Source organism: Mustela lutreola, chromosome X, assembly GCF_030435805.1.
Source record: "Mustela lutreola isolate mMusLut2 chromosome X, mMusLut2.pri, whole genome shotgun sequence".
Lineage (NCBI taxonomy): Eukaryota > Metazoa > Chordata > Mammalia > Carnivora > Mustelidae > Mustela > Mustela lutreola.
In genome coordinates, this window is record NC_081308.1 from 72,567,569 (window position 1) to 72,855,926 (window position 288,358).

General features: G+C 36.1%; 2 pseudogenes; both read right to left on the minus strand.

The window, feature by feature from the left end:
• Window positions 1-71,257: 71,257 nt before the first annotated feature.
• LOC131821865 (heterogeneous nuclear ribonucleoprotein D-like) lies at window positions 71,258-72,165 on the minus strand (annotated as a pseudogene).
• Window positions 72,166-208,156: 135,991 nt separating this feature from the next.
• LOC131821200 (RNA transcription, translation and transport factor protein-like) lies at window positions 208,157-209,023 on the minus strand (annotated as a pseudogene).
• Between the last annotated feature and the right edge of the window lie 79,335 nt (window positions 209,024-288,358).

Below are 288,358 nucleotides of genomic sequence, written 5' to 3' on the forward strand. Positions count from 1 at the left end.
CTTAGTATTTGTAACATACTTGGTAAAAACTTAATAAATTTCACTTCAGAAGAATGTCATGTGTCCAGAAAATAAATTTTAAGCATGTTAAAGTTAAATATCTGGGCTTTTTAAAATAAATTAATCTGATTCAATTCAGTGCAGTAGCATATAGAGAAGAGAGACAAATAGAGAGGTAGGGAATAAAGTAAGGAAAGGCAAACATTTTAGTTATGTGATATATAGTGTTATCTACACCAATGAGTTAAAAATGTTAAATTATAGAAAAACTATTTACCAATTCATTTGTTCAATAAACACTTATTAAGCAACTACTGTATGCTAGTGTATAGGAATATAGAATTAATCTTTCATTTAAAACAAAAACACATTAAAACTACAGTTCTATAGATATAGTTACAGTGATTTAGTTTTTAGTCAATGATATTATAGTATTATCTACCATAAAGATAATGGTATTGTTAACATAGTTAGAATATTACCACTTTAATTGTGAAACAGTTTATACTAGAGCAACATCATCACATTATCCATAAGAATAAATTTTATTCATATATAGCAGGATGAAATGCTTTGTTATTTCAGGCTTAAAATGTTTTCATAATGCTTTAAAATCATTTAGCAAAGAACAGATACAGAAGCAAAATCATAATGTTCTTAGCATTAATTATATGATATAATTAAAATGGAATAGTAACAGAATTATGATTGTCCCTTCTTGGCAGTGTTGCTCAGTGAGGTATGGCTCCACTAACAGACATGACATGTTATGAAATAGCAACATCATATGACTGGCCAGCTTTAGCAGACAGAATGCCACAGTGGGCTGCTGATGTGTTTTCACCTTGAAGGTACTACCTAATAATATTATTATGGAATAATTATCATATGTTTCTGTTCATAAGGGGACAGGATTAACTGCAAGTATTAAGTCCAACAATGTAAGCATTCAACAATGACAGAAATGGAATAAAGGGTATTTGTTTCTCCAACTCAGTGTTCTAAACACTCTAGATAGAGACATCTTGGAAAACTGGAGTGTAAGATAAGTTATATACTACTGGAAAAATTGCCACAAGGATTTCTTGTGTGTTTAATTTTTCTTTCTTTTTAAGGATTTTATTTGCCAGAGAGAAAGTGAGAAAGATAGAGAGAGAGCACAAACAGGGGAGGCAGCAGGTGGAGGGAGAAGTAGACTCCGTTCCAAACAAGGAGCCTGATGTGGGACTTGATCCCAGGACCCTGGGATCATGACCTGAGCTGAAGGCAGCTGCTTAACTAAATGAGCTTTCCTGGCATCTCTTGTGTGTTTAATTTTTTAAAAAAATAATAATTCCACTAAACTGTTAGTAATACTGAACTCACACTGCATATGAAGATAAATGAGTGTGAGCACCTATAATTTCAACAACATCATAACTACTCTAAATGATTTATTTAATGTACATGGTGAGCATTTACATAAAAACGAATCAAGTAAAAAATACACATAGTACATTGTAACCAATTTAGAACAAATAAATATTTTAAAATATTTGGACATGCTATGTGCATGATGGTGTCCAGGCAGGTAACATGGGACAATGTGCTGACTCCAAGCTACTGGCTCCAGGACCTGACTGGCCAAGCCGTCCAGAGTATCTTTTGATAATTCTTTGGAAATAGGGCTGAATCCAAGGGTATGTGGAAGTACTTAACCTTAGAAGGGAGGCAAAACTTCACACTTCAATGTTTGCATTACACCATATTTTTCTTTTTTTAATTTTTTTATCATTTATTTATTTATTTATTAAAGATTTATTTATTTATTTATTTGACAGAGAGAGAGATCACAAGTTAGGCAGAGAGGCAGGCAGAGAAAGAGGAGGAAGCAGGCTCCCTGCTGAGCAGAGAGCCCGATTTGGGACTCGATCCCAGGACTCTGAGATCATGACCTGAGCCGAAGGCAGCGGCTCAACCCACTGAGCCACCCAGGCACCCCTATACCATATTTTTCAACCAAAGACCTACATTAGTCTCCATTTTACTAACCAAAAGAAATCTGAAGAACATTTTTGTGTTTATGAAAAAAGGCAAAAAGTAAAAACAATGTTAAGCTTTTCTTTTGCAATGAGCCTTTATAGAGGTAGCATGCACTCTGGCCACAGGAGTGGCCCTGCCAAGCTTATTGCCTGGGAACTGCAATCAGTGTCTCAGCATTCAGCTTCCAGGATCTGAAGTACATCAACTATTGGCAACTCATCTGCAGTGACTCAGAACATTCCATAATTTTCTTGTGGAAAATTAAAGTTCTTTCAGAACTGGAAAAAAAAAAGTTATAAATAAATAAATAAGTGATTTCAAAATGGATAAAAAAAAGTACTTAGACAATACATTCATTTTCTTTTTCTTTTTCAGATTTTTTAAAATAGAAAAGATCAAGACATATGAAGTCACTGATATCCAGGAGATTAACTGATTTTCCCAAAGTTACACCATTATTCTTCAGGGCTAATAAAAGCTAGTTTAGTGTTAAACTCCTACTCCAATGTTATTGTTGTCACTGCATGCTAGCTTGAGTGATTCAAAAAAATAAATCAGAGCAAAACAAAAAACAAAAAAACAACAAAAACACATTATTTTAATATTTTATATTTGTTAGAATTATTTCGCTTGCAATTAAAACACTACCCAACTAGTGGTACCTGGGTTGCTCAGTCAGTTAAGTGTCTGCCTTCAGCTCAGGTCATGATCTCAGGGTCCTGAGATCAAGTCCAACCCTGAGCTCCCTGCTTAGTGGGGAGTCTGCTTCTTCAACTCCTTCCTCCCCTCCACCACCATGCTCTGTCTCTCAAATAAATAAAATCTTAAAAAAAAAAAAAACTACCCAACTAAAAAATTAACAATAGACATACATCGTCTTGCATAACAAGAAATCTTAAAGTAATAGTTCAAGATTGACTCAATCAAGAGATCAAGTTTATCAGATTTTCTGATTAGCGTCACTGTGTTTATCATGACTTTTATCTTGGGCAGAAGATAGTTCTCTTTATCACACAATATTATTTCCTCAAAAGGTAATGTCAAAAGACAGGAAGAGGCACAATCCTGTTTTGTAGTTTCCTTAAAATCAAAGAAACTTTTCCAGAGCAACCCTCACTGATGTTTTTTTATATCTGACATGCCCACACCTAAACCAATCACTGGGATTATTATAAATTGTTTAGACTAATGAAATATATTCCTCATAGAGATCCTCATAAAGCCCAAAGCACCAAGTACCTGAATGAGATTTAGGTTGTTTTAAGAAAAGTAAGAGAAAGGAGGATGGTAAGTAGCTGTTGAATAAGTAACCAAGAGTGACAATACTCATTAACAGATGTAAAGGTAGGCTGCTGTTTACAACTCACTTACTTAAATTTAGGTGTTGGAGTAGTCAGCCTGTAGAGACTTGGTCAAAATTTGGGCTCAGAAAGGTTTTCAATATTATCTAGTTTAAAGAAGGAAGTACTTGGGCGCCTGGGTGGCTCAGTGGGTTAAGACGCTGCCTTCGGCTCAGGCCATGATCTCAGGATTCTGGGATCAAGTCTCGCATTGGGCTCTCTGCTCAGCAGGGATCCTGCTTCCCTTCCTCTCTCTCTACCTGCCTTTCTGCCTACTTGTGATCTCTCTGTCTCTCTGTCAAATAAATAAATAAAATCTTTTTAAAAAATAAATAAATTATAAATTTAAAAAAGAAGGAAGTACTTTTTCAGTTGGACAACTTTGCTACTTCATAATAAATGACTTTTTTTGTACATTTCAAAATAGAAAACTACATGACAAATAGAAAGTGTTTTCTCACTTATTCAATGACTAGAGTAGACACCATAATATTGAACATCAATTTTACATACATGGTAGAAAATAGAAAATAGTAACCAGATGGGCTAATAATACACTGTTTGTAAAAATCCCCTGAAATAAGTGAACAATCTGTTTTGTAACCATCAGACAACACATTGGGAATGGTTCGAGTTGGAATATATAGCCAAATTGGCTAATGGTCAAAGCAATTATTGATGGATTGTACTGATGAATTATATTTATCTGCTGGAACAACATGTTTTATATATTTTACCACCTATGCTTTAACAAGACAAAACAAAATAAAGCAAAGCATGTTAGGGGTGCCTGGGTGATTCAGTCTGTTGATCGGCCAACTCTTGATTTTGGCTCAGGTCATGGTCTCAGAATCACGAGATGGAGCCCTGCTTGGGATTCTCTCTATCCCTTTCCCTTGACCCCTCCCCCTGATTTCTTTCTCTCTCTCTCTCTCTCTCTCTCTCTCTCTCTGTGTGTGTGTGTGTGTGTGATCTATCTACATATCACATATCTATCTCTTTCTCAAGTAAATAAGTAAAATTAAAAAAAAAACACTATTCAATAAAAGAGTTAAAACCTAGATTCTACATCTTTTTTCATGACTTCATCCAGTTTTTTTACAAATCTATTTATCCTTTTTTATCATCTTTATATCCTAGCACCAATCTCTTCATCTAGGTTTAAATTTGACATTTTTGTTACAAAATCACCCCCCCCCCAACACACATACACACTTGGTGTTTCTGTTTATGTTTCTTAATTGCTTTCCTTTAGTGCTTTTCCCACAAGATTGACTAAATAAGCTAAATTGTTTGTTGTAAATTTGGACTTCTACTGCACCTTTGTAATGTCTTTAAATACTCATTCTTTCTATTTTTAATCCCACGCTGCAAACTTAATGACAAAAAATCCAGGTCAAAAAGAAGCAAGAACAACAACAACAAAAAAGCACAACAGTTTTAAAAATTGAATTCTTATTTATGAAGTTCTAGTTAATGTTATTTTGCCAGATACTCCAGATTTTGAGAACATGAAGTAAATTTCATTTTTCAGAGCATTAGAGAATGTTGTGCTATATAAACCCAAATGAAAATAGTATATTATGGATTCTGTTGTAATTTTTCACTTTTCAAAATAAAGAATTCAGTAAACTTCTTAATTACTACAACTTTGACAGTCAATGAATTAATGTTTCCAAATCCATAATTTCTTTTAAAGATAACTGACAGTGTGATCAAAAAAAAATTCAACTTCATAATTAATGTTCTAACATTTTACTCAATATATATGGTGCTATCTGCAAAAATGTATAAAGAATAAACAATTTTAACCAGGGTTTATGCATAATAAAGATTAGACATTGTATTTCTGAAAATATAGTCAAAAGCTGGTTATCTCCTTCATATATAAATATTTTATATTTATATAAAATATTAACTATTAGGGAATTAACTATTGGTTTTTATATTGTGTGGATGCAGTTTCTGAGAATATAAGACGTTACTTCAATGTATTTTAACAACCAAGGGTAATGGAACAAAAATAGATTTTGAGTACTGATATTTATTTGAAATTTTTTAAATTTTTAAATTAATTATTTATATCAACATATAATGTATTATCTGCCCCATGGGTAAAGGTCTGTGAATCATCAGGCTTACACATTTCACAGTACTCACCATAGCACATGTCTTCCCCAATGTCCATAACCCAACCACACTATCCCTATCTCCCACCACCCAGCTACTCTCAGTTTGTTTTGTGAGATTAAGAGTCTCCTATGGTGTGTTTCCATCCTGATTCCATCTTGTTTCATTTTTCCTTCCCTACCCTTGATGACCCCCTGTCCTGCCTCCCAAATTCCTCATATCAGAGAGATCATATCATAATTGTCTTTCTCTGATTCTCTTATTTTGCTCAGCATAATACCCTCTAGTTCCATCCACGTTGTTGCAAATGGCAAGATTTCATTTCTTTTGATGGCTGCATAGTATTCCATTGTGTATATCTATTTATCTATTTATTTATATATAGATAGATATATGGATATATACATACCACATCTTCTTTATCCATTCATCTGTTGATGGACATCTAGGTTATTTCCATAGTTGGGCTATTGTGGAGATTGGTGCTATAAACATTCTGGTGCTTGTGCCCCTTCTGATCACTACGCTTGTATATTCAGGGTAAATACCCAGTAGAGTGATTGCTGGGTCATAGAGTAGCTCTATTTTCAACTTTTTGAGGAACCTTCATTCTGCTTTCCAGAGTGGCTGCACCAGCTTGCATTCCCTCCAACTCCACATCCTCACGAACATCTGTCATTTCCTGACTTGTTAATTTTAGCCATTCTGACTGGTGTGGGGTGGTGTCTCATAGTCATTTTGATTTGAATTTCCCCGATGCTGAGTGATATGGAGCACTTTTTCATCTATTTAGCCATCTGGATGTCTTCTTTGCAGAAATGTCTGTTCTTGTCTTATACCCATTTCTTGATTGAATTATTTGGGTGTTCAGTTTGATGAGTTCTTTATAGATTTGGGGCATTAGCCCTTTATCTGGTAGGTCATTTTTTAAACATATTCTACCATTTTTTCAGTTGTATTTTGGTTTTGTTGACTGTTTCCTTGGCTGTGCAGAATCTTTTGATCTTCATGAAGTCCCAATAATTTGTCCTTGTTTCCTCTGCCTTTGGTGATGTTTCTGGAAGTAGATGCCACAGCTGAGGTCAAAGAGGTTGCTGACTCTGTTCTTCTCAAGGATTTTGATGGATACCTGTCTCACATTGACGTCTTTCATCCATTGTGACTCTATTTTTGTGTGCGGTGTAAGGAAATGCTCCAGTTTCATTCTTCTGCATGTGGCTGTCTAATTTTCCCAATACCATATGTTGAAGAGACTGTCTTTTTTCCATTGGACATTCTTTCCTGCTCTGTCAAATATTAGTTGACCATAGAGTTGAGGGTTAATTTCTGGGCTCTCTAGTCTGTTCCATTGATTTATGTGTTTGTTTTTGTGCCAGTACCATACTGTCTTGATGATTACAGCTTTGTAATAGTGCTTAAAGTCTGAAATTGTGATTCTACCAACTTTAGCTTTTGTTTTCAACATTCCTCTGACTCTTCAGGGTCTTTTCTGGATCCATATATATTTTAGGATTATTTGTCCAATTTCTTTGGAAAAATTGATGGTATTTTGATAGGTATTGCATTAAATGTGTAGATGGCTTTAGTTAGCATAGACCTTTTCACAGTATTTGTTCTTCCAATCTATGAGCATGGATTTTTTTTTTCCATTTCATTGCGTCTTCCTCAATTTCTTTCATGAGTACTTTATAGTTTTCTGTGTACAGATTCTTTACCTCTTGGATTAGGTTTATTCCTAGGTATCTTATGGTTCTTGATGCAATTATAAATAGGATTTTTTAAATTTGTCTTTATTCTGTCTTGCTGTAGGTATATAGAAATGAAACTGATTTCTGTGCATTGATTTTGTACCCTGACAATTTAATGAATTCCTGTATGAGTTCTAGCAGTTTTGCAGTGGAGTCTTTCAGGTTTTCCACATAAAGTATCATATCATCTATAAAGAGTGAGAGTTTGATTTCTTTGCTGATTCAGATGCCTTTTATTTATTTTATTGTCTGATTGCTGAGCCTAAGACTTCTAGTACTCTGTTGAATATCAGTGGTGATAGTGGGCATCCCTGCTGTGTTCTTGACCTTAGGGGAAGAATTCTTAGTTTTTCCCCATTTAGAATGATATTTGCTGTGGGTTTTTCATAGATGGCTTTGATGATATTGAAGTTCTTACCTTCTATCCTACACTTTGAAGAGCTTTGATCAAGAAAGGATGCTATACTTTGTCAAATGCTTTTTCAGCATCTATTGAGAGTATCATATGGTTCTTGTTCTTTTATTAATACATTGTATCACATTGATTGATTTGTGGATGTTGACCCAACCTTGCATCCCAGGAATAAATCTCACTTGGTCGAAGTGAAGAATCCTTTTAATGTACTGTTAGATCCTATTGGATTGTATTTTGGTGAGAATTTTTGAGTAAGTGCTCATCAAGGATATTGGTCTGTAATTCTCCTTTTTGATGGGGTCTTTGTCTGGTTTTGGAATCAAGGTAATGCTGGGGTCATAAAATGAATTTGTAAAGTTTTCCTTCCACTTCTTCTTCTTTTTTTTTAACAGTTTCAGGAGAGTAGTTATTAATTCTTTAAATGTTTAGTAGAAATGCCCTGGGAATCTGGGCTGTTGTTTGGTGGGAGATTTTTGATGACTACTTCAATCTCCTTATTGGTAATGGGTCTGTTCAGGTTTTCTATTTCTTCCTGGTTCAGTTTTGTTAGTTTATATGTCTCTAGGAATGAATTCATTTCCTCCAGATTTTCAAATTTACTGGTGTATTCTTGTTCATAATATGTTCTTATAATTGTTTGTATTTCCTGGATGTTGGTTGTGATCGCTCCTCTTTCATTCATGATTTTATTAATTTGGGTCCTTTCTCTTTTCATTTTGATAAGTCAGGCCAGGGGATTATCAATCTTATTAATTCTTTCAGGGAACCAGTTCCTAGTTTCATTGTTTTCTTCTACTATTCTTTTGGTTTCTATTTCATTAATTTTTTTTCTGATCTTTATTATTTCTCTTCACCTGCTGAGTTTAGGCTTGCTTTACTGTTCTTTCTCCAGCTCCTTTACTGGAACAAAAGGTTGTGTACTTGAGACCTTTCTTGTTTCTTGAGAAAGGCTAGTATTGTTATATACTTGCCTCTCAGGACCAACTTTGCTGTGTCTCAAAGATTTTGAACAGCTGTGCTTTCATTTTCATTTGTTTCCATGAATTTTTTCAGTTATACTTTAAATTTCTACTTGGCCCATTTATTTTTTAGGAGGATGCTCTTTAGACTCCATGTATTTGAGAGTTCTTTCCAACCTTCCTCTTGTGATTGAGTTCTGTCTTCAGAGCATTGTAATCTGAAAATATGCAGGGAATTATCCCAATCTTTTGGTACCAGTTGATACCTGATGTGTGACTGAGGATGTATCTATCTGGAGAATGTTCCATGTGCACTAGAGAAGAATGTGTATTCTGTTGCTCTGGGTTGTAATGTTTGAATATATCTGTGATGTCTATCTATTCCAGTGTGTCATGTAAAGCCTTTATTTCCTTATTCATCTTTTGCCTAGATGATCTGTCCATTTCAGTGAGGAGGGTGTTAAAAGTCTTCTACTACTATTATATTATTGTGGCTGTGTTTCTTTGATTTTGTAATTAATTTATTTATATAATTGGGTGTTCCCATGTTGGGGTCATAGATATATAAAATTATTAGATCTTCTTGTTGGATAGACCCTTTAAGTATGGTATAGTGTCCTTTTTCATCTCTTATAATAGTCCTGACTTAAAATCTAGTTTTTCTGATATAAGGATTGCCACCCCAGATTTCTTTTCATGCCCCAGTAGCATGATAAATGGTTTCCCAACCCCTCACTTTTAATCTCGAGGTGTCCTTGGGTCTAAAATGAGTTTCTTGCAGACAGCATATTGATGGGTCTTTTTTTTTTAAATCCATTATGATACCCTATGTATTTTTTTAAATATTTTATTTATTTATTTGACATACAGAGATCACAAGTAGGCAGAGAGACAGAGAGAGAGGAAGAAGCAGGCTCCCTGCTGAGCAGAGAGCCCAAAGTGGGGCTTGATCCCAGGACCCTGGGATCATTCTGAGCCGAAGGTAGACGCTATAACCCACTGAGCCACCCAGGCACCCCTACCCTATGTCTTTTGAGTGGGGGCATTTATCCCATTTACATTCAAGGTAAGTATTGAAAGATATGAATTTAGTACCATTGTATTGCTTGTAAGGTGACTGTCACTGTACATTGTCTCTGTTCCTTTCTGGTCTGTTACTTTAAGGATCCTCCTTGGCTTAAAGGACCCCTTTCAATATTTCCTGTAGGGCTTGTTTGTTGTTTGCTAATTCTTTTAGTTTCTGTTTGTCCTGGAAGCTTTTTAATCTGTCCTTCTATTTTCAATGACAGCCTAACTGGATATAATATTCCTGGCTGCCTTTTTCTCTCATTCAGTGCTCTAAATACACCATGCCCATCCTTTCTAGCCTGCCAGGTCTCTGTTGGTAGGTCTGCTGCCAATCAATATTTCCACTTTTGTAGTTTACAGTCTTCTTGTCCCAAGCTGCTTTCAGGATGTTCTCTTTGACACTGAGACTTGTAAGTTTTACTCTTTAATGATGGGGTGTTAACCTGTTTTTACTGATTTTGAGGGGGGTTCTCTGTGCCTCTTGGATTTTGATGCTTGTTCCCTTTGCCATATTAGGGAAATTCTCTACTATAATTTGCTCGAATATACCTTCTGCCTCTCTCTCCTTCTTTTTTTCTGAAATCCCAATTATTCTAATATTTTTTCATCTTATGGTATCATTTATCTCTCGAATTCTCAACTTGTGGTCCAGTAGTTGTTTGTCTCTGTTTTGATCAGCTTCTTTATTCTCCATAATTTGTGCTTATTTATCCCTAATTCTCTCTTCTGCCTCATTTATACTACTAGTAAGAGTCTCTATTTTTATTGTGCTTCATTAATATATATATATTTAATTTCAACTTGGTTAGATTTTAGTTCTTTCATTTCTCCAGAAGGGGATTTTATTTCTCCAGAAAGGGATTCTCTAATATCTTCCATGTCTTTTTCGAGCCCAGTTAGCTCCTTGAGAATCATCATTATGAACTCTAGTTCTGACATATGACCAATGTTCATATTGATTAGGTCCCTAGCCATTTGTTCTGCCACTTGTTCTTTTTTCTGTGGTGAGTTTTTCCGCTTTGTTATTTTATCCAGATAAGAATAGATGAATGATAAAACAAAATACTAAAAGGGAGTATAGACCCCAGAATAATATACATGAACCAAATCAGAAGAGACCTAAACTTGAGTAGAAGAAAGGGGGGGGAGGCAAATATATATTTATATATAGATATATATAGCTATATTAGGCTGGTGAATAGAACAGAGCCACCCACTTGAATTTGGGTGTATTCTGGTCTCTTAGAAGAAACTATCTCCCCAAAATTTTAAGGAATGAAACACTTATATATGTATAAAAATAAGGGTAAACACAATGAATGCATGGAATATAACCATAAAGATGGAAATTTAAAAAGATTCTAAAAAAGTAATTGGTAAAATAATTTGGTTGGAAAAGAAAATAAAAAGGAGGGAATGTGATAAGACTGGAGACTAGAACAAATCCATGCACTAGATTTAGGTTATATTTTGATCTATTAGAAAAAATTGTATCCCAAAATTTTAAAGAAAAAAAGACTATATGTATTCAAAAACTAAGGTGAAATACAATGAAGGGATAAAACATGATGAAAATTCAAAAATACTTTTTAAAAATGTATCGATGAGATAAAATAGTTTAAAAACTTTAAAAGAGGAAAGTGGAAAAGTTCAAAAATAGAACAAGAAAAAAAAGTTTTAATTAACTTTTCAAGACTAAAGGGTCATAGGGAAAAAAAAGCCATAAATTCTATGTGTTACTTTCCCCTAGCTCTGGAGTCCCACAGTTCTCATTGATGGGTGAACTTGGTCTTGGCTGGATGTTCTTGCGGATCTTCTGGGGGAGGGGCCTGTTGCAGTGATACTCAACTGTCTTTGCCCAAGGCAGAATTGCACCACCCTTGCCAGAGGCCAGGCTAAGTAATTTACTCAGGTTCACTCTTGGTAGCTTTTTTTCCCTGAATGTTTTCTATAGAGCTTTGGAGGATGGGAATAAAAAGTCAGCCTCCTAATCTTTGTCCCAGAGGAACAAGAGCTTGGGGCCCCACTCCTCAGTACCCCCTTGGAGAAAAACAGTCAATGACTCCCATCTCTCTGGTCTCTGGCCATGCTTCATGCTCACCTGGTCTGTGACCATGCATTTTTATCTCTGGCACACAGCCCCACTCAGAGTCTCCAAACCCAGTAGATTCCTGCCACACACTCCCATGCATTTCCTCATAGAGGAGGAAAGAGGGAATCTCACCAGATCTTCCACTTGTGGGGTCATTGCTCAAAGAGCAGTGACTGAACTGTGCCTCAAAGAATGGAGTAAGGTAACCCCAAACAGAGTGCACTCCTCAGCTCTGTCTCTGTAGCCAGCTTCCCTGCACTGATATCTGGCAGCTGTGCCACACTCAGACACACTTGGTCTTTTTGTGAACCCATGGGTCCTGAGTCCACACTGTCATCATGAGGGCTCCACCCCTGCTTAGCCTCTGAAGTGACATCCCTCAGTGGAGCAGACTTCTAAAAGTTCGGATTTTGTTGCTCCACTGCTTCCCAGGAGTTGACCCCTCCCCGCATGCTTTATCTTCCTGGGGCTTCAGATTTACTTCTCCACACATCCTAGAAAGTTGTTAGGTTTCTGTTCCTACAATTGCTGCTCTTCTTCTCTTTTATCTCCCATTGAGTTTGTACATGATCAGAATGGTTCAGTAACTATGTAGCTGAACTTCTGGGACCTTCCTTTATTTGAATTTATGATCAATGGGGAGATAGAGAGGAGAAGGGAGTTGGGGGAAATTGGAAGGGGAGGTGAACCATGAGAGACTATGGACTCTGAAAAACAATCTGAGGGTTTTGAAGGGGCAGGGGGTGGGTGGTCGGGGTACCAGGTGGTGGGTATTATAGAGGGCACAGATTGCATGGAGCACTGGGTGTGGTGCAAAAATAATGGATACTGTTATGCTGAAAATAAAAAATAAATTAAAAAAATAAGGAGGTGGAAAAAAAACGATTAAGACACAAAACTAAAGTTTCACAAAACAATCGTTACACGTAGTGCATGTTTTATTTTAGAAATTCCTATTTTATTCTATCTTGATATTTTCTATAGTTTCATTTTAAAAAGGTAGTAATTACTCAGTGAATTAATATCATGATCACGCACTGCAATTTGAAAAATGAATAGATTTAAGCTTAAAAAAGTAACAAAATATTGTGCAACTGCTGGAAAACTGTTTTAACTGCATCTTTTCATCAAACGTAATAATAAAAAAAAAAGTTTATCTACATTGTTGTTTTTGTCCAAAACCCAGAAATTTCCATTCTTCTAATTTATATGTCAAACAGATAAGTTTCTGAAATACAATTTTAAACATCTCAAAATCTTCAGGCTATCACAAGAGTTTGTATGGTCCATGTGACAAAGCAATTGCTATAAAAGGGTGTAATCTGGATTCTACACATAATTATATTAAGAGTTGAGTAACACTTAACTATTTGGCCCTATATTTCCTTATCTGTAATGCAAAGATGTCAATGTCTCTTATTAAACTTCCAGAATAGTTGACAGTTTGGATGTATGTATTTTTTAAGCTATAATATATCAGTATGTCACAATATAATAAACTGAACTGTCAAAATAAGCAATACTATTATCTGTGTGAACATGGGCATTTCTTTTTTTTTAATTTATTTTTTAAGATTATTTATTTATTTATTTGTCAGGGATAGAGGAAGAGAGAGAGCGAGCGAGCACAGGCAGAGAGGCCTGGAGAGGCAGAGGGAGAAGCAGGCTCCCTGCCGAGCAAGGAGCCCGATGTGGGACTCGATCCCAGGACGCTGGGATCATGACCTGAGCCGAAGGCAGCCGCTTAACCAACTGAGCCACCCAGGCGTCCCACATGGGCATTTCTCCTCAGTTATTAATTCCTCAACTTACTCTCCTGCATATAATCTCCTCTATATTTTCCACCAGCTTTCCAGCATTATTATATAGTTTTGTGAATTAAATAATGGGATAGGTGTATAAGTATGTTGGAAAGCAGAGATTTTAAAAGAATAGCTGTAGTATTACCATAGTGAGATAGTAAAACGTAAAACAACAGAACTATTTTTTTTTATTGTCCTCAAGAAAAGAGGATTTTCCTTAAGCACACATACTATCATGGACATATAAAGGAATCTGAATAGAGGAGCATAGAGCACATTGGATTTTTTTCCCTCAGCCTATATGCTTAAGGTTAATAATACCTGAATGGATCTGGGAAGATTGTTTCATATCTGAACATAAGTATTCTTATTTGCAAAATGGTACTATAAAAATTGTGCTTTTTCAGCTGTATTGGGTTATAGTGAAAAAAAGAGACAATAAAATAAAGACATACTGTATAAACTACAGATGCCTCTGTATTTTCAAGATTTTATTTATTTATTTGAGAGAGAGATAATGCGAGAGAGAGAATCAGAGGGAAAAGGTCAGAGGGAGATGCAGACTCCCTGCTGAGCAGAGAGCCCAACACAGGACTCAATCCCAGGACTCTGGGATCATGACCCCAGCCAAAGGCAGTCACTTAACCAACTGATCCACTGAGGGAGCCCACAAATGCCTATAATTTTAAGATGAGAGCATATCACATATGCATACATTTATGTGCATGGGTACAGAGGAACTTGTGAAATTACTTTAGCACATTTATCTACACAAAAACGAATTCATCTTATCAAATTATTTTCTTACTGTCAAAGATTCAAAGGGGAAACAACAAAGCATGATACAAACAAACGTCTTATTTCAAATGAGATGAACATTAAATAAAGATGAAATAAATCTTATTTCACATATTAGATAAAGTCTGGGCTTTTGGGAATCAATTAAATCTCTCCTAGTATACAATACACAATTACTTCCAAGTAGCTCCCTTTTTTATACACATCTCAGTGAAATTTGCTTTTTTTCAAATTCATAGTTTTCATTTAAAGACAGTACTGTTTAAAAAACAACAAACAAAGAAAGATGGTACTATTTGTTACATTTACAAATTACTTATTAAACTTGACAGGAATTTTAAAAAAATATATCTAACTATGGGTAGCAACTTTGTCCCAAATTTATTTCTCAGAAGAGTGTAAGAAGGAAAAAGAATGCATAATTCTGAGGAGATATACAGATCCATTTCCTGAGTAACAGGCATTTGGTCCCTACAAAGTTATGATTCAATGCTGACTACATCTGAGGCTTATTACTAGGAAGTAGATTTAACATGTATGGAGGGAAGACTAATGGGATGTTTACTAAATATAGACTATGTGCCAAAACCTTTATAATTGTCCTTGTGAATCTTCAATATCACCCAAGTATTTTAATACCTTACTCAAAATTACTAGAAATAGTCAGAGCAAGGTATTGAACACAACTGCCTGACATTGAAGACTGTAGATTTCACTATTATGAAATCCAAAAGAAGACAAAAAGAAACAGGATTAACATCAAGTATCAGTTCCATCATGTAAAGAGTTTGGAAATTGTCATTCTCATGGTTAAAACAGAAAAAAAATCTGAAAAGCAAATACTTTTCATGAACCAATCGGATAACTGAAGTTGCAGGGCAAGCCACCACTCCAATATATGGATAACATACTGAAAGGAATATAGCAACTGAGACCTCTATGACTGTATTAAAACTATTGGAGCCATAAAGTGGTACAAACACTTTTTTTTAAACAAATTTCTAGATCCTGACTGTTGACTAAAAGGAGAGTGAGAATCACATGGAGAGTCACAGACTTGGGAGGTGACTCACAATTTTGTGGATTTTACGTCTAGAAACTGTACTATATTCTCATAGTACAAATCCTGTAAAGATCCTCTCGGGTTATGTGATGGGGAGAAGAGTAGCCTGGTAAAATATACCTACTATCTCCACCTAAGAACATTTTTGAAACCATATAACAGGTATGGTAAGACAATTCCTTCTCACAGCAACTGCCTCCAGTCTTGCTGCATCATCTAAGAGGTAAAATATAGGGTATAGGTCAGGGCTTCAGAAAAATAGATTAGAAACACTGCAGTCAAGAAAGTGGAGAAAAGGCAATACTACCAGAAAAAAGTTTTTTTGAAGGTCACATCCCTAAGACTAAAGCCTACTAAAAGTTTGTGATTTAATCAAACATGGAACATCTTCTTCCACTTTACTTCCCCTGAATCAACAGGACTCTAGTACCAAAACAGTAGATTATGGGGGACTGCACAAGGAGAATATTTACCCAAAGGCATTGGTTTGGGCAACAAAAGTCTTTTTTTTTTTTTTTCTGATTTCTGGTCCCCAGAAGGGCTTAAATATCAGGTTTGTCCAGCAAAACTTGAGAAGGCAAATGAAAATATTACTTGAGACACCTTATTAGGAGAAATGAGAGGGTCTATGGACCAGAGGCTTTAATGGAAAAAGGCCCCAAGTCAAACTCTATTTCCATTTTTATTATGCATTTTATTATTATATCAAAGAATCACAATTAGAGAAGAATGTAAAGTTTCAATAACTAGGGCAGTGGCATTTATGGGTATTGTATGATTAGAACTATCTGTGATGTGACCAGCAGTCAGGGATAGATGACTATTAAAGATTTAAGTCTAACCTAAATTAAGAATCTGTGCCTAGGGAGATAGTGCTGAGCCACAATTAGGATCTGGCTGTTTTCAGCCCAGAAACCTAAAAGGAGACCCAGTTTTCTGGTCATTTCTTCCTTGCTTTTCAACTAGCCTCTCCCAAGGGGGATTGTGTTTATCATATCTTAGCTATCCAGGCATTGTGAATTCCCACACCTAAAGACTGATGTCTTAAGGTCAATGAACATGGCTGGGATAGAGTCCTAAGAGTGCTAATCTGCTCCTGAAGGGAAGGCAGACAAACAACCTGGGAGCAGAGGGAATGGAATTAAAGAATGCTTGGGAGCTACAGGTGGAAGATTATTCCCTCTTCTTTTTTTTTTTTTTTTTTACTTTTAATTTTTTATTTTTTATAAACATATATTTTGATCCCCAGGGGTACAGGTCTGTGAATCACCAGGTTTACACACTTCACAGCACTCACCAAAGCACATACCCTCCCCAATGTCCATAATCCCACCCCCTTCTCCCAATCCCCCTCCCCCCAGCAACCCTCAGTTTGTTTTGTGAGATTAAGAGTCACTTATGGTTTGTCTCCCTCCCAATCCCTTCTTGTTTCATTTATTCTTCTCATACCCACTTAAGCCCCCATGTTGCATCACCACTTCCTCATATCAGGGAGATCATATGATAGTTGTCTTTCGCTGCTTGACTTATTTTGCTAAGCATGATACGCTCTAGTTCCATCCATGTTGTCGCAAATGGCAAGATTTCATTTCTTTTGATGGCTGCATAGTATTCCATTGTGTATATATACCACATCTTCTTGATCCATTCATCTATTGATGGACATCTAGGTTCTTTCCATAGTTTGGCTATTGTGGACATTGCTGCTATAAACCCTTCTTGAAGTGAGTCCCTGAGAAGCCCTGTTCAAAGAGAGGCTTCCCCAGGGACAAAAGAACATGTCAGCCCAAGTTTCTTTCACCCATCCCTTAGCATAAACACAGAGCCAACTGCAGAAAGTATCTTAACCCCAATACTGGCTGCCCAACTTGCTTACACCAAGTTTCATACCTCTGCCCTCTGATGCAGCTGCCTTTTAGGTCAAGCTTGCCCCAGTCCCAGTGTAGCAGGACCCTCCCCTAGAAGACAAGCACATACCATGTCCCTAAAACCTGGAGTTTTAAGTGTCAGTGAGCTTGGCTTGGATAGAGCCCAGAAGGCACCACACTGCTCCTGGATAGAAGGCAGGAAAACAACCCAGAGGGAGATAATTTGGAAACAGCTATCTTAAAAATGCCTGGGACACACAGAGGGGAGTTTATTCGCACTTCTCAGAGTCTTCCTGAGAGGCGGTGTGCATGAAGTCTATTCTCCAGGGACAAAGGAGTTGTCTGGTGTAATTCCCCTCTTCTTATCCTCAGCATAAACACACAGCCATTTGCAATGAGCAGCACCACATGGACACTGGCTACCTAACCACTTAAACCAAATCCCACACCCTTGTATTCTGGCATTGCTGCTCCTCTCAGTCAAGCTTGTCTCAACCCCAGCCTGGCGTGATATTTCCTCAGGGCACAAACAGAAACACCTGCCCACACCATGTCTCTAAAACAGAGAGTTCTGCCGGACTTCAGTTCAAGGTGTCACTTAACAGCCAGAACAGAGCACACCTCGTTAAAAATCACATTCCAGCCAAGGACAAAACACTGACCACTGCAGGCAAGGAGAGCCTTCAGAGACAACTGGCCTAAAGCATACAACAGCCAAAACACAACAGCACAGTGCATGCAACACACACCAGAAAACAGACCCTGAACAGTATATGACCTCTTCATCATAAGTACAATACTCTTGGAAGAAAGAAACACAAGAGTCTATTCCAAAGAAGAAGAAGAAGGAGAAGGAGGAGAAGGAGAAGATTAAGATGACAGATACACAGGAAAAATACCAAAATGGAAGAATTCATCCCAAATGAAACAAAAGGATAAAGTCACTGCCAAACATCTAAGTGAAAAATATACAAGTAATATGCCTGATGGAGAATTTAAAGGAAGAATCTTAAGAATTATCACTGGATTTGAGAATAGAATGAAAGACTTTAGGGAAGTCCTTACTGCAAAAATAAAAGAATTAAAAAAGAATCAATCAGGAACACAACTCAGGAAATGCCAGATGTTGGCAAGGATGTGGAAAAAGTGAAACACTCTTACACTTTTGGTGGGAATGCAAACTGGTGCAGTCACTCTGGAAAACTATGGGGAAGTTCCTCAAAAAATAAAAAACAAGGCTACCCTATGACCCACCAATTGCACTACTAGGTACTTATCCAAAGGATACAAAAATACAGATTTGGGGGTACCTGGGTGGCTCAGCCATTAAGAGTCTACCTTCAGTTCCTGGGATCGAGCCCCACATCAGGCTCCCTGTTCTGTGGAAAGCCTGCTTCTCCCTCTCCCACTCCCCCTGCTTGTCTTCTCTTTCTCCTTGTCTATTTTTGTCAAATAAATTTTAAAAATCTTTTAAAAAATAAAGATTCAAAGCAGCATATGCATCTCAATGTTTATGACAGCATTTTCAATAATAGCCAAACTATGGAGAGAGCCCAAATGTTCATCGACTGATGAATGGATAAAGAAGAGGTAACATAAAGGAATGTTACTTAACCATCAAACGAAAGATATCTTGCCATTTGCAATGTTGTGAATGGAAGTAGAATTCATTATGCTAAGTGAAATAAGTCAGTCAAAGACAAATACTATATGATTTCACTTATATGTGGAATTTAAGAAATAGAACAGGTGAGTGTGGGGGAAGGGAAAGAAAAATAAAATAAGATGAAAACATAGAGGGAGACAAACCATAAGAGACTCTTTACTACTGGAACCAAACAGAGGGTTGCTGGAGGGGAGCTGGGTGGAGGAATGGGGCAACTTGTTGATGGGCATTAAGAAGGGCACTTGTAGTAATGATCACTGGGTGTTATAAGCAACTGATGAAGCACTAAATTCTACCTATGAAACTAATAATACAGTATATGTTAATGAAGAAGAGTTAGTCAATATAGCATGGTACTGACACAAAAACAGATACATAGATCAATGGGACAGAATAGATAACCCAGAAATGGACCATGAACTCTATGGTCAACTAATCCTTGATAAAGCAGAAAGAATATCCAATGCAAAAACACAGTCTCTTCAATAAATGATGATGGGGAAAGTGGACAACCACATGAAGAAGAATAAAACTGAACCATTTTCTTACACCATATCATGGATAAACTCAAAATGGTTGAAAGACCTCAATGTGAGATAGGAATCCATCAAAATCTTAGAGGAGAACCCAGGCAGTAACCTCTTCAACCTTGGCCACAGCAACTTCTTCCAAATAAGTCTCTAAAGGCAAGGGAAACAAAAGCAAAAATGAATTCTTGTGACCTCATCAAGATAAAAGCTTCTGCACAGCAAAGGAAACAGTCAACAAAACTAAAAGGAAACCTAGGAAATGGGAGAAGACATTTGCAAATGACAACAGATAAAGGGTTGATATCCAAGATCTATAACGAATCTTAAACTCAACAGCTGAACAGATGATACAGTCAAGAAAGGAGCAGAAGATGAACAGACACTTCTTCAAAGAAGACATACAAATGGCTAACAGATGCATGAAAATATGCTCAAAATCACTTGCCATCAGGGAAGTGCAAATCAAAACAACAATGAAACACCACCTTACACTAGTCAGCATGACTGAAGTTAACAAGACAGGGAACCACAAATGTTGGCAAGAATGTGGAGAAATGGGGACCCTTGTACACTGCTGGTAAGGATACAAACTGGTGCAACCACTTTAGGAAATAGTATGAAGGTTCCCTAAGACATTAAAAATAGAGCTACCCTATGGCCCAAATATTTAATTACTGGGTATTTACCCATAGATACAGATGTAGTGAAAAGAAGAAACACATGCTCCCCAATGTTCATAGCAGCAATATCCACAATAGCCAAACTGCACAAGAAGCCAAGATGTCCTTCAACATGAATGGATAAAGAAAATGTGGTTCAGATATGTAATAGGATATTAGTCATTAGAAAGGATAAATATCGAACATTTGCATTGACATGGTTGGAACTGGAGGATATACTGCTAAGTGAAATGAGTCAAGCAGAGAAAGACAATTAAATGGTTTTACTAATATGTGGAATAAAATGAATATGGCAAAGGACCATAGGGGAAGGGAGGGAAACCCTAATGTGAAGAAATCAAAGAAGAAGAAAAACTACGAGAGGCTCTAGACTCTGAGAAACAAATTGAGGGTTGCAGAAGGGAGTGGGAAGAGGGGATGGGATAACTCGGTGAAGGGCATTAAGAAAGGTATGTAATCTACTGAGCACTGGGTGTTATATGCAAGTAATGAATCACTGACCACTATGTCAAAAACTAATAATGTACTATATGTTGGCTAATTGAACTTAATAAAAAATAAAATAAAATAAATAGAATCAATCAATAGCTGAAATATTAGAAGTGGGCTTGATGCAATGAATGCATGGCTAGAAAGAGCAGAGGAACACATAAGTGATATAGAAGAAAAAAATGGAAAATAATGCAACTGAACAAAAGAGATAAAGAAGAATTATGAAACATGAGAATGTTAAGGATATCAGTGACACCATCAAATGTAATAATATCCATATTATAGAAGTCTCAGAAGACTAAGACAGAGAAAACAATGCAGAAAATATATTTCAGGAAATAATAGTTGAAAACTTTAATAATCTGGGTAAGAAAAAGTACATGCAAATCCAAGAGGCTCAAAGAACTCCAAACAAAATTAACAAAAACAAGCCAACACCAAGACATACTATAATTAAATTAGCAAAATATTACAATAAAGAAAAAAATGTAAAAAGGAGAAAAACCAGACTTCCCCCATTTATAATAGATGCCCCCATAAAACTGTCCACAGATTTCTGAACAAAATATGACAAGCCAGAGGGAATGGATTGATAATAGTCAAAGTGATTAATGGGAAAAATATGCAGCCAAAAATACTCTATCCAGCAAGGCTATAATTCAGAAAAGGAAGAGAAATAGGCTTTCCTGGACCAAAACAAACAAACAAAGAAACAAACAAACAAACAAAACACTAAAGTAATTCTTGACTACTTAACTAGCCCTGCACAAAATATGAAAGGGTACTCTTAGAATGGAAAAAAAAGACCAAAAGTGACAAAGAAAACAACTGAGAAAATTTAAAGAAGTATCAAAACATGTAATCAAATGGTACAAAATATGTATCTCTCAATACTTAGTATATAAGTGGACTAAAAGCTCCAATTAAAAGACATAACGTGTCAGAATGTATAAAAACACAAGGTCAATCTATATGCTACCTAGAAGACACTTGTTTTAGACCTGAGACACCTAGAGATTGAAAGAGTGGGGATATAGAAACATTTAACATGCAAATGGACTTCAAAGAAAGACGGAATAACAGTACTTCCATCAAACAAACTAGACTTTAAAACAAAGTCCATAACAAGAGATGAAGAATGGAATTATGTCATAAAGGGGAAAATACAACAAGAAGATCTAACAACTATAAAAATTTATGCACCCAACATTATGCACCCATTAATAAAATAATAGTAGGGGACTTAAATACCCCACTTACATCAAAGGACAGATCACATAAGCAGAAAATCAACAAGGAAACAATGGCTTTGAATGACACAATAGACCAAATGGATTTAACAGATATATCCAGAACATTCTATCCTAAAGCAGAAAAACATATTTTTTTTCAAGTGCAAATGGGACATTTTCCAGAACAGATAGCATATTAGATAACAAATCAGATCATAACTAGTACAAAAAGATTGAGATCATACTATATTGCATAATTCTGACAGCCCTATAAAACTTGAATTCAAACACAAGAAAAAATTTGGAAAGAAGACAAATACATGGACGTTAAACAACATTCTAATAAAGAATGAATGGGTCGGGGCACCTGGCTGGCTCAGTGGGTTAAAGCCTCTGCCTTCAGCTCAGGTCATGATCCCAGGATCCTGGGTTCGAGGCCTGCATCTGGCTCTCTGCTCCACAGGGATCCTCCTTCCTCCTCTTTCTCTCTGCATACCTGTGATCTCTCTCTGTCAGATAAATAAATAAAATCTTAAAAAAAAAAAAAAAAGAAGAAAGAATGGGTCAAGAAGAAATTAAAAGGAAAAAATCATATGGAAACAAATAAAAATGAAAATGCAATGGCCAGAAAGCTTTTGGATGCTACCAAAAGCAATCTTAAGAAGGAAATAAACAGCAATAGAATAATAACCAACAAAGAAGAAAGAAAAATCTGAAATTAATAACATAACATTACACCTAAAGGAACTAGAAAAAGAACAACAAATGAAGCCTAAACCCAGAAGAGGTATGGAAATAAGATAGAGCAGAAATAATTGATATAGAAACAAAACAAAAACAAAACAAAACAAAACAGAACAACAAAATAGACCAGATCAGTGAAACGAGGAGCTGATTCTTTGGAAATTTAATAAAATTGATAAACCCTGGCCATACCTATCAAAACAAAATGAGAAAAAACCTGAATAAACAAAATCAGAACTGAGAGAGGAGAAATAACAGCCAACACCACAGAAATAAAAACAATTATAAAAGAATATTATGGAAACTATATACAACAAGTTGGACAACATGGAAAATAATGGATTAATCTGTAGAAACATATAAACTACCAAAACTGAGACAGAAAGAAATAGAGAACTTGAACAGAATAATAACCAGTAAAGAAATTGAATCAGCAATCATATATCTCCCAACAAACAAAAGTCCAGGACTAAATGGCTTCACAGGGGAATTCTACCAAGCACTTAAGGAGTTAATACCAATATCTCTCAAAGTATTCAAAAATAAATAAATAAATGGAAATAAAATAAATGGAATGAGAACTTCCAAATTCATTCTATAAGCCCAGCATTATGTTAATACCAAAACCAGATAAAGCCTTCAGTATAAAGGAATACTACAGATGGATATCCCTTATAAACTCGGGTGCAAAAGTTCACAAAATAATTTTAGCAAACCAAATGCAAGAGCAGTTTAAAAGAATCACTCCTTACAATCAAGTGGGATTTATTCCCAGACTGCAGCATGGTCCAAAATTTGCATAGCAATCAACATGATACAGAACATTAATAAAAGAAAGGATAAAAACCAAGATGCCCTTCAACGGACTAATGGATAAGGAAGATGTTGTCCGTATATACTATGGAGTATTATGCCTCCATCAGAACGGATGAATACCCAACTTTTGTATCAACATGGACAGGACTGGAAGAGATTATGCTGAGTAAAATAAGTCAAGCAGAGAAAGTCATTTGTCATATGGTTTCGCTTATTTGTGGAGTATAAAAAATCACACAGAGGACATGGGGAGATGGAGAGGTGAAGGGAGTTGGGGGAAATTGGAGTGGAAGATGAACCATGAGAGATTATGGACTCTGAAAAATAATCTGAGGGTTTTGGAGGGGTAGGGGGTGGGAGGTTTGGTGAGCCTGATGGTGGGTATTATGGAGGGCACATATTACATGGAGCACTGTGTATGGTGCTTAAACAATGAATTCTGGAATACTGAAAACAAATTAAATAATAAATAAAATTTTAAAAAATTAAAAAAAGAAAGGATAAGAACCAAATGATTCTTTCCATAATGAAGAATTTCAGAAAGTACAACACCCATTCATGATAAAACAAACAAACAAACAAACCATGAGGTTAGCAAAGTGGAGTTAGAAGGAATAGACCTCAAAATTATAAACACCATATACAAAGCAAACAAAACAAACCATGGCTATTATGTCCTCAATGGGGAAAAACCGTAATCATTACCTCCAAGGACAGGAACAACACAGGGATATATCCACTCTCACCACTATTATCTAACAATAGTGGAAATTCTAGCCTCAGCAATCAGACAATTTCAAATAAATAAATAAAGAAATAAAGAAATAAAAGAAATTCAAATCTGCAAGAAAGAAGCTGAACTTTAACTATTTGCAGATGACATGAGAAGTTATATATAGAAAACCCAAAGACTCCACCAAAAAATTTCTATAACTGGTACATGAATTAAGTAAAATTGTAGGACACAAAATCAACATACAGAAATCTGTGACATTTCTATGCACCAATAATGAAGCAGCAGAAAGATAAATCAAGGAATTGATACCATTTCCAATGGCACCAAAAACTGTAAGATATCTAGGAATAACCTGAACCAAAAAAGTAAAAGATCTGTACTCTGAAACCCATAGAAGACTGATAAAGCACATGGAGGATGACACGAAGAAATGGAAAAACATTTCATGTTCATGGACTGGAAGAAGAAATATTGTTAAAATGTCTATATTGCCCAAAGCAATCGACACATTTAATGTAATGCCTATTAAAACACCACCAACATTTTTCACAGAGCTAGAACAAATTATTTGTATGGAACCACAAAGGACCCTGATTAGTCAAAGCAAACTTGAAAATAAAGATAAAGCTAGAGGCATTACAATTCTTAAATTCAGGTTATATTATAAAGCTGTAGTGATCAAGACAGCATGGAACTGGAAAAATAATAGATACATAGATTAAAAGAACAGAATAGAAAAACAAGAAATTAACCTACAACTATATAGTCAATTAATCTTCAATAAAGCAGTAGAAAATAACCAGTGGAACAAAGACAGTCTCTTCAACAAATGGTGTTGAGAAAAGTGGAGAGCAACATGCAAAAGAGTGAAACTGAACCATTCTCTAACACACACACACACACACACACACACACAAGTAAATTCAAAATGGAGTAAAGAACTAATTGTCAGTTTTCAAAGGAAACCAATGGTTTCAAAGGAAACCATTGAAATCTTAGAGAAGAACACAGGTAGTAACCTCCTTAACATTGACCATAGGAACTTCTTACTACATATATCTCCTGAGGTAAGGGAAAGAAAAGCAAAACTAAGCTGTTGAGACTTTATCAAAATAAAAACTTCTGTGCTTCAAAAGAAACAATAAACAAAACTAAAGGACAACTTAGGAAATGGGGGATGATATTTGCCAATGACCAATCTGATAATGGGTTAGTATCCAAAATATATACCAAAGTTAAAAAATCAACACCCAAAAACAATCTAGTTAAAAAATGTACAGAAGACATGAATCGAGCATTCTCCAGAGAAGATATACAGATGCTAGCAGGCAAATAAAAAGATGATCAATATCACTGATCGTGACAGAAATGCAAATCAAAAATAGAATCTCATATCACTGCACATCAGTCAGCATGGTAAAATCGGCAACACAAGAAACAATAGCTGTTGGTGAAGATATGGACAGATGGGAACTTTTTAGAGGCTGGTGGGAATGCAAACTGGAACTCTGGAACAAAGGGGTTATACAGAATTTTTAAAAATAGAAATACCCTAATATCAAGCAAGTGCACTACTAGGTACTTACCCAAAGGATAGAAAAATACTTATTTGAAGGCACCCTGATGTTTGCAGAGAAGTAATAAAAAACAGCCACATTATGGAAAGAGCCCAGATGTCTATGGACTGACAAATGGATAAAGAATATATGATATGTATCTATAATGGGATATTACCAGCCATAAAAAGGAATGAAACCTTGCCATTTGCAAGGATGTGGGTAAAGCTAGAGAGCATTATGCTAAGCAAAATAAGTTATAAATAAACAAACATCATATGATTCCACTCATATGTCAAATTTACAAAACAAATAAAAGAAACCCAGAGTGGGGAAAAAAAAAAAAAAAGGAGAGAAAAACCGGGAAAACAGACTCTTTAATATAGAGAACAAACTGATGATTGTCAGTGGGGGTAGTGGTTTTAATAGGTAATGAGGTTTAAGGAGGACACTTGTGATGATCACTGGGTGTTGTATGTAAGTATTGAACCACTAAATTGTATACCCGAAACTAATATTAAATTATAAGTTGGGGCGCCTGGGTGGCTCAGTGGGTTAAGCCGCTGCCTTCGGCTCAGGTCATGATCTCAGGGTCCTGGGATCGAGTTCCACATCGGGCTCTCTGCTTGGCGGGGAGCCTGCTTCCCTTCCTCTCTCTCTGCCTGCCTCTCAGTCTACTTGTGATCTATCTCTGTCAAATAAATAAATAAATAAATCTTAAAAAAAATAAAAAAAAAGTTTAAAAAAATTATAAGTTAACTAACTTGAATTTACATAAAATTTTGAAAAATATTCTCTTGGGAGCATACAGATCAGTGTTGTTCTTTTATCCATTCTATCACCCTATGTCTTTTGATTGGAGCATTTATTCTACTTATATTCAAAATAATTATTGATAGATATGTATTTATTGCCATTTTTATTACTTTTTATTTATTTTGTGGTTATTTCTGAAGATTTTCAAAGGTTCTTTCTTTTGTTCTTTGATGTTATGCTTTGCATGTTTATTACTGGTTTTTATATAGGATTACCATTGGGTTTTTGTATAAACTCTTCTACATATAGCAGTCTATATTAAGTTGATGGTTGCTTAAATTTGGAAGTTTTTTTTTATCCTCTTCTCCCATGTTTCAGGTATATAGTATTATATTTCCAATCCTTTTTTTTTTTTAATTCTTCAATTTTCACAGGAATATTCATTTTTACTTCTTTGTGTCTCTTGCCATTATACTGTCACTTTGGGTATGTCCTTTCCACTAAGAGGTCCCCTTTAATAGTTGTTGCTATGGTGGTTTCATGGTCACATGCTCTTTTAGTTTTTGTTTGGGAAATTTTTTTCTAGTGTTTTTTTTTTTTTCAAAATTCCAGTTAGTTAACATATATTATAATATTAGTTTCAGGTATAAAATACAGTATTTCAGCTCTTGCATACAATACTAGGTGCTCAGTACTACAAGTATGCTGCTTAATCACAATCACTTATTTTAACCATCCCCACCCTCCTTCATCCTGGTAACCATCAGATTGTTCTCTATAGTTGAGTCTGTTTTTGGTTTGCCTATCTTCCCTTTCCTCATTTTTTTGTTTCTTAAATACCACATATGATTTAAATCATATGGTACTTTTTTTTAATCTCTGAGTTATTTTACTTAGCATAATACTCTAGCTCCATCAATATCATTGCACATGGCAAGATTTCATTCTTTTTTAAAAATTCCATTATTTTATGGCTGTGTAATATTCCATATTATATATACCTCATCTCTTTTTTATCCATTCATCAGTCCACAGACACTTGGACTGCTTCTATAATTTGGCTACTGTAGATAATGTTGCTATCAACTTGAGCCCCTTCAAATTAGTATTTTTGTATTCTTTGGGTAAATACTTAGTAGTAAACTTGCTATCCTAATGTCTTTAAGCCTTGCTGAATCACACCATTCCTCTTTTTTTGTTTGTTTTATTCACATATATTCATTCATTTATTCATTCAGTTTGACCTCACATATTCTGGAGTTTCTGCCAACCAGTGAAGAAGAAGAAGAAAAGAACATGATCTCTGCCTCAAGAAACATGTGTTCTAGTCAAGAAGGCAGACACACAAGGACAACCACACCAAATATGAGGATGGCTATAGCAGAAGCTTGTAGAGCGAATGGTGCGGATATGGTTGAGAGGGATTAAGACCAAAATGGAGGTCACCTAGAGCTGGGACTCAGAAATGGGATGAGAGAAGTAGGATAACTCCTGGGAAAAAGCAAAAACAAATGCTAGCAGGAGAGAAAAAATGAAGAGTTCAGAATAGGAAATAATTGATATGGCTGTTCATTGAGATTCATTGCATGTGATAGGTGCTCAATAAATAGCTGGTTAGTTGATTAATTAATTAAACTGGAGGAAATAGACTATAAAACTAAATAAAAGTCAGTTCATGAAGGGTCTCAGGCTGACTCAAAGAATTCAATTTTATTTTCTAAACTAGGAGTTGAAGAAACAAATGTCTAAAGGGATTTATAGGAAATGTGAATAAGTAAAGTGGGTCAGGCATTAAAAAAATAGTAATTATGGGGACTATACTTGACTATACTTGAAGTTCTTGCTTTATTCAGGTACAATGTAAGGTACGGTGAGCATATCAATGTCTATATGATCCTGACCTTTATGCTGTGCACATAAATAAGTGTGCTATATAATGTGATGACTGCCTCCATTCACATACCAAATACAAAAGGATCATTGAGGAGGGACTTTCCTTAATTCTATCAAATAGACATTACTGATGAGAATGTATCTGAGACAATTTGAGGAATGAGTAGGAGCTCATCTTTTTGTTTCCAGCTACACACCTTTCAACCCAATGAGGCTAGTCTCCTCAATAAGGAGACAACATCTTACACACTATTATGTCATCTCTCAAGTCTTTGATCATAACTGGTGTGACCTTTATTTATTCAATTCCCACCAACACTTAAAGGCCCCATGTAGGCCTTCTCATGCATAAAATCCAAGAAGACTTCCCAGGTATCAAATGTTACTTGAGAATGTACCAGAGATAAGACTCAGTTGAGAGGCTTAAAGACATTAGGATATAAGAATGTAGAAGTGCTCAGGGCACCCAGGGGGCGCCTGGGCGGCCCAGTCAATTGGTTGGGCAACTGCCTCTGGCTCAGGTCATTATTGCGGAGCCCTGGGATGGAGTCCAACATCAGGATCCCAGCTCCATGGGGAGTCTGTTTCTCCCTGTTCTCCCCCTCTCATGCTCACTCTCACTCTTTCTCTCTCAAATACATAAATAAAATCTTAAAAAAATTAAAAAAAAGAAGTGCTCAGGAAAGGGTGTCTTATTATGTGTGATGAGCAGCTTACTTATTGAGTACTTAAGGATTCAATAGCTTTGTGATTATAGGTAGATCTTTAAGTTTCTGTTTTCCTCAGTAGTCTTAGCTCTAAAATAGACGCTTATCTCCATGATCTCCTTAGTTTCTTTTAGTTCTAAAACTGTAATTAAGGTCTAGTGATTTTGTGAAGGAATTTGATCTCTTTGTTATATTTCCCTCAAGATTTCCACAATGCTTTTGAAATTTTCCTTATGTAATTTGATGAGTGGAATTCATGAATGAATCAATGGTAGGGATACTAAACATTGACTTCTCTGTACCATTACATATGCCATATAATTCCTACCATGGATTTAGGAAATTGCAAAGGTCACAGGTTAATTGCAATAAAGTTGGCTGTCAGTGTTCCCCTGTTACTACTTTGATCACCACCTGTTATTTTAAGAATAGGTCATTTGTGGTTCTTCTCTGGACCCTTTCAATTTCATGGCAGAGAGAAAATAGGAGTAAGTAAATGACAGATCCTGAACATGAAATCACAGAAACACCAGCTATGGAAAACAACATACACAAATTAGGGAAACCATGAAAGTGTACCAAAATAACAACTGAACAGGAGGGTTTTTTTTAAATATTAATTTAGGCTTTATAAATCACTGAAAAGGAATTTTTTGTATTTTATCTGCTTTTAAACTTCATAAACTGAATATGAAGCTTAAAAAACCAGGCCTCCTTCTAACTTGCTGTAGTAGTTATACTTTTGTTTATAAGAAGAACCATCTCTGGCTAGGTTTAAGCAAAAACCAAATGTACTGACAGTATACTAGGATATCTCATGAACTTCAAGTAAAAGTCAAGAATGGGGAATGACCAGATCAACTCCAGTGACCCACTTTTTTGACCCCCTTACCACAAAATTTCCTTTATCTGACTTCACTTTTTTGACCCACTTACCACAAAATTTCCTTTATCTGACTTCACCTCTAGTGACTTCCAGTCTGTATCTTCCTCCCACCTCTTTTAATTCCTAGGAGAGAGCATCTTTTGGATATGATTTAAGTAAAATGTCTTCCTTAAGAACAATTAACTATGACAAAAAACATTTGTTAGCAGACTAATATATTAGGGGCCCAGCTTTATAGAAGGCAGACCAGTTCCAGAGAAGGGGCAAATATGGGACTAGAGGAAGCCACCTCAAGAGATGTCTGCCTATTATACATATTTTCTTCTGCTGGGTTTTTGGCTTTATTTTGTTTTGTTTTGTTTAGCATTTATTTTTATTTCTTTTCAGCATAACAGTATTCATTGTTTTGGCACTACACCCCACAGTGCTCCATGCAATACGTGCCCTCCCTAATACCCACCACCTGGCTCCCACAACATCCCAACCCCTGCCCCTTCAAAACACTCAGGTTGTTTTTCAGAGTCCATAGTCTCTCATGGTTCACCTCCCCTTTCAATTTCCCTCAACTCCCTTCTCCTCTCCATCACCCCATGTCCTCCATGTTATTTCTTATGCTCCACAAATAACTAAAACCATATGATTATTGACTCTCTCTGCTTGACTTATTTCACTTAGCATAGTCTCTTCCAGTCCCATCCATGTTGCTACAAAAGTTGGCTATTCATCCTTTCTGATGGAGGCATAATACTCCATAGTGTATATGGACCACATCTTCCTTGTCCATTTGTACATTGAAGGGCATCTTGGTTCCTACCACAGTTTGGTGACCATGGCCATTGCTGTTATAAACTTTGGGGTGCAAATGGACCTTCTTTTCACTACATCTGTATCTTTGGGGTAAATACCCAGTAGTGCAATGGCAGGGTCATAGAGAACCTCTATTTTTAATTTCTTGAGGAATCTCAACACTGTTTTCCAAAGTGGCTGCACCAACTTGCATTCCCACCAACAGTGTAACAGGGTTCCCCTTTCTCCACATCCTCTCCAACACATGTTGTTTCCTGTCTTGCTAATTTTGGCCATTATAACTGGTGTAAGGTGGTATCTCAATGTGGTTTTCATTTGAATCTCCCTGATGGCTAGTGATGATGAACATTTTTCATGTGTCTGATAGCCATTTGTATGTCTTCTTGGAGAAGTGTCTGTTCATACCTTCTGCCCATTTTTTGATATGATTGTCTGTTTTGTGTGTGTTGAGTTTGAGGAGTTCTTTATAGATCCTGGATATCAACCTTTTGTCTGTACTGTCATTTTCAAATATCTCCTCCCATTCCGTGGGTTGCCTCTTTGTTTTCTTGACTGTTTCCTTTGCTGTGCAGAAGCTTTTGATCTTGATGAAGTCCCAAAAGTTCATCTTCTATTTTGTTTCTTTTGCCTTTGGAGAAATATCTTGAAAGAAGTTGCTGTGGCTGATATCCAAGAGGTTACTGTCTATGTTCTCCTCTAGGATTCTGATGGATTCCTGCTTCACATTGTGGTCTTTTATCCATTTCGAGTTTATCTTTATGTATAAGATAGTGCAAGTATAAGACAGTTTATAAGATATTTGTGTATAAGATAGTGTAAGAAATGGTCGAGTTTCATTCCTCTACATATAGCTGTCCAATTTTCCCAGCACCATTTATTGAAGAGACTTTTTCCACTGTATATTTTTTCCTGTTTTGTCGAAGATTATTTGACCATAGAGTTGAGGGTCCATATCTGGGCTCTCTACTCTGTTCCACTCACCTATGTGTCTGTTTTTATGCCAGTACCATGTGTCTTGGTGATCACAGCTTTGTAGTAAAGCTTGAAATCAGGTAACGTGATGCCCCCAGTTTTATTTTTGTTTTTCAGTATTTCCTTAGCAATCCCGGGTCTCTTCTGATTCCTACAAATTTTAGGATTATTTTCGCCAGCTCTTTGAAAAATACCAGTGGAATTTTGATCAGAATGGCATTAGAATTATAGATTTCTCTAGGCAGTAGGGGCATTTTAACAATGTTTATTCTTCTGATCCAAGAGCATCGAATGGTCTTCCATTATTTTGTGTCTTCTCCAATTTCTTTCACGAGTATTCTTTAGTTTCTCGAGTACAAATCCTTTACCTCTTTGGTTAGTTTTATTCCCAAGTATCTTATGGTTCTTGGTGCTATAGTAAATGGAATCGATTCTCTAATTTCCTTTTCTGTATTTTCATTTTAGTGTATAAGAAAGCCACTGATTTCTGTACATTGACTATCCTGCCACATTACTGAATTGATGTATGAGTTCTAGTAGTTTGGGGGTGGAGGCTTTCGGGTTTTCCATATAAAGAATCATGTCATCTGCAAAGAGAGAGTTTGACTTCTTCATTGCCAATTTGGATACCTTGTATTTCTCTTTGTTCTCTAATTGCTGTTGCTAGGACTTCTAATACTATGTTGAACAAGAGTGGTGAAAGTGGGCATCCTTGTCATGTTCTTGATCTCAATGGCAAGGATGCAAGTTTTTCCCATCGAGGATGATATTTGCTGTGGGCCTTTCATAGATAGATTTTATGAAGTTCAGGAATGTTGCCTCTATTCCTATACTTTGAAGCATTTTAATTAGAAATGGATGCTGGATTTTGTCAAATGCTTTTTCTGCAGCAATTGAGAGAACCATGAGGTTGATCTCTCTTTTATTAATTTGTTCTATCACATTGATTGATTTGTGAATGTTGATCTTGTAACACAGGGATTAATCCCACTTGGTCATGGTAGATAATCGTTTTAATGTGCTGTTGGATCCTGTTTGCTAGGATCTTGTTGAGAATCTTAGCATCCATATTCATCAGTGATACTGGTCTGAAATGCTCCTTTTTGGTAGAGTCTTTGTCTGGTTTGGGGAGCAGGGTAATGCTGGCTTCGTAGAAAGAGTCTGGAAGTTTTCCTTCTGCTTTAATTTTTTTGAAATAGCTTCAGGAGAATTGGTGTTATTTCTTCTTTGAAAGTTTGGTAGAATTCCCCAGGGAATCCTTTCCTGGGCTTGTATTTTCATTTTAGTGTATAAGAGAGCAACTGATTCCTGTACATTGATTTTGTATCCTGCCACATTACTGAATTGCTCTATGAGTTCTAGTAATTTGTGGGTGAAATCCTTTGGGTTTTCCATATAAAAAATCATGTCATCGGTGAAGAGAGAGAGTTTGACTTCTTTGCCAATTTTAATCATTTTCATTTCTTTTTGTTGTGTGATTGCTGTTGCTAGAACTTCTAGTCCTATGTTGCAAGAGTGGCAAGAGTGGACATCCTTGTTGTGTTCCTGATCTAAAAGGGAAAGCTGTCAGCTTTCCTCCATTGAGGATGATATTTGCTGTCGGTTTTTGATACAGGACATATCACATGTGTCGATTGCTTTTGATAGTATAGACATTTTAACAATATCTGTTCTTTCAATCCATGAGCATTTTTTGTGTTATATTCACTTACTTTTAGCGTTTTATAGTTTTTAGTGTTTTATAGTTTTTAGAGTACGTGTCTTTCCATTCCTTTGTTAGATTTATTCCTAGGTATCTTATAATTTTTTTTTTTTTGCAGTTGTAAATGGAATAGATTCCTTGATTTCTCTTTCTGCTGCTTCATTCTTGGTGTGTGGAAATGCAATAGATTCATGTGTGCTTCTTTTTTGTCCTGCAACTTTATTGAATTTATGTATCAGTTCTAGCATTTTGTTGAATATTCTTTCTCATTTTATATAGACAGTATCATGTCATCTGCAAATAGTGAAAATTTTACTTCTTCCTTGTCTATTTGGATGTCTTTTATTTATTTGTGTTGTCCAATTGGTGTGTTTAGGAATTCCAGTACTTCATTGAATAGAAGTGGTGAGAGTGGACATCTTCACCTTATTTCTGACTGAAGAGAAAATGTTCTCTCCATTTTTCTCCATTGAGAATAATGTTAGGTTTTGGTTTTTCATATATAGTCTCTATTATGTTGAATGCATGTTCCCTATAACCCTACTTTGTCGTGGATTTTTATTGTGAAGGGATTTATTTCGTCTACTTTTTTATGCATCTATTGAAATCGTATTATGGCTTTTTGTCTTTTTTGACATTAATGTGATGCATTACTGTGAATGATTTGTAAATATAGAACCATTCTTGCAATCTAGAAATTATTCTATCTGGGAAAATCTTTATCTTCCATCTTATAGTGAATGAAAACTTGCTGTACATATTATCCTTGGCTTGAAATTTTTCCCACTCTACACTTTGAATATGTCTTGCTTGTCTTTTTTTACTTGCCATGTTTCTGTTGAAAAATCTGCCAACCTTATGTATTTTCCTTTGTAAGTTAATGAAATTTTTTTTCTTGCTGCTTTTAAGATTTTTCCTTTATCATTGTATGTTGCAAATAATTACAGTATGTTGATGTTGGCCTTCTTTTGTTGATATTGGTGGAAGTTCTCTGTGCTTCTTGAATCTGGATGTCTGTTTACCTTCCCTAGATTAGAAGTTTTCAATTATTATTTCTTCAAGTTTATTTTCTGCCTCCTTTTCTCTCTTCTTCTTATGGGACTCCTAAAATATGAGTGCTATAATGTTTGATAGAGTCACCAAGCTCCCTACATCTGTTCTCCTGTTGCATAATTCTTTCTCTTTTTTGTTTAGTTTAAATGCTTTCCATTACTTTGTCTTTTCAATCATTAATTTGTTCCTCTACTTCTTCCATTTTGTACTTCATTGTATAATGCATTTTTCTAACCTCATTTTTTCACTTTTCATCTCTGATCAATTCATTTTTCACTATTTTATCTGTGGTAATGATCTCACAGATGTCTTCCATTCTTTTCTCAAGTGTTGTGTGTATCCTTAGGATTATTGCTTTAAGTTTTCCATCAAGCATATTACTTATAGCTGTTTTGCTTAAGTCTCTGGATATGACCTTATCTTCTTACTCCATTTGGATAATTTCATCTGTGTTTTCATTTCGTCTAAGTCTCTGTCTTTCTGTGTTAGAAAAGCCAGTATGTCTCCTATTCCTGAAAGCAATGGCCTTATGAAGAAGAGTTCCTGTAGTGCCCAGAGTCTGTTGCTTAAGGGAGTGTATTCAGTGTTTGTTGTATTCAGTCTCCTGTTGTGTTCTGGGTGCTCAATCCTTTAGGTCAGTCATCTGCAAAGTCTCTCCTTGCCTGCTGTGGGCTGTGTTTGGTCCCTGGCCTGAATGTGGTGAGTTTTAACTTGATGTGCTCTGCTCTGCTTGTAAAATATTACTTGTCACCTCCTCCACCAGAACTGATGTCTTGTAGAACTCTCTGGTTGGGAGACATGGTTTGGAGAGGGATTTATGATGTTCTCTTTGGGAAGGTGCCCACTATGCTAGGACTCAGGCAAGTGTGTTATGAAAGGCAGTTCCACTGGAGAACAGAGGTTTGGGGCTTAGTGTAAGCATGTTATGCAAACAATGTCCCACTGTGCTGCATCTCAGAGGTGGATCTGTGTTTATGGTAGGGGATGGGTGAGAGAAAAGCCACTGGACAATACTTTTGTCCAAGTAGAGGTGTCTCAGTGAATGCTGCTACTCTAGGACAGGCTCTGAGAAGAGAAAATAATCTCCCCACTGTGTGTCCAAGACACTCTTTAGATTGCTGCTTCCAAGCTTTATGGTCCCAGTTGGTTAGCCTGCCTCCTTTCCAGGAGGAGCACAATGACCTTCAGGCTTTATCCAAGCCATGCTCAGTGATGTTTAGAACTTTAGACTTTAATCCAACTGTTTGCAAAAACTCATAAAATTCAACCCCTTTCATTTCTCAGGCCAATAGCTATGGAAAATATTCTTGTCCATTCCCCTTTGTGTTCCTATCTCTCTTGCTCTTCTCTTTGACCATGTATCCTTCTCATTTATGGCAGCCAGTACCCATTTCTCCCCTGGACTACATCTCCTCACTTTCTACCTTCCTTGATGTGGCCTCTTCTCTTCTTTTAGTTGAAGTTTGTTCTGTCAGTCTCCAGGTTGATTTTTTGGGGAATTTAGACAATTCTGACACTTTTGACAGTTATCCAGTTGTATTTGTGGGACCAGGCAAGCCTAGAGTCCTCCGACTCTGTTGCCATCTTCCTCAATGCCTAATCTTGAGTTTTCACTTGTTTTATCATAAGAATTTCAAGTATTATAAAATATGACATTTAATGATCACATGGCATTCTATCTTGATTGTACCATAATTTATTTAAAAAGTTTCCTATCTTGCTATATATGAGGATACCTCATATATTTGTCTTTATATATTTTATAATTATAAATAATGTTGTAATGATTATCATTATATATAAATATTTGTGCACAACTCTTCAAATTTCCTTAGGGTAAGTCCTAAAAATGAAATTTCTAAGTCATTTTAAAAGCCCTCGTTTCATGTTACCAAATGTTGTTTATAAAAGTTGTACCAATTTACATTCCAATAAGTAGCATATGATTTTTTTTATTCCATTATTTTCACACTGGATGCTATGTTTTATTTTTTGTAATGGATGCTATGTTTTAAAAATTAAGTTTGCATTCATTAAGAAAATGTGTGTTAATATTTTTGTAGTAACTTCCTACTGCTTCTATTCAAAGTGGTTTTACTTAAAATGGTGAAAGATTATTAAGTGCTAAAATGACGATTTTGGGGACATTCACAATTTTTCTGTTATTTTGGTCTTTGGAAATCTTAAATATGCAAAATAATGTTAAATATGGTATTTCACAAATGAGGACTCTAACGTTTATATACTTTTCAAAAAGCAGGTGGTTTAATTTATAAACAGTTATAATGTGTCATGTCACGTATTAATTTTAAAGTAAAGCAAAATATAGGTAGTCTGTAAAAAAATTTTGAAAAGAATAACTACTAAATGTATAAACCTTCTATGTAGGACAGTATAAGAAGTATTAGAAAAATTATGAAGAATTTTAAAAATATATTTTCATCCAATATACAATATACATCCAATTAATATTACATGTTAACTAGTTAGTGTTGACATAAGAAACTGAGACAAATTATATTATTTGGTAAACATTTTGATTTGATTATAAGTTCTTGTTCTCTATATTTTGCCTGTCTATGAAACTTGTGGTATGCCTGAAAGGTTATTTTATTTTTCCTTACAACTGAAGATATCATAATAAAAAAAAAAGGGTCCATATTAATTAATTAAACAGCCTCAAATAAAAATAGTTTGAATTAATATATGTAGAAAAAACAAAAAAATCAAAGTAAATCATAGTTTTTTTCATACTTTTGACTAAGTAAAATAAATATATTATCTTAAATTAGTAGCAATATTTTTAGTAAAAATTAAATATAGATAATTGATATTGTAGTATTTTTGAAGTTTGTCACAACTTACCCCAATAACCAAAATCTAAATATCCAATGTTTACAAGTACTGCTATTTGTCAAAAATTACTCTCAAAAGATTGTTTTGAATTTGTAATATGAATATAAGTAATGGTAGTGAATTAGAAGATTAGAAAACAAGAAATTAAAAATTAAATAGATAAAATCTTAATCACCACACATAACTTTTGATGTAGAGTCCCATGAATCATTGTTTACTGTATGGTGACTAACATAACATAATAAAAATAAATAAATAAATATTAAAATCTTATAAAGGGTGAGAGCCCTGAGTGGCTCAGTCACTTAACTGACTGCCTTTGGCTCTGGTCATGATCCCAGGGTCTTATGTTCAAGCCCCATGGTCTCTCTGCTCAGTGAGGAGTCTGCATCTCCCTCTTCCTCTGTGCTCTCTCTTTCTCTCTCTCTCTCTTTCTAAAATAAATAAATAAAATCTTAAGAAAGGGAAATAAGAAAAAAAGGAGCTTATAGATTCACAATTCTTTTACTTTCATTTCTGGTGTAACTAAGAATGACAAATAACAAAATAACTAATGTTTCAATGTGTTTTTATTAGCGAATAAAATGTATGGTATGTGTTACACAATTTCTCTTTGTAATCATGAAAAAGATTTAGTGATCTGCCCATGTTTTACTGATGATGTGTTAGATTTTTCTGGATGCTCCACTTTTCTTGGCTATAAATGTAACTACAACCACCACTTCAATACTCACCATATTCCAGACCTTGTGTCAGGTACTCTAAATGCATTGTTTCATTTATTGTCCATAACACATTGGAGCAAATATTGTTGCCTATATTTTGGAGAATAATAAAGAAACACTTATGGAGGATAAATGGACTCCATGAAGGCATGCATTATTAAATGCTGGATCTTGGTTTTTAGCCCACATTTCTCTGCTGTCAAATCCCATGCTGTTTGCCACCATATTATACAATCCTCTATTCTCAGAATTATATCACTTAACATAATAAAAAATAAATCAATAAATAGAAGAGTCAAACTCAAAAAAAAAAATTACATCACTTTATTTATCTTGACTTCGTACTGGCCTGCCTTGTTCAATTGCAGTACATATTCTAGCATGAAAATATTAAATGGGAATTCAAAAGAAATATTAATTTTGATGAAAATAACACTGAGTGTGGTCATAATTTAAAAATGTACTTAAAAAGAGACCTTGGGCATGTGGGCATGTTACTAAAACCTCCTGAAACTTAGTTTTCTCACTTGTATAATGGAAATGACACCCAAAACCATTTACTCCAGAGTTATGAAAATTACTTGGAATAACGTTCAGTGCCTGGTGTAGTGTTAGGAGTACAGTAAATATCAGTCTCCTTGCTCTCAGTAAGCTCTTAGTCTACAGAATTTTTCCTATATTTGACCATCTTTTCTCTTAACTTTCCTTATTAAAATTGCTCTCATTTCACATCCATTTTTTTATACTTTTACTACTCTTACATTTAAAACATAAAATGGTGTTTGAATCAGTTTTTAAGACCTGATATCTGAGGATAGAATACATGATTTTGTTTCCCAGTTCTTGTCTGCAGATTTTTTCAAGATGGTTAAGTCAGTCCCCTCGCTGGGCTTTATTGTCTCACATAAAATATTCGGATGTCAGACTGGATGACTTTTAAGGGCTCTTCCTGGTCTGAATGCTCTCCTTGTATTTTGGCCTAATAATGTTTAGCAGAATTTGATTAACTTGTTCTAGATTAAATAATAAAGAAACCAGCTGTGATTCAACAGTTGCACTACTAATTATTTACCTAAAGGACACAAAAATACAGATTTGAAAGGGTACATGCACCTCGATGTTTATAGTACCATTATCAACTATAGCAAATTTATGAAGAGAGCCCAAATGTCCATCAACTGATGAATGGCTAAAGGTGTGGTATGTAAGTACAATGGAATATTGCTCAACCATAAAAAAGAATGAAATCTTGCCATTTGCAATGGTATGGATGGAGTTAGAGTTCATTATGCTAAGTGAAATAAGTCACTCAGAGGAAGAGAATTACCATAAGACCTCACTCATATATGGAATTTAAGAAAGAAAACAGCTGAACTTATAGAAAGGGAAAAAGTAAAAAAAGGAGAGAGGTAAGCAAGCCATAAGTGACTTCTTTTTTTTTTTTTTTTTTTTTAAGTGACTCTTAATGACATGGAGCAAACTCAGGGTTGATGAAGGGAGGATGGTGGGGATGAGCTAGATAGGTAGTGGGTATTAAAGGGGGCATTTATGCTAAGCACTGGGTGTTATATTTAAGTGATGCCTCATTGAATTCTACTCCAGAAACCAATATTGCACTGTATGTTAACTAATAATATTTAAATAAAAAAATACACTCCAATTAGTTAACATAGAGTGTAATATTAGTTTAAGGTACAACACACTGATTCAACACTCCCATGTGCTTATCACAAGTACCTTACTTAATCCCCATCACCTATTTAACCCATCCCCCAAACTATCTCCCTTCTGGTAACCATCAGTTCATTCTCTATGGTTGAGTCTATGTTTTGGTTTCTCTCTCTCTCTCTCTCTCTCTTTTGCTCATTTCTATTCCTATTGCTCTATTTCTATTTACATTAAATTCCACATATGAGGGAAATCATATATTTTTCTTTTTAAGATTTTATTTGTTTGTTTGACAGACAGAAATCACAAGTAGGTAGAGAGGCAGGCGGGGGGATGGGGGAAGCAGGCTCCCTGCTTAGCAGAGAGCCCAGTGTGGGGCTTGATCCCAGGACCCTGGGACCATGACCTGAGCTGTAGGCAGAGGCTTAATCCACTGAGCTACCCAGATGCCCTGAAATCATATATTCTTTGTCTTTCTCTGTCTGACCTGATTTGTTTAACATAATATAGTCTAGTTCCATCCTTGTCTTTGCACAAGTGAGATTTCATTCTTTTTTATGTCTGTGTATAGATATATATATCTATATATAATTGAATATTACACAGACATAAAAATGAATGAAATCTCACTTGTGCAAAGATAAGGATGGAACTAGACTATATTATGTTAAACAAATCAAGTCAGTCATATATATAGATATATCTATATATATATATATATTTATTTATTAACCTCTTTATCCATTCATCAGTCCATGGACGCTTGGGCTGCTTCCATTATTTGCTTATACTATAAAAACAGGATGCCTGGAACACTTTGAATTTGTATTTTTGTATTATTTGGGTAAATACCTCATAATGCAACTGCTGGATAATATGGTACTTCTATTTTGACTTTTGGAGGGCCCTCCATACTGTTTTTGAGAGTGGTTGTTCCAGGTTGTATTCACAAAAGTGATTAATTATGATATTGCCTTAATAGCTATCATTTTATAATGATTTTCTATTAATTGCATTTGTTCTTGTTTCATTTTCCTTTTATTCTCTGACTTTCATTGAGAGCTTTACACTATTTCATTTATTTCTTCTCTTCTCTCATTATTCTTTAAAATGGGATTTTTTCTGGAGTTTATACTATGCATATGCAAAATAATTAAAGTACTTCTTCAAATGACACTATACCAATTCACATTTAATACAAGTGCCTTATTACACAGAATTCCCAATTCTTTTCTCCAATTCTTGATGATATCGCTGTCATTCATTGTTTATTCAAATGCCATAATCATTCAACAAATTGTTAGTAGTATTGATTTTAACAAACAGCAATTTTTATTTCAATTAAAAATAAGAAATTTAAGGAGGAGTTAAGGTAGCGATAAATGGGGGGACCTTGGGCTTTCCTTGCCCATCAATCACAGCTGTATAGAGGTCAATTCACTGGGAAAACCCAGGAAATCAACCTGAGGATTGGAAGAAGTATCCACTGTAAGAGGGAGACAGTGTGGCAACTGTAAGGTACTTGGAAGTGAATTATGAGAGAGAAAAGCTACTGAGCCATGGAGAGGAAGGAAACATTTCCAGGTGAAGAGAAAAGGGAGCGGGGAGGGAGTTTGAGAAAGTGCAAAATCTGGTTCCTAGAAGAATCAGACCTCTTGGATCACAGACTAGGGAGCTGGCGGAATTGAAAGGTAAAGTTTTTTTTTTTGTTTGGTTGGTTTTGTTTTGTTTTGTTTTGTTTTTCGGACTGGGAAGAATAATAAATTTATTGCTTTTGTAAAAATAAAACAATTATTACATTGTAGTTTATTTTAAAATGTAATGTTTTATTGAATCATGTTTTCTGTACAATACTTTCTATCATTTTCTTTCTTTTTTTAATGTAAAATTAAATAGTGAATATATAGTACAACTTTAGTTTCATATGTAGCATTGGGTAATTCCTCAGTTGCATGTAACATCCAGTGCTCATCACATCAAGTGTCCTCCGTAATTCCCAACACCAGTTTACACCATCCTGCCATTTTCCTGCCCTCCAACAACCCTCAGTTTGTTTCCCAGAGTTAAGAGTCTCACAGGGTTTGCTACTTTCTCTGATTTCTTCCCATTCAGTATTCCCTCCCTTCCCTTATGACCCTTTGCACAGTATATTATATTCCACATATGAGTGAAACCATATAATTCTCTTTCTCTGACTGACTTATTTCATTAGGCATAATGACTTCCAGTTTCATCCATGTTGATGTAAATGGTGAGTATTCACCCTTTCTGATGGCTGATTTAATATCCCATTGTATATATAGATGGCACAGCTCCTTCCACAGTTTGTCTACTTTGGATAGTGCTTCTATGAACATTGGGTCCATGTGCCCCTTCATTTCAAGAATCTGCATCCTTGCGGTAAATACCTAGTACTTCAGTTGCTGGATCATGGGGTAGCTCTATTTTTAACTTCTTAAGGAAACTCCATGATGCTTTCCAGAGTGGCTGTGCCAGCTTTCATTCCTACCAACAGTATAGGAGGGTTCCCTTATTTCCACATCATCACCAATTTTGGTTGTTTCTCCTCTTACTAATTTTAGCCATTTTTACTGGTGTAAATTGGTATAACTTTGTGGTTTTGATTTATATTTCCCTGATGACAAGTTATATTTAGCCTTTTTTCATGGGTCTGTTGGCCATTTGAATGTCTTCTTTGGAGAAATGTCTATTTATGTTTTCTGCCCATTTCTTGACTGTATTATTTGTTTTGGGGAGTCTTGAAATTGACAAGTTCTTTATGTATCTTGGATACTGGCTCTTAAACTTATATGTCATTTGAAAATAACTTCTCCAATTATGTAGGTTGAATTTTAGTTTTGTTGACTGTTTCCCTTGCTTTGCAGAAACTTTTTATCTTAATGAAGTCCCAAAAGTTCATTTTTTGTTTTTGTTTCCATTACTTTTAGAGATGTGTCTTGCAAGAAGTTACTGCCTGTGTTCTCCTCTAGGATTTTGATGGTTTCCTGTCTCACATTTGTGTCTTTCATCCTCCTTACATTTACTTTTGTGTATGGTTTAAGAAAGTAATCTAGTTTCATCATTTGCATGTTCCTGTTCAGTTTTCCCAGAGCCATTTGTTGAGTAAGTGGTCTTTGTTCCATTGGACACTCTTTCATGTTTTGTTGAAGATTAGCTGACCATATAGTTTTAGGTTCATTTCCGGGTTTTCTATTGTGTTCCATTGATCTATGTCTGTTTTTGTGCCAGTACTGCACTGTGTTGATCACTACATCCTTGTAATATAAATTAAGGTCTGGAACTATGATACCTCCAGAATTATTCTCATTTTCAAGGATGTTTTTGCTATTTAGGGTCTTTTGTTATTCTATACATATTTTAGGATTGTTTGTTTTAGCTCTGTGAAAAATAGTGGTGCTATTTTGATAAGGATGACATTAAATGTGTAGATTGCTTTTGGTAGTGGAAACATTAAGATATATTTGTTCTTTCAATCTTTGAGCATAAAATGTCTTTCCATTTCTTTCTGTCATCTTCAACTATCATCAATGTTTTGTAGTTTACAGAGTACAGATCTTTGAACCCTTGCTGGATTTCTTCTTAGGTATCTTATGGTTTTTGTATGATGGTAAATGGGATTGATTCCTTGCTACACTTTCTGCTGCTTTGTTTTTCACATATAGAAATGCAACCGGTTTTCTGTATGTTTATTTTGTATCCTGAAACTTTACTGAGTTCATGTATCAATTCTAGCAATTTCTTGGTGGAGTATCTCATCTGCATATAGTGAACATTTGATTTGTTCCTTCCCAATTTGGATGACATTCATTTTTTTTGTTTGATTTTTGAGGCTAGGATTACTAATACAGTGTTAAATAACACTGATGAGAGTGGGCATCCATTTCTTATTTCTAACCATGGAGAAAAATCTCTCAGTTTTTCCACAATAAAGATGATATTAGCTGTGGGTTTTTCATATATGGCATTCACTATGTTAAATTATGTTCCATCTTTCTCTACTTTGTTGATGTTTTTATCATGAATGGATGTTGTACTTTGTGAAATGCTTTTTCTGTTGTACTTTGTGAAATGTTTTTTCTGCATATGATCCTCTACTGAGAGTATCATATGGTTGTTATTCCTTCTTTTATTAATGTTGTTTATTGTGTTGATGGATTTGTGAATATTGGAACACAGTTGCTTCCCAAGAATAAATCCCACTTGATTGTGATGAATGATTCTTTTAAAGTACTGTCGGATTTGATTTAATGTATTTTGTTGGGAATTTTTGCATCTATGTTGATCAGAGGTATTGCTCTGTAATTCTCTTTTTTATAAATTCTGTGTCTGGTTTTAGAATCAGGGTAACGCTGGATTCATTAAATGATTTTATTGGTTTTTTTTTTTTAGATTTTATTTATTTATTTGACAGACAGAGATCACAAACAGGCAGAGAGGCAGGCAGAGAGAAAGGAAGGGAAGCAGGCTCACTGCTGAGCAGAGAGCCCAATGTGGGGCTCGATCCTGAGACCCTGAGATCATGACCTGAGCTGAAGGCAGAGGCTTTAAACCACATTAAATGATTTTGGAAGCCTTTCTTCCACTTCTATTTTTTGGAATAGTATGAGAGAATAGGTATTAACTTTTCCTTAAATGTTTGGTAGAATTCTCCTGGGAAGTTATCTGACTTTCTTTGCTGTTATGGGTCTGTTCAAGTTTTCTTTTTCTTCCTATTTCAGTTTTGGTATTTTACATGTTTCTAGGAATTTGTCCCTTCCTTCCAATTTGTCTAATTTGTTGATATAATATTTTCCATAATATTCTCTTATAATTGTATCTCTTTTCTCTTGCTTATCTCTCCCATTGGTAATTTTATTTATTTGGGTCCTTTCTCTTTTCTTTTTGATGTGTCTGAATAGGGGTTTATCAATTTCATTAATTCATTCAAAGACTCATTTCCTGGTTTCATTAATACATTCTACTGTGTTTTTATACTTTATATCATTTATTTCTGCTGTAATCATTATTATGTCCCTCCTTGTGCTGACTTTAGCATTCATCTGTTGTTCTTCTTCTAGCTCCTTTAGATGTAAGTTTCAGTTCCTATTGGAGATTTTTCTTGCTTCTTCAGGTAGACCTGTATTGCCATATACTTCTCTCTCAGGACAACTGTTTCTGTATCCTGAAGGTTTTGGATTATCATGTTTTCATTTTCATTGGTTTCAACATATTTTTAAATGTCTTCTTTAATTTCCTGGTTCACCCACTCATTCTTTTGTATCATACTTTTTAACCTCCATGTATTTGTGGTCTTTCCATTTTTTTTATATGTTTATCTTCAACTTTCATAGCTTTGTAGTCACAAAATATGCATGGTATGATCTCTATCTTTTTGTACTTATGGAGGACTGATTTATAACCCAGTGTGTGATCTTCATTCTTCAGAATGTCCCATGTGCATTTGAATATAATATGCATATTGATATTTTAGGATAAAGTGCTCTAAATATAACTGTGAAGTTTGTCTTGTCCAGTGCTTCATTCGAAGCCATTGTTTCCTTGATTTTCTGCTTAGATGATCTGTTTATTTATGTGAATGAGGTATTAAAATCCTCTACTATTACTGTATTTTGAGTGAGTTCCTATGTTTGTTATTAATTGTTTAATGTATTTGCATGCTTCCAAGTTGGTGGCTAAAATATTTACAGTTTTTAGATCTTCTTGTTGGTTAGACTCCTTGATTTTGGTATAGTGCCTTTCTTCATCTCTTGTTCAGTCTTGTTTTAGAGTCTAGTGTTTATGATATAATAATTATTAAACATGCTTTCTTATGACATCAGTTTGCATTTTAATATTTTTTCATTCCCTCAATGTCAATCTGCATGTGTCTTCAGGTCTAAAATGAGTCTGTTGAAAAAATAAATAAATAAATAAATAAATAAAATGAGTCTGTTGTAGGCAGTGTAAAGATGGGTCTTGTGTTTTTGTTTGTTTGTTTGTTTTTTAATGCATCCTGACACCCCGTCTTTTGATAGTGCTTTACATTCAGAGTAATTATTGATAGATGTGAATTTAGTGCCATCGTATTTCTTCTTTGGTCATTGTTTCTGGAGATTTTCTCCATTCCTCTCTAGTCTTTGTCTCTTTTGGTCTTTCCTTCCCACTCCTTTAATATTTCTTGTAAGGCTGGTTTACAAACTCTTCTAGTCACAGTTTCCTTTAGTTTTTGTTTGTCTGATAAACTCTATCTCTTTGATTCTGATTAATAGCATGGCTGGATAAAGTACTTCTGGATGAAGATTTGTCCCCTTCAGCATGTTGAATATACCACACCACTCTCTTCTGGTCTGCCAAGTTTCTGTGGAAAGATCTACTGCTAATGCTATGGGTCTTCCCTTGTAAATTAGGAACTTTTGTTCTGATTCTTTGAGGATTTTTTTCTTTATCTCTATATATTGAAAATTTAACTGCTATATATTTTGGTGTTGTCTTGTTTCTTTGTGATTTTGATGGGAGATCTCTGTGCCTCTTGGATTTGGATGCCTGTTTCCTTCCCAGATTAGGGAAGTTGTCAGGTATGATTTCCTCAAATAAGCCTTCTACCCCTTTTTATCTCTCTCCTTCTTCTAGGACTCCTATGATATCAATGTTAATTATATTTGATAGACTCAATGTATTCCCTAAATCTACTTTCCTACCCCCACATTTTTATTTATCTCTTTCATTCAGTTTCATAATTTTCCATAATTCTATCTTATATATTATTCTTTTATTCCTGTGCTTCTTTCATTCTTTTGTTCTTTACATCCAGCTGGTTATTGCATTTTTCATTTCAGCGTGGTTAGTTTTAAGCTCTGTTATCACAGCAGCAAATGCACCCTTGATGTTTTCTATAATTTCCTCAACCCCTCCTAGTTTTCTTAACCTCATTGTTTAAATTCTGAATCAGGAATATTACTTATCTCTTGTTTGGTTAGGTAGGTGCCTGACTATTACCTTTTCTAGTTCTTTCTTTTGGGATTATTTTTTCCATCTAGGCATTTTGTCTGTCTCTATATTCTTCTGTGTGTTAGGAAAGCCTGTTATGTTTCCTGCTTCTGAGAGTAATGGATTTATGAACAAGGATTCATAAAATGACCAGGGCCTGGCATTTGAGGAAGCATCCCTTGTGTGTGTTGGATGCACTCTGATGTTGTGTTGTGCCTGCATTATCCCTCATGTCAGTGTTCTGCAGAGGTTTTCCTTGCTTGCAATGAAAAGTATTTGGACTTTGGCCAGAGTGTGGCAAGTTTTTACTAGGTGTGTTCTGGTTTACTTGTTAAAAGAGACCTGATACTATTTCAACTAGAATTTCCACTTGAACTAAAGTTTGCATAATTCTATGGTCAGTAAATGTGGTATATTCAGGTGTTTGTTCTGGTTTTCTGGGGAGGTGCTGGTTGCTCTGGTCTTTATGTACACATGCTTGGGAAAAGCACTCACAGCCAATTGCAGGGTGGTGGCCATGGTGTAAGCAGGTTAAGCAGACAGTGTTGGTGCTGTGGTGTTTACTGAAAAAGGTTTAATCTAGGGATAGGAGAAGGAAATGGCACCAGACAGCTCTGTTGTCCCTAGAGAGGGAATTTCTGCTTGCTGGTTTTAGGGAAGACCTCTCAGAAGAGGGAAAAATTTCACCTCAAACACCCTAGTCATTTTTCAAATTATTGTTCTCACTCTATCTTTCTCTGGCTTGCTTACCTGCTTGATGTGACGCAGTGTACTTTGGCTCCATCTCAGCCAGGCTGGCTGAATTTTAAAATGCCAAACTTGGGAGGGGGGACAACATGGCAGGGGAATAGGAGGAGGCGCCTTTTCAACCTGTACCCTAAAGTGAGCTGATTCCCTACTAAAGAACTCCGATCACCCATGAAATCAGTCTGAGATCAGAATTATCATGTCTGGATCTCTACAGGGGCAGAAGAGGCCAGTGGGCAGGTAAAGTGGAGTGGGAAGGTGGACTGATATCAGAAGATAAAAAAAAGGGGGAGGGAGCCACCAGAGGCGACCAGTTGGAAAGTAATACCCCAATATGAGCGAGAGTGCCCTGCGTCTGTGGACCAGCATTAACTTGGAGACTGGTTGAAAGCACTCCAAAAGAGCAAAGGATCCTGGGGGGAAATTGTGGGAATTGGGGCAGCTAGGGACAGGGGCTTAAGTCCCCCATCCCAGGACAGCCTCACTGGCACTGAGGCAGAGAGAGTGTGGCAGAGAAACCAGGTCTTGGTCCCTAAGCCGCCAGCGTGCCCGAGAATGCGTGGGTTCTAGCTTCTGTGAGGGGATGGGAGCCAAACCAGTTGGCAGAAAGCGCATGCCCAGTTACAAAGCCTGAGATACGCGTGCACGCCCCTCATGCTCCCCTGAGAGAGTCACAAAGGCTGGGCCAGCGCTCTTTGACCCGCGCCATTGTTTCAAAGCCTAAGCTGCACGCCCCAAACTCTCCCTTGACAGAGGTGCGCAAAAGCCCAGCCTGGAGCTCTGGGACCTGCGCCCTGTTCTCAGTGCCTGAGACACGCGCGCAACCCACAGCTGCCCCTGAAAGAGGTGTGTGCAAGCCGGGCACTCTTAGACCCAGCAAGACCAGACACTCCCAGTATGGGCCAGTGGCAAAATCTCAGTGTGCAATTGCTGCTTGGAACTTCTCTGGCAGTCTGGAGCTCCGAGACAGCTGCCATTGCCTTGGCTTTGGGTACAAGCAAAAGATCTTGTGCCCCCAGGGTCTGCAACTTGGAACCTGCTCTGCCAGCAGCCAAGGGGAAACTTATTTAGGCTCTGCACCCATACTGAGGCTTCTCTCTGAGAGGGAGATCAGGGTGTGGTTTGTTTTCCTCTAAAACTACATAAACCATCAAAGGCGGTCAAGGTGAGAGAGAAAAAAAAAAAAAAAAAAAGTGAACAAACATAAAAACCGCCAGAGAACAAAAGTCTGAAAAAAACCAGTTTCCTCAGAGCCCACCCACTTGTGGGGGGTGGGAGGACTTAACTCAGGAAACATCATTGACAACCCACGTGGCAGGCCACTCCCCCAGAAAAAAAAAAAAAAAAACCAAGAAAGAAAAAAAAAAAAAAAAGACAAAACAAGAGAACAAGAGAACAACCACTACTTCATAGGAAAACTTGTATTGTTGACTCGTTCCCACTATTCCAGAATATTTTTTTTTTTACACATAGGTAATTTTTTTAACCTATTTACCATCACAGCGAGCTGTACAGTACATCAAATTCCATAATAGCCTTCGAACCTGAACTTTTTGATACATACACCTATGTTTTTCTTTTGCATTTTTATTTTTTGAATTTCTTTTTTTAAGTTTTAGTTTAGTTTGGTCTAGTTTATTCCTTTTTATTTTTATCCTGTAATATTCATATAGAGTTAAACTTCAAAGTAATCCCCTTTCCCCAATCAATACTACCCCTATAGGTAAACCAATTTTTAATCCCCTTTATCTTAGGAAAGTTGAGTCCTTTAACAAAGATATCAAGATACATCGAGGAAGAATCAAAACAACTTTCCTCGCACACACTGAGAATTTATAAGAACTCTCCCATCTTCTTCTTCCACCAGTGTTTCTGTGTTTTTGTGTTTGTCCTGATAGCATATAAATCTTACAATTGGGGTTCTTTTTGATGAGGTTCTTCCTTTATTTGCATATATATATATATATATTTTTTTTTTCTCATCATATACCTGTATCAGTCTTTTTGTCTCTTTTTGTTGTATACTTCATAAATCTTACCTTGGGGCCCATCTGGGCTGAACCTTCTCTTTCATCTTCCCTTTCTTTCCTATTTTTCGCTCTCTTTTTTTCCCCTTTTCTTTTATTTTCTTTTTCTTTTGTCTCTCATTTGGGTGGGGAATCGTGATTGCTCAGAAGTGTTCCAGGATGCACCTTGACTTCAACACAGTTGATGCATCCAGCTACATCTGTTCAGTCATCTCCCACCAAAATGACTAGGAGGAGGAAAGCCCAACAGAAGAAAAATACAGAGGATGGACCTTCTGCAACAGAGTTAATGGCTATCAACATAGACAATATGTCGAAAAGAGAATTCAGGCTAGCAATTATCTAGGCAATAGCTAGGTTGGAGAAAGCCATGGATGACCAAATGGAATTGATTAGGGCTGAACTGAAAGCGATCAGACAGGATGTTCACAATGTTAGGGCAGAGCTTAAAGCTACCAGGGAGGAGGTTCACAATGCTCTCAATGAGTTCCAATCTAATCTAAACTCTCTCAAAGCTAGGGTAACTGAGACAGAAGATAGAATTAGTGATTTGGAAGACAAACAGATAGAGAGAAAGGATCAGGAGGAAGCCTGGAAAAAACAGCTTAGAAACCACAAAAACAGAATCAGGGAAATAAATGATGCCATGAAGTGTTCCAACGTCAGAATTATTGGAATCCCTGAAGGGGAGGAGAAAGAAAGAAGTCTAGAAGATATAGTGGAACAAGTCCTTCATGAAAATTTTCCCAATCTCGTGAATGGAACCAGCGTTCATATACTAGAGGCTGAACGGTCTCCACCCAAAATTATGCATTCCAAAAAAAATCAAGACACCTGGCAGTCAAATTGAGGAATTATAATTGTAGGTATAATCTCTTGAAAGCAGCCAGGGCAAAGAGGCTCCTTACTTACAGAGGGAAACCCATCAGAAAAATGTCAGACCTGTCCAAAGAGACCTGGCAAGCCAGAAGAGGCTGGCAAGATACATTAAGGACACTAAATGAGAACAACATGGAGCCAAGGATACTTTATCCAGCAAGAATGACATTCAGAATAGATGGAGAGATAAAGAGTTTCCAAGACTGGCGAGGCTTAAAAGACTATGCAACCACCAAGCCGACACTGCAGGAAATATTAAGGGGGGTTCTATAAAAGAGGAAATATCCTAAGAATAGCATTGAACAGAAGTATAGAGACAGTCTACAGAAAGAAAGACTTCAAAGGTAACTGGATGTCAATAAAAATGTATCTATCAATAATCACCCTCAATGTGAATGGCCTAAATGTGCCCATAAAACAGCACAGGGTTGCAGATTGGATAAAACGACAGGACCCATCCATATGTTGTCTACAAGAGACCCATTTTGAACCTAAAGAAACACCCAGACTGAAAGTTAAGAGATGTAGAAGACTCTTTCATGCCAATAGGCCTCAAAAGAAGGCTGGGGTAGTGATTCTCATATCAGATAAATTAGACTTTAAACTAAAGACTGTAGTCAGAGATATAGAAGGACACTACATAATCCTTAAAGGGACTATCCACCAAGATGATCTAACAATTGTACATATCTATGCTCCCAATATGGGAGCAGCCATTTACTTAAGAAAACTGTTAATCAACATAAAGAGTCATATTGATATGAATACACTAATCATTGGAGATCTTAACACGCCTCTCTCAGAAATAGACAGATCATCCAAGCAGAAAATCAATAAAGAAACAAGAGCATTGAATGACACATTGGACCAGATGGACCTCATAGATATATACAGAACATTCCACCCTAAAACAACAGAATACTCATTCTTCTCAAGTGCACATGGAACCTTCTCCAGAATAGACCACATCCTGGGTCACAAATCAGGACTCAACCGATATCAAAAGACTGAGATTATTCCCTGCATGTTCTCAGATCAGAATTTTTTGAAACTGGAGCTCAATCACAAGGAAAAGTTTAGAAGGAACTCAAACACCTGGAAGCTAAAGACCACCTTGCTTAAGAATGCTTGGATCAACCAGGAGATCAAAGAAGAAATGAAATAATTCATGGAAACCAATGAGAATGAAGACACTTCTGTCCAAAACCAATGGGATACAGCAAAGGCAGTCCTAAGGAGGAAATATAATGCCATTCAAGCCACCTTCAAAAAATTGAAAAATCCAGAATACACCAGCTGTCTCTACACCTTAAAGAACTGGAGAATCAACAATAAATCAAACCAACTCCACACATAAGAAGGGAAATCATCAAGATTAGAGCTGAGATCAATGAGGTAGAAACCAGATACAGTAGAACATATCAATGAAACTAGAAGCTGGTTTTTTGAAAGAATCAATAAGATTGATAAACCATTGGCCACACTAATCCAAAAGAAAAGAGAGATAGCCCAAATTCATAAAATTATGAATGAAATGGGAGAGATCACAATTAACACCAAAGAAGTAGACACAATCATCAGAAGTTATTATCAACAGTTATATGCCAATAAACTTAGCAACCTAGATGAAATGGATTCATTCCTGGAAAAATATAAACTACCAAAATTGAACCAGGAAGAAATCGACAACCTTAATAGACCAATATCTAATAATGAGATTGAAGCAGTGATCAAAAACCTCCCAAAGGGGCACCTGGGTGGCTCAGTGGGTTAAGCCGCTGCCTTCGGCTCGGGTCATGATCGCAGGGTCCTGGGATCGAGCCCCACATCGGGCTCTCTGCTCGGCGGGGAGCCTGCTTCCTCCTCTCTCTCTGCCTGCTTCTGATCTCTCTTCTGTCAAATGAATAAATAAAATCTTTAAAAAAAAAAAAAAAAAAAAAAAAAAAAAAAAAAAAAAAAAAACCTCCCAAAAAAACAAGAGCCAAGAACCTGACGGATTCCCTGGGAAATTCTACCAAACTTTCAAAGACGAAATAACACCTATCCTCATGAAACTGTTTCAAAAAATTGAAGCAGAAGGAAAACTTCCAGACTCTTTCTATGAAGCCAGCATTACCCTGATCCCCAAACCAGGCAAAGACCCTACCAAAAAGGAGAATTCCAGGCCAATATCACTGATGAATATGGATGCTAAGATTCTCAACAAGATCCTAGCAAACAGGATCCAACAGCACATTATAAAGTTTACCACCATGATCAGGTGGGATTCATCCCTGGGATACAAAGGATGGTTCAACATTCGCAAGTCAATCAATGTGATACAACAAATTAATATGAGAAGAGAGAAGAACCACATGGTTCTCTCAATTGATGCAGAAAAAGCATTTGACAAAATCTAGCCTCCATTCCTGATTAAAACGTTGCAAAGTATAGGGATAGAAGGAACATTCCTGAACCTTATCAAATCTATCTATGAAAGACCCACAGCAAATATCATCCTCAATGGGAAAAAGCTTGCAGCCTTCCCGTTGAGATCAGGAACAAGACAAGGATGCCCACTCTCACCATTCTTGTTCAACATAATAATAGAAATCCTAGCAAAAGCAATCAGACAACAAAGAGAAATGAAAGGTATCCAAATTGGCAATGAAGAAGTTAAGCTCTCTCTCTTCACAGAAGACATGATTCTCTATATGGAAAACACAAAAGACTCCATCCCAAAACTACTAGAACTCATAGAGCAATTCAGCAACGTGGCAGGATACAAAGTCAATATACAGAAATAAGTGGCTTTCTTATACAGTAACAATGAAAATAAAGAAAAGGAAATTAGAGAATCGATTCCATTTACTATAGCACCAAGAACCATAAGATACCTGGGAATAAACCTAACAAAAGAGCTAAAGGATCTGTACTTGAGGAACTACAGAACACTCATGAAAGAATTTGAAGAAAACACAAAAAGATGGAAGACCATTCCATGCTCTTGGATTGGAAGAATAAACATTGTTAAGATGTCTATACTGCCTAGAGCAATCTATACTTTTAATGCCATTCCAATCAAAATTCCACCGGTACTCTTCAAAGAGCTGGAGCAAATAATCCAAAAATTTGTATGGAATCAGAAGAGACCCCGAATTCCTAAGGAAATGTTGAAAAACAAAAATAAAGCTGGGGGCATCATGTTACCTGATTTCAATCTTTATTACAAAGCTGTAATCATCAAGACAGCATGGTACTTGCATAAAAATAGACACATAGACAGTGGAACAGAGTAGAGAGCCCAGATATGGACCCTCAACTCTATGGTCAATTAATCTTCGACAAACAGGAAAAAATATACAGTGGAAAAAAGACAGTCTCTTCAATAAATGGTGCTAGGAAAACTGGACAGCTATAAGTAGAAGAATGAAACTCGACCATTCTCTTACACCGTACACTCGACCATTCTCTTACATCGTACACAAAGATAAATTCAAAATGGATAAAAGACCTCAACGTGAGACAGGAATCCATCAGAATCCTAGAGGAGAACATAAGCAGTAATCTCTTCGATATCAGCCACAGCAACTTCTTTCAAGATATGTCTCCAAATGCAAAGGAAACAAAAGCCAAAATAAACTTTTGGGACTTCATCAAAATCAAAAGCTTCTGCACAGCAAAGGAAGCAATCAAGAAAACAAAGAGGCAATCCATGGAATGGAGAAGATATTTGCAAATGACAGTACAGACAAAAGGTTGATATCCGGGATCTATAATGAACTCCTCAAACTCAACACACACGAAACAGGCAAGCATATCAAAAAATGGGCAGAAGATATGAACAGACACTTCTCCAATGAAGACATACAAATGCCTATCAGACACATGAAAAAATGTTCATCATTACTAGCCCTCAGGGAGATTCAAATTGAAACCACTTTGAGATATCACCTTACACCAGTTAGAATGGCCAAAATTAACAAAACAGGAAACAAAATGTGTTGGAGAGGATGTGGAGAAAGGGGAACCCTCTTCCACTGTTGGTGGGAATGCAAGTTGGTGCAGCCTCTTTGGAGAACAGTGTGGAGATTCCTCAAGAAATTAAAAATAGAACTTCCCTATGACCCTGCCATTGCACTCCTGGGTATTTATCCCAAAGATACAGATGTTGTGAAAAGAAGGGCCATCTGTACCCCAATGTTTATAGCAGCAATGGCCACAGTCGCCAAACTATGGAAACAATCAAGATGCCCTTTAACGGACGAATGGATAAGGAAGATGTGGTCATTATACACTATAGACTATTATGCCTCCATCAGAAAGGATGAATACCCAACTTTTGTAGCAGCATGGACGGGACTGGAAGAGATTATGCTGAGTGAAATAAGTCAAGCAGGGAGAGTCAATTATCATATGGTCTCACTTATTTGTGGAGCATAACAAATAGCATGGAGGACAGGGGGTGTTAGAGAGGAGAATGAGTTGGGAGAAATTGGAAGGGGAGTTGAACCATGAGACACTATGAACTCCGAAAAACAATCTGAGGTGTTTGAAGTGGCGGGGGAGTGGGAGGTTGGGGTACTGGGTGGTGGGTATTATGGAGGGCATGGATTGCATGGAGCCCTGGGTGTGGTGAATAAATAATGAATACTGTTTTTCTGAAAATAAATAAATTAATTTATTAAAAAAATTAGTAAAACAAAAAATAAAGACAGAGTTACTTCTTTCTTTCCAATCCTGAAAAATAAAATAAAATAATATAAAATGCCAAACTTTAGGGACCTGCACTAGTTTTCTGGGGGTGGCTGTCACCTCACTGGTATTGATGCAGCTTTGACCCACAAGGACAGCTGCATCAGACCTCAGGAGTATGGGATTTGGAGAAAAAAAAAAAAAAAAGCTAAAGAGCCAGTGTCTGAGTTAGTTGCCCTGAGCAGATGTCTCTTCACCTATGTTGAGGGGCAGAGGAGGGAAATGGCAACTGTCAGCTTTTTTGTTGCTAGAGAGGCTATGCCACTTCTTTCTTGTATGCTATAAGAAGAGTGAATAGTGTATCCCACTGGTTCTAAGACAATCATCAGATTTTGTTGTCTCCCCATGGGTTACCTGATGCCTTCTCTACAGAACCACTGTACAGCCCTCAGGCTCTGTAACATGTAGGTAGCAGACCTCTAAAACTCCAGTCTTTGAACTGGGCTGGTTTGCAAAAACCAACAAAAATTGACTCCTTCCATTTTCCCAGGCAATTGCTTTGGAGACGTGTTCTCTCTTTGCAATCCCCTGTGTGCTCATCTCTCTTTCACCTTCTAAGACCAGGGTTTCCTCTGTTTCACAGCACCCATGAACTGTTTCTCACCCAAATAATGCCTCTGCAATTCCTACCTTCCATGATGTGGCCTTTTCTTTCCCTCTAGTTGTGCAGTTTGTTCTGTCAGTCCTCAGATTGATTTCATAGATATTCAGAATTATTTGAAAATTTTTAAAACTTTATTTACTTAATTGAGAGAGATAGAGTGAACATGAGCAAGGGGAGGTGTAGAGCAAGAGGGACAAGCAGACTCCCTACTGAAAGGGGAGCATGACACAGGACTTGATCCCAGGAACTTAAGATCCCGACCTGAACTGAAGTCAGACAATTAACAGACTCAGCCACACAGGAGACCCCAGAATGATTTGACATTTATGTAGCTGTGTTTAAGGGACAAGGCAAGCCAAGGGTCCTACCACTACTCTGCCATCTTACTTCCTCCTATAAACACTTCTATCTGCTCTCTTGCTTTTTTTTTCTTTTTCTTTATTTTATTTTATTTTTTTTTTAATTTTATTTTATTTTCTACATCATTTCTTTCTGCTTTATTTTTTAAATTTCCTTCATTCTGTTGACTTTTGGCTTTATTTGTAGTTCTTTTTCTAGCTCTTTTAGATGGAAGGTTAAGTTTATTATTGGAGATTATTTTTGCTTCTTGAGGTAGGTATGTAATGGTATATACTTCTGCATATGACCGCTTATCCAGAGTCCAAAAGGAGTAATTTATGACCTCAATTAAGTCCAAAAGGAGTAAAATAGACTTTTTGTATGAAACTGAAGATAAGTTACCAGCTTAAAATAGATTATTACCAATATATTTTATGTAAGTCCCATTGTGACCTCATGAAAATCCCTATAGAAGATACACAAGAAAAAGATAAAATAATCAAAGCATGTCATCACAAAAAAAAAATCAAAACACAGAAAAATATAACAAAATGGAAAAAGTAAGACCTTTAAGTAATGACTTCAATATAAATGGATTAAATACAGTATCAAAAGACAGAATGGCTAAATAGATTTAAAAAAAGATCAGATTAATGTTATCTACAAGATACATTTCAGATTTCTTTATTTTTTTAAAAAGATTTTATTTACTTATTTGACAGACAGAGACCACAAGTAGGCAGAGAGGCAGGCAGAAAGAGAGAGGAGGAAGCAGGCTTTCCACTGAGCAGAGAGCCAGATATGGGGCTCGATCCCAGGACCCTGGGTTCATGACCTGAGCCGAAGGCAGAGGCTTAACCCACTGAGCCACCCAGGTGCCCCTACATTTCAGATTTAAAGACAAACATAGGTTGAAAGTGACAAATTAGAAAAAGATATTCGATGTAAATTCTTTAAAAGGAGCAGAGCAGGTCATACTTATGTTAGAGAAAATAGAGCATAAGCAATAAATAATAAATGAATAAATAAATAGATAAATGTAAATAAATAAATTATTTAATTTATATGATTTATTATTTAAATATATAAATATAATTCATATGAATATAAATTATATAAATATAATTTATATATTACATATTATGTAATATATACATAATATGTAATATATAAATTATAATAATATAATAATATAATATAAGATATATAATTATATATAATATATAATAATATATTAAATAAATATATATATATTACCTATAAATATATATAAATGATATATTAAATAAATAAATATATTATATATATTAATATATGTGTGTGTATGTATATATATATATATATATATCCCAATTAATTATGGGCAAAGGGATTGAACGGACATTTATCCAAAGAAGATGTATAAATGGCCATTAGGTACATAAAATAGGTATACAAAAAGGTATATAGGTAAGTAAAAAGGTTAACATCATTAATCATCACGAAAATGCAAATCAGAGCCATCACAATGAGTTCTTTTTACCCATATTAAATAGTCACTATTATAAAGAAGAAAGAAAATAATAAGCATTTGTGACTATGTGGATAAATTGCAACTCTTTTGCTCTATTGTTTATAATGTAAAATGGTGCAGGCACTATGGAAGAAAGAATAGGGATTCCTCAGAATATTAGAAGTAGAATTACTATATGATCCAACTATTTCACTCCTGGTTATTTATCCAAAAGTATTGAAAATAAAATCTTAAATAGATATTTGCATTCTCATGTTCATTGCAGCATTATTTACAATATATGAGAGGTAGAAACAACTTAGTGTTCACCAACAAATTAATGAAAAAAATGTGATACACACATATAATGAAATACTCAGCCAAAAAAAAAAAATTCCACAACATAGATGGAACTTGAGGGCCTTATGCTATTTCACGTAGGCCAGTCACAGAAGGACAAATACTACATGATTCCACACATGTAAAATATTTAAAGTAATAAAACTCAATGAAGCAGAAAGTAAAGCTGTGATTGCCAATGGCTGGGTAAACAGGTAAATATTGAAAAATGTTTTTCAATACATACAGTGTTTCAGTCATGCAAAATGAAAATCTTCTAGCCATCTCCTTTAAAACAATGTGCAAATTGTTAATAATTCTTTACTGTACTTTTAAAAATTTAAGAGGGTAAGTCTCATGTTAAGTCTTTTTTTACTATATCATAATCAAAATTTAAAAATTAATGATAATGATAATAAAAGACTGAGAGAGTAGATGCAGTTAAAGGAGGTAAGATAAATAGGAGTGGAGGTTCTAGTGAGATTCAAGAATAGTGCAGAAGACATAAATGAGGTAAGATAAAACAAGGAAGTTGAATAAAGAATACGTAGGACCAGAATAATGTGTAGTTATATAGAAAGTGAAAGGATAGGTTTTTGAAAGGAGAAAGATGTACAGCTTAGATTCCAGAGTATTGGAATGCTTGTATCCATCTTATAAGGAAGCTCATTTTGGTACTTCAAAAGGGCAGAGATAGAACATGAATAAAGTTAATAGGCGCTCTTGGTACATAGATATTTGAATGTAGGTTATGCCTATAATGTTTGGGAGATGACAGGTAGCATTTCAGCAGTGACTTCAACAGAATTTTAAAGTTGTGTCACAGGGTTCTGTCATCATTTCTGTAGTATTTAACATTCTTCTTAAAGACTTCAAAACAAATAAATCTGAGAGTAACAAGAAGCTAATGGGTCCTAAGTGTTATTCTGAGAGTCATGTCTGTTAATAAACTCAACGTGATTGAATAGATAAATAGATTACATATATATCACTTTTAATTATATTATATGAGTACATCTGAGTATATAATATATTTAAGCTGCTCTTTTGACCAAAAATATGTATATATATATGTGATAAGATGGTCTGATAGGTTTAAAAAAAAAAGTCCATAAAAATGTATATATGTCATGATGGGGTGCATAAAATCCCACTGCCTTCATTGCATAATCTTGGAGAAAGTCCCACACACTAATATTCATTTCTGCACTTTGTATCCACCGTTGCTTCCTTCCCAAAAGGATGTCATGCAACCTTTCCCACTCATTCAGTGGAAACTGCTTCTAGTTTATCCCATTTCTGCTTGCAGACTGATATATGAAAAGAGGTGTGATCTATAATACAAACAGAAAAACTGCTTTTCTGTCTTTGGAAATAATTGTACAAAACATTGGTAGAAAATCTTTTGTAAATACTTTCTATGTTATGGGACTTGATAAAGGAATCTATTTTCTCTTTCAGACTAAACATAGGGAGAGGTGAATAAGTTGTTCCGAGAGCAAAAATAGACAAAATATTTATGAAAAACTGACATGTTATGAACTGTTGCATGAATGTAGGTTAGCCTTGTGTTAAAATTTCACTTGCTTGGGGTGCTTGGGTGGCTCAGTCAGTCAAGCATCTGCTTTTGTCTCAGGTCATGATCTCAGGGTCCTGGAATAAAGCCCTGCATTGGGCTCCCTGCCCAGTAGGAAATCTGCTCCTCCCCTCTTTCTGTTCATGCTCTCTCTGTCTCTTAAGTAAATAAATAAAATCTTGAAAGATTTTTTCATTTCCTTAATCTAAATTGAAGACATTAACCTAAGAATGACAACAAAAACCTAAAAAACACAAAAACCTATACAACAATATGCTAAATCCTAAATCTATCCAATTGAGCGTTTCTTAGCTTTTATTAAGAAGGATTTGTTTTGACAACTGTGCTAAATGCTCCCAGAAAAATCCTGTTCACTTAATACTCCTGATTCAACTATCTGGCAATCTCAGTGATGTGTAGAGAAAATGACTCAAAAAAATTATTAAAATCTGGATTCAACATGACACTTCAATATTTCCATGAAGTTCCTCAATTGTTTTATAAATTTTGTTCATATGTGCATATTCACATTTTTTCCTGGGAAAAGGCCCTGGACTTTATAAGAATATTGAAGAGGTAGATGATATCTTCATCCCCTCTCCCTCATGAAAAGTTCAAAAGAACAGTTGATCTAAACATACCAGATCTTACTAGTTTCTGGTCTATTGATGTTTAGTACTCAAAACTTTCTGACCCCAAACTTCATCATATGGGAGCAAGGGTTGATGATTTAAGAAAATGATAAATTTGATGCACATAATTAGTGTATTCTTAGTATTTTTAAAATTTATTTTTAATTTATTTTCAGCATAACAGTATTCATTATTTTTGCACCACACCCAGTGCTCCATGCAATCCGTGACCTCCATAATACCCACAAAGATACAGATGTAGTGAAAAGAAGGGCCATCTGTACCCCAATGTTTATAGCAGCAATGGCCACGGTCGCCAAACTGTGGAAAGAACCAAGATGCCCTTCAACGGACGAATGGATAAGGAAGGTGTGGTCCATATACACTATGGAGTATTATGCCTCCATCAGAAAGGATGAATATTCTTAGTATTTTTTTTTTTTTTTTTTTTTTTTTTTTTTTTTTTTTTTAAAGCTTTTTTTTTTTTTTTTTTTTTTTTTTTTTTTTTTTTTTTTTTTTTTTTTTTTTAAGATTTATTTATTTGACAGAGAGAAATCACAAGTACACTGAGAGGCAGGCAGAGAGAGAGAGAGAGAGAGAGAAGGAAGCAGGCTCCCTGCTGAGCAGAGAGCCCGATGCGGGACTCGATCCCAGGACCCTGAGATCATGACCTGAGCCGAAGGCAGCGGCTTAACCCACTGAGCCACCCAGGCGCCCCTATTCTTAGTATTTTTTATGAAGGGTTCAGAGTCCATTTTCAAATTATAGATATGCATTTTTATGAAAGGTTTTTGATAATTTGTATCATATTCCTTGTAAGTTTTTATTTCATATTACATGGCATCATTTTGATAAGCAGAAAATACAGTGCTTCTAATAATGGAAAAAAAAAAGTTGCCATGTAGTGCTTTGGGATCCCAGTATGACTTTTTTTTTTAAACTTTAATTCCATTTTTATTTTTATTTTAGAACTCACAAGGGAATTTTTATAATCATTTTTAACATATAATGTATTATTGTTTCAGGGGTACAGGTCTGTGATTCATCAGTCTCATACAATACACAGTGCTTACCACAACACATACCCTCCCCAAATGACCATCACCCAGCCACCCCATCCCTCCCACACCCCTCCCACCCAGTGTGATCTTAAGTTATAAGGATTGAGTTTGAATATTGTTTCCCTTTTCAATGTGCCTTACTTTTTGTCTAAGTGGGCATAATTTTTTCTGTTTTACTTAACTGTTTTGAAACTACTATGGACAGAAATAAAATAATTTTAACTATTGCTATAGGAATAGCAATGGTTCTTACAAATTATTCAGCAGAGTGAGAGGAAAGAGAGGATCCAAAGATCAAAAATGAAGAAGAATGGAGGTCTGGAAAGTATCATACTACATTTCATTTTATAAGGAAGTTATCTAAGTTACCAAGATACATTGCTGCAATCAGGAGAAATGGGACACCTTCCTCAAAAACTACACTCATTCAATAAATCTTGGCAATCAACAGAGAGACAGATACCACTAGATATCATTTATTGTTCTGGATTGAGTATTTGTCACCTCAAAAATTGAAGCCCTAATGTTATGATATATAGGGATGGAACATTGGGAAGTAATTAGGTCATAAGGGTAAAGCCCACATGATGGGTCTCATAAGTCCATAAGAAGAGAGCTAATCTTTTCTCATTCTGCTATTTGAGGACATAAGGATAAGTTAGCCATCCACAAGGCAAGAGGATTCTCACCAAGGGCAGGCAGGTACCATGATTTTGAACTTCCCAGCCTCCAGAACTGTGAGAAGCAAATGTTTGCTGTTTAAAGCACCCAGTCTATGGTAATTTATTTTTTTAAGGTTTTATTTATTTATTTGACAGAGAGAAAGAGAGAGAGGGAGGGAGAGAGAGAGAGAGAAAGCATAAGTAGGAAGATCAACAGGCAGAGGGAGAAGCAGACTCCCCACCAAGCAAGGACCCTGAGGCCTGACTCAATCCCAGGAGCCTAGGATCATGACCTGAGCTGAAGTCAGGTTCTTTTTTTTTTTTTTAAGATTTTATTTATTTATTTGACAGGAGAGAGATCACAAGTAGGCAGAGAGACGGGCAGAGAGAGAGAGAGAGAGGAGGAAGCAGGCTCCCTGCTGAGCAGAGAGCCCGATGCGGGACTCGATCCCAGGACCCTGAGATCATGACCTGAGCCGAAGGCAGCGGCTTAACCCACTGAGCCACCCAGGCGCCCCTCAAGTCAGGTTCTTAAATGAGCCACCCAGATGTCCCCAGTCTCCAGTAATTTAATTTAACAGCTCCAGCAGACTAACACAACCACCTATCTTAGGGGTGACTGGACCTTCTTCCTATACAAAGATGGGTTTTGATCCCAGCTACCTGACTATACTGGATAGTTAATACATCCTAGAAAGAGCATTCCTTGTCTATTCCAACTAAAGACTGCATGTCTGTAAGGCTTGAACTGACCCTATTATTACAGTTTCAAGTTTTATCTCAAATTACTTTCTAATGTCCTGTCTACTTTGTTGGGTGGTTTAGGAAGAAAAACATTGACTAGAATATTATCTTTCTTTTTTAAGTACTTGCACCTTTATGTCTACTGAAGTTACCAAGTGTTTTAGATTGTAACACTTACTGACTCATTTTTCAGACTCGCTCCTCCAAAAGGTAATAATAATCATAGCCATTTCCTCTCACTTGATTTTTAAGTTTAGCACAATTGAGATCACATGAATCTAACATAACCTTTAAATTTGGGTCCCTCTTTAAATGGGTTAATTGAGCAATTTTTAAGAGCTGCATGTTTGTGTCTCTCCCAAACTCTTATGTAGAAACTGTAATCATCCATGTGATAATATTTAGATAGTATTTAGTCCCCTTCAGTGGGATCTTTGGGAGGTCTCTGGGTCAAGAGGGTGGTACAATGGGATTAGTACCCTATTAAGAAGAGATAAAAGATAGCTTCCTCTCTCTCTCTCTCTCTCTCTTTCTCTCTCTCTGGAATGCTTGAGGATACAACAAGAAAGCAGCTGTCTACAAGCCAGGAAAGAAGACCTCAACAAACACCAGATCTGCCAACACCTTGATCTTTGACCTCCCAGCCCCCAGAACTGGGAAAATTAATGTTTATTGCTTAAGCCACTGAATCTGTGGTAAGTTTGTTATAACATCTCTAATATAGCAATAAACAAAACCAAACAGTAGCAAAATATAACATGCAAATTATAGTGATATCTTTTAGAAGGTTTCTGAAGTATAACTTTCACTTGCAAATTAGTCGTGGAAAGTAAAATGTAAATCTGTCCTAAATCTGCCCCTCCACTGCTTTGGCACCCATTCATTACATCTATATGTATTTGTATAACTAAGTATATAATTTCATTGGTTCTTCACAAGTAGCCTGAAAAAAGGAAAAGCAAAGATTATGTTTCCTCAAGGTCAGTTCTTGGCACAGTGACTGGAAGATTTTAAAAAGTACCCAATAAGTGTTTGATAAATTAATAACCAATAAACAGCAATATTGCTACTAGAACTCAATTAAGTCCTTGCACAGGGATATTTTACAAGCTGTCATTTTTTAAAATATTTTATTTATTTATTTGGCAGAGAGAGAGAGTGGTCACAAGTAGGCAGAGAGGCAGGCAGGGAGAGAGGGGAAAGCAGGATCCCAGCTGAGCAGAGAGCTGGATGCAGGGCTTAATCCCAGGACCCCTAGATCATAACCTGAGCCAAAGGCAGAGGCTTAACCCACTGAGACACCCAGGCACCCCACAAGCAATCATTTTCTATTTATTTTTAACTTCTTATGCAAGTTTGTCTCATCTTCTTAACTGGATGGTAAAGTAAATTTCACAAGGTTATACATGACATCTGGCTCTTTTGTACCCTCAGATTCCACTATTATTCCTTGAATAGGGTGAATACTCAATAAATCTTTGTTGATTTCCTTTAAGATAGGCTACGGAGACAAACTACTTTGATGTAATTTTAACTATGAGCAGTTGTAATTTATAAAACTAAAACCAAAAAATCAACAAGTATATTTATGAAGAGGATTATTTGGATTCTAGATTCTAAAGAGTCAAAATTATCTCCTTTCAATAAAAAGTCAATATCCAAAGATTTTACTCTTAAGCTGGCATTGGGGAACACAGGTGTTACAAAATAATGCCAGAGGCAAGGCTTGTTTATGTTGTTATTGCCTATGATTTAATAATACAATTCAGAAATAAACTATTAATTTTAATTTTATCACTCATTTTCTAAGTCAGGGTTTTTCCATATTCAGATACACATTTCACTGAATTTGAATACTGATTTAGGAAAAGTATTTTTTGAACTACCTTCCTGGGTACAATGCTGATATAATAGCACATTTAACTCCAAGAATAGCCTTTAATACAACCCATTACATTCAGACATTGAGACTGTTTACTGTGAATGCATATTAGGTTTCATAGTAGAGTCAAGAGCTGTTTTTCTTGATGTGAACCTTACAATAAATAGGTTGAATACAAAAAAAAATTAGAGAAAATGGTGTTTTCATAACAAGCTGCCTTATTAAGAAATTCATATGTAAAAAAGCAACTGTTGCGGCAAAGAGTATGTTTTATATTTTATCCTCTTCAATCATAAGAAGGAGAAAAAATCCTCATTGTATATAAAACCTTGTGCACTTTGACATAAGTCCTTCCAGCCATGTTCTTTTTGATCGAAGCAAAGTTAAACCATATTCCATTTCACAAAAGCAAAATGTGCTGAACATGTGGTTTTTAAAATAGAATCATGTGCATCAACTATTCTGCATGAAGATCCTTTCTGAGAAACGTCTCTAGGGAAAGTTCATTACCAAAGCCAGGGAGCACAGGAAAACCATGAAACAGACTGAGATCAAGCATTTCTTAAAGTGGATGGCCCAGGCAGAGGCATAAATGACATTTAATATGCACACTCAGGGGCTCCTGTTGAGTGCTCTATTTGGTAACCAGGATAAGGATGCTTGTTTAGTGAATAAAAGTGTAACTTTAGAAACTGACAGGAACTCTTGTGCTCTGGCACCTGTATTCTCAGCTAGAGATGGTGGAAGGGGTATTAAACAAGCACACATTTGAAATTTTATTCTATTTTGCTTTCTTACAACTTTCCGGTTTCAAAAGGGCCATTTATAAACCTGGCAATTTTAGGATGTATTGACAACACTTAGTCACCATTAACTGTATAGTTCAAATTTTATCTTTCTATTGCTAAAATATTTTTTAATCTGTAAATATAAACAGAGGGACAAACTGACATTATCTTTACTATAACAGTTGGTATGAATTAGCATAAGAATAGGTATTTTTGTTTTAGAATTTATCAATAATACTATTTATATCTAAAATAAATACTGTGAACTTTGAAAGCAGTCAGCAGAGTAAATCAACAGTGAGTATTAGCACTTCAAGGGTATCATCCCTACCAGCCTGAAAAAGGAAAAAAAAAAAAAAAAAAAAAGAGGTTGGGCTGTGAATTTTGACCTAAGATAATAATGTTTTCCTAGATCTTATTATGCCTTATGTCCATTTAGGCCATCTGGGGCCCAGAATGATGAAAGAGTGGTGGAAATTTATGCATCCCTGGATCTAGTAATAGCCTCTTGGATGCTGGATTGGATTAGTAGATTTACAGCTAATCCAAACACTGTGAGGCAAATTCTGCTTGACACATCTGCACTGTGAGACTCTGAAAATTGTAGAAAGTCAGACTATTAAAGAGCTGACAGTAGCCTTTATACTCCAGGCATAGGCTACATGTGGTTTGCCATCAAGTGCAGTTATTCATATCTGCATTCCCTTCACATTTGCAGTGGCAGCCCCTGCCACCCACCCCCACTCCATGGTAATGGCCATTGTCAGCCACAAACTTAAATTTGTTTTTTATTCTTTTCTAGACCAAGCAAATTTTGAGTCATTTTTTACCTAAGATATACATGTTTTGAGAAAGAGAGATAGGTATTTAGATAGGTATATAGATATTTATACTCCATTTCAACCAAAGAAGCTGTCTGAAAACAAAGTTTTAATTTATTTTCTGCTAAATCACAGATAAAGCTACAAATTTGTATCCAGGGAGCCATTATATAATTTGGGGATTCTCACTGGAATTTTTAAATGTTTTTCAAATTAGGGAGTCTGTAATATTGAAACACAAGTGGTTGTATTTTCATTTGTGGTATAAGGTACATTTTACCTAATATAATGATGAAGAGACATCCAAGCAGAAATCATATCAGCAAGCATTAGACATAACATATAAAATAACCCATAGTTTATATGTATCATTTAAACCTGGATGATACTAATTCTAGCAAATACAACCTGGCCTACTACTTATCTGAACAAAGGACTCTCATACTAATATTAATAAAACTATCATTTTCTAGCCTCCTACTATGTGCCATGATTTTTACATTCACCAGCATTGATCTTCACAAAACAGAATGAGGTCAATATTCTTCTCTCCATTTTACACATAAAGGAGACTCAGAAAAAAGAAGTGATTTTTCCAGGACCCAAAGTAGAGTCAAAATTTAATAAATTATATCTCCATTTCTAAAATTATCAATTTTTTTAAAGATTTTATTTATTTTTCAGAGACAGAGGGAGAGAGCACGAGTGAGCACAGGCAGACAGAGAGGCAGGCAGAGGCAGAGGGAGAAGCAGGCTCCCTGCCAAGCAAGGAGCCCGATGTGGGACTCGATCCCAGGACGCTGGGATCATGACCTGAGCCGAAGGCAGCTGCTTACCCAACTGAGCCACCCAGGCGTCCCTAAAATTATCAATTTTTGACGATGACACAGTTATGGACTAAATTTTATCTCCTGTAAACCAAAAAATAAAAAAGAAATGCTAAAATCCTAATCCTAATTGGATAGTTTCCATCACTGTACAGAAGCTCTTTTATTTTTATGTAGTCCCAATACTTTATTTTTGCTTTTGTTTCTCTTGCCTCAGGACACATATCTAGTATATTGTTGCTATGGTCAGTGTCAAAGAGGTTACTACCTGTGTTCTCTTCTAGGACATTTTTTTAAATTGTGTTATGTTAGTCACCATACAATACATCATTAGCTTTTGATGCAGTGTTTCAAGTTTCATTGCTTATGAATAACACCCAGTGCTCCATGCAATATGTGCCCTCCTTAATACCCACCACCAGGCTTACCCATCTGCTGACCCATCTTCCCCCCAAAACCCTCAGTTTGTTACTTAGAGTTCATAGTCTCTTGTGGTTTGTCTCCCTCTCTGATTCCCCACCTTCATTTTTCTTTTCCTTCTCTTATGTCCTCCGTGTTATTCCTTATGTTCCACAAGTAAGTGAAACTATATGATAATTGAAATTTTCTGCTTGACTTATTTCACTCAGCATAGTCTCCTCCAGTCTCATCCATGTTGATACAAAATTTCAGTATTCATCTTTTCTGATGCCTGAGTAATATTCCATCGTATATATGGACCACATTTTTTTTTATCCATTTGTCTGTTGAAGGGCATCTCATCTCTTTCCACAGTTTGGTTATTGTGGATATTGCTGCTATGAACATTGAGGTACATATGAGCCTTCTTTTCACTACATCTGTATCTTTGGGGTAAATACCCAGTGGTACAATTGCTGGGTCGTAGGGTAGCTCTATTTTTAACTTTTTGAGAAATCTCCACACTGTTTCACAAAGTGGCTACACCAACTTGCATTCCCAACAACACTGTAAGAGGGTTCCTCTTTCTACACAACCTCTCCAAAATTTGTTGTTTCTTGCCTTGTTAAATTTTGTCATTCTAACTGGTGTAAGGTGATACCTCGTTGTGGTTTTGATTTGAATTTCCCCGATGGCTAATGATGATGAACATTTTTTCATGTGTCTGCAAGCTATTTATATGTCTTCATTGGAGAAGTGTCTGATCATGTCTTCTGCCCATTTTTTTGATGTGATTATCTGTTTTGTGTATGTTTGGTTTGAGGAGTTCTTTACAGATCTTGGATATCAGCCTTTTGTAGTGTCATTTACGAATATCTTCTCCCATTCTGTGGGTTGCCTTTTTGTTTTGTTGACTGTTTCCTTGGCTGTGCAGAAGTTTTTATCTTGATGAAGTCCCGAAAGTTCATTTTCACTTGTTTCTTTTAACTTTGGAGACGTATCTTGAAAGAAGTTGCTGTGGCTGATGTCGAAGAGATTACTGCCTGTTCTCCTCTAGGAGTTTGATGGATTCCTGTCTCTTCTAGGATTTTTATGCTTTCTGGTATAACATTAGGTCTTTAATCTATTTCAAATTTACACTTCTGTATGGTGTATGAAAGTGGTCCAGTTTCATTCTTTTTCATGTGGCTGTCCAGATTTTCAACATCTTTTGTTGAAGAGACTATGTTCCCTGCCCCCCCGCCATTGGATATTCTTTCCTGCTTTGTTGAAGATTAATTGACCGTAGAGTTCTGGGTTCATTTCTGGGATTTCTGTTTTGTTCTCTTGATTTATGTGTCCATTTATGTATCAGTACATACTGTCTTGATCACTACAGCTTTGTAATATAAAGTCTGGAATTGTGATCCCTCCAGGTTTAATTTTCTTTTTCAAGATGGCTTTTGCTATTTAGGGTCTTCTGTGGTTCCAAACAAATGTTAGGTATGTTTGTTCTAGCTGTGTGAAAAATGTTTGTGGTATTTTGATAAGGATGTCATCAAACTTGTAGATCGCTTTGGGTAGTATAGATATGTCAACAATATTTGTTCTTCCAAACCACGAACATGCAATGTCTTTCCATTTCTTTGTGTCATCTTCAGTATCTTTCATCAGTGTCTTACAGTTTTCAGATTATAGGTTTTTCACACCTTTGGTTAGGTTTATTTCTAGGTATCTTACTGTTTTTGATGGAATTATAAAGGGGTTCATTCCTAAATTTCTCTTTCTACTGCTTCATTAGTGATGTGTAGAAATCCAATAAATTTATGTATGTTGATTCTGTATCCTGAAACTTTACTGAATTGGTTTATGACCTCTAGCAGATTTTTTTGGTGAATTTTTTTGGGTTTTCTATATAGAGAATCATGTCATCTGCAAATAATGAAAGTTTGACTTCTTCCTTGCTGATTTAGATGCCTTTTATTTCTTTTTGTTCTCTGACTGTTGTGGCTAGGACTTCCTATACTGTGTGGAATAAAAGTGCTAAAACTAGACATCCTTCTTTTGTCCTTGACCGTAGAGGAGGAGCTCTCAATTTTTCTCCATTGAGGATGATAATACATGTGGGGTTTTCATATATAATGTTGTTATATAATGTTCATACATAATGTTTCATACATAATGTTTCATATATAATGTTTCATTATAATGTTGAGGTATGCTCCCTGTAAACTTTGTTGAAGGTTTTCATCATGAATGAATGTTCTACTGTGTCAAATGCCATTTCTGCATCTATTGAGATGATCATAGGGTTCTTATCCTTCCTTTTAATTTTTTAGTTGTTATTTTAAAATGTTTAAATTTAATCAATGTGATATATCACATTAATTGATTTGTGAGTCTTGAACTGCACTTGCAAAACAGGAATAAATCACACTTGAAGGTGGTGAATGATTTTTTAATGCATTGTTCGATTTGGTTGGCAATTAATTTTTTTATTTTTTTTATTTTTTATTTTTTAAGATTTTATTTATTTACTTGACAGAGAGAAATCACAAGTAGATGGAGAGGCAAGCAGAGAGAGAGAGGGAAACAGGATCCCCGCTGAGCAGAGAGCCCGATGCGGGACTCGATCCCAGGACCCCAAGATCATGACCCGAGCCGAAGGCAGTGGCTTAACCCACTGAGCCACCCAGGCGCCCTGGCAATTATTTTTTTGAGGATTTTTGAATCTGTGTTCATCAGAGATATTGCCTTTTATTGTGTATTTTATTGTGTCTTTTATTGTATAGTTGTCTTTTATTGTGGTGCCTTTATTTGGTTTTGGTATCATGGTAATGCTGGCCTCAAAATGAATATGGACATTTTCCTTCCATTTCTATTTTTTGGAATAGTTTGAGAAGAATAGGTACTAACTCTTCTTTATATGTTTGGCAGAATTCACCTGTGAAGCCATCTGGCCATGGTTTTTGTTTGTTGGGAGTTTTTTGATTACTGAACCTATTTCATTGCTGGTTATCTCTGTGTTAAAATTCTCCATTTCTTGCTTTTAAAATTTTGGCACTTTACTTGTTTATAGCAATTTATCTACTTCTTCTAGGTTTTCTTTATGTTGGTATAAAAATTGTCATAATATTCTATTATAATTGTTTGTATTTCTGTGATGGTGATTGCTATTGCTGATCTCTCATTTGTGATTTTATTTATTTGGGTCTTCATCTTTTCTTTTTGATAAGTCGAATCAGCTCCTGGTTCCTTTGATCAGTTCTATTGTTTTGTTTTGTTTTGTTTTAAGTTTTTACTTAAATTCCAATTAGTTGACATACAGTATAATATTAGTTTCAAGTGCAGAATTTTGTGATTCATCACTTAAATACAACACCCAGAGCTCACCACAAGTGGCCTCCTTAATACCCATCACCCATTTAACTCATCCCTCACCCAACCTTCTCTCCAGCAATATTCAGTTTTTCTCTACAGTTAAGTTTGTTTTATGATACGTGTCTCTCTTTTTCCCACTAAGTTCATCTGTTTTGTTTCTTTTATTCCACATATGAATGAAATCATATGGTATTTGTCTTTCCATGACTGATTTATTTCACACAGCATATTGCACTCTAGCTTCATCTACGTTGTGGCAAACGGCAAAATTTCATATATATATATATATATATATATATATATATATAACCATTTATTTGAAGTTCAGCATGAAATCATACAAATAAAATCTGTATAAACGCATATTCACATTGAGTCATAAAACAACAAATGACAAAGTAAAAACAAAGAAAATTAATTGGCTGCTATATACAGTTGGACAGAGTTTTGTTTTGTACACTAGAAAGTCTTTTACAAAATAATCATCTTTGATCACCAGAAAAGCAATATTTAATGTTGTCCTACAGGATGGATTAACTTTAGCAATCCTCTCCTGTTTTCTCTAACATCCTCCTTTAGTATGGCTGGTGATTGTTTTGGTGATTGCCAACCCCTTGACACGCCTTGTAAGTGCTCTGTTGGCCAGTGTAGTCTGCATACCCTGGTCCATATCCATAGTTTCCATAGTTATGTCTAGTATAATTGTAGCCACCATAGCCACTATAATTTTGATCACCACCATATGCACTACTGTAATTTTCATTTCCTTGATCATAATACTTATGAAGTGTTTAGTTCCAGTTTTGGCAGTGACCTTGTCCACAACCCCTAGTACCATCTCGCCTACCAGCTAAAGTTCCATTTCCTCCTTTTTGTTGTTGCTGTTGATGCCTATATACCTCTTTGGGTTTTGCAACTTTGATTTCATACTTCCCAGAATTAGTCTGATGATACCTGCTTTCTAACAATATCTTTACTGGCTCTTCATCTGTATATGTGATTAAAAATATTTATCTCCTATTTGTTTTTGTATCCATAGGAAGTTCAATATCTCCAATCTCTCCAATGTCTCCAAAATAGTCTCTAATTTGTTCTTCAGAAGTATCTGGGTTCAACCCACTCACAAAACCCTTTTTTGGGGTTCCTTTTAAAGCTTTGGCCCTCTAGGAATCTATCAATTTGCCATCCAGGTTGTGTTCTTTTAGTTCTAAAACTTATCAACACTAGTAGCATCTTTGAAAAGCACAAAGCCAAATTTATTTGATCTTCCATTCACTGGATCTGTTTTAATTGTATAGTCTACAACTTCCCCAAACTGAGACAAATATTCAGTCAGATCTTTCTTGTTTGTATCCCAGCTCAAGCCTCCAATAAACATTTTACCATCATCCTGCTGATTCTTGTTTACATGGATCTTGGATCCCTCTGTGGATTCCTCGATATTGTTATACTCATTTATGTCCTCCATGGTAGCAGAGTTGTCAGCCAGGGTTGCTGGTCCACAGTCCAGGTCATGGCAGCAGTGGCGGTTGTATGTTTATGGTGCTGGATTTAAAGGGCAGCAGAAGAGTTTTAGTCCTTTTTAGAGCTGAGTAATACTCCATTGGGTTGTGCAACTTTGATTTCACACACACACACACACACACACGATATATATATATATATATATATATATATATATATATATATATACCGTATATTCTTTATCCATTCATTAGATGCTAAACATTTAGGCTCTTCCCATAATTTGGCTATTGTTGATAATGCTGCTCTAAACATCAGGGTTTATATATATATATCCCTTTGAGTCAGTATTTTTGTATACTTTGGGTAAATACCTAATAGCATAATTGCTAAATCATAAGGTAGTTCTATTTATAACTTTTTGTGGAACCTCCATACTATTTTCCAGAGTGGCTGCACCAGTTTGCATTCCCATCAACAGAGCAAGAGGGTTCCTGTTTCTCCAAATTTTTGCCAACATTTGTTGTTTCTTGGTTTGTTAATTGTAGCCATTCTGACAGGTTTGAGGTGATAGTTCAGTGTAGTTTTGAATTTTATTTCCCTGATAATCAGTGATGTTGAGCATTTTTTAAGGTATTATTTATTTGTCAGAGATAGAGACAACACAAGCGGGGAAGTGGCAGGCAGAGGGAAAGGGAGAAGCAGACTCCCCACTGAGCTGGGAGCTTGCTGTGGGGTCAGTCCCAGGACCCAGGGTTCATGATATGAGCTGAATGCAGATGCTTAATGGACTGAACCACCCAGATATCCCAAACATCTTTTCATGTCATTTTTCATTTGTATGTCTTCTTTGGAAAAATGTCTATTCCTGTCTTCTGCCCATTTCTTAACTGGATTATTTGTTTTGGGGGTGTTGAGTTTGATATTTTTTTAAAAAGGTTTTTTGGATAGTAATATTTTTTTAGGTATGTCATTCACAAATGTTTTCTCCCATACCATAGGTTGCTTTTTAGTGTTATTTAGTTATTTAGTGTTATTTAGTGTTATCAAAAGATATTATCTTTTGATATGCAAAAGCTTTTTATCTTCATGAAGTCCCAGTAGTTTATTTTTCCTTTAGTTTCCCTTGCCTCAGGAGACATATCTACTAAGAAGTTGCTATGGCCAATGTCAAAGTGCTTACTGCCTGTGATCTCCTCTAGGATTTTGATGGCTTCTAGTCTCACATTTAGGTTTTTCATACATTTTGAATTTATTATTGTATACAGTATAAGAAAGTGTCTAGTTCCATTCTTTTGCATGTTAGTTGCCAAATGTTAATTGACCATAACAACATAGTTTCACTTCTAGATTTTATATTCTATTCCTTTGATCTATATATCTGTTTTTGTGCCAATACCGAACTGTCTCACTACAGCTTTATAATATAAATTGTGGTCTAGAATTGTATTGCCTCCAGCTTTGCTTTTTTTTTTAAATTATGTTCAACTAGCCCATGTATAGTACATCATTAGCTTTGATGTAGTGTTCAATGATTCATTAGTTGCATATAACACCCAGTGCTCATTACAACACATGGCCTTCTTAATACCCACCACACTGTTACCCCATCCCCCACACCCCCTCCTCTGAAACTTTCCCAGGCCATAGTCTCTCATGGTTCACTTCCTTCTCTGATTTTTCTCACTGCAGATTTCCCTCCTTTCACCTATGGTCCTCCATGCTATTGCTTATGTTTCACATATGAGTGACACAATATGATAATTTCCTTTCTTTGCTTGACTTATTTCACTTAGTATAATCCCTTCCAATTGCATTCATGTCAATGCAAATGGTGGGTAGTTATCCTTTCTGATGGCTGAATAATATTCCATCGGGTATATGTACCACATCTTCTTTATCCATTCATCTTTTGAAGAGCATCTCAGCTCTTTCCACATTTTGGCTGTTGTATACATTGCTGCTATGAACATTGGACTGTAGATGCCCTTCTTTTCATTATATCTGTATCTTTGGCATAAATACCCAGTAGTGCAATTGGTGGGTTGTAGGGCAGCTCTAGCTTTAACATCTTGAAGAACACCCATACTGTCAGAGGTGGTACTAAGAAGGAAATACACAGCCTTCCAAGACTCTCAGAAAATTAGAAAAATCCCAAATGCACAAACTAACCTTATACCTAATGGAACTCGAGAAAGAACAGCAAATAAAACCAAAACCAAGTAGGAGAACATAAATAATAAAAATTAGAGCAGAGTTCAATGAAATACAAACCAGAGAAACAGTACAACAGAACAACAAAACTAGAAGCTGGTTCTTTGAAAGAATTAACAAGATCAATAAATCTCTGGCCAGACTTATTCAAAAGAAAAGAGAAAGGGGGATGCCTGGGTGGCTCAGTGGGTTCAGCCTCTGCCTTTGGCTCAGGTCATGATCTCAGGATCCTGAGATCAAGTCCCACACTGGGTTCTCTGCTCAGGAGGGAGCCTGCTATCCACCCTGACCCCCGTCTGCCTCTCTGCCTACTTGTGATTTATCTCTCTGTCAAATAAATAAATAAAATCTTAAAAAAATAAAAGAAAAAGTACCCAAGTTAATAAAATCATGGATGAAAGGGGAGAGATCGTGACCAACACCAAGGAAATAAAAACAATTATTAGAAATTATTAACAGCAACTATATGCCAACAAATTAAGCAACCTGGAAGAAATGGCCACCTTCTTGGAAACTTATAAACTACCAAGACTTAAACATACAGGAAGAAGTAGACAACCTGAATAGACAAACAACCAGTAATGAAATTGAAGTGGTAATAAAAAACCTTCCCCCCACACTCACACAACAACAACAACAACAACAAAAAAAAAAAAAAAAAAAAAAAAAGAAAGAAAGAAAGAAAGTCCAGTGCCAGACGACTTCCCAGGGGAAATTATACCAAACATTTGAATAAGAAATAATACCTATTCTACTGAAAGTGTTATAAAAAATAGAAAATAAGGGAAACTTTGAAACTCTATCTATGAGGCCAGCATTACCCTGATCCCAAAACCTGGCAAAGACCCCATCAAAAAAGAGAATTACTGACCAAAGTCTCTGATGAACATGGATGCCAAAATACTCAACAAGATACTGGACAATAGGATCCAACAGTATATTAAAAGGATTATTCACCACAACAAAGTGGCATTTATTCCTGGGATGCACGAGTGGCTCAGCATTAACAAATCAATCAAGGTGATAGAGCACATTAGTAAAAGAAAAGACAAGAGCCATATGATCCTCTCAATTGATGCAGAATAAACATTTCACAAAATAGAGCATACATTCCTGATTAAAACTCTTCAGAGTATAGGGAGAGAGGGAATTCTTCAATTTCATAAAAATAAAATCTATGAAAAACCCATAGTGAATATCATTATCAATAGGAAAAAGCTGAGAGCTTTACCCTTAAGTTCAGGAACACAACAGGAATGACCACTGTCACCACTATCATTAAGCATAGTGCTAAAGGTCTTAGCACCAGCAATCAGACAACAAAAATAAATAAAAAGCCCTCAATTGACAAAGAAGAAGTCAAACTCTCCCTCTTCATAGATGACATGATACTTTATATGGAAAACTCAAAAGACTCCACCCCCAAATTATTAGAACTCATACAACAATTCAGCAATGTGGCAGGATAAAATATCAACACACAGAAGTCAGTTGTTTTTCTATACACTAACAATGTAACTGTAGAAAGAGAAATTAAGGAATTGATTGCATTTACAATAACAAAAATAAATAAATAAATAAAATACTTAGGGATAAACCTAAAGGATCTGTACTCTGAAAACTATAGAACATTTATGAAAGAAATTAAAGAGGACACAAACACACACATACACAAATATAGAAAACTGTCCATAGTCATTAGAAGAACAAATATTGTTGAAATGTCTATCCTGCCTAGAGCAATCTATACTTTCAATGCCATCTCTATTAAAATACCATTGGCATTTTTCTAGGAACTGGAAAAATAATCATAAAATTTGTATGGAACCAGAAAAGATCAAGAATCGCTAAGAAAATGTTGAAAAACATCATGTTGTGTTGTGTTGCTTTTCTTTTTCAAGATTGTCTTGGCTATTTGGGTTCATTTGTGGCTCCATACAAATTTTAGGATTGTTTGTTCTAGCACTGTGAAAGGTCCTGCTGGTATTTTCATAAGCATGCCATTAAATGTTACATTGCTTTTTCTATTACAGACATTTTAATAATATTTGTTCTTCCAATTTATGAATATGGAAAGTTTTTCTATCTTTGTGTATGTGTGTGTTTGTGTTCTTTTCAACTTTTCATAAATGTTCTATAGTTTCCAGAGTACATATTACCTCTTTGGTTAGGTTTATTCCTAGGTATCCTATGGTTTTTGGTGCAATTGTAAATGGGATCAATTCCTTTCTTTGTCTTTCTTCTGTCTCATCGTTACTGATAGAAATACAACTGACTTCTGTGCATTGATTTTATATCCTGCAACTTTGCTCAATTCCTATATAAGTTCTAGCAATTTCTTGGGTGGAGTCTTTTGGGTTTACAACATAAAGCATCATGTTATCTGTGAAGAGTGAAAGTTTGACTTCTTCTTTGTTAATTTGGATCCATTTTATTACCTTTTTATTTTCCAGTTGTTGTGACTAGTACTTCCAGTACTATGTTCCACAACACTGATGAAAGTGGACATCCCTATCATGCACCTGATCTTAGGGAAAGAACTCTCAGATTTTCTCTATTAAGGATGATATTCACTATGGTTTTTCATATATTGCTTTTATGATATTGAGGAATGTTCCCTTTATCCCTACACTGCAGATAGTATTTATTTATTTATTTATTTATTTATTTATTTATTTGATCAAGAAAGGTTGTTATATTTTGTGAAATGATTTTTCTGCATTTATTGACAGGGTCATATAGTTCTTGTCCTTTCTTTTATATTAATGTGATATATCATGTTGACTGATTTGTGAATATTGAACCAAACTTCCAACCCATGAATAAATCCCAGTGGATCATGGTACATTATTTTTTTAAAGGACTGTTGGAATTGATTTCTTGGGGGTTTTTTTTGGATAATTTTTCATTCATTGTTCATCAGGGATATGGACCTCTTGTTCTCTTCTTTAGTGGAGACTTGTTCTCTTTTTTAGTGGAATCTGTCTATTTTTGGACTCAGCATAATGCTGACCTCCTTGAATGAGATTGGAGTTTTCCTTTCAATTTTAATATTTGGAATAGTTTGAGAAGAATAGGTATTAATGCTTCTTTAAATATTTGGCAGAATGTCTCTGGGAAGACATTTGCCCTAGTCTTTTGTTTGTTGGGAGATTTTTTATTATTTTTTAAATTTGCTTTATAGTTATCATTCTGTTCATGTTTTCCTTCTCTTGCTTTTACAGTTTTGGTAATTTATATGTTCCTAGGAATTTATTAATTTCTTCTAGGTTGTCCAATTTGTTGACATATGATTTTTCATAATATTCTTATTGTTTGTATTTCTGTTATGCTCTTATCTCTCATCCTCCATTTGTGATTTTTATTTATTTGTGTCCTTTATCCTTTCTTTTTGAAAAGTCTGGCAAATACTTGCCATTTTTATTAATGTTTTAAAACAACTAGCTCCTGGTTCCATTGAGAAGTTCTACTTTTTTTTTTTTAAGTTTCTATATCAGTTATTCCTGCCCTAGTCTTTATTATTTCCCCCCTTCTGCTCACTTTAAGCTTCTTTTGTTGTTATCAATCTAGCTTCATTAGGTGTACGTTTAGGTTGTTTATTTATGAGTTTTCTTGCCTCCTGAGGTAGACCTGTATTACTATATAGTTCTCCCTTATGACTACTTTTGCGACATCCTGAACGTTTTGGACCATGGTGTTTTCCCTTTCATTTTTTTCCCACATTTTTTAAATTTTTTCTTTGATTTCTTGTGTGACACATTAGTTCTTTAGTAAGATGTATTTTAACCTCCAAGTGTTTGTGGTCTTTCCTTTGTGTGTGTGTGTGTGTGTGTGTGTGTGTGTGTGTGAATGACTTCACGTTTCATAGCATTGTGGTCAGAAAATATGCATGGTATTGTACTTGTTGTGGTTTGATTTATGACCTAGTATGCAATATATTCTGGAGAATGTTTCATATGCACTTGAAAATAATGGGTATTGTGCTGCTGTGGGATGAAATATTCTGAATATTTCTGTGAAGTCCATCTGCTCCAGTGTGTCACTCAAAGCCATTGTTTCCTGGTTGATTTTCTTCTTAGGTGATCTGCCCATTGATGTGAGTGTGATGTTTATTACTGATTATTATCAATGTGCTCCTTTATGTTTGATATTAATTGTTTTATATTGTTGGGTGCTTCCATGTTAGATGCATAAATATTTACAACTGTTAGATCTTCTTAGTAGATTGTCCCCTTTATTATGATATAGTGCTTTGTCTCATTTATTTATGCATGTAAAATCCCAAGTAGATGGATTCACTGATTTTTCTTAAGTGAGTCTTAATGTCTTGTTCCTTCATTGTATATGGTATGAGTTTTCTGGAACTGTGATAAGATTCCCAGCTATCTTTTGTTTTCAGCAGCTACCAGGCTTCTGAAGTATGCCAAGACCAGTGTTTTGAGTTAGTCAACACAGAAACCTGTCCATTAGTCAGCTCCCTTAAAATGCATAATGTTGGATGCATGTTTCACTCTTTTCTTTCCATTCTGAGGACAGGTCCTAAAGCTGTATTTCCCCTGAATGATATGTCATGTCTTGTAGGCCAGCAGTAAGCCACCTAACTCTATTTTGTCCTACATGTATCCTTGACTTCTAGAGTATACTGAATCCCATTAGCTTTCTGAGATAGGCTAGACAAAAACAATTACCTCAGGCAGTTTCCTGAAGAGCTAGTATGTTAAATGTAGGCTTCAACTCTTTCCCTCCCCAGGGAGAAAAGCAGTAGTGGTTGTGGGATTTCTTCCTCTCAGCTGGAGAAGGAACTACCATGAGTGATCTTGCATTCACCCAAATCATTGCCTTTGTTCTCAATGGCCCCCAATATGACACCTTCTCTTACCAGTACTTAGACCCAAACAAGACAAAAATCTTTCCCTAAAATATCTGGGAATTGGATGTATGTTTAAGTGTTCTCTTTCTATCTCCATGGAGAATTTTGCAGCTTGGAGTTTCCCCTTCATCATGCCATGCTGAACCAGAAGTAGGAATCATAGTATGTGAGTTATTGTCAGGTTTGATGCCCTTGTTTTGTGCTTTATTGAAGTGCAGGAAATTTTAAACTGATTCTACACTTCTTAAAAAGGAAGTTGTTCTGTGTACTGTTGTTGAATCAGTATTTCTGTGGCAGGAAAGAGCTTCTAGGTTTTCAATTCTGCCATCTTGCTGACATCACCTTTCCAAAATATTTCTCTCATTTTTATTGTCACTTTCTTCATTACCTTCATAAGATTCTTGGATCTATCATTAGAACCAAACCTCATAACTTCCTAGAATCTTTCTCCCCCTCTCACAATTGTCTGGCAAAATACAACACTGGTTAAATTTGACTTCCTTACTATATAACCCCTCCTAAGCAACTATGTTGACTAGTCTCACAATTAATTTATGTCAAAAAAACCTGAAGTGAGTTTGTACGATGTTAAGTGATCCTAGTCCAGGAGTTGGCAAACATTTTTCAAGCTCCAAATAGTAAATATAGGGTTTGTGAGCCATGATGACCCACTGAAAATATTCAATTTTGTTATTATAAAGCAATCATAGACAATATGTGAAAATAATGAGCAGCTCTGTGTTCCAGAAAAAAAAAAAATCATAGAGTCCACTGTCAGATTTCGCCCATAGATCATAATTTTCTGACACCTGCCCTAGTCAATTTACTCTCCTTATTGCCAGAGATGACTACTTCACATGTTTTTTCTATTACCAATTCTTCAACTTCTCATTCTCTCTTCCCCACTATAAGATAATTTTTTTAAATTTTTATTTAGATGATAGTAGACATCAGATGAGCCCTTTTCAAGAGAGGAAGGTGAACACCAGAGAAGCAGTACCCTAGGCTCACTTCATCCCACAAATACACCTAGATAACTCTAAAAACTCCTAAATAGTCTAGAAATCAGTCTGAACATGGTCAGAACAAGCTCCACAACTTAAAGGAGAGAAGAGGCCAAATCAAAGAAGGTAGAAAGTATAGAAACATGGTTTAAGGGAGAAAAAGATCTCTAGTGTTGCAGAAGGAAGGGATTCATGGTTGTAGACATGGGCAAGAGAGATAGGAGCACACAGGAAAACACACAAGGGGAATGTTTCCCCAAATTCATTGGCTTGTAAAATGGTAGGTGCTGAATTTCATGAATCTTTGCAGCCAGCAGGGTAAAAACTTAGAGATTTAAGTAAGTTTGGCTGGGATAGACTGTGGAGGGTATTGCGGGTGCTCCTGGAGACAAAGCAGGCAAATAACCCAGGGACATACAGCTTGGAAACAGTGATCTCCACACAGTGGAGAGAATATTTGCCCTTCTCAGAGTGCATCACTGAGAGGAAGAATTCATAGAGACCCCTATCCAGAAAAAATGAAGCTGGCCAGCACCATTTACCTCTGTGAAGCTCAGTTAAACACAGGACCACCTATAGGAAGGAATGTAGCACCATCACGAGCTGCCTAACTTGCTTATACCAAGTCCCACCCTGCTGAGCTCTGATGGGACTGCCCTTCTCAGTCATGCTTGCCTGACTGAGTCCCAGTGCAGTGGGCCCCTTTCCCCAAAGACCAACACAAACAGTTGCCCAGACCATATCTCAGGACAAAAGAGTTCCCAGGATCTCACTTCTGGTGGAGTTGGTGTTCAGATATCATTTCACAAGGTTTCACAAGAAGACTAGATCACACTTAGATGAAACTCACCACATTCAAACCAGGGATGAAATAGTGCACAAGACAGATAAGGATAGCCTCTGCAGATGACTAGCCTGAAGGACAGAGCAACCAAAATACAACCACAGAACACACACAGCACACAGGAGGCAATCCCTGAAGTACCAGGACCTGGAAACATGACCTCTTCTTCAGAAGATCATTATTTTAAGGAGTAGGAAACATAACTTTTTTTTCTTACATACAGAAGAAGGCAGAAAGTTAGACAAAATACCAAGACAGAGAGATTTATTTCAAATGAAAGGACAAGAAAAGGCTATGGTTAGAGATGTAAGTGGAACAGATATAAGTAAAATGTCTGATGGTGAATTTAAAGCAAGCATCACAAGTATACTCAGTAGGATGAAAAAATAATATAAGGGGTGCCTGTGTGGTGCTGTTAAGTGGCTAACTCTGGGTTTTGGCTCAAGTCATGATATTAGGGTCATAAGGTTGAGTCTTGTGTTGGGCTCTGCACTCAGCATGGAATCTGTTTAAGATTCTCCATGTGCTGCCACCTGTCTCTATATTTAAAATAAATTTTTAAAAAATCTTAAAAAAAAAAAGACATAGAATCTTAGCACAGAGATAAAAGGGTTATACCACAGAGATAAAAAGTTAAAAACAAATCAGAGATGAAGAGTGCACTAAATGAGACTAGAAACAGGCTTGATGCAATGAACCCCAGGCTGGAAGAGGCAGATAAATAAATTAATTCATTAATTAGACCTAGAAGAGCAAAATAATGGAAAATAATAAACCTGAATTTAACAGAAAAATAATTATATAATATGAGAAAAGACTTAGGGAACTTATATATACCATCAAACATAATAACATCTATATTACAGGAGGCTCAGAGAAGAAAAAAAAAGAGAAAACAGGGCAGAAAATTTATTTGACAAAATAATAGCTGAAAGGTTCCCTAATCTGGGGAAGGAAACAGACATCCAGATCCAGGAGGCACACAGAACTCCTATGAAAATAATAATTAAAAAAAAAAAAAAAAAAAACAGGGCCAACTGGGTGGCTCCATGGGTTAAAGCCTCTCCCATCAGCTCAGGTCGTGATCCCAGGGTTCTGGGATTGAGTCCCACATGGGCCTCTCTGCTTAGCAGGGAGCCTACTTACCCCCCCCCCCATGCCTGCCTCTCTGCCCACTTGTGATTTCTGTATGTCAAATAAATGAATAAAATCTTTTTTTTAAAGCAGATGCACACAAATACATAACAAAATTAAAATTGCAAAATACAGTGATTAAGAAAAATTCCTAAAAGCAGCAAGACAAAAGAAGTCCTTCACTTACAAGACAAAATCCATAAAGCTAGCTGGAGATTAAGGGGAAAAAAAAGGAAAAGAAAGAAAAGCCAGAAGGGAGTGGCACAAAATATTGAAAGTGCTGAATGGGAAAAGTTTGCAACCAAAAATGCACTCTCCAGCAAGGTTATTGTTAAGAATGTAAGGAGAGATAAAGAGTTTCCCAGAAAAACAAAAACTAAAGTAGATGATGGCCACCAAAAAAGCACTGAAAGGAATATTAAAGGGGACATTTTGAATGCAAAGAGGAGGCCAAAATTGACAAATACAAAAAAAGAACAGAAATTCTCCAGAAACATGACAAAACACGTGATAAAAGGACAATAAATCCATATATATCAATAATTACTTTGAAAGTAAATGGACTAAATGCTCATATCAAAAGACATATGGTGTCACAGTGGATAAAAAACAAGATGCATATCTATATGTTGCCTTCAAAACACTCATGTGATACCTAAGGACACTTGCAGATCAAAAGTGAGAAAATGACTAAATATTTTTCACACAGATGGATGTCAAAAGAAAACCAGAGTCTCAATACACTTAATCAGAAAACTTGACTTCAAAACAAGAAGTGTTTATAAGAGACTCATTTTATTATTTTTTTTGTACTGCAAGTTCTAGTCTTTTTTTTTTTTTTCATTTTTTATTTTCAGCATAACAGTATCATTATTTTTTCACCACACCCAGTGTTCCTCCATGCAATCCGTGCCCTCTATAATATCCACCACCTGGTGCACCGACCTCACACCCCCTTGCCACTTCAAACCGCTCAGATTGATTTTCAGAGTCCATAGTGTCTCATGATTCACTTCCCCTTCCAATTTACCCCAACCCCCTTCTCTTTAACTCCCCATGTCCTCCATGTTTTTGTTATGCTCCACAAATAAGTGAAACCCTATGATAGTTGACTCTCTCTGCTTGACTTATTTCACTCAGCATAATCTCTTCCAGTCCCGTCCATGTTGCTATGAAAGTTGGGTATTCATCCTTTCTGATGGAGGCATAATACTCCATAGTGTATATGGACCACATCGTCCTTATCCATTCATCCGTTGAAGGGCATCTTGGTTCTTTCCACAGTTTGGCAACCGTGGCCATTGTTGTTATAAACATTGGGGTACAGATGGCCCTTCTTTTCAAGACATCTGTATCTTTGGAGTGCAATGGCAGGGTCATAGGGAAGTTCTATTTTAAATTTCTTGAGGAATCTCCACACTGTTCTCCAAAGAGGCTGCACCAACTTGCATCCCCACCAAAAAGAGGGTTCCCCTTTCTCCACATCCTCTCCAACACATGTTGTTTCCTGTCTTGCTAATTTTGGCCATTCTAACTGGTATAAGGTGATATCTCAATGTAGTTTTCATTTGAATCTCCCTGATGGCTAGTGATGATAAACATTTTTTCATGTGTCTGATAGCCATTTGTATGTCTTGTTTGGAGAAGTGTCTGTCCATATCTTCTGCCCAGTTTTTGATATGAGTGTTTTGTGTGTGTTGAGTTTGAGGAGTTCATCATAGATCCTGGATATCAACCTTTTGTCTGTACTGTCATTTGCAAATATATTCTCCCACTCCGTGGGTTGCCTCTTTGTTTTCTTGACTGTTTCCTTTGCTGTGCAGATGCTTTTGATTTTGATGAAGTTCTAAAAGTTCATCTTTGCTTTTGTTTCCTTTGACTTTGGAGACATATCTTGAAAGAAGTTGCTGTGTCTGATATCGAAGAGATTACTGCCTATGTTCTCCTCTAGGATTCTGATGGATTCCTGTCTCACATTGAGGTCTTTTATCCATTTTGAGTCTATCTTTGTGTACGGTGTAAGAGAATGGTCGAGTTTCATTCTTCTACATATAGCTGCCCAGTATTCCCAGCACCATTTATTGAAGAGACTGTCTTTTTTTCCACTGTATATTTTTCCTGTTTTGTCAAAAATTATTTGACCATAGAGTTGACGGTCCATATCTGGGCTTTCTACTCTGTTCCACTGGTCTATGTGTCTGTTTTTATACCAGTACCATGCTGTCTTGGTGATCACGGCTTTGTAATAAACCTTGAAATCAGGTAACGTGATGCCCCAAGCTTTATTTTTGTTTTTCAACATTTCCTTAGGGATTTGGGGTCTCTTCTGATTCCATACAAATTTTAGGATTATTTGCTCCAGCTCCTTGAAGATTACCCGTGGAATTTTGATAGGAATGGCATTAAAAGTATAGATTGCTCTAGGCAGTATAGACATCTTAACAATGTTTATTCTTCCGATCCAAGAGCATGGAATGGTCTTCCATCTTTTTGTGTCTTCTTCAATTTCTTTCATGAGTGTTCTGTAGTTCCTAAAGTACAGATCCTTTAGCTCTTTTGTTAGGTTTATTCCCAGGTATCTTATGGTTCCTGGTGCTATAGTAAATGGAATCGATTCTCTAATTTCCCTTTCTGTATTTTCATTGTTAGTGTATAAGAAAGCCACTGATTTCTGTACATTGACTTTGTATCCTACCACGTTGCTGAATTACTGATGCTCTATGAGTTCTAGTAGTTTGGGGGTGGAGTCTTTTGGGATTTCCATATAAAGAATCATGTCATCTGCGAAGAGAGAGAGTTTGACTTCTTCATTACCAATTTGGATACCTTTTATTTCCCTTTGTTGTCTGATTGCTGTTGCTAGGACTTCTAATACCATGTTGCACAAGAGTGGTGAGAGTGGGCATCCTTGTCGTGTTCCTGATCTCAACGTGAAGGACGCAAGCTTTTTCCCATTGAGGATGATATTTGCTGTGGGTCTTTCATTCATAGATTTGATGAGTTTCTGGAATGTTCCCTCTATCCCTATACTTTGAAGCGTTTTAATCAGGAACAGATGCTGGATTTTGTCAAATGCTTTTTCTGCATCAATTGTGAGGACCATGTGGTTCTTCTCTCTTCTCTTATTAATTTGTTGTATCACATTGATTGATTTGGGAATGTTGAACCATCCTTGTAGCCCAGGGATGAATCCCACCTGGTCATGGTGGATAATCTTTTTAATGTGCTGTTGGATCCTGTTTGCTAGGATCTTGTTGAGAATCTTAGCATCCATATTCATCAGTGATATTCGTCTTAAATTCTCCTTTTTGGTAGGGTCTTTGCCTGCTTTAGGGATCAGGGTAATGCTGGCTTCATAGAAAGAGTCAGGAAGTTTTCCTTCTGCTTCAATTTTTTGAATCAGCTTCAGGAGAATAGGTGTTATTTCTTTTTTGAAAGTTTGGTAGAATTCCCCAAGGAATCCATCAGGTCTTGGGCTCTTGTTTTTTGGGAGGTTTTTGATCACCGCTTCAATCTCGTTACTATATATTGGCCTATTCAGGTTGTCAATTTCTTCCTGATTCAATTTTGGGAGTTTATAGTTTTCCAGGAATGCATCCATTCCATCTAGGTTGCTAAACTTATTGGCATATAACTCTTGATAATAACTTATGATGATTGTTTCTATTTCTTTGGTGTTTGTTGTGATCTCTCCCTTTAAATTCATAATTTTATGTATTTGAGCTTTTTCTCTTTTCTTTTGGATTAGTGTCGCCAATGGTTTATCGATCTTATTGATTCTTTCAAAAAACCAGCTTCTAGTTTCATTGATATATTCTCCTATATCTCTGGTTTCTACCTCATCGATCTCAGCTCTAATCTTGATGATTTCCCTTCTTATGTGTGGAGTTGGTTTGATTTGTTGTTGATTCTCTAGTTCTTTAAGGTATAGAGACAGCTGATGTGTTCTGGATTTTTCAATTTTTTTGAGGGAGGCTTGGATGGCTATGTATTTCCCCCTTAGGACCGCCTTTGCTGTATCCCATAGGTTTTGGATCAAAGTGTCTTCATTGTCATTGGTTTCCATGAATTGTTTCAGTTCTTCCTTGATCTCCTGGTTGATCCAAGCATTCTTAAGCAAGGTCGTCTTTAGCTTCCAGGTATTTGAGTTCCTTTTGAACTTTTCCTTGTGATTGAGCTCCAGTTTCAAAGCATTGTGATCTGAGAATGTGCAGGGAATAATCAGTCTTTTGGTATGAGTTGAGTCCTGATTTGTGACCCAGGATGTGGTCTATTCTGGAGAAGGTTCCATGTGCACTTGAGAAGAATGAGTATTCTGTTATTTTAGGGTGAAATGTTCTGTATATATCTATGAGGTCCATCTGGTCCAATGTGTCATTCAATGCTCTTGTTTCTTTATTGATTTTTTTGCTTCGATGATCTGTCCATTTCTGAGAGAGGTGTGTTAAGATCTCCAATGATTAGTGAATTCATATCAATATGACTATTTATCTTGATTAACAGTATTCTTATGTAATTGGCTGCTTCCATATTGGGGGCATAGTTATTTACAATTGTTAGGTCATCTTGGTGGATAGTCCCTTTAAGAATGATGTAGTGTCCTTCTGGATCTCTGACTACAGTCTTTAGTTTAAAATCTAATATGTCTCATATGAGAATTGCTACCCCAGCCTTTTTTTGAGGCCCATTAGCATGAAAGATGCTTCTCCATCCCTTAACTTTCAGTGTGGGTGTATCTTTACGTTAAAAATGGGTCTCTTGTAGACAACATATGGATGGGTCCTGTCGTTTTATCCAGTCTGCCAACCCGTGCCATTTTATGGGCACATTTAGGCCATTTACATTGAGGTTGATTATTGATAGATACATTTTTATTGACATTGTGTTACCTTTGAAGTATTTATTTCTGTAGATTGTCTCTATATTTCTGTTCAGTGCTATTCTTGGGCTTTTTCCTCCTTTAAAGAAACCCCCTTAATATTTCCTGCAGTATCGTCTTGGTTGTTGCATAGTCTTTTAAGCCTTGCCGGTCCTGGAAACTCTTTATCTCTCCATCCATTTTGACTGTCAGTCTTGCTGTATAAAGTATTCTTGGCTGCATGTTCTCCTCATTCAGTTCCCTGAATATATCTTGCCATACTTTTTTGGCCTGCCAGGTGTCTGTGGACAGGTTGACGTTATTCTGATGGGCTTTCCTCTGTACATAAGGATCTTCTTTGTCCTAGCTACTTTCAAGAGGTTCTGCCTACAATTATAATTCTTCATTCTTACTATTAGGTGTCTCGAGGACTTTCGCGAATCTGTAATATTGGGGGAAACCTTTCGGCCTCTAGTACATGAACGCTGGTTTCATTTGGAAAATTTTCCTGAAGAACTTGTTCCACTATGTCTTCTAGACTTCTTTCTTTCTCTTCTCCTTCAGGGATTCCAATAATTCTGATGTTGGAATGTTTCATGACATCATTTATTTCCATGATTCTGTTTTCGTGGCTTCTAAGCTGTTTGTTCCAGGCTTCCTCCTGATCCTTTCTCTCTATCTGTTTGTCCTCCAGATCACTAATTCTATCTTCTGTCTCAATTACTCTAGCGTTGAGAAAATTTATATTAGTTTGGAACTCATTGAGAGCATTGTGAAGCTCATCCCTGGTAGCTTTCAGCTGTTCCCTAATATTGAAAACATGATCTCTGGTCTTTTTCAGTTCGGCCCTAATCAATTCCGTTTGGTGACCCATGGCTTTCTCCAACCTAGCTATTACTTGGATAATTGTTAGCCTGAATTCTCTTTCCAACATATTGTCTATGCTGATAGTCATTAGCTCTGTTGCAGAAGGTCCATATTCTGTATTTTTCTTCTGTTGGGCATTCCTCCTCCTAGTCATTTTGGTGAGAGATGGATGAACGGTGTAGGTGGGTGTATCAACTGTGGTGCAGTCAAGGTGCACCCTGGAATGCTTCTGAGCAATCAGGATTCCCCACTTAAATGAGGGTAAAAAGAAAAGGAAAAGAAAAAAAAAGAGAGAGGGAGAGAAACAGGAACGAAAGGTGAGATAAAAGAGAAGGTTTAGCCCAAATGGGCCCCAAGGTAAGATTTATGAAGTATACAAACAGACACAGACAAACAAAAAGACTGATAAAGAGATTATGCTGAGTGAATAAGTCAAGCAGAGAGTGTCAATTATCATATGGCTTCACTTATTTGTGGAGCATAACAAATAGCATGGAGGACATGGGGAGTTCGAGAGAAGGGTGTTGGGGTAAATTGGAAGGGGAGGTGAATCATGAGAGACTATGGACTCTGAATAACAATCTGAGTGGTTTGAAGTGGTGGGGGGGTGGGAGGTCGGGGTACCAGGTGGTGGGTATTATAGAGGCCACGGATTGCATGGAGGAGCACTGGGTGTGGTGAAAAAATAATGATACTGTTATGCTAAAAATAAATTTTAAAAAAAATTTTAAAAAGTATATGACAAGATAAAAAATAATATATATATGCATATATATGCATATATATACATGTATATATGCAAATAAAGGAAGAACCTCGTTCAAAAAGAACCCTGAGTGCAAGATTTATATACTATCAGGACAAACACAAAAACACAGAAATACTGGTGGAAGAAAAAGATGGGAGAGTGGTTGTAAATTCTCAGTGTGGGTGAGGAAGGTTGTTTTGATTCTTCCTGGATGTATCTTGATATCTTTGTTAAAGGACTCAACTTTCCTGAGATAATGGGGGATTAGGAATTGGTTTACCTATAGGGGTGGCATTGATTGGGGAAAGGGGATTACCTTGAAGTTTAACTCTATATGAATATTAGAAAATAAAAATTTAAAGAAAGAAATTTAAAAAATAGAAATGCAGGGGCACCTTGGTGGCTCAGTGGGTTAAGGCCCTGCCTTCAGCTCAGGTCATGATCTCAGGGTCCTGGGATCAAGCCCTGCATCGGGCTCTCTGCTCAGCACGGAGCCTGCTTCCTCCTCTCTCTGCCTGCCTCTCTGCCTGCTTGTGATCTCTCTCTGTCAAATAAATAAATAAAATCTTAAAAAAAATAGAAATGCAAAAGGAAAACACAGGTGTATGTATCAAAAAGTTCAGGTTAGAAGAGTATTATGGAATTTGATGTACTGGACATCTCATGGTGACAGTAAATAGGTTAAAAATTATCTATATAATAATAAAAAATTAACTATATAAAAAAAGACCCAGAATAGTGGGATTGAATTAGTAAAAAATTGTCCTATGAAGTAGTGGTGGATGTTCTCTTGTTGTCTTTTTTTTTTTTTTTTCTTTCCAGGTTGGTTTTCTTGGGGAGGGGCCTGCCACATGGGTTTTCAGTCCCTGAAGTTCTCTCAGCTAAGTCCTCCAGCCCCCCTCAAGGGGGTGGGCTCTGAGGAAACTGGTTTTTTTCAGGCTTTTGTTCTCTGGAGGTTTTTATATTTGTTCATTTTTGTTTTTCTCTCTCGCCTTGACAGCTTTTGATGGTTTTTGTAGGTTTAGAGGAAAGCAAACTGCACCCTGACCTCCCTCTCAGAGAGAAGCCTCAGTCTGGCTGCAGAGCCCATATAAATCCCCCCTTGGCTGCTGTCAGAGCAGGTTCCCAGTCGCGGTCCCTGGGGACTCAGGATTTTTTGCTTGTACCCAAAATCACTGCAGCGGAGGCTGTCTGGGCAGCTCCAGACTGCCAGAGAAGTTCCAAGCAGCGATAACACACTGAGATTTTCCCACTGGCCTGGGCTGGGAGTGCCTGGTCTTTCCCGTCCAAGAGCACCCGGCTGGCATTTGTGTGCACCTCTCTCGGGGGAGGGCACGGGGCACAACTTGGACTCTGATGGCACAGCAGGGCACTTGCTTGGGGACTGCAAAAAGGCTGTGCTTCTGTTGGCAGGAGAGGCTCCCAGCCCCTCACGGGAGCTGGGCGCCATGCACTCTCAGGCATGCTGGTGGTTCAGGGACAGAGACCTGGTTTCTCTGCCACACTCTCTCTGGCACTGCACCAGGGCTGGCTGTCCTGGGTCTGGGGACTGAAGCCCAGACCCTAACACCCCGATCGATTCCCGCAATTCCCCCCCCCCCCCAGTGATCCTTTGCTCTTTTGAGTGCTTTCTACCAGACTCCGGAGTTAATGCTGGTCCCCAGGCCCAGGGCACTCTCCTATTGGGGTATTACTTTCCAATGGGTTGCCTTTGGTGGCTCCCTCCCCCTTTTGTTTATCTTCAGATATCAGTCTGACTTTCCCACTCCGCTTTACCTGCCCACTGGCATCTTCTGCTCCAGTAGAGATCCAGACGTGTATAATTCTGATCTCAGGCTGATTTTGTGGGTGATTGGAGATCTTTGGAAGGTAATCAGCTCACTTTAGGGTGCAGGTTGAATGGGCGCCTCCTCCTACTTCCCCGCCATCTTGTCTCCCCCCAAGAGACTCATTTTAGACCCTAAGACACCTCCAGATAGAAAGTGAAGGGGTGTAAAACCATTTATCATGCTAATGTACATCAAAAGAAATCTGGGGTGACAATCCTTATATCAGACAAATTATATTTTAAACCAAAGACTATATTAAGAGATGGGGAAGGGAACTATGTCATAATAACAGGGACAATCCAACAATAATATATAACAATTGTAAATTATCATGCACCTCACATGGGAGCACCCAAATACATAAAACAATCAATGACAAACATAAAGGAATTAATTGCTCATAATACAATAATGGTAGGGGATTTTTACATCCCACTTGCATTAATAAACAAATTATGTAAACAAAATGAAAAAGGAGACAGTGGCTTTGAATGATACCCTGGAACAAATGGACTGAACAGGTATACTCAAAATACTGTGTCCTAAAATATCAGAATATACATTTTTTTCTAGTTCCACATGGACCATTCTCCAGAATAGAGTACATATTAGGTCACATAGCAAGGCTCAACAAATAAAAAAATAAGTCATACCATGCAACATTTCTGACCACAAAAGTATGAAAATAGAAATTGATCACAAGATAAAATCTGGAAAGAGAAAAAAATACATAGAAGTCAAATGATATGCTACTAAACAATGAATGGGTCAACCAGGAAATCAATGAAGAAACTTAACATGTGACAACAAAAGAAAACTAAAACACAACAGTACATGGCATTAAAGAGAGCACATGATATGATGAGTACTGGGTGTTATACCGGACTACTGAATTATTGAACATTGTATCAAAAACTGATGATGTACTAAAATTGTTTTAATTTTATTTTTTCAGCTTTACTGAAATAAAACTCAAATATAACATTAAAAAAAAAAGAAAGAAAGAGAAAACACAACAGTATAAAACCTTTCAAATGCAGCGAAGAGGTACCAAAAGAGAATTATGTAAAAAATATAGGCTTACCTCAAGAAACAAGAAAATCCTCAAATAAACAACCTAATCTTATACCGAAAGGAAACATTAAAAGAATAACAAATGAAGTCAAGAGCTAGCAGAAAAAGAGAGATATCAAAGGTTAGAGGAGAAATAAATGATACAGAAACTAAGAAACAATAGAACAGATCAATGAAATAGGGAGCTGATTCTTTGAAAAAATTAATAAAATTGAAAAATCTATGGCCAGATTCACCAAAAAGAAATGAGAAAATACTCAAATGGATAAAACCACAAATAAGAAAAATACCCATCAACACCACAAAAATACAAATTGAAACAAAATATGAAAATCTATATGCAAGAAATTGGAAAAAGTAGAAGAAATGGATAAATACTTACAAAAAAAAAACTATGAAAACTGAAACAGGAAGATAAAAAAATTGAACAGACCAAACAACAAGCAAACAAATTTAATCAGAAAAACAAAAACAAAACAAAACAGCCAACAAATGAAAATTCATGACCAAAAATCTTCATGGAAAAATTCTACAAAACATTTAAAAAAGAGTGAATGCCTGCTTTTCTGAAACTGTTCCAAAAAATAAAAAAGGGAGGAAAAATTCCAAATCCATTCTATCAGGAGAGCATTACCCTGATACCAAAACCAGATCAAGGCACAACTATAAATGAAACCTACATGCCAGTATCACTAATGAACATACACGCACAAATTCTAAGTAAAATACTAACAAACCAAGTCCAACAATATATTTTTAAAAAGTCATTCAACACAGTAAAGTGGGACTTATGCCAGGTTTGCAAGAGTGGTTCAGTATTCACAAATCAATCAACATGATACATCACATTAATAAAAGAAAGAAGCATGTGGTCATTTCAATAGATGTAGAGGAAATATTTAGGGGGTGCCTGAGTGGATCAGTTTGTTAACCATCTGCCTTCAACTCAGGTCTTAATCTAAGGGTCCTGGGATTAAGTCCTACATTGGGCTCCCTGCTCCACAGGGAGACTGCTCCTCCCTCTCCCTCTCTCTTTCTCCTTCTCTCTCTGTCTCACATGAATAAATAAATAAAATCTAAAAAGAAAAAGGAAAAGAAAAAGGATTTGACACAGTACAACATTCATTCATGATGAAAATCCTGAACAAAGTAGATTTTGGGGAACATACATCAACATAATGAGGTCCATATATGAATAACACAACTAATATCCATTATGGAAACAAAAAACTGACAGTATTTCCTCCATGGTCAGAAACAAGACAAGGATGTCCCCTCTCACCATTTCTATGCAAGACAGTATGGGTGTCCTACCTTCAGCAATCAGTCAAGAAAAAGAAAAGGCAACCAAATTGGCAAAGAAGAGATACTTTTCACTATTTGCATAGAAAACATGGAAGTCTCCATGAAAAAAAAAAAAGGCTATAACTGATAAATGAATTTGGTAACATCATAGGATACAAAATCAAAGAGAAAGAGAAACTAAGGAATCAATCCATTTTATAATTCCACCAAATAGAATAAGATACCTAGTAATAAACATAAACAAAGAGGTGAAAGAATTAAACTCTGAAAACTATAAAACACTCATAAAAGAAACTGAAGATGACACAAAGAAATGGAGAGACATTCCATGCTTATGGATTGGAAGAACAACTATTCTTAAAATGTCTATGTTATCTGGGGCACCTGGGTGGCTCAGTGGGTTAAGCCGCTGCCTTCGGCTCAGGTCGAGATCTCAGGGTCCTGGGATTGAGTCCTGCATCGGGCTCTCTGCTCAGCGGGGAGCCTGCTTCCTCCTCTCTCTCTCTCTGCCTGCCTCTCTGCCTATTTGTGATCTCTCTGTGTCAAATAAATAAATAAAATCTTTTAAAAAAATGTCTATGTTATCCAAAGCAATCTACACATTTAATGCCATCCCTAACAAAATACCAACTGCATTTTTCACAGAGCTACAACAAACCAAATTTTATATGGAACCACAAAAGACCCCAAATAACAAAAGCAACCTTGGAAAAGAAAAGCAAAGCCAAAGCGATCACAATTTCTGATTTCAAAGTATAATAGAAATCTGTAGAAATCAAAACAGTATGCTACTGGCACATAATAGACACATAGAGCAATAGAACAGAATAGAAAACCCAGAAATGAGCCCACAACTGTATGGTCAATAAATGCATGACAAACCAAGAAAGAATATCCAATGAGAAAAATCTGTTTAACAAATGATGTTGGGAAAACTGGACAACAACATGCAAACTGGACCACTTTGTTACATCATACACACACAAAAAAATTTACATTGGACAAAAGACCTAAATGTTAGACATGAAACCATTACAAGCCTAGAAAAGAACAAAGGCAGTAATCTTTTTGACATTGGCCATAGCAACTTCTTTCTAGGTATGTCTCCTGAGGGAACAGAAACAAAAGCAAATATAAACTATTGGGACTTCACTAAAGTTTTTGTACAACAAAAGAAGCAAATGACAAAACTAAAAGGCAACCTACAATGAGGCAAGATGTTTGCAAATGACATATCTAGTAAAGGGTTAGTATCCAAAATATATAAAGAACATATAAAAACCAATACCCAAAAAGCAAATAATCCAACTAAAAAGACAGGTATAAAGTAGGGAAAGTGTTGTGATGAGCACTGGGTGTTATACACAACTAATGAATCATTGAACACTACATCAAAAATGAATAATGTACTATATGTCAGCTAACTGAACATAATAAATACAAATAAATAAAATTAATAAAAGTGAACAGATATAGAGGTTCTCCATCCCCCACCTCTAAACTCCAATCAGGTGCCTAAAATCAGACCCTGTCCAAGAACTCACCTGTCATAAATCTTCTTCCAATGAGTTTCTTAATCAGGAAAATTTGACTGTTAACACCAGAGACAGATATTAGCACCAGGACAAGAGCTCACTTACAAAGACATGGTCACTAATATATTCTATCCCATTTATTTTCCTAAGGACCCATTTATCTTTCATAAAAGTCATTTGTTTTCCCATAAGTGCTCTTTCTCCATTTTCCCCTTCTCTATTAAAATGTTATATAAGCCCCAAATTCTAACTGGCCCTTTCAGTCATATGTTTCTCTGTGATCTTATATATTACATGAATTAAAAATTTGTCTTTTCTCCTGTTAATTTTTTTAATTGGGCAGAGAATATGAATAGACATTTACTTTTCCAGAGAAGAGATACAGATGGCCAACATGAGAAGATATGCAACATTACTTATCATCAGGAAATTCAAATCAAAACTGCAATGAGATATCACTTCACACCTGTCAAAATGGCTAAAATCAACAAGAAAAACAGCAGGTTTTAGCTAGGGAGTTGAGAAAGGGGAACCCTCTTGCTCCGTTGGTGGGAATGCAAACTTGTGAAGCCAATTTGGAAGAGTACTGAAGTTCCTCAAAAGTTTAACATAGAACTATTCTAAAATCCAGAAATTGCACTACTAGATATTTACCCAGAGTATACAAAAGTAGTAATTCATAGGGGTACATGCACCTCGATTTTTTAGCAACATTATCTATAATAGCTACATTATAGAAACAGCCCAAATGTCCACTGACAGATGAATGAATAAAGAAGTGGTGTACATACACACACACACACACACACACACACACAGTGGAATATTACTCAACCATAGAAAATAATGAAATCTTTCCATTTATAATGACATGGGTTGAGCTAGAGAGTGTTATTCCAAGCAAAATAGGTCAGTCATAGAATGACGAATACCACATTATTTCACTCATATGTGAAATTTAAGAAAGAAAAAAAAGGGGAAAGGGGGAAAAGAGAGAGGGAGGCAAACCATGAAACAGACCCTTAACTATAGAGAATAACCTTATGGTTACCAGAGGGAAGATGGGTGGGATGATAGGTTAAAAAGGTGATGGGTATTAAGAAGTTCACTTGCTGGGATGAGCACTTGGTGTTGTATGGAAGTGTCGAATTACTATATTGTACACCTGCAAATAATATTACATATATGCTGAAATTTGAATATAAATTTTAAAAGAGGAAACAAACTGTGGATTGCTGGTGGGGGATGGGGTAACTGGATGATGAGTATTAAGGAAAGCACATTATGTAATGTGCACTGGGTATTACATGCAACTCATGAATCACTAAACTCTACCTCTGAACCTAATAATATATTATATGTTAATTAATTGAATTAAAATAAAATTTTAAAAATAAGAAAGTATAATAGTGAATACTAAGGGGTAGAAGTAAACAAAGTGGGGAGATGTCATTAAGTGATACGAATTTGCAACTAAAAGTATAAATAATTTCTAGAGTTGTAAAGCACAACATAGTGAATGTAGTCAATAATACTGTATTACCTTTTCAAAATTGCTGAGAGACTAGATCTTAAATGTTCTTACCAAAAAAATGAAATGATAGTTATGTCGCACGATAGAAGTATTAGGTAAAGTTATAGTGATAATCATATTGCAATATGTAAATTATCAAATCAACCGCATAGTACCTTAAATTTATACAATGTTATACATAAATTATATCTCAATAAAAATACGTGGTTAAATCCATAAATAATAAAATCATATTAGTTTTACAAAAATAAACATACTGTTTCATGGTGTTCACATATATCTGTGTGTATATATACATATACATATATGTATATATGTGTGTATACATATATATACACACACATACATATAATTAACTTTTTAATAATGTAGCACAACAGATAAAAAGGTAAATGGAATTAAAATTCTATATTGCCTTTTCCACTTTTTAAAAAAATGATGGAGGTACTGATTTCTTTGTTTCAATTCAAGGATGCATGATCTAATGTTTAGAATAATCTCTAATGAGTAATCTAAAGAACATATAACTAGTAATATAATGGAAAAGAAATTGAGGATTATAAGAAATTTAGTTAATCCAAATGAGGACCAAAAAAAGGTGAAAGTAGGGAAAAAAACACAAATAGGACAAACAGTAAACAGTGCATAAAAGGAAAAGCATTCAGACTGCATAAAAATCCACATAAAAACCTCACAATACACGGGTGCCTGGCTGGCTTATTTGAAAGAGCATATAACTTGATCTTGGGTCATGAGTTAGAGCCTCATGTTTGGTATAGAGATTACTAAAAACATGAATAAATAAACTTTAAAAATCCCACAATACATGCTGTTTACTGAAATGCAGTAACAGGATGCAGAAAATTTGAAAATAATGTCTGAAAAAATATATACTATGCAATCACTTGCTAGAAGAAAGCTGGATTCATTATATTCCACAAAGAAAAAAATAAACTTATACTTTAAAAACATTACAAGAGACAAAATTAAATACTTCATAAAGTTAAATGGATCAATCTACTAGGAAGGTAAAATAATTCTGAATTTGAATGACTCAATAGTATGTCTTCAAGATCTCTAAAATAATAGTTGTGAAAATTTAAATAGAATTTATTTATTTTTTTAAGATTACATTTATTTATTTGACAGGCAGAGATCACAAGTAGTCAGAGAGGCAGTCAGAGAGAGAGAATGAGAGAGAGGAAGCAGACTTCCCACTGAGCAGAGAGCCCAACTCGGGGCTCAATCCCAGGACCCTGAGACCATAACCTGAGCCAAAGGCAGAGGCCCAACCTCCCACCCAGGTTCCCCCTAAATAGAGTTTAAAAAGAGAAATATATAAATAGATTTCAATACATTTCTCTCAGAAAATGGCAGGAGGATTCTAAGCTCACTTCATCCCATTTATACAACTAGATAACAATTATATCAATGCAAATAATCCAGAAAATGATGTGAAGACAGGGAGAAAAAGCTCCACAACTAAAGGCAAGGAAGAGCCCATAATGAATGAGTTAGGAAGGGTGAAGACATGGTCCAAGAGTGAAACAAACCATGGCTGTCTGCAGTGGGGAGGGAGCTGGTGACAAGGAGAAGGGTGGAAAATAGATTTTTACACAAGGGATTCCACATAGGAGGAGGAGGAGGAGGACAAATCCCTGTAGTATTTGCCTTTGAAAGGGAGAAGGGCCACATTTCATGAGTTCTTAAATCCAGTGGAACCTAAAGCCTGAAAGTTTAAAAATCAGCAGGCTTGGCTTTTGGAGAGCCCAGATGATATTAGGAAGCAAAGCTCAGATGGCATTAGGAAGCAGAACCCCACCCTTAATGAGACAGCATGACAAACAGCCTGGGCAGATATGCTTAGAACCAGCAGTTTGAAAAACACTGGGTGCAGGGATACCTAGGTTGTTCAGTCATTTAAGCATCTGACTCTTGATCTCAACTCAAAGCTTGATCTCAGGGTAATGTGTGCAAGCCCCACATTGGGCTTCATGATGGGTATAGAGCCTACTTTGGAAAAAAAAAATAGTTGAAAAACATCAGGGACAGATGGGATGCAGAGTTATTTGCTCATCTCAGAGCATGGCCCAGAGAAACAGGGATCACAAGGAGACACCTCCAGGAACAAAGGAGCTGGAAGGCACCATTTCCTCACTCATCCCCCATCATAAACAATGACCACCTCCTAGAACCAGTGCAGGGGCAACTTTCCTTACCTAACTTGCCACATCAAGATCACCCAACAAGCTTCAGCTGATACACCCTTCCCAGTCAAGCTCCATTCCTTGTTGTGAGAGCCCCTCCCCAGAATACTGGCACAAATCTAGTTAAAACCATATCACCCAGACCTCAGTTCCTACAGTGGCAAGGGCAGGTCTCATTTTGGAAGCAGACCATGGCACACCTTGCTGCCCAAAATAGGCAAAAAGAGCCTGACAGACAAATGGACAAATTCAAGGAATTCAAGGAATTTCTCAAAAGAGAAAGGGGCAGAGATTCAAAAGCAAAGTACAGACAACACACATACAAAAAACACCCTGAAGTGCTAGGTCCTGGGTAAAAAGGGACACTGAACTGCAGAGCACTATAGGACTTCATCTTCATAAAGCTATTATTGTTAATAGTGAGAGAAGTATCTGACTTTCCTAACACAGAGAAACAGACACAGTAAGTCTGACAAAATTCAGAGATGTGAAACATCACCCAAATGAAAGTGCCAAACCACAGCAAAGAGACCAAAGTGAATTCGATGTAGTCAATATGCCTGACAGAGAATTCAAATTAGTGATTATAAAGATACATGCTGGACTTAAGAAAATAGTGGAGGACATCATTGAGACTCTTAACACAGATCTAAAAAAGAACCAGTCAAATATCAAGAACACAATAAATGAAACTAAAAATATACTCACTAGAATAAATAACAGATTACATAAAAAAGAGAAATGAATCAATGACATGGCAAGCAAGGTAATGGAAAGTAACCAAGCTTTGGTTACTTAACCAAGGTAATGGAAAGTAACCGAGCAAAGGAGAGGGAAAAAATATACATATTGAGGGTGGTCTTAGGGAACTCTGTGATTTCATAAAGTGTAATAACATTTGCATTACAGGGATCTCAGAAGAAGTAGAATGGAGAAGAGGGGGCAGAAAATGTATTCAAAGAAGTAATAGCTGAGAACTACCTTAATCTGGGTAAGGAAAGAGATATCCAGATACAGGGGACACAATAAGCCCCCAAAAAATTCAATCCAAGGAGGTCCACACCAAGACACATAGTAATTAAAATGGTAAACAGGCATGACTTTTTTAAAAAGCAGCAAGAGAATTTGTTTAAAAATATTTTTTTTAATATTTTATTTTCTTTTTTTAAAAACAACAAGAGAAGAGTTACATACAAGTGGATACACCATTAGGCTAACAGCTAATTATTCAGTAGAAATTTTGAAGGGCAGAATGCAATCGCATGGCATATTCAAAGGGCTGAAAGCAAAATATTTGCAGCCAAGAATACTCTATCCAACAATGATATCATTTAGAATTGAAGGGGAGATAAAGAGTTTCTCAGACAAACAGAAATTCAAAGAGATCAAGACCACTAAATTAGCCTTACAAGGAATATTAAAGGAGATTCCTTGAGTGGAAAGGAAGACTGTGAGAGTATAAAAAGTAAAAAACACAAAAGGAGCAAAAATAAATATTTCTTTAAAATCAGTCAAGGGATTCATAAAATAAAAAGATGCAAAATATGACACTGTATACCTAAAACATTAGTGGGAAAGGAGTAAAGAGTGGGTTTGAAAATAAGTGAGCATGAACTTAACAGAGACTGCCATATACAGAAGATGTTATATACAAACCAAGTGGTAATGACAAATCAAATACCAGCAGTAGCTATGTAAAAAAAAAAAAAAAAAAAAAATAGAGAAAGGAATCTAGGTATGTCACTGCTGGAATGACCAGCAATCCCTGTACCTACAGATGAAATATTACTCAAACTGTTGCTGTGAAAGAGAGAAGGCTAGGGGTTCAAAGCTCAGTTCCTTTGCTCCTGCTTTTATTGGTCCTTTAGATAATTACAAATCCTTGTCACTGTTTCTCAAGCAGGTAATGCGTGACAAGGGGTCTTACTGAAACTAGGAGGATATGTCTTTGATAAATATAAAATATGCTAATCTGCATGTTCTACTAAACATAGCCTAAAGGACAATGCATAGATATCTTAGATCACAGGGTGGCTGTTTGGGCTAAGAAAGCTTCTGGAATGCAACTCCCCATGGCATTCCAACAGCAGAGTGGTCACACAGGTCTTGGAATTCCAAAGGCCTATGCCCTTCTCCAAAATTTTCTTTTGTCTCTAGCAGCTTCCTTGTTACATTTTAGCAAGCCAGGAATTATGTCTGATTTCATGCTCTTCATTAACACCAATATATCACTAAAGAGAGACAAAAAAAAAAAATCATGAGAAAGAGGAAGAGAGGAAAAGATCAGAGAAAATCTCCAGAAACAATCACAAGGAGTGCCTGGATGGCTCAGTTGGTTAAGCATCTGCTTCTGGCTCAGATCATGATCTTGGGATCCTGGGATAGAGCTCCACAGTAAGGAGTTTGCTTCTCCCCCTACCTCCACCTCTCTCCCCTGCCCATTCTCTCTCTCTTTCAAATAAATAAATAAAATATTTTTAAAATCACAAAACAAGTAACAAAATGGCAATAAATACATTCCTATCAATAATAACTTTGAAGGCAAATGGACTAAACACTTCAATGAAAGACATAAAGTGAAAGAGTGGGTACAAACAAACAAACAAAGAAAAATACAAGACATAGACCAAAGACATCTGCAGATTGAAAGTGAGGGGATGGAGAAGTATTTATCATCTAAGTGGTTGCAAAATGAAAACTGGAGAAGACTTACTTGCCATGGCTGGCCTGACAAATCAACCAGGAAACGTGAGGGTAAGAGGATGATGAAAAGAAATTAAGAGACAAAGAGATGGGGGCAGGAGGGACACTGAGGAAGATGTCCAATAGTGCCAATTTTATTCCACATCTTACAAACATTTATAAGGCAGACCACAATAGGAGGAGTATTAATACATCAGTATCTAGTCAGATGACCCAAGTTCCATAACAAGATTACATTAACTACAAGCAAACCTAGTGATGCCAGGTAGCCTCAGCTAATGCCATTAGCAAGACAATCAACCAGGGAGTGTGTTATGGGAAGTACAGGAACAACAAGGACCAACTAAGAATTCATGATCCTGACCACATTGTTCCCTTCTGTAGGGAGAGGGTGGGAAGTCATGTAGGCAAGAGCACAACACATAGCACAGACCCTTTCTCAGTGTTACTCAACTTTCCCATCCTTAACCTTGTCAAGGTGTCTGGACTTTAAAGGAGATGCAATTCAGGGCCTGGTTTGATCCTCGACTCCAACCATGCTATAGCCTCCAACACTTACTTATATCAGACAAAATAGACTTTAAAACAAAGACTGTAACAAGAGACAAAAAGGACACTATATAATAATAAAGGGGACAATAAGATATAGCAATTATAAATATATATGCACCTAACATGGGAACACCCAAATATATCAAAGTTAAGAACAAACTTAAAAGAACAATCAATATTAATACAATAGAAGTAGGGAACTTTAACACCCCACTTACATCTATGGGTAGATCCTCCAAACATAAAATCAACAAAGAAACAGTGGCTTTGAATGACACACTGAAATAGATTTAACTAATATTTTCACATCATTCCATCCTAAAACAGCAGAATACAAATTCTTTCCATGTGCATATGGAACATTCTCCAAAATTGATCATAATCTAGGCCACAAAACAAGTCTTAACATATATTTTAAAAAAGTCATAACGTATCTTTTCTGAACACAATGCTATGAAACTAGAAGTCAACCTTAAGAAAAATATGGATAAGAGCACAAATACATGGATTTTAAATAACATGTTCATAAATAATGAATGGATCAAAGAAGGATTAAGGTAGAAATTAAAAAATGCATAAAAACAAAGGAAAATAAACACAACTATTCATAATCCTTGAGATGCAGCAAAAGTTGTTCTAAGTGGGAATTTTAGAGCAATATAAGCCTACCTCAAGAAGCAAAAAAAAACTCTCAAATAATCTAAACTTGCATCTAAAATAGCTAAAATAAAAGGAGGAACAAGTAAAACCCAAATCGAGCAAAATGAAGGAAATAGTAAAGATTAGAGCAGAAATAAACAGTACAGAAACTAAAAACAAAATAGAAAAGATCAATGAAACCAGGAGCTGCTTCTTTGAAAAGATCAACAAAACTGATAAACCTTTAGCAAAACTCATTAAAAAGAGAGAGAGAGGATGCAAATAAAGTTACTAATAAAAGAGGAGAAATAATGCACAACACCACAGAAATGCAAACAATTGTAATAGAATATTATAAAAACCTATATGCCAATAAATTGGCCAAGTTAGACAAAATGGATAAATTTCTAGAAACATAACCTACCAAAACTAAAGTAGGAAGAAACAGAAATTGAACAGCTATTGAAGTTGAATCAATAATCAACCCCCACAAAAGTTCAAGACCATACTTATTCATATGAAAACTCTACCAAATATTTAAAGAATTAATATCTATTCCCAAATTATTCCAAAAAAATAAAGATGAAAGGAAACCTCTGAACTTATTCTATGAGGTCTGTATCACCTTGATACCAAAATTAGATATAGACACCACAGAAAAAAAAGAGAACTACAGTCCAATATCTCTCATGAATATAGATATAAAAGTCCTCAACAAAATATTAGCAAACTGAATACAACAATATATTAAAAAAATAATTCACCAGGTTCAAGAGTAATTTAATCCTGGATTGTAAGATTTGTTCAATATTTGAAAAACATCAGCATATGTCACATCCATAACAAAGAGGATAAAAACCACATGATCATTTCAATAGATGCAGAAAGAGTGTTTCACAAAGAACAACATGACTTCAAGATAAGAACTCTCTGCAAAGTAGGTCTGGAAGGAACATATTTCATTATCATAAAGTCCTTATATGAAAAACCCACAGGAAACATCATACTCATGATGAAAAACGGAGAGATTGTCTCCTAAGTTCAAGAACAAGAAAAGAATGTCCATTCAGCACTTACTCAACATAGTATTGGAAGTCCTAGCCTCAGCAATTAGAAAATATAAATGAAAGGCATCCAAAACAGCAAGGAAGAAGTAAAACTCTCACTATATGCAGATGGCATGAAACTATATACAGAAAACCCTAAAAACTCTACCAAAAATATTTTGAATTCAGTAAACTCATAAGATACAAAATGATTGTACAGAAGTTTGCTGCATTCATATAAACTAAAAATGAATCAAGAGAAAGTGAAATTAAGAAAATAATCCCAATTACAAATATACCTAAAACAATAAAATATCTAGGAATAAACTTTATCAAATAGATAAAAGACTTGTAATCTGAAAACTATAAAGCACTGATGAAAGAAATTCAAGATGAAACAAAGAAATGGGACGGCATTCTATTTTCATGGGATAGGAGAACAAATATTGCCAAAATGTCTATAGTACCCAAAACAGTTTACACAGTTAATTTAATCCCTAACAAAATACCAACAAAATATTTTTTTTCACAGAAGTAGCAAAAAAGACATTATAAAATTTGTGTGGGACCAAAAAGACCTTGAATAGTCCAAGCAATCTTTAAAAAGAGAAAGAAACTGAAGATATCATAATTCCATATTTTGAATTATATTTCAGAGAAGTGATAAATAGAACAGTGTGTACTGGCTTAAAAATAGACACATGAATCAATGGATTAGGACAGAATATCCAGAAGTAAACCCACAATTATATGGTCAATTGATCTTAAAGAAAGGCGGAATGAATATACAAAAGTAAAAATTTAGTCCTTTCAACAGTTGGTGTTGGAAAAACTGGAAAGTTACATGCAAAAGAATAATGCTAGATCAGTTTCTTAGATCATACATAAAAATAAAATCAAAATATATTAGAGACTTAAATGTGACACACAAAACCATTAAAAAACTCTTGAAGAGAGAACAGGCAGTAATCTCTCTGACTTCAGCCATAAGAACATGTTTCTAGATATGTATCACGAGGGAAGGGAAAGAAACAAAAATAAATTATTGGACTTACTTTAAAATAAAAGTTTCTGCATAGAAAAGGAAACAATCTACAAAAGTGAGGGCAACATACTGAGTGGGAGAAGATATGTGCAAATGACATATCTGACAAAGGGGTAGTATACAAAATATATAAAGAACTGATACAACTCAATTTGCCAAAACAAAACAAAACAAACAAACAAACAAACAAAACCACACATCCAAATAATCCAATTAAAAATAGGACAGAAGGCATGGACATTTCTCTAAAGAAGATACACAAATGGCTAACAGACACATGAAAAATTGCTCAACATCATTTGGTACCAGAAAAATACAAATCAAAACCTCAATGAGATACCAGCTCACATTGGCCAGAATGGCTAAAATTAACAACACAAGAGCAACAGATGTTGGTGAGGATGTGGAGAAAGGTGAACCCTGTTACACTGTTGATGGTAATGTAAACTGCTGCAGCCACTCGAAAACAGTATGGAGGTTCCTCAAAAAGTTAAAAATAGAACTGCCTACAACCCAGCAATTTCACTTCTAGGCATTTATTCAAATAATAAAATAAAATAGTGATTTGAAGGGGCACATGCTCTCCAATATTCATAGCAGCATATCTACAATATCAAAACTATGGAAAGAGCCCAGATGTCCATCAACAGATGAAAGGATAAAGATGTGATTATATATATGGAAGATTATTCAGCCATCAGAAAGGATGGCTACTTACCATTTACACTGACATTGGTGGAATTGGAGGATATTATGCTGAGAAAATAAATCAATCAGAGAAAGACAATTATCATATGGTTTCACTCGTATGTGGAATATAAGAAACAGCACAAAAGATCCTAGAGGAAGAGAGGGAAAACTGAATAGGCAGTCATCAGAGAAGAAGATAAGCCATAAGAGACTTTTAATTATGGGAAACAAACTGAGGGTTGCAGGAGGTGAGTTTGGTGGGGGGATGGGGTAATTGTGTGATGGACGTTAAAAAGGGCACCTGATGTGATAAGCACGGGGTGTTAAATGCAACTGATGAATTATTTAACTCTACATCTGCAACTAGTGATGTGCTATATATCAGCTATTTGAATTTAAATTTAAAAAGGAGAAGAAGAAGAAGAAGAAGAACAAGAATTAGAAAACATACAGATGGCCAACAGGCACATGAAAAGATGCTCCACTTCAGTCATCATCAGGGAAAGTCAAATCAAAAATATGATGAGATATCACTTCACACCTGTCAAGATGGCTAAAAAACAAGTGCTAGCAAGGACGTGGAGAAAAACAAATCATCTTGCACTGTTGTTAAAAATGCAAATTAGTGGGAGCCTGGGTGGCTCAGTGGGTTAAGCTTCTGCCTTCAGCTCAGGTCATGATCTTAGGGTCCTGGGATCAAGCCCCACATGGGGCTTTCTGCTCAGCAGGGAGCCTGATTCCCCATCCCTTTCTGCCTGCTGCTCTGCCTACTTATGATCTCTCTCCATCTGTCAAACAAATAAATAAAATCCTTAAAAAATTGTTTTTAAAAAATGCAAAATAGTGCTTCCACAGTGGAAAACAGTAAGGAGTTTTCTCAAAAAAAAAATTGGATCTAACCTATGAATCATGATTCACACTACTGGGTATTTACTCCAAATACACAAAACATTAATTCAAAGGGATACATACACCTAACACTTATCACAGCACTATTTATAGCAGTGAAACTATAGAAGCAGCCCAAGTGTCCATCATCAGATGATGTATATATATAACTTATTGATCTAATTGACATATTAATAATACAGCATATATTATATGTTGTAATATATATAGTAAATAATACATTTATTTATGTATATAAATAGACATCATTTGTATATCTACATATAAATGTAAGTATGCATTAATATAAAATATATTGTATAAATCAATGCACATAATACGTCATTATATATTACATATAATAAATGTACATTATATTATATATAAATAATATATATTAAATTTACATATTATTTTATTTATATATGAATACATAATATGGCATATATAATTATACATACAATTTTATAATATATTTGACATAATTTTATAAAAATCATATCTTAATAAAATATTTGTTATTTTTACATATTTCTATTTATATATTTATATAAATATTTTGTATATTTATTAAAATTGTATATATGAATATGAATATATGTCAGCCATAAAGGAATGAAATCTTGCAATTTACAAAAACAGGGGTGGAACTAGACAATATAACACTAACTGTAATAAGTCAGTTAGAGAAAGACAAATATAATGATTTCACTCATGTGGCATTTAACAAGCCAAACACATGAGCAAAGAAAATAAAGACAAGAGAGACAAACCAAGAACCAGACTATTAACTGGAGAGACCAAACTGATGGTTACCAGAGAAGGGCAGGAAGAGTAGGGACAATAAGGGATGGGAATTAAAGAGAGGACTTATCATGATGAAAAAAATCAAATGACAAAAATTAAAAACTAAAATAGCTGTTCTTAACTGAATGAAGTTGCACTATGTATAATGTGTCTTTCAAGTAACATCTTCCTTTAGTAAGATGAGTTTCTACACATACATGTAGAAGCATATGGGAAGAGATATATGCTTTACTAATCGAAACCATACCATGTATAAACTGTCTTTAAGTAACATCTTCTTTCATTAATACATATGTGTTGTAAACTATGTGTAGAAGCATGTGGGAAGAGCCCAGTGTTTAACTCATTGAAGCTACACTGTGTAGAATGCATCTTTCAAGTCACTTTTTTTTTTTAAGATGTAGTGTTTTGTAAACGTATATGTGGAAGGATGTGGGAATAACTACTTTTAACTCATTAAAACAACAGGGTATATTAAAAAATAATAAAAATAAATAAAACATTTCTATCTGTGACTGATAAAACAATCAGACCAAAAATCTATAAGTACATAGAAGAATTGAATTATATGGTAAAAAAAAAAAGTAGGTTATATATAATTAATTCTGTACTCATCAACTGCAAAATTTGATCATATTCTAGATATTAAAGAAAATATCCACCAATTTCAATGTACAGAAATCATACAAAATATGTCATCTAACCACAGAATAATAAGCTAGGAATCAATAAGAAAAAAATAGAAAATCCCCCATCACTGTACATGAAGCAATATACTTCTTAATAGTCCATAGGTTGGAGGATAAATAACACTGAAAATTAGAAAATATTTTGAGATGGTAAGAACTGATAATCCCCAAGCAAAACTAATCAAGTAAAATATAAATAAATATAACAACAATAATATAAACAATAGCACATAATATGTTAGTTAATGTCACTTAACACCTTTAGTATATGTCAGGTTCTGTACTAAAATGTTTACATGAATTACCTCAGGGTTTGTCAAAACTGTCTACCCATTAGAATCACATGGAAAGCTTTTATAAAGTGACATTCACACTCCATCTACTCTAAATAAAAATCTCTGCAAATCGGTAGTAGTCATCAACACTTTTGTAAAAGGCACTTTGGAGGCCTTTTTATGCAAACTGGGTAAAGAACAATTGCATTACAATATTTAATAATTACATCAATCCTTTGAGGCATTGCTATTATCAATGCTTCCATTTTCATACAAGAAAACTGACATAAAAAGAGGTTAAATATACTCCTAGTCATAAAGCTAGATAAGACAATTGTTATTACTTCTTCCACAGGTATTGGAAAATACTATGGTTTCTCCATTCTCTGACAGCCATGTTATACTGGAATGGCCGCTATGAGCTGCTCTTCTCAGTCACAAGGGAATTCCCTGAATGCCACCTAAAACTTCTCTGACGTTTAGGACAAAGACCAGAATTTTAATTAAATTAAGTGATACCACACACCATACCATGAAAAAAAATTCTCACAAGTTCAGTGAAATTTTCCTGGCCATGTTCCCTGGTTTAAGTATACACTCCCAGATTTGCTGCCTATACAGCATTAAAATGTTTATGATATGAACTCCTTGAGGGCACAGACTACATGTTACTTGTTTCAGTATCCCCAGGAGTTAACTCAGAGCTTGCCACATAGCAGGTGTTTAGTAATGGTGAATGATTGAATGAATTAATAGCTGGATGAAGAGAGAACTTACACAATTATCAATGGCATCTGTCTGGACACTTCCAATATATTTCCCTCCTTATCCCTGATAAAGGCCAAATAAAGTCAGCGCTATGATTTTTTCTCAAGCTGAGAGTAAGGGAGTATTAAAGGGCAAAGTTGATACAGATCTCAATTTAGGAATGTTCACTAAACTTCTTCAGTTGGCCCCTGGTTTCCCATAATGTATAACATTTATTTAGTACTTACTATGTGCCAGGATACTTTTATCTAACTTCAGCCTCAAAACAACTCCCATAAGGTAAATAGTGTTAATATCATTATTTTATAAATGAGAAAACTGAGTTTATAAGAGGGTAAATTATTTGTCTGATATTACCTAAGGGTGGAGCCAAATTCATTTCCATTGGATCATTATTATAAGATGTTATCATTAGGCTGCATTTCTTCTCAAATAATAATAATAATAGCTAAATTTAACATATCCTGAGCACTCATTTAGCAGATATTCCAAGTGTTTCACACACATAATTTCATTCACTTCTTAAAAAACAATTGTGAGGGGTGCCTGGGTGACTCAGTGGGTTGGGTCTCTGCCTTCAGTTCTGGTCATGGTCCCAGGGTCTTGGGATTGAGCACCGCATCGGGTTCTCTGCTCAACCAGGAGCCTGCTTCCCTCCCCTTCCTTCCTTTTTGCCTACTTGTGACCACTCTCTCTGTCAAGTAAATAAATAAAATGTTTAAAAAATTGTGAGTGGTAAGTACTACAATTATCCCTAGTTTTTACTAATGGAAAAACATGAGTTTTAAAGTGATTAAATAACATATCTGAATTATCCTAGACCATTTCTGCATCCTCCTGTCATTTTACTTCCCCCACTGTTCTTCATTAACTTCAAACTACAGTGGTCTTCTTTTAAGCCCACTGAAAAACCAACTTTTTTCATCTTAAGACTTTACACATGTTTTCCTGTGCCTGAATTCCCTGCCCACACTACTTAAATTACTTCTACTCATTTAAAGTTTCAGCTTAAACATTATTTTCTAAGAGAGGCCTTTTTTAACTCACATTCAGCCCTCATCATTGTTACTTTATTCTCTCATAGATATAAACACCTGCACATTTTCTTTAAAAGATGTAAAACATTTTAAAAGTATTAATTTACATTAACTGGGTGACTCTTTTTTAACTGTTTGGCCCCTCTATTGGAAAGTAATTTCCAAGAACGTAGGTACCCAATATTTTAATTATTGTATTACATATAATACCTAGCTATTCAGGGTCTCTTCTGATTCCATACAAATTTTTGGATTATTTGCTCCAGCTCTTTAAAGAATACCGGTGGAATTTTGATCGGAATGGAATTAAAAGTATAGATTGCTCTAGGCAGTATAGACATCTTAACAATGTTTATTCTTCCGATCCAAGGGTATGGAATGGTCTTCCATCTTTTTGTGTCTTCTTCAATTTCTTGCATAAGTGTTCTGTAGTTCCTCAAGTACAGATCCTTTAGCTCTTTTGTTAGGTTTATTCCCAGGTATCTTATGGTTCTTGGTGCTATAGTAAATGGAATCGATTCTCTAATTTCCCTTTCTGTATTTTCATTGTTAGTGTATAAGAAAGCCACTGATTTCTGCACATTGACTTTGTATCCTGCCACGTTGCTGAATTGTGTACGAGTTCTAGTAGTTTGGGGGTGCAGTCTTTTGGGTTTTCCATATAAAGAATCATGTCATCTGCGAAGAGAGAGAGTTTGACTTCTTCATTGTCAATTTGGATACCTTTCATTTCTCTTTGTTGTCTGATTGCTGTTGCTAGGACTTCTAATACTATGTTGAACAAGAGTGGTGAGAGTGGGCATCCTTGTCTTGTTCCTGATCTCAACGGGAAGGCTGCAAGCTTTTTCCCATTGAAGATGATATTTGCTGTGGGTCTTTCATAGATAGATTTGATGAGGTTCAGGAATGTTCCCTCTATCCCTATACTCTGAAGCGTTTTAATCAGGAACGGATGCTTGATTTTGTCAAATGCTTTTTCTGCATCAATTGAGAGAACCATGTGGTTCTTCTCTCTTCTCATATTAATTTGTTGTATCACATTGATTGATTTGCGAATGTTGAACCATCCTTGTAGCCCAGGGGTGAATCCCACCTGATCATGGTGGATAATCTTTTTAATGTGCTGTTGGATCCTGTTTGCTAGGATCTTGTTGAGAATCTTAGCATCCATATTCATCAGGGATATTGGTCTGAAATTCTCCTTTTTGGTAGGGTCTTTGCCTGGTTTGGGGATCAGGGTAATGCTGGCTTCATAGAAAGAGTCACGAAGTTTTCCTTCTGCTTCAATTTTTTGAAACAGCTTCAGGAGAATAGGTGTTATTTCTTCTTATAATACCTAATACAAAGAAAGCAGCTAAAAAATATATGATGAAGGAATAAATAAAGCCAGACCTTGAACCATTGATTCCTGATTACTGGACATAATTTGTTAACTAAAATTTCCTTGTAAATTATTTTCTCAGCTTATGACTACCTCTAAAGATGATGGGTCTCATAAAATTTATTATATGAGGTAAAATAATATTTATTTTCATTATCCTTAAATGTCCATTTTTCAAATAGTAAGGGAAGCCTTTCATTCCACTTTAGCAGAATTTCGTTTGGGAAATCTGTTTTGTTTTTATTTTTATTTATTTATTTTTTTTTTTCTTCTCTGCCTTTGTGGGTATGCAGATTTTGATTACTTTCCTTATCATCACTTATTCTTCTAGGTTGAAGAATCCCAATCTGTTTAATTTAAGCTCTCTGTTTAAGGTCAGCTCCCCAAATCTTCTGTTTCCATGATCTTTTTATAGCAGTATTTTATATGGCCATAATAAATGACTAAATATTTACATTGATTTTCCAAGAAAGGGTATCAACAGTAGAATCCTTAGACAATAGTGAAGAATAAAAACAAAATTAAACATTATAAAAACACTTTGACCAGAAAATACATATTGATTTGTAGGATATGTATGGTTTTGATTAGAGTACATTTCAGAGTGATGCTATGTGAATTATCAAAACAACTTTAAAAGTTTGCTTTTCACCCAATTGTTAGGTCATAACTCAGAAATCCATCATTTTCTTCATTTGAGTAGTTTGGAATTTATCAACAAACTCTTCGTTGATTCCAGTTTACTTATTTCCCTTTCCAAAATATGTTGGTGCAAATGCAATTTAGTGAAGCCACTTTGGAAAACAGTGTAAAAATTCCTTAAGAAATTAAAAATAGAGCTACCCTATGGCCCTGCAATTGCACTATTGGGTATTTACCTCAAAGATACAGATGTAGTGAAAAGAAGGGCCATCTGTGCCTGATGTTCATAACAGCAATGGCCACAGTTGACAAACCATAGAAAGAGTCAAGATGCCCTTCAGCAGATGAATGGATAAAGAAGATATGGTCCAATGGAATATTATGCCTCCATCAGAAAGGATGAATACCCAACTTCTGTATCAACATGGGTAGGGCTGGAGGAGATTATGCTGAGTGAAATCAGTCAGGGAGAGAAAGTCACTTACTTTTGGACCAAAATGTGTTTAATAAGAATTTATAAAGGGCATATAAACATACTCTATTAAGAACAAGAAGATTCAGGTCATCACATTTTAAAGTAGAAAAGGTCAATTTAGTTGGAATTACTATTTCCTGGTGTTTCAGAAGGATATGTATAAACTAAGATGACATTGACAAATTGCTACTGTTTATTTAAATGGTGTAATACAATCTACCGGTAGTTCTACAATTTGCATTTTTTAAGCAGCTGACATGACCAATAATGCAAGCAAATTAGCCTCCTGGGTGCTAGTTGTATTCTATAGGAAATTAAATACCATAAACTAGCATTATTTGATATATAAATTCTACTATCTAATACATTTTATTGAATTTGAATTGTAAAATTATAATGCTTATAGTTGAGCTCAGTGGTAATTATTTCTTTAAATGACATGCTTAAAATATATTTAAATTTCAAAATATATTTAAATTAAGCAACATAATGACTCCCCTAGAAGTAATCAAAATACTTTTCACTGCTTCAAAAGAGTTTTCTTCTAAGGATCCAATTTGAGTCCTTGGACATCATAGAAGGCATGGTAAACAAAAGCAAAGATGAACTATTGGGACTGGATCAAGATAAAAAGCTTCTGCACAGTAAAGGAAAGAGTCAACAAAACTAAAAGGTAGCTTACAGAATGGAAGAAGATGTCTGCAAACAACTCTCTGAGAAAGAGCCAGTATACAAAATCTATAAAGAACTTTCCAAACTCAACACCCCCAAGAAATAATCCAGTTAAGAAATAGCCAGAAGACATGAATAGACATTTTCCTAAAGAAAACATCCAGATTGCTGACAGACACAAGAAAAGATGCTCCACATCACTCATCATCAGGGCAATACAAATCAAAAACATGATGAGATACCACCTCTCAGTTGTCAGAATGGCCACAATTAACAACACAAGAAACAACAGGTGTTGGCAAGGATGTGGAGAAAGGATATCCCTCTTGCAATGTTGGTAGGAATGCAAACTGGTACAGCCACTTTTGAGAACAGTTTGGAGGTTCCTCAAAAAGTTGAAAATAAAACTTCCCTATGATTCCTACCACCCAGCATTTGTACTACTATGTATTAGCCAAAGGATACAAAAATACAGACTCAAAGGTGGATATACACCCTAATGTTTATAGCCATATTAACAATGGTAACCAAACTAACTACATAGAGATCCCAAATATTCATTGACTGATGAATGGATAAAGAATATGTGACTATGTATAGTCACATATTATACATAGTCACATATTCATATCACATATCATAGTCACATATTCATAGTCACATTCATGTATATTCACCTATACATAGTCGCATATTCTCTCTTTATATATATATATATATAGAGAGAGAGAGAGAGATATGAATATCTCTGTGTATATATATATATACATACACACATGTACACACATTGAAATATTATGCAGCCATCAAAAAGAACAAAATCTTGCCTTTGGAAATCATGTGGGTAGAGCTAGGGTGTATTTTGCTAAGTGAAATAAGTCAGTAAGAGAAACACAAATACCATATAAAATCACCCATATATAGAATTAAAGAAGGTAAACAGATGAACATATGGGAAGGGGAAAAAGAGAGATATTTAAAAAGTCTTAAATACTTTTTTTCAAAATCTTTATTTATTTATTTGAGAGAGAGAGAGAGAGAGTGAGAGAGAGAAAAAACATGAGCAGGGGAAAGAGCAGAGGGAGAAGCCAGGTCTGCTGAGCCGGGAGCACAAAACAGCACTGGATCCCAGGACACTAGGATCATTATGTGAGCCAAAGGCAGGCCCTTAACCAATTAAGCCACCCAGACACCCCAATCATATGTGACTCTTAATGACATAGAACAAACTGAGGGTTGATGGAGGGAGGTGGGTGGGGGACGGGCTAGATGAGAGATGTGTATTAAAGAGGACACATGTTGTGATGAGCACTTGGTGTTGTATGTAAGTGAAGAATCACTGAATTCTACTCCAGAAACCAATATTTCACTGTGTGGTAACTAATAAAATTTAAATTTAAAAAATGAGTCCTTGATCTCATTTTGTTAAGGTGTTTTTTTTTTTAATATTTTATTTATTCACTTGAGAGAGAGAGAGAGAGCACTCCCATGAGCCGGGGGCTGGGAGGCAGGGCAGAGAGAGAGGGAGAAGTAGACTCTGCTGAGCAGGGAGCCCGACATGAGGCTTGATCCCAGGATCCTGAGATTGTGACCTAAGCTGAAGGAAGACATTTAGCCACTGAGTCACCCAGGAGCCACATGATTATACTATTTTTGTTTGTTTTCCTAGTTACTATCTTACAAATTCAGTAAATTTAATTCTAAGAAGCAAATAAGTAAGCTAAAAAGAAGCCAAGAAAGATACCCGTACTTTACTTAAAAAGATTATCTCAAACTGGGACAAAAGTTATTTCTGTAGAGCAAGCTAAAGTAACTAAAATCAATCTATATGTATGTATTTTTCATTCCTAAATGTCAAAAGATCAATTTCCAAGATTATCTTGTGTACTGAAAGGTCAGTTATATTTAGTCATTAGGTTACATAATAATTAGTTATACTGAGCTGATCTGTGATCAACCTCCATGTGACTGACTGAAACAATGATGACAAGGTTAATGATGAAAGCCTGAAAATCAGTTTTACAAAGGCCCAGATTATAAAATAATTTACACAACCGTGACTCATGTTGGAGGCCACGGCATGGTTGGAGTTGAGGACCAAAACAGGCCCTGACTTGTGTCTCCTTCAAAGTCCGGACACCTTGACAAGGTTAAGGATGGGAAAGTTGAGCACACTGAGAAAGGATCTGTGCTATGTGTCATGTGCTTGCCTACGTGACTCCCCACACACTCTCCCTATAGAAGGGAACAATGTGGCCAGGGCCCTGAAGTCTTAGTTAGTCCTTGTTGTTCTGTACCTCCCATAACCCACTCCCTGGTTGATTGTCTTGCTAATGGCATTAGCTGAAACTACCTGGATCACGAGGTTTGTTTGTAGTAAATGTAAACTTGTTATAGAAGCCTGTGGTCATCTGACTATGTACTGATGTATTACTCCTCCTATACTGGTCTGCCTTATAAATGCTTGTAAGATGTGGAATAAAATTGACACTGTTGGACATCATCTTCAGTGTTCCTCCTGCCCCCATCTCTTTGTCTTTTAACTTTTTTCATCATCCTCTTAGCCCTCACGGTTACCCTGGTCAATTCGTCATGCTGGCCGTGACAGACTCATCTATGGAATACATGGATTTTAACAAGGCTGTTAAAGTCTCTAAGAAACAGCTTATTAGGAAAGAAATTTCTTTATGAGAAAAGAAAGTTTTTTTTAATATAAATATAACAATATGAATATACATGCCATTTGAACATATTTTTGTTCTTGAAAGTATCTTTTCTTGTAAAAAATAATGGGATTATTGGTAAATGAAAATATTTTTTCATTTCTTTTAATAGAAATTAAGTGTAGGTAGTTTCTACTACTGAAATTATATGTTATTGTATTTTTCAGTAGGCTTGAATGCTATTGGATTTATTCCTTCTACTCTTCCATAATCATTCAAATTTGTTTTAATCTGTAATTTAATCCAGCAGTTATTATACACATATTATGTGAAAATAATCACATTAGGACTGATATAGGGAAGAAAACGTCCCAATTTCTTTCCAACAAGAATTTATAAACATGTGGGAGGTGGAAATGTGTGTGTACATATTTATGTAAAACTTCAATATATAGCTAGCTATCTTAAATATTAAATGAATAGCCAAAATGTTTTATTATTAATTGCTGATAGTTTACTATGTACCAAAGACATTGCTAAGCCTTTTAGATAAATTTCCTCATTTTGTCCTTATGATTACTTGTAGGTCATATTCTAATTTTAAAAAGAAACTAAGAAAAATTATATCCAAGTTTCAGTTATACTCTGTGATCATAAAAGCAAAGGAGGGATGTGATATCAATCAAGTATGTAAAAATTGTCAGTTTTTAAATGAGCCTCAAATAAACCATTTTATTTCTTTACAGGAGAATATTGTTAGGATGGGCATTCAAAGAAAAGAAAATAGGTTTTTCAAAATTCATAAACCAAATTTATTTACAGTTTGTTTAAAGAATGTTACATGTAAGTAGACTATAGTAACTAAGAGTGTGGGTTCTGGCATAAAATTCTTGGATTCAAAATCCTATTAGCTGTATGACCTTGGGCAAGTTACTTAACTTTTCTGTGTGATAATTTGACTCATCTGTAAATGAAACTTGCTGTTGTACCTTCCATTTACAGTTTTTCTTTTTTATAATTGAAGAAGAGTAGTGACTAACATAACACAATAAAAAAAGAGTTAAATGAGATAATTCATATAAAATGATTAGACTAGGCCTGCCACATAATAAACAATGTATCACTTTATTATTATCAATAGTACTGATTACCCTTAGGGGACTAGTGCAATAATGTAACACAATTACACTAAACATCAGATACATAATTTCTTTTGTACTCCATCTAGTGCCTAGCACAGAGCTGGCAAAGCCCACATTGACCCCTTTTCCTTTGAACCCATATTACTTCAGTTTTCCATATAAGATACCCAATAAATACTTCATTTTTTCCATGGCTACTTTATTTAACAATATCATATCTTCTTTGAACTCCTATTTTAGAAATTAGCTGGACCATTTTTAAGGCTTAACATATTATAGTTACTTTTTTTTTACTTTGTACATAGCTTATTATTTCAAAGAGACTTTAAACTCCTAGAGAGTAGGAAATATGTGTTATGTAACTGTGCATTCCCTCCAGCACCCAATATGTTATATAGTCACACTGAATTCTTTTCAAAGAATGAATTTATTTATCTTACAGAAAGAAACAGCAAGAGAGAGAACACAAACAGGGGGAGTAGGAGAGGGAGAAACAAGCTCCAAGCTGAGCAAGGAGCCTGATGTGGGGCTTGATCCCAAGACCGTGAGATCTTGACCTGAGCCAAAGGCAGATGCTTAACAACTGAGCCACCCAGGCACTCCAGTCACAGTGAATTATTAAGAAAGCTAGTTTCCCATGGGTATACCACATAGTTTTTGAAAATGTGGATTGCAACCTTCTACATACACATAAGGCACTTTTCATATATGAAAAGTTTTCATATATGTTTTTTTCATATATGCTTTTTCATATATCATCAATTTTCACAACAATTCTGCCAACAATTATAAAGATATAGATGAGGGCAATCAATAAGTAAATTGGATTAAACTTAAGAAATGAAAAAGATAATTGTAGTGGAATCAGGAGGATCATCTGAAATAATTCTATGCTCATATATTGAAAGACCAGGAAAGGAAAATTGTAGTTGAGATAGTTTACATTACTGCTTCGTTTAGCAAGTGGATAATCTCACCCAATTATTCTCATTTTGTTCTTTTAAACATCTTAGATAGTGTACTTTATATCACTGTACAGTGTCTAACCTCCTAGAACTTTATGAATCTCCATTAACTAGCCCATATTATTAACCAATTAAAACAATATTAGTGCTTCTTAATATTATATATCCAGCCAAGACTGTCTTTGTCAATGTTGATCTTTTGTGCATTATCTATCTTTGTTCTTCCCAGTTTTTTTTCCCTAACACCAAATAGTATATTTAGTCTTCTCAGAGTTTGATTATTTCTTTTAAGAGTTATTAACTAATCCCACTAATATGTTAGTTCTAGTATTTAGCTAAAATATTTTTATCTTATTTATATAACCCTCTACATGAGCACTTCCATTTTTACTCTAGGGGTCTTTGTATCTTTATAAAGTAACCTGAATGATTTTAAAAGACTTATACAATTGAGTCTCCTAAGTGGTGACAGTGCTGTGTTCTTTGGACATGGTCCTTGTGGGCAGAGGACAAGTATACCATACCTAGGATTCCATAAGCCTCAAATTGTATTGCATAAACAGTCACTTTTCTCTTTTTTTTAAAGATTTTTATTTATTTGAGAAACAGTGAAAAAGAGCATGAGCGAGGAGAATGTGAGAGGGAGAAGCAGACTCCCTGTGGAGCTGGGAGCCCAATGCAGGACTTAATATCGAGACTCCGGGATCATGACCTGAGCTGAAGGCAGTCGCTTAACCAACTGAGCCACCCAGGCACCCAATCAGTCACTTTTCCACTGATTTGTTTCACCTCCCACCTTGTCCAGCATTTCCTTCCTTTTGTAAGGTTTCCATGCTCTTCATTGCTACCCTCCAACACTGTCTAGTTCACTCTTGGACTCCTTCCATATTTGTCCCTCTTTAATTTTTTGTTGACATTACTAATCACTCTTTTTCATCTATTTATCTATCAAATGTTATTTCCTCTTGTGCATTTGTCATGATTAATATAATCTCTCTTATCACCTTATTTTTTTGAACTGCAACCCTTAGATTAGTACCATAGTTTAGCTCTTGGATATTATTTCACTGATGTTCCACATTCTGCATCAAAATTTACCTTTGATGATTACTTCATATACAAGTTCCAATGGTGGTAATATCTTAGTAAATTAGTTAGGTGAGACTTCTTTAATTGCACTGTAAGAAACTGTGATAATCCACTTCATCACTAAAGCAAGGATAACACTGAAAAAAGTCATATTAACTGTTTCATAACTTGGGAAATTAATGAAAAGCTTGAAACAATCCAAAGAGAATTTACTCAAGAAAAACCACCCAGTATCAGGAATAAACACTCTTCAGCTCAGAGAGAGTCTTGAAAACCAGCAGCCTCTCAAACATATTGATGTACTGGCCAAACTAATAACTATTCAATTAGCTATTTAGCAATCATAAAAGTGGGGCAGACCAAAGTTGGAGCTCCTTAAAATGTCTTATCCTCAGAGCTTTGCCACTATTTGGCTTCTCTGGAAGTTCCTTACAAAAACTCCATTTACAGGGTTTGCAATTATTTGAACTGACTTAGAGCCCTCTCAATTAACAAAGCTTTACCCAAGGTATTTATTAAATTGAACCAGTGGTAATTACTTAATTAATTAATTGCAGCTTCCAGAGGCAACAACATAAGTTGAGACAAGTGTCTACCAGGAAACTATGTTAAATGAAGAAATAATATAGTTTTAAGAATCTAGAAGATAACAAACATTCAAAGGGTTATACAAATGCCCAGTAAAGACATGAGAAGGCCCTATTTTCTCACTCCTGGTTGACTTTGAGATCCTGTCCAAGCACTAAGACTAGGATAGGGTTATCTACTCCCTGAGCATTGAAGTCATGCTCAACACACATGAAGTCCTTGGAAAAGAATAGATTCTTTTTTAAATTTCATGTCATTGTAAAGTTATTAGCTGACCACTAAACTAACCATGCACATATTTCCATCACCAAACAAGTCAAAATCAACAATGACACCAACAAAACATCAATTATAACAAATGGGGTGGGGGAAATCTCATTTCCAAAGTTGCTATGTTATGTTATTTTCATTGCCAACTTTTCAAAATAAGTTCCAACACACACACACACAGACACACACACACACAGGGAAAAAGATCAATAAAAACTCACAGAGGAAGACCATATGTTGGAATTATTTGATACAAATTTTATTTTTAAAAGATATACTGATAAACTGATTTGAGAGAGAGAGATAAAGTGGGGGGAGGGCAGAAGAAGAGGAGAGAAAGTATCTTAATCAGACTCCCAAGTAAGCATGAAGTCTGATATGGGGCTCAATATCATGACCCTGAGATCATGACCTGACCTGAAACCAAGATTAGGACACTTAACCAGCTGAGCCACCTAGAATCCCCTCCATCTGATGAAAATTTTATATCAACTATTATAAATATGTAGAGAGAAGAAAACTACAGAAAATTATATCAAAAGGATTAAAGAAAAAAAGGTGTTCAGTGGAGAGTCTGCTTGAGATTCTCTCTCCCTCTTCTCCTCCTCTCAAAAGAAAGAACGAAAGAAAATAAGGAAGAAAGAAAGAAAGAAAGAAAGAAAGAAAGAAAGAAAGAAAGAAAATTTTTAAGAATTAAAGAAAATGTATGAATGGAATACTTCCCCAGATATACAATGCCACTAAAAGTGTAGAAATTATGTTTAAAAAAGAACCAATTATTAATCTCTGGAATTTAAAAGTACAATAACTGAAATTAAAAATTCTCTAGAAAGGATCATCAATAGATTTTTACTATTATGAAGAAAGAATCAGTGAAGTTTTAAATAGATCAATTGAGATAGTCCAGTCTGAAAAAAAAAGAAGTAAATTAATCAGATTATCAATGATCTGTGGGATACCAGCAAACATACTAACACATTTATAATGGGAGTCCCAGGCAGAGAGGAGAGAAAAGAACAGAAAGAATATTTGGAGGGAAAAAAAGGTTGAAAACTTCCAAATTTGATGAAAAATACTAATCCACATATTTAAGACATTCAGTGATCTTGAAGTAGAATAAATTCAAAAGTAATTCACACCTAAACACATAATCAAGCTCTCCAAAGCCAACAATAAAGAATCTTGAAAGCAACAATAGAGAAGTGATTCATCACATATAAGCGGTTCTCAATAAGATTAACTATTGATTTCTCATCAGAAACCATGGAAGCCAGATGTTGGTGGATTGACACCTTTAAAGTTATGAAAGGTAAAAACTATTGACCAGTAGATCTTTCCTTCAAAAATGAGGGAGAATTTAAGACAATACTGTAAACATAAAATCATGCAGCAATGCAGGAATAAAAGGAAAACAACAACAACAAAAAAAATATATAAGACACACAGAAAACAAATAACAAAATGACAGATAATTGCTACTTTATCTATAATTACATTAAATATAATGGATTAAAGCTCCCATTAAAAAGGCAGAGATTAAAAGAATGGATTAAAATATCTAACTCTGCTTTCTACAAGAGGCACTCTAGATTCAAAGACACAAGTAAGTTGAAAGTAAACGAATTAAAAAATTATACAGTGAAAACAGTAACCAAAACAGAGCTTAAGTGGCCATACTAAGATCAGACAAAATAAACTTTAAGATAGAAATGTGTTACTAGAAAAAGGAAGAACTTTTTAAAAAATATTTAATTTATTTATTTGACAGACAGAGACCACAGGTAGGCAAAGGCAGGCAGACAGAGGAAAGGAAGCAGGCTCCCTGCTAAGTTGAGAGCCCAATGTGGGGCTCGATCCCAGGACCCTGAGATCATTACCTGAGCCAAAGGCAGAGGCTTTAACCCACTGAGCCACCCAGGTGACCCAGGAAGAACATTTTATACTAACAAAAGGGTCAGTCCCTCAGGAAGATACTCAATTATAAAGATATATGTGCCAGCATACCTGAAGCATAAAACATGTCAGAATGAAGTGGAAGAATATACAATTTAGTAGGGAAACTTATCTCTTAGAAATCCTGATAAAAGTTCTTGGGTAAACAGGAAAGGAACATAAAGTATCTAGAATATCAGCATAGCTATCAAAAGGAATTAGAAAGTCTGACTCTGAAGGAAGGCACATCTGAACAGCCTGCAGAAGCATCAGGCAAAGATGTTTAACATCAGTAGGCAACACAGCAAGTCCTCCATTGTTGCAGTTCCCAAAGACAGCTACTTAAGAATCTTGATCTCTACTTGACAGAATATTGCTTTCCTTTTAATCTAGTATCCCAGTCTTCATTGTTATGCATGGAAATAAGTTGGTTTTGCATTACAAAAAAAAAAGTAGGATGCCTGCATGGCTCAGTTGGTTAAGCAGCTGCCTTCAGCTCCGGTCATGATCTCAGGGTCCTGGGATTGAGCCTTATGTCAGGTTCCCTGCTCAACAAGGAGTCTGCTTTTTCCTCTGCCTGCTGATTCCTCTGCTTCTGCTCTCTTCTTTTTTTTTTTTTTCTCTTTGACAAATAAAAAATAAAATCTTAAAAAAATAAGACTTCAATACTCAGCTTTCAATAATAGTATGACAAGGTGGAAAATGAACAAGGAAATGTATATGGAACAGCAAATTATCTTAATGTACTACATCCTAGATAGAATTTCAAGTTTGTTAGGATTTAAGTAAAATACATTGACTTTTTATGTGGGTACTTCAGGAAATAGAACAAATACTGTGAGAGATACATCTCCTCTTAATTAGATTTGCCACACGTTAGGCGATTTTTTAGTCTTTTCTTCTACTGTTCCTTTATAATCCTCTATTATAGTCAAACTTGACAACTTTTTTTTAAAGATTTTATTATTTATTTGACAGAGAGATCACAAGTAGGCAGAGAGGCAGGCAGAGAGAGAGAGAGAGGAGGAAGCAGGCTTCCTGCTGAGCAGAGAGCCTGATGCAGGACTTGATCCCAGGACCCTGGGATCATGACCTGAGCCAAAGGCAGCGGCTTAACCCACTGAGCCACCCAGGCACCCCAAACTTGACAACTTTTTATACCTCAAACCAACCCCTACATTTTCTACTACATATCTTGGTTTATACTGAACCCATCGCTTGGTCAACTTTCCATTCCAAGAATTACTGTTGATAGAATAACATGCTTCCAGGAGTAATTCAAAACCTTCTCATACAAATGTCTCCCCATGTATCTCAGTGAGGTAGCTGTGGAATCAAATATTTGTTGTGAAAATTGTAGGTAAAATTTTTCTTTCTTGTTATTAGAAATTTAATTTTTATGCCTTTAAGCCACTTTTAGTTCTTTATATTCTCATCAAGTCTCTACTAGATCATATGTCTCAAAAGTCAAAGATGTACCCTGGACATTTTCATATCCTATACAACATTGAGCATGGTTCCTTGAACTTAAAAGGTACCATACAAAATGTAAAATAAGTAATAATGAGTTAGAAAATGAATAAAGAAGTTAATGTAAACATTATAGATTGGAAAAGCAAGAGATTGTAAGAATAGAGAACAGTGTGGTGGTTATTGAAGTTGGATAATACAATGACACAATATTAAATAGAGTTTTAGATAGTTTATTTGATTATATTCCTTATGTATCTATAAAACTGTATCTTATAATAAAATTCCACATGATATATAAGTTTTTAAAATGATTCTGTATCATCATGATCATCATCTTCCTCATTATCATCATCAATGATCACTCAATACTTAACAACCTATTGTAAAATACATTTGCTATATTAAGTCTTAATGAATCTATATTTCATTGTCAAACAGGGGAGCATAGACTAAAGCAAATTTATTAAGAAGAAAATCTACAATAACTTGAAAGAGAACATTTGAGGGTTTTTAAATGAGCATTTCATTAAAATTTAGCCAAGTGATATTATGTCAATTATTCATTGTTTGCATTAGACCACTTATTGGGCTCAATAAGTACATCAAAGATAGAAATCTGGTTTTCCTGAACTTCACACATGGAAAATCAGGCTGTGTTAAGAAATACAATAGATTAAAACAACAACAACAACACTAAGGAAACTTACAGGAAAGATGGTAAAGTAGAAGGAACCTAGACACACCTCATCCCATGGATGCCTTTAGATAACACACACATTGGTATAAATAACTCAAAAAATGACCCAAGGACTGGCAGTGCAGACTATCAACAGCTAAATGTAGAGAAGAGGTCACATCAAAGAGGTTAGGAAGGGTCGAGATATAAAAGGAGCCAAACTGATCTGCAAGCCCCTCTGCAGGAGGGGAGAAAGAAATCCCCCACAGCATGCATTCCTCGCATAAGAGAACCGCACTGTGAACATGAATCCCCATAACATTTGGCTTTGAAAACCAGAGGGGTCTAACTTATGAGTTCTTATAATTAGTTGACTTAACACCTAGCATGTTAAAAATCAGAAGGCAGGGCTCTCATATCAAAGAGATCATATAATAACTGTCTTTCTCTGACTTATTTCACTCAGAATTATACTCTCTAGTTCCATCCATACTGTTGCAAAAAGGACTGGGGATTCTGGGGGGTAGGGAAGAAAAAAAAAATGAAACAAGATGAGATCAGGAGGGAGACAAACCATAAGAGATTGTAATGTCATGAAACAAACCGAGGGTTGCTGAGGGTAGGAATGGGTGGCTGGGTTATGGAAATTGGGGAGTGTATGTGCTATGGTGAGTGCTGTGAAATTTGTAAGCCTGATGATTCACAGATCTGTACCCCTGGGGCAAATGATACATTACGTGTCAATAAAAAAAAAAAATCAAAAAGAGAAGAAAAGAAAAAGAAGACAGGGATCTGAGAAGGCCAGAGGGCAATAAAGAACTGAGTTAAAGACAGCAGAACAAATAGCCTCATTGAGATAAAGCATAGTAGCAGCAGTTCAAAAAACACCCAGGCTATATGAGAGATTCGTTTACTGATCTCAGACGGTGTGCTTGAGGGTCAGGGATCTTTGGTAGACTTCTACAAGAACAAAATAGCAGGCAGGCACCATTTCCCTAGATATATGGACATCTGCAGGAACCAGACCAGCACTAACATTCTTCACCTAGCTTGTTAAAGCACCTTGCCTTGAGCTCTTCTGTAGGCCCACACCCTTTGGAAAGACTTGGGCAGCATTTTCTATGATATCTGCAAGTCTACTGCCCTCAGGGAACTATCATTACCTTGTTAAAACAATTCTCACCTTCATGTTTACCTATAGACCCATCCTCTCCAACATGTCCTCAGCAGGGGCCCCTCCAAAGCAGTGCCACAAGCTTGGCAGTGTGCACATAGCCACCACAGGCTTCAGCACTACCCCCAAAGTGACTCCTGTCTCAAAGAGAGGGAAAGAAACCCATACACACCAGTTTGACTGTGGCCCCAGCAGTGGAAAAAGGTAGACAGCTGGTCTGACTGCAGGCCCAACTGACCAACAAAAGTTTCTCAGGGGAATACACAGGGAGAACTCCCTACACTTCCATGTTATTGCTGCTATAACAAAAGCCTGATCTGACACAACTCAAGCCCAAGGTGGGCCAGGCTGTCCATCTAACAACAGAGGAAACAAACTCTGCCCAAAACTGACAAAAAGAATGATTGCAGACCACTGGACTGAAGGAAAATGTGGCTCAGCCACAATAGTAGGGTACACACAACACACATAACAGATACCCATGAAGTACCAGCTTCTGGTGAACATTGACCTGGAGGGCACTACAGGATCTCTTCTTCATAAGGCCACTATCATAAGGGCAAAACACTTCATAAAATACTTAGCTGAACTTCCTAAAATAGAAAAATAAAATAAAATAAAAAACAAAAAATAGGGGGCACCTGGGTGGCTTAGTCAGTTAAGTATCTACCTTCAGCTCAGAACATGATCCTAGAGTCCTGGGATCAAGCCCCATATCAGGTTCCCAGTTCAATGGGGAGTCTGTTTCTCCCTCTGCCTACATTTCCCTCTGCCACGCCCACCGCTTGTGCTCTCTCTCTGTAAAATAAATAAATAAAACCTTAAAAAGATACAGAGAGAGATAGAAAAAAAAAAATAAGAGATAGAGAAATATGTCCCAAATGAAAGAACAGGACAAAACCACAGCAAGAGAATTATATTAAATGGACCTGAGTAATAGGTCTGATACAGATTTTAAAGTAATGGTTATAAAGATACTCATTGGACATGAGTCCAATGGGGGAAAATGGAGAAATTCAGTGAGACTCTCAAAAAAGAGACAGAAAATATAATAATAAAACCACCCATAGATGAATAACTCAATAACAGAATTTAAAAATACACTTCAGAGAATAGTAGACTAAAGGAAGCAGAAGAACAGATCAGTATTTTGGAGGAAATAGTAATAGAAAACAATCAAGCAGAATTGGAGAAAGAAAAAAATAATAATAATTGAAAACAGAGGAACCTGGGTGGCCCAGTCAGTTAAGCATCTGACTCTTGGTTTTGGCTCAGGTCATGATCTCATGGGTCCTGAGATCAAACTTTGCACAGGGCTCTGTGCTCAGTGGGGAGTTTGCTTGAAGATTCTCTCCCTCTGTCACTCCCTTATTCATTCATGCTCTGTCTCTCTCTCTCTCACTCTCAAATAAATAAATCTTTAAAAAAATGGATTAAGAGAACTTAACAACACCATCAAATGCAATAATATTCACATTATAGAGATCCCAGAAGGAGACATAAGACACATGAGGGCATGGTCCAATTTCATTTTTCTGCATGTGGCTGTCCAATTTTCCCAGCACGATTTATTGAAAAGGCTGTCTTTTTTCCACTGGACATTCTTTCCTGCTTTGTCGAAGATTAGTTGACCATAGATTTGAGGGTCTATTTCTGGGCTCTCTATTCTGTTCCATTGATCTATGTGTCTGTTTTTGTGCCAGTACCATGCTGTCTTGATGATGACAGCTTTGTAATAGAGCCTGAAGTCCGGAATTGTGATGCCACCAACGTTGGCTTTCTTTTTCAATATCCCTTTGGCTATTCGAGGTCTTTTCTGGTTCCATATAAATTTTAGCATTATTTGTTCCATTTCTTTGAAAAAGATGGATGGTACTTTGATAGGAATTGCATTAAATGTGTAGATTGCTTTAGGTAGCATAGACATTTTCACAATATTTATTCTTCCAATCCAGGAGCATGGAACATTTTTCCATTTCTTTGTGTCTTCCTCAATTTCTTTCATGAGTACTTTATAGTTTTCTGAGTATAGATTCTGTGTCTCTTTGGTTAGGTTTATTCCTAGGTATCTTATGGTTTTGGATGCAATTGTAAATGGGATTGACTCCTTAATATCTCTTTCTTCTGTCTTGCTGTTGGTGTAGAGAAATGCAACTGATTTCTGTGCATTGATTTTATATCCTGACACTTTACTGAATTCCTGTATAAGTTCTAGCAGTTTTGGAGTGGAGTCTTTTGGGTTTTCCACATATAGTATCATATCATCTGCGAAGAGTGATAATTTGACTTCTTCTTTGCCGATTTGGATGCCTTTAATTTCCTTTTGTTGTCTGATTGCTGAGGCTAGGACCTCTAGTACGATGTTGAATAGCAGTGGTGATAATGGACATCCCTGCCGTGTTCCTGACCTTAGCGGAAAAGCTTTCAGTTTTTCTCCATTGAGAATGATATTTGCGGTGGGTTTTTCATAGATGGCTTTGATGATATTGAGGTATGTGCCCTCTATCCCTACACTTTGAAGAGTTTTGATCAGGAAGGGATGCTGTACTTTGTCAAATGCTTTTTCAGCATCTATTGAGAGTATCATATGGTTCTTGTTCTTTCTTTTATTGATGTGTTGTATCACATTGATTTGCAGATGTTGAACCAACCTTGCAGCCCTGGAATAAATCCCACTTGGTCGTGGTGAATAATCCTTTTAATGTACTGTTGAATCCTATTGGCTAGTATTTTGTTGAGTATTTTCGCATCTGTGTTCATCAAGGATATCGGTCTATAGCTCTCTTTTTTGGTGGGATCCTTGTCTGGTTTTGGGATCAAGGTGATGCTGGCCTCATAAAATGAGTTTGGAAGTTTTCCTTCCATTTCTATTTTTTGGAACAGTTTCAGGAGAATAGGAATTAGTTCTTCTTTAAATGTTTGGTAGAATTCCCCCAGGAAGCCGTCTGGCCCTGGGCTTTTGTTTGTTTGGAGATTTTTAATGACTGTTTTAATCTCCTTACTGGTTATGGGTCTGTTCAGGCTTTCTATTTCTTCCTGGCTCAGTTGTGGTAGTTTATATGTTTCTAAGAATGCATCCATTTCTGCCAGATTGTCAAATTTATTGCCGTAGAGTTGCTCATAGTATGTTCTTATAACACCACACACAAAAATAGACTCAAAATGGATGAAGGACCTCAATGTACGAAAGGAATCCATCAAAATCCTTGAGGAGAACACAGGCAGCAACCTCTTCGACCTCTGCCGCAGCAACATCTTCCTAGGAACAATGCAAAAGGCAAGGGAAGCAAGGGAAAAAATGAACTACTGGGATTTCATCAAGATCAAAAGCTTTTGCACAGCAAAGGAAACAGTTAACAAAATCAAAAGACAACTGACAGAATGGGAGAAGATATTTGCAAATGACATATCAGATAAAGGACTAGTGTCCAGAATCTATAAAGAACTTAGCAAACTCAACACCCAAAGAACAAATAATCCAATCAAGAAATGGGCAGAGGACATGAACAGACATTTCTGCAAAGAAGACATCCAGATGGCCAACAGACACATGAAAAAGTGCTCCATATCACTCGGCATCAGGGAAATACAAATCAAAACCACAATGAGATATCACCTCACACCAGTCAGAATGGCTAAAATCAACAAGTCAGGAAATGACAGATGCTGGCGAGGATGCGGAGAAAGGGGAACCCTCCTACACTGTTGGTGGGAATGCAAGCTGGTGCAGCCACTCTGGAAAACAGCATGGAGGTTCCTCAAAATGTTGAAAATAGAACTGCCCTATAACCCAGCAATTGCACTATTGGGTATTTACCCTAAAGATACAAATGTAGTGATCCAAAGGGGCACATGCACCCGAATGTTTATAGCAGCAATGTCCACAATAGCCAAACTATGGAAAGAACCTAGATGTCCATCAACAGATGAATGGATCAAGAAGATGTGGTATATATACACAATGGAATACTATGCAGCCATCAAAAGAAATGAAATCTTGCCATTTGCAACAACATGGATGGAACTAGAGCGTATCATGCTTAGCGAAATAAGTCAAGCAGAGAAAGACAACTATCATATGATCTCCCTGATATGAGGAAGTGGTGATGCAACATGGGGGCTTAAGTGGGTAGAAGAAGAATAAATGAAACAAGATGGGATTGGGAGGGAGACAAACCCTAAGTGACTCTTAATCTCACAAAACAAACTGAGGGTTGCCGGGTGGAGGGGGTTTGGGAGAAGGGGGTGGGATTATGGACATTGGGGAGGGTATGTGATTTGGTGAGTGCTGTGAAGTGTGTAAACCTGGTGATTCACAGACCTGTACCCCTGGGGATAAAAATATATGTTTATAAAAAATAAAAAATTAAAAAAAAAAAAAGACACATGAGGGCATAACATTGTTTCAAGAAAGATATCCAAAAAGTTTCCAAATCTGGGATAGGAAACAAAAATCCAGATCCAAAAGGCACAGAAAGTCCTCAACAAAATCAAATCAAAGAGTTCCACACCATGAGACATCGTAATTTAAATGGCAAAAAGTAGTAATAAAGTGTGTGTGTGTGTGTGTGTGTGTGTGTGTGTGTGTGTGTGTTTTAAAGCAGCAAGAGAAAACAGTTGCATACAAGGGAAACTCACAAGGTTATCATCTTGTGACTTTTCAGCAGAAACTTTTTAAGCCAGAAGAAAATGGCATGATATATTCAAAGAGCTGACAAAAAAGAAACAAAAACCCTCAACCCTCAAAATACTCAATCCAAAAAGGGTGTCATTTGGAATAGGAGAGATAGTTCCCCATACAAACAAAAATTAAAGGATTCATGACCACTAAACCAGATTAACAAAAAATGTTAAAGTGGACTTTTTGAGTGGAAAGAAGAAACTATAAGTAGGAATCAAAAAAGTAGGAAGCACAAAAGAAGTAAAATCACATATGTCTACAAAGATTAGTTAAGGGATTCACAAAAGGATGTAAATTATGACACCATATACCTAAAATGTGGGGGGGGGGGATAAAAATTTAATGCTTTTAGAATGGGTTCAAAGTGAAGCAACCATCAACTTAACATAGACTACTATATGTATAACATGTTATATACAAACCTAATGGTAACAACAAATCAAAAACCAGTAATAGGTATGCAAAAAAAAAAAAAAATAGAAAGAGAGAAAGGAATCCAAGTACATCACTAAAAAAAATGACAGCAAACCATGAGAGAAGAGAGCAAGAGAAGAAATGAACAAAGAATTACAAAACCAACCATAAAATAAGTAACAAAATAACAATAATTACATGTCTACCAATGATTATTTTGAATATAAATGGCTTAAATACATCAATAAAACGACATAGGGTGAAGGGATAGATGAAAAACGAAAACCCAACTACATGCTGCCTACAAGAGACTCACTTAAGATATAAGGACACATGCAGATTGAAAGTAAAAGTATCAAAAATAATTTATCATGCATATGGAAGTGAAAAGAAAACCAAGGTAGCAATATATATCAAACAAAACAGACCTTAAAACAAACATAGTAATGAAAGACAAAGGGCACTACATAATCATAAAGGGAACAATCCAATAAGAAGATATAACAATTATAAATATTTATGCATCCAGTATGGGAACAAACAAATACATCAAGTGGCTAATAACAAACATTAAAGAAGTAACCAATAGTAATACCACAATAGGAGTGAACTTTAACACTCCACTTACATCAATGGATAGGTCATAGAAATAGGAAAATACAGAAGGAAACAGTGGCTTTGAATGACACATTAGGCCAAATGGATCTAACAGATATATTCATAATATTCCATCCTAAAACAGTGGAACACACATTCTTTACAGTGCACCTGAAATATTCTCCAGAATGAGTTAAATGCTAGGCCAAAAAAACAAGTCCCAACAAATTCAAAAATATTTAAGTCGTACCATGCATATTTTCCGACCACAATACTATGAAAGCTAGAAATCAATCTCAAGAAAAATCTGGAAAGAACACAAATGCACATGGATTAAGTGATATGCTACTAAATAATGGATGAGTCAACCAAGAAATCAACCAAGAAATCTAAAAGGAAATCAGAAAATACATGGAGACAAATGAAAACACAATGGTCCAAAATCTTTGGGATGCAGCAAAAGTAGTTCTAAAGAGGAAGTTTATAGAAATACAGGCACACCTCATGAATTAATAAAAGTTGCAAGTTAAAAAAAACAAAGCAAACAAACAAACAAACAAAACCTAAACTTACACCTAGAGGAGGTAGAAAAAGAACCACAAACAAAACCCAAAACCAACAGAAGGAAGAATATAATAATTACAGCAAAAGTAAATGATATAGAAACAAAAACAAAACAAAGCAAACAAGAAAACCAACAATAGAACATATCAGCTAGACTAGGAATTGGTTCTTTAAAAGAGCAACAAAACTGATAAACCTCTAGGCAGATTCACCAAAAAAGAGAGGGAGTGGGAAAAAGTGAGAGAAAGGGAGAGAGAGAGAGAGAACTCAAATAAACAAAATCACAAATTAAAGAAGAGAAATAATAGACACAACAGAAATATAAACAATTATAAGAAAATATTATGAAATATTATATGACTGCAAATTGAAATTCTCAAAACAATTGAATACATTCCTAGAACCATATAATCTCCTATAACTAAATAAGGAAGGAATAGAAAATTTGAACAGACTGATTAACTGCAATGAAATTGAATCAATAATTAATAAACTCTCCCCCAAAAAACAGAAGTCCAGGAACAGACAGCTTCACAGGTGAATTATACCAAACATTGAAAGAAGAGTTAATTCCTATTCTTCTCAATTTATTCCAAAAAATAGAAGAGGATGGAAATCTTTCAAATTTATTCTATGAGGTCATCATTACCTTGATACCAAAAGTGGAAAAGGATACTACCAAAGGCAAAGAGAGAGAGAGAGAGAGAGAGAAAGAGAGAGAGAGAATGACAGGTCAATATTTTTGACAAACACAGGTGGAAAAACCCTCAACAAAATATTAGCAAACCAAATCCAACAATACATTAATTTTTCTCTTCACAAAGGTCATGTGGAATTTATTCCTGTGATGCAAGTTTGGTTCAATATTTACAAATAAACTTGACACATGACATCAGGAAGAGAAAAAATAAAAACCATATGATCATTTCAATAGATGAAGAAAATGGATTTGACAAAGTACAATATCCATTCATGATTTAAAAAAAACTCTCAACAAAGTAGGTTTAGACAAACTACACCTCAACATAATAAAGGCCACATATGAACACCAAAATAAAAAGCATCTTCAGAGAAAAGGTAACAACAAATAAAAGTAAAAGACAACCTACTCAATGGGAAAAGATATTTGCAAATGACACATCTGAGAAAGAGTTAGTATACAAAATATAGAGAATGTATGTAATTCAACAATATACCAAGATTGATGTTAAAGATATTTTCTCCTATGCTTTCTTCCAGGGATTTTATAGCTTCAGATCTTTCTTTTAACTCTTTAATTCATTTTGAATCCATTTTTTTGAGTGGCATAAGATATATTTAATTTCATTGTTTTCTAAACAACTTGTGTTAAACAGACTATCCATTCCCCCGTTAAATATATCTTGTCAAAGATCAGTTGATTCTGTGTGTGTGTATAAAATAAATATAAATGTATTTTTTATGGGCTTGTGATTTTATTCCACTAGTCTATTTGTCTGTTTTTATGCCAGCACCATGCTATTTTGATCATTATAAATTTGTATTACACTTTGAAATCAGAAAGTGTGATGCCTCCAATTTGTTCTTCTTTCTCAACATTGATTTGGGTATTGGCGTAAAATTTATAACAAATTTTAAGATTGCCTTTTGTATTTCTGTGAAAAAATTTGTTTGGATTTTGATAGGGCTTGCGTTGAATCTATAGATAGCTTTGGACATTATGAACATTTTAACAATATTGATTCTTCATTAATCTATAAACTTGGGATATCTTTTCCTTTAATTTTGTCTTCAAACCATCTTTTATCATTGTTTCAGGTTTTTTTAGTGCACTATATCCTTAGTTAAATTTATTCCTAAACATTTTACTGTTTTTCATGCTATTATAAGTAGAATTCTTCATTTCTTTTTCAGATAGTTTATTATTAGGGTATAGAAATATAACTTGATTTATTGGTTCTAAGTGTGTGTGTGTGTGTGTGTGTGTGTGTGTTTGTGCATGTGTGTGTGCATGTGAAGTCTTTAGGATTTTCTATAGGAAATCTACAAATAGAGACGATTTTGCTTCTTTCTTTCCCATTTACATGGTATTTTTATCTAGCTTCATTGCTTTAGCTAGGACTTCCACTACCATGTTCTTGTTCGTAATTTTAGAAAAAATCTTTGTGTTTTGTTTTTGTTTTGTTTGTTTGTTTTGTGTTTAAATATGATATTGGTTCTGTGAAATAGTTAGAGTATCATATCTATATTATTTTCAAGCAGTCCAGAAAACATTAAACTATGTATATATATTTTACTTTAAAATCATAAACAAGACAACAGTGCCAATTCTTACCATTTTTATTTAATATGTCATTGTATACATATGCACACATATATGTATACACAGACACATGTTCATAGAACATACAGAGAGAAGGAGAAATCAAATAGTACAATATTAATAGCATTTGGGAACTCAAGAGGAGAGGTATATGGATGTCTTTGCATTATTTTGCAGCATTATTCTAATTTTGAAATTATTTTAAGTGAAAAATTAAAAAAATTATGGAATAATGAAAAACTATTGTTAATATATATATTTTAAATTGTATAACCGCTCTTTACAAGGAACACACATTTACTAAAGAATGTAGTAAACAAACTTTATTATCTATCAGCATATGGTAAAATAATAAAAGTTTTAGTAGTCAGGAGGCACCTGGGTGGCTCAGTCGGTTAAGTGTCTGCCTTCAGGTCAGGTCATGATCCTGACATCCTGGGATCGAGCCCCATGTCAGGCAACCCACTCAATGGAGAGTATGCCTCTCCCTCTCTGCACTCTCCCTCAAATAAATAAATTCTTTGAAAAAAAGTGGTAGTAGTCATTATAACTTTATTTTTTTTTTTTGGTCTTCCTATTTATTTATTTATTTATTTATTTTAGAAAGAGAGTGTGTGTGAGAGAGTGGGGGAAGGGGAAGGGGCAAAGGGACAGAGAGAATCTCAAGCATGCTCCATGCCAGTATGGAGCCTGACAGTAGGCTTTTATCTTATGACCCTGAGATCCTGACCTGAGCTGATATCAAGAACAAAGCCTTAGCAGACTGACCCACCCAGGTGCCCCGGTCTTCCTTTTTATTTTTTAAGTCTGCATTTATTTATTTGATAGAAACAGACAGAACAAGTGAGCACACAGAGTGAGAAGGAGCGGACTCCTGCTGAGCAGAGAGCCTGACATGGGGCTCAGTTCCAAGACCCTGAGATCATGATCTGAGCAGAAAGCAGACACTTAACCAACTGAGCCACCCAGGGGCCCCATTCTTCCTTTGTAAATGTTAATTCAGTATATTAAAACTTTCCTCAAATTGCTGCATAGTGATTATAAATAAACAGCAGATAATGATTTTTAAGTATATAATAGGGAAGATTTTTGCCTTTTTTTCTCACTCTTTGTATTACTTTCTTTCATTTACCCTCCTCCTTCCATTTTTTCCCATCCTTCATTTTTGATTCTTTCTTGTTCTTAGTGAATGTTTGTTAAGTACCTATGAAATACTCACCGATGTGCTAGATGTAAGGTAAGGATAAGATACATGGTAGGCACGAAAGTAATAGAGGGAGACAAATGGAAATCTCCAAAGTACAGGATATTAAAAACTATCTGAGGAAAGCAAATATTCTTTGAATTGACAACTCTCTCATCATTTTGTACATTAGAAAATCAGAACCTCAGGTTACCATTATAAGAAACATCCAAAAATCTAGGAAGTAATTTATAAACCTACTTTGGATACAATAAGGATGATGGACTTAGCGTACTACTTTGTAAAGGGCATGTATTGTACAGAGCCCTGGGTGTTGAGCATAAACAATGAATCTTGGAATACTGAACAAATGAAATAAAATTTTAAAAAATTGATTATGTATTTACCTTTCTGTAAGACACTTCACCTACTAAGTACTGACTACAGGGAAGAGAACTCTTTGGGCAATTTAGCAGACTGAACACACAGAAGCAGTTTTCTGAAGTATCTCTATATCAATTATCTATAGGTTTTGATAACTTCCCCCAGGTACAAGGCAGACATCTCACCTTATTGCATTCCAGGCATATTCATCTCAAACGGGCTTACCAAGTTTTATTCATAGATGGGGAAGAGCAATTAATGCATTTAAATATAATTAAGCTATAGCTATAAAAGCATTTACAAAGGAAAGTACAAAAAGTTCTGTAGCTCAAGGTAGCAATAGGTTAAACACTACCATTTACATGCATTTTTATGAAACTATTTATTCTTTCAACTTTTTTACTCATTAAAAACAAAAGCACATAGTATAAAAGCTGTCATCATTTCCTTGGCCTAAAACATAGATTAACTCAGATCCTTTTAAAAATACACACTCAAAGGGAGACAAGATGGCAGGGAAGTAGGAGAAGGCGCCATTTCAACCTGTACCTTAAAGTGAGCTGATTACCTACCAAAGAACTCTGATCACCCATGAAATCAGCCTGAGATTAGAATTATACATTTCTGGATCTCTACAGGGGCAGAAGATGCCAGTGGGCAGGTAAAGCGGAGTGGGAACATCGGACTGATATCAGAAGATAAACAAAAGGGAGAGGGAGCCACCAGAAGCATCCCATTGGAAAGTAATACCCTAATATGAGAGTGCCCTGCAATTGGGGACCAGCATTAACTTGGAGTCTGGTTAAAAGGATCATGGGCTGGGGGCGGGGGGAGTTGTGGGAATCTGGTGGTTAGGGACAGGGGCTTAAGTCCCCGGACCCAGAACAGCCACTCCTGGTGCTGAGCCAGATAGAGTGTGGCGAAGAAGCCAGGTCTTGGTCCCTGAGCCACCAGTGCCCCTGAGAGCATCTGGGTGGCAGCTCCCCTGAGGGGCAGGGAGCCTCGCCAGCAACAGCCTTTTGCACTCTCCATGCACTGCGCAGCCAGAGTCTAGGTGACACCCCACACCCTCCCCAGAGAGAGGAGCATGCCAGAACCAGCCAGTGCTCTCTCAACCTCAGAGTCTGAGGCACTCCCAGCATGGACCAGTGTGAAAATCTAACTGCACTATCGCTGCTTTGGACCTCTCTCATGGTCTGGAGCTGTCCAGGCAGCCACAGCTATCGTGGTTTTGCATAAAAGAGGGAGTTCCTGTGAACCCAGAGACTGTGACTGGGAACTTGCTCTGCCATTGGCCAAGGGGGAATTTCTGTGCTCTGGAGCACCCAGAGGGGAACAGACTGAGGCTTCTCTCTAAAAGGGAGCTCTGGGTTCAGTTTGCTTTCTTCTAAACCTCTAAAAACCATCAAAAGCCACCAAGGGGAAAGAAAGCAAATGAATAAACAAACAAAAAACCCTCCAGAGAACAAAAGCCTGAAAAACTGGCTTCTTCAGAGCCCATTCCCTTGATGGGGCAGAGGACTTAACTCCAGCAAGACTCCCCGAAACCCATGGGGCAGGCCCCTCCCCCAGAAAGACAACCAAAATAAATAAATAAATAAATAAATAAAAATAAAAACAAGAGGACAACCACCACTACTTCATAGATATAAATTTTATTTTTAATTCACTCCCACTCTTCTGTTTTTTTATATTTTTTATATAAACAACTTTTTATCCTATTTACTATCACAATGAGATGTCCAGTACATCAAATTTCATAATAACCTTTTCTTTTAATTTTTTAAAATTTATTTTCAGCATAACAATATTCATTGCTTTTGCAACACACCCAGTGCTCCATGCAATCCGTGCCCTCTCCAATACCCACCACCTGGTTCCCTCAACCTCCCACCCTCCACCTTTTCAAAACCGTCAGATTGTTTTTCAGAAACCAAAGTCTCTCATGGTTCACCTCCCCTTCCAATTTCCCTCAACTCCCTTCTCCTCTCTATCTCCACATGTCCTCCACGCTATTTGTTATGCTCCACAAATAAGTGAAACTGTATAATAATTGACTCTCTCTGCTTGATTTATTTCACTCAGCATAATCTCTTCCAGTTCCGTCCATGTCCATGTTGCTACAAAAGTTGGGTATTCGCCCTTTCTGATGGAGACATAATACTCCATAGTGTATATGCACCACATCTTCCTTATACATTCGTCCGTTGAAGGGCATCTTGGTTCTTTCCACAGTTTGGCGACCGTAGCCATTGCTGCTAGAAACATTGGGGTACAGATGGCCCTTCTTTTCACTGCATCTGTATCTTTGGGGTAAATACCCAGTAGTGCAATGGCAGGGTCATAGAGAAGTTCTATTTTTAATTTCTTGAGGAATCTCCACACTGTTCTCCAAAAGGCAGCACCAACTTGCATTCCCACCAACAGTGAAAGAGGGTTCCCCTTTCTCCACATCCCCTCCAACACATGTTGTTTCCTGTCTTGCAAACTTTGGCCATTCTAACTGGTGTAAGGTGGTATCTCAATGTGGTTTTCATTTGAAACTCCCTGATGGCTAGTGATGATGAACATTTCTTCATGTGCCTGATAGCCATTTGTATGTCTTCATTGGAGAAGTGTCTGTTCATATCTTCTGCCCATTTTTTGATATGATTGTCTGTTTTGTGTGTGTTGAGTTTGAGGAGTTCTTTATAGATCCCAGATATCAACCTTTTGTCTGTACTGTCATTTGCAAATATCTTCTCCCATTCTGTGGGTCACCTCTTTGTTTTTTCTGACCATTTCCTTTGCTGTGCAGAAGCTTTTGATCTTGATGAAGTCCCCAAAGTTTATTTTTGCTTTTGTTGCCTTTGCCTTTGGAGACATATCTTGAAAGAAGTTGCTGTGGCTGATATCGAAGAGGTTACTGCCTATATTCTGCTCTAGGATTCTGACGGATTCCTGTGTCAAATTGAGGTCTTTTATCCATTTTGAGTTTATTTTTGTGTACGGTGTAAGAGAATGATCGAGTTTCATTCTTCTACATAGAACTGTCCAGTTTTCCCAGCACCATTTATTGAAGAGATTGTCTTTTATCCACTGGATATTTTTTCCTGTTTTGTTGAAGATTAATTGACCATAGAGTTGAGAGTCCACATCTGGGCTCTCTACTCTGTTCCACTGCTCTGTGTTTATTTTTATGCCAATATCATGCTGTCTTGGTGGTCACAGCTTTGTAGTAAAACTTGAAATCAGGTAATGTGATGCCACCAGTTTTATTTTTGTTTTTCAAAATTTTTTTAGTGATTCAGGGTCTCTTCTGATTCCATACAAATTTTTGGATTATTTGCTCCACCTCTTTGAAAAATACTGGTAGAATTTTGATCGGAATGGCATTAAAAGTATAGATTACTCTAGGCAATATAGACATCTTAACAATGTTTATTCTTCGGATCCAAGAGCATGTGCTGGTCTTCCATCTTTTTGTGTCTTCTTCAATTTCTTTCATGAGTGTTCTGTAGTTCCACGAGTACAGTTCCTTTACCTCTTTGGTTTGGTTTATTCCCAGGTATCTTATGGTTCTTGGTGCTATAGTAAATGAAATAGATTCTCTAATTTCCCTTTTTTTTTTTTAAGATTTATTTATTTATTTGACAGAGAGAGATTACAAGTAGGCAGAGAGGCAGGCAGAGAGAGAGAGGAGGAAGCAGGCTCCCTGCTGAGCAGAGAGCCCGACGCGGGACTCGATCCCAGGACCCTGAGATCACGACCTGAGCTGAAGGCAGTGGCTTAACCCACTGAGCCACCCAGGTGCCCCTCTAATTTCCCTTTCTGTATTTTCATTGTTAGTGTATAAGAAAGCCACTTATTTCTGTACATTGACTTTGTATCCTGCCATGTTGCTGAATTGCTGTTGCTGTATGAGTTCTAGTAGTTTGGGGGTGGAGTCTTTTGGGTTTTCCATATAAAGAATCATGTCATCTGCAAAGAGAGAGAGTTTGACTTCTTCATTGCCAATTTGGACACTTTTATTTCTCTTTGTTGTCTGATTGCTGTTGCTAGGACTTCTAATACTATGTTCAACAAGAGTGGTGAGTGTGGGCATCCTTGTCGTGTTCCTGATCTCAATGGGAAGGCTGCAAGCTTTTCCCCATTGTGGATGATATTTGCTGTGGGTCTTTCATACATAGATTTGGTGAAGTTCAAGAATGTTCCCTCTATCCCTATCTTTTGAAGCATTTTAATCAGGAACAGATGCTGGATTTTGTCAAATGCCTTTTCTGCATCAATTGAGAGGACCATGTGTTTCTTCTCTCTTGTCTTCTTAATTTGTTCTATCACATTGATTGATTAGTGAATGTTGAACCATCCTTGTAGCCCAAGGATGAATCCAACCTGGTCATGGTGCATAATCTTTTTAATGTGCTGTTGGATCCTGTTGGCTATGATCTTGTTGAGAATCTTAGCATCCATATTCATCAGTGATATTGGTCTGAAATTCTCCTATTTATTAAGGTCTTTGCCTGGTTTTGGGATCAGGGTAATGCTGGCTTCATAGAAAGAGTCTGAAAATTATCCTTCTGCTTCAATTTTTGGAAAGAGATTCAGGAGAATAGGTGTTATTTCTTCTTTGAAAGTTTGGTAGAATTCACCAAGGAATCCGTTAGGTCTTGGGTTCTTGTTTTTTGGGAGGCTTTTGAGCACTGCATCAATCTCGTTACTATATATTGGCCTATTCAGGTTGTCAATTTCTTCCTGGTTCAATTTTGGGAGTTTATAGTTTTCAAGGAATGCATCCATTTCATCTAGGTTGCTAAGCTTATTGGCATATAACTGTTGATAATAACTTCTGGTGATTGTTTCTACTTCCTTGGTGTTCGTTGTGATCTCTCCCTTTCCATTCATAATTTTATGAATTTGGGCTTTCTCTTTTTTCTTTTGGCTTACTGTGGCCAATGGTTTATCGATCTTATTGATTCTTTCAAAAAACCAGCTTCTAGTTTCATTGATATGTTCTACTGTATCTTTGGTTTCTACCTCATTGATCTCAGCTCTAATCTTGATGATTTCCCTTCTTATGTGTGGAGTTGTTTTGATTTGTTGTTGATTCTCCAGTTATTTAAGGTGTAGAGACAGCATCTGTGTTCTGGATTTTTCAATTTTTTTGAGGGAGGCTTGGATGGCTATGTATTTCCCCCTTAGGACTGCCCTTGCTGTATCCCACAGGTTTTGGATCGAAGTGTCTTCATTGTCATTGGTTTCCATGAATTGTTTCATTTCTTCTTTGATCTCCTGGTTGATCCAAGCATTCTTAAGCAAGATGGCCTTTAGCTTCCAGGTATTTGAGTTCCTTCTGAACTCTTCCTTGTGATTAAGCTCCAGTTTCAATGCATTGTGATCTGAGAATATGCAGGGAATAATCTCAGTGTTTTGGTATTGGTTGAGTCCTGATTTGTGACCCAGTATGCGGTCTATTCTGGAGAAGGTTCTGTGTGCACTTGAGAAGCATGAGTATTCTGTTGTTTTAAGGTGGAATGTTCTGTATATATCTATGAGGTCCATCTGATCCAGTGTGTCATTCAGTGCTCTTGTTTCTTTATTGATTTTCTGCTTCGATGATCTGTCTATTTCTGAGAGAGGCATGTTAAGATCTCCTACTATTACTGTATTCATATCAATATGTCTCTTTATCTTGATTAACAGTTTTCTTATGTAATTGGCTGCTCCCATATTGGGGGCACAGATATTTACCATTGTTAGATCTTCTTGGTGGATAGTCCCTTTAAGAATGATGTAGTGTCCTTCTTTATCCCTGACTACAGTCTTTAGTTTAAAATCTAATTTATCTGATATAAAAATCAATATCCCAGCCTTCTTTTGAGGCCCATTGACATGAAAGTGTCTTCTCCATCCCTTCACTTTCAGTGTGGGTGTATGTTTAGGTTCAAAATGGGTCTCTTGTAGACAAAATATGGATGGGTCCTGTAGTTTTATCCAATCTGCAACCCTGTGACATTTTATGGGCACATTTAGGATATTTACATTGAGGGTGATTATTGAGAGATACGTTTTTATTGACATTGTGTTACCTTTGAAGTCTTTCTTTCTGTAGATTGTCTCTATATTTCTTTTCAATGCTATTCTTAGGTTTTTTCCTCTTTTATAGAACCCCCCCCCCTTAATATTTCCTGCAGTGTCGGCTTGGTGGTTGCATAATGTTTTAAGCCTTGCCAGTCCTGGAAACTCTTTATCTCTCCATCGATTTTGAATGTCAGTCTTGCTGGATAAAGTGTTCTTGGCTGCATGTTCTTCTCATTTAATGCCCTGAATACATCTTGCCAGGCCTTTCTCCCTTGCCATGTCTCTGCGGACGGTTATAACGTTATTCTGATGGGCTTTCCTCTGTAAGTAAGGAGCCTCTTTGTCCTAGAGGCTTTCAAGAGATTATATCTACAATTATGATTCCTCAATTTGAATATCAGGTGCCTTGATGTTTTTCTGGAATCTATTATATTGGGTGGTGAACTTTCAGCCTCTAGTACACGAATGCTGGTTCCATTCACGAAATTGGGAACATTTTCATGGAGAACTTGTTCCACTATATCTTCTAGAATTCTTTCTTTCTCCTCCCCTTCAGGGATTCCAATAATTCTGACGTTGGAATGTTTCATGGCATCATCTATTTCCCTGATACTGTTTTCGTGGCTTCTAAGGTGTTTGTTCCATGCTTCCTCCTGATCCTTTCTCTCTATCTGTTTGTCCTCCAGATCACTAATTCTATCTTCTGTCTCAGTTACCCTAGCTTTGAGAGAATTTAGATTAGATTGGAACTCATTGAGAGCATTGTGAACCTCAGCCCTGGTAGCTTTCAGCTCTGCCCTATCATTGTGAACATCATCTCTGGTCGCTTTCAGTTCTGCCCTAATCTATTCCATTTGGTCATCCATGGCTTTTTCCAACCTAGCTGTTGCCTGGATAATATTTAGCCTGAATTCTCTTTCCAACATATTGTCTATGTTGATATCCATTAGCTCTGTTTCAGCTCTGTTTCTTCTGTTGGGCATTCCTCCTCCTAGTCATTTTGGTGAGAGATGACTGAACGGATGTAGCTGGATGTATCGACTGTGGTGCAGTTAAGGTGCACCCTGGAATTCTTCTGAGAAATCAGGATTCCCCACCCAAATGAGAGAAACAGGAAAAGAAAAAGAAAAAGAGAGAGAGATAGAGAGGAAAGAAAGGGACGATAAAAGAGAAGTTTCAGCCCAAATGGGCCCCAAGGTAAGATTTATGAAGTATACAAACAGAAATAGACAAACAAAAAGACTGATAAAAGTATATGACAAGAGAAAAAAATATGTATATATGCAAATAAAGGAAGAACTTCATCAAAAAAAAATCCCAAGTATAAGATTTATATACTATCAGGACAAACACAAAAGCACAGAAACACTGGTGGAAGAAAAAGATGGGAGAGTGGTAATAAATCTCAGTGTGGGCGAGGAGGGTTGTTTTGATTCTTCCTGGATGCATCTTGATATCTTTGCTAATGGACTCAAGTTTCCTAAGATAAAGGGGGATTAAGAAGTGTTTTACCTATAGGGGTATCATTGATTGGGGAAAGGGGATTACCTTGAAATTTAACTCTATATGAATATTAGAGAATAAAAATTTAAAAAGGAATAAACTAGACCAAACTAAACTGAAATTTAAAAAATAAAAATGCAAAAGAAAAACACAAGTGTATGTATCAAAAAGTTCAGGTTAGAAGGTTATTATGGAATTTGATGTACTGGACATCTCACTGTGATGGTAAATAGGTTAAAAAATTATCTATATTTAAAAAAATGAGCCAAACTTGTGGCAACGAATTAAAAATAAAAGTTGTCCTATGAAGTAGTGGTTGTTGTTCTCTTGTCGTCTTTTTTATTTTTTTTCTTTCCTGGTTGGTTTTATGGGGGAGGGGCCTGCCACGTGGGTTTTAAGTCAATGGTGTTCTCTGAGTTAAGTCCTGCTGCCCCCCTCAAGGGGGTGGGCACTGAGGAAACTGTTTTTTTCAGGCTTTTGTTCTCTGGAGGTTTTTATATTTGTTCACTTTTTTTTTTTTTTTTTATTCTGTCTCACCTTGACCGCTTTTGATGGTTTTTGTAGGTTTAGAGGAAAGCAAACTGCACCCTGACCTCCCTCTCAGAGAGAAGCCTCAGTCTGGCTGAAGGGCCTAAATAAATTCCCCCTTGGCTGAAGGCAGCGCAGGTTACAAGTCGCAGTCCCTGGGGATGTAGGATTTTTTGCTTGTACCCCAAACCACAGCAGTGTTGGCTGTCTGGGCAGCTCCAGACTGTCAGAGAGGTTCCAAGCAGAGATCACACACTGAGATATTCACCCTGGCCCAGGCTGGAGGCCTGGTCTTTCTGGTCCAAGAGCACTGGGCTGACGCCTATGCACACCTCTCTCAGGGGAGGGCATGGAGCGCGACTAGGACTCTGATAGCAAGGCAGGACACTCACGTGGGAACTGCAGAAAGGCTGTGCTTCTGTTGGCTGAAGAGGATCCCAGCCCCTCACCGGAGCCGGACCCCACACGTTCTCAGGCATGCTAGTGGCTCAGGGAGGAAGACCTGGTTTCTCTGCCACACTCTCTCTGGCTCTGAACAGGCATGCTGTTCTGGTCTGGGGACTTAAGCCCCTGTCCCTATCCACCCTGATTCCCACAATTCCCCCCTCCATGATCATTTGCTCCTTTTGAGTGCTTTCTACCAGACTCCAAGTTAATGCTGGTCCCCAGATGCAGGGCACTCTCATATTGGGATATTACTTCCCAATGGGTTGCCTCTGGTGGCTCCCTCCCCCTTTTGTTTATCTTCTGATATCAGTCCAACATTCCCACTCCACTTTACCTGCTCACTGGCCTCTTCTGCTTCTGTAGAGATCCTAACGTGTATAATTCTGATCTCAGGCTGATTTCGTGGGTGATCAGAGTTCTTTGGAAGGTAATCAGTTCACTTTAGGGTAGAGGTTGAAAGGGTACCTCCTCCTACTTCCCCGCCATCTTGTCTCCCCAACCTCATAATAACCTTTTAACCTGAACTCTTTGATATATATATATATATCTGTGTTTTTCTTTTGTTTTTCTGTTTTTAAGTTTTTTATTTCAAATTTACTTTGTTTTAGTTTATTCTTTTTTTTTTTGTATTCATATAAAGATAAGCTTCAAGGTAATCCCCTTTCCCCAATCAATGCTACCCCTATAGGTAAACCAGTTTTTAATCCCCTTTTATCTCAGGAAAGTTGACTCCTATAACAAAGATATAAAGATATATCCAGGAAGAATCAAAATAATTTTCCTTGCCCCAGTGAGAATTTATAACAGCTCTCCCATCTTTTTCTTCTGCCAGTATTTCTCTGTATTTGCTTTTGTTCTGGTAGTATATAAATCTTATACTTGAAGTTCTTTTTGACGTGGTTCCTTTTTTTGTTTTTATTAATTTATTTTTTTCTCTTGTCATCTACTTTTGTTGGTCTTTTTGTTTGTCTGTCTTTGTTTGTGTACTTCATAAATCATATCATGGGGCCCATTTGGGAGAGACCTTCTCTTAAATTTTATCTTTTTTTTCCTGTATATCTCTCTCTTTCTTTTATTTTTTCTTTCTTTTGGGTGGGGAATCTTGATTGCTCAGAATCATTCCAGGTACACCTTGCCTGTACCAGGGTCGATACATTCAGCTATACATCCATTCAGCCATCTCTCACCAAAATGACTAGTAAGAGGAATGCCCAACAGAAGAAAAATTCAGAGACTTGGCTTTCTGCATCAAAGCTATTGTATATGGACATAGTATGCCAGAAAGGGAATTCAGGCTAACAATTATGCAGGCAATACCTAGGTTGGAAAAAGTCATGGATGACAAAAAGGAATTGATTAGGGCAGAAGTGAAAGCACCAGGGATGATGCTCACAATGTTCTTAATGAGTTCCAATCTAATCTAAATTCTCTCAAAGCTAGGGTAACTGAGACAGAAGATAGAATTAGTGATCTGGAGGACAAACAGATAGAGAAAAGAGATCGGAAGGAAGCCTGGAACAAACCGCTTAGAAGCCATGAAAACAGTATTAGGGAAATAAATGACGCCATGAAACGTTCAAACATCAGAATAATTGGAATCCCTGAAGGGGAGGACAAAGAAAGAAGGCGAGAAGATATAGATGAACAAATTCTTCATGAAAATTTTCCCAATCTGGGGAATGGAACCAGCATTCATGTATGAGAGAGAGAATGGTCTCCCCCCAAGATTATTGAATCTAGAAAGACCTCAAGACTCCTGATAGTGAAAATGATGAATCATAATTGTAGACGGGAGCTCTTGAAAGCAGCTAGGGGAAAGAAATTCCTTACCTATAGAGGAAAGCTCATCAGAATAATGTCAGACCTGTCCTCAGAGACCTGGCAAGCCAGAAAGGGCTGGCAAGATGTATTCAGAGCACTAAATGAGAAGAACATGCAGCCAAGAATACTTTATCCAGCAGAACTGACATTCCAAATGGATGGAGAGATAAAGAGCTTCCAAGACTGGGAAGGTTTAAAAGAGTATGCAACCACCAAGCCAGCACTGCAGGAAATATAAAGGGGGTTCTATAAAAGAGGAAAAAGTCTAAGAATATCATTCAACAGAAATATATGGAGACCATCCATAGAAACAAAGACTTCACAGGTAACACGATGTAAATAAAAACGTATCTCTCAAAAATCACTCTCAATATGAATGGCCTAAATGTGGCCATAAAAAGACACAGGGTAGCAGATTGGATAAAATAACAGACCCATCCATTTGTTGTCTAGATGAGACTATTTTGAAACTAAGGATACACCCAGTCTGAAAGTGAACGGATAGAGAAACATCTTTCATGCCAATGGGCCTCAAAAGAAGACTGGGGTAGTGATTCTTATATGATAAATTAGATTTTAAACTAAAGACGGTGGTCAGAAATACAGAAGGACACTACATCATTCTTAAAGGGACTATCCACCAAGAAGATCTAACAATTGTAAATATCTATGCCCCCAATATGGGAGCAGCCAATTACATAAGAAAACTGTTAATCAAGATAAAGAGTCATATTGATATGAATACATTAATAGTAGCAGATCTTAACACACCACTCTCAGTAATAGACAGATCATCTAAGCAGAAAATCAATAAAGAAAGAAGAGCACTGGATGACACATTGGACCAGATGGACCTCATAGATATATACAGAACATTCCTCCTTAAAACAACAGAATAATCATTCTTCTCAAGTTCACATGAAACCTTCTGCAGAATAGACCACATACTGGGTCACAAATTACGACTCAACTGATACCAAAAGATTGAGATTATTCCCTGCATATTCTCAGATCTCAATGCTTTGAAACTGGAGCTCAACCACAAGGAAAAGTTTGGAAAGAACACAAACACCTGGAAGCTAAAGACCACCTTGCTTAAGAATGCTTGGATCAGGGGCGCCTGGATGGCTCAGTGGTTTAAGCCTCTGTCTTCGGCTTACGTCATGATCTCAGGGTCTGGAGATTGAGCTCCACATTGGGCTCTCTGTTCAATGGAAGCCTGCTTCCCCCTTTCCTTCCACCTGCCTCTCTGCCTACTTCTGATTTCTCTCTGTCAAATAAATAAATAAAGTCTTTTAAAAAATACTTAAAAAAAAAAAGAAAAAAAGAATTCTTGGATCAACCAGGAGATCAAAGAAGAAATGAAACAATTCATGGAAACCAATTAAAATGAAGACACTTCAGTTCAAGACCAATGGGATACAGCAAAGGCACACCTTAGGGGGAAATACATAGTCATCCAAGCCTCCCTCAAAAAAATTGAAAAATCCAGAATACACCAGCTGTCTCTACCCCTTAAAGAACTGGATAATCAACAACAAATTAAGCCAACCCCACACACAAGAAGGGAAAAAATCAAGATTAGAGCAGAGATCAATGAGATAGAAACTAGAGATACGTTAGAATGCATCAATGAAACTAGAAGCTGGTTTTTAGAAAGACTCAATTAATATCAATGAACCAGTGGCCAAACTAGTCCAAAAGAAAAGAAAGAAGGCCCAAGTTACTAAAATTATGAATGAAAAGGGAGTGATCACAACTAACACCAAGGAAGTAAATACAATCATTAGAAATTATTAACAACAGAAATTATTATCAATGTTATGATCTTCATAAAACCTATCTATGAAAAATCCACAGTAAATATTATTCTTAATGGGAAAAAGCCTCAGCCTTCCCATTGATATCAGGAACACGACAAGGATGTCCACTCTCACCACTCCTGTTCAACATTGTATTAGAATTCCTAGCAATAGCCATCAGAAAACTAAGAGAAATAAAAGGTATCCAAATTGGCACTAAATGAGTCAAACTCCCTCTCTTCACAGATGATATGACACTTTATATGGAAAACCCAAAAGACTCCACCCCCAAACTACTAGAACTCATACAACAATTCAGCAATGTGGCAGGATACAAAGTCAATGTACAGAAATCAGTGGCTTTCTTACACACTAACAATAGAAACACAGAAAGGAAAATTAGACAATAGATTCCATTTACTATAGCACCAAGACCCATAAGATACCTGAGAATAAATCTAACCAAAGAGGTAAAGTAACTATACTCGAGGAACTATAGAACATTCATGAAAGAAATCAAAGAAGACACAAAAGGATGGAAGACCATTCCATGCTCTTGGATCGGAAGAACAAACATTCTTACATGTCTGTACTTCCTAGAGCAATCTATACTTTCAATGCCATTCTGATAAAAATTCCGCTGGTATTTTTCAAAGAGCTGGAGCAAATAATCCTAAAATTTGTATATTATAAGAAGAGACCCCGAATTGCTAAGGAAATGTTGAAAAAGAAAAACAAAATCGGTGGCATCACGTTACCTGATTTCAAGTTTAATACAAAGCTGTGATCACCAAGATAGCATAGTACTAGCATAAAAACAGACACAAAGACCAGAGGAACAAAGTAGAGAGCCCAGATATGGACCCTCCACCCTATGGTCAAATAATCTTCGACAAAGCAGGAAAAAATATACAATGGGAAAAAGGCAGTCTCCTCAATAAATGGTGCTGGGAAAATTGGACAGTTATGTGTAGAAGAATGAAACTCGACCATTCTGTTACACCATACAGAAATATGAACTTGAGATGAGTTAAAGACCTCAAAGTGAGACAGGAATTCATCAGAGTCCTAGAGGAGAACATAGGCAGTAACCTCTTTGATATTAGCCACAGCAACTTCTTTCAAGATATGTCTTTAATGACAAAGGAAACAAAAGCAAAAAGTGAATTTTTTGGACTTCATCAAGATCAAACACATCTGCAAAGCAAAGGAAACAGTCAACAAAACAAAGAGGCAATGAATGGAATGGGAAGAAGATATTTGCAAATGACAGTACAGATTCTCCAGGATCTATAAAGAACTTCTCAAACTCAACACACATGAAACAGATAATCATGTCAAAAAATGGGCAGAAGACATGAAAAGACACTTCTCCAATGAAGACATACAAATGGATATCAGACGCATGAAAAAAAGTTCATCATCACTAGCCATCTGGGAGATTCAAATTAAAACCACATTGAGATACCACCTTACACCAGTTAGAATGACCAAAGTTCGCAAGACAGGAAACAACATGTGTTGGAGGGATGTGGAGAAAGGGGAACCCTCTTACACTGCTGGTGGGAATGCAAGTTGGTGCAGCCACTTTGGAGAACTGTGTGGAGATTCCTCAAGAAATTAAAAATAGAGCTTCCCTATGACCCTGCCATTGCACTCCTGGGTATTTACCCCAAAGATACAGATGTCGTGCAAAGAAGGGCCATCTGGACCATAATGTTCATAGCCACAATGGCCACAGTCGCCAAACTGTGGAAAGAATCGAGATGCCCTTCAGTGGACGAATGGATAAGGAAGATGTGGTCCATATACACCATGGAGTATTAGGCCTCCATCAGAAAGGATGAATACCCAACTTTTGTAGCAACATGGACAGGACTGGAAGAGATTATGCTGAGTGAAATAAGTCAAGCAGAGAGAGTCAATTATCATATGGTTTCCCTTATTTGTGGAGCATAACAAATAACACGGAGGATATGGGAAGATGGAGAGGAGAAGAGATTTGAGGGAAATTGGAGGGGGAGATTATGGACTCTGAAAAACAATCTGAAGGTTTTGAAGGGGCAGGAGGTAAGAAGTTGAAACAGCCTGGCGGTGAGTATTGTGGAGGGTGCATATTGCATGGAGCACTGGGTGTCATGCATAAACAATGAATTCTAGTATACTGAAAAGTAATAATAAATAAACAAATAAATAAATAAATAAAATAAGTAAAAATACACTCGAGCACCATGTGAATTACTTCCTTTTTAAAATTTTAAGGCCCTTGTATTACAGATCCCAATAAATATCTGTATTCCACTGTAAAGACAGATTTAAAATTTATGCATATATTCCTCATCAATTATTTTAAGAGTACCTGAGAATGGAGGTGGGGGACCTCCAGATAATGTTAAGTGACATACGAAAATTATACCTGAATATAGAGAATAATCTAGGCAAGATGAAGCAGAGTGTAAATCTTGTCGTCTTGATCCTCCCCCTTATTTTATTTTTTATTTTATTTTTATTTTTTAAATTTTATTTTATTCAGTGTTCTAAGATTCTTGGATTTTTTTTTACTCTTTTCTCCCATCCATCTGTTATTACAACTGTTCCTAAACATAAAGTTCTTTTAGTGTCTTCTCTCTGTGTCTAAGTTAATTCATTTACGTTTTTATTTAACTCTGATGCATGAAGTATCATGTTATCCTCTAAGGTTATTGGTGTTTTAATATTTAATGTTGCAAAAATAATGCTGGGGTGTATCTGAGTTGTGTTCTATCTTTGCCACTAAATTGATTTGCAGATTTGGGTAAGGCTCCAACTCATGTGTAAATTAAGCCAGATTGGTTGTTGTCACATCTCAATGAGGGGGGAAGTATATAACAATGTGAGGGATGGTAGTTTGTAAAAATCATACCGGTAATCTGAATAAACCCCAGCCGTGGGAATTGTGTCTCATTGCCCACACACTTCTACTTAAGAATCACTAGTCTTGAAGATCTTTTAGGTGTACTTTTGTCACCAAATTCATAGCAGATAATGTATTGGAGCACTCATATATTTGTGTGTCACTCAAATGCTAATTTGTGACTCAGAAAAAATGTACAAATACAAGTAAGAGTGATATTTCTATAAGGAAAGCTTTGCTTCTGCTATAATGCATAAAAAGAAGTTATTTTATTGTATGTTAACTCTTCATTCAATTTATTAGCAATAACAATGAATGTTTATTATCAGTAATAAAAGGCATGTCACATTTCTCACTATTCAGTGGGATAAAAGAGTGAATACTAAAACAAACAACAAAACTGTACTTCCCTAACTTATATGGTCCTAAAGTTCTTTTAATCTCTAGTGGCCAGAGTTTCAAGTTTCAGAACAGATCAATAAGGGAAATATTTGGTAATAGAGAGCTCTGGTGGTATATTCTAAAGCCCTCTACACTGACACCTCCTTATTTGATATTTATATAAAAATTTCTATGGCTGTCTTTGTATAAAGGAAGAAAATTATGCATTTTATTAGGCACATCTGATGACCTTTTTTCTTGGGTTTGAATCACAAATCTCTCATTTATTAGTTTTGTGACCGGGCAAGTCTCTATACCTTTCTTAATCCCAGTTTATTCATGGAAATAATATAAAGATAATGATGCCCATCTCATACAGATATGTGAAGATTAAATTGGCTATTGTATTGGAATTTGCTTCATAGACCCTAAATCTGAGGAGTTACATGGAAGAAAATGTGAGAGTTTATGAAATAGAAAGTGGACTTTGGTTTTTTTTTTTTTGTTTGTTTGTTTGTTTTGTTTTGTTTTTAAGATTTTAAAGTGATGGAGAGCACAAGCAGGGAGAACAGCAGACAGAGGGAGAAACAGGCTCCCTGCTGAACAAGGATACCAATGCCAGACTTGAACCCAGGACCCTGGGATCATGACCTGAGCTGAAGGTAGATTCTTAACCAACTGAGCCATCAGGGCAGCCTGGAAATTTAGATGTCTATTCCAGGGAGGTAAGCACTTAGTATATCTGAGTAAGAGAAGAACTTGTTATAACTCTATGTCTGGCCAATTTTGGCATAAAAACTGATAGAAAACAACACAAGATCTCAATATAATTGATAGTTAAATGAACTAGTTCTAAGTCCATTGGGCTTTCCAGTAGTTTTCAGTTCTAGTTGAATATTCAAAACACTTAGGGTGTTTTTAAAAAGTATATTCTGGGCCCAATCTGGGCCCAATCCAGTCTAATTAAATCAGAATCTTTAGGAAGTGGTGTCTAAGCACTAATATTTTATTTTAGTTTCCTTGGGTAAATTTTATATGCAACCATGATTGAGAGACACTGCATCTAAGTAATTATGCAAAGTTGTCAAATTTGACTTTTCGCCTAGGTTCCAAATATTCTTCTCCAGGTCCTTTGTGTCACCTGGTAAACAATCAACACAAATACTTCAGAGTGAAGTGGCCTAGGAATGAATCTTAGCAAAAGGTATTTCACTGCCTTCTTGTCCATGTATATCTTTTAGGCTGTAAGAAAAAGAAGTGTTATGTACCAGTACGCTTCCCTGATGGAAAGAAGGTGATCTTGTTGTTTCCTGTCTTGCTAATTTTGGCCATTCTAACTGGTGTAAGGTGGTATCTCAATGTTGTTTTAATTTGAATCTCCCTGATGGCTAGTGATGATGAACATTTTCTCATGTGTCTGATAGCCATTTGTATGTCTTCATTGGAGAAGTGCCTGTTCATATCTTCTGCCCATTTTTTGATATGATTGTCTGTTTTGTGAGTGTTGAGTTTGAAGAGTTCTTTATAGATCCCATATATCAACCTTTTGTCTGTACTGTCATTTGCAAATATCTTCTCCCATTCCGTGGGTTGCCTCTTTGTTTTTTGTTTTTTTTTAATTTGTTTGTTTGTTGTTTTTTGTTTTTGGGTTTTTTTTTTTGTTTGTTTGTTTTGGTTTGTTTGTTTGTTTGTTTTACCTTTTCCTTTGCTGTGCAGAAGCTTTTGATTTTGATGAAGTCCCGAAAGTTCATTTTTGCTTTTGCTGCCTTTGTCTTTGGAGACATATCTTGAAAGAAGTTGCTGTAGCTGATATCAAAGTGGTTACTGCCTATATTCTCCTGTAGGATTCTGATGGATTCCTGTCTCACTTTGAGGTCTTTTATCCATTTTGAGGTTTTTTTTGTGTGTACAGTGTAAGAGAATGGTCGAGTTTCATTCTTCTACATATAGCTGTCTAGTTTTCCTAGCATCATTTATTGAAGAGATTGTCATTTTTCCACTGGATATTTTTTTCCTGTTTTGTTGAAGATTATTTGACCATAGAGTTGAGGGTCCGTATCTGGGCTCTCTACTCTGTTCCACTGGTCTGTGTCTATTTTTATGCCAGTACCATGTTGTCTTGGTGATCACAGCTTTGTAGTAAAGCTTGAAATCAGGTAATGTGATGCCACTAGTTTTATTTTTGTTTTTCAATATTTCCTTAGCGATCTGGGGTCTCTTCTGATTCCATACAAACTTATTGATTTCTTTCATGAGTGTTCTGTAGTTCCTTGAGTACAGTTCCTTTACCTCTTTGGTTAGGTTTATTCCCTATCTTATGGTTCTTGGTGTTATAGTAAATGGAATTGATTCTCTAATTTCCCTTTCTGTATTTTCATTGTTAGTGTATAAGAAATCCACTGATTTCTGTACATTGACTTTGTATCCTGCCACGTTGCTGAATTGTTGTATGAGTTCTAGTAGTTTGGGGGTGGAGTCCTTTGGGTTTTCCATATAAAGAATCATGTCATCTGCAAAGAGAGAGAGTTTGACTTCTTCATTGCCAATTTGGATACCTTTTATTTCTCTTTGTGGTCTGATTGCTGTTGCTAGGACTTCTAATACTATGTTGAACAAGAGTGGTGAGAGTGGACATCCTTGTCGTGTTCCTGATCTCAATGGGAAGGCTGGAAGCTTTTTCCATTGAGGATAATATTTGCTGTGGGTCTTTCATCAATAGATTTGATGAAGTTCAGGAATGTTCCCTCTATCCCTATACTTTGAAGCATTTTAATCAGGAACGGATGCTGGATTTTGTCAAATGCTTTTTCTGCATCAAATGAGAAGAACCATGTGGTTCTTCTCTATTCTCCTATTGATTTGTTCTATCACAGTGATTGATTAGCAAATGTTGAACCATCCTTGTAGCTCAGGGATGAATCCACCTGGTCATGGTGGATAATCTTTTTAATGTGCTAATGGATCCTGTTTGCTAGGATCTTGTTCAGAATCGTAGCATCCATATTCATCAATGATATTGGTCTGAAATTCTCCTTTTTGGTAGGGTATTTGCCTGGTTTGGCGATCAAGCTAATGCTGAATTTTTTATTATATTGGAGGATTTGGTTTGCTAGTTTTTCGTTGACAATTTTTCATCTATATTCATCAGAAATATTGGTTTTTTGTTCTATCTATCTATCTATATATCTCACCTTTTGTGTGTGTGGTGTCTTTTTTTTTTTAATTGTGTTAGGCACCATACAGTACATTATTAGTTTTTGATGTAGTGTTCCATGATTCATTGTTTGCGTATAACACCTAGTCCTCCATGGAAATTGTTCCCTCCTTGATACTCATCACCAGGCTCACACATCCCCCCACCACCTTCCCTTCTGAAACCCTCCTTTGTTTCCCAGACTCCATAGTCTCTCATGGTTTGTCTCCCACTCTGATTTCTACCCCTTCATATTTCCGTTCTCCTACTGCCCACCATGTTATTCCTTATGTTCCACAAATAAGTGAAACCATATGATAACTGACGTTCTCTGACTTATTTCACTCAGCATAATCTCCTTCAGCCCCATCCATGTTGATGCTAAACTTGGCTATTCATCTTTTCTGATGTGTGAGTAATATTCCATTATGTATATGGGCCAAATCTTCTTAATCCATTTGTCTGTTGAAGGGCATCTTGGTTCTTTCCCTATTTTGGCTCTCATTGACATTGGTGCTATGAACATTGGGGTGTATATGACCCTACTTTTCACTACATCTGAATCTTTGTGGTATCTTTTTAAAAGATTTTATTTATTTATTTGACAGAGAGCACAGGAAGGGAGAGAGAGGCAGAGGGACAGAGAAAATCAGACTCCCCACTGAGCAGGGAGCCTGATGCAGGACTCAATCCCAGTGCTCTGAGATTGTGAGTCGAGCAGAAGGCAGACACTTAACCAACTGAGTCACCCAGGAACCCCTTTTGTCATGCCTTTATCTAGCCTCCATGTCAGGGTAATGACTGGAAATTTTTCTTCCTTTTGCATCTTTTGGAATAGTTTAAGAATAGGTATTAACTCGGGGTGCCTGGATGGCTCAGTGGGTTAAGCCGCTGCCGTCAGCTCAGGTCATGATCTCAGGGTTCTGGGATCGAGCCTCGCATCGGGCTCTCTGCTCAGCGGGGAGCCTGCTTCCTTCTCTTTCTCTGCCTGCCTCTCTGCCTGCTTGTGATTTCTCTCTGTCAAATAAATAAATAAAATATTAAAAAAAAAAAAAGAATAGGTATTAACTCTTCCTTAACTATGTGGTAGAATTCATCTGTGAAGCCATCTGGTCCTCAACTTTTGTTTCTTGGGAGGTTTTTGATGACTAATTTAATTTATTTGCTGTTAATTAGTCTATTAAAATAATATATGTCTTCCTGTTAAGTTTTGGTAGGTAATATCTTTCTAGGAATTCTTCCATTTCTTCTAGGTTGTCCAGTTTTTTAGTGTATAATTATCCATAATATTCTCTCAGAATTCTTTATATTTCTGTGAGTTTTGCTGTTGTTGTGTTTCTCCTCTCGTATTTGTGGTTTTACTTATTTGGGACATTTCTCTTTTTTCTGTATAAAGCTGGCTGGCATTTTATCATTTATCATTTTTTCAAAGAACCAGCTCCTGGGCTCATTGATGTCCTATTATCTTTTTTGTTTCTATATCACTTATTTCTGCTCTAATCTTTATTGTTTTATTCCTTTTGCTGTTTGGGGGTTTTGTTCATTGTTTTGTTATTGTTCCCTTATTCCAGCTCCTTTACATGTAAGGTTAGATTGTTTGAGGGTTTTTTTTTTTTTTTTTTTTTTGCTTCTTTAGGTAGGCCTGCATTGCTATAAATTTTCCTCTTATAGGAGTGCTTTTGCTGCATTCAAAAGTTTTCAACCATTATGGTTTCATTTTCAATTGTTCCATGTACATTTTAATTTCTTCTTTGATTTTCTGGTCATTCATTCATTATTTGGTAGCATGTTATTTAACCTTCATGCACTTTTGGCCTTTCCAGATTTTTTTATGTTTGCCCTCGAGCTTCATTGCTTTGTGCTTAGAAAAGTTGCATGATATGACTTTGATACTTTTGACATTGTTGATATTTTGTGATTTAATATGTGACCTATTCTGGAGATGTTCCTTGTAGACTTTAAAAGAATGTGTATTCTGCTCTTTTAGTGTGGAATGATCTGATTACATTGGTGAAATCCCTCTGGCCCAGTGTATCTTTCAAAGTCACTCTTTCCTATTGATTTTCTGTTTAGATGATCTTTTTGTAAGTGAAGTGTTACAGTCCCCTACTATTATTGTATTATTATTAATTAGTTTTCTCTTATTTTCTATTAACTGATGTATTTGGGTGCTCTTATGCTAGATGTGTAAACATTTATAATTGTTATGTCTTATTTATTTCTTTTTTTTAGATTTTTATTTATTTATTTGACAGACCACAAGTAGGCAGAGAGGCAGGCAGAGAGAGAGAGAGGAGGAAGCAGGCTCCCCGCTGAGCAGAGAGCCCAATGCGGGGGCCGATCCCAGGACCCTGGGATCATGACCCAAGCCAAAGACAGAGGCTTTAACCCACTGAGCCACCCAGGCACCCTGTCTTATTTATTTCTTATAGTGGCCTTCTTTGACGGTTATTACAGTCTTGGTTTATAAGTCTATTTTGTCTGATATAATTATTGCTATTTCAGCTTTCTTTTGACACTCTTTTGTGTGGTAGATATTTCACCATTCCCTCACTTTCAATTACAGGTATCTTTAGATTGAAAAATGAGTCTCTTTTAGACAGCATGTAGATGCATCTTCTTTTTTATTCATTCAGTCAGCCTATGTCTTTTATTGGAGTAATTATTCTATTTATATTCAAAGTAATTGTCAATAGATATGTGTTTATTGCCATTTTGTTACTTGTTTTGTGGTTGCTTTTGAAGACTTTCTCTGATCCTTTCTTGTCTCTCATTTTCATGGTTTGCTAGTTTTATTTAATGGTATATTCTCTTTATTCTCTTTATTCTTTGCATATTTATTAGTGGTTTTTGATTTGTGGTTAGCATTAAATGTGTATATACCTTCTTGTACATATAGTAGTCTATATTAAGCTAATGGTTATTTAAGTTTACATCCATTATTTATTCCTCTCCTCCCCACCTTTTATGTATATGGTGTCATATTTTATACTTTTATTTTGTGAGTTCCTTTACTGATTTTGACAGAAATAATGTTTTGACTGCTTTTGTGTTTCATATCTTCATAATTCCTTCATAATTTCATGTTTGGTTCTTCCTTTCCACTCAAAGTGTCCTCTTTAATATTTCTTACAGGCTGGTTTAGTGCTCATTAACTCATTTAATTTTTGTTTGTTTTGAAAACTCTACATCTCCCTCCATTCTGAATGATGACCTTCCTGGATAGAGTTTTCTTGCCTGCAGGTGTTTCCCATTCAGCATTTTGGGTATATCATGCCACTATTTTCTCACTTGGGAAGTTTTTGCTGAAAGAGCTAGTGATAATCTTATGGGTTTTCCATTGTATGTAACTGTCTTTGTTTGTTGTTTTTCACATTTTTAAAAAATTCATCACTCTATTTTACCATTTTAATTATACTATATCTTGGTGTGGATCTGTTTTGTTGACTTTGTTGGAAGTTCTTTTTTGTTACTGGATCTGTATATTTATTTCCTTCCCCAGATTAGGGGAGTTTTCAACTATTATTTCTTCAATAAAATTCTCTGCCCCTTTTCTCTTCTTCTTCTGAGACTCCTATAATGTGATTGTTAATTAAATTTGACGGAGTCACTGAGTTCCTAAGCTTATTGTCATTTTGCACAATTACCTTTTCTCTTTTTTTGTCCTAATTACTCCATTACTCTGTCTTCTAAGTCATTCATTTTTTTCTTCTGTTCCTTCCAGCCAGGTGTTTATTACATTATGCATAATTATCATTTAATTTATTGAGCTCTTTATCTCTGCTATATTTTTCCTTATCTCTGTGTTAATGGTCTCACTGATATCCTCCTCTCTTTTCCTAAGTCCAATGAATATTCTTTTGATCATTGGTTTAAATTCACCATCAGGCGTTTTTGGTTATATCAGTTTCACTTATATCTCAAGCTATGGTCTTGTCCTGTTCTTTTTTCTGGGATAAACTCTTTTGTCTTCTCATTTTATTTAATTCTCTGTGCATGGTTATGTATATTAAGAATGTAATCTCAGTCTCCTTTTCTTAAGGGTAATGGCTTTATGAAGAACAGTTTCTGTAGTTCTTTGCAGTGTAGTATCTCCTATTCCCCAGGGCCTGGAACTTCTGTGAGTGTCTCCAGTGCATAGTGTGTATGCTCTGCTGTTGTATCCTGGCTGATTGATCTTTTGGGCCTGCCATCTGCAGAGGATCTTCTTTCCTGTTGTGGACTATAATTGGTCCCTTCTCTGAATGTGGTAAGTTTTAACTTGGTGTGCTCTGGTTGGCTTGTGAAGTGAAACCTGTCCCTGAAGCCACTGGAGCTGTGGCTGTGCAAAGCTCCTGGTTTGGGAGATCTTGTGTTCGCAGAGCCTTGGGTGGACTTTTGGTTCAGGGGGTTCATTGTGCTGGAACTGAGGCAAACATGACAGAGAAGGGCAGTTCTTCCAGAGAACAAGGAGTGGGGGACAGGACATTTTGTAAGCAAGTTAGGTAGCCAGTGTGTGTGCTATGCTTATGCTCACAGGTGTTTCTGTGCTTATGCTGAGGGGCAGGAGAGGAAAATGGTCTCTGCCTATTTTCCTTTTTTTAATTTTTTCTTGGAGGGGTCTATCCATTAATGCTGCCTATCTGAGACATGCTCCAAGTTGAGCAGCTATCCTCCCCACTGTGTGCTCAAGGTTCTATTTAGATTGCTATTTCTATACCATATGTCTGAGGGCTGTTTGCTCTGCCTTTTCTCTAAGGACAGCCTCAATGTCCTCTGAGCTCTCCCAGAGCCTAGCATGCTGACCTTTAAAACTCCAGGCTTTAAGCCCCACTGGCTGAAAAACCTCACAAAATCAGCCCTTCTCACATTCCAAGCCAATTGCTATGGGGAATAATTTTCCCCTTGCTCACAATTCTGTGCTAGTTTGTATTTCACTATTCTCCACAACAAAATCTCCATTTCTACCACAAAGCCATGATATATTTTTCTCCCAAGCCACATCTCAGAGCTTTTTACCTTCTTCGGTATGGCCTCTTCTCTACCTTTAGCTGTGGAGCTTGTTCTGCTAGTCTTCAGATTGATTTCTAGGGCATTTAGGATGATTTGATGTTTATCGAGTTGTATTCATGTGTCAAGGTAAGCTTAATGTCCTTTTTTTTCTTTTTTTAAATTTATTTTTTAAAAATCTTTATAAATATATAATGTATTTTTAGCCCCAGGGGTACAGGTCTGTGAATCGCCAGGTTTACACCCTTCACAGCACTCACCATAGTACAAGCCCTTCCCAATGGCCATAACCCCACCACCTTCTCCCTCCCCCCACCCCTGGCCCCCCAGCAGTTTGTTTTGTGACATTAAGAGTCTCTTATGGTTTGTCTCCCTCCTGATCCCATATTGTTTCATTTATTCTTTTCCTACCCCCCATACTCCTCATGTTGCATCTCCACTTCCTCTTATCGTGGAGATCATATGATAGTTGTCTTTCTCCGATTGACTTATTTTGCTAAGCATAATGCCCTCTAGTTCCATCCACGTTGTCATAAATGGCAATATTTCATTTCTTTTGATGGCTACATAGTATTTCACTGTATAAATATACCACATCTTCTTTATACATTCATCTGTTGATGGACATCTAGGTTCTTTCCATAGTTTGGCTATTGTGGACATTGCCGTTATAAATATCTGGGTGCACGTGCCCCTTTGAATCACTATGTTTGTATCTTTATGGTAAATACCCAGTAGTGCAATTGCTGGGTCATAGGGAAGCTCTATTTTCAACTTTTTGAGGAACCTCTGTGCTGTTTTCCAGAGTGGTTGCACCAGCTTGCATTCCCACTAACAGTGTAGGAGGGTTCCCCTTTCTCCACATCCTCACCAGTATCTGTCATTTCCTGACTTGTTAATTTTAGCCATTCTGACTTGTGTGAGGTGGTATCTCATTGTGGTTTTGATTTGTATTTCCCTGATGCTGAGTGACGTGGAGCATTTTTTCATGTGTCTATTGGCCATCGGGATGTGTTCTTTGCAAAAATGTCTGTACATGTCCTCTGCCCATTTCTTGATTGGATTATTTGTTCTTTGGGTGTGGAATGTGCTATACTCCTTATAGATTTTGGATACTAGCCCTTTATCTGATATGTCATTTGCAAATATCTTCTCCCATTCTGTCAGTGATCTTTTGGTTTTGTTAACTGTTTCCTTTGCTGTGTAAAACTTTTGATCTTGGTGAAATCCCAATAGTTCATTTGCCCTGGCTTCCCTTGCCTTAGGAAGAGGTTGCTGCAGCTGAGGTTAAAGAGGTTGCTGCTTGTGTTCTCCTCAAGGATTTTGCTGGGTTCCTTTAACACACTGAGGTCCTTCATCCATTTTGACTTTATTTTTTATGTGTGGTGTAAGGAAATGGTCCAATTTCATTTTTCTGCATGTGGCTGTCCAATTTTCCCAACACCATTTGTTGAAGAGGCTGTCTTTTTTCCATTGGACATTCTTTCCTGTTTTGTTAAAGATTAGTTGACCATATAGTTGAGGGTCTATTTCTGGGCTCTCTATCCTGTTCCATTGATCTATGTGTCTGTTTTTCTGCCAGTACCATACTGTCTTGATGATGACAGCTTTATAATAGAGCTTGAAGTCAGGACTTCTGATGCCACCAACTTTGGCTTTCTTTTTCAATATTCCTTTAGCTATTTGAGGTCTTTTCTGATTTCCGTACAAATTTTAGGATTATCTGTTCCATTTCTTTGAAAAAAAAAAAGGATGGGATTTTGATAGGGATTGCATTAAATATGTAGATTGCTTTATGTAGCATAGACATTTTCACAATATTTGTTCTTCCAATCCAGGAACATGGAACATTTTCCATTTCTTTGTGTCTTCCTCAATTTCTTTCATGAGTATTTTGTAGTTTTGTGAGTATATATTCATTGCCTCTTTGGTTAGTTTTATTCCTAGGTATCTTATGGTTTTGAGTGCAATTGTAATTGGGATTAACTGTAATTTCTCTTTCTTCTGTCTTGTTGCTGGTATAAAGAAATACAACTGATTTCTATGCATCGATTTTATATCCTGACACTATACTGAATTCCTATACAAGTTCTACCAGTTTTGGAGTGGAGTCTTTTGGGTTTTCCACATATAGTATCATATCATCTGCAAAGAATGATAGTTTGACTTCTTCTTTGCCAATTTGGATGCCTTTCTTTTTGTTGTTTGATTGCTGCGCTAGGCCTTCTAGTACTATGTTGAATAGCAGTGGTTATAATGAACATCCCTGCTGTGTTCCTGACCTTAGTGGAAAAGCTTTCAGTATTTCTCCATTGAGAATGATATTTGTGGTGGGTTTTTCATAGATGGCTTTGATAATATTGAGGTATGTGCTCTCTATCCCTACACTTTGAAGAGTTTTGATCAGGAAGGAATGCTGTAATTTGTCAATTTTTTTTTTCAGCATCTATGGAGAGTATCATATGGTTCTTGTTCTTTCTTTATTAATGTATTGTATCACATTGATTGATTTGTGGATGTTTAACCAACCTTGCAGCCCCAGAATAAATCCCACTTGGTTGTGGTACATAATCCTTTTAATGTACTGTTGGATCCTATTGGCTAGTATTTGGGTAAGAATTTTCACATCTGTGTTCATCAAGGATGTTGGTCTATAATTCTCTTTTTTGATAGGATCCTTGTCTGGTTTTGGGATAAAGGTGATGCTGGCCTCATAAAATGAGCTTGGAAGTTTTCCTTCCATTTCTGTTTTTTGGAACAGTTTCAGGAGAATAGGAATTAATTATTCTTTCAATGTTTGGTAAAATTCCCCTGGGAAGCCATCTGGCCTTGGGCTTTTGTTTGTTTGGAGATTTTTGATGACTGTTTCAATCTCCTTACTGGTTATGGGTCTGTTCAGGTTTTCTATTTCTTCCTGGTCCAGTTGTGGTAGTTTAGTTGTCTCTAGGAATGCATCCATTTCTTTGAGATTGTCAAATTTGCTGGCGAATTATTGCTCATAGTATGTTCTTATAATTGTTTGTATTTCTTTGGTGTAGGTTGTGATTTTTCCTCTTTCATTCATAATTTTATTTATTTGGGTCCTTTCTCTTTTCTTTTTGATAAGTCCGCCCAAAGGTTTATCAATCTTATTAATTCTTTCAAAGAACCAGCTACTAGTTTTGGTGATTTGTTCTATTTTTTAAATTTATATTTCATTGATATCTGCTCTGATCTTTGTGATTTCTCTTCTCCCACTGGATTTAGGCTTTCTTATTTGTTCTTTCTCCAGTTCTGTTAGTTGTAGGGTTAGGTTTTTATTTGAGACCTTTCTTGTTTCTTGAGAAAGGCTTGTATTGTTATATATTTTCCTCTCAAGATTGACTTTGCTGTGTCCCACGGATTTTGAACCATTGTGTTTTCATTATCATTTGTTTCCATGATTTTTTTCAACTCTTCTTTAATTTCCTGGTTGTCCCATTCATTCTTTAGAAGGATGCTGTTTAGTCTCCATGTATTTGGGTTCTTTCCAAATTTCCTCTAGTGATTGAATTCTAGCTTTAGAGCATTGTGGTTTGAAAATATGAAGGGAATGATCCCAATCTTTTGACACCGGTTGAGACCTGATTTAAGACCCAGGATGTGATCTATTCTGGAGAATGTTCCATGTGCATTAGAGAAGAATGTGTATTCTCTTGCTTTGGAATGGAATGTTCTGAATATATCTGTGATGTCCATTTGGTCCAGTGTATACTTTATGGCCTTTATTTCCTTGTTGATCTTTTGCTTGGATGATCTGTCCATTACAGTGAGGGGAGTGTTAAATTCCCCAACTATTATTGTATTATTGTTGATGTGTTTCTTAGATTTTGTTGTTAATTGGTTTGTATAGTTGGCTGCTCCCACGTTAGGGGCATAGATATTTAAAATTGTTAGATCTTCTTGTTGGACAGATCCTTTGAGTATGATATAGTGTCCTTTCTCATCTCTTATTATAGTCTTTGGCTTAAAATCTAATTGATCTGATATAAGGATTGCCACTCTTGCCACACTTTAAATCTGGAGGTGTCTTTGGGTTTAAAATTAGTTTCTTGTAGGCAGCATATAGATGGGTTTTGTTTTTTTTATCCATTCTGATACCCTGTGTCTTTTGACAGTGGCATTTAGCCCATTAACATTCAGGGTAACTATTGAGAGATATGAATTTAGTGCCATTGTATTGCGTGTAAGGTGACTGTTACTGTATATTGTCTCTGTTCCTTTCTGATCTACTACTTTTAGGGTCTCTCTTTGCTTAGAGGACCACTTTCAATATTTCCTGTAGAGCTGGTTTGGTGTTTGCAAATTCTTTCAGTTTCTGTTTGCCCTGGAAGCTTTTTATCTCTCCTTCTATTTTCAATGATAGCTTAGCTGGATATAGTATTCTTGGCTGCATGTTTTTCTTGTTTAGTGCTCTGAATACATCATGCCAGTTCTTTCTGGCCTGGCAGGTCTCTGTGGATATGTCTGCTGCCAATCTAATGTTTTTACCATTGTATGTTATAGACTTCTTGTCCTGGGCTGCTTTCAGGATTTTCTCTTTGTCTTTAAGACTTGTAAATTTTACTATTAGGTTATGGGATATGGACCTATTCTTATTGATTTTGAGGGGTGTTCTCTGCACCTCCTGGATTTTGATGCTTGTTCCCTTTGCCATATTAGAGAAATTCTCTACAATAATTCTCTCCAGTATACCTTCTTCTCCCCCTCTCTTTCTTCTTCTGGAATCCCAATTATTCTAATGTTGTTTCATCTTATGGTATCACTTATCTCTCACATTTTCCCCTCGTGGTCCAGTATTTGTCTCTCTTTTGGTCAGCTTCTTTATTCTCCATCATTTGTGCTTCTTTATTACTAATTTTCTCTTCTGCCTCATTTATCCTAATAGTAAGAGCCTCCATTTTTTATTGTATCTCATTATTTTTTTTTTAATTTCAACTTGGTTAGATTTTAGTATTTTTTATTTCTCAAGAAAGGGCTTATATATCTCCCAAGACGGTTTCTCTAATACCTTCCATGCCTTCTTTGAGCCTGTCTAGAATCTTGGGAATCATCATTCTAAACTCTAGATCTGACTCATTACCAATGTCCATATTGTTTAGGTCCCTAGCCTTCAATACTGCCCCTTGTTATTTCTTTCTTTTGTGTGTGTGTGTGTGTGTGTGTGTTTACCTTGTCATTTTGTCCAGATAAGAATATAGGAAGGAGTAAATAAAATACTAAAAGAGTGGCAAAGGCCCCAGGAAAGTGTGCTTTAACCAAATCAGAAGAGATCCCAAATCATGGGAGGGAGAAAGGGGATAAAAAGAAGTTCAGAAAAAAAAATAAAAAAGGAAAACAAATAAAGAAATAATATGAAAATGGAAAAAATATATATAAGACTGGTGACTAGAACAGGGTCACCCACTTAATTTGGGGAGTATTTTGGTCTCCTAGAAGAAACTACTTCCCAAAATTTTAAAGGAAGAGAAACATATATAAGTGTAAACACAATGAAGAGATGGAATATGCCTATAAAGATGAAAAAAAATTTTTTTCTTAAATTTCTGAAAAAGGATTTGATAAAGTAAGTTGGTTAGGAGGATAATGAAAAAGAAAGTGGAGAGAATTTGCTCGGGCTGTAGACTAGAACAAACCTGGAGCTAGATTTAGGGTGTATTTTGATCTATTAGAAGAAGTTATACCCCAAATTTTTTAGACAAAATAAGCCTATGTGTATACAAGAAATAAAGTTAGATACAATGGGAGAAAATGTGACTATAATAATGAAGGTTCAAAAAAGATTATTATTATTTTTTATTAAAGGTATTGTTAAGGTAAACTAGTTAAAAAACATTAAAAGAGGAAAGGGTAAAAGTTAAAAAAAATAGCAGAAGGGAAAAAAAATAAATAATTAACTGCAAGACTAAAGAATCATGAGGAGAAAGCCATGAATCCCATGCTTTGCTTTCTCCTCCTGTGGAATTCTGCTGTTGTCCTTGGTAAGTGAACATGGTCTTGGCTGGATTTCTTGTTGATATTCTGGGGGAGGGGACTGTTGTAGTGATTCTCAAGTGTCTTTGCCCAAGGTGGAATTGCATCGCCCTTACCAGAGGCCAGGCTAACTAATGCCCTTGGGTTCACTTTCGGGAGCTTTTGTTCCCTGAACGCTTTCTGTGGAGTTTTGGAGGACAGTAATGTAAATGGCGGCTTCCCAATCTCTGGCCTGGAGGAGCTGAGAGGTGGGAGCCCCACTCCTCAGTGTGCCCTCAGAGAAAAGCGCTCAATCGCTCCCATCTCCCTGGCCTTTGGCCATGCTCTTAGCTCACTCAGCCTGCGATGGGTTAAAGGTAACCCCTAGTTGAGAGCTCAGTCCTTGGCTCTGTCTCTGTAGCCAGCTTCCCTGCTCTAATACCTGCGTGATCTGAGACATTCAGACACCCCTGATCTTTCTGTGACACTGGGAGACCTGAGACCACACTGACCCTGCATGGGGCCTCATGCTGGTTTAGCCTCTGGAGTGATGTCCCTCAGTGGAGCAAACTTTTAAAAAGTCCTGATTTTGTGTTCTGTTGTTCTGCCACTTGCCAGGAGCCAGCCCCTCCCCCACACAGTCTATCTTCCCGTCACTTTGGATTCCCTTCTCCACAGGTCCTACCTTTCAGAATGTAGTCAATTTTCTGTTTCTAGAATTGTTCCTTTTCTCTTTGATCTCCTGTTGGATTTGTAGGTGTTCACAATGGTTTGATAAGCTATCTAGTTGATCTCCTTCCACCTGATGTCATCTCAGCCTGCTATTTCTCTGCCATCTTGACTCCTCCCCCAGCTTAATGTCCTCTTAATCCACTGTCATCTTGAAAATCCATGGGAATCTCTTTAGTCTCAACAGAAGTCAGTTTACTTTGTTCATTGATTGTGAGACAAGGATCACAGAGATCGTTAGTCTATGTTTATTTGGGTTACACAGAAGTCTAGTGCTAATTTTGGTAATAATGATTACTCATATCTCCACAATTTAGATCACCTGAGAAGTGTACATAAATAGAAAAGTCACCTATACCTCTTTCTTAGATTATATGAACAGTATACTGACACTGGGTTTTTGTTTGTTTTTTGTTTTCTTGCTTGTTTTTTAACAAGAGACTAGAAGGATTACAACTAGATTCCTGGCCTCCACTCACCTTTCATTCTCCATTAGGAAAAATTATATAGAAAAATGTGTCCAGTGGAAATAAGCCTTTGTCAAGACATGTTGTATTTCCCTCTTTTTTTTTTTTCATCTCACATCAAGTATTGTCTCTGTCTGTGGATACCACCTCTTACTCCTACCACATTTCCACTTTATCTTACCTTCAACATTCGTAGTGATTCCTAAAAAGGGGTTAAATAGACACAGACTTCCAATTTAATAACATATATTAGGTGGCTTTGGTGAGGCTTAACTCCTCAGGACTGGTGATAATGGGCCTATGAGACATGAAGTTACCTAAGAGAGTTTCTTCAGGGGCCAAAGAGGTATCTAATTGCATGAAGATGCTCAAGTGTGAGACAGGAGGAGAATGGATATATCACTAATTAGAGTCCAATTTATTTGTTTAAAAATGCTGGTCTGCCCAAGTAAAATACAGTTAAAGTCTATATTCTACTTGCTTGGCCTTGACTTGTGGTCCCACAAAGCCCCAAAAAAGGGTTTCTTGAATAGAGCAATCCTAGAGCTTGTAGCAAGTAGGGTTAGCATAACTTGGAACTGAAAAACCAGTCATAATCCCTTCAATGTTTCTTCAAAACTGTAGCAATATCCCTAGAAATCATATTCCAGCTGTTGTCTTGGAGATCATCCCAGTTAGATAATGCCTAAATATACTTTCCTAAGGGACTTCCTAAAGACCCTCCTTTCCTTCCTACCTCTAAGTTTATTGCCCATTTTTCCCACTGCCTATAGGAAATAAATTATATTTATTCATCTGGATTGCAGAACTGTAATGGTGATACTCTTCAGGGAGGTGCTTATGTCATCTGTGCTTCCAGTGGTTCTGTTCCAAACCACTCCATCTGGGGCTCTAATTAGGATGAACTGTCAGAGACTTGTTTTTCACTTATGCTTAGATGTGCTACTCCTTTGACTCTCTAAACTCAAATTAGCCTTGCTGCATGATGTGTAGGAGTAGACAGAAGATTAATGATAAAATATCTAATTTAATCTTGCTTTTGGTAAGACAGAAGTCATAGCTATTTTCCTTTATCATGTGGAAAGGCACACTTCCGATACTTCTTGGGTTTTTAAAAACAAGGCCAAGAATAGTAGAGCAATTAAAATTCAAGAGAAATCATAAATTTTATTGGGATTTAGTACACTATTTAATTCTTCTAACAGGGGCTGAATCCAAGGGTTGATAGAAAAGCCTGGATGTTTGTTGCCAGCCCAGAGACATGGCTAATTACGAATTAGAATTTTGTCTGACTTGGGGTCAGAGAACTCTAAACTGATTTTTCATGGCTTTGCTCCATCCTACTGAGCCGAATCTCTCAGTAAGCAAACTTCACTGCATTCTTATTGCATACTTTGTCCTGAATTTAGTGATGGAGAGAACTCAAAAAGAGAAGATTGAGTTGTGGCTTTTGTGAAGGTCACATCTAGGGAGCTCCTGTAGGAGTGATGCAAATGGAATGACAATTCTCACTTCTATTTCCATGGAGTTCTACATTTGACAATGCTTCTCCTTATGTATAGTTACATTAAATTTTACAGAGATCCTAGAGTGAAAGCATGTACTAATTTAGTGAAGCAGGTCATGAATTGGAAGAATCTAGCAGATTAGTGTTTCCTGATATCTCCAAATAATTTTCTCTATTATAAAGCTGGAAGAAAGCTAGTGTGACAAAATCAATGACAGAAATGCCTGAGGTAAAATCCAGTCATTTTTGTGCTTTCCTACCAGGCCTGAGTACAGCTAGCTTCTTTAGCAATCCATAGGTAAAGGGATGGTCTTAGGATTATCTGTATGATAACTGCATCCCCACCTTACCCACTACTCTTATTCCAAAAGATGTCAATGAGTTACTCGTATTTTTAGTTTTAGAGCTTTATTTTCTCCTGTATAAGTGCTGGCTAAAATAAAATTATAAAAAAATAGTGAAGGTTCATATATTTCAGAAGGAAGTCTAATTTTGCCTTATAAATTTAGAAGGGTCAATTTATTCTTAATAAGGTTCAATTTTGCACATAATTTCATTTGATGGTTACCTATCTTACCTGATTGCATGTAGAACAGGAAAACACTCTTTATCCCTAAATTCTTGAACTTTTATCCCCAGCAAATCTTTCCTCTCTATTCTTTTCTTAATATTGTAGCTTTCCTGTGTTTAAGCTTTCCCCATCACTAAACTTGGGAGAGAATATGTCAGGGAAATGCAGTGAATCCAAGTTGTTTGATTGAAGTAGATTAGTGGAATACAAGCAAGAAAGTTACAACTCAGTTTAGAAAGGTCTGTGCCTCAAGTCAGACAAAATGCCAATTGGTAACTAGCTATGTTTCTGGGCTGATGATGAACATCAAGACTCTTTCTATCATTACTGGGATTCAGTCCCAGTTAGAGGCATTAAGTTACACACAAACATAAATTTAGCTGTGGTTCCTGTCTTTAAAGATTTCACAGGCTGATAGAAGAGAAAATGATTGTACTAAAAAATTACAGGATTAATCAACTAACAGTTTTATCAAAAGTCATAAACAATTCTCCTCAGGGGCCAGGAAAGTAGTATAAGCTAACTATTGATAAAATAATGAGTTATGGAGAATGACAATTTATAAGTGAACACATCCTAACTAAAGACTTCAAATTTAAAATTATTTTTTAAGGTTTTATTTATTTATCAGACAGAGATCACAAGTAGGCAGAGAAGCAGGCAGAGAGAGAGAGAGAGAGAGAGAGAGAGAGGAGGAAGCAGGCTCCCCGCTGAGCAGAGACCCTGATGCAGGGCTCGATCCTAGGATGCTGGAATCGTGACCTGAGCTGAAGACAGAGGCTTTAACCCACTGAGCCACCCAGCACCCTTAAAATTATTTTAGTGGTCTACCTAACAATATATTTTTGTTACCTGGCTAGGGTATCAGGAGACTTTACCTCCATGGAAGAAAAGACTAATATTAAGTACAAGGGACAGAGATGCATGAGTAGAAAAGTACAATTATGTTGATAGTTGCACTAGACTCAATTAAACAGTGTTTTTAATAAATATATGTATTTCAAATAGATTGTGGACTGTCCAATTGTGGAAATAGAATGTAGCTGTTAAAAATTGTCTTGAAAGAATATTTAATGCTGTTTGGGAAATTCTCACAAGATGAAGATTGAAAAGGTCCTAATGAAATTCTATTATCTATCTGTGTATCAATCTATCATCTATCTCTATCTATCTATCTATCTAATCTATCATCACAATCCTCCTACATGTATACATTGATGGAAAATAACAGACTAAGGAAATATACCAAAATATTTGCATTATTTATTCAGGTGATGGGTTAGCTACACTTTTTGTATTTTTCTTTCTGTTCTTTCACAGTTCTGTAACAAACTATATGCTGTTGTCATCAGGAAAAATTATATCTTAATGGACAAGCTAAACCTAAAGAATAAATAAAAGGATTTGAATACAAGTAGGGCAAAAGAACATATGGTAGATAAAGGGCCATCCTACCACCTCCAAATTCATTATCATCTAGGCAATTGCATAGACACAAGGCTATTTCTAGTTTAATTCTGAGCCTGTTCTAGGTAGCTTATGCAAAACTGTATGGCAACTAGCGAAACCTAAATCCAGTTTTATTTTCAAAGGCTGTAAACAGTTGTGTGTGTGTGTGTGTTTAGATTTGTCAAAGCTCTCCCTTCTCTGTGTACTTGCAAACCTTCCTTCAACTAATAAGTGCATTCTTTTTTTAAAAAAAATTTCATTTATTTATTTGATAGAGAGAGCATAGAGGGAGAAGCAGACTCCCCCTCTACAGAGACTCCAATGCATGACCTGAGCTGAAGACAGATGCTTAACCAACTGAGCTACCCAGGTGACCCAATAAATGTATTCTTGTAAACATATGTGTGCTTGTGTGTGTGTGCATGTGTGCATTGTACATTGGCTTGTAGGAATATAACTTTCTTTACTTAAGTACCTACTATGTTTCATATACTGTGATAGTTGTTTTCCAAATAGTTTCACTCATCCATACCTGTTAGAAAATTAGGTACCATGTTCCATATTTTATAGGTGAGAAAACTGAGATTCAATGTAGTTATATTACTTGCTCAGGGAAACTGACATGGTTCAAGAGGGGCAGAGCTGAATCTAGAATTCACCATATTTTGGTCACAGTCTGTGTTTCTTCCATCATATGCATTTGGTCTAAGGTTTGTTACCCAACCTCTGAATCTTGGTTTCTTTATCTTTAGTAGGAAAAGATGACAAGGTAACAATGCAGGACTTTTTCAGTTCTGACATTTATGAGTCTTTAATTGCAATCAAACTCATAGAATTGTTATGAAGATTCTGTGCAATTGTCTTTAAAAAGGGGATAATGTATGATACAAAGTCAAGGTGTTATTTTGTTAAATAAAATACCATTGTTCCATACACTCACATTACAATTTCAGACCTGCTTCATCATTCCAGTTGACAACTCTTCAACAGGAAGTTGTGCCTAAAGTTTTCTCTCTAGTTTCTTAGGCTCCAAGTTTCTATGCAAATAAGCACATGCATGCACAAATGATTGGTGTGCATGGATATGTGTGTATTGAGATTCAGATAATTTTTTTTTATTTTTTTAAAAATTGAGATTTCTTTTTGTATTTTATTTTATTTATTTATTTTTAAATTTTATTTATTTGGCAGAGAGAGATCACAAGTAGGCAGAGAGGCAGGCAGAGAGAGAGAGGAGGAAGCAGGCTCCCTGCTGAGCAGAGAGCCCGACGCGGGACTTGATCCCAGGACCCCGAGATCACGACCTGAGCCGAAGGCAGAGGCTTAACCCACTGAGCCACCCAGGCGCCCCTCTTTTTGTATTTTAAATGTCAGCATCTAACTGAATTTTTATATAAATTTATATAATACTTGTTTTTGTAGGTTTTGTTTTATTTCTAAATAGGGCCTGATTGAAGGAGCATGGAATACAAATGGAGAAATCAGCCTGAAGTAAATGAAATGTTACCTCACTCTATGAAGATTCTTCAAGATGTTTTCAAAGTATTATCACTAGCTTAGTACTATGAAAAATCTACATTTACTTTGTGCTTCTGTATGGAATTTATAATGGATTTTCATTGAGTTAATTAAAAAGGAATATCCCTTTCATAGCTATTTACTACCCTTCCCCAAATTTAGCCTTCCACAATGCAAACCAAATTATAGAACACCAAAAGTCTTTCACTACTGAATTTCATGTGCTAATTGGGCACAGGATACTTTCTTGCCTGTGTAAAGGGCTTACATATGTGACCTCCAATTCATCAGGTTTAAATTAAAAAAAAAAACACAAAAATTATAAGGAAAAGACATTCTGCATTGTGGACTACATTTTTTATTCTTAAAGAAATTATATATTTAAATATTACACAATTTACACATATTTATTTATCTAAGATGTATTATGTACATATAGTATTACATATATGGATATATGTAGATATATATTTTATGCATTTGGTGTAAAAATATTTGACATGTTTTTGGAAGAAGGGGATATTTTTAAGGAAATTGTAGGAAAGCAATCACTTTGATATGTTCATTATCAAAATTATGTAACAATATTTATTGTAACAGATTTTTCAAAAAAACAAAGAAAAATCTTGACAAAAAGTTTCAATATAGGCAGTTGGAAGTAGGTAATCTCTGAAATAAATACTAGGTCAAAGATAGGATGGTTGTAGCACATGTTTTATGTTAAGTTGATACAGACTTAATTAGTGATATTCCAGGCATGTTTAAATAATGTTAAATAATGTATTGTGATGATGTTGCATTCTGTTTCTCTTTTAAATCATTAACATTACAATTTTACACAAGAAAATATTTTTATTTTACTTCATTAGTCTGTTATTAGAAGCAACAACAATAGTTTAGAAGAAATAAATTCAGAAGTAAATAATTATATTCCTAGAAATAAATACAGTTGATTGAAACATTTTGAAGATTTAGAATAACATTTTTAACTTATTGATTCATACTGATCATATTTGTAAGAAAAATAAAGATCTGCCCTCTTAAATGTCTCTGTTACTCCTACATGGATTGTTCTCTGTGCTACCATCTGAAACTTTGCTACTTTCAAATAAAGAATGGTGAACTTTAGTAATATTTGACTTGAAGACCAAATATTGGAGTCCCTTCTCTTTTGGCCCTCTTATAAACTATTTGACATTATTTTAATTTACAAAATTCAAGTATTGTTGAGTGAGATAACTTTGTGCAAGTCCACATTAAAAGCATGCAGACCTGTTTAAAATCATGGAGGCTATAGTCAGTAATACCCACTGAAGGTTAACATGGCCAACCTGAGTTCTTTAAGAAACGAGTTAGAGGGGAGTTATTTGAATATTGGCCTGGTATTATTGCTAGCTTCATAAACAACCCAGAGGGAATTGCATGGCTATATTCCATATTAAGTCAATAATATCTGCCAAAACAATAAATAAATAAATAAAAATAAAAATATTTAACATACCTGGAGAAGAAGAGTTATTTAATTTTGTTTGATTTTGCCTTAGTTGTATTCAAAATCCTTTGATCTGATGAATTGGGAGAAAAACACTATAAAAAGTAAAAGTTGTGTTTGCATTATTCAGCTCATTTTGGATTAAGTGCATTGTAGTTATTCATTTTTTAGTTCATCTAACAGCTATACAGTTTGGCTGTGCTTTGCGAATGAATACAGTGCATTTCAGAAGTCCAAAAATCACAGTTAAATGTTTCCCTAGCCACTTTGTGTTAATCATAATACCATAAGTCTGTTAGTGTCAGATTCTTTTACTGTAGCCCTTGTATTACAAAATGTATTATAAATAAAAAAGTAAATAAATAGGATCTACTAAACAACAACAAAAAACTTTATTGTTTTTATTTTTTAACACAATAAATTAAAAAAATAATTTAAAAGAGGAAGCTTGACCATCCTAGTTGGAATATAAAATATATCCCAACCACTACTTTAGAAGATAAAGTACAGATGTTCTATAATAAACGGAACTGGGAATTCACCTGGGTAATCAACTTTGTGACCTCAAAGCTGCTTCATTGTTTACAGATATAGTCATTTATGTGAGACCTGCACCAGGTAGTAATGATGAAAATATGCTGGAATGTTTAAGATTCCATCATTCTGACATTCTCAGTAGCAAATATACAAACATGTCATTGGATTGAGGATAAAAGAATTGCTACAGTTGAGTTCCAGGTGTGAAAGAGATTTATGAAATTCTATTGATTATGATTTTCTTTAAGGCCTAGGATTCTTGCAGTAATTCATCTGGAAAACCTAGCAGTACTGCAATGGTTTGCAAAAACACCTGGCATATAAGAATGCTTTGTTTCTAAGGGCATTAACTATACAGATAATTACACTTATTAACTCATGTGTACTGTTTGTGCTTGAGGATAAGGTTAAATGGTTGTTTCTCTACTGCATGTTCTTTGATACTTCCTACTTCTGAAATTATTTCCATAATTGTTAGAAATAAAAGAAAGTGAGCCTTTTTTTTCCTATTCATTTGCTATGTTGCTCTTTTTCTTAAGCTTAATATATGTGTCATACACACAAGTATGTATACTAATAGCCCACTAGACCATGCTTTTCACAATGTACAATTATCCTGTATCTGTGTGAATTCTGACTTGGTGGTGAAAATTATCTATTTACAGACAAATGTAAGTCCGATTTTTAAAAAAAAATATAATATGTCTTATACAAAACACCCAGTGAAAACTTTTCTAACCCCAACACTATGCTATTTTTATTACACCACCCAACCTCTTAAATAAACACAACAGTGTATTCAGTCAATGGTTATGATAATCTGCTCTAAAGGAATCACCAATTTTAAGAGATAATACAAAATTCTAAAAATGTTATGATCATAACTAATATTTTAACAACTCAGCCTTCCTCACTTTGCTCATGCAACCCCATCAATTTAGAACCTCCTCTTTCCTTCTCCATGCAAATTATACCCATCAATCAGGATACTACCAGATTCCATTTATCCTTTCCATAGTTTTTGATCTTCTTGATTTATTTTTTTTTTAAGATTTTATTTATTTATTTGTAAGAGAGAGAGAGAGAGTGAGAGCAAGCACAGGCAGATAGAGTGGAAGGCAGAGTCAGAGGGAGAAGCAGGCTCCCTGCGGAGCAAGGAGCCCGATGTGGGACTCGATCCCAGGACGCTGGGATCATGACCTGAGCCGAAGGCAGCTGCTTAACCAACTGAGCCACCCAGGCGTCCCCTGATCTTCTTGATTTAAAATGCATTCCTTTTAGAGAGAAAAAAGAATGATGGATCACATGATTAGACTTAAGGAACTCAGTGACTCCATTAAATGTAATAATATTCATATCATAGAAGTCCCAGATGAAGAAGAGAGAAAAGAGGGAAGAAGGTTTATTTTGAGAAATAATAGCTTAAAACTTCTCTAATCTGGGGAAAGAAAAATACATCCAAATCCAGAAGTGACAGAGAACTCCCATCAAAATCAACAAAAGCAGGCCAGCACAAACATACTGTAGTTAAATTTCCAAACTTTAGAGATAAAGAAAAAATCTTAAAATGAGCAAGATAAAAGAAGTGCTTAACTTACAAGGGAAGACCCATAAGGTTAGCTGCAGATCTATCCACAGAAACTTACCAAGTGAGAACAAAGTGGCATAATATATTCAACGTGCCAAAGAGGGAAAATCTGCAGCCAAGAATAATCTATGCAGCAAGGCTATTATTCAGAATTGAAGGAGAGGTAAGAAGTTTCTCAGACAAACAAAACTAAAAGCATTTGAGACTGCTAAAACCAGCTCTGCATGAAACATTAAAGAGGAATCTGAGTGGAAATGAAAGACCAAAAGTGACAAAGACTAGAAAGGAACAGAGAACCCCCAGAATCAATGACAAAACAAGTAATAAAGTGGTACTAAGTACATATCCACCAGAAATTATTCTGGTTGTAAATGTAAAAAGAAATCTCCAGTCAAAAGGTATATGGTGTCAAAAAGAATGCAAAAACAAGATCCATCTATATGCTGCCTACAAATGATTCATTTTAAACCTAAGACACATGCATATTGAAAGTGAGGTGATAGAGGAATATTTATCATCCAAATGGGTTTCAAAATAAAGCTAGAGTACTTGTATGAGATAAACTAGACTTTAAACCAAAAACAATAACAAAAGATAAAGAAGGGTACTATATCAAAATAAAGGTGACTCTCCAAAAAGAAGATCTAACAATTATAAATGTTTATGCCCCCAAATGGGGAGCACCCAAATATGTAAGACAATTAATAACAAATATAAATTAACTCATTGATAATAATCCAATAATAGTATGGTACTTTAACACACCACTTAATGGTTGGGTCACCTAAGAAGAAAATCAATGGAAACAATGGTTTTCTATGGACCGAATGGACATAAGAGATACATTTACAACATTTCATTCCAAAACAGCAGAATACACATTCTTTTAGAGTGCACATTAGACAGTCTCCAGAATAGATCACACATTAGGTTAAAAATCAGACTTCAACAAGTACAAAAAGACTGAAATCAAAAACAAGACAAGTACACTGGCTTATTATCTGACCACAACACTATGAAACTTGAAACCAACCACAAGGAAAAATTAGAAAAGACAGAGATACATTGAGGTTCAACACCATGCTACTAAAGAATGAATGGGTCAATTTAATGAAATTAAAGAAGAAACTAAAAAAATAAATGGCAACAAATGAAAAGGAAAACATGAAGGTCCAAAACATTTGGGATGCATCAAAAGTGGTCCTAAGAGGGAAGAATGTCTCAATGTACCAATACAGGCCTACATCAAGAAGTAAGAAGAATTTCAAATAAATAACTTAACCTTACATTTAAAAGGACTAGAAAAAGAACAACAAATGAACCTTAAAGCCAGCAGAAGATGGGAAATAATAAGGATTAGACTAGAAATAAATGACATAGAAACTAGAAAAACAATAGAAGAGATCAGTGATACCAGGAGCTGGTTCACTGAAAAAAGTAATAAAAATGATAAATCTCTCACTAGTTTTATAAAAAAGAAAATAGAAAAGACACAAAAATGTAAATCATAAATGAGAGAGGAAACATAACAACCAACAACACATAAATTAAAAAATTACAAGAGAATATTATGAAAATTTATACATCAAAAATCAATCTTGAAGAAATAGATAAGATCTTAAAAACATATAAATTACCAAAACTGAATAAGGAAAAAAGAGAAAACTTGAACTAATTACCTGCGAAGAAATTGAATCAGTCATCAAAATATCCCAAGAAACTAAAGTCCAGGGCTAGATGGCTTCATGGGGGTAATCTACTAAATATTTAAAGGAGGGTTAACACCTACTCTTCTCAAACTATTCCAAAACATAGAAGTGGAAGGAAAACGTTCAAATTCATTCTATGAATCCAGCATTTCTCTGACTTCAAAACCAGACAGACTCCTCTAAAAAAGAAAATTATAAGCCAGTATCCCTGAGGAACATGGATCCAAAATTATTGACCAAATATTGGTAAATTCTATCCAACAGCACATTAAAAGAATTATTCACCATAATCAGTTGGGAATAATTTGTGGGTTTCAGGGTGGTTTAATACTCACAAATCAATCAACATGATATACCACACCAATAAAAGAAGGATAAGAACCATGTGATCCTCTCAATAGATGCAGAAAAATCATTTCATGAAGCACAACATCCATTCATGATAAAAATCCCCCACAAAGTAGGGATACAGAGAACATACCTCAACATCATAAAGGCCATGTAGGAATAACCCACAGCTAATATATTTAATGAGGAAAAATTGCAAGCTTTTCCCCTATAATCAGGAAAAAAAAAAAAGGATGTCTACTCTCAACATTGTTATTTAACATAGTACTGGAATTTGTAGCCTCAGCAATCAGCCATCAAAAAGAAATAAAAGGTATCCAATCAGCAAGGATGAAGTCAAACTTTCCCTTTTTGTGGATGACATGATAATCTATGAGAAAAACCTAAAAGACTCCATCAAAAAGTTTTTTTTAAGATTTTATTTATTTCTTTAACAGACAGAGATCACAAGTAGCCAGAGAGTCAGGCAGAGAGAGAGGAGGAAGCAGACTTTCCACTGAGCAGAGAGCCCAATGTGGGGATCCATTCCAGGACCCTGGGATCACAGCCTGAGCTGAAGGCAGAAATTTAACTGACTGAGCCATCCAAGAGCCCCAACCACGAAAAAGTTTCTTGACCTCATACATGAATTCAGTTAAGTGGCGGGATACAATATCAATATACAGAATTCTGTTGTATTTCTATACACCCATAAGGAAGCAGTGGAAAAAGAAATGAAGGAACTGGTCTCATTTATGATTTCCACCAAAACCATAAGATACACAGGGGTAAACCTAACCAAAGAGGTAAAAGATCTGTATTACGAAAAGCATAAAACACTGATGAAAGAAATTGAAGATAACACAAAGAACCAGAAAAACATTCCATGCTCATGGATTGGAAGACCAGATATTGTCAAAATGTCTATATTGGCAAAAGAAATCTACATTTAATGCCATCCCTATCAAAATAGCACCAGCATTTTTCACATAGCTAGAACAAACAATCCTAAATTTTTATGGAATCACAAAATAACCTGAATAGCAAAAGAAATCTTGGAAAAGAACAGCAAACCTGGAGGCATCATAGTTTTGGACTTCAAGTCATATTACAAAGCTGTAGTGATCATTGCAGTATGGTACTAGCACAAAAACAGGCCATAGAAAACCCAGAAATGAACTCACAGCTATATGGTCAACTAATCTTCAACAAAGAAGAAAAGAATATCTCATGGAAAAAAGACAGTCTCTTCAACAGATGGCTTTTATAAAACTAGACAGCAATGTGCAGAAGAATGAAACTGGACCATTTTCTTACACCACACACAAAAATAAACTCAAAATAACTGCAAGTCCTATTGTGAGACAGGAAAACATCAAAATCCTAGAGGAGAACACAGACAATAACCTCTTTGACATGGGCCTTAGCACTTCTTACTAGATATGTCTGCTGAGGTAAGGAAAACAAAAGAAAAAATAAACTATTGGTATGTCATAGAGACAAAAAAGTTTTTGTACAGTGAAAGAAACAATCAACAAAACCAAAAGGCGACCTTCAGAATGGGAGAAGATTGTTGCAAATGACGTATCTGATAAAGGGTTTGTATCCAAAATATATAAATTTATGAAACAAAAAACCTAAAAAACAAATAATCCAGGTAAGAAATGGGCAGAAGACATGTATAGACATTTTTCCAAAGAAGAAATATAAATAGCTAACAGACACATGAAAAGATGCTCAACATCACTCATCATCAGCGAGATACAATTCAAAACTACAATGAGATATCACCTCACACCTGTCAGAATGTCTAAATTAACAAACAGGAAACAACCTGTGTTATGAGGATGAGGAGAAAGAGTAACTCTCTTACACTACTGGTGGGAATGCCAATTAGTGCAGCCACTTTGGAAAACAGTATGGGCATTCCTCCAAAAGTTAAAAATAGAATACGATACATTCTAGCAGTTGTACTACTTAGTATTCACCCAAAGTATACAAAAATACTCATTCAAAATTATGAATCATCCTGATGTTTATAGTAGCATATCAACAGTAGCCAAATTATAGAAAGAGCCCAAATTTTTATTGACTGATAAGTGGATATAAACATATATGGAATATATATATAAGGGAATATACAATATATGAGATATATATATATAATGGAGTGTTACTCAAATATGAAAAATAATGAAAATTTGCCATCTGCGAAGACATGAATTGAGCTAGAAAGTATTATGCTATGTGAAATAAGTCCATCAGAAAAAGATAAATTATCGCCGTCCAGCAGCGATAATAACGACCCTCTGTCCGGTTGGGTTTCAAAAGAGCCCTTTATTTCATATGGCCATCTATGGCCATCACTTATATAGGGGCGCTAAGCCAATCAGCATAGACAGTGATATGCATCCACCAATCTTAAGCTTGTTACCAAGTACCTACAGCATAGCAATAGTTCAACAGCCAATAGGTAGTACTTCCTGTTTACGATCAGTCACTCTAGACACACCTTCTGGCAAATCGCCAGGCTCCATTTTGCAAAGCTCTGTGGTTGATGGATCTCCGGGTCCCTGGAGCATCCACCCTTGACAGTTCCCCCTTTTTGTTTTATGGTAGAAGGAAAGACTCAGCAGGGGTCGTGCCTGTCTTAGGTTGTCACAAGGCCAAGAATATCCTTACCCATCATTGGATCATGATGCTTATAGGATCATGTCCTGTCTTAGGTTGGTATATTCCACCTACGATCTTACCCATCTTTGACTACCGATCCAGCATACTGAGCCATACCTGGGGCGACTGTCCGGACTTGATGGATAACAGAGCTTGTTTGATGGCAATGGTGTCTCTTTTACGAATCCTCATCATGGGGCAAATGCACCATAAGCAACACACCACAGCGAATATCAGCAATCCACCCATGGATATGAACCCAAACCATTGCTTTCCCCATCCTACAACATTTTTCATAAAGGCAACAAATTGAGATACTGAAGCTACTTCTACCTTACTGGCATTAACGTTAACAATATTAGCACAAAGCTGTATTGTCAGATTCTCGAATCTGGCACTCCAGTTGCCTGTAAGCATCTTGTATAGTTCCCTGGAATAATTAGCTGCTCGAGTGAGGTTATCATATGCAACTGGAGTAATGCAGAGTCCAGTATCTGAGCGAAGGCATCCTACAGTCAGTAGTTGTATTACAATGTCCATTTGTTCTTGTAGCAAGTCAATCCGCTGATTAGCAAAAAGAATTCCCGCAGCGAGATGATCATTAATTTCACTCTGGGTTTGTAGAGCTTCTGCGGTATTCGTAGACAGTTGATTAATCTCCTTGGCTGTAGGAATAGCAACGACAAGTGCAGTGGCAGCGGCAGCGGCGGCAGCAGCGGAGGCGGCAACAGCTGTCACCATGGCAGCGGTGATACCAAAGTCTCTTTTATGTCTCAGCAAAACTGGAAGGTCTCCCTCTGGGGCAGAGACAGGCATAGGCAAAAACACTGGAATATGCATTATCATAGCAAATGAAAAGCCTGTAGCATTCCAACATTGTGTAAGGAAGCAAGTGTTCAACGTACAGTTCAACTTATTAGAAATGGTTGTACTGTTACTGACAAGAAACATAAAAGGGGGGCGAATACAAACAGGAGTAGGCAAAAACATGATATTTTTAAAACAAGTTTGTACTTCAACACTCATTTCAAATGTTTGGGAAAAGTTGTGCTTTTAAGAGGAGTTACATAATAAATTAGTAGTAAAGAGTGTGGGGTAAGTAGCAGAGGAAGACGTTAACGGGAGTGGATAGGGCCAGGCTTTAACAATGGCCCAAAAGGTCTGTCCTGATGTCATGGTCAGGAGTGCATAGATCATCATCATCCAGATTATCGTCACCATGGCTGTCGTCCTTTTGGGCTTCTGCCTCTTTTGGTGCCAAGTGTAAGACTGGCTTGACTAGCCTTTCAGGGACCCAAATAGAGAATGGAGCATTCTCTGGAAAGACACAAACAGAGCCTCGGCTCCAGATTATCACTTAGTCTGGGCCCTTCCACTGACCCGACAGAAGGTCCCTCCAAAGAACCTTAGGTTGAGAATTGCCTAGTGTGCACCAATGTTTTTCGGCGGCAGTACGCTGGTTTTTATCCACATTCAAGAAATTTAAAATGTAGAGGATAGTGGATAGTTTGTCTCTTGGGGATCGGAATGTATCTCCTATTCCCCCTTTTTGTTTAAATAAGGTATTTTTAATAGTTAGGGGGGCATGTTCCACTATGCTTTGACCCTGGGGATTGTAGGTGATACCAGTGACATGAGTGATTCCAAATGTAGCACAAAATTGTTTAAATGTAGTAGAGGTATATCCAGGGCCATTGTCTGTTTTTAATTGTTTTGGTATCCCTAGAACAGAGAACAAATGCAAACAATGTGTGATAACATCTTTAGTTTTTTCTCCAGAATGCAAGGAGGCCGTAATAAATCCAGAGAAAGTGTCAATGGAAACATGAACGTATTTTAAGAGTCCGAATTCGGGCATATGTGTTACGTCCATTTGCCAAATGTGATTAGGGAGTAACCCCTTTGGATTGACTCCCAAAGAAGGTTGAGGGAGTAAGGAGACACAGTGTTCACAGGATTTAACTATATCGCGAGCTACAGCTTTAGTAAGTTTGAATTTTAATTTTAAGATAGAAGCATTCACATGGAATTTCTCATGAAAGGTTTTTGCTGCTTCTATAGAGTTAAATATATGTGGATCTTTAGTAGCAGAATCGACCAGGGCATTTCCCAACGAGAGGGGCCCAGGTAAGTTAGAATGTGCTCTTAAATGCCCTATAAAAAAAGGTTGCTTTCTGTTCCAAATAAGAACTTGTAATGCTCTTAAGTAGGTATGTACAGAAGAGCTAGTAGATATAGTTCCTGCTGTTTCTAACAGAGATGGTGCATATACTACATATTTACTATCAGAAAATAAACTGAAGGGGAAAAAGGAGAATGCCTTGAAGACCTCAGTTACTGCTAATAATTCCACATGTTGAGCAGAGGTAGTGGGAAACAAAAATGTATTAATTTTCCCATCTGCCATAAAGGCGCCAGTTCCATTATTGGAACCATCAGAAAACACCACAGGGGCATTATCAATAGGTTTTTGGCTGGTTATCCTTGGGAAAATTATGGGATGTTCTTTCCAGAATTGTAATAAAGGGTGGGAGGGATAATGATTGTCAAATTTAGCAGTAGTACTAGTCATGATAATGGCCCAATTAGAGGAGGAGTTACCCAAGAATTGAAGTTGGGCAGGGGTGTAGGGTGTGATGATCAACGCGGGTGACGTCCCAAAGGAAATGGTGGCTATTTTGATGGCTTTCAGAATTAGTTCATCTATGGCCTCTGGGTAGCTACTCAAAACCTTAGCTGGGCAGTGAGCACAATGGACCCATAGCAATGGTCCTTCTTGCCAGATGACCCCAGTGGGGGAGTTATGGTCCACTAGAACAATAAAGCTCAAAGGTTTGTCAAGGTGTAATCGATTGAGTTGAGCAGCCTCCATAGCTTTTTCAATGATTCCGATGGCTTGTCTAGCAGCAGGAGTTAAGGTTCTAGGTGAATCTGGATGAGGATCTCCCTTTAGGATATCAAATAAGGGTGATAATTGAGAAGTGGGGATCCTGAGAAAACTCCTGATCCAATTTAGGTCCCCTAATAATTTCTGAAAGTCATTCAAGGTTTGGAGATGATCTAGTCTCAAGGTAATTTTTAATGGTTGGATAATTGTGGGTGTCAATTTTGAACCCAGAAATTCTTGTGTAGTACCTAATTGAACCTTTTCCATGGCGATATGTAACCCTCTATATTCCCAGAGAATAGTTAATTCCTCATAAAGAGCCTTGAATCAATCGCCATCAGGATGGGCAAGTAAAACATCATCCATATAATGATATATTATTAGATCGGAGTTTTGTTCCTGAAGAGGTTTGATGGTCATCCATACAAAGATTTGGCATATAGTAGGACTGTTGGTCATGCCCTGTGATAACACAGTCCATTCATATCTTTGATCTGGGTGGGCATGATTGATAGATGGGACTGTGAAGGCAAATCTAAAGGTATCTTCAGGATGTAGGGGAATAGAGAAGAAGCAGTCCTTTATGTCTATAATGATGGTTGGCCAATTTTTTGGTAGGGTGGTCAGTAATGGTAAGCCTAACTGTATAGGTCCCATGGGTTGTATGGTAGCATTTATCGCTCTAAGATCATGTAGTAGTCTCCATTTTCCAGATTTCTTTTTTTTTTTAAAGATTTTATTTATTTATTTGACAGACAGAGATCACAAGTAGGCAGAGAGGCAGAGAGAGAGAGAGGAAGGGAAGCAGGCTCCCTGCCGTGCAGAGAGCCCGACGCGGGACTCGATCCCAGGATCCCGGGATCATGACCTGAGCTGAAGGCAGAGGCTTTAACCCACTGAGCCACCCAGGCGCCCCGAAGTTGATACTTTTAATTACATGATTATTACACCCAGGCACCCTCCAGATTTCTTTTTGATGATAAATATGGGTGTATTAAAAGGAGACGTGGATGGTCTTATATGTCCTGCAGCTAATTGTTCCAAGACTAGTTGCTGGGCCACTTGTAATTTTTCTCGAGAGACCCCCATTGAGGGACCCAGACAGGTTTATTGGATATTCAAGTTAATTTGATATAGTCAGTGGCCCCTAATGAAAACCAAGACCCATCCGGTTCTCCTTTTTCTGGGGTTCAATCGGGTTGGTGATTCCTTGTTGATTATTCCCTAAACCTTTTCCCCAGATGTGTCCCTGAGCAAGCATAATTGTATTAGCTTGTGGGCTGCTAAATGGTATGTCCGATGTTAATTTTAGATCCATGCCTTCCATGACATCTCTACCCCATAAGTTTACAGGCAAGTGATCTAATATATATAGTTGAACTAAACCTTGGTGTCCTTCATCATCTCTCCAATTTAGTAAAGTAACACTCCTATCAGGATTAGAGGCAATACCTAAGCCACGCAAAGCTTGGTCAGCCTTTTGTATTGGCCATGCTTTTGGCCAATCTTCCCTTTTGATGATACTCTTATCTGCACCTGTGTCTAAGAGCCCTGTGAATGCTTTACCATTAATATGTAAAGCGGTCATTGGTCTTTCTCTTAGATTTAGCGTAAGGAAGGCACATGGAGTCCCAGTAGATCCTAGGCCTTGATTACCTCTCTCTTTATTGCTGGCCGGGAAATGTGAATGATGGCTGGGCAGAATTAGCAATTGCGCTATGTGGTCTCCAGGGGAAATAGAAACAATACCCCATGGGGATGAGGCAAGAATTTTAATCTCACCTGTAAAGTCAGGATCAATGACTCCGGGTGTAATTTGTAATCCTTTCAGTGCGCTAGAACTTCTACCCAGTAGTAATCCTACAGTTCCCTTGGGTAGTGGTCCACAGACAGTAGTAGGGATTGGCTGAACTCCCATATCAGGAGTTAATATTGCTCTCGCAGAGGCACAGAGATCCAGTCCTGCACTTCCTTTTGTTGCTCTACGGAGCTGGAAAGGGGATAGTAGCTCTGAGGGATTGTCTGTATGGCCCCGTATATTTGTGGGCCCTGGGACTGTGGGCCCTGTTTTCCGTTTTTTGGCAGGGGATTCCCTTGGATATCTTGGGTGGATCTACAGTCGCTAGCCCAGTGATTTCCCTTTGTGCATCGAGGACATAGGCCAGGTTTTTTATTGACCTGAGGACAGTCCCATTTTTTATGACCTGGTTTATTATATTGGAAGTCCCATTTTTTATGACCTGGTTTATTATATTGGAAGTCCCATTTTTTATGACCTGGTTTATTATATTGGAAGCAGAGACCAGGGGATTTGGTAACCTTTGTACCAGTAAAATTAGCGTAAGCCTCAGGCATGACATTAGCTTGGATAACTGATTCGTTTATGTCTCTACAGGCCTTTAAATAGGAGGCTAAGTCTTTGGTTTTCCAGGGTTGTATTGCTTCTTTGCACCATTTATTGGCTTGCTCATAGGCTAATTGCTTGACCAGAGGCATAGCCTGATCAACATCCCCCAAAATTCTAGATGCCGTTTGGATAAATCTATCTATAAATCTGCATATGGTTCATTATTTCCCTGGATAACTTTTGACAATTGACCCTGTAAATCACCTGTGCCTTGTATGGTTTTCCACGCCCTAACGGCAGCAGTAGCAATTTGCAAATACACTGCAGGTGGAAAATTGATCTGATTTTGATTTCCCGAAAACTGTCCTGTACCAGTCAGCATTTCTAAATTCCAAGCTCCATTCCCAGCTCCTGCATTACGGCAAGCAGTTTCCGTACAGTTATCCTGATTTGCTATTTTCCACATAAAATATTGCCCTCCAGACAAGCAAGCTCGCGCTAGATTACTCCAGTCTAAAGGTGTTAGGTTTTGTTCTGCGAGAGTCTCGAGTAAGGTAATAGTATAAGCAGCCTGAGGGCCATAAGACATGACTGCCTCTTTTAGCTGTTTTACTTGTTTAATATCTAAAGGCTGATGCATGCGATTCCCTTGCTGATCTTGAAAGACTGGTAGGGCTAAGCCTAACTGTTGTCCTATTGAATTCCAATCAGTGACGTCATGTCTATCATGTGAGCAGGCTCCTGGGCAGCTACAATTTATTTCAGGATTATAAGGTGGGGGAGCTGAAGGCTGCAATGGCTCACAAGATAAGTTGCTTAACTTTTTTGCTAATTCATCCCAAAGCTCTTCTTCCTTTTCTGAAGAGGCCCCTATAGTTGAGGCCTTCGATCGTTCCTCTTTTACTTCCTCCAAGACCTGTTCCCCTGCTTGTAGACTTTCTTTTATAATCTCAGGAGGTTTGGGGCTAAGCAAACAGGATCGTATGAGAGCCCATATAGCGAGTGTGCCAGATGGAAGGGGTTTCTCTTTACCAACCTTCCTAAGATCCTCCCCTAAATGTTCCCATTGTGGAATGTTTAATAATCCTTCATCTAGGAACCAAGGGCTGACTCCTTCTACGGTGAGCAAGAACACCCGATCAGTTTTCATTTTCAAAGGAGTTCCATTTGCTTTTAGCAACTCCCGCAGAGGCCCTTCCATACGTATTCTTGAGACCTCTGAACCCATAGTATATCACAAATAAATAGTCAAGAAGCAAAGAAAAGACTAGTCTGTTATCGTCACTAAAACAGTGAGCTTTCTCAAGATCGTCACTAACACCAGTGAGCTTATGTTGCAATCGTCACTATAATCAGTGAACTTTCCTAAAACTTCTCTGGCCAGAATTTTCTTCTAAATAAATTCGTCGTTTACCTCAGTGCACTGTTAGAAACGGAGAAAGGGGGCTCCCCGTTCGGGCCACCATTTATCGCTGTCCAGCAGCGATAATAACGACTCTCTGTCTGGTTGGGTTTCAAAAAAGCCCTTTATTTCATATGGCCATCACTTATATAGGGGCGCTAAGCCAATCAGCATAGACAGCGATATGCATCTACCAATCTTAAGCTTGTTACCAAGTACCCACAGCATAGCAATAGTTTAACAGCCAATAGGTAGTACTTCCTGTTTATGATCAGTCACTCTAGACACACCTTCTGGCAAATCGCCAGGCGCCATTTTGCAAAGCTCTCTGGTTGACGGATCTCTGGGCCCCTGGAGCATCCGCCCTCGACAATAAATACCATATAATTTCATTAATACGTGTGATTTTAAAAAGAAAACAGGGGTGTGCCTGGGTAGCTCAGTGGGTTAAAGCCCCTGCCTTCTGTTCAGGTCATGATCCCAGTGTCTTGGGATCAAACCCCACATCGGGCTCTCTGCTCAGCCAGGAGCCTGCTTCCCTTCCTCTCTCTCTGCCAGCCTCTCTGCCTACTTTTGATCTCTACCTGTCAAATAAATAAATAAAAATCTTAAAAAAAAAAGAAAAGAAAAAAGAACAGATGAACATGGAGTGGAGTAAAAAATTTGAAACCAGGAACTAGACTCTTAACTATACAGAACAAACTGAGGGTTACTGGATGGTGAGTTGTCGGGGGGAATATTTAAATATGTGATGGGTATTAAGGGGAGCACTTGAGATGAGCATTGGGTGTTGTACCTAAGTGATGAATCACAAAATTCTGCACTGAAACTAATATTACGCTGTATGTTAACTAACTGGAATTTAATAAAAACTTGAAATGAAATAAAATAATTTCTCATTTAAAGAATTGTCTACATAATGAACTATGTATTACCTTATCATAACTGCATTGTTAATCAGAGCTATTGATCTAAATCCTGTTTTTAAAAAGTGTTTTACTTTTTTGTCTTTTTCTCCCTTTAGAGTATAAACTCCTTTTTTAAGAAGAGGCTATTACTTACTTATGAAATTTGGTACTGAGATTTTAACATTTAGGTAACGTTTACCATGTCCCAGGCACTATGCTCAGGGTTTTCCAAGCATTAGCTCATCTTCATAGTAAAATGCTTAGTCTAGTAAATAAACCTCATAAACTTACTGTATCATAGAGTTATTAGGTACCTGTGTCATTATAGAGTAATTTTTAAGAATCGGCATTTAAAGACAGACATTCCTAAAATAAAATGCTGCCTCTGCTTCTTACCTGATCAGATAATTTACACTTAACTTATAGGTGTATTAAACTGCATAATGCATATAAAGATTGGCAGTTGACCAAAAATATCTATGGGCTTAATAAGTAGTGGATGACAAAAATAACTATTTTTGAGCCAATGAATAAACTTAAGGCCATCACTCTGACCATCAGTTCTCACTTTAAAGGATCATGGGTTTTTTAGATTGAGATAAAGTTCTCAACTTTATAACACATAGTTTAGTAGCTACTTGGTAAGGGTAAGAAAACATAAAGCTTGCATATCAACTTTACGTACTTTTTTGTCTCTTTCTCATTTAATTGCATATTTGAATGTGAAAAACAAAAGCAAAAACACAAAAAACTGGTGCTCCCTCAAGTAGGACATTATTGTTATCAGGAATGGTTTTTGAACTGTAATTTAAAAATGTATGTCAGATTTACAAGTACTTCTGCAGTATTATTTCAAAATACCACACTACCCCTATGTAATCAAGCACAGTGAACTAAACAAGGAAAGTGAAAGTTTTTGAAAGTAACGTATGGATATCTTGATTACTTAACAAAAATAATAAAAATAATCAGCAGGTTGTTAGACTTTCAGGTTCTGACAATTTTTAGTTTAACTCCTAATCTCTCCCCTCATTTTTTTTTCACCACAAGGCATGTGGTCTACAAGACTAGTGCACATTTCAGATGTGTGTGTGTGTGTGTGTGTGTGTGTGTGTGTGTGTGTGTGTGTCAGAGAGAGACAGAGAGAGAAAGAAACAGAGAGAAGACACTTTCCTGTAGTTAACTTTATGTAATGACTTGGCTTTCACCTAAAGGGACAAATGACACTTAAGTATTTCTGGTCACTTGACAGATCAAAGAGGAGACAAACAACACAGGGACTGAAATGTCAGATGGCTGCTTTTTCTCTTCACATGTGTATTTCAAAACAAAAACTGGAAAAAAAGGGCTTTCAAAGTAGGGGACTATGGTAAGTTTCATGTGTGCTGCAGCTACCCTGGTGTAGGCTTGTATTTAGATTGGATCCAAATGCCTCACTGACAGACATAGTACAAATCCAAATAGTTGCTTCTGGATAAAGTTATTTACACTGGTGTTTGACCCACAAGGGCAACAGAGCTGTTAAATACCCTGGGTAATACTGACAGACAGTTTGCTCCAGATCATTCAAATTAAACAAACAAACAAAACCTTTCTGATAACTTCAAAGCTTCTTTCCCCCAGCCGGCATCCTAGTTTCCATGAAAATAGGAATTTGAAACTTATACCCTTTATATAAAAATGTCAAGAAACAAGACCTTAGCATTTGGTCTGTTTTAAAGACCTTCAACAAAATTGGCCCATACCATTTTTTATTATGGTTATTGGCCAACAAGGTCACATAATGTAAAGGAAGCAGAATCATTATTACATTGTAAGGTTGGTTTTGAAAAGAATTTTGGACTCAGACTGCAGGAAAGAAGGATTTAATTTGGGCCACCATATGTGATTCATCAAGTATGAATATGCTTATGTAACATGCATTATACTGTATGTGTTCATTCCCAATCCCTTACACACTTGTGGCCCACGGAGTGTCCAAATTGTGAGAATATTTTCTCAGTTCTTGGTTTGATTTAAGTACAAATCTTGAGTTAAATGTATGTTTAAATTTGTAACGTTTTACTATAAGTTTCAGGAAGGGGCTGTAATTGAGCAGAGATAAATTTGTTTTTTGTTTTTGTTTTTTAAAGATTTTATTTATTTACTTATTTGTCAGAGAGAGAGAGGAGCGAGAGTGAGCACAGGCAGACAGAGTGGCAGGCAGAGGCAGAGGGAGAAACAGGCTCCCCGCCAAGCAAGGAGCCCGATGCGGGACTCGATCCCAGGACGCTGGGATCATGACCTGAGCTGAAGGCAGCTGCTCAACCAACTGGCCACCCAGGCATCCCAATAAATTTGTTTTGTAATTGTTGATATAATGCAAGCTTTTAGGGGAAGGCTTCACTGAGCATGGGACATTTATAATAAATATTGTTACAGCCAATATCTCAATACAAGATATCATCCAAGCCTCATGCCATTTTAAGAGAAATATTTTTTTAAGATTTTATTTATTTATTTGACAGACAGAGATCACAAGTAGGCAGAGAGGCAGGCAGAGAGAAGAGGAAGCAGGCTCCATGCTGAGCAGAGAGCCCAATGTGGGGCTCTATCCCAGGATCCTGGGATCATGACCTGAGCCGAAGGCAGAGGCTTTAACCCTCTGAGCCACCCAGGCGCCCCAAGAGAAATATTTCTTTAAAATAATATTCTCTACAACAATTTCCTTGTGCATGAAAATAATTAGCCTCTTGTAGTTGAACTGTAACACAGAACCTTTATTTGCATTCATCTCTTGTGTCCTTTTACAGTAATATTAGTTTTCTTATTATTCAAGTAGAAAAAAGACAGCCTTGAAATCTGAAGGACAGATTTCCCCAATACACACACTGTTTGCAAATGAACCTTTATACCATAGCATTGAATAAATGTTTTGCTTTTATGTCATACACGTGAATCAAATTCTTTGACAAAAATAAGTGTATTTTAACAGTTGTCAATAACCATAATGAGTACTTCCTCACTGAAGACAAACCTGTAATTTGGTAGTAGGAGATATGCTAATATTGTAAATCATGGTGCTATTTTTATTTACCTGTGGCAGTGATAACCTTTGATTTACAGCTGTGCCATTTATCTGGATTGCTGCTCATTTTACCTCAAAAATTATTATTTATAGGCTCAAAGGAACTAAATACTAATGTGAAGTTCAATCTGAAACAAATAAGGGGATGTTTATTCAGTGCGGTAAATTGATGCTAACTTTTTTATTGGGGTTCAGAATGTGAAGAAAGTTTATCATGTATCCAAAACAGTAGGAAAGAAGGAATTTCTTTAAATAGCCAGTGGCAGAGGAACAACTTAATTTCAAGCCCAGGGCCCTTTCTCTCCTATATTGCAGTTGTCTGAGAAGTATGCCAGAATAGTGACTGAAGGGGGAAAACATTTCTTCTTGCTTGGGAAAATAAAACATTACACTAATTTCTTACTTGAGGAGAGGAAGTCAAGAAAGTTGCTCAACTCACGGAGTACTAAAGACACATTTGCAACAATAAGTTCTGCTTTTACTTCAGCATGAATTTCCAGTTTGTACCCACCCAGAAAATTTAACTTCCTTTCAAAACAAACAAACAAACAAAAACAAAAGAAAATAACAGATAATAAAAATGCTACTGTGCATTTGAAACATCCCTGAAAAAACTGGCAAAGTTAATCTTTATATAAAATTTGAGATTATCTTTCCCTTCCCTGCCAGGGTGTTGGGGAAAGATTTCATATTGAAATATTTTTGGAAAGCCAGAAGTAAAAAAGGGAAACATTTTTCATTTTTCTCCTCCGAATATCTAATTTAAATGACTTAAAAACAAGTAGTCAGGTTTGTGGTAATAGTTTATGAATGTATTCATTTTATTTCTAGTAAACTCAGAAATCTTTCATTCTACTGAAAATCATAACCAAATAACAAATCCATAGAGAGAGACACTTTATCTCATTTAGAATAAAAGATTTCTGAGTTTTTTCCTCTCAAAATTACTGCTTGGTAGAAAAAGAAAACAAGGATTAGAAGGTTAGACACCAAAATGTTAACATTGAGTACTTTAATGTACTTCTTTGTACTTGGTACTTATCTGAATTTCCTGTGTTTTCTAAACATATTAGTAGATGAGTAAAAATTATTTTTTTAATTGTTGGTCTGGTATTATCATATATTCATTTTCTTTCCTTATATATGTACCATTTGAACCTTTTAAAAGTTACCATTCTGATTCAAAATTGTGAGAATAGTGAGGTAAATAGATAGTAAGTGGAAGTGAAAGGTTTATTCTTCCCTATATTCATACTAAAATGTTTCTTATACATCTCCAATGTATGCTATGCTAAGTGTTCTGTGAAATGTGGAGTTGAAGACAGTATAATCCCTGATCTTGAGGAAACAGAAACGCTAGAAACTTTTACATTTACTTATAATAGTCATTTATGTTGAGAAGTTGTAGTGCAAGCTCAGTGTTTTAAGAGTAAGCTATGAATACCGGAGGAAAATTTTGATTTCATCTTGTAAGCAAAGAGGAGATTTAAAGGTTTTAAATGAAGGATATGATCAAAATTATGACATAGAAAGATAAATTTCCTGGCCATGTTTGTAGTGGTGCATTAGAATAGGTGAGAGTCTAGAGTAAAGAGGCCACTTAGGAGGCTATTGCAAAGTGAGACACCAGAATCACAACAATACTGTCAGTATGCAAACACAGAAAGAAAAATCAACTAGTTTCAGTATTTAGTATTGCTGTGGGGTGAGACTGGAGCAAGGAAGGTGGGGAATGTGGCTACTGACACAGAGAATTGAAACTCTCTCTGAAGTTGTTAACTTTGAAAAACTACGAAAATATTGTCACTTGATAAATAAAATTCAGTGCTTCCAGATGCATAGGGCTGATGATAAGTTTCAGTTTTAGCAGGGAAGTTTACAACTGAAGAAAAGGAGAACAAATTCTAGGAATTCTGTCCCTTGGCAATGTAGTTTAACAAAAAGACCCAGTCTAAGGCATTAGGAGTCTAAAGTCATATTCTTAGTCCTATCACTAGCCACTTTTCTATGCCTCCCTTTCTCTGTCCCTGGACAGAGTGTAACCATACTTCTCTCACAGGGATATTCACTGAAAGTTGGGGCAACTGATTAGGCTTCCTCAGAAGGAAGTAGACATAGAAATCCTAGCTTCATTATGTTCTGCGCAATAATAAACTACTCAAAGCGTAACAACGGCAATGGTTGAAATATTTGAGAAGTAGTGCCCAGAGGAAACAGAACAAGACTCTTTTGTGAGTGAAAAAACGAAACAAAACAAAACAAACAAACAAAAAAAACGAAGCAGGCCTTTTGAAGAGGAAAGAGAGAAGAGTAAAATCAAAAGAACTCCTTAGTGCCTTATTGGTGGTCTCAAGTTTTAAAACAGTTTTAATTCATGTCTCTAAGCACCTTTTTTTTTTTTTTCATTCCCTAACCTAGTTAGACACATAAAATACTATAAATGTGATATTCACATTCAGGAGTACCTGGAGCAGGGTGTGTAAATAAAAGAGGGAAAATCTAATTGCATGATCCTTGGGAAAGGACTTTTGTAAAACCTGTTTGAAGGTTTTTCCTTAATATAGTTGTGCCTACCTTGTTCTCTATTGATAATTCCATTTTATGTTTTAATTGGTACAAAGAAAAGATTAATATTTCATTTTGTAGACTATTATTTAAAACTTTCATTAAATTTCAATAAACAAAATTGTGTGAGAAATAATCTTTTTGTTTGTACAAAGATCAAAATGAGGCACTAGGATTAGAAATTATTTAACACTTCCTTATCATAAATTTACATTCAGTTGTTGACTTTTATAAAGCAAAATCAGGCTGATAAAATTATATACCAAATCAAGAGTATAATTGTGCTCACAGATTTGATCCAAAAAATACCATTTTAAGAGAAGTGTTTGTATTTAAAAGAGATCCCTGATTATACTCACATTCTGCCTTAATTATCAAATTGCTCAGCATTGGTACAGTTTACTAAAATACAGATAAATCCTCCAGGAAAATGTGATTTCCTAATAAGAACAGTTAAATCAAAGTGATTTAATTACACGATACAGTCTCATCTGCTTACTTCTCATGATGCAGAGGGGAAAATGGAGGATGGCAACTTAAATTTTCATGACGCATTTATCAGATCACAACCCAATTTAAGACTCAAAAATAATTCCACAACATAAATTGGGGAAAAGTAAAGCTTATTCACTTTAATAATCATAGGGATTGAGTGTAATATATTAAAACTGAAATGGGAAACCACCTGAAGAGTCATGATAAGAAATTAAATCAGAAAATTTTCAGTTTAAAGCATTAAAATTAGTGTTAAGGAATATAATTTGCACAAAGGATTAAAAAGAGGAAACTACGCTAATTGAAAGTGTTAATGCATATAAAAATGGAGATACAAATCATGCAACAACAGTAAAAAGCTGTCTGAGTGTATCAGGGGTTTCTTTGTTTTTTTTTTTTTGTTGTTGTTGTTGTTACCATTTTTTTTTTCTTAGAAATAAGCAAATTCATAGTCTTCCTTAAGTAATACATATAATAAATGCAACACTGCTAGGAAAAATATGAAGATCAAAAGAAGCTTTAGGGGAACATTTAACTTTGGCCCTTTGAACTGAATTTTAGAAAGGAAAAGTCACTCAGACCACTGGTTCCATTGTTGAGGCTTATTTCATAACCAAAACAGAAACATCTCCATATATGTATGTGTATATGAAGGAAAAAGTCAATCATAATATCTCTGATAAGGGTGATTGTGACCAAATACTAAAAATATGTGATTCTATTTTCCTGAGAAAATCGTACACATGCATTTCAAAATAAAAATTGTTGTTGTTGTCGTTGTTTTCATAGGGAACTGGTCACAATGAGCTCGGGTTGCAGAGCTGCTTGTTTGGACAACCAGAAAAGCAGTCATAGGGACTCAGGAAGTTAGGCTCACTTCTTTTATTGACACTGCATCTTCCACATCTCAAAAAACTCCCAAGGTTCTAGCTCTTCCAATTAGCAATATTTCTAAATTATTTTCTTTTCTCTGTCCTCTCACTTAGCAAACCTGCAAAATACTGAACCAGAAATCTTCTGTTATTTTAGAAGTCTTTTAAATGGAAAGGATTTTTTTTAAAGATTTTTATTTATTTATTTGACAGACAGAGATCACAAGTAGGCAGAGAGTCAGGCAGAGAGAGAGGAGGAAGCAGGCTCCCTGCTGAGCAGAGAGCCTGATGCGGGACTGGGATCATGACCTGAGCCGAAGGCAGAGGCTTTAACCCACTGAGCCACCCAGGCTTCCCAAATGGAAAATATTTTTTAAGTACTGGTGGTAACTAGTGAAATCTAATGCTGAAGAGTATGCTTAATTTTAACTAGTGGTTCAGTTCCTATGTCTGGAAAGTGGTAGATCCACATTCCTATACCCCTAAGTAGTGGGCAGAGTGGATTTGTTTTAGGGGCACTTTACTTAGGCCAACAGAATGTGGTCCTATTCCTCCCAGATAATTTCCCAGGACACAATGGCATTAAACAAATCCTGAGCATAAACAGCAAAGCTTTGACAGCTGTTGTGGTTGGGATGTGTGTGTGCATGTGTGTGTTTGTGTATTCACATGCACACGGGCATGAAGTATGGTGTGTTCAGAAAAATAGACCAGTTTCAGCTGGGAGCCAGGCATTCCTTAGGCAATAGCAAGAATCAAGGACAAAACAAGGGACACTCACTTCTTTATGCAGGCCAGGAGACTGCTGATTTATTAACAGTATTCCAGCCAAGGGGCAAACTCAGAAGGAGAGCTACCCTCTCTAGGACCTTATTTCTCTGAGTTCCGCAAGGAATAGGAGGTACAGGAAAGAAATACAGTGCTGCCTTAGAGAAGTGCTGGATAATAAAGTAAAAACTGTTTTTTTTTTTTTTTTGAGGCTCCTAGCCTCCCATTTATTATTTCTTTTACAGCTTCCTTTCCTTTTCTAACCCCTTTTTTATTTCTAGCTGCTTGTCAGTTAATTCCCATTAAAGGACTATGTGATGATGAGTATTTGTTAATAGGTAGGATCCTTTCTGAAGGAAATGGGAAAGCAGAGGCAATTAAGGCCTAAAATGTGTAGTTATTTGAGGACCCCCAAAAATCACACCTCATAGACAGAGATGGCTACTGAATAATCCCTATGCAAGGTCCTACCTAAAATAATCTCTTTGAACCACGGCAGAATGCTACAGTTTGTGGACAGAAAAGGAGCTTGATAAATTCTTTCTGGCTTGAAGTAATTTGGCCACAGTCCTTAAAAAAAAAAATAGTATAAGAGCCTCCTTGGCTTACTCATAGTTTACAAAGTATTACGCATATGTCCAAGGAGTTTTAGGGATGAACCTAGGGACAGTGTTTTCAAAGAAAGACATAATACAAATTACACAAATTAATTTATGTAACTATCCTAGTGGTCAGGGGCTCCAGCTTTCTGTTTGATATGTTTTTGACATAGTACCCAAGCAGTTCACCCAATCACTAGCTTTGCATTCATATCTTCTGAGCAATAGCTCCACAAAAAAAAAAAAAATGTTTTATTGGTTCTTATTCTCTGGTATTTTGGTTTTCTCTAGAATTATTGGTTAGAATTTTTCTAATTTCTCCTGTTTTTGCTAGGTAAGTAGTTGGATGGCAAAAGCAGGAATGCGTAAAAGGATACAGTAGTTGTGAACATATTTTTCTCCGGTATGCTCAGAACCACCAATACAAATGTTTTCCAGAAATTTTCAGAGATCTGAGGAAATAAAAGTTGAGAACAAGTTATTTGGATTGTGCTTTATATGTATTTATATCTGGCTATTATTTAACATTTATTTCCATCATATAGCTGTCCTAGAGATTTTTTAAAAGAAAAGCATTGAAGCCATTTTGTGTGATCTCTTTAAAGCCAGTGAAATAAGTTAGCTCTGGGCTTTAAAAAGAGAAGAATCAGGTCACATATGACCATATTAGAAAGTGCCTGATTAGGTCATTTTTTGCTTTCATTATAACTTACTTTTCAAATATCCAGCAGTGGAAATAAAAAACAAGAAGACATTAGCTGAAGGCTCAAAAGCTCAGAAAATTCATATACATATGAGAATCTTCTTTGATATAAACTCATTTCTCATATCGAACCACAGTAAAATATCAGTGTGTAGACTGGGAGGAAATGCTAAAGGAATGAAGACAACAATGACAAATGAGACTAAACCCAATAAATAAATGATTTAACTGTCATCAAAATGGATTATGTGCTTAGAGAATATTATTTCATCCAAATAGAGGAGGCTTGGCTTGCATTTCCTCTGTTTGTATTTAGTCATTCTCTCCTTGGTTACACAAGGAGCAGTCAATCCAAATTATCCATCCTATAGGGCTCTCTCTCTGTCTCCTGCTTTTTGTCTGCCTATTCATTCCTTGGACAAAGCCCAGCCTATAGAAGGAGTGGCTTGGGGGCCCCAGAGGCATCTCACAACAATGGCTTTGAGTCCTCAGTTTAACTCTTCAACTGATTAATATTCTATGTAGCCAGAAGCCAGGCTAACTTAGGGCATTGGCTTAAAGAGCAGATGGATTATGGCCACTGCTCCTCAATTGATTCATTATTTAGGCCATTAATTTTCTTCTCACCAAAAACATCTGGCATCTGATGCTTGGGGATAAATTGATATTAGCTTCAAGCTAGTTTAATAACAGGTTCATCATCTATGATTTCAGGTTAAAACCACACACAAGAGTTTAGAAAGTATGCAATATTTCAAAAGAAAAGATGTTGAATAAGCTGCTTGATCTAGAAATATTTCAGACAAATTATTAATTTTGTTTTGCATCTTTCAATAAAATTCCACTCACTTTTTATTTTTTACATTACTAATAATGTTAAATAAGAGAATAAATATTAAAGAAATTTGAAAACTATAAAGTGTGACACAAATGTAAGGCTGATTTATAATTGTTATTCTTGCCTTCAATTCTTTTTAGAACAGGTGATAAGAAGGTAAATAAATGACAATATTATTTTAGAATATAGGATTTCTAATAATGTACTGAATATATCTTATTTTTATATCCCATGATAATTCATGTTTATTGACCAGATCCTCTATCCTCCAGATACTACTAAATCACATTTTGATCATTATTCTGTCTTTCTCCAAAATAGCTAAAGGGTCCTGCTATGATTCTATTACTACTTTCTGAACTTTCTTCCTTCCTTTGAAATGAAAATATTTCTCCCAGTTTAGTGTCTCAGAATCTTTTGCCTATCAAAAAACAATACTGGTGAAGAGTCTACTGTTAGTCATTCACCTCAGTATAAACATGTTATCTCTCCTATAAAGGATTTGTAGTTAAAGACTAAAATGAAAATGTAAAATGAAAGGACTCTGGCAAAGGAACTTAAAATAATAGTAAAGGTATAAAAATATAAGTGCATACATGTGTGTGTATATTTTTCTGTTATTGGATACTTCTTGCTATACCAGAACACACACTTGCATAGATGACTGGCAATTCTGCCTATGTGCCTAGCTGCCCATATTGGCTGCAGGTAGGTGTTTGGCACCAATCTGCAAGAAGTTAAATGCCCAGATTTGTTGCCAAAAATAAACAGTTGTGTGGGTGGGCCTAGCTAGATATTCACAACAGACATCTGGCTTGGACCATCCCTGAGGACTATAGCTTCAACATGTTTCCTCACAGCACTCCTCCGTCTCATGCAATTCCTGCTGGAAAGCTGCTCAACTGTTAATATTTTAAGAGAGGTGAGTGAGCTTGAAGTGAACAGCCTCATATTTATAAACAAGCACACTATCGAACTCCTAGTTCAGTAGAAACTGTGAATCAACAACTAGGCTAGTAAATTCCCCAACCAGATGACTGGTTATATTTAAGGTTCTGAATCCCAAGCACACACAAAAAAGATATTTCAATTTAGTCAAAGGCAACTGGACTTTTTTCTCAATTCTCCTTGAACAGAGAAAAGGGGGATCCCTGCCTTCCCCATCTTCCCACAGCTCTTTTCCTTCACTCTTTGCCCTAAGTTTTGATATATTTATTCTTTTCAAGGAAAAAGTGTCCCAGTGTGTACAAGCTTTTAGAATGTATGATGGAGCGTAGGAATGAGAACTGCACCTGTCTTTTAGGGCTAAAGTCCAAAGACACACTTTAGGGGCATTTTCAAGATTGGAGCAGCCAAAGTCATTTCTGAGATACAAGTTCATTAATTGTTCATTTTGACAGTTTAATTTCTTCCTAACAGGCCCTTCAGCTTTACTGCCTACCACTCAGCACCCCATTTCCACCCCATGACCACTTATGGAATTGCCAGAGCTAATTCATTGCTTTAAAGGTGTGGAGAAGAGTAATTCCTAGATTTAGAGTTTTCACAAACTAGTTCAACTCCAAGAAAAGATTATTTGATCAACACAAGGTTGAAAAGCTTCTAACTTTTCATTCTTCCAAATAACATATTTAATGTTGTCTACCTACACTATAACTCCATAAGAAATGTTATTTTAACAGCAAACAAAATGTAAGATTGACAAAATCTCAGTTAAACAAAAAAACTACTTAATGTTATATTATTCACTTCATTGTTCTTTTGCATATATATATATATATATATATATATAGTTTTTTTTCATTTCATTGTCAGGTCTTTTGGTGTCTAGATGAGGACTGGCATTTGGGGAAAACTAGTGTAGACATTATCTGGATTCTCAGTGGGCAGATGAACATAGGTCATGGAATCTATGTCCATGATATTTATATTCACTGTTTGTTTAAAGATGCTATACTGGCTGCTGAATTCAAAAGGACTTAACACATGAAATTGTGATGAACAGATATGGCCTTGCTCATGGATCTTTATTAACTTGTATATTTTATAATTAGAGTAGTACCATGAAAATGCCCTCTCCCTGATTACAGTATGTCCTTATTTAAATTTTTCCATTGGGTGCCTGGGTGGCTCAGTGGGTTAAGACCTCTGCCTTCAGCTCAAGTCATGATCCCAGAGTCTTGGGATCGAGCCCCACATCAGGATCTCTGCTCAGCAGGGATCCTGCTTCCTACCCCCTCTCTCTGCCTGCTTCTCTGCCTACTTGTGATCTCCGTCTGTCAAATAAATAAATAAAATCTTTAAAAAATTTTTCCATTAAGAATTCACTACTTGGTGCTAAAAGCAAATATTCTCTAAAAATTCAAATATTTTTGGAAAGATAATTTTATACTATAAAGTATTATAAGTTGCTTGTACTTTTATGTAAAAATCTTTCCTCCTAATAATTAGCCCTGCTAAAGACTATGAAAGAAGAAAATTTTTTAAGTTCTAAGGACAAAGTTGAAGAACTAAAGGATAATTTTGAAACACGAAGGAGAAGGGTAGAGTTCTGACCTGAATATCTTTAAAGTCTAAGTATTCGAGGAACCTAGAAGGCACAACATAGAAGATAGCAGAAATGGGAAAACTGTAATCTAACTTGTAATTTTGCCAAAGGTGTTGATACTCAAGATAAAATTGCAAATTCCCCATTTTTAGAGTACTCCACTCATTTTATTCATTCTGTCCTCTGTTACTCTTACCACAAATATTTACTGAATATGTGAGGATAATGAGTAGTACTCTTTATAGTAAAATAATAATAATAATAATAGTTTTCGACCTATAATATGAGTATATACACAGCTAATTTTAAGCCTTCTTAATGAACCTTTCTGGGGACCAGCCTGCTATTGGGTATGACAGCTCTCCAAAGTCACTAAGTACTTCTGCATCCCATGCCAGTTCTCCTTTTTACAGATACTTGCACCAAGGACTTTATAACCCTGGGAGGAGGGATCTTGCTCTCAATGAATTTAACCTTCTTTATCTGGTAGACCCTCCAGTGGGAGCACATATATCTCTAGCAAAGTTCAGTGAAGCCAATCTGTCTTGTATTTTGCTTTAGTTTCTTGATATTTGGTCACATATACTACTCTGAAAAAGAACTGTTCACTAACATGAGGAACTAACTCCTAGGACTCCCAAAATTCGCTTTTTCCTCCTTCCCAGAAGTTTGAGAACCAGGGGCTTGCCCTGACCCCTGGTTCCTTTAAGATGGTTAAGTATATTAAATTATACTATGACACTTGGCCATATTCATTAAGTCCTAGTGAACCCTTGATTTTTCTTAATATCTTATTGATTCTAATTAGTACCTAGTATATTGACATTCAGTATATGCCTGGTACATATGATGAAAATGAAGTTTACATTCATAATGATTTGTTGTAATTCCTTAGGTATTTGAGATGAAAGAAAACATAATCAACCAACTACTATGTAATACAGTGGCCACATTCACAAAGTACAAAATGAAATATTTATCATATGATTCCTTTATACTCTCTAGATTTTACTGAGCAGTCTGGGGGAAAAAGAAAAGAAGGCTAGTGCCTCTTCTGGCTGAAGTTGACTCTCCTGAGAATGTAGAAAATCAGAAGGATGGAGCAAACTTTAAACAATTGTCTATTTTCCAACTACTCATCAGTCCTTCACTGTCCAAAAAGGATTATAAATGAGAGGTTAATTCCAACTTCCCAAACTCAACTATGATCTGGTTTTCAAAAAGCCCTTTATTTTGGGACCAAATAAAACATATTTTAACATTAAACTTATTAGTCAAGTTAGGGTTGTCAGATAAAACATAGGACATTCTATATTTTTATTTGCTAAATCTGGCAACCATAGAAAGGGAAAATGTGTGGCAGTATAGCATAGTGCTTAAGAAAACAGGCTTCAGTGTCTGACAGACTCTGGTTCAATCCATGACTCTGACATAGAGTAATTAAAAATATCACTTAACTTGCCTAAGCTTCAGTGTCTTCAACTGTAAATGGAGATGATAATAATATTTAGTTCATTATATTTTCTTAGAATACATTAGATCATCCATACAAATTGACTAGCCTAAAGCTCAGTAACTATTGTTTTTGTTTCCTTTTCATTGAGTGTGCCTACCTCATAACAACTGGAGCCTATAACCCTGAAGTAAACAGGTAACAAAAAAATATGAACTTTTAAGAAAGAATTTGATGAATGCCACTCTCTGGCAGACTCTGGTAACCGTCTTTCTGAGAACAACGTCAGGAAAGCAGTGTTTGTTCAATACTGAGAGTGGTTACCGTCAAGCGTTTGAATTCACCAAGTAATTGAATATTACTGAAATAATTTACAATTACTCTGGTAGCAGTGTCCATGTCTATGTGAGCTTTATTTATTTATTTATTTTTCTAAACGGCAATGCAACTTTCCAGGAAATGTTAATTTACCCCTGTGTTTCTCAACCCTTTTTTTGATGCACTCATACATACCTGATAACTACATGTATTCATATATAACTGGTAGCTGCAATGTCACTGTATTAGTTTTCTAGAGTTCCCATAACAAAATATCACAGACCAGAGGGCTTAAAAAAACATAAATATATTTTCTCACATTTCTGAAGACTAGAAGTCCAAAATCAAGGTGTCCCCAGGTTTGATTTCTTCTGAGGCCTCTCTCTTTGTGTTTAAGTGGCCACCTTATCCCTGTGCCTTTTCCTCTGTGTGTGCATTTCCTTCCCTATTGTCTCCCCTTGAGTCCAACTTTCCCCTGCTTATAAGGATAGTACTTATATTGGATTAGAAATCTCCTTAAATGTCCTATCTGAAAATACAATCACATTCTAAGGTTTTGGGGGTTAGGGTTTCAATATATGAAATTTGAGGTATGGGGACACAGTTGAACCCATAGCAACCAAAGTCATTGACTTACACTTACCACTGCTTGTACATTGTTCAGAAGACAAAACCATAGTTTAGATGAAGGAGGCTTTTAGCTACTTGAAAAAGAAATGTATGCTATCTTTTCTAAGCACAGTGGTGATTATCACTGCATGGAAATAGACATTGGACTGGAAAATTAGTGTTGAATAGCCCATGTTTAATTTGTCCTAGAATGCCATTGACCATATCATATTCTTTTTTTAAAAATCACTTTCTTGTTCTATTTTATTTTAAATACACTTTTTTTAGAGCAAGTTTAGTTTCATAGCAAAATTGAGTGGAAAGTAGGTTCTATATAGCCCTCTTTATTCCCACAAACAAAAGCTTCTCCACTATTAACATCCTTCATGAGGATGGCCTATTTGTTATCATTGATCAGCTTGCAAGGACATAGCATTATCACCCAAAATTTAGTTTCTATTAGGGTTCACACTTGATGTTTTACATTCCATAGATCTTACCAAATGCATAATGTCATATATTCCCCATTATAGTATTATGCAGAACAGTTCCACTGTCCAAAGAGCCACTGTGTTCCTCCTCTTGATCCCTCTCTTTGCTTAACCACTGACAAACACTGATCTTTTTGGTGTCTCCATAATTGTGCCTTTTCTAGAATGTTATATGGTTGAAATCATACAGTGCGGATCCTTATTAGATTGGCTTCTTTCACTTAGTAATATGCAGTTAAGTTTCCTCCATGTCTTTTCATGGCTCAATAGCTCATTCTTTTTAGCACTGAATAATATTCCATTATCAGTTTATTTACCCATTCACTTACTAAATGACATCTTGTTTGTTTTCAAGTTTTAACAGTCATAGATAAAGCTGCTATAAACATCTGTGTCTACGGTTTTGTGTGTGCATAAACTTTCAATTTAGTGGGGTGAAAATGAAGGAACAGAATTGCTAGATTGTATGGTAAGATTTTTGTAAGAAAATGCCAAACAATCGTATTATTTATAGTTTATTTTATTTTGTAAGAAAACACTGGAGTATAAAGACAGCATATGAAATCACAAACACTATACAGAGAATGCATCCATAATATATAGATAGATCTGGAATCTAAAATCATTGTCTAAAATTTGGACAGAGCAATAATTTATAGCTGAGCATAAATAACCACAGATGGCTTTGTTAAAAAAGAACTATAATAATTTAAGTATGATGAGTCAATACAATTATATGTGTTAAAATACTTTTAAAGATTAACTTAAAATTTTACTGAAGTAATTTTGCCAATTTAAATTACTCATGGGGGCACTTGGGTGGCTCAGTGGGTTAAGCCTCTGCCTTCGGCTCAGAGCACGATCCCAGGGTCCTGAGAGCAAGCCCTGCATCAGGCTCTCTGCTCAGCAAGGAGCCTGCTTCCATCTCTCCATCTCTCTGCCTGCCTCTCTATCAAATAAATAAATAAAATCTTAAAAAAAAATAAATTACTCATGAACACATCTTTTTTTAAAGATTTTTAAAATGTGGGGCACCTGAGTGGCTCAGTGGGTTCAGCCTCTGCATTCAGCTCAGGTCATGATCTCAGGGCCCTGGGATCGAGCCCCACATTGGGATCTTTGCTCAGCGGGGAACCTGCTTCCCTTCCTCTCTCTCTGCCTGCCTCCCTGCCTGCTTATGATCTCTTTCTGTCAAATAAATAAATAAATTCTTTTAAAAAAATTTAAAAAATTATTTATTTGACAGAGAGAGAGAGAGAACACAAACAGGAGTGGGGGAGAAGAAGAAGCAGGCTCCTTGCTGAGCAAAGAGCCTGATGCATGGCTTGATCCCAGAACCCCTGGATCCTCACCTGACCCAAAGGCAGAGGCTTAACCCATGGAGCCACCCAGACACCCTTCATGAATACATCTTTATTCATGTTAGCTTTAAAATCTTTGATTCTTTCCTTTTGGTTCTCACATTTTTTGATAGCTAAAGAAATGCATAGAGAAGTTAAGTCATTTCTTCTTTCATCAAAAGGCCTATTTTGAGAACAAACCAGGGCTAGAATCCAGGTTCCTTGACAAGTTAGCTCTGTCTTATTTCAATGTTTACTGATAATTTCACTAGTATGAGAAAACTTGACTCATAAGAACTTAAACTCTTAGCAGATGTTCTCTTTATGGGTGCATTCAACATAAGAACAGGGAGGTATATGATTTTTTCCATGGAGACATAGCACCTGAAATAACTCAAATGCATTTCTGAAGTTTGTCTTTCTTCTGGAGGAAAGATTAATTATTTTACTTAAAATACAAAGAATCAATGATATTTTATTTGATGTGAGATCTTAATTCACTAATTTGCTTCTTTTCCATATCAAAAACATAGAAACTTTTGGTATATAATTGATGTGCTATGAAAAACAGCTTTTAAATTCAGTAAATGAAAGGTTTGTAGTACCAGTATTATGTGGGTTGGTGCATTTCTTTAAAACTTCAGGCCCTTCATTAGAAATACTTATTAGAGTCACCAATAGGCAGAATGATTTCCTCAGAAGAAAATATCTAAAACAAATTGGAATTAGACCTCAATGAGGAAAACGATGACCGTCCTACCATTTTCACTGTGTCAGTAAAACTGTCCACAGTACTAGCCTAATCAGATGATAAAACAGTTATCATTAGTAAACTATTGCCTATGTGAATAATATGCTGTTCAGTGTTTATAATTAATTAGAAATGAAATGGATAAACGCCTTCTTTTAATGCATGTAAGAAAAGGCCATAAATATTGCTATTATCCTCAATGTGTTATTTTTTACTTCTTTTTTTTTAAAGATTTTATTTATTTATTTGACAGAGAGAGATCACAGTAGACAGAGAGGCAGGCAGAGAGACAGAGAGAGGGAAGCAGGCTCCCTGCTGAGCAGAGAGCCCAATGCGGGACTCGATCCCAGGACCTGAGATCATGACCTGAGCTGAAGGCAGCGGCTTAACCCACTGAGCCAGCCAGGTGCCCCTATTTTTTACTTCTTGATTTTGAGTGTGCCTTCATGCAAATGAGCACACAGTCACACACACACACACACACACACACACACACACACACACACACATGCTGTCACTAAGATATAGCCTTTAATCAACCAGTACATCCACACACCTAGAATGCAATAGATAGAGTGACAATATTTGGTACTCTGTTGTTCATGCCTTTTGAAAACTTGAGTATGAAAACAAGTAGATAAGTGAAATTTCCTGTTAGAAATTATAAATGAGAGAATATTTTTCAGTGAGTAGGGTTTTTTGTCGAACTCCTTTTAATGTTAGGATTCACTAGAGTAATAAAAGATATCTATCATTATGGATGGCATAGATATATATTTCTTGGCTGAAACTTGCTGAAATATCTCAATATGTTCTTAGAGAACAGCTTCAGAAATACAACTTTTCTCTTTCTCTCAAAGTGACTAAATTTGTATCAGTTACAGAAGACATAGGGCGGAAGGTACAATCCATTTTTTCTTAAGTTAAGTAATAGGATTAGAAATGTTTTGTAGAGGTAATGATTGTATACTTTTTGTTGTTGTTTTAACTTGAGCCTGAACTTCAGTTTAGGTAGTATTCTATGTTCTATGAGGCCAGTCTAAGCCAGAATGATTTAGAAGAAACTAGAGTAGAAAGCAGTTGTGAGTTTTCACCCCACCTCTGAGATTTACATAACAAGTGATCTTTGGCAAGTCATTTTGATACTGAGTTTCCTCTCATTTATACATTGGTGATCATTTCTACACCATAGGGTTATTGTGAGGATATGAAGTGAAATGCAAAGCCTTAAGTGTATAGACATGAAAGATCTCAATTTTTATAACTATCAGTCCAGTTAAAAAATTGTAAATTAAGTGAAACAATATTTTGATTATTCTGGCTAAATAATTAAGTTAGTTTACATACTACAGAGTTTCTGAGTCTCTCTGAAGTTATTTCTCAATTAGATAAGGATTTTACTGGAACAATTTATTTCAGACTTGTAGGTTTACAGAGAGTGTGTCTTGCTCTCCATATTGTCTTGTGGATCTAGTGGATCTCTTAGCCATCATTACCTTCTTTCTCTTTTAGTAAGCTTTTAGAATATAAATATTTAAAAGCTCCTAGAGAAAAACATGCATCAGTGGAAAATGAATTAGAAAACAAAAAGCAAAATGCATGAAATTTCTTTTTTCTAACTACCTGCTTATTTATATTGGACTCAATATTCAATAAAGAGGAGAAAGATGAGTCTAGATCTCATCAAACCTACTACCTGAGATCCTGGCCAATCCAAAGGAAAAGTACTTTTCTTAATCCACATAAATTTATAATCTTGCAAATAATTTAATGGTTTGTATGTACAGGACACACACACATCTCTCTCTCTCTCTCCCTTTTTTTTGGTTTTAATTTCAAATTCTAAATGCAGTTTAAGAGATTTAGATTAAGTTAAGAAATTATAAGGAACATTCAAGTGAGTTAAAGGAAAAGTTGAAATTGAGCATCACTCATTAAAAAATGAGCAGATTCCTCTTTTTTTCAGCTGTGGGCAAGCTCACATTAGATGAAGTGGGGTATCTAAACTTTAGAATGAGAAGCCAGCTTTTTCTCTAGTAGGCTACTGAAAATCCTTCTAAAGACCAAAGATCAAATTTTAAGTTGTCTTTTCATTAAGGGCAACTTGTACTGTTTGATTTTTTTGCTTTAATAATAACTAGTCCTGATATATTGACTATGAAGGACTCTAAAAAATAGGAGGCTTTAACAAAGTTTCTATTAAATGAAAGAGCAATAAAGAAACAAAACCAAATGACAATAAAGCCATGAAATAGGTCTTATTTTTCACACTTTTCTCTTGTGTGCCTGTTCTACAAGTGCAGTACTAAGATACAAAACAACTTATCATCAAGGAGCTATTACCTTAATTATAAAGTGAAACAACTTTGCTAATGTAGTCTGAAATCCTTGTTAGTTCACACTCCAGCCATGTAGTTCTGAATGGGCTCCAAATTCAAATACATAGAAAGCCGCTACCATCTGATTGTGATGTGGAGGATTGAAACAGCTTTCAACTACACCCTACTGATTTGAGTCATCTGGTTTTATTCCTGTGTTTTATTTATTTATTTGGAACTGCAGCCTTTGCCCTTAGGGTAGAGATAAAATGTTAACACTCCTTTGGTCCCAAGCAGCATGCACTTTTGAATAGTTCATTCATGAAGAACCATTTGTTTGAGAAAGTTTTTGTCTGATTATTGGCCTGGCCTTTAGGGCTTAGGCAGAGATGTGATGAGCCTTGCAGGAAAAATTAAAGAAGATGTAAACAGTAAATGCAGACATTTTGCAACATAGCTAAAAATAAATTGCACTACAGACAATTATGCAAGTTTTACTGGATACATTAAAAAAACATTAAATGCACAGCTGTTTTAAGTGTCTTAAGCTGATAAATTAACTGTCTAATAAATTGTAAGATTTGTCAGCTAATAATGCCATTTTATCTGCTTTAACATATGCCTTCCTAGTTCATAAAGCATTATTGTAAGTGCCAAAAGGAGATAATGTGCATTTTACAGTGTTATGTCTTAAGTGGAATGGATCATTGGCTATGAAGAAGTGTGTTAATAAATCTCCTAGGCTTTGTTAATTGCACTCAATGAAGTGTCACTGTTAAAACACAAAAGATGTGATAGAGAAAGCTGAACATAATGTCTTTCAGTTTTACAATTAACAGTTCACTAGGCAAATCGACCAAAAAGACCATAATTTGTTGAAGCCTTATTAACTTACATTTTTCTAGTCAAGGTCATAATTGTGGATGGTTTAAAGCTATCTTTTAATGCTTATCACAAAAAGTAACCTTGCTAGAAAGAAGAAACATTTTCCTCCAAGTGGCATGAGATGCCTACCAGGTTCCAGAAAAATAAAGCAGCACTGAATCACACAATATTCTTTTAGAATCATTCACCGTCAAGCACATTTGTTTGTCCTTGACCTGAGAAACATACTATTTTATATTGCTTGTCCAAGATAGTAAGTGAAAGACAGTAGTGCACAAACTATGAAATTAAAAGATACTACTTCGGAGACCCTTAAGTATAAGCCCTTAGCCTTTAAAAAGAAAAGTAATAAAATGTAAAACTTTAATTTATGTGAAATTGATTTATTCTTTCATTTTAAATTCAGATGACACCAGCATATTCAATTTGAAAACTCTGTATGAAAATCTCTTTCTTATGAGTTTGGGAAACTTACAATGAGAATCATGTTGTTTATATATGTTGCTTTAACATATAATGAGAAGTATTTTTCTTTTGTTACTGTTGTGAATTTACTTTTGATTAATTTTTATTACCCTGCCAGTTTTCAATTCTGTCCCCACAAAATCAGGAGTTGCATCTTTAGTAATACTATGGCTTCAACAATAATTTTCACAAAACGTGTAGATAAAGCAAATGGGAAACAATGAAACTGCAAACTACCTTTAAAGACAGATGGAACATCATCTTTTGGGCCAAGTATAAAATATTTCATATGTTTGTTTTAGTATAAGATTCTCCAAAATAATTAACAACCCAAAAGCAAATTTAAGTCAATTCCAGAAATCCTGCATCAATTTCTATTCAATTCCTGACTAGTTGAGTGATCCACTAAATCCTCATTTATTTATCTATAAACTACAATAAAAATATCTACCTTATAAGATCATTGACAAGATCAAGATAGAAAATTTATGTGAAATACTCTGAAAAGCCAAATTAGTATTATTTATCCTTAATTGTGTGTTAGAATATCAATTATATAATTCTTAATATTCAAAAAACTTTCATATCTAGTATCTCAGTTAATTCTTACAATAATCTTCTGAGGAAAGCAGGACAAGTACTTCTAAAACACAAAATATTTTCTTTTTTTTCTTTTTTTTTTCCACTTTCCTGAACTTTATTAAAGAAAAAGCAATGATGGTAAATCTCGAGAACATAGTCAAATTTCTAGGATTCTTCCCCTGAAAATGTGACATTTGATTTACAAACACATTCCCAATTGTACTAAGTAGATGAGAAGCTGAAATCCTAAAACGTACATCTTCCAACTTTCCCCAGTCTGTGGTCTGTCTTTGGATCAGCAATAATTGCCTGAAGAGCTACTATGGCTTCATTAATTTTTGTCTGTAGCTCTCTGAGCTCTTCTATATGCAGCAATCGCAGAATTTGAGCAGCTTCATTAAGAACTGCATCTCCTGTGTCAAAACCAAGAATATGTTTGTCTAAAGCAACAGGCAAGCCCTCTTTCGTTTGATTTGCTTTAGCAACTGCATCCTATGTCAGGCGCTCCTGGACCAAAATGCGAATTGCCTTAAGCATTACCAGTTAATCATCATGATGCTGAATCTGAAGAAGGTTAGCCAAAGCCATTACATCAGCCTTAAAATCAGGATTATTTACATCCAAATTGATCAATGGCTCTGCATTTTTAGCTGCATTGTCAGCATTTTTTGTATTATCAGGTACCAAGTCCTTGTATTTTTCAGCATTATCTCCATATTCAAATCTAACAGCTAAACCAAGAAGCCAGTCAATTGCTTCTTGTCGATCTTGAATCTTGAAAGGACAGTTAACATCTTTGAGATACTTTTCAAAGAACTTGGGCCAGTCACTGCTGTGGATGTTTCTTAAATTACCTCTGTCTTCAATCTTGTAGTGTCTGATTTTCTGGTCTTCAAGCCAAACAATAAAGTTTCTAAATTCTGTTTCATCTTTGCAGTTGAAACCAGCCGGGTTGTGGTAGTCAAGGGCCGTCAGCTTGCGTCGGAACATGGTCCCCGCGTCTCGCTCTGGTCTCCCGGGGTTCGGCCGGGAGAAGACAGGCGAGGAGGAGCGGGTGGCGCAAACACCGGCGACGCGGCGAAAGGGCCCACAAAATATTTTCTAATGGCTTATTAAGTATAAGGTGTTATGCTAGAGGTTGTAATTCTATAACCAAGTATGATACTGACTTCATCTCTCTTAAAGCTCATCATCTGGTTGAGTAATCTTGGTGGTATTATGACAGAGGCAATTAAAACTCAAAGAAGGGGAGTTACCTTCTTTAGGCTACACAGTAAGACTAGAGGGAAAAAAATACTTTAAGCCTTCAGACATAGTTCGGTTTTAAAAACACCCTGAAGAAGTGAAGTGAAGTCTCCTAAATGTCAGTCCAATTCTCTTTAAGTTGCTCACACTGTTTTGCTTAGACCACACAGAAAATGAAAGTGGGATAGATTAAATGTTAGAAACTATTGTGGGCATTCTAAATTCTTTGATGATATTTGAACTAGATGGGATGGAAGGAATAGAGTGAAAGAACTTTAAATCTTTTGTGCTATATTCAGTAAACTATTTGAGTAGAGCTGCCTCAGATAGCTTCATTTCTGGCCAGACCATCCCAAGGGAGTGGAAGTCCTAATTATCTTCACTACCGATCCTCTTTTTGATTGAGTATGAATGGGAAGATTTGATCTTAAGTGGAGATTATGCACTATGCTATGTCAGCCAGTTTTCAAATAAGCTTAAAAGAAGCTTCTTAAAGAATATACATCATCATCATTAAGAACAGTAGATTGGCAGTGTTTCTTTTCTTAAACTCAAAAACTGTTTCAGTCACTTTTGTTTTTGAATTGCTCCTCTACTTGTGGTTAGAAACTGCAAGGAAAGAAATACTATCAGCTTGTTTATTAGTGTCTTTAGTATATGTGTAGAAAAAATAAAAAAGTTATTCAATCTTCATGGAATTTCTTGGCTAATGATAGGTGTACAGAGGATTGAGAAAGTTAGAAGTATCAGAACTTCCAAAGATAGTCAAGTTAAAAAATGTATGTACCATATTCTCAAGATAAGAATTGTGTATTTTGGGCTGTCTGAGTGGCTCAGTTGGTTAAGCGACTGCCTTTGGCTCAAGTCATAATCCTAGAACCCTAGGATCAAATCCCACAACCAAGCTCCCTGCTCAGCAGGATGTCTGCTTCTCCCTCTGACCTCCCCTCACTCTCATGCCCTCTTTCTCTCACTCATTCTCTCTCTCTCTCAATAAATAAATAAAATCTTAAAAAAAAAGAATTGCATATTTTAAACAAAATGAATTAGAAAGAAATAATCAAGACATTTAAAAAGATAGAAGGATTGATAATAGTAAAAATAAGGATGGAGAGGGACAAAAAATGAAAGAATGGAAGGAAAAAAGGAAGGAAAAGAAGGAAGGAAAGAGGGGGGAGGGAGTGAAAGTGGGAGGAAGGGAGGAAGGAAGGAAGGAAGAAGGAAAGTAAGGAGGGAGGGAGGGAGGAAAAGAAAGAAGAAAGGGAGGGAGGAAGGAAGGAAAGACAGGAAAGAAAGAAAGAAAGAAAGAAAGAAAGAAAGAAAGAAAGAAAGAAAGAAAGAAAAGAAGAAGGAAGGAAGAAAGGAAGAGGGAGAAGGGAAGAGGGAGGAGGGGAAGAAAGAAAGAGAAAGAAAGAAAAGAAAGGAAGAAAGAGAAAGAGGAAGGAAGGGAGAAAGGAAGAAAGAAAAAGATAGAAAAGAAAAGAAAGGACAAAAGGAAGGAAGAAAAAGGAAGGAAGGATGAGTGGAAGAAAGATGAGCATACTATATTAAAAGATGAGCAGTGTGCATATTTGGAATGTGCTATATATTATTCTAAGCACTTTGCTTATTTTAGCTCTTTTAATCTTGGCAATAACCTCATGAGACTGGTTATATAAGTATCTTCCATTTCACAAATGAAAATTAAAGGTACAGAGGGAAGTTAAATAACTTGATCTGGATCACACAGCTAGCAACTTTTAGAGACAAGGTGTCTGATTCCAGAGCTTAAGATCTTAGCCACTACAGCATATTCACTAAATAGTATACTCTTTCCATGATCTTCCAGGAAGAGAATAAAATAGCCTACCTTCTCAAGTGTTCTTACAGCTGGTTCTATTTCTTGTTGCAAGAAAAGGTGAGCTAAGATCTGGGGGAGATATCAGGGCTATATTGAGTTTGTATTATATTATTATAATATAATAATAAATTATATTTATATTAAATATAAATATTATATTATAAATATAAATATTATTTATACTTAAATATTTATATTTAAATAAATATATTTATATTATCTCAGTGTTGAGAGTTTGATCCCTGAGTTGAACTCCACACTGGGCATGGAGCCTGCTTAAGATTCTCTCCCTCTGCCCCTCCCTCTCTCTTTCCCCCATGTCTAAAAATATTTATAAAAATAATCGAAAGGCCCATAATCCACATCCAGCCAAACATAATCTATCATCTATCATCTATCTATGTTTACACACACACATGTGCACACATGTGCCCACAAAATCAACCATCTTCACAAAAGATGTGAAACATAACTTAGTGGCCATACAACTAAAAAAAAAAAAAAAAAAACATGGTATTTATCAATAGTAAGCACAATGTGAGAAAACAAAATTGTATGCTTTAACTCCCAAGATGCTAAATTGATCTTTAATAGAAGGAAAAGTTCCAGAAGCAAGAAGCCAAGAGGTCTGCTCTAGTTTATATTGTTCCCACTACACCTGAAAAATTATGTTTAGTTATGGACACCACGTAGGATATTAACAAACAAGTGTCCATTCACAAGAAAATGTCTGGGATAGGGACAGCTGATTGGCTCAGTTGGTTAAACTTCTGCCTTCAGCTTGGGTCATGATCCCGGTGCCCTGTGATTGAGTCCCACATTAGGCTCCCTGCTCGGTGGGGAGCCTGCTTCTCCCTCTGCTGCTCCCTCTGTTTGTGGTTGTACTTTCTCTATATATCTCTGTCAAATAAATAAATAAAATCTTGTAAAAAAAAAAAAGAAAATATCTGGGATTGTATAGGGATATAAAGTCATGTCAGAGTAGGAAGAATTGATAGAGCATAGAAGTTAGAATACTGAGAAGTCCAAGTACCTTCAATTTCTGTCTTCAGATAGCTGAAGAACTGTTACATGAAATAGCAATAAAACCTGTATTACCACACAACTCAAATTAGGAGAAAATTTTCCAATGTTTTTGAGGAGAACAAAGGTGGAATTAATTGCTTGGGAAATTATTGAGTTATTTGTCAGTGAAGGTGATCAAAGATAATGCACATTCACTTGTTTAAAATGTTTCAGAAGGGATTCAAGCTTTCGAGGAAAGCATTGAAGAGTCTTGCCTTTGTTCAATTTGGGTTGTTATAACAAAAACACCATAGGCTGTGTGTTTAAACAATAAAAATTTATTTCTCACAATAGTGGGACTATAAATCTAAGATTAAGTATCCAGCATATTCAGTATCTAGTGGAGGCCCACTCTTCAATTCACAGATGGCACCTACTCACTTTATCCTCACATGGTGAAAAAAACAAGGAGGATTTCTGGGTCTCTTTTATAAAGACACTAACCCCATTCATGAGGGCTGTACCCTCATGACCTAAACACTTCCCAAAGGACCCACCTCCAAACACCATCACATTGGAGATTAGGTTTCAACATAGGAAGTTTTGGGGGAAACATAAACCCATTCTATAACAGGTCTCAAAAGTCCTCCTCTACCTTTGAGTCTATATATATAAGTCCTGAGCCTAAGGCATTCAAAGACTTTAAAACTTGAGTGTGATCTTGGGTAAACTTGTGAAGGTAATCCATCTTAGTTTTCAGTACTACTTTCTGTTGTTGGGATCTTTCACTGTTACCTTTGTGCAATAAACCTCACTTTCACCTCCTCAGGAAGTAGAAGCTCAGGTGCCTACTGGCAGGTCTCAGGCCTGGTTTCCCCACCTGCCCCAGACTTCCCCAGCCCCACACAGTCTTCCATTCTCTTAGGTGCTAGCAATTCAGACAGTAATGCAAGCAAAGAGGGTTATAATGGGTTAATAGTTTTATCCAAACAGATACAATATTTGTATTCCATTGTGACATCCTCCATGCAAAGAATCAAAATATGTAAGGCAGCAATGGCCACGGTCACCAAACTATGGAAAGAACCAAGATGCCCTTCAACGGATGAATGGATAAGGAAGATGTGGTCCATATACACTATGGAGTATTATGCCTCCATCAGAAAGGATGAATACCCAACTTATGTAGCAACATGGATGGGACTGGAAGAGATTATGCTGAGTGAAATAAGTCAAGCAGAGAGAGTCAATTATTATATGGTTTCACTTATTTGTGGAGCATAACAAATATCATGGAGGACAAGGGGTGTTAGAGAGGAGAAGGGAGTTGGGGTAAATTGGAAGAGAAGGTGAATCACGAGAGACTATGGACTCTAAAAAACAATCTGAGGGGTTTGAAGTGGCGGGGGGTGGGAGGTTGGGGTACCAGGTGGTGGGTATTATAGAGGGCATGGATTGCATGGAGCACTGGGTGTGGTGAAAAAAATAATGAATACTGTTTTTCTGAAAATAAATAAATTGAAAAAAGTAAAAGCACACACACACACAAAAAGATGTAAGGCAGTTCAGAATGAAGTCAAACACCTACAGTGATTTTAGGTCCTGAAAAGAGGAATGAGGAATGAGGAATGCAGGTAACTTTCACAGGATGAAGGCTATTGTGAGAACTTTTTAAAATGTATTTTCTCTAATATACTCTGTCTACCAGTGAATCATAAGCACAGTGGAAATCCAGAGATAGCATCAATATATCTAGGGGATGTTTGTGGACTCTTCATCATCAGAGATCTATAAAAAGAGCATAAATTAACCTTTCTGGGATGACAATAATACCTCTAGGTCTTAAACTACTCAATACCCTTCCATACACATAATCTCATATCAGTCTTTTAAAACTGCGAAGCAGGTGAGGTGGGAATAATTATCTTAATTTTACAAATGAGAAACCTACAGTTCAGAGTATTTAAATAAGTGGCTTACATTACTTATGCTTAATTAGGGATAGAACCAAGATCCCATATCCTGAAGTCATTGTTCAGTGATATTTTCCATGATGATAATTTTTAACATTACAAGTTAACATTTATTGAGTGCTTAGTATACAGTTAGCCCTCAATTAAGCAATTCACTTATATTATATCACTGGATCCTTTGGAAAACTCTGTGATGTAGATACTATCATTCCAGTGTTACAGACATAAAAACTGAGGTCATAGAGATTAGTGACTTGTCTCAGACTGTGTAATTAGTAAATAGTATATTAAAAAAAAGTAAATGGTATATATAGCATTTTAAGCCAGATTTGTTTGACTATTAAGTCCATACCATTTTTTCTTTAAAGCCACTATCTTTACATTTTACTGGTCCTAGACTGAGTTGTTTACTTTTAAGGTGTGATTTCCAATTTGACCTTTTTAATCATTTGTTAAACTCACATATGATATTCACTTTTTAGTTTTGAAACTCAGATATTAGGCACCAAAGATAGACAGCTTTAGTTTTTCAAACAGAAAATACATATGCAAAATGTAAAATTGAATATATTATTTAACATATAATTCATATAACAAAAGTCAAAGAATACAGAAGAGAATAGAATGAAAAGCACATTTCTTTTTCATCAGTGAATCACCATTCCTGAGTTCCCCAATAACCCCATCCCTCATTCTTTTTAATGTAAACTGTTTTTTAAAAAGATTTTTATTTATTTATTTGACACAGAGAGAGAGATCACAAGTAGACAAAGAAGAAGGCAGATAGAGAGAAGGAAACAGGCTCCCTGCTGAGCAGAGAACCCAATGTGGGGCTTGATCCCAGGACCCTGAGATCATGAGCTGAGTTGAAGGCAGAGGCATAACCCACTGAGCCACCCAGGCACCCCAACCCCTCATCTTTACTGCTCTCCTTCGAAAAGCAATCACTCTTATCAGTTTCTGGTTTATCTGTCCAAAGATATTTTATTGTTTTAGTCATATAACTTTATGTATATATTTATGAATATGTATATGTGTATAAATATAAATATGCAACGGTACATGATATATGTGAATATGAACATCTCTATGACAAAAGGTAAAATTCTTAGAGGTGGAATTGCTGGAGCTCATGGTATGTAAATTTTGTTACTTTGATAGATATTGCTAAATTCTCCTCTGAAAAAGTTGTGTAAGTTTAAGTACTACCAACAATCAGATGCCTGATTTCCCACAGCCTTTATGACACAGTATATAATCAAATGCTTTAATGTTGTCAAAACTATAGGCAAAACCTAGCATCTCATAATTTTAACTTATATATATTTTCTTATTATTGATATGATTCATTTCATATGTTTAAAGGTCATTTGCATTTTTCTGAGTTGTCTAGAAACAGCTCTGCTTATTTTTCTATAGGGTTGTTGGCTTTATCTCATTGATTTTTATTTATTTATTTATTTTTGGTAATGGAATAAAATTTATTTATTTATTTATTTATTTATTTATTAAATTCTTATTGTGTTGTGTTAGTCACCATACATATACTAGTCATCATTAGTTTTTGATGCAGTGTTCCAAGATTCATTGTTTATGTACAACACCCAGAGCTCCATGCAATAAAAGTCCTCCTTAATACCCACTACCAGGCTCACCCATTCCCCGACCCTCTCCCCTCTAAATGCTCAGTTTGTTTCTTGGAGTCCACAGTCTCTTATGGTTCATCTCCCACTTTCTTATCGATTTTTAGAATTTAAGGTATAGTAAAGAAATAGGAGGGGAACCTGGGTGGCTCAGTGGGTTAAGCCGCTGCCTTTGGCTCAGGTCATGATCTCGGGGTCCTGGGATCGAGTCCGACATAGGGCTCTCTGCTCAGCAGGGAGCCTGCTTCCCTCTTTTTATCTCTGCCTGCCTCTCCATCTACTTGTGATTTCTCTGTCAAATAAATAAATAAAATCTTAAAAAAAAAAGAAAGAAATGGGGCTTCGTCAGAGGTGTATCTTATCTTATCTTTTATTTCATCTTGTCATGTGCATTTTTGTCTTTATTTATGGTATACGTTTCAATGCATACAAATTTTTAAAAGATTTTATCTATTTGACAGAGAAAGACACAGCCAGAGAGGGAACACAAGCAGAAGGCATGGGAGATGTAGAAGCAGACTTCCTGTGGAGCAGGGAGCCTAAGCAGGGCTTGATCCCAGGATCCTGGGATCCTGACCTGAGCTGAAGGGAGACACTTAATAACTTAGCCACCCAGGGGTTCCTCAACGCATACAATTTAAAATGTTAAAAGGTCATATTTATTTAATTTTAATGGTTTTTAGGTTTTCTGTATTGCTTAAGAAGGTCTAATTTGTCTAGGATTATTTAAATACATTCCCTATGTCTTCTAGATCTTTTATAACTGCTTCTAAAAAGCCTCACTTGTGAATTAACTGTGAACAAAACAATCTGATTTCAGAGATATATTATCTGAGTGATTTCAAATTTTTAGCAAATGTTTAAGAAAAATAACTATAGGCACGGGAGTCAAGATGGCGAAGAAGTAGCAGGCTGAGACTACTTCAGCTAGCAGGAGATCAGCTAGATAGCTTATCTAAAGATTGCAAACACCTGAAAATCCATCGGCAGAACGAAGAGAAGAAGAACAGAAATTCTGGAAACAGAAAAACAACCACTTTCTGAAAGGTAGGACCAGCGGAGAAGTGAATCCAAAGAGACGGGAAGATAGACCCCGGGGGGAGGGGCCGGCTCCTGGCAAGTGGCGGAGCACAAAATCAGGACTTTGGAAAGTCTGTTCCGCTGAGGGACATTGCTCCAGAGGCTAAACCGGGGCGAAGCCCACGCAGGGTCACAGGTCCCGCAGGGTCACAGAAGGATCGGGGGTGTCTGAGTGTCGCAGAGTTTGCGGGTATTGGAACGGGAAAGCCAGCTACAGAGACAGAGCCAACAGTAAGCTCACGGCTCGGTGTTACCTTGAACCAGTCGCAGGCTCGATGAGCTCAGAGCGCGGCCGGAGGTCAGGCAGACGGGAGTAACTGGGCTGTTCTCTGAGGGCGCACTGAGGAGTGGGGCCCTGGGCTCTCGGCTCCTCCGGGCCGGAGACCAGGAGGCCACCATTTGTATTCCCGTCCTCCGGAACTCTACGGAAAACGCTCAAGGAACAAAAGCTCCTGAAAGCAAACCCTAGCGGATTACTAACCCCGGCCCCTGGTAAGGGCGGTGCAATTCCGCCTGGGGCAAAGACACTTGAGAATCACAACACCAGGCCCCTCCCCCAGAAGATCAACAAGAAATCCAGCCGAGACCAAGTTCACCTACCAAGGAGTGCGGTTTCAATACCAAGGAGAGCAGCAGAATTCCAGAGGAGGAGAAAGAAAAGCACGGAACTCATGGATTTTTCCCTGTGATTATTTTTAGTCTTGCAGTTAATTTAATTTTTTCCTTTTTCATTTTTTTGTTTTTTTTCTCGCCTTCTGGTAAAATATTTTTTTTAACTTTTACATTTTTCTTTTTTAACGTTTTTTACCTAGTTTATCTAATATATATATTTTTTCTTTTTATACTTTTCTTTATTTGTTTTCTTTTTTAAAATTCCTTTCTTTTCTTTTTTTTTCTTTCTTCCTTTTTGAACCCCTTTTTATTCCCTTTCTCCCCCCTCACGATTTGGGATCTCTTCTAATTTGGTTAAAGCATATTTTCCTGGCATTGTTGCCACCCTTTTAGTATTTTACTTGCTCCTTCATATACTCTTATCTGGACAAAATGACAAGACGGAAAAATTCAACAAACACAAAAAAAGAACAAGAGGCAGCACCGAAGGCTAGGGACCTAATCAATACAGACATTGGTAATATGTCAGATCTAGAGTTCAGAATGACAATTCTTAAGGTTCTAGTCGGGCTCGAAAAAGGCATGGAAGATATTAGAGAAACCCTCTCGAGAGATATAAAAGCCCTTTCTGGAGAAATAAAAGAACTAAAATCTAACCAAGTTGAAATCAAAAAAGCTATTAATGAGGTGCAATAAAAAATGGAGGTTCTCACTGCTAGGATAAATGAGGCAGAAGAGTTAGTGATATAGAAGATCAAATTACAGAGAATAAAGAAGCTGAGCAAAAGAGGGACAGACAGCTACTGGACCACGAGGGGAGAATTCGAGAGATAAGTGACACCATAAGACGAAACAACATTAGAATAATTGGGATTCCAGAAGAAGAAGAAAGAGAGAGGGGAGTAGAAGGTATACTGGAGAGAATTATTGGGGAGAATTTCCCCAATATGGCAAAGGGAACGAGCATCAAAATTCAGGAGGTTCAGAGAACACCCCTCAAAATCAATAAGAATAGGCCCACACCCTGTCACCTAATAGTAAAATTTACAAGTCTCAGTGACAAAGAGAAAATCCTGAAAGCAGCCTGGGAAAAGAAGTCTGTAACATACAATTGTAAAAATATTAGATTGGCAGCTGACTTATCCACAGAGACCTGGCAGGCCAGAAAGAGCTGGCATGATATTTTCAGAGTACTAAACGAGAAAAACATGCAGCCAAGAATACTATATCCAGCTAGGCTATCATTGAAAATAGAAGGAGAGATTAAAAGCTTCCAGGACAAACAAAAACTGAAAGAATTTGCAAACACCAAACCAGCTACAGGAAATATTGAAAGGGGTCCTCTAAGCAAAGAGAGAGCCTACTAGTGGTAGATCAGAAAGGAACAGAGACCATATACAGTAACAGTCACCTTACAGGCAATACAATGGCACTAAATTCATATCTCTCAATAGTTACCCTGAATGTTAATGGGCTAAATGTCCCTGTCAAAAGACACAGGGTATCATAATGGATAAAAAAACAAAACCCATCTATATGGTGCCTCCAAGAAACTCATTTTAAGCCCGAAGACACCTCTAGATTTAAAGTGAGGGGGTGGAAAAGAATTTACTATGCTAATGGACATCAGAAGAAAGCAGGAGTGGCAATCCTTATATCAGATTAATTAGATTTTAAGCCAAAGACTATAATAAGAGATGAGGAAGGACACTATATCATACTCAAAGGGTCTGTCCAACAAGAAGATTTAACAATTTTAAATGTCTATGCCCCCAACGTGGGAGCAGCCAACTATATAAACCAATTAATAACAAAATCAAAGAAATACATAAACAATAATACAATAATAATAGGGGACTTTAACACTCCCCTCACTGAAATGGACAGATCATCCAAGCAAAAGATCAGCAAGGAAATAAAGGCCTTAAACGACACACTGGACCAGATGGACATCACAGATATATTCAGAACATTTCATCCCAAAGCAACAGAATACACATTCTTCTCTAGTGCACATGGAACATTCTCCAGAATAGATCACATCCTCGGTCCTAAATCAGGACTCAACCGGTATCAAAAGATTGGGATCATTCCCTGCATATTTTCAGACCACAATGCTCTAAAGGTAGAACTCAACCACAAAAGGAAGTTTGAAAAGAACCCAGATACTTGGAGACTAAACAGCATCCTTCTACAGAATGAATGGGTCAACCGGGAAATTAAAGAAGAATTGAAAAAAATCATGGAAACAAATGATAATGAAAATACAACGGTTCAAAATCTGTGGGACACAACAAAGGCAGTCCTGAGAGGAAAATATATAGCGGTACAAGCCTTTCTCAAGAAACAAGAAAGGTCTCAGTTACACAACCTAACCCTACACCTAATGGAGCTGGAGAAAGAACAAGAAAGAAACCCTAAGCCCAGCAGGAGATGAGAAATCATAAAGATCAGAGCAGAAATCAATGAAATAGAAACCAAAAGGACAATAGAGGAAATCAACGAAACTAGGAGCTGGTTCTTTGAAAGAATTAATAAAATTGATAAACCCCTTGCCATACTTATCAAAAAGAAAAGAGAAAGGACCCCAATAAATAAAATCATGAATGAAAGAGGAGAGATCACAACTAACACCAAAGAAATACAAACTATTATAAGAACATACTATGAGCAACTCTATGCCAATAAATTTGACAATCTGGAAGAAACGGATGCATTCCTAGAAACATATAAACTACCACAACAGAACCAGGAAGAAATAGAAAGCCTGAACAGACCCATAACCAGTAAGGAGATTGAAACAGTCATTAAAAATCTCCAAACAAACAAAAGCCCATGGCCAGACGGCTTCCCGGGGGAATTCTACCAAACATTTAAAGAAGAACTAATTCCTATTCTCCTGAAACTGTTCCAAAAAATAGAAATGGAAGGAAAACTTCTAAACTCATGTTATGAGGCCAGCATTACCTTGATCCCAAAACCAGACAAGGATCCCATCAAAAAAGAGAGCTATAGAGCAATATCCTTGATGAACACAGATGCGAAAATACTCAACAAAATACTAGCCAATAGGATTCAACAGTACATTAAAAGGATTGTTCACCATGACCAAGTGGGATTTATTCCAGGGCTGCAAGGTTGGGTCAACATCTGCAAATCAGTCAATGTGATACAACACATCAATAAAAGAAAGAACAAGAACCATAGGATACTCTCAATAGATGCTGAAAAAGCATTTGACAAAGTACAGCATCCCTTCCTGATCAAAACTCTTCAAAGTGTAGGGATAGAGGGCACATACCTCAATATCATCAAAGCCATCTATAAAAAACCCACCACAAATATCATTCTCAATGGAGAAAAACTGAAACTTTTCCGCTAAGGTCAGGAACATGGCAGGGATGACCATTATCACCACTGCTATTCAACATAGTACTAGAAGTACTAGCCTCAGCAATCAGACAACAAAAGGAAATTAAAGGCATCCAAATCGGCAAGGAAGAAGTCAAATTATCACTCTTCGCAGATGATATGATACTATATGTGGAAAACCAAAAGACTCCATTCCAAAACTGCTAGAACTTGTACAGGATTTCAGTACAGTGTCAGGATATAAAATCAATGCACAGAAATCAGTTGCATTTCTCTACACCAACAGCAAGACAGAAGAAAGAGAAATTAAGGATTCAATCCCATTTACAATTGCACCCCAAACCATAAGATAACTAGGAATAAACCTAACCAAAGAGGCACAGAATCTATACTCAGAAAACTATAAAGTACTCATGAAAGAAATTGAGGAAGACACAAAGAAATGGAAAAATGTTCCATGCTCCTGGATTGGAAGAATAAATATTGTGAAAATGTCTATGCTACCTAAAGCAATCTACACATTTAATACAATACCTATCAAAGTACCATCCATCTTCTTCAAAGAAATGAAACAAATAATTCTAAAATTTATATGGAACCAGAAAAGACCTCGAATAGCCAAAGGGATATTGAAAAAGAAAGCCAACGTTGGTAGCATCAGAATTCCGGACTTCAAGCTCTATTACAAAGCTGTGATCATCAAGACAGCATGGTACTGGCACAAAAACAGACACATAGATCAATGGAACAGAATAGAGAGCCCAGAAATAGACCCTCAACTCTATGGTTAACTAATCTTCAACAAAGTAGGAAAGAATGTCCAATGGAAAAAGACAGCCTCTTCAATAAATGGTGCTGGGAAAACTGGACAGCCACATGCAGAAAAATGAAATTGGACCATTTCCTTACACCACACACAATAGTAGACTCAAAATGGATGAGGGACCTCAATGTGCGAAAGGAATCCATCAAAATCCTTGAGGAGAACACAGGCAGCAACCTCTTCGACCTCAGCCGCAGCAACATCTTCCTAGGAACAACGCCAAAGGCAAGGGAAGCAAGGGCAAAAATGAACTATTGGGATTTCATCAAGATCAAAAGTTTTACACAGCAAAGGAAACAGTTAACAAAATCAAAAGACAACTGACAGAATGGGAGAAGATATTTGCAAACGACATATCAGATAAAGGACTAGTGTCCACAATCTATAAAGAACTTAGCAAACTCAACACCCAAAGAACAAATAATCCAATCAAGAAATGGACAGAGGACATGAACAGACATTTCTGCAAAGAAGACATCCAGATGGCCAACAGACACATGAAAAAGTGCTCCATATCACTCGGCATCAGGGAAATACAAATCAAAACCACAATGAGATATCACCTCACACCAGTCAGAATGGCTAAAATCAACAAGTCATGAAATGACAGATGCTGGCGAGGATGTGGAGAAAGGGGAACCCTCCTACACTGTTGGTGGGAATGCAAGCTGGTGCAGCCACTCTGGAAAACAGCATGGAGGTTCCTCAAAATGTTGAAAATAGAACTGCCCTATGACCCAGCAATTGCACTACTGGGTATTTACCCTAAAGATACAAACGTAGTGATCCAAAGGGGCACGTGCACCTGAATGTTTATAGCAGTAATGTCCACAATAGCCAAACTATGGAAAGAACCTAGATGTCCATCAACAGATGAATGGATCAAGAAGATGTGGTATATATACACAATGGAATACTATGCAGCCATCAAAAGAAATGAAATCTTGCCATTTGCGACAACATGGATGGAACTAGAGGGTATCATGCTTAGCGAAATAAGTCAAGCAGAGAAAGACAACTATCATATGATCTCCCTGATATGAGGAAGTGGTGATGCAACATGGGGGCTTAAGTGGGTAGGAGAAGAATAAATGAAACAAGATGGGAATGGGAGGGAGACAAATCATAAGTGACTCTTAATCTCACAAAACAAACTGAGGGTTGCTGCAGGGAGAGGTTTGGGAGAAGGGGGTGGGATTATGGACATTTGGGTGGGTATGTGCTTTGGTGAGTGCTGTGAAGTGTGTAAACCTGGTGATTCACAGACCTGTACCCCTGGGGACTAAAAATATATATTTATAAAAAATAAAAAATTAAAAAAAATCACTTAGCAAGTTCCACAAAAATAAAAGAAAGAGAAATAACTATAGAAATATATGCATGAAGGATTAATTTTAATTAAGTCACTTATTACTATAGACTTAGCCAAAATTTGTGTAACATAGAACCACACGGTAGACAAAGCAAACTTCGGTCAGAATCATGAATGTTGAAAGATGTGGAAACAAAGAAAATACTCCTTACACCAGATAGAGAGAAAAATTGCATATCCAGCTAATGGTAAATAGATGGTCAGAAATACTGTTGAAAGATGTTCAGTATTTCTCTTTTGTGATGAAGTGTGTTGCATTAAGATTGGGAGAGACAATAAGCATAGAATAGTGGGATTTCTGCTATGCTCCAAATTTTCTTCTACATAGAGAAGTTCATCCTGCTGATAGAACTGTTTTCCAGAGATAAAAGATGGGGACTCTCACATTAGATTAAGTGTACATGAAGCATACATGTATTTCTCTCTGTTAAACTCTGAAGGATTTGCCTGTTGGCAGAAGTGACCCATTATAACTTAAACAGATATCCATCTGCAATACATTAAATAAATGAGAGGCTGAGATTACTTAACCCATGCTCAATATATTTGCCAAAACAATAGGATTTGAGAAAAGTGGATGCAGCTCTATTTCCCTAGGAAATTTCAATAATCCACTCATTAGATGAATACAAAACCAATTTTAACATAATGTAACTGTTAGACAAGAAACTCAGTCTCAGGAATGTGAAGAATGCTGCTTTATTTTCACATGCTCAGTAGTCTCTCTAAAATACTTCTTTCTAAAGGTGTTTAATTATATATATTTTTCTTTAGTCTTTAAATCCATGGTAGCAGTAAGTTGAAAAACTGAAATTTACCTTTATAATTTTGTCTTATCATTTCCAATAAAGATGAAGACCAGAAAATAGGAAGAATGAACTTAGCTCCATGAATGGCTAAAGTGTGCTAAAACTGAAAAAATAGTTTATGAATCTGCAATCCCCTTCTCATTTTTAATAGCCTAATTCCAAACAAGATGTAAGAAAGTGGTCAGATCACATATGATCAGCAAGGAATGGGAACATCAGTGAAGAATATATGCCACAAGGAGTCTTGTTTTGTTGGGGATTGGCAAATTTTTATTTGCCAAAGTTTTATTCAGCAGGTAAGGTGTTTCTTTGCTGTCAGCCTCAGCCTCTTTCATGCTGTCACTTGGACTTTCCTGTGTCATCATGGTACAAATTTCTGTTACTGTTGCTAAATTTAAAGTGTTAGTAGCAATGAACCCAACTTCTACTAGGACAAAAGCTGCTGAATTAACACCATCTTTAATCATCACATTGTACATATATAAAAACTCAGAGCAAAAGCAGCAATGCTGATTCATAGCCCCAGTTAAGGAATAAGGCCAGGAGATTTAAAATAAAACACAGTACCTACAACTTCTTATCTTTGTGACTTCAGAGAAACATCTAAATCTTTTTGATGCTCCTTATCCTCATTTGTTGATTAGGGATACATAACTCATAAGAATATCCAAATAAATAAATTACAAGATATATAAAAATTGCCTAAATTGCTTAGTGTATAATATATATTCAACAAATATTATTATTTGATTATCTTTCCTTCAATGTTGTGATGTGTACATGTCTAACCCAGTGCCTATCACACAGTGGGTACACAATAAATATTAGTCAAATCTGAAAGACATGAGGTTACCTGTTTTATACTAAATTATTAATGACATAGCAGTTTAATTTATTTGTTTTGGATGAAACAGATTTTTTAAATTCATATTAAGGAGGAATTCTTCTTTTTTTAGGACAAATTCCATTGGATAGTATACCTTAACTCAAATTCATGAGTCACTACCAGTGCATATTCTAGAAATGTAGCTGGGAATAGATATTACTTAAGACCAAGAGTGCTAAAAAAAAAATAAAAAAAAATAAAAAAAAAAAGACCAAGAGTGCTTTCAAGATCAAGAGTGCTTTCCTTCAACTATCAGATCCCAATGGGAGCCTAAGATCAGAAGATAGAATCACTGTGACTAGGAATGTAGCCTTTGGATTCAGACTGATTTGGACTCAAGTCCTGGCTCTATCAACTTCTAGCTATGTGACCTTTAGTAAGGCACTTAATATTTCTGAGCTTCTGTTCAAACTCAATACATGTTATTTTTATTACTGTTATTAGTTGAGATACAATATTGTCTTTAACATTACCATTAAATAGAAGAGACAGAAATTAGCAGTATAAGCAACCACCCAAAAATAGATCGAAATGAAAGGACTCTCCAGAATCTTGATAAACTAAATAGAGTACATCTCAATTAAAGCACAGATATCAAGCATTATATATCTGCATTTCTGTGTACATATAGACAGAAATCATGGCAAATCCATTTCTTGATAATAACTATAGGTAGAATTTGATCTAGAAATGTGAGGGCATTCTTTTTGTTGTTGTTGTTTTGTTTTGTTTTGGTGGTGGGTTTAGGCAGAGGGAGAGGGAAATAGAAAATATTAAACAGGTTCCACACCCAGCGTGGAGCCTGATGCAGGGTTCTATGTCTCAACCCTGAGATCAGGACCTGAGCTAAAATCAAGAGTCTGATGTTTAACTGAGCCACCCAGGTGCAAGGTGAGGACATTCATAAAAGCGACAACTCCTTTTGGACATTTCTAGTAAACCGAGATTCTTGTACAAATGTAGCAGGACATAATATCCAAAAAAACCACATACCAAAAGAACTCCATAATTCTGCTCTTGCAGCCTTGGCAGGATCAGAAGCTAACCATATTTTAAAACACAAATATTTCTAATTAAGTGGTCTGAAAGCCAAAGGCATTTTAGAAAGACCTTATTTTGTAACACTATACAATAAGTCTTAATGCTCTAGAATATAGTACCTATCTGTGCTTTACAAGAAACACTTTTTGAATTTCCTTCTCATTAAACTCTGTATTCTGCCTACTTTTGTGTGAATGTTTTCTTCTGAAAGACACCAAAATCAAAGGGTTTTTCAAAACTAAGCCTTTGGTGTTGATAGTCACAAGATGTGTCAAAACTGGAAAGTATCCTCTCTTTCCTTAGCAAATAAAATGTGAATGAATAGTGAGCTTGAGGGGTAAAATAATAAATAATCTACATTCAGATATTATCACCTTATGAACTTAACCAAAGACAGGTTATCAACTATCATATTTTTCCATTGATCCTATAGAATATTTTAGATCATATTCTTCATTTTGTCTCCAAATACTACTGAATGAATTTTTATCTGTATGTCTAGATGAGCACAGCATAGTGATTCAATACAGTTTGTTCTGGATAGGTCTGTGAGATAATAGAAGTAACTCTGCCACTCAATCAGCTCTTTAATTTCTGCAAATTAAGTACAAACTATAAGTTATCTTCATTTTACATATTAACCTACATAAAAGTCTTCTCTCTACCAGAGCACCTCTCCTGTAGTAATCCCTGAGTATGGAGACACAGAGATAAATAAAAATATTACCCTGCCCTAGTGGTTTTCAGAGACTGGTGAAGGAGACAGATTTGTAAACATTTGTAAATATGTAGTAGCAATATGGAAAGTTTAAAATGGGAATAAGTCTCAAGTACTATGGAACCCCAGAATTGGCTTCTTAATCCAATTCTTAATTGGATGAAAATTCTTAAAAGATATAAAGAAAGGTACATTACAGCAAAAAAGGACAGGATATGCAAATATAGATAAGTGAGAAACAAATGGGATGCTCAGGGAACAATAAACTATTCAGGAAGTGGCTGAACTCAGGGCCAGTTTCATGGGTATGTGACTTAAGTAGTTGCATATGGTCTTCCACTCAGAAGGGTCTCATACTTGATTTAATAACCTGTCGTCACCGTTTTGAAATTGTTAATCATTTTTTAAAAGAATTTTGCACTGGTCCCACAAATTACAGAGCTTGACCTGGTTGCAGTGAAGGGTAAGTATGGGGATAGTGTTGAAAAAAAAAGCTGGAAATATGGTAGGCAAGGGCCCATTCAAAAAGGTTACTGTATGCTCTGCCAAAGAGTTTTGACTTTTTACTACAGACTGATAAAGAATCACTAAAGAGTTTTTGGCAAGGAAATGACATAAGATTTTAATATTTTCCGAAGAATCTTCTGAGGACAGCATATTTAGAGAGAATCAGAGGATGGCTGAGGGTGGAGTTTGTTATAAGAATATTAGAATATTGAAATCAAGAGATAATTGAAAGCTTCATGTAAAACAATAACAATGGAGATGGACAAATGATTAGTTCCTAAAATTCACGGAGTTTGGGACAAAATACCAAAACTGACTGAATTTAATTATTATTATGCAGGTCTGAGTATTCTTTTTTTTTTTTTTTTAATTTTTTATTTTTTATAAACATATATTTTTATCCCCAGGGGTACAGGTCTGTGAATCACCAGGTTTACACACTTCACAGCACTCACTAAATCACATACCCTCCCCAATGTCCATAATCCCACCCCCTTCTCCCAAACCCCCTCCCCCCGGCAACCCTCAGTTTGTTTTGTGAGATTAAGAGTCACTTATGGTTTGTCTCCCTCCCAATCCCATCTTGTTTCATTTATTCTTCTTCTACCCACTTAAGCCTCCATGTTGCATCACCACTTCCTCATATCAGGGAGATCATATGATAGTTGTCTTTCTCTGCTTGACTTATTTCGCTAAGCATGATACGCTCTAGTTCCATCCATGTTGTTGCAAATGGCAAGATTTCATTTCTTTTGATGGCTGCATAGTACTCCATTGTGTATATATACCACATCTTCTTGATCCATTCATCTGTTGATGGACATCTAGGTTCTTTCCATAGTTTGGCTATTGTGGACATTGCTGCTATAAACATTCGGGTGCATGTGCCCCTTTGGATCACTACATTTGTATCTTTAGGGTAAATACCCAATAGTGCAATTGCTGGGTCATAGGGCAGTTCTATTTTCAACATTTTGAGGAACCTCCATGCTGTTTTCCAGAGTGGCTGCACCAGCTTGCATTCCCACCAACAGTGTAGGAGGGTTCCCCTTTCTCCGCATCCTCGCCAGCATCTGTCATTTCCTGACTTGTTGATTTTAGCCATTCTGACTGGTGTGAGGTGATATCTCATTGTGGTTTTGATTTGTATTTCCCTGATGCCGAGTGATATGGAGCACTTTTTCATGTGTCTGTTCGCCATCTGGATGTCTTCTTTGCAGAAATGTCTGTTCATGTCTTCTGCCCATTTCTTGATTGGATTATTTGTTCTTTGGGTGTTGAGTTTGCTAAGTTCTTTATAGATTCTGGACACTAGTCCTTTATCTGATATGTCGTTTGCAAATATCTTCTCCCATTCTGTCAGTTGTCTTTTGATTTTGTTAACTGTTTCCTTTGCTGTGCAAAAGCTTTTGATCTTGATGAAATCCCAGTAGTTCATTTTTTCCCTTGCTTCCCTTGCCTTTTGCGTTGTTCCTAGGAAGATGTTGCTGCGGCGGGGAGGAGTCAAGATGGCGGAGAAGTAGCAAGCTGAGACTGCTTCAGCTAGCCGGAGATCAGCTAGATAGCTTATCTAAAGATTGCAAACACCTGAAAATCCATCGGCAGATCGAAGAGAAGAAGAACAGCAATTCTGGAAACAGAAAAACAACCACTTTCTGAAAGGTAGGACCGGCGGAGAAGTGAATCCAAAGCGACGGGAAGATAGACCCCGGGGGGAGGGGCCGGCTCCCGGCAAGCGGCGGAGCAACCGCGCACAAAATCAGGACTTTTAAAAGTCTGTTCCGCTGAGGGACATCGCTCCAGAGGCTAAACCGGGGCGAAGCCCACGCGGGGTCAGCGTGGCCTCAGGTCCCGCAGGGTCACAAAAGGATCGGGGGTGTCTGAGTGTCGCAGAGCTTGCGGGTATTGGAACGGGAAAGCCGGCTGCAGAGACAGAGCTGACAGTAAGCTCGCAGCTCCGTGTTACCTTGAACCGGTCGCAGGCTCGGTGAGCTCGGAGCGCGGCCGGAGGTCAGGCAGACGGGAGTAACTGGGCGCGGTTCTCTGAGGGCGCACTGAGGAGTGGGGCCCTGGGCTCTCGGCTCCTCCGGGCCGGAGACCAGGAGGCCACCATTTGTATTCCCGTCCTCCGGAACTCTACGGAAAACGCTCAAGGAACAAAAGCTCCTGAAAGCAAACCCTAGCGGATTACTAACCCCGGCCCCTGGTAAGGGCAGTGCAATTCCGCCTGGGGCAAAGACACTTGAGAATCACTACAACAGGCCCCTCCCCCAGAAGATCAACAAGAAATCCAGCCGAGACCAAGTTCACCTACCAAGGAGTGCGGTTTCAATACCAAGGAGAGCAGCAGAATTCCAGAGGAGGAGAAAGCCAAGCACGGAACTCATGGCTTTTTTCCTGTGATTTTTTTTAGTCTTGCAGTTAATTTAATTTTTTCTTTTTCATTTTTTTTTTTTCTCGCCTTCGGGTAAAATTTTTTTTTTTAACTGTTACCTTTTTCTTTTTTAACGACTTTTTACTAGTTTATCTAATATATATATATATTTTTTTACATTTTTCTTAGGTGTTTTCTTTTTTTAAAAATTCTTTTCTTTTCTTTTCTTTTTTTTTTCTTTTTCTTTTCTTTTTGTTTTTTTTTTCTTTCTTCCTTTTTGAACCTCTTTTTATCCCCTTTCTCCCCACTCACGATTTTGGATCTCTTCTAATTTGGTTAAAGCATATTTTCCTGGGGTTGTTGCCACCCTTTTAGTATTTTACTTGCCCCTTCATTTACTCTTATCTGGACAAAATGACAAGACGTAAAAATTCAACACAAAAAAAAGAACAAGAGGCAGTACCGAAGGCTAGGGACCTAATCAATACAGACATCGGTAATATGTCAGATCTAGAGTTCAGAATGACAATTCTCAAGGTTCTAGCCGGGCTCGAAAAAGGCATGGAAGATATTAGAGAAACCCTCTCGAGAGATATAAAAGCCCTTTCTGGAGAAATAAAAGAACTAAAATCTAACCAAGGTGAAATCAAAAAAGCTATTAATGAGGTGCAATCAAAAATGGAGGCTCTAACTGCTAGGATAAATGAGGCAGAAGAAAGAATTAGTGATATAGAAGACCAAATGACAGAGAATCAAGAAGCTGAGCAAAAGAGGGACAAACAGCTACTGGACCAGGTCTGAGTATTCTGTTGATGAGTTACCAATGGTTTTATGAGTAATGAAATAAATACATAAATAACAATTTATTACATATTAATTACATAAAATATATTTTGGCCTTTATTTGACAAAATCATCATGTTTTTATAATCATAAGTACATATTGGTTGTGTTCTATTGACAGCAATATTAAATAAGACAAGGTGTCTTGAGTCATAGTAACTTTTAGCTAGCTTTTCATTAATTTCAATTTAGAGAAACTTCCCTCAGCTGAGAGTAGTAGTTATTCGAATTATCAGTACAATTCTTAACATTCTTAAGTAATACTTAGATTAAAATATGAACCATTACCTCAGCCTTTCTTGTATAATAAAATTTAGTGATTTAGGACAATAAACATTTACTATCTCAAGATTTTGTAGTTGAGCAATTTAGGTTAGACCTAATGCATGATAAAATGGAACTACAAAATATAGTACCCAGTTTGTTCAATCAACCACAATCACATACTTCACATATCTTGCACAAACACTGTAATGTTACAATGATAAGGCATTGTGAATACATATTACAATTTTTTTTAAGATTTTATTTTTAAGTAATCTCTTACACACAACCTGGAGCTTGAACTAACAACCTCCAAGATCAAGAAACACATATTCTACTAAGCTAGCCAAGTACTTCCATATTAGAAGATATTTTACCTTCACTACATAAATCTCCATGACTTATAATGTGATTTTTACTATTTTCAATGCAATATTTAAATCTGTAGAATATTATATAATTTCTGCTTTCAAAATCTCCAATGCTCACAAATTATAATTTAACTTTATGGCAGTATATTTATCCAGGTTGTTCAAATGTCTTTCAGCAAAATAATATCTCAACCTGAAATGGAGAATAAGACACTCTGTAGAGGAGTCTTTGTAGAAATTGGCTTGGGCAGTATTTATGTGTGAATATTTTTTCGTACAGTTCTGCAAACATTTTTCTTTTTTTAATGTGATTGTTTTTTGGAATGTCACTTTTATTGCATATTTCTATGCAGTTCCTTCAATATAGAGTTACCGCTTTCCTTATTTAACATGTTTAATCCTGTTAAATATGAAATAGTCAAACCTATCTGTTTTCTTAAAGCTCCTGTTCATATTATTAGTAACAAGCAACATTATCAGACCAAATAACAGTGAATAGAGTAAATTCAAAATTCATTTCATTTTCCACTAAAGACCACGAGTTGTTCTTCATTTAAAGATCTTTTGTTATTTCACATAATTCTTCTAGCGCATTTTGTATTTGGCCTAAATTAAATGTAATTATTTTAATAGCATTTATTTGACATATCATCATGTGTCTAAGGTTGGTTGTAAGGTCAACATTAATATATATTATCTTAAATTAAGATGATCTCTCTTTGGGCAGACCCAGAAATTATCATATATAATCTCAATTGTCAAAAAACACCTCTCATTATTATCAGCACAGTTGAGGCCATGTCTCCCCGTAACAATTATAATATATTCAAAATGTATTCTGTACATAGCACGATAAAGCTTCTGTATTTTGAGCCCGAATTTTGTCTTGTATGCTTTTTTTAACCAAACTTATCAGCATCATTAATATAGGGTCACCTTCAAGAATGATTTAAATCCTAGTTTAAAATTGAAAATGGTTTACTTTCCACTCTCTTACAAAATCAAAACCTGTAATTTTATATTAAATGTTATTTATTCAACATAAATTTCCCTCCTATAATCTAGTTGTGCTCAATAAAATTCACTTTTAAAATTTTACATATGGTTTATTTTTGTTCACTTTTTAATCTATTAAATTAAAAATACCATTTTCAATTTTTCATCCTAGATGGTGACCATTCATTTTATTCATTTGTATCCATTTTATAGGTTTAGACAAAAGATTTCAAAATAATATCTAATAAACCTAAATTTCTGTGTTTTTCTATAGTGTGCACAGTTATGCTTTCTTAATTTGGGGCACATATTATTTTAAGAACATCATGACTGCATTCTATATTTGCCTTTACTTGTCTTTATTGAACTATAATTATTGCTGGTTTTTTTTTTTTTTTCATTTTTCCTCTGATCCAGAAGTTGCATGTATGCAAATTACATTTTGTTTCCATTTGACTGCAAATCTGTTTCTTTATTAATCCAAGCTGATCTTACAGGTTGGTTGTAAAATGAGCAGTGACAGTGATAAAGTGCATAGTTTTTGAATGTAGAATACAAAATCCATTTTCCAGTTATTTTTCCACTTGAAAGAACTTCAGTGCAAAATGAATTATTAACGTCTGCTATGCTAATCCAATTGGTAAAAAATATAGCATTAATTAAAATTTGATTATGCCTTGCTAGAAATATTCTCACGCTGTCATTAGGATATAACAGTCGTTTTTTATGACCATAATTCAGTAAACATAGTAAAGATTCAGAGGTTTCATATTTCAATTTTCTGTATTTCATAAATGCAACTTTTTTCATATTTTAATGGGCTGGACACAGTTGCATTTATTGCTTTTGGGTTGTGAATTTGAAATGAATAATTTTATTTTTCTGTTCCATTGTTTTGGTCAGAAATTAAATTTCCATATAAAAAATCAGGGATTTCATCTGACCTGTTAAAATTGTGAACTTGATGTGAATAGTATCCTGGCTCAAATTCCTTGTTTTGATGAGGAATTAACTTTACAGTAAATAAAAATATAATGTCCTGCCCTGTTGATGAATTTTGTGGGGCTTATGCTCAAGAGAAGTCTGCTCACTTTCATTATTTCTATTTAAAAAATTAGACACACAATTTCTTTCTTTTTATATTATTTGTTTTTTAATGTTCCAGTTTTATATTACCTGTTTTTATTATCTGAATATTTCCTTATCTTAAGGATAAAAGGATTAAAAATATAGTTGTATTCATGGGGTGCCTGGGTGGCTCAGTGGGTTAAGCCGCTGCCTTCGGCTCAGGTCATGATCTCAGGGTCCTGGGATCGAGTCCCACATCAGGCTCTCTGCTCAGTGGGGAGCCTGCTTCCCTCTCTCACTCTCTCTCTGCCTGCCTCTCTGCCTACTTGTGATCTCTGTCTGTCAAATAAATAAATAAAATCTTTAAAAATATATATATAGTTGTATTCAAAAGGTACAAAATTTGAATGTATTTTCAGCAAAAATGCAAATTTAACTAAATATAAAAATTAAAAATTATTTTGCTTTTACTTGCTTCTAGAATATTCAAAATAATTCATTGAATTTGAAAGATTATGAATTATAATTAATGAATATCAAAGTTAATAGCTTAGTTATTTAAATAAGTCTGGTATTCTTTTATTTAACTTCTTAAAACTCTAAATCTTATTAAATGATAAGCTGTTTGTATTTCTAATATTCATTTGGTGGTTAAAATAAAGAATTGGTATTGTGCTTGATTCACATATATATATATATATATATATATATATATATATATATATATATGAATAATGTGAATTATTCAACAGTACAAAATATTCCTAAGCTGACATATGTGCATACTGTGGGGATCATGAGTACCTCTACAATAATGGATTGGAACATGAAGGGAAACAAGAAAAATGCATGTTTAGCACCACTAAGAAATGATTCTTTGTTGTACAAGAATCTATGCCATTGATAATATTTGAGAGAAAGGATGTGACAAGTTAATTTACCATTTCACTTATGTTTGTACTTTTGCTGCCTAAATTCTCCACACACTCCAAAGTGGTGTCCATCTCCAACACTAGTATAATCCATAAACCTTTACGTTATTTGAATACAGTCATCATTTGGTTCAAGGATATAGTGTATGGGATGTGAAGGAGAATTTCCCTGGGGTCTCAATAATGCTAGCTCTAAGAGTAGATTTTTGGTTATTAGTTACTTTATGCCAGAGCTGAGCACTGGATCTTGAGTGCTAGAAATATTCATGTATTCTTTAATAGATTTATTTTCGTGTTTTGAATATGTATGAGGCTCTGTAGCATAGATCCCAATGTCTAAGTATAGTACAAATGTGCCAAAGTGAAAAAAAGGTATTTACAGGATAAAAATGCCAAAATCTTATGACTCAGACATTAGGAGTGAAAAGCACATTGGAAATGATTTCCAGATACTTGGTTTAAGTTCCTGGATGAATTATGTTCTCATTAATCAAGATACAGAAGATAGAGCAAGTTTTGGGTAAAGAAAGTGATGTTTTTATTGAACATTTTGAAGAAGAGATGACTCTGATATCAGGGTAGAAATAACCAATTTGCTGTTAGAAGTACAGTATAATGTTCATAAAATTTAGACTTTGATCAAATAAATATCTTAGCTAGTCAGAGCTGGAAATGACAATAGAGACAATACTGGCTGACAAATTTGGGTGGTATTTTCTCCATACATTATTACTTAAATATTAAATTAGAAGAATAACAGGAGCCATGCACTTAACAATATATGAATGTGACAGTATAACATAGGAATCTGTGTGTCACAGTTCATATAGTAGAAAATATATTTATCCAAATTTATATGGTAATCTATGCTTTCCCAATTTTACTTCTACACATCAGGCAAATCAACTAGCTTCTGTGAACCTGATTCTTCATCTAAAACAATAAAGTTAATAAGTACCTTCGAGTTTAGACTATTTTTGCTTGAGAATAATAGAGAACACTGGCTCTAATAGCTTGTTGATAGTATGATATATATTATAGGACATAACAGAAAATCCAGAGATAGGCTGGTTCTAGGATTAGTTCATTCAATGGCTTGGTGACTCCATGAAATACCAAGGTTCTTGCTAAAGTTTTACTCTGCCATTTTAAGCATTTAAGTTTAGGTCTCCTTATGAGAGCAAGAGAGTTGTAGCACTTCAGGAATCTGGTACTGACATGGAAATATCCATAAGAACAAGAATACAATCCCATTTCTTGCATTTGTCTGTTTTCTTTTTATTTGATTGCCAAGGAATGTTTTCCAGAATGCTCCCAAATGGACTGTCTCAGCTGTTACTGATCAGAAGTTCATCATATGCCTGTAACTAGACTAATTATGGACCAGAACAATTACATCACTAATCTTGCCTAGACATTGTCCTCCATCCCCTGGATTAAGAAAAACACTGACTTCCTTTAAATATAAAAGCTCAAAAATAAATAAATAAATATAAAAGCTCAATGAGAAAAAAGACACCTAAACAAAAATTAGGGTTCTGTTAGAGAGATGGAAGGGGAAGCCTGGATTTTTGTTGGATATGTAGTCATAAATGTCTACTATAATGTTTTGGAACATTTTTAGAGTATTAAATGAGGCAAAAATTATTAACATATTTGACATATAATGACAACCAAATTACTTTAAGATTGTGAAAACAGAATTAATGTTTATGAGAAAAATAGCTGAAGATTTCTCTAGCATCATCTTCCAAAATGATTATGGGGGGCACCTGGGTGGCTCAGTCAGTTGAGTGTTGAACTCTTTTTATTTTTTTTAATAAATTTTATTTTATTTTTTTCAGTGTTCCAAAATTTATTGTTTATGCACCACACCCAGTGTTCCTTGATCTCAACTCAGGTCTTGATCTCAAGGTTGTGATTTCAAGTCCTGCATTGGTTCCGTGCTGGGTATGGAGCCTACTTAAAAAAAAAAAAAAAAGGATTATGGGAGTAGCATCATACCAGGTACAAAGAGGGTTTCTGTAATGTGGAGTATACACTGCAATTAATCTGACTAAGCTTCACTCTTGCTTTTAGATATTTCCAGTCTCTGGATGCTATGATGGAAAACATCATTCAATAAGCCAAATACAAAATCAGCTGTTCCTGAGACAAATTTATTGCATCTGACTATGTGTCTTAAGGAAGTCAGTGTTCATAGGCTACTGACATGTATATGTGTGCATTATGACCATTTTATCATTGATTCATCCATATTTTCCCATCATTCGCTTGTTTAAAAAAAAACAACATAAAATCAATGTATATACTGCTCAAAAATTGTTTCATGCAAAGGAACAAGAAAGTCACTGAGTTTCAGTGATGTTCAGGTCATATAAGTGCGTTGTAGTAGTTCAGAAAAGTAATATTAAGCAAAACTTTCCTCCCATAGCTGAGGCTGGTAAAAATTCTCACAAGCTCTATCTTGGATACATAATTCATTGTATATTTTAATTCTTTACATTAGACAAGCACCAGAGAAGTAAAGAAAAAGGAGGAAAACCCATAGATTTTCTGAATTTTCTGTGTTGACTGATTTGAATAAGAACACAAATACAAAAGGAAGAATTTTACAACTTCAACCTAAAACTTACACCATTCAGTTTCTGCATTAATGAAATTAAATTCAGATAACTGCTTACATGACACTTGCAGAGGACTAGGGGTTTGGATTAGAATGTAAGTGCATATATGTAAATATATAAATAAATATATGTATATTACATTAATAATAACTTTATATAATATGTTACACTATTAAAGTATCATTTATATGATTAACTTCTATACTCAGAGAATACAATCTCTCTTCTGTGGTAGTCAAAAAGTTCTGATCTGAGTCTAGAAACAAAAGATGCCAAAACATCTCCTCAGATTTAAGTTGCAAATGGGATTCAATGTTCTTTATACTTGAGAGTGATTTATTTTTTTAAATTATTTTTAACCCCTCTTTATAGAGTTTCTCATTCTCTCTCTCTCTATTCCTCTCTCTCTCTCTCTGTCTCTTTTCTTAATTTATTTTTTATTTTCAGCATAACAGTATTCATTATTTTTGCAGCACACCCTGTGCTCCATGAAATCCATGCCCTCCGTAACACCCACCACCTGGTACCCTGACCTCCCAACGCCCCCCGCCCCTTTAAAAACTTCAGATTGTTTTTCAGAGTCCATAGACTCTCACGGTTCACCTCCCCTTCCAATTTCCCCCAACTCCCTTCATCTCTCTAACTCCCCATGTCCTCCATGCTATTTGTTATGCTCCACAAATAAGTGAAACTATATGATAATTGACTCTCTCTGTTTGACCTTTATCACTCAGCATAATCTCTTCCAGTCCCATCCATGTTGCTACAAAAGTTGGGTATTCATCCTTTCTGATGGATGCATAATACTCCATAGTGTATATGGACCACATCTTCCTTATCCATTCATCCTTTGAAGGGCATCTTGGTTCTTTCCACAGTTTGACGACCATGGCCATTGCTGCTATAAACATTGGGGTACAGATGGCCCTTCTTTTCACTACATCTGTATCTTTGGGGTAAATACCCAGGAGTGCAATGGCAGGGTCATAGGGGAGTTCTATTTTTAATTTCTTGTGGAATCTCCACACTGTTCTCCAAAGAGGCTGCACCAACTTGCATTCCCACCAAAAATGTAATAGGGTTCTCCTTTATCCACATCCTCTCCAACACATGTTGTTTCCTGTCTTGCTAATTTTGGCCATTCTATGGTGTAAGGTGATATCTCAATGTAGTTTTAATTTGAATCTCCCTGATGGCTAGTGATGATTAACATTTTTTCATGTGTCTGATAGGCATTTGTATGTCTTTATTGGAGAAGTGTTTGTCCATATCTTCTGCCCATTTTTTGATATGATTGTCTGTTTTGTGTGTGTTGAGTTTGAGGAGTGAGAGTGTTTTATAACAACAAAAAGCTTTAACATCACTGTTGGTAAATACACACACACATACATACATACATAGATACATACTTTTCTTAATACCCTATCCATAAACCTGATCTGAAACAATGGTCATCTCTAAATCATGTAGGCTAACAATGATGACATCACCAGTGTATCCTGGGAAAATTCCAATAAAGTTTAGTTTTCTGGAAAACAGCTCACTTTTGCATTTTCTGAAATTCTGGAAAAGTGAAAAAAAGTAGTGTTTCTGGGTGAGTCCATTTTGTAAAAATAGATAATAGTTTTCATAATGTGCTAGCATAATTAAATTTAATTGGTTATTTATTGGTGTTCTGTGGTTAAATGCTAATAAAAACCAGAAATGAACCCCATGGAAGTCTTAAGGATTCGGTGAGATAATATAAGTTAAACTATCTAGAATAAATCTAGTATAGAGTAAATGGTCAATACATTTTTTCTCCCTTTCAAGGTCACTTAAATTAAGAAGGGTTTATTTTACTCTATTATTAATGATTATTTAACCACTGTGATGGAACAAAAATTTAGAAGGTTATGATCTAAAATTTAAAGAGTTACAAAACAAAAGCCAAGGCAATTTTTGGAAGACCAAAAAGCATGTTTTTTTTTTTTTTTTCTCCACATGTTTCCTATTCACTTTCCAGCAACAGTAAAGGTTTTTTTTTTTTTTTTTTTTGCGTGAACAACCCTCTTGCACCGTTGACTCTGGCTTATCTTCCTTAGGAGGCAAACTCCTTCCTTTTTGCTAGCCTGGGATATGTCAGGGGCATTCCAAACCAGCTGGCATTAAAACTAAATCTGTTGGGCTGGCAGGAAGGGCTACTAAAGATGGCGAAAGTTCTCGCCACAAGATCTGAGATCAGACAGGAGAACAAAGGCCCAAGCAGGAACCTGAGACCCCCGCCCCAGGCTCCTGTGGACCAATGGGATCCCAACGAGAGGCGGGATATTCGAATAAGGGAAACTTGCCAAAAGACCCCTGAGCTTTCCCCAAGACCCCTTAAAAGCCCCCTCCTCCCTGCCTTGGGCGCGACTTCCCCCACTCTGCTTTCCAGAGTTGCGGAACCTCACCCAAGGGTGCCCACCTCCTCCCGGTGCATCTTTCTCGACTCCCCTTCACCTGGGCCCTGAAACTTTACTGGAGAGAACCTTTAATAAACCTTGCCTTACACCCACTTTGCCTGGTGTTGTGTTTATTTCGTCAGAAAAACTACAAAATCCACCTGGGAAAAATCAGAAACTCTACCTTTCTCTGCTAGAGGGGAAGCTAGGCAGTGAGCACAGAGCAAGAATATCTAACTAACCTGTTTTCCCAATCTTGGGAAATGAGGATTTGAAGCATTTCTTCTTTCCTCCATTTAATGTTTATTATAAACTCCAAGAGACAAAAAGTTACCCTCAGATCAATTATTTGAGCTTTCAAGACTTTTGGAAATATAAGCCCCTTCCACTCCATAATATCAGAGAAGAAACTTCATCCCTGACCTTGAAAGCAGTACAAAATTGACCTCACCAACCACCCATAAACCAGGCAGGCATACTTTGAATCCACAAAGGTGACAAATAACTTCCAATATATCAAATTAGTTCATTGGCTTGCCTGTAAATTTCTTTTCATATTCTTGTAGAGAAAATGCCACATTTAAAATTAATATTTTTGAACAGCTTGCATCATTCACACAGATGCCTTGGTAAGAATAATTAAATATATTCTCAGTGGGTGGATTTCTTTCTCTTTCCCTTCTCCTTCTGTGAAACATCTGTGGGTAATACTTCTAAATAAATAGGGCTAGCTAGTTCACAAACATAAGATGAAAGTCCTCTGTGCCATATTATATATGCTCAGCTGTAATGCTTTTATTTGTAAAATACGCCAAATGGTAAGTGATTGACTTATGATGATTTCAGAGTAGGAAATAATGAAATTGTCCCAGCAAAGTAATTTGAGAATACAGGAATTAGAACAATAGGACCAATCCCTGGTCAAGCCAGTGTAACATTTGACTTAACCCAGAGGTCTATAGATGCTAGCTTATTGGTCTTTGTTAATACTTCTTTCCAAAAAATGATCCTGCAACCAATAATTACATCTTTTAAAACTTTACTATTTGGGGGACTCCTGCATGGCTCAGTGGGTTGAAGACGCTGTCTTCGGCTCGGGTTGTGATCTCAGAGTCCTGGGATTGAGCCCTGCATCGGGCTCCATGCTCAGCAGGGAGTCTGCTCCCCACCCCCTGCCTGCTTCTCTGCTTACTTGTGGTCTCTGTCAAATAAATACATAAAATATTTCAAAAAAAAATCTACTATTTTTTTTCAAACACATAATAATCGCCACTCCTTAATGTTATCTACACAATTCCTTACCATCTAGAAACACATCATGGTTCAGTTGAAGTCTCACCTCTTCTAGGATGCTTTCCCTGATTACTTTAGCTCACATTACTGTTCTCACATCTTTGTTCTTTTTGATACCCATTACACCAATAATTTAAGCCTTGACTTTGTTTTTTAATATCACCTCATGCCTTGTGGTATTGGCTTATACTGATTCATGAATTGTTCAGTACTTATTAATGTATATTTATCTTGTCTTTTCACATATGGTGTAAGTAGCTCAAAGACAAGGTTCATATTATATGCTTATTTCTGTCCTACAGCACAGGGGACCATTGATCAGGACCATGCCTGTGGTGTTCCCTTATTAAATTTGTGCTAAATAGATATGGAATAAATTTCATGTTGTCAGATGTAAAGAATGTTTAATTGTTCAGGTTTTTATACAGTCTAATGTTTTAGCAGATAACAAAATCATATGATCATCTCAATAGATGTAGAAAAAAACTTTGACACCATTCAACATCTGTTCATGATAAAAACTTTTAGCAAAGTGAGTTTAAAGGGAACATACCTCAACATAATAAAGGGTCTTATTTTGTGATAACTTTTCAATCTCCTCTCAGCAATAATATGGATGCAAAGTCTAATTTTTAATTGCCAGTGACTATTTTACCATTTACTTATCCAGATGTTAGAAAGAAGTGTTGACACTGGAAAGCTTAGAATACATGTTTCTGCATAAAAATTTAAATTTAAAATAAGGGGGAAATATATGACAATATACTATGTGGTGAAGGTGAACCACAAGAAAGAAAAAAAAAAATCTCTTCACAGATCCTTTGTCTTCTCTTTATTTTCTCCTGGAAATTTAGGGAAATGTTATGTGGGTATATACAAATCAAAGGCCTGATTATCATTGGCATTTCCTGTTCATGTTAAATTTTAAATAACAAAGTTAACTTCCCCTTTCTACTATATATTAATCTATATAATTCTTCAGTTACAGTAGAAGTGATCTATCCAAAATTTCCTAGGAGTGCATAATACCAGATAGCAGACCATCTGCTGTACCTTTCTTCAAAAGTGATCCACAGGCTCTTTGCATGTTTGTAAGCTAGACTATCCTATGATGAAACATTTCAGATGTTTTAATAAGTAAGCTCCTTTTGGGCATCTCTAATGTAGACGTAACTTAGTAAATTCAGATCTATAGCAAATGGTGCCGGGATAAGTTCTCACAATATAAGAATCCACCATGAAGGTAAAATACAAATTATTGTGTCATATTCCCTTAACTGTATTTGGGATTAATTAATGTAGAGAAAACTGCCAGGATGTGGTGAAAGGCAATGTTGGATCACTTATAAAAGACTTGATAGAGTTGTTCTTCCCTTTTTATTATTTTTGTATTCCACAAAGAAGAATACATCCCCCCCTTTTTTTAAATATTCTCATCTTTACTTTAAAATCTCAGGGTGAGAAAGGAGAACCTTATATGTCAAAATCTTCCTTTCTCCCTCCACTCCTCTTCCTCTCTCTCCCTTCTTCCTTCCTTCACTCTTTTCTTTCTTTCTCTCAGCATAATTAATATACAGTGTTCTATTAATTACTATAGAGAACAAAGTGATGGTTACCAGAAGGGGGGGTGTGGGGGATGGGTTAAGGAGTGATGATAGGGATTAAGGAGTGCTCTTGTGGAAAGCACTGATTCATGTACAGAATTGTTGAATCAGTATATTGTACACCTGAAACTAACAGAGGAGAAACTGTTTATTCAGTTTCTCTCTCTTTTTTTTTCCATTCTTCATTTGTTTTATTTCTTAAATTACATATATGAGTGAAAAATCATATGGCATTGGTTTTTCTTTGACTTATGTTTTCTTAACGTTATACTTTCTAGGTCCATCCATGTTGTCATAAATAGCAGGATTCCATTCTTTTACTATGGCTAAGTAATATTCCATTGTATTTATGTGTGTGTGTATATATACACACACTACAGACTATATATATACACATACATGTATATATATTAATCTATACAATATATACATATTATATATAGTATATATAATGATGTATGTGTATATGTTATTATTATATATAAAATATTTATGTGCATATATATATAAAATATATGGTATTGAAAAATGTGTGTTTATACACACACACACACAGACACACACACACATCTGGCTAAACACACATACACACGAGGGAGAGTATCTAATTACCTAATTTATCTGTTTTCCCAATTTTGGGAAATGAGGATTTGAAGCATTTCTTCTTTCCTCCATTTAATGCTTATTATAAACTCCAAGAGACAAGAAGCTACTCTCAAATCAATTATTTGAGATTTCAGGACTTTAAGAAATATGAGCCCTTTCCACTCCATAATATCAGATTAGAAATTTCATCCCTGATCTTGAAAGCAGAACGAAATTGACCTCACCAATCACCCATAACCCAGGAAGGCATACTTTGAATCCACAAAGGTAACAAATAATTTCCATTTTATTCAGTTATTTCATTGGCTTGCCTGTAATTTTCTTTTTATATACTTCTAGAAAATATGGCACATTTTAAATTAATATATACATACACACCACATCTTCTTTATCCATTCATCTATCGATGGACACTTGGGCTGCTTCCATAATTTGGCTGTTATAACTAATGCTGCAATAAACATAAGGGTGCATATATTCTTTCAAATTTGTGGTTCTGTTTTCTTTGGGTCTTTATACACCTAACTGTACACAGACTATTAAAGTGTTCTATCCTTTCACTTTGATTTCTCTAACCTATAATTTATTACTAAAACAGATTTTGCTGTTATCTAACTGAAAACATCCATGGAGAAAGAGGGTAACAATTCATATTCCACATTTAAATCCCTTTTTAATTTGAAAAAAAAAATCTTAATTTAGGAAACACTATAGAAATACTAAATCAGAGTAGTGTTTTTGGACTAAAGAAAATGTTTCTTTATACAAATTAGTAATTACATCCAATATATTAGAGAACGTAAAAAATAATTAACTTCATGAAAATTAATATATAATAAGGAATGTATGGATCACTTCATCCTTACCCTGAGTATATTATGGTCATTATCTTTGTTATCAGGCAGGATCAATAAAGGATAATACTACAATACCCCGAAATTCTAAAATTTCAAGGTCTAGTATTGAAATGCAGAGGAAAAGAGAAATGCATAGTAAAATGAAGATTTTTTTTTAAACCCCCAGGTATTTGGAGCTAATAGATCTTAGGTACTTTTTGAGGTTTACATAAAATATACAATATGATAAGTTCATCACTATTAAAGATATTGCTAATTATTTACTATTTTTTTGAGTTAAATGAAGTAGATCAAAATGTCTTAGAATCAAGATATTGGGAGACTAAGAACAAGGTACTGGTTAATAATGAGGAAATAAACATTTCAATATAAAATCAATGGAAGAAAAACAATAAAATAAAAACTAATAGAAGTATATGAACTTCTAAAAATGAATAACTAAAAAACACATGCTTAGCTCTTAGAGAATTTCACTGAAAAGTGCCCCCCCCCAAATAACAATTTATTGGAAAATGGCATTCAACACAAGCAAAAAAAAAAAAAAAAAAATGGAAAGAAATCGCTGGGTGTTGCAGACACATCAAAAAATTCAGGGAATGTCAAAGACCACAATGCATGTATTGTGACCTAAAATAAAGTTTAGGTTAGTTAAATTCAACTTTAATACTGGTGTAATATATTATAGAGCTATATCCAGATTCATGCACACATACATCTACAAATTATACAAGATTGGGGAATGAAAGTAACTAATGGTGGCCAGTTAACAAATGATTAACTAGGCTGATATTACCCACAGGTGATCAAGATGTTTTTGACAAGTCAAAAATAATAACTATAAATCTATTAAATATAATTGCAAAGAAACAAAACATGGAAACTTCAACACATACAAAGATGAAATCAACAGACACAAAGAAATCAGAGTGAAAGCAAAACTTCACTAAGCAGAATTTTAGAACAGAAAATTTCTATTATAAAGAAAAACCTGCACTTTTTCCATTTGCCATGTTTTCAAATGCTTTTCTAAAACTCTTGTATCATTTGACCCTCACAAGAATCCTGTGAGATAGGCAGGGGGACAATCATTACATTTGTTAAATGTAATTTATATATACAAAAAGAAAAAAAAAGTTGATTTTTTAAATGAGCAAACTTACAATAAAAAGCATAGTATAAATAAAAGCAAAATTTGGAAAACAGATAATCATGGGTTCAAAAGTAACATTTCACAAGACCATATCTGAAGCACTGTAAAATAATGGTGAATATGGTAGCATGATGTAGCTCAAGTAAGATAAAACAGGGTTTGGATTCTGCCTCTGCTACTTACTTGATGTGTGACCTTGGAGAAGCTTTTTATCTCCTGAACCTCAGCTACCTTATGTTTATAACAATGTAATATCCCACAGAAAGGCAACCAAAATAAGCATAAAAAAGTTAATAATAGGGGCGCCTGGGTGGCTCAGTGGGTTAAGCCTCTGCCTTTGGCTCAGGTCATGATCTCAGGGTCCTGGGATTGAGCCCCATATCAGGCTCTCTGCTCAGAAGGGAGCCTGCTTTCCTCCCTGCCTCTCTGCCTACTTGTGATCTCTGTCTGTCAAATAAGTAAATAAAATCTTTAAAAAAAAGTTAATTATAATATGCTTATGTTTTTAAAATTAGTTTAAATAACTGTTTTGAGTAAAGATATAGGGAACGGAGAATGGGACATCTACAGAATTACACAGAGATATGGCTAATTGCAGTTTTGTACTTCATGAAAAAGTGGTCATAAAGGAGATAATTATTATACCTGGTCTAGTGTCTGAGACTTAATAGAGGTTCAACAAAACAGAGTTGTTGTTATTATTATTATTTTTTACCCACCTGAAAAAGTCCTTTATCCTTCAAACCCATCTCTTCTGAACCTTTTTAGACTCAGCCTGCACACAAAATTATGTGCTTCTTCCTGTCTTTCCCATAACACCCTGCTATTGCTTTATTATCAGACTTAACATTGATTTATGCTGATAAGTTTTCTTGTATTCTTACCTAAAACTGATCTTTTGAGATCAGGAATTTTTTCTGCTTCACACTTATATTGCCATTATATATCACAGTGCTTGGCACATCATAGATCCTCAATAAACATTCATTAAAAGAGTATGCAGTGACCATTCTCAACAACTTCAAGGATAAGTTTTGGTACCTTAGCATTATACTCTAGGCTTCATGGTGTTAAGTCACCAAAATTTAGGAGCATACCAACAACAAAACATATTAATAATTAATGTGTAATTCATATATCTAAAGTTGAAAGGAAAAAAAATGTTAGAAGGAATTTTAAGTACCTAGCACTCATTCCTCTATACTCAAGAAATGTTTGTAATAATAATGTAAGAGACAAATAAGAAACTGAAGAGAGTTTCTAAAGAGGGCCCTTAACATTCCGCTGTATCACTGAATCACTGAGGTACAAGGACATAAAACTGTAGGAGACAATGTATGGCAAGTGTTTAAATACAATGCCTGATTTATATCCAGGATTCAATAAATGTTTATGGGGAGGGAGGGAGAGAGAGAGACAGAGCAAGGAGGAGTAGGAGAAGGAGAAAAGGATATTTGTTGGAAGGAAAAACAAGAGTTCTATCTCAGTCTGGTCTGGGGTGACCCTGTTAGTCTTTCTCTGCCTCCTTTGAAGGAATTTTAAGAGAAAGTATAAGTGCTTCATAAATATGAGCAATTATTACAATTATTATTATGAATGTCATTTTATTGAAGAAGAGGTTTTGAATTAAAGATGAAATTTTTAAAAATATTGTTTCTGGTTAATTAGATGCAATGAAGGAAAAATGCAGTTTTAGAATGTTTAAATAATAATGACACAATGTGATTGTGAAAGGTGGTATTTGAGCACTTGTGGAAACCCTTTAAACAAATAGCCAAAAAAAAGATACCAAGTTTCCATGAGTGCTCTAAATACTGTTGTTGAAAAACTATAATAATTATATTTATATTTTTAGCTTCTATTTTTCATATATTCACAGGGAACATTCAGTGCCATATGAGAAAGAGAGCCTCCAGAAAACATTTAGAGTAGGCTGACTTTTGAACCCCACTATTTTAACGTTTGTTTTTGTGTACCGTGCTGTACACCCCAGTCTGCACAGAAAATGGCAAGCTAAGAAATTTAAAAAAAAATGAAAACTGCATTCTAGCAAATATGCAAAAGTAGAGATGGTCATTAAAAACGCTATTCTTCAATTGTCAGTAAAATTCAAGTTAAGTACCTTTTGGTTATGGGGCATTCATCCTTTCTCATGAAGTGCAGAACTGCAATTAGCCACGTCTCTGTGTAATTCTGTAAATGGGTCAAGATCCTTGGACTTCTCCTTTCTCTATATCTTTACTCAAAACAGTTATTTAAACTAATTCAAAAACCATTAGCATAGCATCTTTAACTCTTTCTTAGGCTTCTCTTGGTTGCCTTTCTGTGGTATATTATTTGGGTGCTAAACATCCTGTGACAAAGGAGGTAGTCTGGTTTTTGGAAGGGAAATTGTTGAGACTTTGAATCAGAGTATTTTCACATCCTCTTAGAGTTCTATTGGAGTTTGATCCTTTACTTGCTTTGATATGTAAATAGAGATCTTGATTTCTCCCAGGGGACCCTGGAGATCTGCCAAAACACATAACAGTTAAGATATCCTTCAGGATAGAAACTGAGTTGCCTAGAACAGCATAAAAAGCCACATTTGTGTTTGGGCTTCACAATAAAATACTTTCGTTAATAGTTTTTACTTCCAATATAAATGTTTATATATTTACTCAGCTTAGTCGTGCTAGTTAGCCAATAGTTAGAAAACAACAGTTTTGTTCTTCTTTTTCCTGGTGCTGTGTTACTAAACTTATAGCTTTCCTTTGAAGTTGGTATTTATGTTTCCTTTGATATATTCAATTAAAAAAAATCTGTTCTTTAAATAACGTTTATTTTTTATGGAAATTGAAACATAATTTCAGCTATTTATTTCAGTGAAGAGAATAACTAGTGAAATGGTAAAATTGCTAATCTATAGGGAGAAAGAATAATTTCCACCCTAGATGTTATGTATATTATATTTGGAAGGAAAAGGGAGGCTGAAAACTTAGCTTTGTCCTTTACTCGTATTTATTTTTTACTTTTTAGCTTCTTTCGTGGTTCTCCTTGCTCTTATAATGCAAAACACACAAAATAAGACTCAATAATTTTAGTGACTTCTATTACCGCCTTGAATCATTGATATCTCTTGAGATATTGAATTAAGAGCTCTTGTTCCTTTCTTGATTCTGGAGTATTTAATTAGTGATTTATATCATATGTTTTAAAATATAGAATTAGTGCTAATCTTTCATATGAAAGCTAACATTATATTTAAAAAACCTTGCCAGTTCTATAATTAAGACATGGTTGCTCACCTGAAGAGTCTGTAACCAGATAATTGGTTTATAAAGATTGATTTATAAAGAATTTGATTAATTAATCAATTTATAAATTGATTCATAAATTTATAAATTTATAAAGAAATTGATTTATAAAGAATTTTTTGGGGTTTTCATAGAAGAAAATACTTTTATTGCTGAGTCACAGATTCTTGAAATAGAAAGAGAATACCAAAAATGTAAGATAAAGCAAGAGCAAGAGATGGCACTACAGGGTCCTTGCAATAGAACCATACACACACATACATATAATTGAAAAATATTTTCTTTTGCTATTTTTAAGGAAAAGAGTATGAAAATTGTGAATTCATTTTCAAGCTTTTTAAACAGATAAGAAAAATTTAGCCATTGGGTTTTTAAATCTAATGTTTTTTTTTTTTTTACTTTCTTATAAACTGAAATATTTTAAATTACTATAAGATGATAGAAAATTTTATTACATCATGCATTTATATTAAATACAATATTTCCCTAGCCCAACATTCTCCTAAACCCACGATGTGTCTTAGAATTTCCTTACAGCTCACTTTTGGTGCCAGATGACAATCATGAAACATGTTTCTTTGCAGCCACAGCGCTTTCTTGGGAGAAAAGTATTTATAGGTCTTTGGATACCTGAGTCCGGTTCCAGATACTGCATTATTATTTTTATTTTATTTTAATTTAATTTAATTAATTTATTTATTTACTTTTTACTGCAGAGACATTTATTACACCACTGTATTGTTCGTGAGAATTTTTTTTAAATGACAGTAAATACTACACAATATGAAGACCAATATTTTAAAGACCATTCATTTGGTATAAAAATAAATTCAACAAATTCCCTTTTGAGAAAAGACAGTCATGGTTTTATTTGGCAATATAATAGAACAGACACATAGTTTAATGGAATGAAAAATACAGTTATCTATTACTTGTTTTCTCGTTCCTTTATAGCTTTCTTACCATGTTTCTTTTTCTTTCCCTTCTTTCCTTGGTTCCTTCCCCTTTACTTCTTCTTTCTTTCTTTCCTTCCTTCCTTTCTTCTCCCTCTTTCTTCCTTCTGATTCTTTCTTTCTTTCTTTCTTTCTTTCTTTCTTTCTTTCTTTCTTTCTTTTTTCTCTCTCTTTCTTTCTTTGCCCTGATCTTTCCTTTTCCTTCCTTCTCTTTTTGCTTCCTTCTTTCCTCCCTTCTTATTTTAGTTTCCTTTTTTCCTCTACCATTCTTTCTCTACTCTTTATTTCTATTAATTATGCATTTTTTTCTATAGTCACTCTTTCTCAATTTTATGCAGTTTCACCTCTTTCTCTGTTTTTGATTTACAAAAACCCTTTGATTTAAAAATTTCTTTACTAAAATTATAGCATACAGACTTTTCCAAATTCTAAAATTCACAAGCTCATGAAACATTAAAGATAAAAACAGCAATAGCATCTGCTTTCCTAGTCTTAAAATATTGTCTCTGACATATGGGAAAGCCCCCTGTACTGGGAAAAGTACTGAAATTTATACTTGCAAAGCTGAAGCTTTCTGACTATAGCTTGATGATTCCTGGACAAAGTAAATTTTACTTACAATACCTTGAATAAACAAATACTTCTTTCTGGTCAACATAAGCATATGTTGATTATTCAGAAATAGATGGTGCAAGGATGATTTCATTGCTCTTTATTTCCTAAAAGAAACTCAAATTTAAAAAAAAAAATCAAAAAAATATGTCAAATCCTCTAAAATTCTCCCCAAATAATGTGTATGTAAGTACATGACTTATTCAAAATTATAAAGTATACAGTCATTCATAAAATATATTTAAAAGGCACCTGATTGTCTCAGTGGGTTAAGCCTCTGCCTTTGGCTCAGGTGGTAGTCTCGGGGTCTTGGGATCGAGCCCCAGGTCAGGCTTTCTACTCAGCGAGGAGCCTGCTTCTCCCTCTCTTTCTGCCTGCCTCTCTCTCTACTTGTGATCTCTCTTTCTGTCAAATAAATAAATAAAATCTTTAAAAATAAACAAAGTAAAATATATTTAATATTTTGTGTGAAACTGGCATTGCAATCTCTACTCTTGGAAGTATGTAGGGAAATTGGCCTAGATTTGGACTTTCATAAGCAAAGAAAAATTAACAGAAAAATGCAGAGGCCTGATGAATCACAGAAAAAAATTCATTTGATCATGATTATTATGATTAATTTTGCTTCCTTTACTATCTTTCTTTCATAAAAGCCCAGTTTCAGTTTCACACACAAAAACTGCTTTTGAAAAAGTTATTGGAAAGAGAGGTGCTACTTTATTTTCTAGGGAAAAGGGTTGCAGAGTATATATAACTAGAAATTATTAAAAACAACAAATTATAAGTAATGAACTAAGAATATACATATACTAAGAGTTTATTAAAGCAGTTCCCCCAGGGTACAGTAGACATTGAGAAACTTCTGGAAACTGACTATTTTCACACGCACAAAATTCTTAATGGATTATTTTCATTTACTATCTTTTTCTAAAGCATTTTAAGATTTATTTATTTATTTGAGAGAGAGAATGATATCATGTGCAGGAATGAGGGGAGAGGCAGAGTGAGAAGGAGGAGAGAAGGAGATTCCCCACTGATCCTGGAGCCCAAACTGAGCTTGACACATGGACCCTGAGATCATGATCTAAACTAAAATCAAGAGTTAAACTCTTGTTTTTAAAAGATTTTATTTATTTATTTGATAGAGAAAGATACAGTGAGAAAGGGAACACAAGCAGGGGGAGTGGGAAAAGAAGAAGCAGGCTTCCCACTGGGCAGGGAATCTGATGCGTGGCTCGATCCCAGGACCCTTGGACCATGACCTGAACCAAAGGCAGATGCTGAACAACTGAGGCTCCCAGGCACCCCAAGAATCAAACACAACCGATTGAGCCACCCAGGTGTCCCATCATTTATTATTTTTAAATAAATTTATCCCCTTGGAAGTTTGTTGAATGTCACATTGCTTTGAAAAAAATCAATATTCTAAGTGTATTAAAAAGTAATTTAATCTATGTTAGAGGCAACCACATGTTGATTTTCAAAGGAAAGCAATGCAACAAAACTCTGTCATATCTTGCAGACAATTACTTATTTGAACCAACTGTGTTGCCCATTAGAAATGTTACAAACATTTTCAACATGAATACAATAAACCAAATGCATAAAACAAAATTTTTAAAAACAAATCGGCAAAAAAGCCCTTACCTCTCAGTCACTATTATTGTTCTATTTTAAATACCAAAACACTTAAACTTGGTCCAAGTTGCTGGGCACTGGGATAATTCATTGAGGTGAAAATGGCATAAAACAGGGAAAGCATTCCTATGACAGAAGTAGTTAATACAATATCGAAAATGAATAGTCATTTGTGATTCAGTCACCAAAAGTGAAGATGCCTTTTAGGCAGTGATCCTGGGGTACTCTAAATTCTTCCAAAACTGTTTAACATTTTAATATCCCTCTAATGCTCTACATTTCTGTTTCCTAATTCCCAAGATTTAACAAAGCTGTTTTTGATGACTTCCAGATTTTGCACACTGAATTCATCTTGTATTAAAATTTGGTTCCACTACATTGATTTGCAATCATAATTCTAATGATTGTTACTTTTAGTAAATCTCCAGGAACTCCTTTTCCAGTTCTTCCCTGTGTACCTCATTCTGTTAGTAGTGCTGAAAAGTGCCTGCCAACATAGTAATCATTGATTCAAAAAACTCATTCAACAAATACTTGAACAGAGTTCAACAGAGATTGAAGTTTTTGAAAAAGAACAGTGTTTTGGAAAAGCAAACAGTCATAAGATAATGGGTCATAAAGTTAATTTAAGAAGGTATGACTGGCATTTCTTAATGAAACAGAATATAATAGAAAATAGTACAGCATGTTTTAAGATTATACAAGTTTGTGAAATCTTAATTTTTAAAAATATCTATGCTTGTGTATATTACATAGTGGATTTGTGTATATGCATCTTGTAGTAGTGATTTAAAATATATTTTCTTAATGTGGGCCATATTTAAAAATTTCTCTACAAAAGAGTAGTCATGGGGAAGACTTAGCAGCCACAGGCACCTAGAGACAGCCAAGAAGGCTAGAATACTAGAATACATATCCGACTTTGAAAACTGGGTTCTTGTCCTTACTTTTCCAATATAATTTAATGTGAATTTAATAATTATGGTGATGTTGATAATAATAACAATGACTAACATTTATTAATCACTAACTATATTCTAGGTATTGTTCTAAACACTTCACAAGATGCTATTTTATTTATTCCTCCCAATAGCCATAGGATGTACATATAATTTTTATTCCCATTTTACAGATTAGGAAATTAAAGCACAGAAATCACTCATTCACCATAAATTATGTACAAGAAACAATAATAAACACCAAAGAAGAAAAGATGAGTAAGAAGTAAGCTATCCTTTCAAGGAGTTTACTTTTTAGTACAGGGACACACGTGAACAAATGATCATAATGAAATGTGGTATACTCTAAGCAAGAATTTCATAAAAATCACAGGGAGGAATACAGAGAAGAGGGCAACCTGCTTAGGATTTAAGAAAGACTTCATGAAGTAGATGATATGAGTCTTAAAGTGTGGGTAGAAATTTTGTAAGTAAATAAGATAGGTAAGATATTAATCTATGGATAGACCCAGAAGAGGTTTGGAAAAAGAGTGTGTCTAGGGATGTCTGTTGATACTTAATAAATCTGCAACTTCTCACTCCATCCTAGCTCTATGGATTGTGGTATAATAGATCAAATTTGCATGCTTTTTCACCTTCAAGCCCTTGGAGGAACAAAAACTGATATTCCCTCTAGCCTGCTTTACACTCTTACTAGTTACGTGATATTGAACAAACCATTAAATTATCTGAGTCTCAGTTTCTTCCTGTGGAATGAAAGTTTTAATACATGCAGAAAAAAGGTAATTGGAGAACTATGAGACATGTGAAAAAGCTTAATAAAAAGCAAGATCATAATCATGTAAGTGATATTTGTGGCAATATGTAGGTGAGAGAAGGGCTGATTTTGAATAAGAGAACGTAAGACTAAATATAGGAAGCTCTATAAACTTCTTGGATTGCCTTCCTTTAGTTGAGGTAAGAAAGCAAGACAAAAATAAGACAGGGACAAGGATGGATGTTATGGAAGATGGAAGAGTAGACAACAACAGAAATCTGTCTCTCCTTTGAGACAACAATTGGACTGGCATAATTTGTCCAAAACTACCATTTTGTTATTCTGGAGTCTATTTGAATGTTTGAAGCTTCCAGGGAAAGCTTGGCTGGTAAACTGCCATTAATAATGGTCATTTTTAGCCGTCAATATGATAATGGTTGCCCATTTCCCCACTTATGCTTGTGGCAAGTAGCTGTAAAGATAGTAACATGTAGTTCTGGTATGCTTTGGCAGAGGCAGGGTAGGCAGTAAGGATTCTGTCCTCCAAATATTGGAGTTCTGTGTTCTGATTAGGGATTACTAATTCTGATCCATGAGATGCAGGCACAGAACCTGGATGCCATTATTTAAACCCCAACCAGCTAAAATAGCTTTCAAAGGATTTAAAGAGGATGTCCTGTTTTTTGGATATTCAGAAACAACTGAATATGTGAAGGGCAGGTTTAGAAATGAAACAAGATGGGATTGGGAGGGAGACAAACCATAAGTGACTCAATCTCACAAAACAAACTGAGGGTTGCTGGGGGGAGGAGGGGTTGGGAGAAAGGAGGTTGTGTTATGGACATTGGGGAGGGTATGTGCTTTGGTGAGTGCTGTGAAGTGTGTAAACCTGGTGATTCACAGACCTGTACCCCTGGGGATAAAAACATACTATATGTTTATAAAAAATAAATAAAAAATGAAAAAAAAAAAAGAAATCCCTGGGAAAGACACAGGCTCACAAAAGATACTGAAACAACTGACTAAAGATGTTCTAAGAGCTAAAGGAAGTCATGGTCAAAGGGAAACAATGTATAAGAAATTAAAATATCAACGAAAATACAGTCATTATAAAAAATAAAATTCTGGAGCTGCAAAGTAAAACGACTAAAATCAAAATTACCTTAAAGGGACTCAAAGAGACTTTTAAAGAAGCAGAAAAAAGAATCAGTGAACTTCATCCATTTTGAGTCTATTTTTGTGTGTGGTGTAAGGAAATGATCCAATTTCATTTTTCTGCATGTGGCTGTCCAATTTTCCCAGCACCATTTATTGAAGAGGCTGTCTTTTTTCCATTGGACATTCTTTCCTGCTTTGTCGAAGATTAGTTGACCATAGATTTGAGGGTCTATTTCTGGGCTCTCTATTCTGTTCCATTGATCTATGTGTCTGTTTTTGTGCCAGTACCATGCTGTCTTGATGATGACAGCTTTGTAATAGAGCTTGAAGTCCGGAATTCTGATGCCACCAACGTTGGCTTTCTTTTTCAATATCCCTCTGGCTATTCGAGGTCTTTTCTGGTTCCATATAAATTTTAGCATTATTTGTTCCATTTCTTTGAAAAAGATGGATGGTACTTTGATAGGAATTGCATTAAATGTGTAGATTGCTTTAGGTAGCATAGACATTTTCACAATATTTATTCTCCCAATCCAGGAGCATGGAACATTTTTCCATTTCTTTGTGTCTTCCTCAATTTCTTTCATGAGTACTTTATAGTTTTCTGAGTATAGATTCTGTGTCTCTTTGGTTAGGTTTATTCCTAGGTATCTTATGGTTTTGGATGCAATTGTAAATGGGATTGACTCCTTAATATCTCTTTCTTCTGTCTTGCTGTTGGTGCAGAGAAATGCAACTGATAAAGGAATCCATCAAAATCCTTGAGGAGAACACGGGCAGCAACCTCTTCGACCTCTGCTGCAGCAACATCTTCCTAGGAACAACGCAAAAGGCAAAGGAAGCAAGGGAAAGAATGAACTATTGGGATTTCATCAAGATCAAAAGCTTTTGCACAGCAAAGGAAACAGTTAACAAAATCAAAAGACAACTGACAGAATGGGAGAAGATATTTGCAAACGACATATCAGATAAAGGACTAGTGTCCAGAATCTATAAAGAACTTAGCAAACTCAACACCCAAAGAACAAATAATCCAATCAAGAAATGGGCAGAGGACATGAACAGACATTTCTGCAAAGAAGACATCCAGATGGCCAACAGACACATGAAAAAGTGCTCCATATCACTCGGCATCAGGGAAATACAAATCAAAACCACAATGAGATATCACCTCACACCAGTCAGAATGGCTAAAATCAACAAGTCAGGAAATGACAGATGCTGGCGAGGATGCGGAGAAAGGGGAACCCTCCTACACTGTTGGTGGGAATGCAAGCTGGTGCAGCCACTCTGGAAAACAGCATGGAGGTTCCTCAAAATGTTGAAAATAGAACTGCCCTATGACCCAGCAATTGCACTATTGGGTATTTACCCTAAAGATACAAACGTAGTGATCCAAAGGGACACATGCACCCGAATGTTTATAGCAGCAATGTCCACAATAGCCAAACTATGGAAAGAACCTAGATGTCCATCAACAGATGAATGGATCAAGAAGATGTGGTATATATACACAATGGAATACTATGAAGCCATCTAAAGAAATGAAATCTTGCCATTTGTGACAACATGGATGGAACTAGAGCGTATCATGCTTAGCGAAATAAGTCAAGCAGAGAAAGACAACTATCATGTGATCTCCCTGATATGAGGAAGTGTTGATGCAACATGGGGGCTTAAGTGGGTAGGAGAAGAATCAATGAAACAAGATGGGATTGGGAGGGAGACAAACCATAAGTGACTCTTAATCTCACAAAACAAACTGAGGGTTGCTGGGGGGAGGGGGTTTGGGAGAACGGGGTGGGATTATGGACATTGGGGAGGGTATGTGCTTTGGTGAGTGCTGTGAAGTGTGTAAATCTGGTAATTCACAGACCTGTACCCCTGGGGATAAAAATATATGTTTATAAAAAATAAAAAAATTTAAAAAAAATTAAATAAAACATCAGAGACTAAAATGGGCTTTTGGTCCAAACAAATATTACCTTAATGTGAAAATCTGAAATAAAATTAAATTTACTAAAAAAAAAAAAAAAAAAAAAGAATCAGTGAACTTGAAGATGGCTTAATTGAAATCACTTAGTCTGAGATACAAACATTTTAAAAAAAAGTGAATAGAGCCCAAGTAACCTGTGGCATGCCATCAAGTGGACCAATGTACACATAGGGAAAATACCAGAAAAGAGAGATAAAGGGGAGAAATAAAACGGGTAAAAATTAAAATCTGTTGTATGCTTAAATCTACAAATTAAAGAAGCTGAATAAACTTCAAATAGGATAATGTAAACAAACCAAGATGAAGAAATGTTACAGTTAAATTTTCAAAAGACAAATACAGAGACTTGAAAGCAGAACAGGAGAACTCAGTATATACAAGTCATTCTCAATAAAATTATGAACGGCTCTGTCAGCAGAAACTTTGGAGGCAAGGAGGGAGTGTGTTGATTATATTCAAAGTATTAAGAGAAAAAATAATACTGCCAATTGAGAATTCTCTGTCATAACTGCCCTTCAAAAATGAGGGAAAAAGAAAGACATTCACATTTTTAAAAATCTGAGAAACTTTTTTTTTTTTTCTGAGAGATGTTACTAATACTAGTCATTCTCTGTGAGAAATGCTAAAGGTGTCCTTTAGTTTGAAATGAAAGGACACTAGATAGTAACTTGAAGTCATATGAAAAAATAAATATCCCCCGTAAAGTTAAGTACAAGGACAATTATCAGTTTCTTATTATGATTTTAGTTTGTAAGCCCACTTTTTATTTTCTACTGTATTTATAAATATATAATAAATAGTTATATGTAAAGTATAAAGATGTAATCTGTGATATTAACAACAGAAAAGGAGTAAGTGTTGCTGTATAGAGGCATAGTTTTTGCATGCTTTTGAAGGTAAGTTGGTATAAATTCAGATCATATAGTAACTTTTTCAGAGTGTTAAATGTAATCTCCTTGATAATCATAGAAAAAATATTTATTAAAAGGAAATGGGAACAGAATTAAATGTTTAATCCTTCAAAAGACAACTAAACATAAAAGAATGTAGTAATGGAAGAAATAGGAGACAGGGGGCACCTGGGTGGCTCAGTGGGTTAAAGCCTCTGCCTTCGGCTCGGGTCATGATCTTGGGGTCCTGGGATTGAGCCCCTTGTTGGGCTCTCTGCTCAGCGGGGAGCCTGCTTCTCCTCTGTCTCTGCCTGCTGCTCTGCCTACTTGTGATCTCTCTCTGTGTGTCAAATAAATAAATAAAATCTTAAAAAAAAAAAAAGAAATGGGATACAGAAGCTATAAAGTTTAAATAAAATAAGTGGCAAAATGGGAGAAGTCCTTGTTGACCAGTAATTTTTTCAAATATCAATGGCTTAACTCTCCAATTAAAGACAGAAATTGACAGAATGAATTAAAAAAAAAAAAACTTGATCCAATTTATGTTGATACGATAGATGCACCTTAGATCAAAAGGCATAAATAGGTTAGAAAGGAAAGGATGCAAAAAGATATTCTAGACATTAGATGCTATGGCTGTATTCTCTTCTAGGATTTATATGGTTTTAGGTCTCACATTTATGTCTTTAATACATTTAAGTTTATATTTGTATATGATTTATTTTTTTTAAGATTTTACTTATTTATTTGACAGGGAGATCACAAGCAGGCAGAGAGGCAGGCAGAGAGAGAGAGGGGAAAGCAGGCTCCCTGCTGAGCAGTGAGTCTGATGGGGGGCTTGATCCCAGTACCCTGGGATCATGACCTGAGCCAAAGGCAGAGGCTTTAACCCACTGAGCCACCCAGGTGCCCAAATATTTGTGTATGATTAAAAAAAAAAAAAAAGTCCACTTTCATTCTTTTGCATGTTGATGTCGTTTTCCCAACAACATTTGTTGAAGAGATACTCTTTTTCCCATTGGATATTCTTTCCTGCTCTGTTGAAATTCAGCTGACCAAATAATTGCAGATTCATTTCTGGAATTTCAACTCTTTTCCACTGATCTCTGTGTCCATTTTTGCACCAGTATTATGTTTTGATTGCTACAACTTTGTAATATAACTTGAAGTCCAGAGTTGTGATGCTTCCAGCTTTGTTTTTTGTTTTTTGTTTTTGTTTTTCAAGGCTGCTTTGTCTGTTTGGGATGTTTTTGCGGTTTCATACAAATTTTAGGATTGTTTGTTATTGTTCTTTGAAACGTATTTTAGTAGTTTGATGGGAATTGAATTAAATGTGTCAATTGCTTTGGGAAATATAGACATTTTATTTTGTTTTACTTATTTATTGTTATTATGTAGACATTTTAAAAATATTTGTTCTTCCAACCAATGATCATGGAATATCTTTCCATTTCTTTGTAATGTCTTCAATTACTTTCCTCAGTTTTTTATAGTTTTCAGAGTACAGAACTTTTACCTCTTTAGTCAGGCTTATTCCTGGTATCCTATGGTTTTTGGTGTACTTGTAAATGGATTTCATTCACTCATTTCTCTTTCTGCTACTTCATTATTGGTATATAGAAATGCAATAGATTCCTGTACATTGATTTTATACCTTGCAACATTATTCAAGTGATTTATCAGCTCTAGTCAATTTTTGGTGAAATATTTTGAGGTTTTTATATAAAATATCATGTGATCTGCAAATACTGAAAGTTGCATTTCTTCCTTGCCCACTTGGATGCCTTTTTTTCCTCTTTGTTTTCTGATTACTATGGCTAAGACTTCCAATACTATCTTAAATTAGTATTGGGAGAGGACATCCCTGTTTTGTTCCTTACCATAGAGGAAAAAACTCAGATTTTACCCATTGAGAATGGTATTAGCCATGGGTTTTTCTTACATGGCCTTAATTATATTAAGGTATGTTAGCTCTAAACTTGCTGCTCTAGCCTTCAGGTCAGTTGTCTACAGAGGCTCTCCTTGCCTGCTCTGGATGCCGTTTGGTCCCTGTCCTGAATGTGTTGAGTTTTAACTAAGTATGCTCTTGTAGGTTTGAGAAATGAAAATTGATACCACCTCCACCAGAACGAGGCAACTCTGGTCGGGAGACATGGTGTGGACAAGGTTTTGTGCTTATCTTCTGGTGGACTGGCTCACTGCACTGCAATTGAAGCAGTCTTGACTGAGAAGGGCAGTCCTGCCAGTGTGTAAGGGAATTGGGCCTAGTATAAACAAGTTAGGCCACCAGTGTCTGTGCTGCACTGCTTCCTGCAGGTGGTTCTGTATTTATATTTATGGTCTGGGAATGGAAATGGTGTCTTCCATCTCCTTTTTTTCAGGAGAGGCCTTTTTGTCAATAGTACTTCTCAATGTTGTGCTCAGAGAAGAGCAGGTAATCTCTCCACTGTGCCCCAGGCATTCTTCAGAGAGCTGTATCCCCACTTTCTGCCCCAAGGTTGTTTGCCTACTTTCTCTCCAAGCTCAATTCTAACCAAGACTGCTGACTCGAAGCCCTGAAGGTTGCAAGAACTTGTGAAATTCAGCGCCTCTTTTTTTCCAAGCCAATGGCCTTCTGGAAATGTTCTTGTGCATTCCCCTGTATGCTCCACTCTCTCTTTCCCTTCTCCATAACCATGGCTCCCTCTACTCCACAGCACCCTCAATCGTCCTCTCCCCTAAACCATGTCTCTGCACTTCCCATTTTCTTTGATGTGGCCTCTTTCCTCCTTTTTGTTGTTGAATTTGGTCTATCAGTTTTCAGGTAAATTTCCTGGGTATTTAGGATGATTTGATAATTATCTAGTTATATTCATAGGACAAGGAAAGTTTAGAGTTCTACTCCACAGCCCTCTTATTCTCCTTATTATCCAACATTGTAAAATCTTGGACAAAATGTCTTCAGTAAATTCTACCAGACATATAGAAAGAATTAATACTAATCTTTTTCAAACTCTTTCTGATTATTGAAGAAGGGGGGAAATATCCTAACTCATTTCATGAAGTCAACATTACACTGATACCAAATCAGATAAAGAAAATTGCTTACCAATATTCTTTAAGAATATAGACTCAAAAATCTCAATAAAATATTAGCAAATACAATATATATAATATTAAAAGCCTTATCATTGTAATCAAATGTGTTTTATCACAAAATACAAGAATCAGTTAAAGTAATATGTAACATTCTTAGAACGAAGATAAAATGTGCATGATCATCTCAGTTTGATAAAATCCAAGACCCTTTCATGTTAAAAGCTCAGAAAATTAAGAATATAGGGAAAATCCCTCAATGTGAAAAAGGGTATTAACAAAACCCCCACAGTTAAAGTTAAACTCAATAATAAAACTGAAAACTTTCTAAGATCAAAAAGCTCAGAGAACAAAAGAAGGATAGATACATGGAAACAATCTGAGGGTTGCTAGAGGGAAAGTAGGTGGGAGGACAGGGTAACTGGGTGACTGGCATTAAGGAAAGCAATTGATGTAATGAACACTAAGTGTAATATGCAATTGATAAATCGCTAAACTTTACCTCTGGATCTAATAATACACTATATGTTAATCGAATTTAAAATTTAAAAGTCTTCAATTAAGAACTTCTATGAATCAAATAATACTATCAAGAAAGCATAAAGACAAAACAATTAGAAAAAGAACAGCAAATAAAACTTAAAACCAGCAAAAGGAAGGAAATAATAAAGTTTAGAGTAGGAATAAGTGATGTAGAAACTAAAAACCAATAGAGTAAGTCAATGCAACCAGGACCTTGAAGAAAATAAAATTGATAAAATTTTCACCAGACTTATCAAGTAAAAAAAGGAAGGACTTAATTAAAAAAAAAACAACAACACCAATGAGAAAATAGAAAGAACCAACACCACAGAAATACAAATAACTATGAGAGAATATTATAAAAAAAGACAACAAATTAAATAAGCTAAAAGAAATTGATAAAGTCCTAGAAACAGAAATTACCAAAAATGAAACAGGAAGAAATTAAAAAAAAAATTGAGGAGACACATAGCCATCAAAGATACTGAGTCAGCAATCAAAAAACTCTCTCATAAATAGCAGTCCTGGACCTGATGGATTCACAGGTGAATTCTACCAAAGATTTAGAGTTAAAACCTAATCTTCTCAAACTAGTCAAAAACAAAACAAAACAAAACAAAAACAAAAATGAGAAAACTACCAAATTCATTCTATGAGGCTGGCATTACCCTGACACCAACACCAGAAAAAGACACCAATAAAAAAGAGAAATAAAGGCTAATAACTCTGATGAATATGGATGCAAAAAATCTTCAGCAAAATATTAGTACAGTTAATTTAACAATACATTAAAAACACATTGACCAATCTGAGAGTCCAAGATGGCCGAGGATTAGGAGACCTTAGCTTCATCTGATACCAGGAATTCAGCTAGATAGCTATCAAATCATTCCAAACACCTGCAAACTCAAGAGGAGATCTAAGAAAATAGCTGCAATTCTACAAATAGAAGAAGGACCACTTTCTGCAAGGTGGGAGGTGGGGAGCAGGGAATCTGAGGTAGTATATGGAAAGATAAACTGGTGGAGGGGAGGGAGTCTTTGTCAGATGGCTACCAGAAAGTGATATAGCAGTGGAGCACAAAACCAGAAGGTTTAGAAGTCTGTTACAGTGAGGGACTTCCCAGCCTAAAAGACACTCAGGTGGCTAAGTAGGACAGAATTCTAGGCCGAACAGTGTGGTCTCAGGATTCTAGAGGTCATAGGAAGACCAGGGATGCATGAGTGCTGCAGAGTTCCCAGGATCAGAATAGGGAAGCCAGCTTCAAACAGTGACACCAGGAGTTGGTTTTCAGATCAGGGTTGCCATAAACAATGAACTATGGCATAGTTGGGTGACTGCTTTCTGAGCAGGGGCCCAACAAATAGCAAAATTGGGAAGACACCCCCCCCTTATTTCCCTGGAAGAGCAGTGCAGGAGCATCTTTCAGGAGTCTTCAGAGTCTGGAAACTTGAAGCAGGGTGTTGTGCCTGCAATAGAAATGCTTGGTCATAGGATGGGTGAGCATGGAGTGCAGATGGAGACCAGAGAGACAGGAGTGATTGCTTCTCCCTGTTAGTGCACTGAGGAGTGGGACCCCAAGATTTCAGATCCACAAACATGCTGGATATTGAAAGGCCACCATTTTCATTCTCAGCCTGTAAAGCTGCACAGAAAGCCTTCAGGGAACAAAAGCCAATTAGAGCAAATCAGAGATTAAACAGGCTGGCCCCCTGGAGAGGATAGTGCAATTCTACCTGGGGCAAAGACACTTGAGAATCAAAACAACAGGCCCCTCCACAAAGAGATCAGCAACAACAACCAGCCAAGACCAAGTTTACCAACTAATGAGAACTGTAAAACTCCAATGCTAGGGTGATAAAGCATACAGAATTCACACCCCCCACTCCAAAATTCTTTAATCTTTCAATTTCATTTTTTTCTCTTTCCTTTTTCAACCAATTTCTTCTTTTATCAACTCAGTTTTTTTGAATCTTTTTTTAAAATTTTCAAGTTTATAGTTACATTCTATCTTTTCAATGTGTTTAATTATATATTTATATATAAATGCATTTATATAAATTATATATAAAATATATATTTATATTAAGTATACATTTAATATGTAAATATAAAATGTATATTTATATTAAATACATTAGATTATATAATCATATATTATATATATATATATGTATATATATAAAACAATATATATATATATTCTTTTTGACAATTTTGAGATATAGTTTCTTCCAACAAACTGACCAAAATTTGAACAAAATATACTCAGGATACAAGTATGGCTCTATTCTGTTCACCTGATTGTTAATATCTCTTCCTTGTTGTTTTTATCTCTTTTGTTTTTTTCTGGTATTTAATTTTCATTTCCACAGTTACATTCTACCCTTTCATTGTATTTAATTTTATTTTTGTACATGTATAAGTTTTTCTATCTTTACAATTTTGGGATCTGTTTTACTAACAAGTGGACCAAAGTACACACAATATCTAGCACATTGCTCTATTCTGCTAACCTAATTATATTCTCTTTTTCTTTTCCTTGCCTTCTTTTTGTTTTGTCTTATTTTTATTTATTTATTTTTTTCAGTTTTGGACCTCTTCTGATTTGGTTACTGTATATTTGTCTGGGACCGTCATTGCCATCTTAGTATTTTGTTCTCTCATTCATTTATTCTTTTCTGGTCAGAATGACAAGATGGGAAAACTTACCTCAAAAACAAGAACAAGAGGCAGTTCTGACTGCCAGGGACCTAATGAGTATGGACATAAATAAGATGTCAGAAAAAGAGTTCAGAGTAAATATTATAAAACTGAAAGCTGGGCTTGAAAAAAGCATAGAAGACACTAGAAAATCCCTTTCTGGAGAAACAAAAGAATTTTTTTTGGAGAAATAAAATAAAAATATAATCAAATTAAAATTTAAAAAGACTATTAACTGCAAAAAAATTGGAGGTTTTAACAGCTAGGATAAAGGAGGCAGAACAATTAGTGATATAGAAGACAAAATGATGGAGAATAAAAAAAATACAGTAATCAAAAATCTCCCAAAAAGTCCAGGAATGGATGGCTTCCCCAGGGATTTCTAACAAACATTTAAATAAGAAATAATACCTATTCTTCTGAAGTAATTGCAAAAAATAGAAATGGAAAGTACATTTCTAGACTCTTTCTGTGAGGCCAACATTACCTTGATCCCAAAAGTAGACAATACCCCACCAAAGAGGACAATTACAGACCAATATCCTTGATGAATGTGGATGCAAAAATCTTCAGCAAAATACTAGCCAATAGGATCCAACAGTACATTAAAAGGATTATTCTCCATGACCAAGTGGATCTATTCCTGGGTTGCAAGTGTGGTTCAATGTCCACATATCAATCAATGTGATAAACTACATAAATAAAAGAAATGAGGGAAAACATAGGATCTTCTCAATAGATGCAGAAAAAGCATTTGACAATGGACAGTATCTTTTCTTGACTAAAACTTTGCACAGTGTAGGCATAGAGTGAACATAACTCAATATGAAAGCCATATATAAAAAGCTCACAGTGATTATCATTCTCAATGGGGAAAATCTGAGAGTTTTTCTCCCAAGGTCAGGAACATGGCAAGGATCTCCATTATTACCACTGATGTTCAATATAGTACTGGAAGTCCTAGCCTCAGCAATCAGACAACAAAAAGAAATAAAAGACTCACAATCAGCAAGGAGGAAATCAAACTCATTCTTTGCAGATGACATGATACTCTATGTGGAAAAAAACAAAGACTCCACACCAAAATTGCAATAACTCAAGCAGGAACTAATCAACGTGATAGAATATAAAATCAATGCACAGAGATCAGTTGTACTTGTATACAGTTACAATGAGATAGAAGAAAAAGATATTAAGGAGTCCATCCCATTTGCACTTGCACCCAAAACCATAGGATACCTATGAATAAGTCTAACAAAATGAATCTGTACTCTGAAAACTGTGGGATAGTCATGAGAGAAATTGAGGAAGACAATCTCTTAATCTCACAAAACAAACTGAGGGTTGCTGGGGGGAGGGGGGTTGGGGAAGGGGGGTGGGGTTATGGACATTGGGGAGGGTATGTGCTTTGGTGAGTGCTGTGAAGTGTGTAAACCTGGCAATTCACAGACCTGTACCCCTGGGGATAAAAATATATGTTTATAAAAAATAAAAAAATAAAAAAAAACTCTTGGGAGTACATAAAAATAAATGTTTTTGTGTAGCAAAGGAAACCATCAACAAAACTAAAAGGCAGCTTACAAAGTGGGAGAAGATATTTGCAAATGATATACCTGATTGGGTGTTAGTATAAAAAATACAAATAATTTATAAGACTCAATACTCCAAAAAAATAATCCAATTTAAAAATTAGCAGGAGACACGAACAGACATTTTTCCAAAAAACACAGGAAATGATGTTCAACATCACTTATTATCAGGGAAATGCAAATTGGAACTTCAATGGGGAGATATCAACTCATACCTGTCAGAATGGCTAAAATCAACAATACAGGAAAAAACAGCTGTTCATGAAGATATGGGGAAAAAGGAGCCTTCATGCACTTTTGATGGGAATGAAAACTGTTGCAGTCTCTCTGGAAAACAGTGTGGAGATTCCTCAAAAAGTTAAAAATGGAACTACCCTATTATATAGTAATTGAACTCCTGAGTATTTACCCAAATAATACAAAAACATTAATTCATAGGGATCCATAAACCCTTATCTTTATTATAGTATTATTTACTATACCCAAGATATTTAAGAAACTCAAGTGTCCATTGATAGTTGAGTACATAAAGAAGATCTGGTGTACATATACATTATAATATCATTCGGCCAAAAAAAAGAGAATGAAATCTTGCAATTTGTAATGACCTGGATGGAGTCAGATGGTATAATGTTAAGTGAAATATGTCAGTCAGAGAAAGACAAATACTATATGATTTCACTCAGATGTGGAAATTAAGAAACAAAACAAATGAGCAAAAGGAAAAAAAAGAAAGAGAGAGAGTGAGAGACATAACAAGAGAGTCTCCTGAAGAGAAGAAATTGATGGTTATCAGAGGGGAGGTAGATGTGGGGTGGGTTGAATAGAAGATGGAGATTAAAGACTACTTTTTCTGATAAGCACTGGTTGATTGAATCCCTGTATTATAGTCCTTAAACTAATATTACACAGTATGTTAATTAACTGGGATTAAAATAAATATGTAAATAAATAAAATTAATGTATAAAAAGAAAACATAAAGACACACAGTGTGAGAATATGTTGGCAAATATACATTTGATAAGGAATTAATATCCTAAATATTTTAAAACTACTAAAACTCAACAACAAAAAAACAGTCCAACTATGTTTTTAATTTAATTTTATTTTTTCAGTGTTCCAGGATTCATTGTTCATGCACCAGACCCAGTGCTCCATGTAATACATGCTCTCCTTAATACCCAATACCAGGCCCTCCCAACCCCCCACTCCCCTCCCCTCCAAAACCCTCAGTCTGTTTCTCAGAGTCCACAGTCCCTTATGCTTTGTCTCCCCCTCTGATTTCCCCCAACTCACTCCTCCTCTCCTTCACCCAATGTCCTCTGTGTTATTCCTTTTGTTCCACAAGTAAGTAAAGCCATATGATAACTGACTCTCTCTGCTTGATCTATTTCACTCAGCATAATCTCCTCCAGCCCTGTCCATGTTGATAAAAAAGTTGGGTATTCATCCTTTCTGATGGAGGCATAATACTCCTTTATATATATGGATGATATCTTCTTTATCCATTCATCTGTTGAAGGGCATCCTGACTCTTTCCACAGTTTTGTGACTGTGGCCATTGCTGCTATATCTTTTGGGTAAACACCCAGTAGAGCAATTTCAGGGTCATATTTTTAATTCCTTAAGGGGTATCCACACTGTTTTCCAGAGTGGCTGCACCAGCTTGCATTCCCAACAACAGAATAAGAGGGTTCCACTTTCTCCACATCTTCTCCAACACTTGTTGTTTCCTGTCTTGTTAATATTGGCCATTCTAATTGGTGTAAGGTGGTATCTCAAGGTGGTTTTGATTTGAATCTCCCTGATGGCTAATGATGATGAACATTTTTTCATGTGTCTGTTAGCCATTTGTATGTTCTTTGGAGAAGTGTCTGTTCATGTCTTCTGCCAATTTTTTTTTTGGATGTGATTATCTGTTCTATGTGTGTTGACTTTGAGTAGTTATTTATATATTTTGGATATCAGCCCTTTGTCTGTAGTGTCATTTGTGAGTATCTTCTCCCATTTCAACTAAAAAATGGGCAAAAGTTTTAAAGAAACATTTCTTATAGGAAATATACAAATGACCAACAAACATGAAAAATTTTTCAACATCACTGGTCATCAGAAAAAAGCCAACCAAAATTATTTCACATCTAGTAGTACATCTATAAAAATAAAAATATTTACTATTAGGGATGTGGAGAAATTGGAAAATCCGTGCATTGCTGTTAGAAATGTAAAATGTAAAATGATACAACCACTGTGGAAAACAGTTTGACAAACAAATAGGTGTAGACTACCATGGGACCAGGCAATTCTGGGCCTAGATATGTAAATTCAAAGGAGTTGAAAACAAGAACTCAGACACTTGCATACCTATGTTCATAATAGCAGTATTAGTCACAATCAAAAGGTAGAAAAAACAAAGTGCCCATTAACAGATAAATGGATGAAAAAATATAGTGTGTGTGTGTGTGTGTGTATACACACAAATTTTAAAAGCTGAATATATATATACATATAATATATATACTGAATATGTGTGTGTATATATAGTATATGTATAATATATATAATGTGTGTATATATATTATATATATACACACATATTCAGTTGTAAAAAGGAATGGCATTTTGATTTATGCTACAACATGGGTAATCCTTGAAAATACTGTGCTTTGTTAAATAGTCCAGACACAGAAGAAAATGCATCATGTGACTCCATTTACTTGAGTTATCTAAAATGACAAAGTCATAGATTAAGAAGTAAAATAAAGGTTTCAGTGGCCTGGGAGGATCAGGGAATAGGGAATTATTGTTCTATGGGCATAAAGTTGTTATGGAAAGTGATGAAAATTTAGATACAGATGGTAAAGAGGGTTGTACAACACTGTGAATTATATTTCCTATTACTGAATTATACACGTACAAATGGTTCAAATGAAAAATGTTATGTTATATGTATTTTAACACAATAAAATAATTTATAATTAAGTGGTAAAAAACAGTGATAAAAAGAGCTAGATCAAGCTCCCCCAAAAGAAGGAAATTGACATTGAGTACGTATGACTGAGACCTTTTAAATATCTTAAATGTTTTATTATAAATTATTTTATTCATAAGGAAACTGAGAAGTAGATGTTATTATTAAACAGATGAGAAAGGTCGAGGATCAGTGATATTAAAAACCATGTGTCATCTAACAGTCCATTGTATATGACTAAGTTTAGAGTCCAACTTAACAGACACAAAATTATAGCTTATCAAACTACTTTCCTACTGGATGAAGAGTGTTCTATTTTATCATATGATCTAGTTCCATATTTTGAGGAAAATAAAATCTGAAAGCTTCAAGATCCAAAGATTCAATACTCAGATAAACTTACATGCCATGTCCAAATACAGATAATATATGAGAAGGAAAAAAAATCACTAAAAACACAGAAGACATCCAAGCTTCTATTACATTTGTATTGACAGTTACTTCTGGCATTGACCCATCATTGTCTTTATGTGATGACTATACAAAATTTACTAATCATTTTAATATAAATGCAGCAACATTTCACATATACACATACTTCTTAGAAAAAAAATACATTCATATATTTTCTTTTACAGTATTCCCCCACCCCTAAAAAAGTTATAATTTTTCAGTGGTTTTTTGGTGTCACCATTCAGGTGCATCTCCCTGGTGTTTTCTTTGCAATTAAGCTTTGGTTTAAGCTCCCTACATCTTTATTTAGGCCTTTCCCAGCTAGGTTGGAAGTGATTGTCCTCTTTGAAGAAGTCACATAGAACTGATCTTTTATTTAGCATATAACTGAATTCATAGCTATTGATTTTTACAATGAGATTAGAAGTTCCTAGAAGGAAAAGGTCAGTATCATTTTCATATTTGTATGCTTCATACAATGTTCCATATAGTTTAATGAAAAGGATAGCATAGACATCACTTAGTAGGCAGAAGTATGGAACTGAAAGTTTGGGAAGAAAATGTGGGTTTGAATTCTGGTCTTAAAGCGTACTAATAATGCAACATTTAGCAAATTGCAGCATATTTCAAGCTGTTTCCCCAAAGATAATGTCTACCTGAAAGAGTTATAAATATTACAAGTGATGTTATATGTACATAGCACCTAATAAATGATAAATTTTTATCTTTAAAGCATGTGTGAGGGATGCCTGGATGGCTAAGTCAGTTAAGTGTCTGCCTTCAGCTCAGGTCATGATTCTTGGATACGGGGATAGAGCCCTGCAACAGGTTTCCTGCTCAGTGGAAAGGCTATCTCTCCCTCTCCCACTCCCTCTGCTGTGTTTCCTCTCTCACTGACTCTGTCTCTGTCAAATAAGTAAAATCTTAAAAAAAAAAAAAAAAAAGATGTGTGAAACTTCTGTCTTAAAATGGAAGAGTAAAGAGTAAAGTTTCCTCTTTGAAACCCATTGAATAAAATAAACTGAAGAAGGAAAAAAAAAAAAAAACCTCCACTTTCAGCAAAATTGGGGATTGATAAAAACTCAAACCGGGTGCCTGGGTGGCTCAGTGGGTTAAGTCTCTGCTTTCATCTCAGGTCGTGATCTCAGGGTCCTGGGATCGAGCCCCACATCAGGCTCTCTGCTTGGTGGGGAGTCTGCTTACCCCTCTCTCTGCCTACTCGTGATCTCTCTCTCTGTCAAATAAATAAATAAAATTAAAAAAAAAGAAAAGCTCAAACCATGAATTATAAATTACCTAACACCTGTCAGGAAATATATGCTGAAATAAAGTAACATTCTGAGCACTGTCACAGTCATTTGTTCATTTATTCAAAACTATATATTGAGTATCTACTTTACAACAGACACTATGATAAAGGCTGAAAATAACAGATGAGCAAACAACCTGATCCTGTTGTTGCCATCTATAATCATGCCTTTTTGGACCTTGAAGAGGAAAGACAAGTGTTTCCCAACTTATATATTATCATCCTGAAAGGGATGTATAAATATTCTTTATTTGAGTGGTTGAATTTAAAAATATGGGTAGGACATAATAGATAAAGAATATTTGCACAGATTGCAAAGGTATTGGAGGAAAGAAGCATAAGAAAATTAGAAGCATAAGAAACCATACACCATATGAGAAATTGTCCAAAGAAATGCAAGGATCTTGACAAAAAATTCCTTAAAATCTGAAAGAAATTATAGGTACCATAGTCACCCTAAAATTAGCTCCAAAAAGGGACCTAAGAGATTACCAGAAAATAGAAGAGAAATAAAAGCAAACTGGCAGAGAACAAGCAAAAGAAAAGCAAGGACAATAAAATTACAAAAACTTTGTAAAAAAAACTGAAAACACAAGAATATAGTGGATTGATTCAAGGACGTTTTATATTTGGAAAGGGTTCCCCAGCCTCAATGACTCACCTGTCCAGACACTAAATGGCTTAGGTGGTTTTATTCTGTCTGGAGAAAAAAGATATGTAATGGCAGAAGAGTGAAAATAATCAAAGGAAACCAGATTTTGCTACCAGTCTTTTTTTAGCTCTTTCCCTGGGTATAAATTGACCCAAATGAGCTGTCTGCAGTAAGTTTCTTAAGGAACCTGTAATGTTGTTTTAGCTTTGAGATTTCCACAGATACTCCCAAAAAGTGTTTGCAGAGGGTGGATTTTATAAATGAAGAAGTTTGCAGATTTTTTTTCATTTTTGCAAGTCCTTAACATAAAATTCTTTAAACCATTCTAATCTATATGTATTTAACATAGCTTATTAATTCAAGTTAATATAATACAAATTGGACTCTCATCACCTTTTACTGAAATCTACTTACAGAACCCTTTTATCTCCAAAAAATGAGAAGCACTCCAGGCAATCCTATTGTTTAAAAATTCAAACTACTGGTTTTCAAAAACCATACCACTGCTTTTTTGTGACCTCATCTCTTGCCTTCTTCTTATGTTTCCATTCACCCTCCCAGTCATAACGGGAATCAGCAATAGATAGAAGTGTATTAGATCATTTGCACCTAAATGCTTTTTTCCTCTATACATAGTCAGAACTAAAAAGAGCTAAAAGGAAATTAACAAGTGGACAGCTGTGAGAACATTTTGGTCTTATGAAATATATATGCTAAGTTGTGTCTACTCATGGCGCTTTACAGGACTTATTCTTTCCTAATGAGGAGATACTTTCTTTACTGCAAAAAGAGAAAATAATTCTTTATCATTATTTTTATACTCTTGGAATATCTGAGATCACAACCTGACCTGTCAAGGTAAGTTAGCTCTGGGGAAATATTTGGGATAAAGGGTTAGAAATATAAACAAACCACCACTGGCATCAAAGACAGAAGCTTTTTATTCCATAAATCCCCATCCCCTTAATATCTAATATCACAAGTGTTTTAAATTATTAGATATTGTATTGTAAAATTATAATGTATTAAATGTTTTATGAGACATATATTATTTCATTCAATCCTAGCTAAAATGTAATAAATATGAAATTGTACTATTACATAGAATACAAACACACACACACACACACACACACACACACAGTTGGTCCCAATATTTCTCCCACAGATAGAACTGTATTTACCTAGGAAAATTCTTTGATAATCAGGCTTAGTGGTAGAAATCTAAGCACTGAAGAGAAAGGTAGAAACAAATAAGCATTATTTTATTAAAAAAATAACAGTATTTTGAGGGCAGGGCATAAGAAAGGGAAGGAGTCAGTGAAGACAGGGTTGAGACTAGGCAATAAGATGAGAGTCCAGCAGGGACTCCTGGGTGACTCAGATGGTTAGGGATCTGCATTTGGCTCAGGTCATGATCTCCAGGTCCTGGGATTGAGCACCATGTTGGGCTCCCAGCTCAGCAGGGAGTCTGCTTCTCTGTCTTCCTCTGACTCTTCCCTGCTGTGCTTTCTCTGTCTCTCTCTCTCTCAAACATATAAATAAAATCTTTAAAAAAATCAGAATCTGATACTGAGAGAAAAATAAAATGTCCAGTGAGGAATTGCTGTAACAGGGAATTTTTTTTTTTAAATAGTAAGAATGAAAATTTCCTCAATTTTAAGTTGTTTGCTACACTTCAGTAAATATTCTCCTTCTTTATTTTAGAAAACAGAGGAATAGCAGTACAGACTAGCATAGAGCCACATTGCACAGAGAAGTGACAACACAACACACTTTAAAAAGATGATCTGAAAATAGAAAAATTTGAGTTAAAGAAAGTATGCAGAATCAGGACTGACTAAGAGAAACATAAGAAACATGAGAGTACCTGGAACTAAGGGGAAAAAAATAATGGAATCCCTGAATGAAGATTTGAGTCAATATCATTCAAATTCAGTGGAAATGTTGACCACAACTGTTACAAATACATGTGAGAAAATTTACAATTTAGTGAGTTTAATCTAAGGTTACACTAGGATTAATTGTTGGTACTCATATCAGGTCTGTCTGAGTTCATATCTCATTCTTCTTACATGTTACTACAATCTTTCAAATAATACAGTTAGTAAATACATATCCCAAAAAGCCATGTGAGGGATGCCTGGGTGGCTCAGACAATTAAGTGTCTACTTTTGGCTCATGTCATGATCCTAGGGTCCTGGGATTGAGTCCTACATCTGGCTCTTTGCTCAGTGGAGAGCCTGCTTCTCTCTCTGCCTGAACCTCCCCATGCTTGTGCACTCTCTCTTTCTCTCTAACAAACAAACAAACAAACAAATAATAAGTAAGTAAGTAAATAAATAAAATCTTTTAAAAAAAATTAAAAGGCCCTGGGTGCCTGGGTGGCTTGGTCAGTTAAGTGTCTGTCTTAGGCTCAGGTCATGATCCCAGAGTCCTGGGATCAAGTCTCATATTGGGCTCCCTGTTCTGTGGAGAGTCTGCTTCTCCCTCCACCCTTCCCCTCTGCTGGTCCTCTCTCTCTCTCTCTCTCTCTCTCTCATGCTGTCTCTCTCTCTCAAATAAATAAATACAATCTTTAAAACAAGAAAAAGGCCTTCTGGGTCCTTATACATTTCCTAGTTTGTTGTTTAAGATTTGATCATAAAATGCCAAAACATAGTGAAAAAAACTGACAGAAAATTTAGTGGTAGATAAAAATAACTTAGAAACAAAAGAACTGAAAAGTAAATTTGAGGTGGCTATAATTATGTCAGACAAAATAGACTTTAAGATAAAGAATGTAATAATAGACAAAAAAGATCAGTACATACTGAAAAAGGGGCCAGTCTAAAAAGAAGATATAACATTGGTAAATATTTATAAATCCAACAAGAATACCTAAATATAAAACAAATATTAACAGACTTAAAAAGAGGAAAAGAAATATAGCAATACTAGTAGTAGGGGACTTTAATATCCCACTTTCATCAACATATAGATTATTCAAACAGAAAATCAATAAAAACATTGACTTTAAACAACATTAGGCCAGATAGACTTAGTAGACATACACACAACATTCCATCCTAAAGCAACAAAATACATTCTTTTTAAGTGAACATGGAGCATTCTCTAGGCGATGTCATATATAAGGCCACAAAACAAATCTTCATAAATTTAAGAACACTAAAACCATATAAGTATCTTTTCTGATCATAACAGTATGAATCTAGAAATTAATTATAAAATGAAAATTGAAAAAATAAAAAAAATGTGGAGATTAAGCAACATGCTATTGAACCACCAATAAGTCAAACAAGAAATCAAAAGAGAAATTACTACTACTACTAATAATAATAATAATACTGTGAGATAAGTTAAAATGGGAACACACCATACCAAAATTTGTGGAATACTGCAAAGGAAGCTATAAGACAGAAAATTTATAGCAAAAAAAAAAAGCCTACATTAAGAAAGAAGAAAGATCTCCTATTAAAAAAAAAATAACATTATACCTCAAGGAACTAGAAAAAAAAAAAAAAACAAACTAAGCCAAGAACTAGTAGAAGGAAGGAAATAACAAAGATCAGAAATAAATTAGGGGCACCTGGGTGGCTCAGTGGGTTAAGGCTCTTTCTTCAGCCCAGGTCATGACTTCAGAGTCCTGGGATGGAGGCCCACATCAGACTATTGGCTCAGTGGAGAGCCTGCTCTCCACGCCCCCGTCTTCTGCTCTGCCTATTTGTGATCTCTCTCTCTCGGTTAAATCAATAAATAAAACATTTAAAAAGTAAATAAATAAATCAGGGTAAGGTCTGAAACCACAAACTTTCTAGAAGAAAACATATGTGATAAGCCCTTTGACATCTGTCTTGGTAATGATATTTTGGATTTGACACCAAAAGTGAAGGCAACAAAAGCAAAAATCAACAACTGGGACTACATCAAGCTAAAAATTTCTATGCAGCAAAGGAAACAATCAGAAAAAGGAAAAGGCAACTTACCAAATGGGAGAAAGTATTTGCAAATCTTATATGAAAACTCATAAGCAAAACAAAAAACAAACAAAAAATCCAATTAAATAATGGATGGAAGATCTGAATAGTCATTTTTCCAAAGAAGGGAGACAAATAGCCAACAGGTACATGAAAAGATGCTCGACATTGCTATATATCTTGAATATATAAATCAGAAACACAATGAGATATCATTTCACACCTGTTAACAATGGCTATTATTGAAGACAAGAGATGACCTTGGTAAGCAACGATATGGAGGAAAGAGAAAAGTTGTACACTGTTGGTAGGACTGCTAACTGGTGCCCATCTGGACAACAAACAGTATGAAATTTCCTCAAAAATTTAAAATAAAACTGCCACATGGTCCAGCAATTCAATTTCTGGGTTGTATACAAAGTTAAAGAAGTCACTAACTCAAAAGATAACTGCACCCTCATGTTAATTGCAGCATTATTACAATAGCCAGGATATGAAAGCAACTTAAGTATCCATCTAAGAATTAATTGGTAAATATATATACATATGAACCCAAGAAGAGAGAAGACCTAATATTGAGATATAGGAAGACTTTGAACTCACTTCACCCAGGGAAACACCAAATTTACTTCTACATATGGATGAACTCTTCTTGAAGAAGAACCAATGGCTGACTGAACAGCTTGTGCACAACAAAAGATAGAGGGGCCACACAGAGAATGGCAGGAGAGACAAAGACACAGTTACCATGGGAACCCCAACCCAGGGCAACAAGCTGTAGCCTACAGCATGGGAAGGGGTAGTATTGAGGGACTGGGAGCAAATTCCTTGACTCTGGAGCATAGAGAAAAAGCCGTGGTTCAAAGGGGCAACTAGAATTTAAAGGAATTAAGCCTTCTACAAAATGTCAGGGGTCCTGTGGGAATGTTCACTGGGATTGGGTGGGGGGCCACAAAACTATTGCTCATGTTCCTCCTCCACCATGATAGTGCAGACTGGAGCAGGATATAGATACCTTATCCAGCCTGCTGTTTCAGTGAACCCAGGACCCTTAAGCCATACCAGCCCTAGCAAACCTGGGGCACAGAAGAAAGAGCAGTGGTTTAAAAGAACAACTAAATTATAAAAGAAACAGCCCTAGAGCATCTTCCAAATATCGGATTAGCTGCTGGGATGTTTTCCATAACAGAGGCACTGGAAATCACAATGATTTATATTCCTTTCCACCTTTATAGCACATAGAGGAGAAGGGTATGGGTGTCTGAGGTATGTAGGTGAGGTATGTAATGAGTCTTAGGCCCACAGCTCATGTCATCCCCAACAATCCCCTCAAGGTGACCCCTCACCTGCACCTATCTGCACTTTGTCTGTCCAACCAAGGTTGTCACATTGTTGTGCATACCGGGACATAGTCAGACAAACCCACTATAACTCCACCCATCACACCAAGGTGACACAGCATAAAAATCTGAGGACACCCCAGACTTGAACATACTTTTTTTTCCACATAAAAGTTCTTAGTTTATTAATTCTTTCTTGAAAAATCTACACAAATCACAACATATAAAGTCACTGCAGAATTTTTACTCCTTCTGTTGTCCAATCTCCAGCTCACTTTTTGCCAGCACCAACACTGGCCTTTTCAGTCTCTGATTTTTTTTTCATTCTGTTTTAGAATCTTTTCATTATTTTTTTGAAATATTTTTCTTCTTATAGAGACCATGTCTTGCAAGTCCATGCTTGGGTTCATTTTTCTTTGCATAATCTAAGGAATCATATATAATTCCAAAGACAGTTGTTTTGCCACCATCAAAATGGGTTTTAAATCCAAATACAAAGATGATATCTAGTCTGGTCTTGTACTAGATCAGATTTTGGCTAGATCTCCCCAAATTTCTGTCTTAGGTACTGTTGCCTTTCTGGGGTAAAGAACATTAATGACCATTTGTTTCCACTGAAGTAGTCAGTTGATCATGAACTTTCTGGTTCAGATTGTTACTATGTTGTTTATGATGGTGGCTGAGCTTCAATGGCAAGGGAATAAAAGAGTTGCAAACACTTTAGCTCTAGATGATCCACAAGGGCACCCAATGTATGGAATACCCCAGGACATAACACACACCCACTTCAGTTCCGTATGATGCCAAAGCCTCCCCTGTGTAGATCCCAATAGATTCCTGACTCCCACCATCTTCAAACATAAGCATTCCACTAGGGTGACTCTGGTACAGAGCACGCTGGTATCACCTGCCCTGTGCCTGCTTCAACTCCTGCCATCCTACCAATGATGCCCCTATACAGAGTGCATAGTGAGCCCTTGGGTCATGCCCACTTCTGCTCCACCCATCCCACAATGGTGTCCCCTGAACAAAGTGCTCTGGGTAAAATTAGACCATTCCAGTTTCAGTTCAGACTGCACCACCAACATGATGCCTGCAAAGGGGGTTCCAGAACCATTATGGCTGAAGGTTGCTTTTGTTTCAGCCATTTCACAACAGTGAACTTTGTGTGAAGCAACCCAGGATCCCCCGGTCTATGCCTGCTTTCATGTCAGCTATTCCACCAAGGCAGCCCTGGTGAAGACTGCTCTGGAACCTCCAGCTCACACCCACTAAAGGTACAGCCATGCAAAGTCACCAGCCATACGTGGGCTATAGAAGGAGCTACAAAAGGGACATTCCAACAAAAGATCATTCCTTCAAAGGTAGGAGAAATAGCTCTTTGGCTTAATTCATAGAAACAAACACTGAAACTCAACCAAAATGAGGAAATAGAGGAATATACTCCAAACAAATAACCAAGGGAAAAAAAAAAAACATCAGAAATATAATTAAATAAAATGGAGATAAGCAATGTATTTGTTAAATAGTTGAAAGTAATTGTCATAAAGACAGTCACCAGACTGAGAGAAGAGTGGATGAGCTCAGTCAGAACCACAACACAAAGATAGAAAATATAAAAAATAACAAATAAACTGACAGAACAAACACCACAACTAAAGTGAAAGAAGAGGCCATATCCAAGAAGTTAAGAAATTCAGAGACATGTTTTGGGGAGAAACAGACTATGAGTGCTGCAGAGGAGAGAGAGCCTTGGTCACAGAGAAGAGTGTGAGAGTAGAGCACATAGGGGAATTTACAAGGAGAATATTTCCCTCTAGCCACTGGCTTGGAAAATAAGAGGGGTTGATTTAATAAGATTATGCAAAGCAGGAGAGCTTAAAGCCTGGATTTTAATGATTAGTGGGCTTGGCTAGATTAGAACACTAAAATCACTGCCCTGCTCCGGGAAAGAAGGTAGGCAAACAACCTGGGGGAAGACTGGATAAAAACAGTGATTTGAAGACTGCCTGAGACACATCAGGGTGGGGAAGCTTATCCCCCCTTCTTGGAGCATATCCTTAAAGGGCATGGAAATCCTTCGCTGGGGACAAAGTAGCTGACCAACAAAATTTCCCTCCATTTCCCCTCAGTATAAACAAAAAGCCACCTTCAGAAAGGAGATTGGTGAATACACTGGCTGCTTAACGTACTTACACCAAGTCCCACACCCCTCTGCTCTAACAGGACTGTTCTTCTCAGTCAAGCTTGCCTCAGTTCCAGCCCAGTGAGCTCCTCCCCCAGAAGACCAGCACAAACCCCTGCCCACACAACTCCCAACCACAGAGTTTGGCAGGGCTTCAGTTCTAGGGGAAGTATTATCAGGTCCAATTTAACAAACAGACCACAGCACACCTAGTTAAAATTCACCACATTCTGGCCAAGGACCAAACACTGCCCACTGCAGGGAAGAAAGGGCTCTGCAGAAGACTGTCGTGAAGGATAGAATAGCCAAAATACAACAGCAAAGTGCACACATTATACACCTGAGACACTTCGTGAAGCCCGGGACCCTGAACACTACATGAACTCTTTTTCATAAAGTCAATACTTTCTGGAGCAGGGAACATAACTGGCTTATCTAACACAGAGAGGAAGGAAAATATTTAAGAAAAGAAATGCCAAGACAGAGGAATTACTCCCAAATAAAACACAAAGAGAAGACACAACCAGAGATGTAAGTGAAAAGATATAAGTAACATGTCTGATGGAGAGTTTAAAGCAACAATCATGAGGATACTTACTGGGCTTGAGAAAAGAAGAAGGAGACATCTGGATCCTAGAGGCACAGAGAACTGCCATTCAAAATTAAAAAAAAAAAAAAAAGTAGGCCACTGTCAAAACATACTGTAATTAGATTTGACGATATACTGATAAACAAACAAACAAACAAAAAAACACACACACACAAAAAAAAACAAAAACAAAACTTAAAAACCAGCAAGACAAAAGAAGTCCCTATCTTACAAGGGAAGACCCATAAGGTTATATAGAGATTTCTCAGCAGAAACTTGGCAATCCAGAAGAGAGTAGCATGCAATATTCAACGTGATAAATTGGCAAAATCTAGTCAAGTATACTCTATCCAGCAAGGTTATCATTCAGAATTGAAGGAGAAATAAAGAGTTTCCCAGACAAAACAAAACAAAAACTAAGGGAGTTCATGACCACTAAAACAGCGCTGCAAACAATATAAAAGGGGACTATTTGAGTGGAAAAGGAAATACCAAAAGTAACAAAGAAAAGAAAGGAACAGAGAAAAATCTCCAGAAACAACAACAAAACAAGTAATAAATGACACTAAATACACATATATAAATAATTACTCTGAAGATAAATTGATTAAGTGCTCCAAAAGACATAGGATGTCAGAATGGACCAGAAAACAAGAACCATTTCTATATTGCCTACAAGAGAATAATTTTAGACCTAAAGACACCTATGGATTGAAAGTGAGAGGATGGAGAAACATCTATCATGCAAATGGATATCAAAAGAAACCTGGAGTAAAAATACTTATATCAGACAAACTAAACTTTAAACCAAGCTAGGTTTTAAACCAAAGACAGTAAAAAGAGATGAAAAAGGACACTATGTAATAATAAAAGGAGACTAAAAGATGATCTAACAATTATAAATATTTATGCCCTCAACATGGGAGCATCTGAATATGTGAAACAATAATAAACATAAAGGAAATCATTGATAATAATACAGTAATAATAATGGATCTTAGCACTCCACTGGCATTGATGGATAGATCATCTAAACAGAAAGTCAACATGGAAACAATGCCTTTGAATGACACACTGGACCAGATGGACTTAACAGATATATTCAGAACATTCCATCCTAAAACATCAGAATGTTAATCTTTTCAAGTGCAGATGGGGGAATTATCTATAACAGATCACATATTAATTCACAAAACAGGTCCAATAAATAAAAAATCTGAGATCATAACATGTATCTTTTCTGACAAGAATGTTACGAAACCGGAAATCATCCATAGGAATAAAATTAGAAAGATCACAAATGTATGTATGTTAAAACACATGCTACTAAAGATTTTATTTATTTGGCAGACAGAGGTCACAAGCAGGCAGAGAGAGGAGGAAGCAGACTCCCTGCTGAGCAGAGAACCTGATGCAGAGCTCAATCCCAGAACCCTGGGATCATGACATGAGCCAAAGGCAGAGGCTTTAACACATTGAGCCACCCAGGTGCCCCAAAACTCATGCTACTAAGCAATAAATGGGTTAACCAGGAAATCAAAGAAGAAATTAAATCAAAGAAAAAATTAAAAACATACCTGGAAACAAATGAAAATAAAAACAGAACAGTCCAAAACCTTTGGGATGCAGCAAAAATATTGCTAAGAGGGAAGGTTATAGAGCATTACAGGCCTACCTAAAGAAGAAAAAAAAATCTCAAATGAAGAAACTAAAATTGCACCTGAAGCAGAAAGAAAAAGAACAAGTAAAACCTAAAACTAGCAAAACAAGGAAATAATAAAGATCAGAACAGAAATAATTGATATAGAATCTAAAAAGAACCGTGAAACAATAGAAGTGAAAACAATCAGGAGCAGGATCTCTGAAAAAATTAGTAAAATTGATAAACCTGTAGCCAGATGAATCAAAAAGAAAAGATCAAGGATCCAAATGAATAAAATCACAAATAACAGAGGAGAAAAAACTACCAATGCTACAGAAATACAAACAAGTATAAGAGAATATTATTCTCAAACTATTCTAAGTAGAAAAGGAAGGGAAACTTCCAAATTCATTATATGAGGCCGGCATTACCCTAATATCAATGTTCCAGAATTCATGGTTTATGCACCACACTCAGTGCTCCATGCAACACGTGCCTTCCATAATACCCATCATCAGGCTCAGACAACCTCCCAACCCCTCCCCTCCAAAACCCTCTGATAGTTTCTCAGAGTAGAGTCTCTCATGGTTCTCTTCCCATCCAATTTCCCCCACTCCCTTCTCCTCATCATCTCTCCATATCCTCCATGTTATTCCTTATGTTTCACAAATAAGCAAAACCATATAATTGACTCTCTCTGCTTGACTTATTTCACTCGCATAATCTCTTCCTGTCCCATCCATGTTGATACAAAAGTTGGGTATTCATCCTTTCTGGTGGAGGCATAATACTCCACAGTATATATGGATGCCATCTTCCTTTTCCATTTAAGGTCATCTTGGTTCTTTCCACAGTTTGGTGACTGTGGCCATTGCTGCTAGGAACATTAGGGTACAGATGGCCCTTCTTTTCACTGCATTTGTGGCTCTGGGGTAAATACACACTAATGAAATTTCAGGGTCATAGGGAAGCTCTATTTTTAATTCCTTAAGGAATCTCCCCACTGTTTTCCAAAGTGACTGCACCAACTTGCCTTCCCACCAACAGTGTAAGAGGGTTCCCCTTTCTCCACATCCCCTCCAACATATGTTGTTTCCTGTCTTGTTGATTTTGGCCATTCTAACTGGTGTAAGGTGCTATCTCAATGTAGTTTTGATTTGAATCTCCCTGATGGCTAGTGATGATGAACATTTTTTTCATGTGTCTGATAGCCATTTGTATGTCCTCATTGGAGAAGTGTCTGTTCATGTCTTCTGCCCATTTTTTGATGTAATTCTCTGTTCTGTGTGTGCTGAGTGTGAGGAGTTCTTTAGATATCCTGGATATTAGCCCTTTGTATCGTCATTTGCAAATATCTTCTCCCATTCCGTGGGCTGCCTCTTTGTTTTGTTCACTGTTTCCTTTGCTGTGCAGAAGTTTTTATCTTGATGAAGTCCCAAAAGTTGATTTTTCCTTTTGTTTCCTTTGTCTTTGGAGACCTGTTATGAAAGAATTTGCTTTGGCCAATGTCGAAGACGTTACTGCCTATGTTCTCCTCTAGGATTCTGATTGATTTCTGCCTCACATTGAGGCCTTTTATCCATTTTGAGTTTATCTTTGTGTATGGTATAAGAGAAAGGTCGAGTTTCATTCTTCTACACATAGCTGTCCAATTTTCCCAGCACCATTTATTGAACAGACTGTCCCCCCCCACACACGGGTAATTTTCCTGCTTTGTCGAAGATTATTTGACCATAGAGTTGAGGGTCCATATCTGAGCTCTCCACTCTGTTCTACTGGTCTATGTGTCTGTTGTTGTACTGTACCATGTTGTCTCGGTGATCAGAGCTTTGTAGTAAAGCTTGAAATTAGGCAATGTGATGCCCTCAATTTTATTTTTTCTTTTTCAACATTTCCTTAGCAATTCAGGGTCTCTTCTGATTCCATACAAATTTTAGGATTGTTTGCTCCAGCTCTTTGAAAAACACCTGTGGAATGTTGATTGGAATGGCATTGAAAGTATAGATTTCTCTAGGCAGTATAGATATTGTAACAATGTTTATTCTTCTGATCCATGAGCATGGAAAGGTCTTCCATCTTTTGGGTCTTCTTCAATTTCTCTCATGAGTGTTCTGTAGTTCCTCAAGTACAGATCCTTTACCTCTTTGGTTAGGTTTAATCCCAGGTATCTTAGGGTTCTTGGTGCTATAGTAAATGGAATCAATTCTCTAATTTCCATTTCTGTATTTTCATTGTTAGTATATAAGGAAACAACTGATTTCTATACATTGTTTCTGTATCCTGCCACATTATTGCATTGCTCTATGAGTTCTAGTAGTTCTGGGGTGGAGTCTTTTTGGTTTTCCATATCAAGTGTCATGTCGTCTGCAAGGAGAGAGAGTTTGACTTCTTCGTTGCCAATTTGGATACCTTTTATTTCTCTTTGTTGTCTGATTGCTGTTGATAGAACTTCTAATACTATGTTCAACAATACTATGTCCTCACTACGGTGAGAGTGGGCATCCTTGTTGTGTTTGTGATATCAACTGGAAGGCTGTCAGCTTTTTCCCACTGAAAAAGATATTTGCTGTGGGGTTTTCATAGATAGATTTTATGAAGTTCAGTAATGTTCCATCTATCCGTGTACTTTGAAGTGTCTTAATCAGGAACAGATGATGGATTTTGTCAAATTCTTTTTCTGTATCCCTTGAGAGGACCATATGGTTCTTTTTTCTTCTCTTATTGATTTTTTTTTTTTCTATCACATTGATTGATTTGCAAATGTTGAACCACCCCTGCATCCCATGGATAAATCCCACCTGGTTTGGTGGATAATATTTTTAATGTACTGTTGGATCCTATTAGCTAGGATCTTATTGAGAATCTTAGTATCCAGATTCATCGGGGATTTTGGTCTGAAATTCTCCTTTTTGGTGGGGTCTTTGCCTGGTATGGGGATCAGGGTAATGCTGGATTAGTAAAAAGATTCTGGAAATTTTCTTTCTGTCTCTATTTTTTAAAACAGCTTCAGGATAATAGGTATTATTTCTTCGAATGATTGGTAGAACTCTCCAGGGAATGGGTCAGGTCCTGTGCTCTTGTATTTTGGGAGATTTTTGATCACTGCTTTAATCTTGTTACTAGATTTTGGTCTATTCAGCTAATCTATTTCTTCCTGATTCTATTTTGGAAATTTACAGTTCTCCAGGAATGTATCCATTTCATCTAGGTTGCTTAACTTATTGGCATATAACTGTTGATAATAATTTCTGAAGATTGTTTCTATTTCCTTGGTGTTAGTTGTGATCTCTCCCTTTTCATTCATAATTTTATTAATTTGGGCCTTCTCTCTTTTCTTTTGGATTAGGTTGGTCAAAGATTTATCAATCTTATTGGTTCTTTCAAAAAACCAGCTTCTAGTTTCATTGATGAGTTATAATATATCTCTAGTTTCTATCTCATTGTTCTCTGCTCTAATCTTGATTATTTCACTTCTTGTGTAAGGTTGGCTTAATTTGTTGTTGATTCTCCAGTTCTTTAAGATGTAAAGACAGCTGGTGTACTTTGGATTTTTCTATTTTTTGAGAGAGGCTTGGGTGGCTATGTATTTCTCCCTTAGGACTGCCTTTGCTGTATCCCATAGGTTTGGGACTGAAGTGTCTTCATTTTCATTGGTTTCCATGAATTGGTTAAGTTCTTTGATTTCCTGGTTGATCCAAGAATTCTTAAGCAAGGTGGTCATTAGGTTCCAGGTGTTTGAATTCCTTCCAAACTTTTTCTTGTGTTTGAGCTCCAGGTTCAAAGCATTGTCATCTGAGGATATGCAGGGAATAATCTCAAACTTCTGGGTTGGTTGAGTCCTGATTTGTGACCAAGTATGTGGTCTGTTCTTGAGAAGGTTCCATGTGCCCTTGAGAGGAATGAGTATTCTGTTGTTTTAGGGTGGAATATTCTTTATATATCTATGAGGTTCAGCTGGTCCAATGTGTCATTCAATGTTCTTGTTTATTGATTTTTTGCTTGGATGATCTATTACTGAGAGTGGCTTTTTAAGATCCCCTACTATTAATGTATTCATATCAATATGACCCTTTATCTTGATTAAGAGTTGGCTTGTGTATTTGGCTGCTCCCATATTGGGGGCATAAATATTTACAACTGTTACATCTTCATGGTGGATAGACTCATTAAGAAAGATGTAGTGTCCTTCTGTATCTCTGACAATAGTCTTTAATTTAAAATCTAATTTATGTGATGTGATCCTCATTACCCCAGCTTTCTTTTGAGGCCCATTAGCATGAAAGATACTTCTCCATCCCTTCATTTTCATTCTCGATATACGCTTAGATTCAGAATGGGTCTCTTATAGACAACACATGGATTGGTCCTGTTGTTTTACCCAATCTGCAACCCTGTGCCTATTTATGGGTGCACTTAGGCCATTCACGTTGAAACTGATTATTGAGAGATACGTTTTTGTTGACATTGTGTTACTTGTGAAATCTTTGTTTCTATATATTGTCTCCATAAATTTTTGTTCAATGATGTTCTTGTTCTTTTTCCTCTTTTATAGAACCTCCCCCCTTAATATTTCTTGTAGTTCCAGCTTGGTGGTCACATATGCTTAAACCTTAGCATTCTTGGAAGCTCTTTATTTCTCTATCCACTTTAAATGCCAGTCTTACTGGATAAAGTATTGGCTGCATGTTCTTTTGATTTAGTGCCCTGAATACATCTTGCCAGCCCTTTCTGGCTTGCCAGGTTTCTGTGGACAGTTCTGAGGTTATTCTGATGGGCTTTCTTCTGTACATAAGGAATTTCTTCCCCCTAGCTGCTTTCAAGGGCTCCTGTCTAAAATTATAATTCATCCATTTCACAATCAGGTGTCACAAGGTCTTTCGAGATCTTATGATCTTGGGAGCAGACATTTCTTCCTCTTGGACACAAATGCTAGTTCCATTCCTCAGATTCGGAAAATTTTCATGGAGGATTTGTTCAACTATATCTTCTAGTCTTCTTTCTTTCTCCTCCCCCTCAGAGATTCCAATCATTCTGACTTTGGAATGTTTCATGGAATCTTTTTTTTTTTTCCCTAATTCTGTTTTCATGGCTTCTAAACTGTTTGTTCCAGGCCTCCTGATCTTTTTTCTCTATAAGTTTGTCCTCCAGATTACTAATTCTATCTTCTGCCTCAGTTACCCTAGCTCTTACAGAATTTAGATTAGATTGGATCTCATTGATAGTATTTTTAACTTCTTCCCTGGTGGCTTTCACTTATTCCCTAAATTCCATGTTGTAATTAGTGGTTTTCTCCAACTTAGCCATTGCCTGGATAATTGTTAGCCTGAGTTCCCTTTCTGTCATACTTTTTATGTCCATATCCAATAGCTCTAATGGAGAGGGCACAGTCTCTGAATTTCTCCTCTGTTGGGTATTCCTCCTCCTTGCTATTTTGGTGAGAGATGGACAAGGGGATGTGTAGCTGAATGTATCAACCATGGCCCAGGCAAAGTGCACCCTAGAATGCTTCTGAACAATCAGGAGTCCCCACCATAAACATAGAAAAAAGAAAGAGATAGAGAGAGAGAGGTAGAGATTAAAAAAAAAAAAAAGGATAAAGAAAGGAGAAAAAGAAATAGAAAAAAAGAAAAAAGAAAACTCAGCCTGAATAGGCCCCAAAGGTAAGATTTATAAAGTACACAAACAAAAACAGATAATCAAAAAGTCTAGCAAAAGTAAATGACAAGGACAAAAAAAAAAAAAAGAACCCAGCCAAAATGAACCCCAAATATAGGACTTATATACTACCAGAGCAAAATACAAATACACAGAAACACTGACAGAAGAAGAAAAAAAAAAAGAAGATGGTTATAAATTCTGTGTGGGCAGTGAAGGTAATTTTGATTCTTCCTTGGTGTATCTTGATATCCTTGTTAAAAGACTCAACTTTCCCTAGTTAAAGAGGGATTAAAACTGGTTTATATATAGGGGTAGTACTGACTGGGGAAAGAGGATTACCTTTAAGCTTATCTCTAAATAAATATTAAAAAACTAGAAAAACAAAAGAAAACACAACTATATGTATCAAAAAATTCGAGTTAAAAGGTTATTATGGAATTTGTTCTACTGAACCTCTCACCTCTCATTGTAATGGTAATAGGTTAAAAATTATTAAAAAAATATTAAGAAGAAAGAGAATAGTGGGAACGAATTAAAAATAAATGAAACAAGATGGGATTGGGAGGGAGACAAACCATAAGTGACTTTTAATCTCACAAAACAAACTGAGGGTTGCTGGGGGGAGGGGGTTTGGGAGAAGGGGGTGGGATTATGGACATTGGGGAGGGTATGTGCTTTGGTGAGTGCTGTGAAGTGTGTAAACCTGGTGATTCACAGACCTGTACCCCTGGGGATAAAAATATATGTTTATAAAAAATTAAAAACAAAAACAAAAACAAAAACAAACAAACAACAAAAAAAAGTTGTATCTATAAAGTATACAGGCTTAGGGCAACACCAGAAGCTTAATATCTTCTTTTCCCCTGATATTGGGGTTTTACAGTTTTATGCAAACCCTGTGTTGGTTGTCCTCTTGTGTTTTTGTTTATTTGTTTGTTTGTTTGGTTTTGTTTTTATTTTTGTTTTTGTTTTTAGTTGGCTTTCTCGGGGAGGGGGCCTGCTGCATGGTTTTTTCAGGCAGTCTTGCTAGAGTTGAGTCCTCCTGCTCTCTATCAAGGGGCTGGGCTCTGAGGAAACCAGTTTGTCTGGCTTTTGTTCTCTGGAGGGTGTTTTGTTTTGTTTTTCCTCCCCTTGGCAACTTTTGGTGTTCTTCGGAGGTTTATAGGAAAGCACACTGCACCCAGACCTCCATCTCAGTCTGTTCCCCTCTGAGTGCTCCAGAGCACATGAACTCCCCCTCTGCTACCAGCAGAGCGCATCCCCAGCAACAGTCTCAGGGATCGCAGGAGCTCCTGCTTGTACCTTGGTGCTACCAAAATCAGGAGAAGTCTTAGTCCAGAGAGCTGGCTTCCAGTGCTGCCTTTGCCGCAGGTGTCTGGGCAGGTCCAGACCGCTGGAGAGGTCTCAACCAGAGATAGCACACTGAAATTTTCATGCTGGCCAGTGATGGGAGTGTTCAGACTCTCACAACTCCTAGAGAGCACTGGCTAGTGCCTGCTCGGACCTCTTTCAGGGGAGGGTGTGGAGAGTGAATCAGACCCTGGTCTTGCAGCCAGCGTGCAGAGTGCAAAAGGCTGTAGTTCTAGAGAACACCAGCTGGTGTCCACACCAGACTCTCGTGCACTGCCACCCAGACCCTCTCACGTGTGCCAGCGGCAAAGGGACCAAGGTCTGACTTCTTTGCTATACTCTTTCTGGCACAGGGCCAGTGGTGGCCATCCTGGGTCCATGGGCTTAAGCCTGTGCCCTTAACTGCCCGATTCCACCAATTTCCCCTTAAGATCTTTTGCTCTTTTTGAGTGCTTTTAACCAGACTCCAAGTTAATGCTGGTCCCCAACCACAGGGCACTCTTATATTGGAGCATTACTTTCCAATGGGTCACTTCTGGTGGCTCCCTTCCCCTTTTGTTTATCTTCCAATATCAGTCCGATGTTCCCACTCTGCTATACCTGTCAACTGGTGTCTTCTGCCCCTATAATGATCCAGAAGTGTATAATTCTAATCTCAGACTGATGTCATGGGTGTTCAGAGTGTTCTCATAGATAATCAGCTCACTTTTGGGGACTGGTTGAAACAGCACCTCCTACTTCTCCAACATCTTGCGCCAGAACCAAGAGTTTATTATTCCTTTATTTGACACAGACAGAGAGGGAGAGAGTAAGCACAAACATGGGGTCTTGAAGGCAGGGTAGAAGTAGGTTTCCCACTGAGCAAAGAGCCAATATAGAAGCTATATCCCAGGACCCTGAGATCATGACCAGAGCTGAAGGCAGCTGCTTAACCGACTGAGCCACTTTGTGTGTGTGTGTGTGTGTGTGTGTGTGTGTGCACATTGTAACATTCTCCAGGATAGGTCATGTTAGGCCACAAAACAACACTCAATAAATTTAACATTAAAAGCATAACAAGCATTTTTTCTAACCATAACAATACAAAATGAGAAATCAAATACAAGAAATATACTGGAAAAAACACAAACACATGCAGATTAAACAACATCCTACTAAATAATAAATTGTTAAGGAATAAATTAAAAAGGAAAGGAAAAAAAGAAATGTAGTGACAACAGAAAATGAAAACACAATGATCCAAAATCTTTGGGATACATCAAAAGTAGTTCTAAAAGGAAAATTTAAGGCATTTGAGGCCTACCTAAAAACAAAACAAAACAAAACAAAAGAACAAAACAAAAAGAACAACAACAACAACAAAAAACCCTCAAACAATATAACCTTATATCTAAACAAATTAGAAAAAAAAAGTCTAAAGTTGGTAAAAGAAAGTACAGAGTAAATATTACAGCAGAAATAAATGAAATGGTTAAAGAGAATAAAAATGGAAAAGGGACTCCTGGGTCCAGATGGCATAGTAGGAAGAACCTAAGCTCACTGCATCTCTTGGATGCAATTAGACAACACACATACCAGTGTATATAATCCAGAAAACCACCTAGAGACTGGCAGAACAGCTAAATGTAAAGAAGAGGGCACATCAAATAGGGTTGGAAGGATGGAGATGTGGTTGGAGCTAAAGGGACACATGAAACTGTCTATGGGAGTTAGGTATTTGTAGAAGAGGAGAGGGGAGAGAAAAAAGTTCCTCACATCAAGCACACCAGGCACAGGGAACCCATACTAAGTGGAAAAATACCTATAATATTT